Source organism: Phacochoerus africanus, chromosome X (genome assembly GCF_016906955.1).
Source record: "Phacochoerus africanus isolate WHEZ1 chromosome X, ROS_Pafr_v1, whole genome shotgun sequence".
In the NCBI taxonomy this organism is placed as follows: Eukaryota; Metazoa; Chordata; class Mammalia; order Artiodactyla; family Suidae; genus Phacochoerus; species Phacochoerus africanus.
The window spans coordinates 57,873,111-58,138,419 of record NC_062560.1 but is presented as its reverse complement, the minus strand read 5'-3'; the positions used below and the strand labels follow the sequence as shown (position 1 = coordinate 58,138,419).

At 38.3% G+C, this 265,309-nt stretch overlaps 1 protein-coding gene and 1 pseudogene across 1 annotated transcript; both read right to left on the bottom strand.

The window, feature by feature from the left end:
• Positions 1-38,112: 38,112 nt before the first annotated feature.
• On the bottom strand, positions 38,113-232,978 carry AR (androgen receptor). Its single transcript, XM_047764936.1, has 8 exons — positions 231,150-232,978; positions 139,472-139,623; positions 83,811-83,927; positions 64,288-64,575; positions 50,528-50,672; positions 46,399-46,529; positions 45,395-45,552; positions 38,113-44,764 (listed from the first exon to the last, which is right to left on the bottom strand). The coding sequence occupies exons 1-8, from the start codon at positions 232,703-232,705 to the stop codon at positions 44,609-44,611; spliced, it is 2,703 nt and encodes a 900-aa protein (XP_047620892.1). The 5' UTR covers positions 232,706-232,978; the 3' UTR covers positions 38,113-44,608.
• Positions 93,676-93,848, bottom strand: LOC125119014 (uncharacterized; annotated as a pseudogene).
• Positions 232,979-265,309: the final 32,331 nt, after the last annotated feature.

Below are 265,309 nucleotides of genomic sequence, written 5' to 3'. Positions count from 1 at the left end.
TTAGCCCCTCATGCAATCCCCAGTTCTCTCCCCAGGACTAACCTCCAGAGCCTGAGTCTTAGCATCCATTCCCTGCCCTAGTGTCTCAGGCTGTGGTGTTCGGGCTGGTGGTACAGATGATCTGTGCAGCTCTCACTCTGCTTTGCTGTTCTCAGTCCACCTGCTGAGCTTTTCTCAGCAACTTTGAGGTCCCCCTGACTCAGCTGATCTTTCGTCAGTTAGGTGGCTTCCAAGAAGGTGGGTTCCTTTTCTCCTTCACAGCTTCCTCTCGGGAATGCTAGTCCCATCCTGATTCCTTTCCTCTCTTTTTTTCTTTTGTTCTACCCAGTTATGTCAAGATTTTCTTGCCCTTTTTGGAGGTTTAAGTTCTTCTGCCAGCAATGAGTTGATGTTCTACGTGAGTCATTTTACATGTAGATTGTTTTTTTTGGACGTGTTTGTGGGAGAAGGTGAGCATGACCCCTTACTCCTCCACCATCTTGCTCCACCTCCTCAGGTTCATTTTTTTTAGTGTGAGCCTAATTTTTTTTTGGTCTTTTTGTCTTTTCTAGGGCTGTATCCGTGGTAGCACCCTGAGATTCCCAGGCTAGGGGTACCACAAGCCTATGCCAGAGCCACAGCAACACGGAATCTGAGCCATGTCTGTGACCTACACCACAGCTCACAGCAACGCCAGACCCTTAACCCACTGAGTGAGGCCAGGGATTGAACCCACAGCCTCATGGTTCCTAGTCGGATTTGTTAACCACTGAGCCACAATGGGAACTCTGAGCCTCAATTTTGATGACAACAATTTCAGAAGGTAAGAAAGTATCAGTAAGTAGATTATTTATTTGTTTCCCATTTCTGATTGGGGTCCTTGAGGATATCATAAAATATTTTATTATAATAAATGAGAATTAACAATTGAAAACATTATACAGAATGTATCTGATTTCTAAGAATTTCATACAATTTTTAGAATATTTGTATTAATAACATATTTATGGACAAATATAATCAAATTTTAGCATCATTTATTTGACAAAGCTTCTCATGCAATTTAACATACCCGAGAACAAATCTTTTGAAGTGTTCCAGGAATCCTCTGGGAAATTTCAAAGTTGGTTTATAGTCAAAATACTTCATTTACAATTTTATTTTGGAAATTTTGCCAGAATATATTAAAAAGTTTTAAAACACTTGTCTAAATAGGATCACTAATCATTACGAAACAATGTTTAATATTAAAAGGACTTGGTTTACTTAAATAATCAAAGACCTTAATTAAGAAACCATAAGACTAAAAAGCATTGTGGTTTGGAGTTCCTGTCATGGCACCGTGGTTAATGAATCCGACTAGGAACCATGAGGTTGCGGGTTTGATCCCTGGCCTCGCTCAGTGGGTTAAGGATCTGGCGTTGCTTTGAGCTGTGGTGTAGGTTGCAGATGCAGCTTGGATCCCATGTTGCTGTGGCTGTGGCATAGGTTGGCAGCTACAGCTCCGATTCGACCCGTAGCCTGGGAACCTCCATATGCCGTGGGTGTGGCCTAAGAAATGGCAAAAAGACAAAAAAAAGTATTGTGGTTAAACACAGACTTTTTGCTTTCTAGGAAGATACTTAAAAGGTAAAGGAAAACCTTTCATACTTTCTTATTATGAAGAGCAGATCAATAATCCAAGAAACTTTACTCTTTAAGCAAATGAAAGAAAATTAAGTTCTCATTTTACATAAGTGCACTACTGACATTAAAGTTTAAATTTATTGTTATTATTTTTATTGACATATAATTGATTTACAATGTTCTGTTAGTTTGAGGTGGAGAGCAAAGTGATTCAGTTATACATACACTCATATTCTTTTTCACATTCTTTTCCACTACAGCTTATTACAAGATATTGAATATAGTTCCCTGTGCTATACTATAGGACCTTGTTGTTTATTTCATTTATATATGGTGGGTTGTTTTGTTTTGTTTTGTTTTTTCTTTTTAGGGCTGCACCTATGGCATATGGAAATTCCCAGTCTAGGGGTCAAATCACAGCTATAGCTGCAGGCCTATGCCATGGCCACAGGAACTTGGGATCAAAGCCAGTCTGTTAGGTACACAATAACTCATGGCTATGGACCCCCAACACACTGAGCAAAGCCAGGGATGGAATCTACATTTTCATGGATATTGGGTTTGTAGCCTGCTGAACTGCAACAGGAACCCCTATATATAGTGGTTTGTATCTGCTAATCAAAAACTCTTAATTTATCCCTCCTTCTCTTTCTTATTTGGTGCCTATAAATTTGTTTTCTATGTCTATGAGTCTGCTTCTGCTCTGTTAATAAGAAATATTAATTTTTTACAATAAAAATTCAATTTTAGGCAGCCTTATTACACGAGTTAAAATTCCCATTTTTTTCTTTCTATGTACATTTAGTTTGTCCATTATTTTCTAATTTTTATTATTTTTTTTTTATTTTCCCACTGTACAGCAAGGGGGTCAGGTTATCCTTACATGTATACATTACAATTACATTTTTCCCCCACCCTTTCCTCTGTTGCAACATGAGTATCTAGGCAAAGTTCTCAATGCTATTCAGCAGGATCTCCTTGTAAATCTATTCTAAGTTGTGTCTGATAAGCCCAAGCTCCTGATCCCTCCCACTCCCTCCCCCTCCCATCAGGCAGCCACAAGTCTTTTTTCCAAGTCCATGATTTTCTTTCCTGAGGAGATGTTCATTTGTGCTGGATATTAGATTCCAGTTATAAGTGATATCATATGGTATTTGTCTTTGTCTTTCTGGCTCATTTCACTCAGGATGAGAGTCTCTAGTTCCATCCATGTTGCTGCAAATGGCATATGTCATTCATTTTTTATGGCTGAGTAGTATTCCATTGTGTATATATACGCCACATCTTCCTAATCCAATCATCTGTTGATGGACATTTGGGTTGTTTCCATGTCCTGGCTATTGTGAACAGTGCTGCAATGAACATGCGGGTGCACGTGTCTCTTTTAAGTAGAGTTTTGTCTGGATAGATGCCCAAGAGTGGGATTGTGGGGTCATATGGAAGTTCTATGGATAGATTTCTAAGGTATCTCCAAACTGTTCTCCATAGTGGCTGTACCAGTTGACATTCCCCCCAACAGTGCAGGAGGGTTCCCTTTTCTCCACAGCCCCTCCAGCACTTGTTATTTGTGGACTTCTTAATGATGGCCATTCTGACTGGTGTGAGGTGGTATCTCATGGTAGTTTTGATTTGCATTTCTCTTATAACCAGCGATGTTGAGCATTTTTTCATGTGTTTGTTGGGCATCTGTATATCTTCTTTGGAGAAATGTCTATTCATGTCTTTTGCCCATTTTTCCATTGATTGATTGGCTTGTTTGCTGTTGGGTTGTATAAGTTGTTTATATATTCTGGAGATTAAGCCCTTGTCCGTTGCATCATTTGAAACTGTTTTCTCCCATTCTGAAAGTTGTCTTTTTGTTTTCCTTTGGGTTTCCTTTGCTGTGCAAAAGCTTTTCAGTTTGATTAGGTCCCATGGGTTTATTTTTGCTCTAATTTCTATTGCTTTGGGAGACTGGCCTGAGAAAATATTCATGAGGTTGATGTCCGAGAGTGTTTTGCCTATGTTTTCTTCTAGGAGTTTGGTGGTGTCCTGTCGTATATTTAAGTCTTTCAGCCATTTGGAGGTTATTTTTGTGCATGGTGTGAGGGTGTGTTCTAGTCTCATTGCTTTGCATGCAGCTGTCCAGGTTTCCCAGCAATGCTTGCTGAATAGACTTTCTTTTTCCCATTTGATGTTCTTGCCTCCCTTGTCAAAGATTAATGGACCATAGGTGTCAGGGTTTATTTCCGGGTTCTCTATTCTGTTCCATTGGTCTGTCTGTCTGTTTTGATACCAGTACCACACTCTTTTGATGACTGTGGCTTTGTAGTGTTTCTTGAGATCTGGGAGAGTTATGCCTCCTGCTTGGTTTTTGTTTCTCAGGATTGCTTTGACGATTCTGGGTCTTTTGTGGTTCCATATAAATGTTTGGATTGTTTGTTCTACTTCTGTGGAAAATGTCCTGGGTAATTAGATAGGGATTGCGTTGAATCTGTAGATTGCTTTGGGTAGTATGGCCATTTTTACAATATTGATTTTCCCAATCCAGGAACATGGAATATCTTTCCATTTCTTTACATCTTCTTTGATTTCTTTGATTCAAGTTTTATCGTTCTCGGCATATAGGTCCTTTACCTCCTTGGTCAGGTGTATTCCAAGGTATTTGATTTTGTGAGGTGCAATTTTAAAAGGTATCATATTTTTGTATTCCTTTTCTAATATTTCATTGCTGGTATACAGAAATGCAACTGACTTCTGAATGTTCATCTTATATCCTGCTACTTTGCTGAATTTATGAATCAGTTCAAGGAGTTTTGGGGTTGAGTCCTTAGGGTTTTCTATGTATAGTATCATGTCGTCTGCCTACAGTGACAGTTTGATCTCTTCTCTTCCTATATGGATGCCTTTTATTTCTCTTGTTTGTCTAATTGCTGTGGCTAGGACTTCCAAAACTATGTTGAAGAGCAGTGGTGAGAGTGGGCATCCCTGTCTTGTTCTAGATTTGAGTGAGAAGGCTTTCAGTTTTTCCCCATTGAGGATTATATTTGCTGTGGGTTTATCATAAATGGCTTTGATTATGTTTAGGAATGTTCCCTCTATACCCACTTTGGCGAGGGTCTTGATCATGAATGGATGTTGGACTTTAAAGGTATGTCTTTTTAATTAAGTCAACAAACATTAACTTTTATTAACTGAATATTATCCCAGAACATGTGAACTTGAAAGGCATTTGCATTAGCTTCTGTTAATGTCCAATCCTTGCAAGTTCTTGCCTTCAAAGCAACTAAATAAATCTTGATTATAAATTAATTTTAGCAATACCATCTGGAGGTAGACAAATATTACACATCCAGAACACACACACACACACACACACACGCACACACACACACACACACATACACACACACGCAAACCTAAGGTCAGATGCAAATAGTGATCTTACTAATAGTTCTAGAGAAAAGACTTAGATTTTTCATTTGCTCAATTTCCAAATACCTCTTTTTTTTTCTGTTGAGAAATTCCTCCCTAAATTTTGTATTTTTAAAGAACTGCCCTTTGGCTCTAGAGACGATAGAGTAGAAAATCTACATTAAAAAGGCATATATTAAGTACAGGGCAATTCTGTTTCCAAAGTCTTGGCTTTTTAAAGCATTTTGAGACAAAGAGGGGAAGTTAGGGGGATTAGCAAAAAGGGCAGGTGAACTTTAAATTTCTATAGCCACTCCTTTTGTCCTGCAGAGATTTGCAGGACAAAAGTTGTTTCCAATTCCCCCAAATAACTGGATTACAGTTCGAATGATAAAGAGGTTGACCTGTCCTTCCAACTACACTTTCTCCAATTTTATTTCCTTCTGGGTACATAGATTTGCTTTACTTAAGGGAGAAGAACTAAAAAGTTCCTATCTGAATATCAGCTTCCAGTTTGAATATCAGTTCTGAATGTCTGAATTCCAATATTGAACATCAGCTTTGAGTTTGCCCAAATTTCTTGTCATAAAGTTATTAAATCCTTTGAAATATCTTGCCAGAGTTCAGCTGGGACAAACTGAAATATTTCTGATAGTATTGAGTAACCCCATTATTTTTAATTTTAGTTCCTACTTGGCTATGCAAGGGAATAACATAGCAGTTTGGGAGGAGCCCATATGGGGGCATTTAAATTGATGCTGAAGAATTTACATGGTGCCTTTGAAGACTCTCTCTTTTCCAGTGTCTGAGTTGATTACAACTGAGGCACCAATTTGGGGGCTAGGGTTTACATAATGAACCTCAGAGGGTGAAATGGGGGAGGCCTAGGTGTTTTTTTAAAAAAATTTTTTTGTGTTTAGTTTTTCATTAGCCTTTGCAATGAATCTTTCAATGAGGTTATTTTAGATAATTTTAAGCTTTTAGAGACTTCTACATATTAGTTATAATAGGCATTTCATTCTGTTTGTTTGATTTGGGAGCCCTTGCTTTTAGGTGCACTTTTTAAATTACCTTAACTTTTGGAACATTACTCATAATGACCATTGTAATTGTAAGCTGCCTTTAGTAAAATCTTGTCATCTTTTTAGACATATGAAGCTTCCAGGACTATAACTGTTAAACATAAAATAAGCAGGTGTTGGAGTTCCCACTTGTGGCACAGTGGGTTAAGAATTTGACCACAGTGGTTTGGGTCACTGTGCAGTGGGTTAAAGGATCCAGCATTGCAGTAGCTGTGGCATAGGTCACAACTGTGGCTTAGATTCAGTCCCTGGCCTGGGAATCCATATGTTGCAGGTGAGGCCATAATTTTTTTTAAATAAATAAGCAGATGTTCTGAAAGGTAGTTCATTTAACTCTGGACATAAATGATCCTATCTCTTTTACCTAGGGTTTTAGGTTTCTCAGAGCCAAAATAATACCTAAGAAGGATGTGCCACAGGGTTGGGAATTGTGAGGTGTTTTAGTGTGCCCATGGCTTGGAAATTTTCTTGATGTAGGTGGGTGACCAGCTTATCCTATCACAGGATACTTTTAACTTAAATTTTTTGATTAGTTCCCCAATGCAAATTTTTTTCTATTGTACTGTACATAGTGACCCAGTTACACCTATATGTACACATTGTATTTTCTCCCATTATTATGCTCTATCATAAGTGACTAGACATAATTCCCAGTGCTACACAGAAGGATCTAATTGCTAATCCAATCCAAAGGCAATTGTTTGCATCCATTAACCCCAAGCTCCAAATCCATCGCACTCCCTCCCCCACCCCCTCCCCCTTGGCAACCACAAACCTATTCTCCAAGTCCATGATTTTCTTTTCTGTGGAAAGGTTCATTTGTGCCTTATATTAGATTCCAGATATGTGATATCATATGGTATCTGTCTTTCTCTTTCTGATTTACTTCACTCAGTATGAGAGTCTCTAGTTCCATCCATGTTGCTGCCAATGGCATTATGTCATTCTTTTTTATGGCTGAGTAGTATTCCATTGCATATATATACCACATCTTCCTAATCCAATCATCTGTCAGTGGACATTTACCTTGTTTCCATGTCTTGGCTATTGTGACTGGTACTGCAATGAACATGAGGGTGCATGTATCTTTTTCAAGGAAATTTCTCTCTGGATATATGGCCAAGAGTGGGATTGCTCAGTCATATGGTAGTTCTATGTATAGATTTCTAAGATACCTCCGTACTGTTCTCCATAGTGGTTGTACCAGCTTACATTCCCACCAACAATGCAGGAGGGCAGAACAGCTTTTAAATGCTCCACTCAAGCCCAATGATTTTGTAGCTTTTTGGCTTCTGAGATTCTTATTTAGCAGTAGCTTTTAGATTATGTGAACATTAACAGAAACTGGCAGTAACCAAAAAAGCCTAGAGTCTGGAGAAAAGATTGAATCATCAGACTTGAAAAAATTGTTTCTGATTCCACACAAATGGTAAAGTCCAGCTGCCACCAGAATTCCCAACATGGAATCTGGGGGAAAAATTCCAAATAAGTGAGGGAACTGCAGACTAAGCTGTTAAGAATTCCCAGTATGGAATTTACAAACAAAACCAAGGCCTGGTGAAATTGTGCAGGATTCTGTCGGGCTCCTTGTCACAAAAAGCCTTTCTATGTCCCTCACTTCTTTTTGGTAGAAAAGAGGCTTCATTCAGCCTCTATTACCTTCCCTGAGTTCCAAGGATCAGATTCAAATAGTTACTAATTAGGGAAGGAAGGGAAAGTAGAGACTAGAAGAGCAGCCAAGAAGTAATAGTGCAGCCTTTGGGCAGGGTCCTGTTTTCTCCTCAAGAGATACACATAAAATATCTTTTATCTTTGATCTGCAGAATTCAAACCCCCAATAAATAGTAGGTGTTAATTACTTGATGAGGCATTCTTTCCAGAAAAAAGGTCACAATGCCATAGCCTCAAGGACATCAGAACCTATCCTAGGACTCATTTACACCAGCTTTGAAGAAGAATGCAAACTTGCATCTTCCCTGATCCTTATCTGTGACCTTATTTTCTGCTCCCAAACTATAATGCCCCTTCATATTCTCTCTCAAGGGGGGCACAGTCTTTAGGGCATTAGCCTAATGTGGCCTTCTTTGTGTAGCAAAGCAATAAAAGCTACTCCTTTGTACTTTGCCCAAAAGTCTGTCTCCATATTTCTATATGGCACCCATGAACAGAGGCTGAGTTTCAGCAACACTGGGATTTAAAAATTGCTATGGCTTAGATTGGACCCAGTTCAATCCCAGACCCATTGCACTTTTTAGATTGGACCCAGCCCAACTCAGGCCAGCAACCAGTTCCCTATTTGGAACCTGTGGATTGAAGAGAGGAATAAACTCTCAGATCCTGAAGAATGGAGACTGAAGACTGAGTCCAAGAAAATGTTGAATTGCAGCTGCCACCAGCAGTTCTCAATATGGAATCTGGGAAGGATTCCAAGCAAATGGGAAACTGCAGAGTAAACAGTCAGCAATTCCTAAGTGGAATCTAGGGACAGAATCAAGGGACTGGGGTTTCCCACTGAAAATAGAGAACTATAGAGAGTTAATAAGATTGGGAACTCAACACAAAGAAAGCAGAACTCAAACCAACAGGACTCACCAATGGCCCTGAGGAATGTTGAGAAAGACAGTGAATTCAAAAGGGTTCATAGGGAACCACACCTGTGTTTCTCCCATCACTGCCACCAGACAGTTAAAAAACAAAATACAACCAAATGAATTTGAAGCTCTAATTCACTTTATTAGGCAATTCATGAATTGGGAAACATCCCATCTAGCAACTAGAAGGGCACCTAGAAGGGTGGTAGAAAATGGAAGGCATTTATAGAAAGGAAGGTGGAGTGAGGAAGTCATTAGCAAAAGAAAAGAAAGGGTTATTTTGAGCCAGGATATATTCCTTAGGATGAAGTGAACAGTATGAGCTTTTATCATGTGGATTGCCTCTTCTTCTGGGAGGTAGAGAGGGCTCATGCGACAGACTATCTAATTAGTATTGATCAGAATATTCCAGACGAGTTGATTATATTTCTGGGAAAAGTTGAAGCTGCAGTTAAGTATTGAATCTCGGTTTGGTATTATAGGCCTTAGCACAAGTGATGTTATTTAGAGCCTGTGATTTTCTTTTTAACACTGGGAAGTTTTTACTGACATATTTTCAAGCTCACTAATTCTTTCTTTCAGTCCATTCTACTGATTCTTCATTTCTGTTACAGTATTTTTGATTCCTAACATTTCCTTTTGATTCTTTCTTAGAGTTTTCATCTCTCTACATCCAATATTTATCTGTTTTTCAATGTTGTCTACTTTTTCCATTGGTGTCTTTTACATATTAATTATAATTATTTTAAATTCCTTGTCTAATAATTCTAAAATCTATGCCAAACCTGAGATTATTCTGTTGGTTCCTTTATCTCTTCAAATCATGTTTTTTTCCATCCTTTTTACTAGTGTACCTTGGAATATTTCATTGAAAGCTGGAAATGGCGTGTCAGTAGTAACACCTGAGGTAAATATGCCTTTGGTGAAAGAGTTTTGGTTTTTCTGTCTAGATGTAGGGCTGTGTATACTGTTTGCTGTAGTACTAGGCTTCAGAGGCTCTACTAGAGGTTTCAAATTCCTCTTTTCCTTATCTCCCCACTGCTATCTTTAGATTTCCCCAAGAACTTCTCCTTAATTAGGTTCAGTGCCTTGCATCTCTTTCTGCTGTGATCCATTGTTATTATACTGGACCCTGTTGGTGTAATACTAAGGTATGAATAAGAGGAAGTGTTCTATGGTTTTATGATTACATTTCAGTCTTGTAGTGGGCTTTGGTTACTTGACTGAGACCATCAATTGTTTTATTTCTACTTCTTTATGTTAAACAGGATGGCTTGAGGGGACTAAAATTAAGTAAATGCCCTTCCCTGTAAGTGGGATAAGAATCTAGTAAAGTCTTTTTCCCAGGAGATTAGGCTGTTTTTATATAAAATACTCTAGGTATATTTCCTGGTTACCTTTCCTCTATCTTGCCAGGCTCACACTAATCTACACTTTAGCCTCCAACAATTTGTCAAAATTACCATTTAAGTCTTCTTACTAGTTTATGGTTCTAAGTGGCTTCCAGTCCATGTTTGGACAGTGATTATGTGGATTCACTTGTTTCTTAATATTTTGGTACAGTTATTTGCCCTGCAACATCAATTCTCTGATGATTTCAATTAAAGTTATTGATGTTAAGTTTGTTCTGATTTTTTTTCTAGTTTTAGGATGGGATTGATATTGGATCTAAAACTGGAAAGCAGAGAAAGCATTTTAAGTATTCTTTTTTTTGGTCCATAAAACAACCTTATGAGGTGGATATATTGCATGTTAAATTTCCAGATGAAGAAACTGAAGTTTAAAGATGTTAAAGAATGTGCCCAAGATTACATTTGGTAAGTTGTGGATCTGAGATTTGAAGTCAGCTCTGTTTGACTCTGATGGCTAAGTCATGGAAACATATAACTAATGTATGATCCAGAAAGTGATGAAGATCATAGAAGGGAAGAAAATGTATTATGGTTCTAAGGAGAATGGTGATGTCACTTCAGTTGGAGGAAAATTTAATCAGAGGTTGTAGTAGTAGGTTGGGTCTTTAAGGATTTAAACACGAAGGGGACCAGAACAGAAGGCTGGAACCCAGGGAGCAAGGAATGTAGATATCTAGACATTAAGATTCTTTTATATGAATAATCCATTATTCCCAGCCCAGACCCCTCTCTACTGCAATGAGAAATAAATAAGATCATTCAGAGCCTGACTGGAGTGAGCTCTATCTCTGGGCTAACATTACAGGTCATGTATCTCAAATTTGATTAGTTTTATTCTCTTTTAGGTGTTCCACTTTGGGAAATTTTTAGAGAGAGTGGTGGTCTCAGTGCCGGAAAGGCCCTGTCCTCTTAACTGTGACCAATGTTCTCTCCACATGGGGAGGTCAAAAAGGGGAAATGGATGCTAATGAATCAGGTCTTGACAAAATTAGGAGCTAGAGCCACTGGGTGACCACTTCTACTCACTCCCTTCAGGATAGACTTGCATACCATAAAATTCTTCATTTTGCTTTCTAACTATAACCTTTGAACACCTCAACTGTAGAAGAGCTAATAACAACTTCATTGCATATAATTCTGGATATGCAGTTGATGCTTTATCCTCTCATTGGACTGTAAGATCCCCCATCCTGTCCAAAAATGAATTCAGGAAGTACATGTACACTGAAAACTATAGGTCATTGATGGAAGAAATTAAAGAAGACACAGACAAATGGAATGATATTCTGTGCTTATGGATTGAAAGAATTCATATTGTTAAAATGTCCATTAAGACTGAAGCAATCTACAGATTCAATGCAATCCCTGTAAAAAATTTCAATGGTATTTTTCATAGAAATAGAAAAAAAATCCTAAAATTTGTATGGAACAACAGAAGACCCCAAATAGCCAAAGCAATCCTGAGAAAGAAGAAAGCTGAGGCATGATATTCCATGATTTAAAAAATATATTCCAAAGCCATAGTTAACAAAACAATATGATATTGGCATATAAACTGACACAAAAATCAATAGAAAGAGAATAGAAAGCCCAGGAAGAAACAAATGTATATGTGGTCAATTAATTTATGACAAAAGAGGGGAAAATGTACAATACGGAAAGAATTGCCTCTTCAATAAATGGTGTTGAGAAATATGCAAATGTATGAAACTGAATCACTATCTTACACCATAAACAAATATTAACTCAAAATGGATTAAAGACTTGAATATAAGACCTGAAATCATAAAACTCTTAGAAGAATACATAGGTGGTATGCTCCTTGACATTGATCTTGGTGGTGATTTTAAAACTGATTCCAGGAATTCCCATCATGGCACAGTGGTTAACGAATCCGACTAGGAACCATGAGGTCATGGGTTCAATCCCTGTCCTTGCTCAGTGGGTTAACGATCTGGTGTTGCAGTGAGCTGTGGTGTAGGTCACAGACACATCTCAGATCCTTCATTGCTGTGGCTCTGTTGTAGGCTGGCAGCTACAGCTCTGATTCAACCCCTAGCCTGGGAACCTCCATATGCCACAGGAGCAGCCCAAGAAATGACAAAAAAATAAAATAAATAAATAAAATAAATAAATAAAACTGATTCCAGGAGCAAAGGAAACAAAAGCAAAAATAAACGAAAGAGAGTACATTAAACCAAAAAGCTTTCATATAGCAAAAGAAATCATTAGAAACATGGAAAGGCAACTTACTGAATGGGAGAAAATTTTGAAAATTGTGTATCTTGTAAGAGGTAATAGCCAAAGTATACAAAGAAACATACAATTTAATAGCAAACAGAAAATAATCCAATTTTAAAAATGGGCAGAAGATAGCTATTCTAACAGGTGTCAGGTGAGATTTCATTTTGGTTTTGATTTGTATTTCCTTGATAACTAGTGATGTGGAGCATCTTTTCATGTGCCTGTTGGCCATCTGTATTTCCTCTTTGAAAAAAAAAGTCTATTCCATTCTTCTGTCCATTTTTCAATTGGTTCGTTTGTCTTTTGCTGCTGAGTTGTATGAGCCATTTATATATGTTGGATATTAATCTCTTATTGGTCATATAATTTGCCAATATTTCCTCCCATTCTGTCTTTTTATGTTATCAGTGTTTTCCTTTGTTGTGCAAAAGCTTTTAAATTTAATTAGGTCCCATTTGTTTATTTTTTTCTTTTCCTTTACTTTAGGGGACAAATCAAAACAAATTTTACTCTGTGAGTTCCCATTGTGGCTCAGCAGGTTATGAACTGAACAAGCATCCATGAGGATGCATATTTGATCCCTGGCCTTGCTCAGTGGGTTAAGGATCCAAAATTGCCATAAGCTGTGGTGTAGGTTGCAGACATGGCTCAGATCTGGCATTGCTGTGGCTGAGGTATAGGCTGGCAGCTGCAGCTTCGTCGACCCCTAGCCTGGGAACATCCATATACTACAGATGTAGTCCTAAAAAAAAGCAAAACAACAAACAAAAAACCCAAATATCACTCTGACTTAATGTCAAAGATTGTTCTGCCTCTGTTTTCCTCTAGGAGTTTTATTGTTTTATGGTTACATTTAGGTCTTTAATATATTTTGAGTTTATTTTTGTATATGGTGTTAGGGAATGTTCTTTTTTATCAGTTGTGATTTTTAATATTTGTACAGTAAAATATAAAACCTCACTTAAAAATTCAGTTCATCACAAAGAAAATATGTAACAACAATTATTGATTCTTTTTATAATAGAGGAAATCTCTTTACACTACCATTTTCAATAAATAGAGTACCAAGACCAGAAAAAACATTCTCTTAAAGCACATTAATTTGTGAAAGCCTGGGTTGTTACATAACCCTTTTGCTGATATTTATTATAACATAAACAACAACAACAACAACATCAACAAAATAAGGGAGAACAAAATCACAAACCCATCAAATTCCAAGCCATTAAGAGCTGATTTAAAAACTTTTCAAAGAGGGAGTTCCTGTGGTGGTGCAATGTTTAACAAATCTGATTAGGAACCATGAGGTTGCAGGTTCGATCCCTGCCCTTGCTCAGTGGGTTATAGATCTGGCGTTGCAGTGAGCTGTGGTGTAGGTCACAGACGTGGCTCGGATCCTGCACTGCTGTGGCTCTGGCATAGGCTAGTGGCTATAGCTGTGATTCGACCCCTAGCCTGGGAACCTCCATATGCTGTGGGAGTGGCCCAAGAAATGGCAAAAAAAAAAGACAAAAAAAAACTTTTCAAAGAGTATGATTATGATAAATTTGTTGGGCTTCTGATAAATTTATGCTTTAGTAGATTATTGGCATCACAGCAATGTTTCCCAAACAATGTTAAGTGAGGCAGGTTTTTGACATTGATGAATTAAAAGTGTATGACCTCTGAAAATTTATTGTGGTAAAAGTATATTCATTTACTGCTGTTTTAAATGTTTTTCTTGAGTTCTATTTCAAATCAGATCCTGACTGCAACAATTGCGATTTTGCTATTATAGCTCTTTCCCTTGTTGTCAAAGGATTTCTGTGCCTGAAATTGGAGCTAACTTGGAAAATCTAGATTGTTGCCTCAGTTAACATCTGAAAGTCAGAATTTAGCTTCTCTCTAACTGTATTTGTTAGGACTGACCACTAGATAGGAAGAGGTCCTTTTTTCATACTGATTCTCCACCTTAGTTTAATGAGTTTTTTTCTTAATTTTTTTATTACTCAATGAATTTATTATATTTATGGTTGTATGATGGGAATGTTCTAATTTCATTCTTTTACATCTAGCTGTCCAGTTTTCCCAGCACCACTTGTTGAAGAGACTGTCTTTTCTCCGTTGTGTGTTTTTGCCTCTTGTGTTATAGAGTAATTGACCATAAGTGTATGGGCTTTTTTCTGGGCTTTCTATTCTGTTCCATTGATTATATGTCTGCTTTTATGTCAGTACCATACTCTTTTGGTACTGTAGCTTTGTTGTATACTCTGAAGTCAAGGAGTGTGATTCCTCTAGCTCTGTTCTTCTTTCTCAATATTGTTTTGGCTATTAATATTATTTTGTGTTTCCATACTAATTTTAAAGTTATTTCTTCTTGTTCTGTGAAAAATGCCAGTATTTTGATAGGGATTGCATTGAAATGGTAGATTCCCTTGGGTAGAGTGACCATTTTAACAATATTGATTCTTCCAATCCAAGAACATGGTATATCTTTCATAAATTTCTTTCATCAGTGTATTATAGTTTTTGAAGTATAGGTCTTTTATCTCTTTACATAGGTTTATTCTTAGTTATTTTATTCTTTTTGATGTGACAGTAAATGGGGTTTTTTCCTTAATTTTTCTTTCTGATAGTTCATTATTAATGTGTAGCAATGCGACAGATTTCTGTATATTAATTTGCAAAAAAGAACATGGATAAATGTTGAGGAGGATGTGGAGAAAAGGGAACCTCATACACTGTTGATGGGAATGTAAATTAGTTTATAGCACTGTGGAAAACAGTACAGAGATTTATCAAAAACGAAAAATGGAATGATATATACCCACTCCTGGGTACATATATGAAAAAAAATCAAAAACACTTATTTGAAAAGATGGATGCACCCCTATATTCATAGCAACATTATCTACAATTGCCAAGATACAGAAGCATCTAAGTGTCCATAAATACATGAATGGATAAAGAAAATGGGATATATCTATACAATAGAGTACTACTCTATTGTAGTATTACTATAAAGAGAAGAAGAAAGGGTCTATGGGCTATATAGGGGTAGAGAATTAAAGCATACAAATTATTATGTACAAAATAAATCAAAAGGATATGTTGTACAACATGGGGAATATAACTAATATTTTATAGTAACTATAAATGTAGTATAAGCTTTAAAATTGTGAATCACTATATTGTATAACTGTAATCTGTATGATATTGAACAGCAATTATACTTCAATTAAATAAAAATAAATAATCGGAAGATGATTTGAATAGACATTGTTCTAAAGTAGACATATTGATGGACAACAAGGCATATGAAAATACCCTTGACATTACTAATAATCACAGAAATGCAAATCAAAACTTCAATGTTACCTCATACCTGTTAGAATGACTAGTATCAAAAAGATAAGAAATAACATATGCTAGAAAAAAATAAAAAATAAAATAGTAGTCCCTGCTGTGGCTCAGCAGGTTGAGAACCTGACTAATATCCATTAGGATGTAGGTTTGATCCCTGGCCTTGCTCAGTTGGTTAAAGTATCTGGTGTTGCCATGAGCTCAGGTGTAGGTCACAGACACGCTGGGATCTGGCATTGCTGTGGCTATGGCATAGGCCAACAGCTGCAGCTCCGATTTGAACCCTAGCCAGGGAACTTCCATTGCCACAGATGTGGCCCCAAAAAGAAATAATAATAATAATAATAATAATAATAATAACAATAATAATAAAACAAATAGCAAATGTTGGCAAGGGCATAGAGAAAAGGGAACATTTGTTCACTGTTTGTGGGAATGTAAATTGGTGCAGCCACTATGGAAAATAGTTTGGAGTTTCCTCAAAAAACTAAAAATTCATATATCCTGAAATTACACTCCTGGGTGTTTTCCAAAGAAAATGAAAACATTAACTCAAGAAGACATATGCACCCCCTAGCATTATTTACAATAACCAATAAATAGAAACAACTTAAGTATCCATTGATGGATGAATGAATAATGAAAATGTGGCATATATATACCGTATATAATAATAGAACATTATTAAGCCATAAAAATAATGAAATCTTTCCATTTCTGACAACATGGACGGACCCTGAAGGAATTATGCTAAATGAAATAAGTCAGACAAAGACAAATATTGTTTGATCTCACATATGGAATCTAAAAGATACAGAGAACTGATTGGTGATTGCCAAAAAAAGGTGATGGAGATTTTGGGCAAAATGGGTGAAGGTGGTCAAAAGGTACAAACTTCCAATTATAAAATGTCATGGGAATATAATTTACAGAATGATGACTATAGTTAGTAATACTGTATTGCATATTTGAAAGTTTCTGAGAGTAAATCTTAAAATTCCCATCAGAAGAAAAAAGAATTGTAACTACTTATGGTGATGAGTGCTAACTAGAGTTATTGTGATCATTTTGCACTATTACAAATATATCATTATGTTGTTCACCTAAAACTAATATATTGGCATATGCCAATTATACATTAAATAAAGAATCCATGCTTTGGAAACCAGGAAGGTTTTCAAACAAGCAGTGCCAGAGTTCCCTGTCTGTTTTTCTCATTTGTAGAGAGTACACCAGGGTGAATGGGGCCTAGTGGCCCAGTAAATACTGAGGACCAAAGATAGTCCTAGTTGCCCTTTTCCTTTCCTAGATATGATTCTGCAGAAAAGGTCTCCTGAATACACTCCATTTGGTTGGCAGGGGGGTTAGGACTACCTTAAATGCTCCAGAACTAGTGTATAAAAAGAAGTGGAAGATGCTATAGATAACAGAGAAGGTTGCTGCCTCTATTCGAAATGTGTTGAACGTCAAAAGACCTATGCCCAAAATCGTTTCCCTAGTGATCAGGTGGATAACTCACCTCTAAAAATCTTCTCTGTTTAAGGCTGCATCTTTAAACACTTTTCTATTTTAACCCATAGCAATGAATTCATTTTATACTATAAGCCAGTAAATGTTCTAACTTGTGTGTCTATATATGTTTATTCATATATGTTTTCATTTATATATGGATTTCAGTTTTTATATGTCGAAAATTATTGAATATTGGTAATTTTATATTAATTGACCAAATATAAAAACAAGTTTCACTAAATGGCACTTACCCTTAGTATGTGCAAAAGTGTGATATTTTGTATTTATCCTATTTCATTAATAAGTGCCAGCTGTTGCCCACTAAGTTGATTTCATAATCATAATCATAATTTGTTGTGACCCATAGTTTGAAAAACAATGGTTTACGGTATTACCTCTTAAAGACTCTTCTTGAAATACACAACTTTCCTCTGGGATAGATAATGTCACAAGTTAAGGCCAGAGAATGTGCAGATAAGAGGATTAGGGAGAGAAGGATAAAAGAGACAGAAAGGCCTGATACTAGAAGACTGATAGTTCAAGTCAGAGTCTCTAGGAAGTGACAAAATAATGGAACTAGAAGGGTCCAAATCTGTCACGCTCTTCATGGAGAAAGAAATACAGAGAAGGAAAGACTTGCTGAAAGTCATATTTTAAATATGTGACAGAGCCGAAGCTAGAATCTGAGGCTCTTGAACTATAGTCTGGAGCACCTCACTCCCAAGAGGAATTGTGGCAACACAGGGCTTATTCCACATAGCAAGCCCCATAGGTCAAAACTGGCACAAAATATTCACAAGCATTTGGGGCCTAGCACATGGGCCAATGGATAGTATTTAATCAGCCTTTTGCCAGATTCTGTATACAAGGATCAGGGATTATAATCCTGTATAAAAGGATTATTTGACATGCCTTGTCATCAGCAACTTATCCCCCTGCTGACAGCTCCTGTCGGCAGAGCCAGTGTCCAGTTACACACTCATCCTAGCTAAGACAAGGGTGGGGAAGAAGAATGTGGCCCACATGCATAGCTTTTTCTCAAGCCAGCTTTCTGGTTTGGGTAGCAAAGAGCTGGCTCATGGCTCATAGACTGATGGAAACAGGTATAGACAACAAGGAAACCTGGATGTTTCTATTTTTCTTAAGATTTTCATTTTTCCATTATAGTTGATTTACAGTATTCTGTTAAATTCTGCTATACAGCAAAATGACCCTGTTATATGTGTGTGTACACACACACACACACACACACACACACACACACACACACATACATTATTGGACTCTGCCTGTATTCTAGCCTCAGCCTCCCTTTTCCAGGAACATCTAGGACCCACTGACCTGACCAGTAAACCCAACCTGACTTTGCACTAGGGCTTTATCACAGCCTCAAACCAGTGCTACTTTTCTCCCTTATACCACTGTTGTGGTACTATATCGGTCATCCGAGTCTGACCATTGAATTTCAACCTGGCCTACCTCAGCTTCCAGCCCTGGGGTGTCACTCAGTGATTGATTATGAGCCTGGCCATGTAGCATGTTTTAAGGCCTGGATCCAGAGAATCTGAATTCATCATTGGGTAGCTGGGTTCCTGGGATGGCATTAAGTCCTCACCCAGCAACAAAGTTGAGGCAGATGAACATCTGTTGGGGTCTTGGTACTGGTACCTTCACAGAAGACCTGCAGATAAATCAGGGCTCTTCTGTTGGGTGGTTCTTAGAAAAATACCCAAAACCCAACATTTTTCATTGAATTATTCTATGGTTGCCTCAGGAAAACTTCTCCCTGGTGAAGTATTTCAAATGTCAAAGCCTGTGGCCTTTGGATAACAACCATGAAATTCTAAGAAAATCTTCCATTATTTTTTTCCAGCAGAAACATAGGACTTGAAGCTCTGCTCCTTGTGTGGGAGTCTAGTTAGCTCTCTCCCTGGGAAGACCAGACTGGTACTTGATGACCGTTTTTACCTATACCGACCTTCCTGGTGGTGGTATATACAAGGCCACATTGTAGAATTGAGCTATTTCTGTCTTACATAACAAAAGTGCTCAGGTGAAAGGGCAAAGAGAGACTAAAATGAAGACTTGTCTGGCTTATCTGGTGGCAGCTCACTCATACTGCTGCACCCACCCAGAAGGGACACTTTTGTGTAAAGAGTCTACTCAAAAAGGTTTTTGTTTTCTAATTCATAGTATATAGGCTAAGGCAGCATTTGGAGACCCTAAAGAACTCCTCTTAAAAGAAATGTTCAAGAAGCTTCTCTGGGGAGTTCCTGTTGTGGCGCAGTGGAAACAAATCTGACTGGTATCCTTGAGAATGCGGGTTCTATCACTGGCCTTGCTCAGTGGGTTAAGGATCCAGCATTGCAGTAAGCTCTGGCGTAGGACAGCAGCTGTAGCTCCGATTCAACCCCTAGCCTGGGATCTTCCAAAAAGCTTCTCTGGGTTGGGCAGAGTTCCAAAAAGAGAGAACTCTGAGAACTGGCCCTTTCCCTATCCACTCACTTTAACCATCTTGCGTTTTCTATTTCAATACTTAAAGTCATACATATGTGTTGATCTGTCCTTAATCTAGCTCTTCAGCCCTAACTTCACTCTTGAACTTCAGGCAAATAATCTAACTATATACCTACCATTTCCACTGGAGAGCACAGAAGCACTCCATATTCAGGGTATTTTCCAAACTACTTTCCTTGCCAATATTCCCCAACTATGCTGGGCATTTCCTACTCGATCCTCCAGATACACTCTCTACTTTTCACTCAATCCTGTTCCCTGCAACTCTCAACTTTACCTACTTACCCCTTTCTCTAATCCTTTTTCATTCCTACATGCAGGTCAGAAACCATTATTCCTCTCTCTCAGCTCCCATAGAATTCCAGGTTTAAACAGGTTGTGTATGTGAATGTCTCCTTTTCTGTGCTACCAAGTTTTTATCACTTAGATGGTAGAGACCATGCCATATTCATCTATATAGTTCCAATGCCTATCTACATAGTAAGTGTTCAAATATTTCTCCATTGAGTTTGATTTTTTTATATCTTTTTTCTTTAATTTTTTGGTGTGTGTGTGTATGCGCACATGTGCTAATAAAGGTAGGGGAGTGGGGAATCAGTGTACTAGAGATCATGACAAATGAGGAGAAGCAGTTTAAAACCAAGGGTCCAAAATGGAAAAGAGCAATAAAGAAGAAAGGAAAAGGGAGGAAAGAATTTATAGCTAAGGAAAAACTTTTGTAGGCCAGGCTGCTTAGTCTCAGAGAAATTAAGTAACTTGCCCAAGGTCACAAGACTAATTAAGCCTCTCTGGGAGAAAGTTGAAAAAACTAAGGAGACCAATAGGTTTGGATGAGCCATGAAAATACACATAGGAAGGAGAGAAGTTAATGGTTGAAATGGCAAAATGATGCAGGTTCTGGGGTACAAATAAGCCCCCAAAGTGGGTAGAAGCTAGCCAAGGGATTTGGTAAACATTCAGATTCCTAGATATCATTGTCCAGTGATTCTGATTCAGTAGGCAGAGGATGGGACCTGGGAACTGGTACCTCACATGATGCTAATGCATAGATTCATAAATCATACTTTGAGAAACACTGAGGTAGATAGTGGGACCCATAGAAAGAGTTTTTTTAAACTTATGAAATAATTAAATCTCAGAGATGGAAGAGGCAAGAATCCCCTCTCCAATATCTCTGTCCCCATATCACTAATGTGAGACCATCCCCACATTACAAGGCAGTCTACACAGTCTATTGCTAGACCGACAACTCAAATTATTGGAAAATTCTTCTTTAAACTGAATCTAAATTGGTTTTTCCATAGCTGTCACTCATTGTTTCTAGCTCTGCTTTCCAGAGTAGCATAGGTAAGCCCTCTCTGTTACATGCTAGATAAGCAGGCATCCGCCACAGACAGGTAGTGAGGGTGCACTGAAAATGACTGCAGAGGAAAACTGAAATTCTCTGTAGGCCCATGTCACCACAGCAAGGAAGCAGCAGAGCTGAATCTTAAATTCATAACATCTGGTTTTCTCTAGCAGAAAAAGCCCTTGTCAGAGCCCTAGTTCTTCCTCTAAGTCATTGTGTAATCTTCCTCTCTTCTGATCCCAGCTTCCATGTTTGTAATACAATATGTGATGAAATGTTTTGACCAGGGTCTTCAACTAGATGGCCCTTAAAATTCCTTCCAGCTCATTCATTCAGTCAGTCCAAATATGGTTACTCCATTATCATCTCCTCAATGCCAGGCCCTGTGTGAGCAAGACACCATCTCTCCCTCACAGAGCTCCCCATTTAACAAGGACAGGGAGACCACACCAAACTGCCTTGAGGCTCAGGCAAATGGGGAATAATCACCTGGCATATGCAAACCAAGTATAAATGTTCCTGAGTCAAGGCTCTTAAAAGGACCCAGGGTGGGAAATGTAGGCTGGAGACACATCCTGATGGCACTAGAGGAGGCATTGCTGGGGAGTGGTGGTGGAAGGAACAGCATAAAAGAAGTCAGGGAGATAACTGGGGACAGGAGAGAAGAGTGATAAAAGAGGTTGTGAGAGAAGAAAGGAAAGAGTGTGGGGAGGAATAAAGAAAGAGGGAAGAAAGTCTTCCTAGCCAGTATGTGGAAACTAGGTTTCTATATATTCTTTTCTATAAACTTTTGGTCTTTGAGGTCCCCAGGCATCAGATGACTTGCCTTAGAATCTGATACAATTTGAAAGACCAAGGTAAGGGTCAACTCTAGTTTTATCATCTCTTTCTAGTGACTTCTAAAGAGTTTGGGTACCCCAGGAGGTCCAGAGAATCAATGAACAGAGCCTACAGATAGCAAACTTCATTTATCTTCTATGCCAGGAATTTTCAGCAGCCCAGTCTTGTCTTATGTGCCATTACCATCAGGTAGCAGCTGACTGTCAATCAGTTCTTCCTACGAGGTCTGCTAATGAGCCACAGATTGTTCCCTTGGCTCCTCCTAGAGGTATGGAATACCAATTATGGAATGCCAGACTTTGAGTTAGGTTGTGGGGAGATTTATTAAAAGATCTAAAATGATAATCATGTAGTAAACATGCCATCATTCCAAAATCCTATGTCTGTATACAAATCACTAATTGATCATACCACTTTCTTCTACAGAACTTAGATACTGTCTCAGAGTCATCCTCTATAAATGGATAATCACTGGAAAGAAAAATTATATCCGTTTGCAGCCCTGCTTAGGCCTATCATATCATAATAAGTAGGCAACTATATGTTCCATGTTTGCAAAAGCCTGTGGGTGAAAGCTGCAGTCAGTCTATAGGGGCTTATTCAGCACATGCTCTTCTTTTTATACAAAGCACTGTCCTGGTAAGAACCAGAAAAGGTAGCTGTGAAAGTGTCCTTAGAGATTATCTACTGTAGCTGAGGCACTTATACTACTTGCACTGAGAAGTTTAGTGCTTGAGCTTCCTAGAGGTTAGAGATAAAACTTACATATAGTGGGCTATATAATTTCTATATTTGAGAAAATAAAATGAGTTGCTCAGGTGAAACACAGTTTCTCCTCAATTGAATGGAAAGGAAATCTATGCAGGAAAAGATTTATTGTATGCTCCCTATGTTTCAGCATTAAGATAGGCATCTTGACAAAAAATATTGATTTTCAATTTTGTAACAATCCTATGAGATAAAAAATCATTAGTTTTATTTCAAAGATGATGAAGTTAAGGATCAGAGGGGTAAATAATCCTCTCTTAAGTCAATAGCTAGTAAGTGATAAAGTCAATTTTTGATTGAGATTTGATAAATTTGATTTTAAAGAATCTTTACAAAATACCATGTTGCCTCCAAAAATAACAGAGTGACAAAATGGAATTTTATTCCATTTATTTCACAGATACATATCAAATGTGTCTTATGTGCCAGGCAAGAAGCAAGGTAGATGGGGTTCTTATACCCATGGAGTTTATCTAGAGGCCAAAGTGTTAAGGAGGACACAGGTAGTACTCAAATTATTACTTAAAATATATTATTGTAAATTATGAATGCGTTAATAAGGGGGAAAAACATATCACTGAGGGGGTTTGATATGGTCTGCAGATGAAGGATGGTATGGAGATTGCTAAAACAATCTAAGTTGATGGAAAAGTTAATGCAAAAATCCTGTGGCATTAAGACCTGAAAAAAACTCCAATATGTTAGGAGTGCAGAACATAAGGAGAAAAATGATTAGTGATGAAGTCCCCATTTTTTTTTATGCACAAAGGAAGCCATTGGAGAATTTTGAGCAAAAGATCCAATTATATTTAAAGTGATTTTTTCCGTTATAATATATGGCCTGTATATAGAAACCTGCATAAAAATTATTCCTATAATCAATGAATATTTATAAAATGAAATGCATATAACCATCACCCAAGTCAATAAATAAGACATTGCCAAGACCACAGAAACACTTCCATGTGACCTTCCTTGATCATAATCCTCTCCCTTCCTCTAAAGGTAATCACTATCCTGACTTTTGTGATACCGTTTTTTTTTTTTTGTAAAATTAAACTTTCTATTTTATTTAACTGTTTAAAAAATGTAATTGTTATTTTAAATTATCATTGATTTACAATTTTGTGACAATATCTGCTATACAGCAAAGTGATTCAGTCATACATATACTTTTTCTTTTTTATTAAACTTTCTATTTTATGATAAATATAGATTCAGATGCAGTTATAGAAATTATACAGAGAGATTCTTGTACCAAGTTTTCCTCAACAATAACAATTTGCAAAACTGTAGTACAATATCAAAACCAGACTATTGATATTGATACAATCAAGATACAGAACTGTTCCATTACTGCAAGGATCTCTCCTATTGCCCTTTTATAACCACGCTCACCTCCTTGTCCACCAACCTACCCATTCCTGAACCCTAGAAACCACTAATCTGTTCTATATGTTCTCCATTTCTATATTTTTTTCCATTTCAAGAGTATTATATAAATTGAATCATACATGTGACCTTTTTGGAATAGCTATTTTCACTTAGCATAATTCCCTGGAGATTCATCTGAATTGCTGAGTATATCAACAGTTCATTCCTTTTTATTGTACTCCATGGTATAGATGCAGTACAGTGTGCTTAACTATTCACCTGTTGAAGGACATGTTAACTGGCTGTATCCAGTTTGGTTTGGGCTACTGAGAATAAAGCTGCTATACACACTAGGGTACAGGTTTTTGTGTGAACATACTTTTAATTTCTTTGGGATAAATGCCCACAAGTATAATTTCTGGGCTTTATGGTAATTATATATTTAATTTTTAAGGATATTGCCAAAATTTTTTCCAAGGTAGTTGTATTATTTCCATTCTCACCAGAAATGCATGAGTTATACAGTTGTTCATAGACTCGCCAGCATTTGATGTTGCCATTGTTTGGTTCAGCTATTCTGATAAATGTGCTGTGGTGTTTCTTTAGTTTCAGGTTACATTTCCCAAATGTCTAATCATGCTAAACATCTTTTCATGTGCTTATTTTCCATCCGTATACCCTCTTCAGTGAAACGCCACCCCATATCTTTTGCCCATTTTCTAAGTAGATTGTTTCTTTACTTTATTGTTTCTTAATAAAGCTTTTTGAGTTCCTTATAGATGTTATTCTTTGATTTTTATATCTTTTAATTTGTGTTGATTGTATGGTTCACTTTTTTCCTGTCTAGTCCTTCTATAAATCTCTGAGAGTAGGGTGCTGAAGTTCCCTACTACAGTTAGGGATTTGTCCATTTCTCTTTTCAGATATCATATATATATATATATATATATATATATATATATATATATTTGCATCTTGCATTTTGAGGCACAGTTGTTTGATGCATACACACATTTAAGAGTGTATGTCTTACTAATGGACTGATTTTTTTCATTCTGCAATGTGCTTTTTAGCCTCTAATAATTTTTTTTGCTCTAAAATATACATTATCTTATATTAATATTAACTATTCTTTCTTTTTAAATTTATGTTTGTATGGCATATTTTTCCATCCTTTTACTTTCAATTTAGTGATGTCATTGTATTTATTTATTTATTTATGGCTGTGCCTGCAGGCATGTGGAAGTTCTTGGGCCAGGGATCAAACCTGTGCCACAGCAGCAACACAAACTGCTGCAGTTACAACACAAGATCCTTAAACTGTCATGCCACAGGAGAACTCCATTGTTGTACTTATACTGTTTCTTACAGAAAATATTTTGTTGGATAAGTTATTTTGTCACTCTACGAATATCTATCTTTTAATTATATTTATATTTACATTTAAGGTAGTTAATGATATGTTAATCTTTCAAATTTTTTTTCTGTTTCATTGCTATGTTTAGGTTGCTTCAAAATGGATGTTATTATAAACAATATTATCATGAGTATTCTGGTATTTGAATCATGGTACACAGATACATTAGTTTTTAGGTCATACTAGTTGTTTTGAAATATCTGGGTCATGAGATATGCATATGTCCATCTATACTAAATAATTCGAAACATCTTCACAAAGTGTTTTACCAATTTACACTGCCACCAGCAGTGTATGAAAGCTCCCATTAATTTACATACACCTTGTCATGTGTTGTCAGGCTTTCAAATATTTTCCAATCTGATGGGCGTGTCAGATGTGCAATTTCCAAAAGATATCCCCAGCTACAATGTGATGCATTCAATGGAATGGGAAAATGGAACACATCTTCAACAACAATTTTATGAATTATATAGACATACTTTTTATTTAAGATTGCAATTACAACAAATAAAGTGTTGAGGAAATAGAAGTAAGGAAAGACATTTCAGCCAGTAGAGGGAAAGAGGAGGAAGTTAGGACCAAGAATGTTCAGGATCATATAAGGATGGAGTTCCTAAATTATGAGTTGAGGTTCTTCAGGGTACCACAGAGAACTCACAGGGGCATGTGATATATTTTAATTTTTATGAGGGAAACACAGTAGTGTTTGACATCTGTCAGACATCCTGCAAGCTATTAGCTTGAGGTAGTTCATAGTTTCAACACTCGATTGAGCTATATTCTTTTTGATGGCTGCCATGATAAAAATCTAGAACTATGTGAAAATCCATATGAAACAGGAAATTATGGTGGTGTTATCCAATCTGTTTCAAAGATCTGAGAAGTTGTCCACTGCTCAGAATATGACTATTTAAAATTAAGTAATATTTTACTGTATATTATTGTATGTATTAATATTTTTCTTTCAATATATGTGCATTATTTTAAAGCAGCTACTAAATTATTAGGACATGAATACTTATTGATTTATTTCAACTTAACTGTATGATAAATGGACCTATTTAATATTTCTTTTGGCTTAGAGGCACAGTGAAAAATGTCAATGAGATGCTAAGGGCATTGGTAACCAAGAAAGTTTGGGAACTTCTGATATAACCTGATAAATGAAGAGAAAAATGGGAAGGTGAACTAAATGCTTCCTCTCTTGCCTATCTCCCTGTTCTGTGTTAGAAGCCACAAGAGCTTTAGGAGTTTCCTTCTACTTTCTCCTTTCCCGTCTCTAACTCTTCAATGCCTAAAATGGTGGGAGAGGGGACTTGAACTAGAATTTCTATATTAGCCGACCTGTCTGCAGAAGAAATATTACCTCTGACTGGATATCTGAGCATCTATTATAGATTCTGAGTGGGGAGGTTTCATGGGCTATAACATAGTTTTATCTATAATATATTAATAATAATGCTTCCTCATTTGAAGGAGAGAGATGTTATTTATATATTCCTGTTACCTACCAGTGGACAAAGTGAACTGATTAACTTACATTTTGAATTTATTTTATGAGAAAAAAGTCCCTCAAAAAAGTGATTACAGTCAAAAGAGGACTTGTCATCCAGTTAATTGATGAGGAACTCATGTTCTAAATGCTAGGTTTAATAGACACAGGTAGATAAGTATATATAGAGATAGAAATAGAGAATTTATAAATATGTGGATTCATACTTATCCATAGAGGAAATTGTTAAACTAGTAAACATTCTCATCAAGAAGGGCCAGGGAAGAAAACTCAGAGGCTATATAATAATAGAGACCCTTTGTCTACATTACAAATGGGGACACCTCACTAAGCCAGATTCTAATGGAAAGGGGGGCGTAACAGCAGGCCTAATCCTTGTTTGCTAAGGCAGCAAGTACATAACAAAAATTCTAGATTTAACTTCTTTTTGCCACATGGTCTTGTTTTATATTGCTGCCTCTAAAATCTCCATAAAAATCTTAGCAAGCAAAATGTCAACATATTATCTATTTTAAAAAATTAGAAATGTTCCACTTTAGCAGAATATATTTAGGGGGAGTTGCTGTATTTCTGGGAGAATCTGAGACCAGGAAAGGAAAAGTACTTTTCAAGGTTACAGTCAGGACTAAAACCCATGGCTTTTGACTAAAAGGACAAACCTCTGCCAGTCAGTCCTAGCGTCCTACCTATACCTCCCAGCACCAGAGGTCGGGAAAGCTATAATTCGAACTGGTTTTCTGAATTTCTTAGGCTGGGGAACTCCTTCAGCTCAGACAGCTTGCTTCTGCATCTTATTTCAGGCCCAGTGCCGAGCTTGCAAGGCTGGGAGACTTCCCAGACCTGTCTGTGGCTCTTGGCTTCACTACCTAAGAGCTAAGGAGAAGGGAATGGTGAATCCCTTGGGGTGGTTGGGATTTGCAGCCCATCTGGAGGCCTGCTGGAATGCTTGTTCCTAGCTGGCCCTGGAAGGAAATAAGAAAGGAAAGAGGAAGAAAAGAAAGGAGGGAGGCAAGAGACAGGGAGGTAGGGGGTTGGTTTCTCCAACAGTCCCTCCCAGCAGGCACTGGCCAGGACCATTAGGCCCAGCACTCATGGCCTCAGGGAGGCTGAGATCTGTGTATTGCTTGCTGGCTGGGTTTTCTAACCCCCCTTTTCCCTCCTTCTGCTCCCTGGGTTATGGTGACCCAAAACCGTCTCTCACAGTGAGTTCTGAGGCTGCAGTGTCTGAGAATAGCTCACAGAGCAGCAGCAGTCTCCCCCACCCTCTGAAAAGACAGGCAGGGGGAAAACTGTGGTGCATTCTGCCCACCCTGCTCCTAAGTGACTTGGGGGGCTGAGCACTCGCGGTTGGGGGAATCATGACCTTGTGTTCCTTGAAGTTATTTGATGTTGGTTTTGGCTGCATTCAGAGAGTTAAAAAGCACATAAAAAAATGAAGCTAATAAAACTGCAGGGTTAGGGAATGGGCCAGGCACAAGCTGTGGGCTCCCAGAGTAGCTGTGACTGAGCTCTCAGAACTGGCTGGCTCTCCATTCTTCCAAGGTACAGGTTTTAGCCAGGCCACAGTCAAATGTCAGAAATTAATCGACTTTGGTGGCCTATTTTTTAGAAACCTTGACTAACTTCATACAGGGAAAACAATGAGGGGCACACAGGAGTTGGACATTTAGACTCCATTTCTGACATCTATAGGTGGGTATAAGACCAAGTTGCTTTCCTTCTAGGTAGATTTACTCCATACAGATAGGAAAAATCAGTGTACTTCTGCCAGTCTGCCTACCAGGGGACTCTAGACTAAGAATAAAGGTGAGAGCTGGTCATGCCAGGGGCATCAGGATGGGAATAAGAAAGAAAGGAATATATTCCTTGGCATCTGGTTCAGGCCAGGGAAGATATCTTATTCAGGCAGATGCTGAGAGGCTGAGAGATCTGCAGAGTGACACTGAAAACAGGAGTCATTGGTAGCTGCTCCCTGATCACCTGGGGTAAGGAATGATAGCTAAAAGAATGCCTAGTGTGAGTGTGAGTGTGAGTGAAAGTTATCTGTAATTGTTTCCTCATCTGGTTTTATATATATATGTATAAAAAACCAGATGGGGACCCTTTTCTCCATAGACCTGATTGAGGTGGAGGCAGAGGGTTAGGCTTTCCAAGAGGTGCTCATAGTTCCAAGGATATTGGATTTGGAGTCAGAAAGCCCAATTACTGACTCTGTTGCTTCTTAACTATGTGACTTTTCATAAGTTACTCTCAACCTTAGTTTTCTAATCTGTGAAGTGATTATAGGGCCTTTGCATGAATTAGACAAAACAAGTGTAATGTATTTGGATGTGTGTTTAGCATATGCTCAGTATTCAACAAATTTCAGTGCCCCCTTCCATATTTACTAAAATCTAGGCTGAAGAGACAAGTGGAGGTGTTGAAGATCAACTATCCTCCTAACATATCCATAAATATTGATAAAGAGAGTGAAAATCAGGAGGCCTGGCAGAGCCCCACAGAGGATGATTCCCATATCTATTCCAAAGAGTGGGAATAGAGGCAGAGAAGAGGAGGAAAAGGAGAAGGATTTGAGCCAGGTGTCATAAAATCTAGATGACTCAGAGAGGGACAATTCCCATCTGATGGAGGTCAAGGACACTTTCTATTTCACTGTAGGAAGTGGTAAATGTGCTGAGTGATAGGTGACCTCTTGGCTGCATTGGATATTCTTATATTTGCCATCTCATCTCCACCTCCACTTGACCTCTGGTAATTTTTCCATTACCCTGACATTTTCCATTATCCTATCCTCAACCTGGCAGGGGTCACCAGGCCCTTGATCCACTTGTCCAATAGAAGAGCCAGTTGACCCAAGGCACAGACCACCCAGCAACAAAGGCTAAGTGATGGTATAATCTTGAGATTTGCTGTATGTGTCCTCTCCTGGTCAGGAACAGGGGGAGCTGCATCAAAATCACTTAACACTTAATGAGAAACCTCAATGACAACATTATGATATTTTCTTAATTTGCAGGAGAGGAAACTAAGGCTCATAGAGATAAAATGATTCATCCACTATCATTTGATTATGGAATCAGGACTAGAACTCAGGTATGCCTGACTGTGATTAAGAATTCTAGGGGAGAAGAAGAGAAGAGGAGCCAAAGAGAAGGCTTTATAAGGAAATAAAAGTTAAGAAAGTCCTCCTTAACCATTTTTTTCTTTAGCATCTAGCTCCTTAAGCTGTTATTTGCAACCTCTTAGTTGGCCAGAATTTTTGTGGGCAAAGTCCGAACCTCTTGCACTGACAAGGACAAATTCTGTCCTTGTAGTGACCCACACATATGCACTCTGATAGAAAGTTCAAGTTAAACTTCTGGCTATAAAAACCAGTCCATTTCTGATATAGGCTCACTCTTCCCCTCTCGTATTCAAAGAAACATAGTGATTTCTGATAGGTTTGGATGCCACCAACAGTTTTGGCTACAACTGGCTCTCAGGCAGCTCTTCCAACTCTGATTTGTATTCTATTCTCTCCAGTCTGCATGCCCACTGTTTCCTCCAATTCAACTTTTACCCAGACATCAGCTCCGCTATTTCCCATTCAATTCTCAACTAAATTCTGCTTTAATCAGCATAATCTGCTTTGCCCCCTAAGCTTACATTTCTGCCCTTCTCACTGAAGTTTTCTGTCCAGCGGTCCTCTTGGGATTCTAAGTTCTCTCCCCTTAGCTCTTTGTACCAGACTCTGTGTGCTCCTCTGCTTGTTGGTTTCTCTTTCTTCTATTCCTTATAGGCAACATTTACTACATGTAGGCTGGGATGATCAGAGTGTTTCTGCCACCTAGCCTACCAGGGAACTCTAGCTTAGGAATAAGTTTTAATGTCTCCATTATATTTGTAAGTATGCTCCAGTTTGCATTAAAATGGCCTTCCTCTCCTCAGTCTATGTGTACACAGGGAAGATGATATTCTGTAAACCTTCATGGGGGGAAGAGGAAGCCCACTTCTGTGCTTTAGGACACCAGAAAAAGACATAGCAGGGAGTTGGGCCCTTCTGTGACTGACTCTCAAATTACGATGCAAGTGGGTGGGTGGAAATTACTGCAGTAAGAGGTGTCATTATTCTTCAAAATGAAATATTTGTATGACATTTTTTCTCCCATTTCCAATAAAATTAAGAGCTTTGGGGTCTAAATGCTATAACCTTCAAAAGATACAGTCTGAGCATTGCAGTGTTTGCCTATGCACCAGAATAAAGCTTATAAATTAGAATCTGTCAGTCAGAGTTCCCCATGGAAAGGTTATGCTGTACCTGAAAAACGTGTACTACCTAATTAATTCCAGTCTGAATTGTGACTGTAGAAGCAAGATAATGTGGTGGGGGAGGAGACCAGGCTCAGGCCTTCATTTAAGGCTATAATCTGATTTATTCATGACTCAGTCACAAAAGTTCCAGGGTCCCCAAGACCTTAGTAAGGGCCTGGTGGGAAGAAGATATCCCCAGGGAAGACTATCCTGACAGTAATGTTAGGACCTGGTAGATACAGGTAGCCTGGTCAGGGAAAGACAAGGTAGGGAAGAATTATAGGCTACTGCATATCTTGCGTGATAGGTGATGCAAGATTTGGCTATAGGTAGCAGATGGGCCAAGTGAAAGGCACAGGAATGGAACCTGCCTTAAGAAGAAGAAGGTTGAAGTGGGAGGTAGATATGAGTCTCTGTTCAGAGCCCAGGCCTAGAGATACATGAATTAGGATAACTAGGCAGGAGGCCAAATTTATGCACTTTACAATCATGAGGTGAAGGGACAGAATACTGAAACTTGAAGGTTATATGATGCTTATATCTCATACCTCACACACAAAGTGTCAAACTCAATTAGCAGCAAAAGAGACTGGGAGAAGTGGTAAATACAATGTAGTAACCAATGTTGAGTCCAAGGTTTGAGGAATGGAACTTCTTTCTAGGTTGTCTGAAAGAAATAAAAGTTCTAAGATTCTCTCTCTCTCTCTCTGTTTTTTTCCATTTCTTGGGCTGCTCCTACAGCATATGGAGGTTCCCAGGCTAGGGGTCAAAATGGAGCTGTAGCCAACAGCTTATGCCAGAGCCACAGTAACGTGGGATCAGAGCCGCATCTGCAACCTATGCCACAGCTCACAGCAACACCGGATCCCCAACCCACTGAGCAAGGCCAGGGATCGAACCTGCAACCTCATGGTTCCTAGTCAGATTCATTAACCACTGAGCCACAACGGGAACTCCAGATTCTTTCTCTCTTAATCAAGACTGACTCAGGATCTGTGGCAGGAAGAGGTCTAAGAATTAAGTCAAAAGTGTGGCAAATGTGGATTGGAAACCTGTGCAGGTTGGAAGCTGAGGCTTATACTACCCAGCCTTTCTTCTCCCTTTCAAACTCTTCTCACACCTATGCTCCACTTCTACTCTCCATTTTAGCTTTAGGGGTAGATATTAATCGTTTCCATCCTGGTAGAGTAAAAATAGCATGGACTATGTACTAGCTACAAATCTTAATTCTACATGCAATTGTTGTCATTTTTTCCTCACTGAAACTCAAGTCTCAGTTCAGTTTCTTTGTGAAATGGGAATAATAAATAGTTCTTTATATTTTTTGCAAGGGTGTTGTGAAGAGTCAATAAAATTATGCTTAATGAAACCAAGTATAAAGTCTGATATATGTGGTTTCTTCATAAATATTTGTTGAAATTGCAATATTAAAACCAACATTTGGGATCTCTTTGATGTAGAGATTGGCTTTAGTACAATTTCAAAATTAACTGCATTCTTTGGATGGTTTTGCGCAGGCACCTAGCAGGAATTGGGCAGACCTTAAAAGATAGAATCTGGGAGTACTCAGAACTGAAGATTAGGGAAAGAGAGAGAGAGAGAAGGAGGGGGGATAAGAGATTGGAGTGTGAGTCTGAACTGGGAGAAAGAAATGGGGCAGTAGAAATGACAAAGAATAAGACCACCAAGAGAAAGGAAAGCAATAGAGAGATAAAGAAAAGATGGATAGACCTCACATAAAACTAAAACCCCCCAAAATGGAAGATGTTAACTTCTTCATTAAGGAGAACCACCAGAACCAGTCCAGGGGCCACTAAACACCAGCTTTGAAGAAGAATGCAAGCTTGCATCTACCCTGATTCTTATCTGTGGCCTTATTTTCCACTCCAATACTATAAGAACACCTCCTATTCTCTCCCAAAGGAGGGCAGTCTTTAGGGCATTATCCTCCTTTGCCCGGCAAAGCAAAAAAAGCCACTTATTTCTCCTTCATCCCCCACCAAAAAATATATACATAGAAAGTATGAAAGAAAAAGGAAGAAACAGACAGGAAGGAGAAATGTAGAGCAACCAAGAGGGGACGGGACAAACAGGAAAGAGAGACAAAGACATAATGAGAGGAAAAAACAAGAGAAAATGAAGAATAAAGAAAATGAATGAGGGCTTCATATCAACAAAAGTAAGCTTCCATTTGGACATATCTTACCCTGAGACCTAGAGAAGAGTTGAGCAGACACTGGGCCATAAAGTGGATTTTGACAGAAGGTATATTGTAGGATTCCTGTCCATATGGTGTTATAATGGGATGGCAGTAATCAAAAGAATGTGTCAACTGATTTTTGACAAGGGTGCTAAGTAAATTCAATGGGGAAATAATAGTGTTTTCAGGAAATGGGCCTAGGAAAACCAGATATCCACATGCAAAATAATGATGTTGGACTTCCATCTCACACTAAATATAAAACAACTCAAAATTGATGAAAGACTTAAATATAGCTGTTTAAACTGTAAAATTTTTAGGAGAAAATATAGGCATAAATCTTTGTGGCCACAGATTAGATAATGTTTCCTTAGATATGATGCCAAAGGCAAAAGCAGTAAAAGAAGTAATAGATAAAGTGGACATCAAAATTAAGAACTTTTGCACTTCAAAGGACACTATTGAAAAAGTGAAAAGACAAATTACGGAAAAGGGGAAAATTTTCAAACCATACATTTGATCAGAGCCTTATACCTAGAATATATAAAGGATGTTGCAACTTAATAATAAAAAGACAAATAAGCCAATTCGAAATGCGCAAATTATCTAAACGGATGTTTCTCCAAAGAATATATACAAATGGCCACTAAGCACATGAAAAAATAGTCAACACCATTAACCATGTAGGAAATGCAAATTAAAACCACAATGAGATTCTACTTCATACCCACCAAAATTGCAATGATCAAAAAAAAAAAGCTAAGGGAGTTCCCGTTGTGGCTCAGTGGTAAAGAACCCAACTAGTATCCATAAGGTCATGGGTTTGATCCCTGGCCCTGCTCAGTGGGTTAAGGATCTGGCATTGCCGTGAGCTGTGGTGTAGGTTGCAGACGCAGCTTGGATCTGGCATTGTTGTGGCTCTGGTGTCGGCCGGTGGCTACAGCTTTGATTAGCCTCCTAGCCTGGGAACCTCCGTATGCCACGGGTGCAGCCCTAAAAAGACAAAAAAAAAATAAATAAATAAAACAAAAGAAGAAGAAAGAAGAGAAAAGACAGGCAGGGAAAGCAAGAGGCTTGATGAGACACTTGGGAGATGGTAGGGCTGGAGGACTCCAAAGGACTCATCTGAAGTTTGGGGAGTAGGTGGCTGCTCTGAGGATATCACAGTCTCATGTACATCAGATATCACTGCCACTCCTGGAAGAGGCAGTTGTGAAGACAATTCCATTGTGATATATCTCCTTCTTTGTTCCTATAGCTAATGCTGCCTGCTTTTGTGTTCCTTGGGCCTCTTTGCAAAGACAGAAAATCAACCAGCCTTTCAAAAAAGAAAAAGTGGTGCAATAATAGAAATCATAGACTTTGATAACAAACATACTTTAGCTTGAGTTCAATCTTTATTACTTGGAAGTAATCTTGGGTCTGAGCCAGAAATAAATTGAATCAGGGCCTCAGTTTATTTACATAATAGGAATAATTGTGCTTATCTTGTAGGGTTAATGTAAGGATTATGTAGGACACCATATAAAGAGCTTTCCTTTAGCGCTTCCTGGGACATAGTAAGTGCTCACTATATTACTTATTATTATTATCATTGTTACTATTATTCCCTTGAGTCAACCTCTGTGTCACTCTCTATTCTATTCTTATACAATATGTTACAGCAAGCTTCCAACTTACTAATTATGTTACAACTTTTTAAAAAAAAATTCTTAGTTATCTCAATTGGTATTCTTACTCTGCTGGCCTATTTTCTGGTTTTAGATTTGAAGTGCCCCAATGGAGACTGTAGAGAACTGTTTGCATATAGTCTGACTTAAGTCAGGTTTTTTGGTACAGGCTTGCTAGTTGGCAGTCAGACCAAATTCTGCAAATGGTCTTCTTGCATGCAGCAATCTGGGAAGGATATTGAAGAAGGGAAGTTGTGGCCTGAGAAAATGGTGGCAGAAGAATCTGAGGATTTGTATCTTCTGCATATGCCTATTAACTCAGAAAAATAGGTTTTCATACTTCAGTGTGTCTTTTAAATGTTTCTCATTGCTTCTAGAGTCACTATTCCAACTCCTCCAATAATTCTGTCCTTCTCTCACTCTCCCTTGCAATGGCAAAAAGAAAACCACTGGGATGGAGTTCCCATCGTGGCGCAGTGGTTAATGAATCCGACTAGGAACCATGAGGTTGCGGGTTCTGTCCCTGCCCTTGCTCAGTGGGTTAACGATCCGGCGTTGCCGTGAGCTGTGGTGTAGGTTGCAGACGTGGCTCAGATCCCACGTTGCTGTGGCTCTGGCTTAGGCTGGTGGCTACAGCTCCGATTAGACCCATAGCCTGGGAACCTCCATATGCCGCGGAAGCGGCCAAAGAAATACCAAATAGAAAAAAAAAAAAAAAAAAACACTGGGAGTTTGTAGTAGATATTTTTGGGATGTATATATAGGAACCACAGATGAGAAGTGGAGGCTCTCTCACTGAGGCTCTGAACCTCTGTGAAAAGAGATGGTAGAGGTTTTAAGGTTCCCTGTTACCCTGGCATGCTGCCTGTATGTATACAACTGGTCTGTGATTTAGGTGTGCTAGGGCTAGTTCATTGATGTAGGTCCTAATTCACAATAGCAGTCAACAAGTTTTTTTGCTCTGACTTCCTCATTTGAAGAATGCTAAGTTTGGGCTAGATGCTGTCTAAGATACCTTCTAGCTCTAAAAAGCAGCAGTTATAAATCAGGGGTTAGTCCAATATTGTCTGAGGGATAGATGTGGGAGGGTTTGGGGTGGATGCGATAAGTGGAAGTACCAAATTGGCCTGGTCTAAGGCATTTAATAGACTGTAAACTCACTGAAAGCATGCACTGTGGCTTAACTCCTACTTAGCTATATATAAGATCATCTAAATGGTAAATAAATTATTTTACTTTTGAGCAGTATCTCCATCCATCAAGGACTTGACAGCATATATTACCCAGGACTCAATTGTTGTTTTGATTCCCTGTCCCAGGTGTTAAGTAAATTTTTTTTGAGTACAAACATGGGGGTTCTAGTTCCAAAACTATGTGTTCTAGGGATAATCAAAGGCCCCTTCCTTTCCCATTTATGTTATTTTAAAAAGTGCTGCTGTAGTTCACAATAACCGCTGTGTCCACATTGGAAGGGGCTCTCCATCTCATCTGGTTCTATTCCACATCTCCAGACACACTCATTTTATAGATGAGAAATCTAAGGTTGAGGAAAGGGCAGAGAGTTGACTAGTATATAGTGAATCAGAAGGCCAGAATCCTAGCTATACAGTAACTATATAACCATGATCAAGTCATATATAGCACTCCCACATCTAGGCTCTTTTTAATCCACTAGGTGTTCTTTACCCTTGACTTCAGTGCTTTGCTACTCCTTGGAAAGTCTACGGTGCAATTTGTCACTTTAGGCAAGAGCTGAATGGTCAATGCAACCATGGAGGGTGATTGTTAGATCACTCTCTGTAGGTCCAAGGAAAGAGAACCTAAGCAATGGTGGTCAGAGAGGCTCTTCTGGACACACAGCCCACAAACATTCACATTCTTCCTCTCTTTACTTAGACACACACAAACAAACATACATCCTAAGAATCTCTTATTTTTGTCTCTTCTCCATCAAACACTGCTCTCAGGAAAATTCTAAGAAACCCATCCACTCTCAAGTGATCAAGGACATACATGGCTTAATATGAGAAACCTCTGGCATTTTAACAGGGATAAAAACCAGAGCAATAAACCCACCAGCTGGTCATATACATTCTTCCTGAATTCCCCACCCTGGCCTAGTAAAGAGGCACTGTGACAATCTCTATTACAGGTAAGGACATTGAGACATAAAGAATTTTCCTATTATTCCTTAACACATCTGTCACACCTCATTGATGGCCTGTACCTAAAGCCCAGAATCCAATATGGGATGTCATGAAGTATTCACACTGAGAGGAGACAAAAGGGGGATTTATTGAACTTTTGTAAACCCTAAAGAAGGCTGGCTTGGATTTCACCTCAATCATAGGATGATGTGGCCCCTGAACACCAGTGAGGATGTGAACATGCCCATTCCTTATCTTGGCAAGAACCGGGACAGTGACACCCCCATCCATTTTATGCTCCCATGAGAATGAGAATGAGGGTGAACAGCTACGTTTTGTGTAGCTTTCTCCTGGTGGATAAGCTCAGGGTTTTTGATGAGAAGTGGTAATGGGCTGCCAGTGTCCATCTGTGCTTTCTAGCTCAGACCCTTTGATATTTTGGTGGTCCCAGGTCAACCTATGCTAAGGGCAACACATAACAAATTTATAATCCATGTGCAAAGATTTTAAAAATATATGAAAATTAAAGTGGCATTAAAAAGCCACTGGGCATGATACCAACTCTTGACTTCAATAAAGACAGCCAATAAAAAGAGCTAATTAAAAGAAATCTGATGAAATTCTTCTGAAATTTTAGATTGTTTTATGTTTTAACAAATTAACAATGGTGATAAGAGCACATTAGCAGCTTTTCTCTGGTCTCTTTGTTAACAATAACTTGAGCCTGCAGCCACAACAGGGGCTGTGGCCAAGTTTTAGCTGGCAGACCAGCAAGACAGTATTTTACACAATGGATGACATTTCTGAAAGCAGAGACAGAGACAAACCCAGAGTCACACATGTATTCCAACAAACAAGTTTCTGCCATTTTTAATTGTATTTAGAGCAACAAAAGATTCCAAGATTACAAAAAGAGAATAGAACACTAGCGTTTGGGGCTGGTCCTGCTGCCCAGTGCAGGCCAAGTACTTCTGTGAGAACTGAAGCCCCATCAAAAGAAGATTCAAGCAAAATTAATGTTTCCTTAAAAATCTTTATATGATTTCTTTAATTTTTATCACTCAACATTAAAATTAGTTCTTACATCTGGTTACATAGTCTGCTCCCTCCTGCTGCCAAATTAATCTGAAGGACAGCATAAGAATGTTATGTCCAAGGCACTCCCTAATCAATGTTCCACTCTAGGGGAAAGCAGAAAGGTGTCACTGAGTGGTGAGGGGACTTTTTTTTTTTTTTTAAGCTTGAGTCATCCCGATGGTGGCTACTCTCAGCACCTGAGTGGCTTATGGGATAGGGCAATCCCACAGGCACTTCACTGCAGGACAATTAGCACCAAGGGCTAAAGTTGGAAGAGACTGCAGGCCGGCCTATATGCTGTGCAGGAAACAGAGTTCCAAAATGTGAAACATCGGCCCGAGAGGGCACCACCAGAGAAACAGCAGCATTTCAGAATTGTCTTTCCTTCGGGACGTGTGTAAGGACAAGTCTTTGGTGTGTGGCCAGTGGAATCTGTAGCTCATGATAGCCTTGTTAAATAGTGCATATGGGAACTGTTTTAGGTCACAGGGCTACTGAGACCAGAGCTTGTCATTTAATTCCATAAAAAGCTAAGAGAGAAGTAGCATAAGGAAGAGAACCAGCACCTCTGCTATACTGAATTAGGGCTGGAAACCAATCGATGCATATTACCTGTTTCCTGGCCAAATCTAATAGGGGGTCAAAGCTGAGTCAAAAGCTATTTTTCCCTTTAAGACTCTAACTGTTAAATTTTTTACCACTCATTTTTTTGGGGGGGGGGAACATTCCAAGTGGTTTTTTTTTGTTTTTTGTTTTTGTTTTTGTTTTGTTTTGTTTTGTTTTGTTTTTACCTCAGCTGAAGTATCTGAAGAGAAGTGACTAATGTGGATTTTTCTGCCTTCACCTAGAAATGGTTAAGAATTGGGAGGCTCTGGGCAACAGACCCCAGTGTCAATCTCTTAATTGAAGAAAAACATCCCTACCTGTGGGCAGAGATGGACCTGTACCTACAGAGATACTACTTCTAATACATTAATAATTTTTAACAGAGAAAAACACATTTTCATTGTCAAAATCTTTACAGAACATATCCAAAACCAGAATTAGAGCACATAGACACCCAGTAGCAAGAGCACCTCAATCGCAGGTGAGTGAATTGTTTGAAATGGAGCACTTGCTCCAGGTTCCCAAGTGCAGGAAACTGCCCTTTTCTCACAAGGATGGCAATGAACAAAAAGTACCCTTCCTTCTTCCAACTGCACAGGTCCCATTAGAGGGCCACTGGCTAATTATTTGCGTTGGCCTTTGGCCGGAAGTCTGGGCCTTCTCCATGGTAAATCCCAATAAGTTCCAATGAGACTTCGCCACCCTTTACACATTCATCTGTCTTGGGCTAGTAAAGTGCAATACATCATGTACCCTACCCTTTTCCCCCCTCAGCTCCTTTGCAAGGCCTGTGGGTCTGGCCTCAATAGAAGCAGATATCTTTTAGTTATCTGATCAACCCAGGTGTCTTTTCAATTCTGAGAGAGCTTCCAAGATGTAGCTGTGGCTTCTCTCACAAGTACATGGTATCAATTATGACCTGGAACCAAATATAAAGGTGCAGAGAAAGATAAAGCTATAACACATTATATCTATATATATATAATTCAGTTTTGAAAACATGGATACAAATACTCATTTACAATATATTTCAACCTTCTGCCTTAAAATGCAGAGAACTTTTTTGTGCCATTCAAAGTGGGCAGAAATGAGAATTTCTGCCTGCTGTCCCCTCTAGTGCAAAATCTAGTCCTTTATATGCTCCCCTTCTCAGTAAGGGCTTGACCTCTTCAGATATGCTAACATCGGCACTAGAAAATACAGTGGCCAAGACAGCTCCATTTCCAATCATGTAATGATGGAGCTTTAAGAATTTGCTCAGCAACTACTAGAGAAAAGGAAAGCTAGTTCTGCTTATAAAAATCACTTAGTGAAGGACCCATAATCCCATTTTTTTTCAAAATTATCTTCCACTCTTCTAAATGTATATATTGTGTGGGGGGTAACCCCACAGAACTCTTATAAGTCAGTCACCAGCAAAGTCCTTTAGTCTGTCTTTGGATAGCTTACCAAAGAGGCACTAATTCTTGTTCCTTCCCTGCCCTTAAAAAATTTGGTATCTTAGCAGATACAGTGTAATCTTTGGTTACATAATGTGATGTTTTCATCTCTTTGTCTTTTTTTTTAAACTGCTTTCAAAGATTTTTCAAAGAGATTGTGGTGAGAGTAGACCTGCCTATAAAAGGCAGTGGGGGTAGAAACTTCCTTTTAGAAGAAATTGCACATGCTAAATGGCTTATTTTGACTTAAGTTTGGGATTGGATCCTATGTTTTAGCATCCCTGATTTCCATGACCCCTATAGGTGGTTGAGCATGAAGGTCACTCCGTTGGCCCAGTACTCTCTTACTTAGGCAACTGGTATATGACAACTAGTAGTCAACCTATTGTTTTCCCAGGGCCATGCAGGGACCATGCAGGGATAGTTATTGGGCTGTCTGAAGAGAGTCTCATGAAGTACAACCCTGTAGCACAAGACTGGGATAGGGTAGAGGGAGTGGCCTGGTCTTTTGTGCTGTGTTGAATATCAAAGGAGAAAAGAGGGCAAGGCCATGCCTGTGCTGTGCCTAATGAAATGAGCACTTAAAAGCTACTTGATGCTTAAATTTATGTCATTTGTGTAGTGTCAGTATCATGTGGATGGTGGACCTATTTTCTCTTGAAGTACAAATAGAATACTTCTTGCTATATATGCATATATGTATTTAGAAGTAGAGTATGGCAGAGAGGGACTCTAGCATCAGCATATTATTTCTCAACCTGGACAATCATCTCAGCAAATATCCAAAGGACAGATTGAAGCTCCCCCCAACACTTTTTAGTGTCAGTGAACATATATAAAAATATATGTATTACTGTTTTTCTTTTTCAAAGTTATATGACAGAATCCTTCAAAAATCCCTTTCTCATTAAAAAAATAATGACCTCTCCAAGAACAAAGATACTGTCTGTGGCATAGAAAAGCAATGGAACAAAGAACACAACCCACATTTCAACTCAGAGGCCAGGCCTAGGCAAGCTGCCCAATGAACAAGAGCTGAAATTGCCACACGACTCTTTTCTTTCACCACAGAGTTTGTGACCTTGGCAGCTGTCTGCTGCCCAGCACAGACAGAGCCTTCTCAATGGTGCTCATTCTTTTTCTCTTCCTCACTCTCCATCCCCATTGAGTACTACAAACCTCTTTGGAGATAGTCCCCTTGACTCATCTGGTGAGTGAAGATGAAGATCTTCAAACTCACGAGGTGAGTGGGTATGGGTAGCCAATCCTTCAGGGTGAGCACAGTGTAACAACCACATCAACTCTGTTTATAGAACAGAGTGCATGCAAAATGTGACTTGTGTCAATTAGTCAATTACACTGGCTGGAACATTAATGGCCAAAGGAAAAAATATCCCACTTTCATCTTTGGGAGACAAAGACAAGCTAAAATTTCCTTTGCTCATTGAAACTCCAGTGCAAAAACAGTAGGCCTAAATATTTGTTCAGGCCATTTTTCCCTCGTCTTGCCATTGGGAGATTTGGAGTAATCCAGTTGTTTATGCTTTTAATTACTTACACTGCTGTTTCATTGATTTTTGGCTTTAGCAATTACAAAACATATATTCATAAAGACAAGAGTCACAATTGGGAAATCCGTAAAGATGAAAATTTTGATAGCCCCAGAAATGAAAAGGAGAGCATATAGTATTTACAAGAAGTATTAGAATGATAAAATTGAATACACATGCCACAAAAGATGAAAATAATTTCAAAACAGATGTAAAGGAACTACTGAAAGGTAATCTAGTTTAAATGAAAAGAGTGGTTGATTTTTTTTTCTTTTTAAAACAGCTAAAAGTGATCCTGTGAGCTTACATAAAACAAATAGTGTCGAAACAAATATCAACCAGAATTTGTCTATCCTACCCCAGTAAGAGAACCTGTTGGCTTTAGCTTTGTGCAGCAGTCATAGAATGGTATATCACCCATCTTAGGTTCCCCTATCCCTTGTTATTTAAAGAAGCTGTTTTGCAAGTTCATTTGGCTATTAATATCAACAGAAATCAGAGGAGGAAAGTCATGTAGATCATATCATGTCACTTAAAAACTATCTTCTCAACAAGTTGAATGAACCAACTGAAATGGGCAGCTTGGTGACTGGCCCCTAATTTCTTCAGTTTATCAGATGAATTGAAGAGCTTAGTGAGGAGGCAGTGGCCAAGATGAGAACGTAGGTGGATATTCCCCTGTACTTACGATTAGGGGACAAAGTCAACAGAACAGAGGTGTGCCAAAGGACTGTACAAAACCAGTATCCCAGGAACACACCTCGAGTTCCTAGGTGGCAGCCCATAAGGAGCCATATCAACCAGACCTTTCCAAAGGAGGCCATGGTTTTGTAGTCTCAATGTTTCAGTTTCCTCTGACTGAGAGGCAGCAATAAAGGTGGGGTGTCTGAGTATGGCCAATGTCAGAGCCCAGAATCAGCAGCAGAGGAGGACGATGAGCAAAATCACCAGATGGTGTCCATCTGGTTTTAGATTTTGCTTCTGAAGACTTTTAATTTAGTAGTCAGTCTCCTCTTGATTTCTTCTCTCTTCTTCCCATGACTTTTGAAGGTGGATATGCTGGGTGGCAAGGAGAGCATTTACAGGGTTTCTAGTTTTAGTGTCTTCATTCTTCCCACCTTGGCAATTGAATTTTATTTTCAACCCTGATCTGTGTGACCCCTTTAGTTGCTCTGAAGGAGGAAGTAGGCATTTATCCATTTGGTGGGAAGGTGTTATCTCTAGGGGATGAGGGCAAGATGCACAGCTTGTCCAATCCCATTGATACCTTTTTTCCAGTTTGTCTAAGAGATCCAAAAATCTCATAGTTGATGACAGACATTTGGTAACAAGTCTTTGAGCCTACTGGCATCTAGGTGTAGATGTTAAGATGCTGGCTTGCTAGTTTTCTTGGTGGTGGGGGTTCTTAGCAGAGAGTCTGTGAACATGCCCAAAGAAGTAGACAAGCTTCACCACTGTGGCTGTAATACAGTCTGGTGAAGTTCAGGCCCACAAAACCCTGAAGGGTGGGTGGATGGTGCTTGCAGCTGCATGGGGTCAGTCAGAGAACATTCAGTTCTTTTAAAAGTAGAGGCAAAAAGGGATCAAATCTTCAGTGCCCTAAGCAGGAGAACAGTCAAGCCACCACTTCCTTTTCCTTTGCCTCCAGCCCCAAGCTCCTCCCTGAGCCATAAATGGGAAAGCAGACCTGGATCATAATGGGGCGTTCCAAAAGGTCAGATATCTCCTCTCCTTCTCGCTGGTCTGATTCTACAGTGGAAGTGGCCAAGTTTTGGCTAAAGAGAACATTCAGTTCAAAGCTCTTAGAAAGGCTATTGAAAGTCAGTTTGAGGGTGGAGGCAGAGGATAAGAGAGAAATGAGACTGGTGGGGGGAGGCATTCACATACAGACAAGTTTTCTAACAAGAAGCACATTTTTCAGTGCCATAAATTGTACTGCAGTTGAGAAGTCTAGCCCTCAGGGGCCAAGGCTGTGGGCAGGTACTGGTGATCCATCTGTCCTCTCTGTCCTCTCTTAAATCTGCTCCCCCCTCCCACCAGCCCTGGGGTCACCCTGCCCTCTAATGGCAATAGCCATTGGCAGAAAATAAAGTCTCCCAGGCAGAGAGGGTTTGGGGAAAAAAAGCAATGACTCCCTATGGGCTTGCAATTTTCACCTTATTCTAGTTATTGTTGGCCTCTTTGGGAATTTGTTTGTTTTCATATTTTTTAAGAGCGAAAAATCCTAGTAAGTTTTGCTTTTGTTTTTGTTTGTTTGCCTTTTGTTTTCCCAGATACTCTTAGCTCTCTAAACTTCACGTGGCATTAGGTGAGTAAACGTTTGTGTAGCTGGCACACAGCACAGTGCTATAAACAAGCACAACTTGACACTGTGCCACATGAGGATCATCATAGATTTGAAGAAATACAATGGCATTCAAAACACAGATAAGAGCCACAGCAGAAGTAGAGTCAGAAAGTGCCATGGGAGGGAGGGAAAGAAAAGAAAGGAGGAAAAGGGAAAAAAGCCCAGCAAAAACAACTCAGGAACATCTTCATGACAGACTGTGTACATCAATAGAGGAAATTCTCCAAGGCACAGCAGAGAAGTAGTGCAGAATTAAAACAGGCAGAAGATATTTGAAAAAAGGGAGTGGGGTAGGGTGAGAAAATGGGGGCCTCCAAAGTTTCACTGTGTGTGAAAATAGATGGGCTTGACTTTCCCGGAAAGAATCTTGGGCACTTGCACAGAGATGATCTCTGCCATCATTTCTGGAAAGTCCACGCTCACCATATGGGACTTGATTAGCAGGTCAAAAGTGAACTGATGCAGTTCTCGTGCAATCTGCAGGAGGACAATAAGAGAGGGAGAAAACAGGATTGACGAGAAGTTGGCTTCTTGACAGGCTCTCCCCCACAACTTTTGATTTCCTCCTCCTTCCTTCTATGTCCTTGGTCCTTCCCATGTATGTGTGTAGTGTGTGTGTGCATAAATGGTCTCCATAGAGTCACTGAGGGCTCTCAAGATCACTTACACCATTGCAAGCTCTCTGACTCAGGACCAGGTGTTCCTTTTTTCCAGAATAGACCTTCTCTCTCTCTCTCTCTCTCTCTCACACACACACACACACACACACGTGTGCACGCACGTGCGCATGTGCACATGACTTAAGGAAGAGGGGGAAAACATTCCAGGTCTGTTTTGTCTGCTTAGAGAACTTATTTATTCTAAGCCCCTTCCCTGTGTCCCAACTGCTCTGTTCTCAACTCCTCCACCTCTTTCACAACATCCAGCTGGGACACTGTGACCTGTGTTCCTTTCTTCTTCATTGCACTTTCATCCTGGACCACACTCAAAGCCAGAGGGGAATGGAAGCACCTCCCAACAGGTGGTGCCAGACCCTATAAGAGCATATTATCACTTGGCTCTATCAGGCTGCTCTCCCTGAAAAAGAACCCTCCACTGTTTGCTTACAGGCTGCACAGAGTCCAGGAGCTTGGTGAGCTGGTAGAAGCGCCTTGAACAGGATGTGGGATTTTTTCTCTTGCATGCAATGATACGATCAAGTTCCTTGATGTAGTTCATTCGAAGTTCATCAAAGAATTTTTGATTTTTCAGCCCATCCACTGGAACTGATGTGGGATGAAGACAGAATGGGGAGGGGAATCATGCCCACAAAGGAGCATTAGACAAAGCACCAAGGTTTCTGACCAAAAACTAGACCCCCACCCCCACAGGGAAGGAGCCATCTACTTGGATTCCTGTCACTTGAGGTGTATACGCCTGGGGCCTTCAGGAAGTCTGCCAGGAAGGTCTTGGGGAAAAGGCTAGATGGACCCAGTCTGAAGGGCATCAAGCAAATAAAATTTACTGAGTCTTTCCTTTTTCTAGTCTTCTCATCTACATATTTCTTAGGACCTATGGTTTTATGTTGTCCACAGTCCGGCTCTGATTTAGACAATTAAAACATGTGGCTTTGAATATCAAATATGGCCTCCTTTCTCCCTCACAGAGGCTAAGGCAGCACTGTGCTTAGAAGAGACATTGAAGAAATATGCCTTGGTTGCCAAATAAGCTACCTGAGTTACTTACATAGACCTTCTCCTGCTAGCAGAAGAGGGAATTTCTTCCAGGAGGCATTCCCTTCTGCCCTTACAATAATATTAGATGATCTTTGCCTGTTTTATAGAAGAAGCTATGAAAAAATTCAGAAACCTGTTACAACCAGCCAAAAAGCCCTTGTCCCAGAGAGAGATTGGGGGTAGGTGGGGATCTAATGGAGGTTGAATTCTAGCAAAAATTTTATCTCTAGCTGTGAAGTTCATCCTTGTTAGGAAAAAAGGATGCTAAGGGAGAGTGAAAGAAGAAGGGAAATGTTCAGGAACTGGCTTCTTCCTGATAACCCTTTAATGGAAAAAGTAGCTCCCCTTTGATTCCCTATGCCCCTAGAGGCATTCCTTGCCTTTCCAGGCACTTACTAATGCTGAAGAGCAGCAGTGCCTTCATGCACAAAAATTCCTGGGGGGTGATTTGGAGCCATCCAAATTCTTGAGAGAGATGCCTCATCCGGACACACTGGCTGTACATTCGGGACTTATGCATGCGGTACCTAAGAAGGAGACACAAAGGGAAAAGGGAGGAGTAAGGCAAGGCTTACAATAAACCCAGACAGAATGTCTATGGTTGCCCTCCCCTCTCCAGGTTCTCCAAGAAGAAGATGCTGTTTCTCTTGCTTGTGCTTCAGTGACAAGGAATAAGATTGTTCTTTTTTTTTTTCTTTTCAAAATTGTGACATCCTGATAACTACTCATCTCCCCTGGCCAGGATATGGGTTAGCACATGGAATTTCCAGGTTCCTATGCCCCTCCTGCTTCCTGAGACAGGACAGGAAAGCCTAACCAAAGGAATACAGTGGGCCAGGCACATGGTCTCCCTGACTACAGTTCTAATATCCCAGCTACAGTCAGAGCCAGAAACTGCCTCCCAGAAATCTCTACTTGGAGGATTTCTGGAAGACAAGCCTTAGAAATCAACTCTTAACATAAGGACACCAGGATTCTCAAGTAACCATACTTCTTATTCTAGAAATGTAATCCTTTATTTATATATTAAAAAAAAAAACTCCCAGGGAAGGAGACTCCTCACTGTCCCTTTAAATGAGTTCCAATGCTTAGCAAATCAGATATAAAGTATTTCTGAATGTCCAATCTAAATGTCCCCTACAGAAGGGGAGCCTACACCCTCATATACGGGCTGTTCCTTCCAACAGTTTGGGAGTAATAAAGAAGCGTGAGCTGCTTTTATTATAGTGACTTGTGAACAGATCATCACATTATCACCTATAAATTATATAGGGAAGTGGCCAAGGCTTGGATAGCTTCTTGGGGTAGCAACCTCTCTGTTCCATGACTGGCCATGACAAGCCTCTAGGAGAAAACATAGCATTCCCCTACTAGCAGACCTTCCTGGTTTTCAGCACTTCAAAAATTGTGTGTGTGGGTGTGTTTGTGAGAGAGAGAGAGACAGACAGAGAGAGACAGAGAAAGAGAGAGATAGAGAGAGAGGGGGGGGGAAGAGAGAGAGAGAGAGAGAGGGAGGGAGGGAGAGGAAAATTGGTTTTATATCTTGTGGAGAAAGGAAAGGGAATTTGACACTCACTTAAGTTGTAAGGAAAAAGACCTCCCAGATTTGGCCTGAAGCCTGTGGTTTGACATTTTGGTCCCCAAACCACTAGCCTCATTCACAGGCTGAGCAGGGCTGGTAGAGCTCAGTACCCTATCTCAGAAGATCTTGGCTGGCCTGGAGAAAGAAGGAAGGGAAGGGGGCCGAGAGTGTAGAAGTATTCATTGTAGGCTGGAGCCCAACTGGAAAAAGGAAGTATTTAGATAGTATCACAAGTTAATTGACCAAAACAGTGCTGCTCCAAGCCCTTCACCCTAGAGAATTTTTGAATAATAGCTGCTGAGCCTTGGGACATGGCTTTGTTCTGGTCTCTACCAATGTTTCCAAGCCTCTGTTGATGGCAACACTGCAGTATTTTTTTTACCAGAGATCATGATCCTGACATGAAGAATTACTGTAACACTGCTGCAGACCCTAGGCAGGGAGAAGGAGGGGAAAGGAGGGAAGAAGGGAAAGGGAAGGAATACAAAAAGGAAAGGAAAAAGACTTGAGGAGAAAGGGAGAACAGAATAGGGAATAGCTAAAGGAAAAAAAGGGAGAGAGAGTGGAAGGTAGAAAATGAGGGGCAGGAATGAAAATGAAGACATCAGAGGTAGGTGGGAATGAAAGCGGGGACAAGGGGGGGAGACAAACCCTGGAAAAAAATGGAGCTCTGTGCCTGTCTGGCACATAGTAATTGCTCAAAATATGACATGTTGTAAGATGTCATTATGATACTATTCACTATTCTACAGATGAAGAGAATAAGGTTCAGAGAGGTTCAGTAAGTAACCCAAGGTCACAAAGCTAGGGTTCAAGATCATTACCCTCATAAGCTGTGTTTTCCACAAAGAAGGAATAAGAAAAGAATAAAGCAAGGTTGATGACAAGGTTTCCTGTAAGACAGATCAGCAAATGGATTGACCCAGAGTTCCTCTCTTTCTCTCTCTTTGGGCGTCAGTTTTCCCATTTGTACCTTCAGGAGGCTATCAGCAATTGGTGGCTTTCAAATGGAGAAGTACTACTCCCTTAGTGGATGCTAGAAATACATGGAGGAGATTTGGACTGTCACAGTGACTGGGATGTTATTTGGTACTTAGTGAGTAGGTACCAGGAATTTTAAACATGTTCCAATATTTGGGAATGTGTGACACAATGAGAAACCATTCCTTCAAAAATGTCGAGCATCCCTTTTGAGAAACATTGGTTTAGATGTTTCCAGGGACTCTAAGAGCTCTAACAGAATGGGTTATAACAAGAAGAAGAGGGAGCCTATTGTTTCAGGAGCCCTGGGGCTTGATGTAGAACCCTGACTCTCTGGGGAATTCTGTGGTAGCTTTTGATTAGGTACATGGGAATGGACCAGAAAGCCAATGCAGGATGCCACATACTTACACAGAGGTGGAAAAAGAAATTAAGGTTTAGAAAATAGCAAATTATCACCCTGCAAAGGCACAGCGGTCTTAGGGCTCTGGATGGGGAGGGTAGCACAGGTGCTCAGGAGCTGATTCAATCACTGGAGGGCAGCAAGAGGAAGCGTTGAGAGATGAACAGGAAGAGGGCTTTTTAAGGCCTGCCCCGGAAGATGGCATCATAGGTAACTCTTTGGAGATCTGGAAACCACAAAGCAGGTTGTGCCAAAAGCTCAATGGTTATTCTTAGTTTCTGGCTACCAGGGCTGGCTGAGTTGGAAGAGGGCAGCTGGGGACGTTTGTTTCCCCCCATATGGCACTGTTGTACTGGAAGGAACCACAAGCCTGTAGATTTTATTTTAAGGTTCTTCTGGGTTAGAGGGCTGGAGGGGAGGAAAGCTCAATTCCTTCCCTTACCAAAGGGATTCTCTGTGCTGAGACTAGCTCAAGCTCCTTGGGAAAATTTTCCTGGCCAGCTCCATTCACAATGCCACAGGGGACTTCAAACAGCAGACATAGAAAAGATTATCACTATTAGGAAAAGAGAGTATGGGAAAGGTACTTTTTTACTTCTTTAGCATTACGGGTGAGACATTTCACACCCATTAGCTCTTATTTTAGTTGTTATAACAAGTCATTTGAGAAAGTTTTACTTTATTAACATATGGGGAAACTAAAGGTCAGGGAAGCTAAGGGTCTTGCCCAAAGACAATGATATAGGAACAGAGGTTTTAGGTGAGAAAATTTTAATTCCAAAATATGAATTCTTGGTCAAATTCATGATGGTTAAATAGAGCTGCTGGCAGGGCAAGCATTAATTAAACCTGGTTTTAAGAAAAAGGAAGTAGCTGAGCCAAGATCACATGGCAGAGAATGGTGGGGCTGCTCTTCCTCATCACTTACCACCAGGAGGCACTATAAGAGCTGGGAGTTACACAGCCACACTGAATTCTGTTGCCAATCTGCACTACCTGTGCTGGGTGAGTCATTTTATTTTATTGAGCCTATCCATTAAAAAAAAAAAAGATTATAAAGGGAAAATCAAATTATCATGAAGGCCTAATGAGAATGGATTAGAAAGTATCTAATATAGTTCTGGCCCAAAGGAATTTCTCAACAAATGGTGACTGGCAGTAGCCCTCATTGGTAGCAAAGGGACCAAAGGAATTTTAGCGCTTACAACTAGAGTTTCTCTGCTAACTTCCTATGTTGTTCAGAGTGAAGGGGAAGGGCTCTGAAGTGAAGGTCTGAGATAAGCTGAAAGCAGGTCAGAAGCACTGCCAAAATACCAGGATTGGGTCTTGACTGGAAAAGTGATGGCCTCAGCACCACCCCCTCTTCCCTCCTATCAATTGGCCTTTCAACCAGGCAAAACCACCTCTGATTGAGCAGGCTGACTGGGCCTTTACTGCCTCCCCTAAAAGGTTAAATGAACTCACACAGTTACACACATTACCATCATCACCACCACCCAGTCACCCAGGTCTGGACAGTATACTATGTCTATGTGAGTTTTGGGCCCGCAAGTACTTACTCATTGAAAACCAGGTCCGGAGCGAAGTAGAGCATCCTGGAGTTGACATTGGTGAAGGACCGCCAGCCCATGGCAAACACCATAAGCCCCATCCAGGAATACTGAATGACTGCCATCTGGTCATCCACATGCAAGTTTCGGAAACCTGGAGATAGGGCAGAGGCAGTGGTCAGACTGGGCACTGATGGGCTGAGTGACATCTGGGACTTTCATGGGTTGAGAAACTCTGGCACTTGGGCTGCCCCTGAAGAGCCCCAGGAGCCATCAATTCTTGGGAGCAGGGGGAGAACTATATGGCAGGGATAATATTCCTTGTACACCCTACTTCACTGATCTGCTCAAGTGAAATGGTGATGGAGGCAAAAAGTGCACTCTCCGTGCAAAGAGAAGAATAATTTAGCACTTACTGACTAGTTATAAAGAATGAACTACTTTCTAAGCATGCTACTTATAGTAATTCATTTAATCCTCACAATAATCCAATAAAGTGGGTACTATTATTGTTCCCATCCTGTGAAGCTATAAAAGTGAGTCACAGAAGGGTTAAGAAACTTATCCAAGATCATAAGGCTAGACATTGGCAAAACAAGTTTCAAAGCAAGGCAGTCTGATTCCAAAGCCCATGCTCTTGATCTTCAGAAAGGCTCACTGCCTTTCTTGAAGATGCAGTGTAATTGTTTCCCCCACATGAATAGCACTTTTCACTTCACAAAGCTCTTTTATAGTTATTATCTTATTTGTCCCTTCTAACAATCCTGGGAAAGAGATACTATTACATATCATCACATGGTGGAATGCCTTTGACAACCATGCCAGGCTTTTCTCCGACCCTTTCCTTCTTCCCACTTCCTCTCCATAATTTTCTATTCAATAAGTACCTCCTCCTGCTAGTTTCCTACTCTACTGGCATTCCTGCCCTACTGCCATTATTATACACAATCGGGCCCTTTATGACCTGCTGTTTTATTTATTTATTTTAATGATTTTTATTTGTTCTGTTATAGTTGGTTTACAGTGTTCTGTCAATTTCTACTGTATAACAAAGTGACCCAGTCATACACATACTTTTCCTCACATTATCCTCAATCGTGTTTCATCATAAGTGACTAGATATAGTTCCCTGTGCTGTACAGCAGGATCTCATTGCTAATCCACTCTGAAGGCAAGAGCTTGCACCTATTAACACCAGATTCCCAGTCCATCCCACTTCCTCTCCCCTCCCCCTTTGCAAATACAAGTCTGTTCTCCAAGTCCATGAGTTTCTTTTCTGTGGAAAGTTTCTTTTGTGCTATATATTAGATTCCAGATATAAGTGATAGCGTATGGTGTCTGTCTTTCTCTTTCTGACTTACTTCACTTAGTATGAGTCTCTAGTTCCATCCATGTTGCTGCCAATGACATTATTTTGCTCTTTTTTTATGGCTGAGTAGTATTCCATTGTGTAAATATACCACATCTTCTTAATCCATTCATCTGTCGATGGACATTTAGATTGCTGTTTTAGACTAATTCCTTTTCATTTGCCTTCCCATAATTTAGGTTCTAGCTATTCTGAAAAACCCACAGTTTTCTGAACACATACATACCAGGCCTCTATACCTCTGCTATCTCTGCAGAGGCAGTTGCCTTTGCCTAGGATGCATTCCTCTCTCCTTATGCTTTCTATCTGATAAATGCCTATTCATCTTTCAAGTCTTCACTGAAAGCCTACCTCTCCTGTGAAGTATTTTCTAACTCATCAAAACAGAAGACTTAATGATTCTTCTTTTACCATCTTACTGAATCTTACGTAGCCCCGTCCAATTATAGCATGCATTACACTGTATTGGAATTTATCTATGCACACATCTGTCTCCCCTACAAGACTTAGAACCTCTTGAAGACAGGGACCATTCCCTTCTTATTTAATTTCCCTCATAGTTCAGATATTTGAATAGGAACTAGAGAAATATTCATTAAATTCACTAAAGACCCACATTTTCTCATTTTATAAAATGGGATTTATATGATGTCTAAATTATCTCCCTTAAGCTCAGAGAACAAAGGCTCCTAGATGCTGCCTCCATAATACCACATAGGTAGAAGAGAATATGGATATGCTCTCCTGGAGGATTCTAAATAGTTGGATGCTTAAAGCATTACCTCAGAACTTATCCCCTACCAGTACATCATTACTCTTCTCCTTAATAGATACAGAATTATCTGAAATTTTGTCTTGCTATAAACTTCATTAGGAATGCTTACATGAATTTATTTATTTTTTTTAACGCATTTTTATTTTTATTGGAAAGCTGAGATATACTCATTGTCTTTTTTTTTTTCCCACTGTACAGCAAGGAGATCAAGTTAACCTTACATGTATACGCTACAATTACATTTTTTTTTGTCTTTTGGCTTTTTGTTGTTGTTGTTGTTGCTATTTCTTGGGCCGCTCCTGCGGCATATGGAGGTTCCCAGGCCAGGGGTTGAATCGGAGCTGTAGCCACCGGCCTACGCCAGAGCCACAGCAACGCGGGATCCGAGCTGCGTCTGCAACCTACACCACAGCTCACGGCAACGCCGGATCCTTAACCCACTGAGCAAGGGCAGGGACCGAACCTGCAACCTCATGGTTCCTAGTCGGATTCGTTAACCACTGCGCCACAACGGGAACTCCTACAATTACATTTTTTTCCCCACCCTTTGTTCTGTTGCAACATGAGTATCTAGACAAAGTTCTCAGTGCTATTCAGCAGGATCTCCTTGTAAATCTATTCTAAGTTGTGTCTGATAAGCCCAAGCTCCCGATCCCTCCCACTCCCATAAGGCAGCCACAAGTCTTTTCTCCAAGTCCATGATTTTCTTTTCTGTGGAAAGGTTCATTTGTGCTGGATATTAGATTCCAGTTATAAGTGATATCATATGGTATTTGTCTTTGTCTTTCTGGCTCGTTTCACTCAGTATGAGAGTCTCTAGTTCCATCCATGTTGCTGCAAATGGCATTGTGTCATTCTTTTTTATGGCCAAGTCGTATTCCATTGTGTATATATACTGCATCTTCCAAATCCAATCATCTGTTGATGGACATTGGGGTTGTTTCCATGTCCTGGCTATTGTGAACAGTGCTGCAATAAACATGCGGGTGCACGTGCCTCTTTTAAGTAGAGTTTTGTCAGGATATATGCCCAAGAGTGGGATTGCAGGGTCATATGGAAGGTCTATGTATAGATTTCTAAGGTATCTCCAGACTGTTCTCCATAGTGGCTGTACCAGTTTACATTCCCACCAACAGTGCAGGAGGGTTCCCTTTTCTCCACAGCCCCTCCAGCACTTGTTATTTGTGGACTTCTTAATGATGGCCATTCTGACTGGTGTGAGGTGGTATCTCATGGTAGTTTTGATTTGCATTTCTCTTATAATCAGCAATGTTAAGCATTTTTTTCATGTGTTTGCTAGTCATCTGTATATCTTCTTTGGAGAAATGTCTATTCAGGTCTTTTGCCCATTTTTCCATTGATTGATTGGCTTGTTTGCTGTTGGGATGTATAAGTTGTTTATGTATTCTGGAGATTAAGCCCTTGTCGGTTGCATCATTTGAAACTATTTTCTCTCATTCTGAAAGTTGTCTTTCTGTTTTCTTTTTGGTTTCCTTTGCTGTGCAAAAGCTTTTCAGTTTGATGAGGTCCCATGGGTTTATTTTTGGTCTAATTTCTATTGCTTTGGGAGACTGGCCTGAGAAAATATTCATGAGGTTGATGTCCGAGAGTGTTTTGCCTATGTTTTCTTCTAGGAGTTTGGTGGTGTCCTGTCGTATATTTAAGTCTTTCAGCCATTTGGAGGTTATTTTTGTGCATGGTGTGAGGGTGTGTTCTAGTCTCATTGCTTTGCATGCAGCTGTCCAGGTTTCCCAGCAATGCTTGCTGAATAGACTTTCTTTTTCCCATTTGATGTTCTTGCCTCCCTTGTCAAAGATTAATGGACCATAGGTGTCAGGGTTTATTTCTGGGTTCTCTATTCTGTTCCATTGGTCTGTCTGTTTGTTTTGATACCAGTACCACACTCTTTTGATGACTGTGGCTTTGTAGTGTTTCTTGAGATCTGGGAGAGTTATGCCTCCTGCTTGGTTTTTGTTTCTCAGGATTGCTTTGACGATTCTGGGTCTTTTGTGGTTCCATATAAATGTTTGGATTGTTTGTTCTACTTCTGTGGAAAATGTCCTGGGTAATTAGATAGGGATTGCGTTGAATCTGTAGATTGCTTTGGGTAGTATGGCCATTTTTACAATATTGATTTTCCCAATCCAGGAACATGGAATATCTTTCCATTTCTTTACATCTTCTTTGATTTCTTTGATTCAAGTTTTATCGTTCTCGGCATATAGGTCCTTTACCTCCTTGGTCAGGTGTATTCCAAGGTATTTGATTTTGTGAGGTGCAATTTTAAAAGGTATCATATTTTTGTATTCCTTTTCTAATATTTCATTGCTGGTATACAGAAATGCAACTGACTTCTGAATGTTCATCTTATATCCTGCTACTTTGCTGAATTTATGAATCAGTTCAAGGAGTTTTGGGGTTGAGTCCTTAGGGTTTTCTATGTATAGTATCATGTCATCTGCCTACAGTGACAGTTTGATCTCTTCTCTTCCTATATGGATGCCTTTTATTTCTTTTGTTTGTCTAATTGCTGTGGCTAGGACTTCCAAAACTATGTGGAAGAGCAGTGGTGAGAGTGGGCATCCCTGTCTTGTTCCAGATTGGAGTGAGAAGGCTTTCAGTTTTTCCCCATTGAGGATTATATTTGCTATGGGTTTATCATAAATGGCTTTGATTATGTTTAGGAATGTTCCCTCTATACCCACTTTGGCGAGGGTCTTGATCATTAATGGATGTTGGACTTTGTCAAATGCTTTTTCTGCGTCTATTGAGATGATCATATAATTTTTGACTTGTCTTTTGTTAATGTGGTCTGTGATGTTGATTGACTTGTGTATGTTGAACCATCCTTGTGAACCTGGGATCAACCCTACCTGGTCATGGTGTATGATCTTTTTGATATGTTGTTGGATTCGGTTGGCTAGGATTTTGTTGAGAATTTTTGCATCTATATTCATCAATGATATTGGGCGATAGTTTTCTTTTGTGGTGGTATCTCTGTCTGGTTTTGGAATGAGGGTGATGGTGGCATCATAGAATGTCTTTGGGAGTATTCCTTCTTCTTCCACCTTTTGAAAGAGTTTCAGGAGGATGGGCACCAATTCCTCTTTATATGTTTGATAGAATTCACCTGTGAAGCCATCTGGTCCTGGACTTTTATTTGTTGGGAGTGATTTTATGACCTCTTCAATTTCATTTCTAGTGATCAGTCTGTTCAGTTGGTCTGTTTCTACGTGATTCAGTTTTGGCAGGCTGGAAGATTCTAGAAAGTTGTCCATTTCTTCCAGATTGTCAAACTTGTTGCCGTAGAGTTGTTCATAGTATTCTCTTATGGTTTTTTGTATTTCTGCTGTATCCGTTGTGATTTCTCCTTTTTCATTTCTAATTTTGGTTATTTGGGTCCTTTCTCTCCTCTTCTTAGTGAGTCTGGCCAGGGGTTTGTCAATTTTGTTCACCTTTTCAAAGAACCAGCTCTTGGTTTTATTAATTTTCTCTATTGTTTTTTGAGTCTCTATTTTATTGATTTCTTCTTTGATCTTTATAATTTCCTTCCTTCTGCTGACTTTAGGTCTTTTTTGTTCTTCTTTTTCTAATTCATTTAGGTGGAGGGTTAAGTTGTCCATTTGGGATCTTTCTTCTTTTTTGAGAAAGGCCTGTAGTGCTATAAATTTCCCTCTGAGCACTGCTTTCACAGCATCCCACAGATTTTGAGAGGTTGTGTCTTCATTAACATTTGTTTCAAGGTAGTTTTTAATTTCCTTCTTGATTTCCTCATTGACCCATGGGTTTTTTAGTAGCATGTTGTTTAGTCTCCATGCAGTAGGTTTTTTCTCTTTCCTTTTCCCATGGTTGATTTCTAATGTCATGGCATTGTGGTCAGAGAAGATACTTGAGATAATTTCTATGCTCCTAAATTTATTGAGGTTAGCTTTGTTCCCAATATGGGGTCGATTCTTGAGGATGTTCCATGAGCATTTGAGAAGAATGTGTATTCTGCTTTTTTTGGATGTAGTGTCCTGAAGAGATCAATGAAGTCTAACTTTTCTATTGTTTCCTTTAGGATTTCTGTTGCTTTATTGGTTTTCTGTCTAGAGGACCTGTCCATTGATGTGAGGGGGGTATTAAGGTCTCCTACTCTGATTGGATTCTCATCAATATCTCCCTTTATGTCTGTTAATATTTGTTGTATGTATCTGGGTGCTCCTGTTTTTGGGATATATGTTGACGATAGTAACATCCTCTCCTTGGATGGATCCCTTAATCATTAAATAGTGTCCTTCTTTGTCTTTCTTTATGTCTTTTGTTTTAAAGTCTATTTTGTCTGATATGAGCGTTGCGACTCCTGCTTTTCTGTCAAGTCTATTGGCGTGAAATATTTTTCCCCACCCTTTCACTTTCAATCTATATGTATCCTTTGTCCTAAGGTGAGTTTCTTGTAGGCAGCATATTGAAGGTTTTTGCCTTTTTATCCCCTCAGCCACTTTGTGTCTTTTGATTGGGGCATTCAGTCCATTGACATTTAAGGTGATAATTGATAGATGATTATTTATTGCCATTTTGAACCTCGTGTTCCAGTTGATTCTATGGTTCTCCATTCTTCCACATTCTTCCATTCCTTCTTCTTTTTTTTTTTTTTTTTTTTTGGTTGGATGGTCTCCTGTTATTATCTGCTTGAGTGTATTTTTTTTTCATTTTTTGCAAATGCAATATTTGGTTTTGGCTTGTGGTTGCCCTGTTTTTTAAGTATGCTAACCCCTTCCTATAATTGTGTGTTTTAGCCTGATGGTCCTGTAGGTTCAAACACTTCATTACTATATTAAAATTAAGAAGAGAAACATACAAACAAACAAACAAAAAGGGTTATTTATTTCCTAACATCCCTTGCCCACACTTTATGGTTTTGATGACTCTTTTTTATTTTTTTCTTTTTAATTTTATTTTGTTTGAAGCATGTTCATGATTAAATCTGTATGCTGGCTTATTTGAGTGACTGCTCTCTGATTGCAGTTTCCTCAGTCCTAGTTCTTCCTCTTCTTCTTCTTTTTTTTTCTTTTTTCTTCCCTTTCCTTCCTTTCTTTTTGGTTTAGAGAAGCCCTTTCAGTATTTCTTTTTACCTGGGTTTTGTGTTGCTGTATTCTTTAAGTTTTTGTTTGTTGGAAAAAATTTTTATTTCCCCTTCTATTTTAAATGATATTCTTGCTGGATAGAGTATTCTAGGTTGCATATTTTTTCCTTTGAGCACTTTAAATATCTCTTGCCATTTCCTCCTGGCCTGTAGTGTTTCTGTAGAGAAGTCAGCTGATATTCTTATGGGGGTTCCCTTGTAGGTAACATTCTGCTTTTCTCTTGCTGCCTTTAGGATCCTCTCTTTATCACTAACTTTTGCCATTTTTATTATGTGTCTTGGTGTGGGTCTGTTTGGGTTCAATTTGTTTGGGGTCCTCTCTGCTTCCTGTATCTTGAACCCAGTATCATTTAGATTTGGGAAGTTTCCAGTGATAATTTCTTCAAATATATTTTCCATTCCCTTATCTTTTTCTACTCCTTCTGGAATTCCTATTATGCATAGATTGGCCCGCTTTATATTATCCCATAGGTCTCTTATATTGCTTTTCTGTTTTTTGATTTGGTTTTCTGTCTGCTGACCTGATTGGGTGATTTCCATTATTCTATCTTCCAAATCACTGATTCGTTCTTATGCATTAATCATTCTGGTTTTTACTGCCCTTAGTTCAGTTTGTATCTCTGCAAATGAATGTTCTAGCTTTTCTTGGCTCCTCCTTATATTTTCTAGTTCCTTTCTGAGGGCATCTGCATTACTGTGCGTATCTTCTCTTAATTCCTTCAGTATTTTCACTATTTCTCTTTTGAACTCCAGGTCTGTCAGACTGCAGAGATCTGTTTCATTGTTGACTGTTTTAGGTGAGTTCTCCTGTTGGTTTGACTGGGGGTGGTTTCTCAGCTTCTTCATCTTGCTTGTTGTTTTCTTTCTCCCGAGGGAGTTGTACTCTCCGTTATCGGGCAGTGTTTGCCTTGTCACTGCCGTGGAATATTTCCTGAGGGCTGGCGTTGTTGGTCAATCTTTTTGAGGCAGTGTGGCTTTTCTGGAGTGTTGATGGGGCTAACAGTGTTTCTTTGAAGCAAAGGAGGACTTCCTGAGGGCAGACAGGACTGGGAGGTCCACACCACGATGGTAGCAGATTTCACTTGGTCATGCAGAGCTTGCTCTGGTGTTTTTAGGCTGTGGGGTTCTTGCAGGGGGTTGGCGGCATTGGGCAGGTATTCCTCAGGAGCGCAGCGCCCCCTGTGGGCTGGAGCAGCTATCTGGGTCACTGAGAACCCAAGAGGCTCTTCCCTAGGGCAGCCCAATTCAGAAGGATGGCCTGCGAATGTAGGCAGATCTTTTCACAGTCTGGCCAAGCTTGTTGTAGCTTTTCTGGGCTGCAGGGGCTCCTCCAGGGGGCTGGTGGTGCTGAGCAGCTATTCTGCGGGAATTGGGCACCCCCGGGGGCTTGGGCAGGTAGCAGGGCCACTGAAAACCCAAGAGACTCCTCCCCAGAGCAGCCCAACTCAGAAACACCTTCTGAGAATTAGGCAGATCTTTTCACGGCCTGGCTAGGCTTGTTCTAGCTTTTTTGGGCTGAAGGCCTTTTCTCGGTGGCTGGTGGTTGTTTGGTGCTGCTCTGTGGAGGTGTAGCCCCTCCAAAGGGCAAGCAGGCCTGTGCAGGGACAGCCCCTGTGGTGGTAGACTTCAGCCAATTTTTGAGGCCAGCCCTCCTGGATGGCAGGCAGCCCCAGGTCTGGCGAGTGCGTAGAGGGTGGCGGGGGTAGGGGGAGGGGATGCACTGGGAAGCACAGCTTTCTGCCAGCTAGAGGGCCGGTAAGCTTGCTGTGGCCTGGGGAGTGTTCTATGGGGACCCACCCCTTCTTCTCTCCCCTCCCCAGCATGGGCGCAGACCAGGCTCTTCTCCCAGGTTCCCTCTGATGTGGCTTTCCACTTCCCAGCCCCTAGAGTATAGCTCCCTTCCTCTGCGACAGCTTTGTTTTCTAGTCTCCCAGGTAGTCTCTGCCCCATCAAACTTGACAGACTGGTTTCTAGACCTCCCAAGCAGTCTCCGCTCTGCCCCGCCTCCCCCGTCCCTTTCCTGGGGACTAACCTTTGGAGCCGAGGACTCAGTGCCCAGCCCCCACCCAGGTGTCTCAATTTTTGGTGACTGTGCCCATAGTTCAGATGGTCCGTTCGGTTCTTGATCAGCTTTTCAGTACTCCAACTTACTGCTACACTCTTCTCTGCATCTGGAGATTCCTCCAGTTCGTTTGATCTTTCCCCCGAGTAGGTGACTTTCCAGGGTGCGGGATCCCTTTCTCCTCCACAGTTCCCTTTCGGGAGCGCCCGTCCTGCTCGGATTCACCTTCTCTCACTCTCCTCTTTTCTCCCGTTCTGCCCAGTAATGTCACGAACTTCTTGCCATTATTGGAGTTTAGGTTCTTCTGCCAGCGATTGGTTGCTGTTCTGTGCGAGTCATTTATTCCGTAGATGTGCTTTTTTGGTTGTGCTTGTGGGAGAGGGCGAGCATGTTCCCCTACTCTTCCGCCATCTCATCTCCTCTCCACTTACATGAATTTAGATAATGCTTCTAACTTTCCTGATGATTATTACCTCATTTAAGCCTCACAATTATCCTAAAGGGTGAGCAATATGACACTTATTTTGCCAGCAAGGAATCTGAAGGCCAGAGAAGGCCTTCAGAAGGCCAGAGAAGACTTCTCTAAGGCCATAAATTCTATATGTGGTCAAAATGGGACTAGAACCCAGGTGTTCTAATTCTCTTCTTCAGCGATTTTTATATAGTACAGTTTAAGGATACAGCTCACGAACTACCAAGTTCGCAAGCTCTCATTAGACCTAAGCTCAGAGCTGAAGTCTATACTATCTAGCTACATTGTTCTGTTTGGTTTGTCCTTGCCATAAACACTCTATTTCCTTTTTTTCCCATTAGGTCTCAAGCCTACCAAACATCAGATATTCTAGAGTCTCTCATGTCATCACCCTTGACTGTAGTCTTAACTCCCAGGCATGTGTCTCCAATCGTCACAGTAATGATATGCTAAGAGACTAGCTGGAGCCTTAGACCTGGGAGTATTTCCTGCATGAAGGCCTTCTGTAGCACAGAATGCATGGGACCGACTCTTTCCAGTAGAAGACAAAAAGCCAGAGTCAAGCATGGAACATCCAAGCATCTCTCTGGGAGGGTGCCTGTGAGCTTGAATCCTGAACCCTGGGAGTAGGAGGCAATGGGAAGCAAAGAAAGTTTGGCTGGTAAGTGTGTGAATGTGAGTTTGCATCAGGGGATGAGGTTTAAGCTGTACAAGGACCAAATAATCCAGAAATACTAATGATTTTTTTTCCTTCTCTGAGATGCCAGAGAACTAACACTGAGGGGAAAAAATGGAAAGCTTGGTTTGGCTATGACACTAATTCATGGTCCTTAGTGAGAGTTGCCTAGCACTCAAGCCTAATTAAAGTGTACACATCAGCAACATAGCAGAGTAATTTTTCTATAGGTCTAATCTGATTACAGTACCTAACTCTGTTCTCTAATGCCCAGCCTTTGAAGTAGCCTGCTCAGACAGTATAGCTATCAAGGGATCATTTGAGGAAATAGTAGCTCCAGCTTAAAGGTTTCCTTCACTATGCATTCACTAATACCTATTTTATATTGCATGCAGCTGTTTTGGAGAAATAGAAAGGAGTCATTTTTCAGATTGTGAAACACATCAAACAGGTTAGGGAGCATAGGAAATTTCTGGAAATATTTGCTGCTTTGGTGTACCTGACAGCCAAGGTCTTCAAAGAAGACAGTATATATTTGGGATCCATGTAGGGGCTTCTAAGCAAAGCTGGTGCCAGCTTAAGTTGATTTTAGTGAAAGCAATAGTTTAGCACTCAAGCTTCATAATAATGACCCACCATTTACAGAGTATCTTCTATGTTTAAGCTATTGTACTAGGTGATCTTTTTTTTTTTATCTATTTTTTATTGTTATTTCCCCAACACAATTTTTTTCCACTGTAGAGGTGCTCTTTATACATAATTGCTATGCTGATAACAACCTGAAAAGTAGCAGTTGTCCTAGCATCTCTACAAATGAGGAAACAGAAGTAAGTGCAGACATGATATGCTTGAGATCACACAACTAGTGTACAGCTAAGATTCTAAGCCAAATGCATCTGATTATAAATATACTGTGTAATACAAACTACTCACTCTCCCTCAATTATCATTTATCCATGTACCAGGTGCTATACTAGACCATTTCTATAAATCATAACTATGACAGAAAAATTTATCTGAGTAGGTACCCAGCACAGTGCCCTCTCAAAGGACAGGAACTCAATCTGTTCAATGATCAAATAACTTGAATTAGTGAGTGATTATTGATAATAGAAATAACAGTTCTAATGAATGTGGTAATTGGCTCTATTTTGAAGTTATTCTTTTAAATAACTTCAGGTCAGAGATTATTTCCTTGGACAAGCTAGATGGTGAACTGATATTAACTTGCAGACTTGTTAATCTAAGTAGAGGGCTTCCTATTCCAGCAGTTGGGCTGAGGAAAGCCAGTGACTCCCAATTATACAAATTCTGCCATCATGATTTGCAATGGGTTATTGTTAAGACCATCAAACTAGAAATAAGAGGGTGTGATCCCAAGCTCTGGCTGCATTTTTTTAAGTGACCAAATAGAACAAGTTAATTAACCTCTCTGAGCCTTGTCATTTGAAATGGGAGTAAAAGTCCCTATGATTCATAGGATTGCTATGAGGATCAAGTGGAATCATGCATACAAAAAGGTTCTATATCCTATAAGATGGAAAAATTTAAGTGTTTGGCAACTGCTTGAAAAGATTTAATGGAACTCTGTTACATACATGACACCAAGACACCCTGCTGAATAAGTGATCAGAATTAAAGCAACTTTTTCTTTTCTCTCTCTTTTTTTTTGGTATTTTTCCCCCTGTGTGAACTCTCTGTTTTTGGCACAGTGCATACATAGCCAGAGTCCTTGGGCTTTCTTCCCAGGGATTTTATTGGCTAATAAACCTCAGCTTTTTTAAACTAGGAAGGTATTAGGGACAGTCTGGTGGCTGTAACTGGGCCTTGTGAGTCAGAAAGACAAAAAGGGGCCTTGACAGTCAACATGCAATGTCTTCAAGGCAGCAAGTCCATATTATGGCCCAACTGGCCTTAGATGGTCTTGGATGAGGCCTTGATCCCTAGGACTAAAAAACTACAGGGGTACTACACACAGTATGGGAAGAGTTGGATGAGGAGGGAGTTTGGAGTTACAAGGGGACCTGGGCTAAAGTTCTGACCCTGATACCTTCTGAATGTATATCGGTAGGGCAAGAACACTACCTCTCAGAGCTTTAGTGTCTTTATCTATAAAATAGGGAAAAGAATATTATATAGGATTCTTATGAGGATCAAGTCAGGTAATATATATGAAACTGCTCTGTTCAATATACATTCCTATCTAATTGGCAGTTGTCATTAAATGGCAGGTTAATCCTTGACTCCACAAGAAGAGGTTTGGTTATGAATGTTTCAAAAGTCTATTTCTCATAGAAGTTTAGGATTAAGAGAACCTTTAAAAAGTTTATGCTTCACTTATTTCCAAACTTTGTTCCCTGGAGCCTTAAGATTCTGCAAGAGGCTTCTCTAGGGGCAATGAGGGAGAGGCACTGGCTTTAAATCAACCAGCTACATTTGGATCTGTGTACCATGTTTCTGAGAAATAAAGAGTTTGGCTGCTAAAAGAACGTTTGTGAATCATTGGATAGAGTATCTCTGAGTCTTCTTTAAGCTCTAACATTTTAGTAATCAGACCTTTTCAAACAACAGATGTCCAAGGGAGAAAGTGAATTCCCCATCACTAGAGGTATCCATGCATAAGTTAGACAAACACTTCATATTTCTTTCACTATCACCTAATATTTCCTGCCACTATGATCATAAGGTAGTTTAAAGAGCACCAAGAGTTACTTGAAGTAAAATTGGAAAACAATCAGTTGAGTCCAAACCACTTTTCATACATTATCCAGATGGAAAAACTGGGACCCAGAAAGGGAAGGGATTACACAGTGAGTTACCAGCAGAGCTAAGACTAGAACCTAAGTGTTCTGACACCTACTACCATACCATATTTATAAGAACTCCTGTGGTATGGGTCCTAAGAAATATTGAAGACAGAATATCAGTCAGGCTCAAGATTATCTTTAGGATGAGCCTGTGTGTGTGCATGTAGAAGAGTATCTTAAGGCATATAAAGGTATGGCTATATGATCATGAGGAAATGCTGACTATGTCTGCAGGTTGAACGTGGAAACATGGTTTCTGTGTGCTGATGTGAGGCATATGGGATACTCACTAATGCTACTCTTCTCTTTGATTTCTGAATTTCCTTATGTTTAATGTAGGGATTATACCAATCTCTTCCCCCAAGAAGGTTATGGTGAGGACTACATGAGTTAAAGGGCAAGAAAGGAACAGACATGGTGTTTGGTCCATAGGTGCATTCAATAAATATGATCTCCCATATCCCATGCCCCCACTTTCCTTACCAGGCAAAGCCTTGGCCCACTTGACCACATGTACAAGCTGTCTTTCGCCTAGTTCATTGAGGCTAGAAAGCAAGGCCGCAAAGGAGTCAGGCTGGTTGTTGTCATGTCCGGCACACACTACGCCTGGCTCAATGGCTTCTAGGACATTCAGAAAGATGGGCTGACACTCATAGCCTTCAATATGTGACACTGTCAGCTTCTGGGCTGGCTCCTCAGTGGGGCTGGTGGCACTGGAAGCCTCCCCTTCCTCTTGTAGTTTCAGATTACCAAGTTTCTTCAGTTTCCGAGCTATTGGGAAGGAAGGTAAACTTAGATTTATTATCAGTGGCCAAAAACACATAGCACAGCTACCCTGTTAGAAAAGCTACCTGAGCAAAGAAAATAAGGATATTCATTTCCATTGATCATAGACTCTAAACTCCTTTAAGGGCAAGTGCTCAGTTTAAACACTGGTTACATGAATGATATATCATTCTAAATTCCTACTAAATTCAAACTTTCATATCCTGCTTTCTCCCTGACCTCCTTGCCAGACAGACCTGGTATATCCTTGGATTTGGCTATGCCTAAATGCAGTCCCCAGTACTCATATCTTGGACCTTCAATTAAATCATTTACTAATGAATTCATGATTCACTCATTCATTCAAGAAACTTCCACAATTAGGGCTTTGCTTCTTTGTGGCAAAAAGGGCATAAGCGTAACCCAGTTTTTTAGAGGAGAAATAAATGCCACTAAAAATTCTAAAAATTAAAAACTATAAAACTGGTGAACATTACAACAGGGGTGTTAAAAAAAAGAGGAATATAACAATCTCTCTGGAGAGTTAGGATCAGGGAAATGCTTATGGTGACATTTGACCCGGACCTTGAAGAGTAGTGATTTCAGCAAGCAGAGAGGGATGGAAAGATCATAAACAAAAGTGCTGAATGTTTAGGGGGAAAAAGTTATAGACCAGTGTGGCTGGAGGGTATATTGTTTGTGTAGGGAGAGTGGCTATTTATAAGGTTGAAAGCAAAGATGAAGCCTGACTTTAAAGGAGCATGTATATCAATCATATTGAGAAATTTGAGCTTTATCTCATAGGTGAAATGCAAATACAGAATGTTTTAAATCAAGTAAATGATGTACTTGTGTCTATGTCTAGCATGTCTAGCAGATTGCTAGTGTAGGGGACTAGAAAGGCAGATTTGTTGAAGAAGGACTAGACTTGTTCTATAATCCCACTTTTCAGTCAATGAATGAAAAGTTTCTGGTGTTGCTGCATTTCCCACTTGACCACTATAACAGCTTCAGGTATTGTCAGACATTTACACTCACAGTTGAGCATACACTGTAACACACATATTAATTCTAGTAAAAGGGAGAGGGGGAAGCTGAAGTCTGAAATCCTCAGTGGTATCAAAGAAATAACACAACATCGCTGCCTCTATAATCTGCCCAAAGAATGAAAATCATGCTAGGAAGCAGCCATTAAAATGATGATAGAGATAACATTATTTAAAACAACAACAATAATCTAAAACTCAAACCTTAAAAACCATCCTCCCCTCCCCTCATGCTCTCATGCACACAATTTAGAGGTGCTTGGGCATTGAGATGTTTACTTTGTGCTATTTTCCTTAGCATTTATATAGGCAGAAATATAAATAATTGAAAAGATTATAACTCTGAGGTCTAGCATAGGCAGTTGCACCAGAGCAGGCCATAAACCACTTTATCTCTAATCCCTTTAAAATAATAATAATAATAATATTACATTTTAAAAAGTACAAAACAAAGAGAGAAGCTGATTGCTCAATTTTAATGGATGAATACAACAAGACCTGTTGCTGATCTGTTTCTGGCTCCTGCAGAAAAAGATACTTATCTGGAGTTGACTTTCAGCTCTAATTAGAAAAATAAGTCCTGCAATGCAAACTCCAATCATACTGCAACTCAGTAAATCAGTGAAAGAATGAATCACACGTTTGGATCAACAGCTAGGGTAGAGGAGGAGAAAATAGAGGGATTGGTGGTGCAAGAGGAGTACAGAGAAGAACTCAGGGTAAAATAACAAAGGAGCTTGGAAAGTCAACACAGAGTTCAAGATGACCTTGTCCAGCAATCATTTCTGCAAGGCTTGGGCACAGTCAGTAATAAGGAGATATGCACACCCACTGTCAACTCCCACCTCCCATCTCCCATCAAGGGCACAAGCTAGAAGGTATGGGCAGGGGTAAGCTCATCTTGTCCCAGAGCTAGTGGCCTGGCTGCCACTATATCTTGTCATCCAGTGAACCCACTGCTGACATGGATTCTTGTAGGTAGCTTCACAGATTGGCAGTGCCTACTGAATATGCTCCCCCTGGTACAGTTTCTAGAGGTAGACCCCACCAATGGAACTTTATGGCCTTGAGCTCAGAAGTTGCCAGATCATGTAGTCCCTCTCTTTGACTGGGAGAGGACAGAGATGTAATTAGCCCTAAGCTTGAGGCAACTAAGAGATATACGGATATTTATTTTTTTCTGAAAATTCTATACACCACACTTCTTAAACACATCATTTAATTTCACAAGGATCTTAGGAGGTGAGGAATATTTCCTATTTTTCAATTGAGTAAGTTGAGGTAACACAGCTATCAAGAAACAAAACCTAGTAATCGTAACCCAGTCTGCTGACTATGAAGCTAAAGTTCTTGCTACTATATCATGCTGCCTTCCCAAGGAGTCTAAAGCCCTAAACCCTTCTTCTAGCTGAATAGCAAAGCTGAGGAGTGGGACTAGGGTAATACCCTCCCTGGTTTTCACTACTACCCTTGACTCTAAACTTCAGTAACTAACATCAAATCCATAAGGGAAGAGGCAGGAAGCTTTGAGAATACTCCACTTACTTACCCAAAGTAGAAAAAAGTTTGGATACTATAGTGGTTTAAAGATTCATAGCATGACAAAATAGGGTCCTTAGAACTCATCTCAACCAGGGGGTCATAGAATTAATACACCTTCAGTGTCTACACAGGTATGTGTGTGTGTGTGTGTGTGTGTGTGTGTGTGTGTGTGTGTGTGTTTGTAGGAGAAATGGTGGGAACTCTGGTGGACTGAAATTAATGCTTTACTGCCTCCCTGTCTCTGCGGTGCATGTGCACATAAATATACTCCTAGAAAGCATTCATGTAATATTTAAAATGAAAAAATGCTCAACATTTCTGCTTATTAAAGAAATGCAAATCAAAACTACCATGAGGTACCACCTCATACCAGTAAGAATGACCATCATTAATAAGTCCACAAATAACAAGTGCTAGAGGGGGTGTGGAGAAAAGGAACCCTCCTGCACTGTTGGTGGGAATGTAACCTGGTACAGCCACTATGGAGAACAGTATGGAAGAACCATAGAAATCTATACATAGAACTTCCATATGACCCAGCAACCCCACTCTTGGGCATATATCCAGACAAAACTTTCCTTAAAAAAGACACATGCACCCGCTTGTTCACTGCAGCACTATTCACAATAGCCAAGACATGGAAACAACCCAAATATCCATTAACAGACAACTAGATTAGGAAGATGTGGTATATATACACAATGAGATACTACTCAGCCATAAAAAAGAATGAAGTAATGCCATTTGCAGCAACATGGATGGAACTAGAGACTCTCATACTGAGTGAAATAAGTCAGAAAGACAAAGACAAATACCATATGATATCACTCATATCTGGTATCTAATAAACAGAACAAATGAACCTCTCCACAGAAAAGAAAATCATGGACTTGGAGAATAGACTTGTGGTTGCCTGGTGGAAGGGAGAGAGAGAGGGATGGATTGGGAGCTCGGGGTTAACAGATGCAAACTATTGCTCTTGTAATGGATTAGCAATGAGATCCTGCTGTGTATTACTGAGAACTATGTCTAGATACTCACAATGAAGCATGACAATGGGAGAAAAAATTATGTATACGTGTGTGTGTAACTGGGTCCCCATGCTGTACAGTGGGGAACAAAAAGTGTGTTGAGGGAAATAACAATAAAAAATAAATTAAAAATTTTTTCCTAAAACTCATCTGTATCCCAAATTTCAATTCAGGCCCTAGCCATTATTTCAGGACTAAATATTGTTAATCCAAAATTTCAAGTCAAAGATGGGGAGGCTGCAGCCAGAGTGATCAAGGTCACCTAGTGGCAGAGCTGAGACTACAACTGGAGCTCTTATTCCTAATCTAGAGTTCCCTGTGCCATATCAGCTCTCTTTTAGACTCTTTTCTACTCCATCTCAGTAACTGCATCTCTGAGCTCCTCTTGTATATGAACTGTCCAACACAGCAGCCATTAGACACATGCGGCTACCTAAATTAAAATTAATTAAAATTAAATAAAATTTAAAATATAACTCCTTAGTCTCACTAGCCAAAGTTCAAATGCTCAAAAGCCACACGTGACTTGTGGCTGCTACAGTGGACAACACAGATATAGAACATTTATTTCATCTTACGAAGTTCTAAGGAATAGTGCTATTAATTTAGAGTGGAGCAGCTGTCCCATTTGTCATGCCCAAATCATGATATTAATAAAGAAGAAAATTATCTAAATGAATTGTATATAGATGAATGTGTGGGCTTTTCTAAAAGGTGGAAGGACACACGGAGAAGTTGGTGCTGGTGCAATCAGAGAGGTACGCTCTGTCACCTCGACTCTCCCACCCATGACTCAGATCTCAGTGGAGTGATGACTCATGGACCTAAGCAAACTCATTATAAGCAAGATCAATATGTGCAGAGACTGTGGGGAGAATCCATCAGCATAAAAATAATTCCCCTTCTCTACATAGTGCTAATGAAAACTTGGCTAGCCACATTCCCACTTGCCTCCAGGACCTGGGTAACGGTAACGTGCTGTCCCTGTGGCCACAGTGGCCCAAGTTGCACCAGGTGTTCTGGCCTCTCTGCCTGAAGAGGGTGACTGTACTGAACATAATTGAAATCAGATTCCATTCATTCTGTTGGAGGATCCTCTGTTCTCTCTTTGCAGCAGGGGCCAGCATGTTGCTAGACGACTTGGAATGCTGGACAATGAGGCTTGCTAGTCTCAGCTGTTACTCAATGCCAAAGGCCTTGTTTTCATCCATGAAGGCTGCCCCCACACCCTCCTGTATCCTGCACCTGAGCCCCAGAATCAGATCTAACTCTTTCATGTGAGGTACAGGTTTGCTAGCCCCCTGTGTTATGGCAGAGACCCATTGGTTTGATCAAATTGAGTGGTGAAGCCAGGATAAAAGGGGACAGTAAAGGCAACTAGTTCCAATGGTATGTGAGTTGCTTTTGCATATCTTCCCTGTCTTTCAAATGCAGGTCAAAGCAGTGACAAGAAAGGAAGGTACTTTCTTGTCTGTACCTGATCTCTAGGAGATTGTAACTCTTGAAATGATGCCTGGATCCTGCTGCCTGGATCCTATGGAGAACTCACTTTTCAGCCTAATGGCATTAAATCCCTTTGTGGGCTGTCTGTCCCTACAGCACAAGAGAAAGATTTTTCAAATCAGGTTCAATAGTATATCTCTCAGGAGAAGTAGATGTGATTAATCTGTAGCTTCTATAGCCACTATGACCCTTAGGCACTATTACAGCCTCATTCCTTGCCACATCAAGATGCAGATTTTCTCATTCATGGGCAGAGGGCAGGTAAGGTTAGATAAAGTTTCCAAAGTAGCAGAAAGTTCGAGTCCCTCTCCCTAAGGTCAAGGATGTTTCTCTTCCTCACATCTCACCATGGAGTTTAAAGTATGAAAGAATCACTTCTTGTGGTAGTTAGGCACAAGATGGCTACCCACATTCCCAAACCCCTGGTGTATGCGCACTTTCTTTTAGTTATTTAGTCAAACACTAATATAGGTGCTGTTGTGAAAGGATTAGGCAGATGTAATTAAGGTCACAAGTCAGTTGAATTTTAAGGGTGGTTATCCTTGATGGGCCTGACCTAATCAGATAAACTTTAAAAGATACTGGGCTCTTTCTGCTAAGAAATCCACGGAGTCAGTGGGATTCAACAAAAGGAAAATTCTCTGTTATAGGCTTTGAAAGCAGAGAGGTCTACATGGCAAAGAATGAGGGCATCCTCTGGGAACTGAGAGGAGCCTCTGACTGACAGCCAGCAAGGAAACAGAAACCTTAACCCTACAACTTCAAGGAACTGAATCCTCCCATAATCATGTGGGCTTGGAAGAGGATTGTGAGCTCCAGATTAGAATGCAGTCTGGCCAATAGTTTTATTTCATCCTTGTGAGACACTGAGCTGAAAATCCAGTCATGCTGTGTCAGACTTCTGACTAACAAAACTGTGAGCTGATAACTGGGTACTAAATTCAAGGTAATTTCTTAAGCAGCAGTGGAAAACTAATATACTTTCCTTACAAAAGTGTGGTGTGGGCAATATGATAGGCTTTGGAATCAGACAATCTTGGGTTCAAATCCCAATTCCATCAATTACTAGCTTAATAACTTTGAGCCCATTGCTTAGCTCTCATTTCATTTCCTCCTTTGTAAAATGGGGGTGCCGCCACCCATTTCTTAGGAATCTTATGAGAACTAAATGAGAGAGAACGTCTTGCACATAGTGAGCCCTCCAAAATGATTCTTCATTCTCCATTCATCATTCATTCCTAAAGAGTAGAGAGTGAATGGCGAGAGACCAAACTCAGGCATGGGACGGCAGGATTAACACAGAATCAGATATGGCAGAGAGGGAAGGAAAGAGTGACATTATGAAATGAGAAGGTAACTGAGCATCTTCAACACAGAACTTCCTATAGAGCTGAATTTGGGTCTTAAATGTAATACTAAATGCTAACTAAACATAAAACTGTACTTTGTACAGAGCTGCAAATTCTTCGTGAAACCAAACTAGGCTTTATTCATGTGAATGTTTATAAGTATGTGTGTATGCAGGTGCTTATATAGTATAATGCTTAAATCTATGGGTCATGAACTCAAATACCTTCACTAGTCAGGGAGATACATAAATGAGTTAAAACAGCCTAGCGAACATAAATAGGATGGGCTAGGGACAGTGAATGTGATTGATGCCCTGCCTAGGGGCAGTCTAAGTTTGTGCTGAACAAACAGAATTCTGCAAGTCAATTTTGGCCTGCGGAAAGCTAGTTTGTGGCCTCTGGCTTAAATCATGCGAGCCATCTTTCCATCCACTAGGATTAGAGTCAGGGGATCTCACTGTACAACTTCAAGCTTAGAAGTTCAGAGGAACACTGGACTAGGATCCAGGGGAGTTCACTATATGATCTCCAGAACATCTTTTTCCTTCTTTTTCTCTATTTTCTTGATATATGTATAAAGGGTAGTAGTTAACTGCAAATAATCTACAGCCAGACTGTCGCACTGTTAACCCTGACTCTATTGTTCACTAGCTATGTTACTCTGGAGCCCCTCTGTACCTCAATTTCCTCATCTGTAAAGTGGGGATAGGTAACTAGTACCAGATTAATAAGGTTGTTAATGAGGAATATAGATACTATGGTGGTAGAGGAAAGATTCTATGCCACCAGAAGAACCCTCCAAGACTGTAGCATGGTGAAAATTTTCATTGAATTCAAGGAGGCAGAATGTAATGATGATATAAAAGTTCTAAAATGTTATTCATAATAAAAGCTTTTTATTATTGGTAGTGGTATTCAAAATCATATGGGATGTCTGACCTTGAACATATCCCTTGATTTCTGTTACACTTCAGCTTTCATATCTGCCCTGACTACTGCATAGGGTTATTATTAGGAGAAAGTGAGATGATATCAGTGAACGTACTCTGAATTCTATAAAAGGGTATGTCAATGGTCAGGCCGAAGACTGGATCTCTAGCTAGAAAACATTCTTAAAAACTCTTTAGAGTGGCAATCTATAAGGAGTATTGCCTTCTGTCTTGGGCAACTGGTCTCAAGCCAAACAAGAGTTTAGGGTCAAACTGACAGGTTTCAGAATCCTAATAATAGGATTTACCTCACAGAGTTGTTTTAATTTTTCACTAAGAGAATACATGTAAGATGCTTAGCACAGAGTAAATCCTGTGGGTCAATAAATGATGCTTCTTACTCTTTCTTGATAGTTGCCCCACATTACTCCATGTCATCCCTTTTATCTCAAGCAGCTGAATTTCTCTCTGAAAAAGCTAACTGATGAAACATATAGGGTTTTCACAGCAATTGAAATCAATTATGGAAAGAGAATCAAATTAGAAGTTTCTCCAGATATCAATTTAGTACAGTAATGGAGCCAGAAGGATTTTGCAAGTTTCTTTAAGGGCCCCTGAGAAGAGACAAAGTGGGCCTGAGCATGTGGCTCCAATAACCCCAAGTTCTTTCAAAGCAGTGCTTTCTTCTCTATTTTCATTTGGGACTCTGCATCATATTTTATTTGAAGCAAAGATTCCATTGCCAAGAAAATGTTTGAAGCCCCCAGCTGTTGTCTATCTCTTCTTTGCCCACTGAAACTAATTCCTACTTTAAAGATGAGTAGACTGAAGGCCAAAGCTAAGTCTTGCCCAAGGTCACACAGCTACATAGTAGCAGAGCAAGAATGAGAACCAGGTATCCTGACTTCCAGTGCAGTGCTCTTTCAATTTTATCAGCTAGAGTAGCATGTTAGTGGGGAGAAGGATTAGTTGTAGATGAGTGAGGAAGAACTAGGACAGGGATAAGAGACAGGGAACAGAGCCAGTTCTTGGCAGGCATGGAGTGAAATATTAGTAGGGGGTGCATCCAAGTCTAAGTGTACACAAATAAGTGTAGACCAAATTCTCTCAGGCAAGAAGCCTCCTTGGTCCTTCTGCCCATGCCCCCATTCTCCTCTCAGTCCCAATTCTGAGTCAGAAGAATAGCCATAGAACGGAATATCAAATTTTATCTTTCAAGGTTTATGTTGGACTATTTAGTCTAATGGTTTTTAGTTCATGGAGGAGTAAATGTAATTAATAATAGAATGACATGCAATGCTGCATATCCTTGCCAAAGCACAGGATCTGGCATAAACTATTTCCAAGTCTACTCTCTCTGACTACTGAGCCAGAAGAAAGAGGCTCACTGTCCAGATGCCATCCTGGGTGAGGGGCACAAGGTCATTACCAAAAACCTGCTCATGTGAAACTGCAAAGCCTGGAAATGCTTTTGCATACCAGGCTTTTCCACTGGAAAAAGTAACTACATGAATTTAGAGCATACATGCTTTTACAATTACATTTAAACTGACATTAAAAACAAATGTGAAACAGTCCAAGCTGAACAGGTCAGCATGACCTGGAAAGCAAACGAGAGAAAAAAAAAAGAAAAAGAAAAAGAAAAAAAGGCCCAATGTTAACAGCATTAATTCTGTCAGTCTGTTGTAAATAAGAAAATACCATGGGTGTATTAATGGCTTTATTAAGGGAAAATTCACTAGCAGAAATATGCAACATTCAAACAAATAGAAAGCAGTTAAAAAATAAACCACATTAGACTTTCAATCCACATTAGGGAAACTCTTGTTGGCCTGGAGATTAAAATTCTGCCCTGAGGAGGGGGAAACTCCCCTCCTTCCTTGAAGCCCTTCCTTGGCTTTTCTCCAGAATGTTGCTGAGTCAGGGGAAGAAAGGTGTGTGTGTGTGTGTGTGTGTGCGTGTGTGTGTGTGTATGTATGTGTGTGAAGAGTGAGGAGAAGGACTTGGGTGGAAAATGTAGGCCCCAGGCAAGGTTGGAAGAGTGCTTTTGACTCTCATATTTGTCTACCCCTGGCCTCAAAGACTAATTTCAATATGAAGGCTCTGAAGCAGAGACAGAGCATAGTAAGATATTACACACTCTAAGTGTCTCTCCTCTTACATTGATGCAAAGTTTGAGGCTGGCTTGGGAAAGAACAGGCCTCACATTTGATTAAGAAGCATGTGTATGATGTGACTGACCAGTGTGGGGCACTAAAACTAGAAGTAAGAGGTAAAGTCTTGTCCACTTTTCTTTCCACCAAAACTTCAATAGAACACAAGAGAAGTAGGCACTGGTTCTTGGATTTTGCATTCCTCCTGCTTTATGGAAAGTTCAAATGTGTGTGTACTTCTAAAAGCAGTGTCATATTAACTTTGGGAATAAGGAGAAAAGAAATGTCTGACTCTAGTCTCCTGCTTTGTTTTAAGAGAGGTGTTGGTTGGCTTCTTGGGGGTGTTCCACAAGGAAAGTCAGAAATCTATTCCTTGTTTGCTGAACTTCCATGGATCAGCTACAACCTTCAGCTCAAATGATGGAACATGAGATTAAGATCTAGATCCCTGGCAGTGGTCCAGAAAAAAATGGTGGTAAGAGGAAACTTATGAACTACCTAATAACCAAGTGAAAATGCCCATAAGATCCTCAGATAAGCACAATGGCATTTTGTTCAAGGCAGCACCTTGAGTCCCATCAGCAGAGCTTCTTCCCAGCAGCAGCATAAAACTGAGCCAGAGCTTCACTGCACCCACTTGAGTCAGTGGTTGATGTCATCATATACAATCAAGAACAATCAAAAAGCACTCTGCTAGCGCTAAGTCATATTACAGAAAACAACAACTCATGACACTCATGGCTACATGAATGGTAACTGTTACTGCTTCTAGAGTTAGTCCTCACAACATCCCTGTGAGGTAGGGAAGCAACATCAATTCCTCTGAGAGGAGCCAGTCACTAAGAGAGTAGCCCCCAGACCCAACATGAGAGTCTCTGTTGAGAAGCAAGGGTTTAAAGCTTTAAGCTTCAGATTCCAGATGTTTCCAGGCTATCCACTGGAGTGCTCTAGAACCCTCATTTTGAATGAGGCAGGTCAGCCTTTCTTTAATGTCTGGTCATTATGAGATGCTTGCAATATCCAAACTGGAATTTTCCTAATATGAAAGAGAGACACTGGTGAAAGTAGCAACTTAAAGATGGACTAGCATGTAGCAGGCCCCATAATCAGATACTTGAGTCAGATCCTCTGACATAGGAGGCAGCATGCAGAATTAGGGAGAGGGGGTAGCTGCCATTTTGGACTAGGGGTTGCCTTTTCTCATTTCCTACCTACCTATAATATAGAAATGAGACTGGGAAATCGAAAATTCTTTACTTGGAGATTTGGTTTTCCCCCCTTTTCTTTTTTGCTTTGCTGATGAATATACTAAAGAGCTTATATATGTGTTTGTATGTGCCTCTTGGTACACAGTGGGCAAGAATTAGTTTATGGTTGTGGTTGGGGGGAAAGGCTGTGGAGGAAGAGAAGGGAGGTGGAATTTAACCGTCTCATTAGTGGCCAACAAAGACTCCCCATTTGGTCTTCTGAATTTCTTGCAGCAGCCAAAATATCCCATAATATTAAAAGCATTATTACTCAGCTTGGACATGAGAATGCTTCAAAATTAATGTCTGTATGCCTAACAGGCCACTAATCAAAGCTTCCATGCCTCATTTTCTACCCTGGGGAGAATCCTCAGTCTCTTTCGTTTTCATTGCGGCCAGCATGATATACCACACTGTGCAGGCCCAGGCTGGTGACCTTTTGTTTTGGTCAAGATCCAGATTTTCTTTTTAGTTCCAAATGCCAGTCCAAGTTTTCTGCAGGTGATTTTTTCAGGATTGGTGCTTACCTTTTTTAAAATTTCTGACTGCTAGAAGTCTGAAATGTCCCTCAATAATCAATTTTCACTTCAGCAACAGAACCACTGGTTTGATGGGTTATTAAATGGGGGAAGGAAATACCTTTCTATGGCTTGCTTAAGAGATCTAAAAAGTGTAGCAAGGATTGAACATACTGAAGAAAATGGAACTTGATTCCAAAAGAGGTGATCCACAGTAGTGATGCCATTTGCAGTTTACTTTCTAGATATCTGTTGTTATGGAAATATCAAGAATAGACAATTTGAAGGCTCTACTAGTTTATGGCTGGCTGTGTATTTTCCCCCTTAGTTCTAATTCATATAAGCATGATCCTAAAGGATGTAAAAAAAGTCTCTAAAAAATCATTGTGCTCGGGTAAACTGTCTATGTATAAGTTCAGGACAATAAGAAAATATTCTAAACACTTTTGTTCATCTTAAGGCATACATTCTCTAATTTATAACAGCATGTGGTAGTTACTCTTCTCAAACCAAAAGAAAAATGTTTTCATACAAAAAATTATGTTATCAGCTCAAATGAAACTTTTTTCCAAATTGTTATATTTGGAAAATACATGACCATTTGTGGCTGTGTACTCTTAGCTTTCCACATACTGCCTTAGAAAAATATTGCCTATGACATCATCTTACTCTCTCAAAAGCAACTGAGGGAAATGGGGGCATTTGCAGCAAAAGTAAACAATAGTAAAATCTTCTGCTGCTATTACACTTTAAAAACTCAAGGATTTTAAGTGGAAATTTTACCAGTGAGCTACTTAGTCAAGTACCAGATATGGAGTATCATCAATTTTGATGATTAGAGAAAATTATACCTCTAACTATATAGTTCTTGAAAAGTAAATATTCAGAGACAGACTACAGCAAATATACATTCTCCTAGATAATTTGGTTTGGTGGAATTAAAACATACAGTCTCTGGTCTCTCCATATATAAGTTCACTTGATAACTATAATTACAGAGAGAAATACACCTTTTTTTCTCCAATATGTCATCGATTATGTTATGTAACTAATTGGAGGATGGTGACATTGGCCTTGGAGGACAGATTACAAGGGTTGATTCAAGGGTGAATTGAATTTGGGAAACTGAGGCTCAGAGAGATCTAATGATTTACCCAAGGTCATCAAGATAGTAAGTGACAGAGCCGGGACTAGAAACAAGGCCTGTCTGTATCCTACTCAATCATTGTATTTCCACTATACACAGTACATTTTAAAACTAAAAACAAAAACAAAAAAACCCAAACCCCAGAAATTGTAGTGCTGAGCCACATGTCATAGTGTTGATGTCAAAATTTATAGAGTAATTCTACTCCTCTGTGCATGTCTCAGTTATGCAGATCTGTAGAGAGCACTCAGATCTGAGAAATTTGTGTGGGGAGTAGCACTTCGCAGAATTGAGACATTGCTTGTATCTCCAACCTGGAGACGTTTTAGGGCTCTAATTTACACAGCCAAAGTAGAAGGGAGGAAATCTCATTAAATGAGTTCCACATTGTTAATTCTTTATTATACTCTGCTGCTTGCTGAACAGAGTTTAGAGGGGATTCAATCATTGGGAGGGCACTGGGACTCAAATTCTACAAATCTGTGATTTCTAGGCCTCCTAGTTGATCAATGAGTATATGTGGTAGTACAATGATGAGGTTCTGAGTGGATGTTGGTATGCTGGTCAGAAAATATACAAAAGGACTGTAAAGCCTTAGGGCAGAATGCCTAGATATCCAAAATATTTAGTGATCACTCTTTGAGCATGATGATGCTCAAAGTCATTATATTTCCCAGAACTAATATATTCTGCATGCTCCTTAGATCAGGAATATGTACCTGTGGCCCTAAGATAACTTGGGCTTTGGGAATTTCCCATCGTGGCTCAGTGGAAATGAATCTGACTAGCATCCATGAGGATGCAGGTTCGATCCCTGGCCTTGCTCAGTGGGTTAAGGATCCCACATTGCCATGAGCTATGGTGTAGCCTGCAGATGCGGCTGGGATCCTGCATTACTGTGGCTGTGGCGTAGGCCAGCAGCTACAGCTCCAATTCCACGCCTAGCCTGGGAACCTCCATATGCCATGGGTAAGGCCCTAAAAAGACAAAATAATAATAATAATAATAATAACTTGGGCTTTGACCTGAATTATATCCTATCCTTTGTGACAATAATACTACAGACTAAACATGGTTTACTTTAGAGTTCATAGTAGCCTCTGATGCATACTACTGAGGTCTGCTCTTGGTCATGAAATCATTCTTGATTGATTCTCCTGGTGAGAAATACACATGTAGATATATACATCTATAAAATGGATGACCTGGGCTAGGGATACAATCTTCCTATACACTGGAGTATTTCTCTATAACCAAGTTTTCCAAAGAGTATTCTAGAAAATAGTGGTTTTGTAGGATATTAAGAAGTATCATGTGAAACAAAGTTTCTGTGCTTGAATTAAATTTGGGAATCCTGAGTTACCAACCTCACCTCCTCAGGTTACTTTACTGTAATACTTTCCAAGGTCTATGATAAGCTAACATGTATTGTAAATCTCCCTGATGAAGACTATAATACACAGGTTTTCCTAACTTATTTGACCATAAAAATCCTTTTTCATGGTCCTTATCACATAACTATTTTTCTCAGAACCCGCACCAGACAGCATTGGCCTAAAGCAAGGCAACAACTTGTGCAATGGAAGGACTTATGCACATGGTCAGCACTGGTAGGCATTAATTGAAATAGAGGCAACTAACCTCAGGAACCAAGACTGTAATCCTAGGTTTTTTTTTTTTTTTTAATTGATGCTAAAAATTTATCTCGCTAATTCTACCTGGCCAATTATCTCTTTTTATAAAATTTAAGCCATTATTATACAACATTCATGCTGCCACTAATCCTCTTTAAAAACAAGCAAACATGCAAATAAACAAAATGATAAGTGAACATGTCTATCCATGTCATAGCTCTTCAACTACCTGAAGTTTGAATATTTGAGCATGATAACCAAGTATATTTTCAATTTGGTTTCTGCTTGCCTTCCATATTTCTGTAGATATGGCCATATTAAACACTTTCTATTTCTAAAAACCTCAATGCATTTTAAAAAATTTCTCTGTGCCTTTATCCAATCTGTGATATTTGCCTTCAATGTCCTTTCCCTTCCACCTCATTCAACTTCTTCCCAGTCATTTCCTATTTATCCTTTAAGGTTGAAGCGTATTAATTATCACTGTGTCCCCTTGTTTAACTTTCTGAGGGCAAGGACTGTATCTTATTCATCTATGCTCCCCCCAAATGCCTACCACAGTGTCTGGCACATAGTTGATGCTCAGTGAATATTCGCTAAATGGATAAACAGATGAGTGAATGTATGGAAAGATGAAATGGTTTGCTAGTTGACTGGCTGGAAGGATAAATGGATTGATAGGTGGGTGAAGAAATGCTGTGAAAATTTTCTCTTGAAAAACCATGTCATGATGGTATTTCAGCCCTTACATCCAGGGCATGTGATCCAGAAGCAGCAATGCTGGGCTGCTCTTAAGCATGGAGAACGATGAAAGAGCTGGCATCAAAGCTGTTTTCGACACTGGAAGTGACAAGGATGTTCATAGTGTCCGTGGCAACATCAGATCAGGACACTCTCTACCTAGAGAATCGTGGAGGTTGTTAAAACTTGCAGATATGTTACCAGTTTTAAGTCATAGATGTAGAGTTCAGTCTCCTAGTAGGAAAAAGACTTTTCAAATATGCTAGAGTAACCTCTGAAAAAATGCTGCACACCTCAAATTCTCACATGCTCTGGGGGTCTATGTTTCTTCTCCTCTTCTGAGGTTTGGCTGCGACCTGAAATTCCTAAAAGGCCTACCATCTTCCGTGATTCAAGAGAGGAGGGAGTAAGAAGGGACCGATGTCATGTATTAAAAGCTTAGAACTCAAGAGTTGCATAACATAGAAAGAAATAATGTTTTGGGAGGAATAGGAGAGAAAATGGGAAGGAAGGAAGGGTCAGGGAAGAAGGTGGCAGGTAAAGGTAATTCTTTATTTCTTGTCTTATCTTGGAAACTGGGAGTATATCTTTGGGAAATGCAGATAAAAGTGAGAGATGGCTGTGCATTTATTCTAATTATGAATTGTAAAAAAAGCAGCAGTTGATTCACCAGAGAGAAGGTGCTTCTCTGGACAGTTATATTTTTAATAATTTTCTTAAATGAAAAACAAGCAAGAAGGTTAGTTTATTGAAGCAATTAGCAGCATGTGTTTTTTTTTTAAAGTAGCCAGAAATTAATTATATTCAACGAAAGGCCTATCCTTGTTGTAGATGGCAGTTGAGAGCCTGGAGGTAGTCTTTAAGGGAAACACTCTGGGAATACAACCATCTCTGGGATCCTTTCAGAAATACCAAAAGCTTCTAAGAAAAGAAGAATCGACAGGTGGATAGCTCTAGAAGCACAAAGGAAAAAGGTATGTATTTTAAACCTCTCTGAGCTAAGGAGATCCCATTGCCAAACACTATAGATTAGAGACATTGAGACATCAAGACCAAGCAGCCATCAGCTGCAGAGTGCCAGCTCCTCTAAGCTACTAAAACAGAACTTCTGCCCTCCACTCTGTCAATAACCTATCCATACAGTCTAGACACATGATATATCTTATTTAGGGATGACCTGAGGTAGCTAAAATTACTATGCAAGTCAAAGCACTCAAGTCTAGACTATCTATACTTCTGGGATAGCAGATAGACAATAGAAAAAAAGGGGGCTGATACAGCTTAACCTTATACAAATAATCTCAAAATGGTAGTGCTTAAAAGGTCTTTGCTGAAGCCCACTGCCTCATTTTTATGATGAGAAAACTGAGCCCCAGAGGGGAGAAGGGACTTGACCAAGGCCACATTCTTAGTTGCCATTTTGGAATATAGTATACAATTTTGAATGGAATTATGGGGAAATAAGACAAAATTATACAAATTTTCCTTCAAGCTGATCAAAATGTTGATGCTATACCCAGATTTTATGCAAAAGGAGTATTCAGAAAGACTACCAATATTGACGCTTGCTTTCTTTTTCCATTGTTTGAGTAAAGGTGTAGTATACATTGAATTTGCAAGTTAAAAATAAAGTCAGGATGGGTTTGCAGCAGGGAAGTAGGGAATGTGGAAAAAAGTTAAGCAAAATGGAGTTTTTCAAATTATGGTGTCTAATAGATAAACACTTGGGTTTTTACTGACATAGTAGTCAAACATAATATATAATTCCCTTTTAGGGCCACACCCACGCCATATGGAAGTTCCCAGGCTAGGGGCTGAATTGGAGCTGCAACTGCCGGCCTACACCACAGCTCATAGTAATGCCAGATCCTTAACCCACTGAGTGAGGCTGTGGATTGAACCCGTGTCCTCATGGATACTAGTTGGGTTTGTTATTGCTGAGCCATGGTGGGAACTCCCCAAGAAGGATCTTGATGGTACTTTTGGTATGACAGGACCAAGAGCGACTTCTGGGGATGATCTGCCTGTTGGAGCTATTACATATTACAGGGCATGCCAAATAACTCAGCGATAAAGCTGACTGAGAAGTGCATGAACAACCTTACCAGCTAAATTGCTAGTGACCTTACTGTCATAATAAGCTCTCACATCTGTCTAGCACTTTGTCATTTAGCAAGGATGTTCACATTCATTATGCCATCTGATTTCCATTATAACTGTAAGAGCGGCATGTCTAAATTACAGATGAAGAAATTGAAGGTTAGAGGGGGCACAGTGAATACTGAAGCTGACTGGCCCTTTAACCTAGGTCTACCTGACTCCAAAGAAAGACCATTTATCAAGATTCCTTGTATCTTGTGAATGCCTCTTGAAGTTTGCCATTCTGAAACTCTATTTCCCAGCATGATGCCTTGAACACAGCAGACACTCAGTAAATGTAGAAACGGAACTGAAACCAAAGCAACCACCACACTTCTCAGTTTATTTTCATTGTATTTGCCATGCCCATTCAAATTTGAGGACTCTGTCTAGTATGTCAATTTGAAAACTTACTATACCATTCTCTTCAAGAAAGTAATTTACAGATTTATGCTGGACTGCTATATGAAATAGTGAAACTGTTATACAGACTTCTTTTCAAAAGAGGTTCACTGTAATCATGTCACAGTTTGCTTTATAGTGCAAGATGTTGGCTGATTCATGAAACAAATTTTAGGATTTGGACCCAAATGTTATGAAGACTTTTGTTACCATTAAACATTACCTGTATCAAAGTGGGCTTGCAACTCATATCAGTAGATGGAAAACTAATGGGTTCTCAAACTGGGAGCTCCCATCTCTTAGAGAGGGCTAAATAATTGAGAGTTGAGTGTATCAGAACCCTCAACATGGGGGGACAACACCCTCATGAATGTTGTTACAACATTCATATGGAGAACACCATCATTTTGTCAACTCCTTTATCACCTTTCCTAGCTGTCCTTCTGCACTATCCCTCCACCTCCAGTTCTGTTTCTTCCTCCCCACTGTATACCACAATTGTAGGATTTCTCTGGAGTAATCCAAGCAAAGAAAAACAAAGCTGGCTTTTATCAGATATTAATCTTATCTGCTGTAGTTGCCTGGAAAACCACTCACAGAGCATCGGCCTGCAGTGTCTAGGAGGACTAGACACTATTTGAGATGCTTCTGTTAAAACTGTCTCAAATTAAGTCTGGGTCAATTCAATTTTAGTACTTCAGTCTTTTTAAAGACTACTACTGGCCTGTGAGGAGGGGACAATACAGCTATCCACATGAAAACCCACACATGGTTAGAACATTAATTTCTATAAATATGCACATAGGAAGACAAGGTACTGAGCACCTTGTAAAAAGCCAATGATAACAAGTGCTCTAAATCAGCCTTGAGAGGGGGAGAGAAGAGGGCAGGATTCTAGGCACTTGGGTTTTCTAGGCTGATAATATGTAATCAGGTATGAGGCTATGGTTTTAGGCATTCAGAAAAAGGCTTGCCTTTCTTCAAATTTCCAAATCAAAGTAGACTAATGAGCTTGTTATATCATGAACGGTGCATCTTTTTGGAAGCAGCAGGTAGTAGAAGGGACCCTGGCACTGGGTATATGTAAACATGAAGAAATGAGGGATTTGAAGGGGTAAACTCTAAGTGTCAGCCAAACCTTTCTGAAATGGTGACAACAATCATGGTAGACACAGACTAGAGGACAGAGAGCATTATGATGGGGAATTGCCTTTAAAGAGCTGTATCTTCATTTCAGTCACAGAGCAGCAACTGAAAAAAAAATCCTTTTGGAAATGGTCAATAGATTTGCAAAGAAAAGAAAATGATTAAAAGGCCTGTTCGTCCCTGGGAGATGTGGAATAGGAAATTGGCTATGTTTGGCAGCCTAGTAATAGGCTCCAAAGAAAAGCAGATTCTCATTCCAGGTGGCCAGCCCCACTTCATAGGCAGTAGCTAACTGAAGGATACTGCTGGATGTTCAGGGCCAGCCTGTGCCTCGGTCATCCTGCACCTGTGATTGTTCTGAATTCCTTAGTTCTCTCATCCTAGCCACCATTTAACAACATAAGGCTAGTACCATTATGTTCCCTAGGAAACCCTTCATAGTCAAGTCCACACTCACTCACCCTCTCATGGGTCCTGATCCCTGCTCCACACCTCCTGTTCCTATGCTGAGCCCCACAGTGCGGTGTGGCATGGTTAAGGATAAAGAAAAGCTCCAGCTGGCTGATGGCTACGTTGGATATGAAGGGGTCAGCCTGTATCTAGAGCATGGCTGCCCTCCTTGGAAGCATCAAAGAGGAAAATCTGGTTTAAAGAGAGAATGAGAGAATGAGGAAAGTAAAGGGGGAAGGAGAAAGAGGAAGATAAGTATCGTACCTCCCAGTGTCATCCCTGCTTCATAGCATTTCCGGAGGCGACAAGATGGACAATTTTTCCTTCGGAATTTATCAATGGTGCAATCATTTCTGCTGGCACACAGGTACTTCTGTTTCCCTGGGGGAACAAATATAAGAGTAGACAGCCCTGTCAATGTGTTTACAGAATCTTTCTGGAAGTATTTCTAGTCAGAAAAGGTATGAAGATATATCCTGCCATATGAGAGAAGTGGATAGAGAATGATCCCAATTTGATCACAAAGAAGATAACTATTAAATCAGCCTGGTTTAATGTAATGTTATATTGTTTGGTTTTCATAGGTGATTTTCATAGGAATGAACAATTTGGGAGTTACTGATACCTCCTTTATTAGGATTACTCATTTTTCTTTTGTCTTTTTAGCTATTTCTTGGGCCGCTCCCGCAGCATATGGAGGTTCCCAGGCTAGGGGTCGAATCGGAGCTGTAGCCACCGGCCTACGCCAGAGCCACAGCAACGCGGGATCCGAGCCACGTCTGCAACCTACACCACAGCTCATGGCAACGCCGGATCCTTAACCCACTGAGCAAGGGCAGGGACCGAACCCGCAACCTCATGGTTCCTAGTCGGATTCGTTAACCACTGCGCCATGACAGGAACGCCCAGGATTACTCATTTTTAAACGATTTTTATTTTTCCATTATAGATGATTTACAGTGCTCTGTCAATTTTCTACTGTGCAACAAAGTGAGCCCATCACACCTATATATATATATATATATATATATATATATATATATATATATATATATATTATTTTTCTCACATTATCCTCCATCATGCTCCATCACAAGTGACTAGATATAGTTCCCAGTGCTATAGAGCAGGATCTCATTGCTTATCCGTCCCAACAGCAGTAGTTTGCATCTATTAACCCCAGATTCCCAGTCCATCCCACTTCCTCCCCCTTAGAAACCACAAGTTTTTAAATAGGATGCTCTTTACTAAAAGCCAAGAATGCCCATGAGAAAATTATTATGGAAATTGTCACTCCCTTAGCATGGCATAGCAGTGACTTGGACTCAGGCAATGTTCCCTCCTCCTGACTTCTGTAATCATGCTCAGGATCAAACTTGAACTAATAAGATGCTTCTTTTTCTTAATACAAGTACATACAAACCTTCTATAATATAGAAATCCATATGATTTTTAATTGTTTTAAAAATTCTAGTGATTATAATGACCCAAATCCTACAGGTTATAAAAATCAAACAGCAATAAAGCCTACTGTTTGGAAAGTGAATCACAGCAAATGAAAGTCCGTCCACTGAAGCTAGCAGAAGAAAATCAGCCATTGTCATGCACACCTGAAGTTGTGACAGATACACAGAAACATACAAACACAAACTCACCACATACATTCTCAGACTCAGATATACTTAGGATTATAGCTGTTCAAAGAAAAGACATGGAGGTCACTCAAAAACACATATTTTATTCAACATTTTGTCCCCTTGCTCCTAGCACAGGCCTGGCACAGAGTAGGCCATCAATAAACATTGACAAAATGAATACTCAAGTGGAACAGAGAGATCCAGAGGCATATATAGTCACAAGCAGAAATAGACAGTGATACATACCCTGACACTTGGAAACACATAGAACTTATGCTGGTGGCCCTGCCTCTAGCTGAGCTTGTGCATCCCCTCACCTCACCCCTTTCTTTCTGCAAGTCCTTTATATTTTTTCTCCCACTTACTCCCAGTTATTAATTTATGGGATAGGCTGAGATTTCTAGGAAGGCTTCTTTTGGCAGAGGAAGGATTTTTGTGGTATGGAAAAGGAATAAAAATTGAAGAGCAATTGCTATTTGATATCAGGGAAAAAAATAAATTTTGACATAACCCAGCTTTCCTCTCCATTCACTCAGCTTAAAGTATATATACCAGTCACAGAAAACTCACCTATTGTAGTTGGTTATTTTATATAGGAGATTCTGTGTAACCAAGTTAGAAAAATTTTCCTTTTATTTCCTCCCTTCCTCCCTCCTCCCCCTTTAACTTTCCTTTGTTAAAGGACTGGATTTGAAGGGATTGTTAAAAATCATCCTGGTACAATGCTCTCATTCCAAGCACGGGTTCTGGGGAAGTGATGTGCCTGATGGACACTGAAACAGGGGCCTCTGAAGGAAGAAAATTACTACTTAATAGGCATTTACTATGAACAAGGCCTGTGTGAAGGGGTTTACATATGCTATTCAAATGAACCACTTCAACAGTGCTTTGCGGTATGAACTATTATCACCTTCACTCACAGATGAAAAAATTAAGGCCACTAGGCCAGTATTCTTTCTACCATACCACAGAATTTTATGAGTATAAGTAGAACACATAACTTGCTAACAGCTTCTTTGTACAGCAAACTGAGGATGGTGCACAGAAAGGATGACTGCCATACAGCTTTTGGGTGTTGACTCCTAGAAGGGAAGTCCTATATCTAATTCCAGTGAGTTCATTTCCAGTGCTATGTATGTTCTAGAACTGGGACACCCCCACAGTATCAGTACTACTGCAGTCCTCAAGACTACAGGCATACCTTGGAGATATTGCAGGTGTGGATCCAGACCACGGCAATAAAGTTAATATGCCAATAAAGGGAGTCACATGAATTTTTGGTTTTCCAGTGCACATAAAGGTTATATTTACACTCTACTATATTATACACTTTTTATTGGAGTTCCCATTGTGGCTCAGCAGACACGAACCCAACTAGTATCCATTAGGATGCAGCCTTGCTCAGTGGGTTAAGGATCTGGCATTGCTGCAAGCTGTGGTGTAGGTCATGGATGCGAATTGGATCTGGCATCGCTGTGGCTGTGGCATAGGCTGGCAGCTGTAGCTCCGATTCGAACCCTAGCTCAGGAATTTCTGTATGCCACAGGTGAGGTCCTAAAAAGCAAATAAATAAATAAATTTAAACTATATATTGAATATAACCTATAGTAATAACAATAGATTAAAATATAAAATATAATAACGCAAATTTTTAAAAATCCTTCCAATTTGGTCAGCTTGCAAAAGTTAACAGCAATCAATCTTGTACAAATTAAGTATAACAGAGATTACTATATACCCTGTTATATAGCTGAAGCAAATGATGCTCATTAAGATGAAATTGACTTGCCTGCCACCATACTGTCTGTTTGCTCCATACTGTTGTTCATAAGGCTATGAATCTCACATATTAGAATTTTAAACACTGTTTGGTCACACCATCCCTAGTACTCCACACAAAGCTTGAATGCCCTCTGCAGCATTCTTATCTCACCCTTTCTTGACTTACAGCTCACTTAATTTCTGTACTCTGTTACAAGGCTCTTCTTTCCAGGAAACTCAGTATCTATATCCTTATAGCTCCGACTCATTGGGTCTAATTAGAAATACATAATCTTTGGTCTGTAAATGACTTCAAAAGCCTTCTGAAAATGTCCCAATGTGGTGCTTGTCTCCTCAGTTATGAAAATTGATGTAAGTTTTGAAGTGACATGCCCTAAGTCAGAGTAAATTGGTGGTAGAGTCAGCACAAAATCTGCCAAGTGCATCTAATGGAGAGATGGTGTAGATGGGCATAGTCTCAAGACTGGCCCTTTGAGGATTTTAAGGATCTCTGTTCATGTCTAGTAAGTGTATGGACCTGTGATTGCCTTCTCAGTTGACAAAATAAACATGTAAGTGGGATCTGGGTCTGCTACAAGATGGTCCTAGAAGGTCCTCTGTTCCCATGCTGTAGCCAAGGTGACAATAATTAACACAAAGAGCACAAACTCCTATCTCCTCCTCCTCAGATGTTAAAAATGTTACACCTGGCTCTTTGACACTGTTGACCTCTAACAACAAAATTATATCAACAACCTACAATCAGTCTCATAAAAAAGTGAACTCTCTGACAAAATACAAAAACCCTCTCCCATCTTGAAAGAGGTAAGTTCACACCCTAGAACTGCAAACAGATCACACATTTAAATTCTTGATAACTGTCTTAGAACAGTTCAAACTATGTACTCCTGTGAATGTCACATGAACTAACACGGGGTCCTCTATATGCTAGCGGGCTCTAAAATTATTGATTGGCCGATAGTGTTCTGCATCTTTCTTCATGGTTCTATTCTTCTATCATAAACCTTAAGTATGATTCAAAGCTCCAGCAGGTACAGAGGTCATGGGATAGCCTTCAGATATTTTCTCCAGAGACTCTCAATCTCAATTGTTTTTTGAGAGCCACGCTGGTGCTGCCATATAGTATTGAATTGAGGTCAATGTTTGGTTAGGTTTCTTTTAATTTTCTCATTGTGAAAAAGCCCATTTGAAGCAGAGAAGTTAAGTTAGGGGAGTTACCCACCATCCGTGGCACCGCATGATGTAAATGAGAAGAGGTTTGAGTTATCATCTTTATTATGCACCTATAGAGAAGACTGAAGAATGTAGAAATTCTCATAATTTTACAAATAGAATGTTAGTGCAGAGTTTATATGAACAAAACTAAAAAATCTTTATTGAGGTACAGAAGAGAAGACTGGAATTAAATGGAAAGATGTAGTGTTCCTGGATGGGAAGATGCAATACACAAGGGCACCTGTTGTTTTTTCCTTAATAAAATCTATAAGTTTAAGCCAACCCAAACAAAATCTTGAAAGAATAACCCCAAATTTTATCTAAAGGAATACAATGTGTGATATTGTCAAGATACTTTTGAAAAGGCAGAGTAGTGAGACTTTTCCTTCCAGACATTTAAAGTAATATAATGCCATAATAATTACAAGAGTTTGGTATTGACTCCAGCATAGACTGATCAGTGGAAGGGACCAGAAAAGCCAAAAACAACACTGCATGTGTAGTACATAACTCTAAATCAGTAAAGAAGGGATGATTTATTCACTAAATAGTGTCAGAACAACTGGATACTCATTTAGAAAAGATAATAAAGTTAAATTACTAGTTGAAACCAAAATAAAATCCAGATGGATTAAATACCTCGATGAAAAAAACCAAAAAGAAAAAGGAATTATTGACATATAGTTAGAAAGTGTAAGTGAACAGTTTTAAACTTTTGAAGGTACAAAAGAGATTTTTAAAACATTGACAACAAAGAAAACATGAGTGAAAATTATTATAGTCTTGACTAGAAAACATTTAAACTTTCTTATGTGAAAGAAGCATAATAATATTTAAAGATAACTACAAATTAAAAAGCACATATTGGTTTTAAGTATGGAAAAGAAGTGGTTAATTTCCTTGATATATAAAGATGAACTGTACAACAAAAAATGGGTAACAGATATGAAGAGGCAATTAAAAGAAAAAATACAAAAGATCAATAAGCACATGAAAATGGGGCAATTTCAATTTTATTAGTAATCATAGAAATACAAATTAAGACTTCATTTTCACAAGTAAGACTGGTAAGCAATACTAGTTGCCAGTTAAGAGGGATTGTTAGTGGGTAACTTTGCAATATATCTAAAAAAATTAAATTCATGTAACCTTCAATCAGTAACTGTACTTTTGGAACGTTTTATAAGAAAACAGTAAGTTAAGCACAAAAAGTAGTTCAATGCAGCATTATTTAAACAGTGAATACAGTGAACCCTCCATAGTCATGTGTTTCACATCTGCAGATTCAACCAACCATGGATCAGTATTTCAACTGTATTCATTCTGTTGCATCAATTTATTTTTATTATTTATTTATGTGTGTATTTGTTGTTCATAGTTTATCCCCTTTTTATTACACTATAACTGACATAAGGAATTATATTATTTTCAGGTGTACAACATAGTTATTCGATATTCATATACATTAGGATTTAAGCACCACGCTAAGTCTAGTAACCCTCTGTCACCATACAAAGTTATCACAATAGTTATCACTATTGATTATATTGCCTAGGCTGTACATCACATTCCAAGGACGCATTTTAAAGATAATTTTATTATAGTTGATTTCCAATGTTCTGTCAATTTCTTCTGTACAGTAAACTGACCCAGTTGTGTGTGTGTATATATATATATATATATATATATATGTATATATACACACACACACATATATATATATACATACATTATTTTCCTCATATCTTCCATCACGTTCCACCACAAGTGACTGAATATAGTTCCCTGTGCTATACAGAAAGACCTCATTGCTTATCCACTACAAATGCAGTAGTTTTCATGTACTAACCCCAAACTCTCAGTCTGTCCCACTCCCTCTCCCTCCACCGGACATTTATTTTGTAACTAAAGTTTGTACCTCTTAATCCCCTTCACCTATTTTGCCCAACATCTCACCCCCTTCCCCTCTGGTGAACATCAGTTTTTTCTCTATATTTATGAGTCTATTTTGTTTTGAGGTTTGTGTTTTAGAATCCACATATAAGTGAAATCATATGGTATTTATCTTTCTCTGTCTCACTTATTTCACTTAGCATAATATCTTCTAGATCTATCTATACTGTTACAAATGTCAACATTTCATTCTTCTTTATGGTCAAGTAACATTCCTATATATAACATTCCTATATATAACATTCCTATATATATATATAAAACATTCCTATACACACACACATCACATCTTCTTTATCCATTATTCTATTGATGTTCCCATATCTTTGCTATTTTATAAATAATGCTTAAGTGAACATAGGAGTACATGTATCTTTGTGTTTTTTTGTATTAGTGTTTCATCTTCTTTGGATAAATGCCCAGGAGTGGAATTGCTGATAGTATGTTAGTTCTATTTGTGTATTTTAATGGAACCTGCATATTGTTTTACACAGTGGCTGCACCAATTCACAATCCCATCAATAGTGCATGAGTGTTCCCTTTTCTCCACATTCTCTCCAACACTTGTTTTTTGTTGAAAGTTTGATGATAGTCATTTTGACAAGCATGAGGTGATATTTCACTGGGGTTTTGATTTTCATTTCTCTGACGATTAGTAATGTTGAACATTTTTTCATGTGCCTGTTGGCCATCTGTATGTCTTCTTTGGAGAAATGTTCTATTCAATTCTTCTGCTCATTTTATGATTTTTTTATATTGAGCTATGTAGGCTGTTTGTATATTTTTGGATATTAACCCCTTATCAGGCATATCATTTGAAAGTATCTTTTCCCATTCAGTAGGTTGCCTTTTGTGAATGGTTTCCTTCATTGTGCAAAAAGTTTTTTAGTTTGATGTAGTCTCATTTGTTTATTTTTGCTTTTGTTGCTTTTGCCTGAGGAGACAGATCCAAAAAAATAGTTTGCTAGGACTTATGTCAAGGAGCATACTGCCTTTGTTTTCTTCTAGGAGTTTTATGGTTTCAGTTTTATGCCATTTTATATAAGGAACTTGAGCATCTGCAGATTCTGGCATCCATGGGGGCTCCTGGAACCAACCCCCAGGGGATGCTAAGAGATGAGTATTGGAAAAGTTTAAATGTTCAACATTAGTAGAATGATTAAATGAATTATTCCATATTCATGAAAGGTAACACTGTGTAGTCAATGTCTTTATTAACTTGGAGGAATATACTATTTCATTAAAACAACAAAATGGTGTTATCAAACAACATATTTTATTGAACCCCACATGTAAAACCTAAGGCTTTAGAGAATACATACTCAAGTCATTTTTTTGTTGTTTTTCAGTGAACCTGTTTTTTTTTTTTTTTAACAAATGAAACATTACAGAGAGGCTATATGTGTGTGTGTGTATCTCAGATAAAAATTAAACCTAATATGCCTGAAGTAGGTATAGAAAACATAGAACTCCTGCCAGACATCTTTTTTTATCCCCTTGTCTGCAGCCTTATCATTGCAATACACCTTAGTGAAACTCTAGGGATTCCCCAGGGCTTTGAGGAAATGTTTAAAGACCTAGTGGTTTAATCCAACCCTCATATCTTCTATTTCTCAGACTAAGAAACTGAGACTCAAAGAATGGAAAAAAACCTTGCTTAAGGTCAAAGCATGAGTCAATGTCAAAACATAGACAAGAAACCATAAATCCTTATCCCTATTCTAGCAGTTTAGTGCTGTTTTCACATAAGATAATAGATATAAAATAACATAAATCATAAAGCATTATATAGATCTTACCCATTATTATTATTTAAATAATAAATGCCTTGAATATCAGAAGAGGCAAAGACCTCTGCAGAGATCATCTAGTCTAATGTTCTCAATTTTACAGATGAGGAAATCGAGATCCAGAAAGCAGAGTAGACCTGACCAAGATTAAACAATGAGTCAATGACAGTGATAGAACTAAAACTCAGGTTTCCTGCTATGTTCTTTGTACAATTGCCTTATTATTTCAAAATCATTTTCATATTAATCGTTTTGCTTAGTCTTTTTTTAAATTATTTATTATTATTTTTTCCCACTGTACAGCAAGGGGGTCAGGTTATCCTTACATGTATACATTACAATTACATTTTTCCCCCAGCCTTTCTTCTGTTGCAACATGAGTATCTAGACAAAGTTCTCAATGCTACTCAGCAGGATCTCCTTGTAAATCTATTCTAAGTTGCTTAGTCTTTTTTCAAAGTAAGGAGTGTATAGACCATTACCCTCAATTTATATATAAGGAAATCTGAGATACAGAGTGCCTAATGATACCAAAGAATACAATCCAGTTTCAATCCAGGCTACCATCTGCTTTCTATTGAGACACTATAACCAAGCAAATATTTTTTTGCCTCTCTTCTGGCTTATTTTCCCTGTGTTTTCTAAATCTGCCCACTGCCTCTTCATAGTGTCAAGGAAGAGTAACACTTGACTTCCCTAGGGAAAGCAATGGAGAGAGAAGATAATCCGTTGTGCTTTGGGTACCATTCCAGGGGCCTCTGAAGATGCTGATTCATTTAATTCTTGTCAAAATTCTCCCAGGCAGCTACTATTCCTATTTTAGAGCTGAGGAAAATAGGGTTCAGAGATACTGAGTGACTCACCTACCGTTACCAGATAAGCAGATCCACAAGACAGGTCTGTATGACCCGCTTGTCTTTGTGAATGTGGTATCTTTTCTCATAAGGGCCCTGACATTGTACTTAAAAGAAAGAGGTAGCACAGAATAGTAAAAGAGCACAGAGTAGGAAGGAGGAAGACCTGAGAATCTGGTGCCTGTTTCTAATTCTCTCTTGATCTTTCCTCCCTGATCTATAACTAGAAGGGTATGTGTTAGGCATTAAGAGAACAGTGGCACACTCAGTAACAGTGGCTCAGAGGTCTTCTATTCATGTTAGGATTTCTGCTGGGACTCTCAGAGTCCACCTGAGTGTTACTCAAGGAGGGCTGAAGCCAGTCTGCATGCCTATCTTGTTTTTCTAGTCTCAATTTTCTTGATTCTAAGGGCTTTCTCTAAAAAACAAAAATACTACCCTATAGAAAGAAAGAAGTAGCTAAGTGCCTCTCACCTGAGTGATCTACACAGACTGGAAGAAAACTAAGGCCTGTTTAGGCTCATGTATGCTATGGATATAACTTTCCCTGGGGCTGAGGTAGCCTAGAACCTCTGGATTAATCACTCAAGGACTCTCCTCTGTGAAAAGAAATACCAAGCGTTGTTGACTCCCAGTACATTTTTTTTTTCTCCTAGGATACTTCTTTGGGCCTGTGGAACAAACTTCACACTGCCAAAGGACAAGTCTTCTGTGAAAAGCACATAAGGTAGCTGAGTCCTTGTTATTCAAAGTATGGAACCATTCCCTGTTCCACTCACCCAGAAACCCAGATGGCAGTTAACTCAGTACTATGAATAGGCCCTAAGCCAGGCCCCTCAGCTAATGCTCTACAGGAAGCCTTCTTGGTTACAGAACCTTGATCTTTTATTTATTCTTTTGGCGTTATGATTAGCTCTAGTGGTGAGGACAGGAATCAAGCCAGACTCCTCTTCTTGGCTTTCTATACCTTCCACAATCTAATTCAAGCTCTATCAAATAGAAATATAAAGAGTGCTAGACTGATAAGAACAGATACTACACTTGATCTTAGCCAAAAGGCCGAGAAGTTGGTTTGGGATGGAAATCCTATAAAATTGGATTGTGATGATCATTGTACAACTATAAACGTAATAAATTCATTGAGCAATAAAAAAAAGATTACTAGACTGGCAGTTAGAATAGCAGGTATCAAATCTCAGCTCCAAATGGCCTCAGAAAAATCTGAGCCTTGATTACTCATATAAAAAAATGAAGATAAAATAATGCCATTGTCTACATCATAGATTTATAAAAACAAATTATAATGAATGCATGTGAAAGTGATTTATAAAAGGGAAAATATTAAATACTTTAGATGAGTTATGTATAATGTTACTGAGTCTATCTTCTACTTCCCTCCATGAGTAACCCTCTTATGACTATGATGCACTCCTCATTGGCCCTTGTCCTGGTCACAAATATTCCATACTCTGCTTCCTGTCTCCAAGACACACATACACATACACTTCTCTGTTAAAGAAAACCCTGCAATTTTCAGTTCTAGACTACATCCCCTAGCTACTGCCATTCATACAGCCTACTGCTTCAAGGGGATAGGAAGTAGAAGGTGAGGCTGACAAGTTAGATGACAGCTAGGTCATGAAGAACCTTGAATGCCATGCTATGCAGTTTAAGCCTAAACACAATGAAATATTTTAATACATCACTAAATTAAAACATAGAAGATGTTTAACAACTATCCTTGATGATGAAAGTACAATATTTGAGTATATATCTAATATGTTCCAAGCACTATTTTAGGCAAGTGAGGAAACAACTGTGAATAACACAGTCAAAAGCCTTGCCCTCAAGTTGGGTGATCTTTTGGTGGAAAAAGACAAGTAACAAATGAGTGATAAATAATAATTTTGCTATTTTCAGATGGTGCTACATATAATGAAAGAAATAAAACAGGGTGTTGTGATAAGATGAGAGAGTTAATTTAGGTAGAGTGAGGAAAAATTCTCTGAGGATGAGGCTTTGAGCTGAAACTTGAAAAACAGAATGATATAGACATACAAAGAGCCAAGGGGAAAATTTCCAAGATAAATAATAGCTTAAAGTCATGAACTAATTTAGTGTGTTGTAAGAACAGCAAGATGGACAGTGTGGCTGGGATATGATAAAGGAGGAGGGGCAGTAGGAAAATTTGATTCAATGTCAGAACCAGGTTGTATAGGGAAGTAATACGCAACCTTGGCTGGAAGTGAGAATCACCTGGGGAGCTTTTAAAAAATACTTATACCATTGTTTATCTTTTCATCGTTGAGTTGTATGAGTTGTTTGTATATTTTGGAGATTAAGCCTTTGTCAGTTGCATCATTTGCAAAGATTTTCTCCCATTTCGTGGGTTGTGTTTTTGTTTTTTTAAAATGGTTTTCTTGGCTGTGCAAAAGCTTTTGAGTTTAATTAAGTCATGTCAGTTTATTTGCATCTTTATTGTCATTATTCTAGGAGGTGGATCAAACAAGATGTTGTTGTGATTTATGTCAAAGAGCATTCTGCCTATGTTTTCCTCTAGGAGTTTTATAGTATCTGGCCTTACATTTAGGCCTTTAACCAATTTTAAGTTTATTTTTGGGTATGGAATTAGAGAATGTTCTAAATCCATTCTTTTACATGTGGCTGTCCACTTTCCCAGCATCACTTATTGAAGAGACTATCTTTCTGCCACTGTATGTTCTTGCCTCCATTGTCATAGATTAGTTGACTGTAGGTGCTTGGGTTTATTTCTGGGCTTTCTATCCTGTTTCATTGATCTATATTTCTGTTTCTGTGCAAGTACCATACTGTTTTGATGACTGTGGCTTTGTAGTATCATCTGAAGTCAGGGAGTCTGATTCCTTCAGTTCTGTTTTTCTCTTTTCAATAGTGCTTTGGTTATTCAAGGTCTTGTGTGTTTCTATACAAATTTAAATTTTTTTTGATCCAGTTCTATAAGGAATGCAATTGGTAATTTGATAGGGATTGCATTCAATCTGTAGCTTGCCTTAGATAGTACTGTCATTTTGACTATACTGATTCTTCCAATCCAAGAGCATGGCATATCTTTCCATCCACTTGTGTTATCTTTGATTTCTTTCATTGGTGTCTTATAGTTTTCAGAGTACAAGTATTTTATCTCTTTAGGTAGGTTTATTCCTAGGTATTTAATTCTTTTCTATGTGATGGTAAATGGTATGGTTTCCCTAATTTCTATTTCTGAACTTTCATTGTTAGTATATAAGAATACAATTGTTTTCTATGTATTAATTTTGTATCCTATGACTTTACCAAATTAATTTATGAGCCTTAAATGTTTTCTGGTAGTGTCTTTAGGATTTTCTAGCTATAGCATCACACCGTCTGCCAACAGTGATAGTTTTACTTATATTCCAATTTGGATTCCAACCCAAATGAAAAATGGGCAGAAAACCTAAATAGACCTTTTTCCAAAGAAGACATACAGATGGTCAACAGCCACCTGAAGAAATGCTCAACATCACTAATTATGAGAGAAATGCAATTCAAAACTATGATGAGGTACCACCTCACACCAGTTAGAGTAGCTATCTTCAACAAGCCAACAAACAACAAATGCTGGAGAGGATGTGAAGAAAAGAGAACCCTTCTTCACTGTTTGTGGGAATTCAAATTGGTACAACCACTATGGAAAACAGTATGGAGGTACCTCAGAAAACTAAATATAGAACTACCATATTATCCATCAATCCTACTCCTGGTCATGTATCTGGATAATACTTTCATAGAAAAAGATACATGCACCCCTATATTCATTGCGGCATTATTCACAATAGCCAAGACATGGAAGCAACACAAATATCCATCAACAGATAAATGGATTAAAAAGATGTGGTACATATATACAAAGGAACACTAATCACTCATAAAAAAGGACCAATTAATGCCATTTGTAGCAACGTGGCTAGAAAGAGAGATTCTCATACTAAGTGAAGTAAGTCAGAAAGAGAAAGACGAACACTATATGGTATCAGTTATATGTTAATTCTAAAATATGGCACAAATCATCATTTGTATTTGTATCTACAAAGCAGAAACAGATCATGGACATGGAGGGCAGACTTGTGTTTGCCAGGGGGGAGGGGGAGAGAGGGGGATGGATAGGGGTTATGGGGTCCTTCTGTACATCACAGGGAACTATATTCAGTCTCATGGGTTAGAACATGATGGAAAATGAAAAAAAGAATGTGTGTGTATGGGTCACTTTGTTGTACAGCAGAAACTGAAGGAACACTGTAAATTAACTACACTCTAATAAAAAATTTTAAAAATACCTATACCTGGTTTCAATCTCAGGGGTTCTAGTTCAATTAACTCAGGGGTATAGGTGAGCACTGAGCTTTGTTTTGTTTTGTTTTCACATTCTTCTATTGCTTCTAATGTGCAGCTAGGGGAGAAAACTGCTGATGTTGGATCTTGCCAGTGAGTTGACTGCTTATGTAGTTTTGCAGCTGACACCGCATTAATAATAAGACAAGTATTTGACAATGAAATAGCATTTGACAGTTCACAAATCCCCTTGCTTTCTTTGCTTCTCTGGAGACTAGTGAGGTTCAGTTTACTCAGATGAGTACTGTGGGGTGCACCAAACATATGATTTCCTTCAGATGGGATTTTGAAAGACCATCTTGGAGATGTACAGGCTCCAACCTCACCAAGAAAAATACTATGAAGAATAGCCAGCTCACTTCTGACAAGGTCATTTGACATTTGGTCAGATCCAAGTTTTACATTCTCAAGCTGTCTTCCTTTAGGCTCCATCCAGTATTGTGCTGGAGTTGGCTTGTAGTGATTCATAAAAGCAAATTCTGAGCATCTCTTCACAATTTCACATTCAGTGCTCTTTTACTGGTAGCTTGAAATTGGTCCTCATAAGTGTATCTACACCATACAAATCATCAAACGCTACAATTATCAAGGCTTCCCATTTGCACTTGCCCCTTTGCAGGAAGAAATCCAGTTTATCGGCACAATACTGGTTCCACCCTTCTGATAAGCTTTGCTTCTTTCTAGGTGATTCTGACTTTTCTCCATACACTTTCATCTCAGCATACCTCTAGGGCTTGGTAATATGATTAGAAACACAGTTTATGTAGTCTCAATCGCATTCTAAAAACATACTGTCATCTTCCTATGCTTTACCCAATAGATGTGTTCCTGAACAGTGGTGTATAAATTATATTTCTTTAAACTGAAGTCTCATTTGAGTGTACAGTGAGGATCACTTAAAGAAACACTCTATTGAGCATCTCTATAAGGTCAAGAAAATAATTCGTAGTTCCCATCGTGGCGCAGTGGTTAACGAATCCGACTAGGAACCATGAGGTTGCGGGTTCGGTCCCTGCCCTTGCTCAGTGGGTTAACGATCCAGCGTTGCCGTGAGCTGTGGTGTAGGTTGCAGATGCGGCTTGGATCCAGCATTGCTGTGGCTCTGGCGTAGGCCAGCAGCTACAGCTCCGATTGGACCCCTAGCCTGGGAAGCTCCATATGCCGCGGGAGTGGCCCAATAAATAGCAAAAAGACAAAAAGAAAAAAAAAGAAAAAAGAAAATAATTCAATAATTCTTCTAATATTAACAGTAACTATTTCATTTATAAGTTTTATCAGATATAGATTCTGCATAATCTGTCCAACCATAAGGATGAGAATTTGGCAAAAACTTTCAAAATTAAAATATACTTTGATTCAGCACATGTTTGCACATTTGTGGCATGACATATATACAAGAACATTGTCTGCAACATTTTTTTATAATAGCAGAGGACTTAAAACAACATAAATGCCCATCAATAGGTAGAGTCACAAAATACAGCCATTTAAAAATTAAGCAGTTCTACACAAACTGAGTGGAACAGTCTCCAAGATACACTACAAAGTAGGAAAAAAAGATCAAAACAACACATCTATTTGGAGATTAAATACACATGAGACAACAATAATACAAATGAGTATAAAACAGTTGGGATTGAGGCAAGAAGTATAAGTTACAGATTGACTCCAATGGCTCAGTGTGACACCTTGGCCAAGTCATTGCTTTCCACTGACCCTCAGTTTCTTCATATATATAACATGATAGGAGAACATGATGAGGAGAATTCAGTACTCTCTCAATAAATTAATATTAAGTGTCTAGAGATTGAGACTATCAGGCATAGACTGTGAAGCTTCTATTACCTGTTCTTAGATATTTGTTAACTGGCAATGAAGCATGATCTGGTGGCAGGAGCAACGTCTTAGGAGTCATAGGGACTGGATTATGTGTCCCCAAAATGTCATTTACTAGTTGTGACAAGTAGCATAAACTTGGGAAAGGAGCATAAACCTCTCCAAATCTGTTTCCTCCTTTGTAAAACTGGTATCACATCATCCATCTTTGTGGAGCCATAAATATATAAAATAATATAGGTAAAACATCTGGAAAATTTTGGGTACTTATTTAAAAAGAGTTCTTCGAATGGTGTGCATTCTCCTTGAATCACATGGAATGTGGGAAGAAATGATCAAGGCTGAAGGTACTGCCGAAATATTTATTCTGCAGCACTCAAGGGACTTTACATGTTATTTCTTTATCAAGTGCTCCACAATAAAGAGCTTTAATCAAATTACTCAGATTTTTCTTCCTATATAGTTCTAAAAATAAAGGGTACCTGAGATGATAACACATAGGACTGGAGGCACATATAAATGAAATAATGTGTACAAAACACCTAATACAATATCTGGTCCTCATAGGCATTTGGTAAATATTGAAATAAAAGAGAAAGAGGATTAAATTAATTATTTTTAAAAAATAGGACTTAGGAGAGTATATACAAAGAATTGGGCAAAGTGGGTAATATTTGTTACATAATGTCATCAGAAGACAAAATAAGGGAATGATAATCTGTATAGTAAGAGAAATTCAAACAGCTTGCAAATGTTAAGTTAAACTCCTAATATTAAAGAAGAATTCACAGAGGGAGTAATCTTGACGGAAACACAGAATTTCATTAAGTGAAAAAAACACAGGTTTAGAGCATTACAGACAGAGGAAATAATGTATTTGAAAAGGCGTGGAAGTTATAAAGAACCAAGAGTGATGGATGAAGCAGGCTGTGAAATTAATGACTTGTTGATCAACAAGCAATAAAATATTCAATCAGTCTTGACCAAACACATTGACTCCATCCACTTTTTATTTTCCTATCTACTAAAAACGAAGTTTTTTTTTTCTTTTTACAACTACTTTATTACAGCAAAATGGGTTTGAATGTTCTTTCCCCCAACTTCTGCTTTTGCCTGCATTTTGATTACTATCTTAAAGACCAGTTTCTAGAACTGACCAATAGGCATGGCCAGGAAAAATGACATCTGGAGGCTAGTGGGGCATTTGAAGGAATACTGACTACTTACTTTAAGTACTCCTAAACTTTACCTTCCACCTTCAGAGAGAAGAAGGCAGGGAGACTACATCTATCAAGAAAGGCCCACACAACCATCCATTTGTCATAAAGATAATGTCTTTTCCTGCCATACACTTGACTTGTCCAAAAGACTTCTTACCAAAAATGCTGAAATAACTGAAAGACAAAAATAATGGTCACTGACAAAATGATGTCTCATTAATCTTAAAATTCTTCTATAATGCATAATTCAAGAAAAGTGAATAAAACTACTCCTTTTCACTTGTGCTTTGGAAAGTCAAGAGAATTCAAAGGTACATTTTGGAAGGGTTTCCCCAATGAAAACCAAACCATTCCTCCCCACAAAAAACCATCACCTTGGCCAACTTGAGGAACAAGAGCTGAAAATGGGGCTAACTTTGTCTCTTCTTTTTTCCCTGTCTTGGGAGCCCCCAAGTATCTGAGGGCATATGCATTTTGGAATGTATTTTTAGAACCAAGGGCACCAGAAGTTTCCCTGGAAAATACAGGGGTAATCTTTTGCTCCAAAACATGTAAAACATGAATACATCTTAATAGTCTAGGGCTAGGAGAATTGCAAAATTCCAGTTTTGAAAGAGGCTCACCTTAGAACATCAGGAATGTCAAATTATTTTCAACTAATGACAAGTTATACTGATGTTACTCAGACTTAGCTATTCTTACATTGAGTGTGCCCTCACTTTATTCCTGAAACACACACCAATAGTAATCAGTTCATATATGTTCAGAATCTTTCTAAATCATACAATTTTTATTACTCCTACCTTGCATTTGTAGGTATCTTTACACCTTACTGAGATAATATCCCCATGCATTATCTTCTTTGAGCCTCACAACAATGTATAAGGTACTCAGAGAAGTTATTATTATTATTATTATTATTATTATTATTATTTTATAAATGATGAAACTGAATTTAAGAATGTTTAACAGAATTGTCCAAGCTCACATAAAGTAAGAGAGGAAATCATTGCCACACTGAGTATTCTCTAATCTGATTATTTTCCAATAGTTTTTCAAAATCCAACAAAAATGTTAAGTTACAGTCACTCTGCTATGTCCTAGAGGGCATGAAAACCATTTTATCCATTATTGCATTAGGAGATACATGAAAATGTTAAAATATAGACTTTCTGGAGATAAGTTATTTGGGAAAGTTCATTTAGGTGGACCATTTCTTTTACCTAACAATATTGGAAAAATAAAAGCATTGGAAATAGAGGATAATATTCATTGCGTCATTTAAAAAATCACTAAACACCTACTAAGTACCAGAATCTGTACTAGATACTGCTTTCCATGCCCATATAACAGATAAAATATTAAGATAAACCTAGGACAAATTAATTAATTAATTGAATATATATTAAATACCTACTTCATGCCAAGAAATGTTCTAGATGCTCAGGATATATCAGTTAACAAATAATAAAAAATCCCTATCTTGTTGTCAGAGACAAGATAGTGGAGTATAAGGACTCAAGTTCACCTCCTCACATGAAAACACCAAAATCAAAACTAACCACTGAACAAACATCAACAAAATAGATTGAGAACTTCCAAGAAAGATATCCTACACTGCAAGACAAAGAAGAAGCCACATTGAGAGGGTAGGAGGGGTGCTTTCATGATATAAGCAATCCCATATCTACCAGGTTGGTGAACCACGGATTGGAAAATAACTGTATCACAGAGGCTCTCCCACAGGAGTGAGAGTTCCAAACTCCATGTTAGGTTCTGCAGCCTGGGGGTCTGGCTTTGGGAGTAGGAGTTGCCTAAGCATTTGGCATTAAAGGCTAGCAGGGCTTGAGCTCAGGAGCTCCCAGGGCAAAGCAGGGACTCCATAAGAATCTGGGTCAGACTTACCTGAAAGTCTCCTGGGAAAGCAGGGGGCAGCTCTGGCTCACTGTGGGGGAAGGACACTGAAGGGGGAGGTCTCAGGGAGTAAACATCAGTGTGAGCATCCCCAGAGGCTGACATTTTGAAAAATATGGCCACACCTCTCACGGCTGAGAAGCCAAGAAAAACAGCAAACAGGGTTGGAACACAGAACCATCCATCAGAAAACAGGATGCCTAAAGTCCTCCTAGGCACACTGCCACCTCTAATCACACCCGGAAATAAAGCCCCACCCAACAGAAGGACAACACTCAGCTCCATGCACCCATAGGAAGGCACCAGTCTCTCCCATCAGGAAGCTGGCTATAAGCCCCTGAATCAACTTCACCCAAAAGGGAGCAGACACCAGAAACAGGAAAGGCTACAACACTGTAGCCTGCAAAAAGGAGACTACATTAAAAGCTACACAAAATTAAAGGGCAGAGGAATATGAGCCAGACAAGTAAGTGAACTGGAGATAGCAACCTACATGGAAAAAGACTTTAGAGTAATGACAGTACAGATGATTCAATATCTTGGGGTAAAAAAACTTGAGGGAAAGATTAAGAAATTACAAGAAATGTTTAACAAAGAAGTAGAAGATTTAAAGATTAAACTAGCACAATAACCAAGATAAAAAAGAAATTCACTAGAAGGAACCAATAGCAGAATAAATGAGGCAAAGGAACAAAAAACAAAGTGGAAGACAGACTGGTAAGAATCACTGACATGGAAAAGAATGAATAAAAAAGAATGAAAAGAAATGAGGACAGTCTAAAAGAACTCTTGGACAAGTTTAAACACACCCACATTTACATTACAGGAGTGCCAGAAGGAGGCGAGAGAGACAGGGCTAGAGAAAATGTTTGAAGAGATAATAGCTGAAAACTTCTCCAACATGGGAAAGGAATCACTCAAATAAATCCAAAAAGTACAATAAATACTATATAGAATAAAACCAAGGAGGAATACAATGAGACACATATTATCCAACTGACCAAAATTAAAGATGAAAAAAAAATAATGAAAGCTGCTAGGGAAAAGCAATAAATAACATACAAGGGAACCATGATAAGATTATCAGCTGAATTTCAGTAGAAACTCTACAGACCAGAAGGGAGTGGCATGGCATATTATTTTGCATTTTTATGTTGTTATTTATTTCATTTTTTTTCTTATTTTTACAGCTGCACCTGTGGTATATGGAAGTTCCTGATCCAGGATCAAATCAGAGCTACAGCTGAGGGCAGGTCCATATTCCAGCTAAACCTATGACCTATGCTGCAGCTTTCAGCAATACTGGATAATAACCCACAGAGCAAGGCCAGGAATGTATTCCACATCCTCACAGAGACAATGTCGGGCCCTTAACCTTCTGAGCCACAACAGGAACTCCAGCATGATATACTTAAAGTGATGAAAGGAAAAAAAAACTACAACCAAGGATAGTCTACTCAGCAAGGATCTCATTCATATTTGAAGGAGAAATAAAATGCTTTATAGATGAGAATTCTATAAGAATTATAAGAGAATTCAACACCATCAAACCAGCTTGGCAACAAATGCTAAAGGAACATCTCTAGGTAGAAAAGAAAAATGGGCACTTCCAGAGGGCAGGTGGGCTGGCCAGGTCTCTCCGCAGTAGAGGGGCACTCCCAAATGTCCACTGACAGACAACTGGATTAGGAAGATGTGGTATATATACACAATGGAATACTACTCACCCATAAAAAAGAATGTTGTTGCAGCAACATGGATGGAACTAGAGACTCTCATACTGAATGAAGTAAGTCAGAATGAGTAAGACAAATATCATATGATATCACTCATATCTGGTATCTAATATATGGCACAAATGAACCTTTCCACAGAAAAGAAAATCATGGACTTGGAGAATAGACCTGTGGTTGCCAAGGGCGAGGGGGAGGGAGAGGGATGGATTGGGAGCTTGGGGTTAACGGATGCAAACTCTTGCTTTTGGAATGGATTAGCAATGAGATCCTGCTGTGAAGCACTGAGAACTATTCTAGATACTTACAATGGAGCATGACAATGGGAGAAAAAAGTATGTATACTTGTATGTGTAACTGGGTCCCCATGCTGCACAGTGAAATAAAAAATTGTGTTGGGGAAATAAAAATACAAAAATAAATAAATAAATTTTTTAAAAATAAATTAATTAAAAAACAAATAATGAAAAAAGAAAAGAAAAGGCCACAACTAGATACAAGAAAATTACAAATGAGAAGGCTCACTAGTAAGGGCAAACATACAGTAAAGGAAGGAAATCATACACACACAAGTATGATACTAAAACCAGCAATCATGAGAAGAGGAGGGTACAAATGTAAGATACTGGAAATGCATTTGCAATTAAGAGACCAGCAATTTAAAACAATCTTGTGTGTGTACATATATATATATATATATATATATATATATATATATTCCTATATCAAAACCACATGGTAACCACAAACCAAAAATCTACAACAGATATACACACAAATAAGAAAAAACAACCCAAACACAACACTAAGACAGTCATCAAACCACAAGAGAAGAGAACAGAAGATGAAGAGAGGGAAAAGAACCAACAAAAACAAATCCAAAACAGTGAACAAAATGGCAATAAGAACATAGATATTGATAATTACCTTAAATGTAAATGGAAATGAACTAAGCAACTCAACCAAGACATAGATTAGCTGAATGGATACAAAAATAAGATACACACACACACACACACAAGTGAGCCACTTAAGTTCCACAAGAGACCCACTTCTGTCTATCAGAGACCCACTTCAGTTCTAGGGACACATACAAACTGAAAGTGAAAGGACAGAAGAAAGCTGGAGTAGCAATACACATACCAAACAAAATAAACTTTAAAATAAATATGGTGACTAGAGACTAAGAAGGACATCGCCATTACATAATGATCAAAAGATCAATCTAAGAAGAAGATACAGAGATATAACAATGGTAAATAGATGCCCACCCAATACAGAAGCATCTCAATAAATAAGGCAACTAACAGCCATAAAAGGATGAAATCAACAATAACACAATAACAGTGTGGGAGTTTAACACCCCACTTACAACAATGGACAGAACACTGAGAGAATCCAGACAGAAAATAAAAAAGGAAACCAGGTTTTAAATGATGCATTAGACTAGATAAACTTGATAGATATTTATAGAACATTCCAACTGAAAGAAGCAGAATACACATTCTTCTCAAGTGCAAACAGAACATTCTCTAGGATAGATCACATTCTGGGCCACAAATAAAGCCTCAGGAAATTTAGAAAACTGAAATCTTATCCATCATCTTTTCTGACCTTAGGGCAAAGAGATTAGAAACCTAGTATAAGAAAAAAACATTTGCAAAACATAAACATGTGGAAACTAAATACTATGCTACTAAACATCTAATGGATCAATGAAGAAATCAAAGAGAAAATCAAAAAATACCTAGACGCAAATGACAACAAAGACACAGCAATCCAAAACCTATGGGATGTGGCAAAATAAGTTCGAAGAGGGAAGTTTATGGCAACACAAGCCTACCTCAGGAAACAAGAAAAATCTCAAACAACTTAACCTTACACCTAAAGCAACTAGAGAAAAGAATACTAAAACCTAGAGTCAGTTGAAATGAAGAAATCATAAAGATGAGAGGAGAAATAAGTGAAATAGAGACTACAAGAACAATGGAAAAGAGCAATGAAATTAAACTTGATTCTCTAAAAAGATCAACAAATTCAATAAGCCTTTAGCCAGAATCCTCAAGAAAAGAGAGAGAGGGTTCAAATCAATAAAATTAGAAATGAAAAAGGAAAAGTTACAACAGAAATACAAAGGATCATAAGAGACTATAAGCAACTATATGGCAATAAAATGAACAACCTAGAAGAAATGGACAAATTCTTAGAAAGATGTAATCTTCCAAGACTGAACCAGGAAGAAATAGAAGAGATGCATGGACCAATCACAAGTACTGAAATTGCAAATGTAATATTAAAACTTCCAAAGAACAAAGTCCAGGACTGGATGGCTTCACAGGCAAATTCTATCAAACATTTAGATAATAGATAAAACCTATCCTTCTGAAACTCTTCCAAAAATTGCAGACGTAGGAACATTTCCAAACCCAATTGGTATCACCCTGATACCAAAACCAAACAGAGATACTACAAAAAAAGAGAAAATTACAGGCAAATATTGCAAAAATCCTCAATAAAATACTAGCACACTGAACCCAACAATATGTTAAAAGGATCATACACTATGATCAAGTGGGATTGAATTCAGGGATCCAATATCTGGAAATCAATTAGAATGATACATCACATTAACAAACTGAATAATGAAAGAATAAAAGAACTAAGGTTATCTCAATTGATGTATAAAAAATCTTTTGACAAAATACAATACCTAGTCTGATAAACCTCTCCAGAAAGTGGGCATAGTGGGACCCTACCTTAATGTAATAAAGGCCAACTATGACAAACCCAGAGCTAACATCATTCTCAATGGTGAAAAGCTGACAAAATTCCCACTATGATCAGGAACAAAATAAGGATTTCTACTCTCACCACTCTTACTCAACATAGTTTTGGAAGTGCTAGCCACAACAAGCAGAGAAGAAAATGAATGAAAAGGAATACAAGTTGAAAAAGATGTCAAATTATCAGTTTTCTGATGACATAGAAGATCTTTCAGAAGCTACCAGAAAACCTTTTGAGCTCAGCAATGAATTTGATAATGTTGCAGGATACAAAATTAATACAGAGAAACCTAATGCATTTCTGTATATAACAATGAAAGATCAGTAAGATAAATAAGGGAAACAATCCCATTTACCATCACATTAAAGAGAATAAAATACTTATGTATAAACCCACCTAAAGGGACAAAAGAACTATACTCTGAAAACTATAACACACTGATGAAATAAATTTTAAAAATTACACAAAGAGATGGAAAGATATACTATGCTCTTGCATTAGAAGAATCAATATTGTCAAAATGACTATATGACCCAGGGCCATCTACAGATTCAACATAATCCCTATCAAATTATCAATGGCATTTTTCACAGAACTAGAAAAAAAATGAAAATTTTTATGTAATCACAAAAGAATCTGAATAGCCAAAACAATCCTGAGAATGAAAAATGGAGCTGGAGAAATCAGGGCCCATGATTTTAGACTACACTACAAAGCTACAGTCATCAAAACAGTATGGTACCAGCATAAAAACAAAACTACAGATCAGTGGACTAGGATAGAAAGCTCAGAAATAAGCCCACACACTTATGGTCAACTAATCTATAACAAAGAAGGAAAGAATATACAATGGAGAAATTAAAGTCTCTTCAATAAGTGGTGCTGGGAAAACTGGACAGCTACATGAAAAGAATTGAATTAGAACACTCTCTAACACCATACACAAAAATAAACTCAAAATGGATTTAAGATTTAAAGACCAATACTACAAAACTTAGAGAAAATATGGGACATACATTCTCTGACATGAACTGAAGCAATATCTTTTCAGATCCTCTTCCTAGAGTAATGAAAATAAAAAAAAATTAAACAAACAGACCTAAATAAAGTGAAATGTTTTTGCACAACAAAGGAATCCATAAACAAAACTAAAAGACAACCCCAAGAATGGGTGAAAATATTTGCAAATGATGTAGATTCCAAGGGATTAATCTCCAGAATATACAAACAACATATGAGCCGAACAGCCATAATCAAAAAGTTTACAAACAATAAATGCTGGAGAGAGTACAAAGAACAGCAAACCCTCTTACACCATTGGTGGGAATGTACATTCCCCAAACAACTCTGGAAAACAGTATGAAGGTTCCTCAAAAAAACAAAAACAGAACTACCGTATGATTCAGCAATCCCACTCCTGGCTTTCTATCTGGAGAAATCCATAATTTGAAAAGATATATGCACCCTAATATTCATTACAGCTCTATTTACAGTAGCTGAGACATGGAAGCAACTAAATGTTTATCAATAGAGGAAAGGATAAAAAGAATGAAACAATGCCTTTTGAACATCATGGGTGGACCTAAAGATTATCATACTAAGTGACATTAGTCAGACTGTGAAAGATAAACATGATATGATATCACTTATGTGGGAATATAAAAAAAGGATACATGTAAACTTTTCTGCATAACAGAAACAGATTCCCAGACTTTGAAAACAAACTTATAGGTTACCAAAGTGGACAGGTGAGGGGGAGGGGTAGAATGAGGGTTTATAACTTACATATGCACACTAGTGTATATGGAATTGATGGTAAACAGGGACCAGCTGTATAGCAGAGGGAACTCTACCCAATATTCTGTGATAATCTATATGGGAAAAGAATCTGAAAAATAATGGATGTGCGTATATACATAACTGAGTCACCCTGTTGTACAGCAGAAATTATCACAACATTGTGAATCAACTATAATTCAATAAAACTTTGAAAAATGAAAAAAATCCCTGTCTGGACTAATATCCATTTTAATGTTTGTGGGGAGGTGTAGGAGGCAAGGAAGCAGAGAATAAACAATACACATAATAAATTTTAAAAATTCCATTGTATGTTTGAAAGCAACAAGTGCTATGTACAAAAACCATGGTACAGGGAATGGAGAGTGCTGAGTGACAATGATTTTAATTTGAGTGGTGTAGGCAGTTTAATTGAGGTGGCAATTGGCTAAACTTGAATGATCTGAGAATGTGAGCCACATAGGTATCTTAGGGAAGAGTACTCAAGGTTGAGGGAACAGTTGATACAGGCCCCTTATGTGAGAGAATGCTTGCCATGTTTGAGAATTGGCAAAGAAGATAGTGCAGCTACATCAGGGTGAAATGCAGTAGAAGGTAAGGTCTGAGAAGTCATTAATTTATAGGTAGAAGACTTGTACCATAAGCAACATAGGAATACACTAGAGGATTCTGTGTAGAGGAGAACATGGTCTGGATTCTATTTTTATAGCACATTCAGACACTAACATCTTTCTTTTTGCTTGTCAAATGAAAAACGACACTGGTGTAAGTGACTTTAGGAATAGGAGAAGGATCCTGAAAATCCAGTTAACTTTCAGGGTCATTTTTCCTGGACACTGAGATACTCACTTTTTTAAAGGTTGGGGAGTATACAATCAAAACATTTTAGACTGGAGTACTGTCAGAGAAAATGATAGAGTGAAGAACTAAAATTTTCTTCTCCATAAAAATAAGTTAGAAAACTGGCTAAAAGATGGTCAGTATAAACATTTTTAGAATGCTAGAAATTAACCAAATGATTATAGCAATCTGAGGAGGATTTATTCAAAGTTAAGACATTAAACTTGCTCTATTACCCAGCATCCCCTCCAAGCTGAATTGTAACCAGGAAAACCATCTATCTGTAATGGTGGTGAAAACCAGCAGCCTGGTAACCATTGGAAGAGGCAGAATGGGGCTGGGACTCCTTTAAAGCCCCTTTTCCAGAAAACTGTCATTATTTGACCTGTCTAGGTGTTCCCTGAAAGACTCAACTTTTAAGGCTATATTTATTTAACCTGACTTACAGCTTGCCCAATGTGAATAGCTTTTTCCCTGGGGAAATGTGTAGAAAATAATCAAAGACAAATATTGAACACCCTGGCTGGCTGAGTTGGTGGTAACAACATTTAGGCAAACAATGAGACAACCAAAAAGCTTAAAAGAGAAGTGGGGAAATAAGATGTCCATTAGAGGCTTTGAAAAGCTCCAACATTTCCCAGGCATCTGGAATTAGTTTTTAAAAAGTCGCTAAACATGCAAACAATAAAAAAGAACAACCAACAGCAACAACAAATCATGAGGTTTGGGAGGTGTAAATCCTGCCTGATAAGTAAGTATGTTAAGCGTAACTGGATTAAACACTGCTATTAAAAGACAGAGATTTGAGATTGAACTGGAAAAGATATATGACTGTATGCTGTCAACAAGATACATCTTAGATACAGAGACAAACAGTTTGAAAGTAAAAGGATAGAAGAAGTTTTTCCATGCAAACAGTAACTGAAGGAGAGCTGGAGTAGGTATACTGTTATCAAGACAAAAACTAGGCATCAAGACTAGAGACAAAGATGGACATGTTATAATGGTAACAATTTGAATCCATTTGGAAGACATACACTTATAAATATATGCATCTAATAACATAGCCCAAAAATATAGAGTAAAAACTGGCAGAATTGAAAGGAAAATAGGGTATCAAATTATAATTATAATAGAAATTTAAATACCCCACTTTCAATAAAGGATAGAACAAGTAAGCAGAAGAAAAGGGAAGTCGTGAACAATACTATAAACAAATAGACTTTACAAACATCCATACAATGCACCACACAAAAACACCATAATATATATTCTTCTTAAGTGCATATGGAACATCCTCCAGGAGAGAAAATACTTAGGGCCATAAAAAAATGTCTCAATAAATTTAAATGGATTGAAGTCATACAAAGGATGTTCTCTTATCAAAAGAGAATTAAATTAGGAAGTTTGAGAAATTCACAAATATGTGAAAGTTAAACAACACAGCATAGATAATTTTTCAAAGAAGAAATCATGAGGGAAACAAGAAAATGCTTTCAGATAAACTCATATTGAAAATACAAAATGTCAAAACTTTTGCAATTCAATGAAAGCAGTGCTTAGAGTGAAATTTATAGTTCTAAGTGGCTACATTTACATTATTTACAGCTATTGAGAAAGAGCTCAAATAAGGAAGATAACCTTTTACCTTAAGCCACTAGAAAAAGTAAACTAAAAACAAAGTAAGCAGGAGGAAAATAATAAAAAATGAGAACATAAATAAATGAAGTAGATAATAGAAAACAAAACAGAATATGAACAAAATCAAATCTTGGTTCTTTGGAAAAATCAACAAATTGAGAAACCTTTAACAAGCTGACCAAGAGGGAAAAAAAAGGACTCAAATTATGAAAATCAGAAATAAAAAATAAGATGATACCATTGAAGTAAAGATTATTTATTGAATCATATTTACTGAAATCTTATGGAAATATAAAAGATTGTATGGGAATACTACAAACAATTATATGCTAACAAATTGAGTAACACAGATGAAATAGAGAAATTACAATCTACCAAATATGACTCAAAAATAAATATGAAGTGTGAATAATCTTTAACAGATATATTAAATTAGTAATAATAATAATAATGTTCATATTTATCTATTTTCCACAAAGAAAAGGCCAGGGACAAATGACTTTATTAGGAAATTCTACCAAATGTTTAAAGAACTAATACCAATTTTTCACAAACACTTTCAAAAAAGAAAAAGATGAGGGAACACTTTCCAATTCATTTTATAAAGGTATTATTACCCTGACAACAAAGTGAGACAAAGATAGTACAAGAAGAAAAGTACAGGTCATACTGTCTTATAAATACAGAGTGAAAATTTGAACAAAATACTAGCAAACCGAAACAGCAATATATAAAAAGGATTATAACCCATAATCAAGTGAGATCTATATCAGAAATTTAAGGTTGGTTCAACAAGCAAAAATCAATGTAATATAATATTTTAGTAGAATAAAAGACAAAGACCGCATGTGATCTGAACAGACTCAGAAAAAGCATTTGACAAAATCCAACCATCTTTCATGATAAAAATACTTCAACAAACCAGGAGTAGACGGAAACTTCCTCAACTTGATAATGAGTATTCTATGAAAAACCCACAGCTAACACCATACTTAATGGTGAAATACTGAAAAATTTCCCCCTAAGACTGGGAATAAGACAGAGATGTCTGCTCTCACCACTTCTATTCAACATTGTACTGGATGTTCTAGCCAGGGCAATTAGATAAGAAAAAGAAATAAAAGGCATACACATTGGAGAAGAAGATGTAAAACTATCTCTATTCAGAGATCACATTATCTTGTATGAAGAAAATTCTAAAAAAAATACAAAATAACCACTAGAGCTAATAAATGAATTCAGCAAGGATGCAGTATCATATATCAATACATACATATTAATTGTATTTCCAGATTAGCAATTAAACTAGCAATTAAATTAAATTAAATTAGCAATTAAACCAAGATTAAATTAAGAAAACAACTCCATTTACAAAAGCATCTAAAATAATAACATATTTAGGAATAAATTTAACAACAGAATTGTGAAACTTGCACTTTGAAAACTATAAAACATTATTTTTTTTTGTCTTTTTGCCTTTTCTAGGGCCGCACCCACAGCACATGGAGGTTCCCAGGCTAGGGGTCGAATCGGAGCTGTAGCCACCGGCCTACGCCAGAGCCACAGCAACTCGGGATCCGAGCTGCATCTGCAACCTACACCACAGCTCATGGCAACACCGGATCCTTAACCACTGAGCAAGGCCAGGGATGGAACCCGCAACCTCATGGTTCCTAGTCTGATTCGCTAACCACTGAGCCACGACGGGAACTCCGAAAACATTATTGAAAACAATTGAAGAAAAGCTTAGTAAATGGAAAGACATCTTGTTTTCACGAATCTGAAGACTTAATATTATTAACATGACAATACCCCTCACATTGATCTACAGGTTCAATGAAATCTCTATCAAAATCCCAGCTGTCACTTTTCCTGAAATTGACAAGGTTTTTCAAAATTAAGTATGAAAATGCAAGTGTTCTAGAATACCCAAAACCATCTGAAAATGAAGGACAAATTTGGAGAACTCACACTTTCCCATTTCAAACTTTACTACAAAGCTACAGTAATCAAGATAGTCTGCTGGTTTCATAAAGACATATAGTTCAATGAAATAGAACTGAGAATCCAGATATAAATAAGCTCATATACTTATGATTTATAGTTTTTCAACAAGGATATTAAGATGACTCTATGGAGAAAGAATGCCTTTTTAAACAAATAATAGTGGGACAACAGGATATCTTTTGCAAAATAATGAAGTTGGACTCTCACTTCATATCATAGAAAAAATTAACTCCAAATAGATCATAGACCTGAATATAATAGGTAAAACTACAAAATTATTTGAATAAAGGACAGGAGTAAATGTTTGTGACCTTGGATTAGGCATGGAGTTTTAGATATGACACCAAAATACAAGAAATAAAAGGAAAAAATAGAAAAACTGAACCTCACAAAAATTAATGATTTTGTTCTTTAATAGACACCATCAAAATGAGAATGCAATTTACAGAATGGGAGAAAAATGTTAGCAAATCATGTATCTAATAAGAGACTTGTATCCGGAACTCATAAAGAACTTTATGATTTTTCTTTTTTGTCTTTTTGCCATTTCTTGGGCTGCTGCCACAGCAGATGGGCTGCTGGCCTACACTAGAGCCACAGCAACGTGGGATCTGAGCCGCATCTGCAACCCACACCACAGCTCATGGCAACGCTGGATTGTTAACCCACTGAGCAAGGCCAGGGATCGAACATGCAACCTCATGGTTCTTAGTTGGATTCTCATGGTTTTTAGTCGGATTCCTTAACTACTGCGCCACGACGGGAACTCCCCAGTTCTCAATCATTCTGAGAGTCTACTATGGGATCCGGTGTTGCCGTGAGCTGTGGTGTGGGTTGCAGACGCGGCTCGGATCCTGCATTGCTGTGGCTCTGGCGTAGGCCGGTGGTTACAGCTCCGATTTGACCCCTAGCCTGGGAACCTGTATATGCCGTGGGAGTGGCCCAAGAAATGGCAAAAAGACAAAAAAAAAAAAAAAAGAATATTTACGAGTCAGTAGTAAAAAAGAAATAATCCAATCAGAATATGGGAAAAGGACATGAATAGTCATTTGTCTATAGAAAGTATACAAATGCTCCACAGCCATATGAAAAGATGCAAAACATCATCAATAGCCATTAGTGAAACACTATTTTGATTAGTGATTAGTGGTACTAATGAAATACCACTTCATACCCACTAGGATGGTAATAATAATTATAATAACAATAATGTAACAGGCAATAAGAGGATGTGGAGACATGCAAACCCTCTTACACTGATGATGGAAATGTTAAATGATGGCGCCTCTAAAAAAAAAAAAAACCAAAAATGTAGTCCTACAAAAAGTTAAATGTAGGTTTACCACATAACCCAATAATTATTATTTGGCTAGAAAAATGAATGAAGTACTAATACCTACTAAAAGAAGGATTAACCTTGAAAATACGCTAAGTGAAAAGATCCAGATGCAAACATCACATATTGTATTGTTCCATTTATATAAAATGTCCAGAGCTGAAAAATCCATATAGACAGAAAGTATATTAGTATTTGCCAGGGTCTGAGAGGAGGGGAAATTGAGAGTAATGCACAGAAGGTATCTTTTTGAAATGCTGAAAATGTGCTGGAATTTGATAGTGGTGAGGTTTGCACCCAACACTAGAAACTATGGAACTGCCTACTTATAAAGGGTGAATATTGTAGCATATGAATTTTATATTTAAAAAAAATCCTAGCATGCTTTTTTGGTACCAACACAGGAGTCAGAAAAGAAAATGAAGAATGCCTTGTAAGTTGTAGCCCAAAATTACTTAATTTATAAGGTCCTAACTTCAATATCATATATTTGTAAATATGGTAACATTAGCAAATCCCTTCCTATATACCACCCCGCAACATTGCCATTAAGTAGAAAAGGCAGATACCATTAACAGCTTTGCAGATGCAGAAGCAGAAGTCCAGAGACCTTTAGTGACTTGTCTAGTCACATGCTTGCTTGCTTTTTTCTAGAAGTGTTTATTCTGCCATTATGCCTGCATAAATTAGACTCTTTTCTAAAAGAAAATGAATTCTTTGACTCTTCCCAAATCTCATTCATTTCATCATCACCCATGTTCTTTCTTTCAATGAGAGCAAGATTCTATTTACCAGCAGTGCCATGGGGTGAAATTTCAAAATAGTCCTTTGAAACTGCAATCCTAATATTTCAGTATTAAGTCTTGGAAATGGCTACATCTACTATCAGTCTTTCCTCTCCTGTCCTCCCTTGGCTTTTCAATCATTCGTTTGTAACATGTAAAGATATCTAGAGGTATATGAAATACAATAGATAATTATAAAATGAAAAAATGGCTATCTTTATTAGATTGTGAAGGAGACAAGGATAAAATTCGTCATTTCAAAAAGTGTGTGGTACATAAATATTATCAGTTTACATTAGTTGAATTCATGAGTGAATTATTGATTGATCTTTAAATATTTTGTTGGCCAAGACATCTCTCTGTAATGTGGGTCCTAGATCATAAGGTTTTGAGAGTTTCCTAAAAGTATTAATTATCTTTCTGGATTGAAAAGATTCAACAAAGAGAGAACTGTAATTTTTATAAACCTTACATTTCATTCTTTCCCTCCATAATGGCTGTTTGAAATCCTGCTTCCCCTTCAGTATAAGTGAGATTGGTAAGGCTTCTCTATGGAATGCTAGCCTGGAGCCTCTCGGATGATGGATAGAACAGGTCAAGGGAAGCCAGAGGACAAAACTCAGCTTGCTGCCACCTCTTTGTCAGCCCACCACAGTCATTCTGACCCTGGTAGCTTGGGCATCAAAAGAAAACAAAGAAAAGGGCTGTGGAAACGATTTCTCAAGGTTCCTGTGTTAGCCAGGCAGGAATGCCCATGAGCTCAAAGTAAGTATATTAAAGGCCACAAGATGCCTCCAATGGGGAAAACAAAGTTTTGAGAGTGATGAAATTGAAAAAGCCCATATATTTGTAACTTACAACAAATAAATTCATTCCAATAATATAACTGCTCTTTCCCAATTTGTATACAGAAGCTTAGGACCCTGCCTTGCTTCCAAATGCCAGGTCAAAATCATATTTGCTTGGGATTAAAAAAACTAAGCAATGAAACAAGGGCTTGCTCTTAAAGCGAGTTTTGCTTTTGCCATAAACACTGCAACATATAGTCAAAGGCTTTCAGTAACTTCTTTGCAAGTAAGACTCAAAGCTTCACTGTAATGGGAAGGCATTCCTCATGGTCTCTCTTGACCATTTTCTGGCTACTGCTCACTTGCTGGAAGACAATAATTACCTCTATAAATAAAACTATCTGCCTGCCTAGCCTTATATCATGCAAAAGTAGTTAAACATATTATCAATCAATCTGGAGGTTATCTTTGCAACAGACCATTTTGAGAGGAATAAAACTCATTTCAAAGAGGTAATCATTCTGGTGTGACTGCAGATTGGAGAAGATGTGCCTTATGTTAATGAGCTATGTACACAGAAAACATGCAAATAAAGGAGTAATTTGTAAATAAAACTTTTCCCCCTGTAGACAACGCTTTGCGAAGAGTTTCCAAGGTGATCAGAGGCAAGTATCTATTTATCATGACCATGATTGTCCTGAACAATACTTATAGATACTTTGCAATTCACAGAGTGTTTTCACAAGCATTGACTCCTGTGGCTTTTTCAACCACTATATTATCTACATTTTATAGATAAAGAAAACAAGGCTTAGAGAAGTCAACTCAATTTCTTAAAGCTAAATCTACCATATCCTCACTGCTTTAAACATGTCTGAAGCTAAACAGAGGAAGGCTTATCCACAGGATCTATTGTCTAACATATTCCCTGAACTTTGAAGTTCTGGTTCCCAGAAGAGTGAGGTCTCTTTGAGGCAATATAACAATAACATTCTGCTCCAAAGAGGGTTCAGGTCACTCACAGGTGTTCCTAGCAACATGAGTGTCAAATGCTCACAAACCATAAACAGATTTGCTAAAAAGTGACCTTTCTCTTACTTCATGAGTGCAAGTTTTTGGCATTTCCCTAGGACCTCATTGGAGCACAGTGGATGAGTTAATAAACAAGAAAGAAAGGTTACCAAGTAAAGATTGGGCCAAGTTGACATGACCAAAAAGAGCCACTTTACAGGAAGATGATTAATGCCCAGAGAAATTTCATTATTATTTTATCTGGGATACCAAGGAATACAATACTACTTTTATTTTCTATACTGGATTTCCAATTTGTTCTTCCTTATTATTTACTAATGTGAATTTTGATGAATAGGAGCTCATTTCTATTGTGTTTTGGGAACTCAAAGAATGTGCTCTATATTTACACTCAAGGTGAAGAGTGGAAGAACAGTGAGTGGGTGGTGGCACTAGGAACCAAAGTGAGATAAATTGAGTCCCAAGGGGGATAGGGAATTCAGGGGGATAGAACCAGAAAATGCTGTCTCAATTCTTACAGGGCCCCTCTATCCTTAACCCTGCAGGGTGCCATGTTCTTTTCTCACTTGGGAGACCTGTTTTTTCCTCATATAGAATTCACATTTCTGCAATAGATCTTACAGTCTCCACCTAAACAAAAGATCTGAGTATCCAAAAGCCACAATCTCCAAACCATGTCAGTAAAATCAACCAATATGTAAATATACCCACCTGTTTCCCTCTAATTCCTCAAACGTGCCTACCACCCCTAATGATCTTCCCATTACAGAGAGCAGTGGCAGCTGGCCTCTATCCTGCATCAGTAGTCTTACCACTGTGTGACAACAGATGTGAACTTGTTATGTGTTGAATCTGTCATGCTGCCTTGAGTTCTATTCCTTATAGGTTTCTGATCCAAACACCTCATGGATGTCTTAGTCTCAAGAAGCTAGCATGGACCTGGGTATCCCCTCAAGCTCTGGCTCCTACAATTCTATCTAAAGCCAACTATTGGTTGCCCAGAACCCATTCATCTCACCCTAGTATAGAGTGATCTCACAAACCCACAACAATTCCAAGTCCTGTTAAGTATGTGAAACCTACTCATCTCTCTCCACACCTCTGCTTCCCTCTTCCCCTTCTGTTCTTTCATCCTGCCAAATGTTCAGTGCCTTAATTTGACCCTTGGCTCCTCAAAGCTTGCCATTTTGATGATCTATCTATTGTCTCCTACTCCACATAAGTGCTTTATGTTCAGAACGTGTTCTGAATCCCTTGTGCCTTTCAAAATTTATGATACCAATGTTCCTTTCTTCCATAATCATGCCAAGAAACATACTGATAACTTATGTGCCAACAGTATTTCCTGATAATGGCTGATTGTGTCCCGAGAAGCAGTCTTCCAAAACAGTTCCACACCTGGGAGAGTTTCAGACACTGTGACAGATCATGTATGGCAAGATACTTTCAAACAGAGGGGCCTTTCATAAATTCTTAAATCATAACACCTGATTTTGACTGTCTATACACTCATCTGCCCCTCTCTAATTCCTCAAAGGCATTTATTATTCTTAAAGATATGCCCATCACATGCTACCACTCTCAACCCCTGCTTTTTATTTTCCTTTTTCTTTCTTTTCGCCCCATGACATATGTAGTTCCTGGGCCAAGGATCAGATCTGAGCCACAGTTGTGACCTCACTTGCGGCAACACCAGATCCTTTAACCCACCGTGCTGGGCAGGGGATCGAATTTGCGTCCTGGTGCTGCACAGACGCTGTTGATCCCTTTGCACTACAGCAGAAATCCCTCAACACCTGCTTTTGATCCAGCATTTCCATTGGTGTAAATGAGTCCTAAGGAAATTTTAGAAAGAAAAAAAAGTAAAAGTAATGAACGTGAATACAGCCTAAGTATATGTAAACAATTTAAATATCCAGCAATAGAGGTATAAGGAAAAATAATAAAATGCAACTCTATAAATTATGTATGCATAAGGGCAAGACCTAAAATAAATTTTAAGTCATTGCTGTATTGAGGTAGAAGTCTCTTTAAAAAGCCATTAGTAGATAGTATAAATATCCAAATAAGTAATGTAATTTCACATATTTAAGATTGAAGGGCAAAACCCACTAGGCACCAATATGAGCCAGAAGAGAATTCAAGTGTATTAAATATAAAATCATGATTTCAACAAAGTGAAATTTCCACTAAGGAACTCAGTCTAGTGGAGGAAAAACAATGTATAAGCACATTACTGAAAAAAGATAAAGCAGGGAGTGGTAAGAACCACAAGAGAGGCACCCATGAAGTGCTGTGGGAGTACAAGAGAGCTGGGATACCTTTTGATGGGGGTGGGGGCTTCAAGGAAGAGGAGGCATTTGAGTGAGGCCTTGAAGGAAGGTGAGGCTTAAGGTTTTGGAGATGTGAAGAAAAAGCACTCGAGGAAGAGGGAGTAGTAGCCTGAATAAAGATGGGGAAGGGGAAAGCGTGGTGTGGGCATGTAATGGGATAATGGGACAGTTTATTGTCGTGGCACAGCCTCCTGCAGTATTTTGTTATTCTCCCATGGGAAATAATACTGATCATCCATTTCAGCAATAGAATGAAAAATGGAAAATGACTGACTGAGCTGGAATAAACGCTACTTTTCATTTGGGGGTTGACTTAATTAGTTTCTCCATTATTCTTAAATAACATTGCTTCTTTTGGGCTTTGATATAAACCAATCATTTGTTACACAATCATTTTATATTTATCTTTCTCATGACACTTAGCACAGGAGTATTTAATTTTTGTTCCCACATTGATACCCCCTACCAAACTTTGAGATCTTTGTGAGCAGTAGTGTGCCTCATTCATCACTGAGTTCCCAGGATCAAGCAGAAGGCCTAGATGATAATTAGCCTCCTGTGTGCTTTTCAGTTGCTCCTGTAGGACTGAGGGTATGTTTTATTCATCTCTCTCTCCCCAGCATTAAGCATAGGCTTGACATATAATAGATGCTGAATGTTTGTTGAACTGAGATGAATCAGTTCTCTTAATGTTCTCTTAGTCATTGAGCCTCGGTTTCCCTATTTGTAAAATAAGGGTAGTAAGAGTATCTACTACCTCATAACATTGTTGTGAAGATTAAGTAAACACTTGGTGTGGTGCCTAACACATAAAACATGTCCAGTAATTATTAGATACTATAATTATCATCACTGTTTGTTGTTGATTAGGCTTCCAGACCTACTGATGGGAACAAACCCCTCAAACTGTGCTGGCCTTGGTTAGGGCTATCCTTTGGTATGGGGAGCTATGCCTGTAGATTTTTCTCTCCCCTGTTCCATCATACCACTTATGCTGAACTTAAATACCCTGTTCAGTGTTAAGATTGTAGCTGACCTTGGAGGGCATGTCCACCAGACTGGAAGCTCCTTGAAAGGTCATTTCACATTCATCTCCCAGCCCACACAGGGCCTAACATAATACATGACTGTTGAAAAATGACTGAGTGAAAGCTGCTCACCTCTGGCTCTTCTTCCCTGCCACTACACTATATGAATACAAATATAGTCCAGAGTTCCCTCTAAATAGAGACAGGTCCCAGGGAGCCCTGTGTTGTCCAACTCTGTGCTACCCCTCACAACTCTAGTCAACTCCTTTTAGGACTTTAGTACTTGGGAAAGAATACATCTGCAAAGCTGCAAAACTATTACATTCTGAGCTATGTCTGAAATATGTCATATGTCAAAAAAATACTTACTATCAAACTATGTAAATAGCAACATGTGAATTATTTATTTAATCCATGCTTGCATTTCTACAGTGAAATCATGGGACTCCAGGAAACATGCTGGAATTTGATTCAGGCTAATTTCTTTTTGTTATTTTTTGTGGGGTTTTATCGTTGTTTGTTTCTTTTTACAGCTGCACCTGTGGTATGTGAAAGTTCCTAGGCTAGAGGTTGAATTGGAGCTGCAGCTGCAGGCCTACATCATGGCCACAGCAACACCAGACCTGAGCCACATCTGCGACCTACACCAAAGCTTGCAGCAATGCCAGATCCTTAACCCACTGAGGGAGGGCAGGGATCGAACCTGCATCCTCATGGATACTAGTCAGGTTCTTAACCTGCTGAGCCACAACAGGAATGCCCTGATGTGGACTAATTTCTATTTTATACATTAAGAGGCATTGTCAAAGGTGTTTGGTTCACTTTATTTTCAAAAGTCTGGCACTATGTAAGAAAATTCCTAGTTGCCTTATCTCATTATCCCAATTTTCCAAGTGAGTAAACTAAGGCTCAGGGAAGAGATTTCATTTTCCCAAGGTGACAGAGTCAACAAATGTTGGACTCAAGTTTTTTACTCCTATATCAATAGGGCTTCTGAGTAGAGAGGACTTTAATATTTTTATAGGGGTCACTAGGTAGGTAAGAAATCATTCCACATCTCCATACCCTTTTCTACTGTTTTCGGTAACTATCTATGATCCCATGGAAGCATAATCTGAAGCTAAACTTGCGGGCTAGTCCTCATGAAACTGCAAAAGATAAAAGGAAAACTCTTTATGAGTGACATGGGCTACAGAGGAGTTTCTGGGAGGCTACAGAGATGGGGTGGCAGGAGAGGTCCTGCAGGAGAGTGGGAAGTGGGAGACCTTTAATCATAAGCAAAACAAATAAAGGACCAATCTTGTTTCTATTCTTAAGCTGACCAGAGCTAAATGACTTCAAGGACAGTATACCCTGGGGACCCTTGGAAAGGTGCCTTCCCTCTATAGGGTTTTGGGCAAGATCTGAAGGCAATTAAATTAGAAGTTAAACAGTAAATTACAGGCTGGTTTGGGTTAGCTGATTTTTAAAAGAATCAAAATTAAAGAATGGGTGGTTATCTATGAGAAGCAGAATGAATTCAAGTACATCACTGGAATTTCATTTTAAACACAGTAAAGTCACAGGCCATACCAGGGTATTGTCCTGTTTTTTAAAGAAATGCCCCCTCCATCACAAAAAAAGAAATAAAGCAATAATACTACAACCAAACCACACTTCTCCAAGAGGTCCAAAGCACTAAGAATGTAGGAGAGAGAACTCTAGATAAAATACAGTCCAGTTTGGTTTTAAAAAATAGCCATCCGGCTTCAGGAAAAGAAGCTTTAAAATTTTATTTACACAGGTGCTGGCTCAGGTTTCTATTGAATCTGGCCTCAATCTACTTTAAGACATGCCTCTGGCTAGATGAAGGAAACCAATGGATAAAGAATGGGGAGGATAATTTATGATGTTTGTTAGCTTTTCTCCTGGCTTATGGACCTGAATTTATCTTATTGCAGATGAAGATACACAGAGACCTCTGACACCTTCAGGTCCAAAGCCCCACAAGTCAAAAGAGGCAATGAATACATGCTTTCCAGCTTTTCTGGGGAGGGTTAATCATAGTGCACTAGGAGGCAAAGAGGTAAGAGAGATTGGCATTTTTGATGTTCTTATACAAATACTATTGACCCTTATGATCACTAGGTAAGTAACACTGAAGATAAGTGGTTGTTTGGGAACACTGCACCAACCCAAGGCCTTTTTTTAAACCAGAGAACTACTATAAATACAATCTGCCATCTCTCCTTTCTGTTACCCAGGGGACATCATAAGTGTACGTGTGCCAATGACCAAGGCTCCACTCCAGGAGAAGGAACCAAAACTTACTGGGGACCAGGAGCTGTGTTACATATCACTTAGTTCTTACAATAACCCTGTGTGCTAGTTCTATCTTCACAGAGGCACGAAGAAGGTAAGTGAATGGCTCAGGGTCCCATATCTATTAAGGCATAGAGCTAAGGATTGAATTCAGGTCTGCCTACTTCCCAAGGCTGATGTATATAAAGTGATCCACTTGCCAATGGAAATATCTGGAGTATCTATACAATTTTAGAGATTTATTGTTAAAGGTTTAGGTTGTTATAGATTTATTGCTGAAATACTCAAGATTAATTAGTGCAAGCATTTTATTATTTAGATGGAGATTTTGAGGTGAAAAGAAGGAATAAGACATGCCTAAGGCCATACGGTAAATCAATGTCAGAACCAAATGGCCCCATTTGGTGCTCTTGTGCTGCATCTTGTTCCACTACCTAGACAGCAGTGTGCTTCCAAAAAGCCAGAGAGTACAACCACTATGGAAAACAGTATGGGGGTACCTCAGAAAATTAAATATAGAACTACCATATGACCCAGCAATCTCACTCTTGGGCATATATCTGGACAAAACTTTCCTTGAAAAAGACACATGCACCTGCATGTTCATTGCAGCACTATACACCATAGCCAAGACATGGAAACAACATAAATATCCATTGACACATAAATGGCTTCAGAAGATGTGGTATGTATACATAGTGGAATACTACTCAGTCATAAAAAAGAAAATAATGCCATTTGCAGCAACATGGATGGAACTAGGGACTCTCATACTAAGTGAAGTCAGTGAGAAAGAGAAAGACAAATACCATATGATATCACATATCTGCAATCTAATATACAGCACAAATGAACCTTTCTCCAGAAAAGAAAATCATGGACTTGGAGAACAGACTTGTGGTTGCCAAGGGAGAGGGGAAGGGAGTGGGATGGACTGGGCGTCTGGGGTTAACAGATGCAAACTATTGCCTTTGGAATGGATAGGCAATGAGTTCCTACTCTATAGCATAGGGAACTATATCTAGTCACTTGTGATGGAACATGATGGAAGATAATGTGAGAAAAAATGTATATGTGTGTGTGTGAGAGAGAGAGAGAGAGGGAGAGAAGGGGAGAGAGAGAGAGAGAGAGAGAGAGAGAGAGACTGGGTCACTTTGCTGTATAGTAGCAAACTGACAGAACACTGTAAACCAACTATAGTGGAAAAAATAAAAAATCATTAAAACAGAAACAAAAACAAAACAAAACAAGCCAGAGAACAGAGTAGGACAGCATGGGGTGGTGCTGGGGGGTGAGGGATAGTTGGAACAGGCACTAAAGGCTAACTGAAGGCTCATCAAGGGACCTGCTTCATCTGATGAGAATCCCTTCAATTACCTCTAGACTCTGGAATGTTCACTAAACAAGCATCCTGCTTTCACTTAGCCCTGTCTTTGGTCTGTTTCCTCTTCCTGAAGTTTAAAAGCTTATTATACTGCCTCACATAATTCTTGGAGGTTCCAAGGTAACAATCTCTGAAGCGCTCTTGATCAGCTGGTGAATCAGGAGAATCCCTCTGTCAATAAACAAGAACTGGCTAGAAGGCCCTCATTTCTGCCATTTATATGTTGTATGATGCTGGAAAAGTAATTTCTTCTCTCTGGGTCTCAGTTTCCTCATTCATAACATGGCTTTGTCAGACTTATAGATTTTTAAGTTCTTTTCTTTCAATTTTTAACAGGTTAGCATTTAAAGATCTATGATTCTAACCACTGCAAATCTTTTAAGTCTTTCCATTAAAGAAATCATGGCTGAATCACCTGCCTAGAAAGTGAAAGAACTTGTGAACATGGGACTGTAGGAATTTGTTTATCTAACTTTATGGACCTATAAGAGGCCCACAGTCTCCATGGCTCACATCCAGATACCACAATGAAATCATGGTCCATTCACACTGTGAGGTGTCCCAGGAGAGGAAAGAAAATAAAAATTTTAAAACCCTGATAAAGGAGAACAAGATTTTGCCTCTGTCAATTTTTAGCTTTGTCCTGAAAGAGAGTATTTTCTGGTCTCTGACATCAAAGAGGAGAGGAATGGAGTTTTCTTGCTCCTGGCCCCATGGAAAACATTCTGTGGCACACTCCTCTGAGAAGGCTCAAAGCAGAGTCAAGGAAGCATGATTCTACCATTTGTATCCTTACACCATGTTTCTGAGTTCTTCCCCTAGCTTTGTAATGAGGAGCAAAATTTTCATGAGCAAAGGTGTTAAATCATGCTTCCTGTTCTGTGGCTGTGCGATGAGGCTGAAATAAGAGCTATGAATCCTGGTTTCATCAGAGTCATAACTTTGCCTCAGTACTATTAGTCACATGTCCTTGGCCCTACCTAATGCAGAGTTACTTGTAAACCACCAGCTGTTTTAAGTATTTGGGTCTTTTTTAGGAAGAACAGTCCCTGTGTTATTGGTACTCATTGGGCTCCATGGTTTTTCCCTACAGTACTTAAGTCTTAAATTCTCTCATTTCTGACTCTTGTTTATCTTCACTGTTGTCTTTCTTGTTCGCCTAGGCATTGCACTTTCTTTCTGCTTTAGGTTAATATGTTAATATATCTGAGGGGTAGCTGTGCTATAGCAGGGTGACTGCTACTTTTGCACCCAAAAGACCTAGGTTCAAATCCAGATATTTCATTTATTACCTATTCACTAACTGATGAAACCTTAGTTTAATTAAATAGAAAATCAGGAGGATGACCTCTCCCTTTGTTGCAGGTCCTTGGAAAGTTCAAATGGAGACTGCTTATGGTGGCTCTTCATCCACTGAAGAGATTTAAATGTGTTCAAGATTATGATCACTGAGCTCTTTCAGGCAGCCTGTGGATTTTGAGTATGTGAGCCTAATACTTCATGTGTAATAAGTACCTAGCAAATGTACACTGAATGAATATATGAGTAGATTACTACCAGGCCTGTTCTTATGAGCTAATCAATAGAATATAGGCACCAATCTAGCTAGAAACTGTGGTAATTCTACTGGAATGGCTCAGGCATCATAACACAGACTGGAAGCAAATAGACTGAGAATTCTAATCCTTGTTCCCTTTATTAATAGACATTCACCTCCAAATATCAGCTTCCTTTTCTGTATAAGAGGAAGTTTCCTTTTCTGTACTCTCTTCTGGCAGGTACAAAGCTTACCTGCCTCCTTGGGATACTGAGAGCAGTTGCTTAGCAATGACGGGAAGGAGTGTGAATACCTGAATAACAGGTACCAGAAATATGCACACATGACTGTTATAAGTGAAGATATTGTTTTTTGAAATGATGGCTTCTCAGAGAATTCTATTATGAGGGACAGTGTGTTTCTTGTCATGGGACTAGACTAGAGACCAAATAATTAAAGAAAAAAAATAATTCCTGCATCTGAAGAAAAAGTAGGTCTAATATTTATCCTTGAAATAGCATAAAACTGCAAAAATCTTTCACCCAGAGTTTCACAATTACTAAGTCATTCTGCTAGGTATTGAAAAGCAGTATATTGATGAGCTTTAAAAATATAAAGGACTGGGGAATAATCAGGCAAGGTGGAAGGGGACAATGAACTTAGAAGATCTTGCAAGTGACATAGAAACTTCTTGCTCCATAAAGTGCACATGCTATAAATAATCAGCCACAGAACACTATAGACCAGCAATGGCAAATTCTTGACATGGCTCCCAAATTGGGCTCTAATAAGAGACTTGGGTGGGTATCAACTGGAATGAGTTACAGAGCTAAATTATTTATTCTTCAGGCCTGTGTTATAGCATTGTTATGGGGAGGAGCAGAATTAAGCCAGCAAATATGTAAATACAAAGAATCATGGGAAAATAGGCGGTAGATACAAAACTTAACTGGCCACCTGGGCCTTACTTTCTATGAGTTTTTCCATAACACTTCATACCAGATAGTCTCCAAACCCTTCCTCTTTACTGTCTGGGGGTATATGTGGCATCCAGCAAAAGTCATTCACATATATTTTATAGTTATCCACATGCTTATAGAAAACAAAAGCCTATAAAAATGTGTAGAATATTTTCAGCTTCTCCTCTGGATATTACAAAGGTGAGTGATCTATTAGATCATCAGAAAAAATATCATTTTCTAGTATTCCTAGTTTTTTTTCTCCCATTTAGTGAAAAAAGCTTAGGACTTGGATGCCACCAGACCGGGCATTCTAGACAAGCAAGGTGTACAAATTTTGACAGACCAACTCAGAAGAATGTTTAAAATTAGATAATATAAAGAATTATGAAGATATCAGGAGACTGGAAAGAGCAAAATTTATCATGCAGATTTATAAGCACAGGAGCAACCATCTAGAGCAAAAGTCAACATCTATAATTCACAAGCCCAATCCAAAGTACTATTTGCTTTTGTGTCGCTCAAGAGCTGATAATGACTTAAATCTTAAATGGTTGAAAAAAATCAAAAAATTATATTTAGTAATTCATGACATAGCTCAGTGGTTAATGAACCTGCCTAATATCCATGAGGATGCGGGTTTGATCCCTGGCCTTGCTCAGTGGGTTAAGGATACAGTGTTGCCATGAGCTGTGGCGTAGGTCACAGACACATCTTGTATCCTGTGTTGCTGTGGCTGTGGCATAAGCTGGCAGCTACAGCTCCAATTTGACCCCTAGCCTGGGAACCTTCATATGCTGTGGATATGACCCAAAAAGACAAAAGACAAAAAAATAGTATTTAATGGTATGCAAAAAATTAAATGAAATATAAATTTCAGTGCCCATAAAGTTTTACCGGAGTACAGCCACACCCATTAAGTTTTGTCTAGAGTTGCTTTTGTACTACAAATGCTGAGTTGAATAGTAGATTCTGTGACCATATAGCCCACAGAGTCTAAGATATTTACTATCTGGTCCTGCACAGAAAAAAGATTTGTTGACCCCTAATCTAAAGTATGGCTATGACACTTAAGAAAACCAAAGACAGATTAAAAAATAAGATGATGTTTGTGAAAAGATCGTGCAATCAGGATAGGTAAACTCCTTGGCCAAAGATACCTGGTCAAGGTTCTGTTGGAGCTCCAAGGATCCTCCAAGTATCCTCCCAGTATAGTTAACTTGTCCCTGGGAAATGTTACTTGAAAAGTTAGGGAGTGAAGAGGACACTGATATGCCCAAAAACTCTCTGCAAAACTCCAAATCAGAAGTAACATTCAATTCCACATGAGTTGAGGTGGGAAAGAGTAGATTTAAAGGACAGAAAGAGTTCAGTGAAGGTTCACTTACATTTCTTCCCTCACAAAAACCTGGGGGGAGAGAGGGAATCAAAGCCATACTTACATAAAATTTGCCAAGGATACTAAATTGGGACATATTGTAAACATCAGTGAGGATGGTGTAATTCTCTGAGTTCAGAATGTAAACTACAGTTTCAATTTTATGATGTGTACCAAACAGTGCTCCATGTGTACAAAACAAATGGATGTACAATCTCCAACGTTTTACTAGAAAATGTCTGAAAAATAGTAAATTCTTGAGCACATAATGCACATGATGAATTAATTAACCCTCTTTGAAACATGATGAGGTAGAGATGAAGATTCATATCCTGATTTTCCAGATGAGAAAATGGAAAAGAAAGGAAGTTATCCAGCCATGGTCATAATGCTGGGAGAAGAGGGAATCTCACAGTCCTGACTTTTAACCCAGACCATCCATAGCGTACTCTCTCAGCTGGCTCTATCCCCTTCTGAGGATTGATTTTTAAGAGAATGGGAACTAGGATTCACCATCTTCTAGGAAGGTAAAACCAAAAAGTGCATACTGGTATAAATCCATGTGTGTTTGCTGAAATAACAGTGATGTTTAGAATCTGCAGAATTGTCACAAAAAGTCTAAGCCAAAAGAGTATTTTTAAAAAATCTAGTTTAACTCCCTTATTTTACAGACAGGGAAAACTGAGGTCCAAAGGAGGAAAATTTCTTAGTCAATGACACACAACTAAAATCCCTCTGAACACCTACCCTGTGCATGAGCATCACCTTCCTTTGACTTCCTGGCCTTTTTGATAGCATCCAACATACGTTCCCCTTTTGCTTCCCTGCTCATCTCATTCACCACTAGTTGATTCTCTTTATGCCTGTCTCTAACCCAGAGATCATAGTCCCCCACATACACAAACATTCTTTTGCTAAGTTTCCATCAAGGAGATTTTAATGACTTTTACTCCCTTGGCCTATTACAATTATTTTTTATCTCAAAATATACAATCTTTCTCTTACTAGCCTCACCCTCACCCCAAACTCCCAACATTACTGACAATGAGAAAATGTGGGGCTCTCTTCTCTTCTTCCTCCTCAACAGGAAAACCAGGCTAGATTACAATCGACTCTGTGCTGAGCTTTGCACCAATGACAGCATTAAAGCCTCATGGTTTATGAACTACCAAAGCTAGAAATGGATTTCTGTCTGACGTGCCAGGCTTTTAAGTCTTGTACCTGTGCCCAGTCCAGAGATTTCCGAAACCATGAAAAAAGTGGTAATCAACACTCTGAATACTCCGAGTTAACTGACAATGACAAACAAATGAAGAAGAAAAAGATTTGTGCTCCCACTCCCTCCAAGACAGGTGGAATTCCAAGTTTCAACAAGGCAGGTTCAGAATCACCTTCAGAAAGGCCATTTGGGCAATAAAGACACATTGTAAAAATGAAAAAAAATCAATAAATGTTCTCTGCAGGTAATAAGACAGCCCCCTGCCTTCAAATAGAGATAATAATGGCACTAAACTCCAGCTACCAAGCTTTACAGATGGGAGGTGAAAGAAAACACCAATGCTTTAGTTTTTGCTTTGTTTCATGTTTTTTTTTTTTTTTTTTTAAATCACATTCTCCTATCCCTCAAAGGGCTCCAGCCTGGAGGGTCCATATTCTAAAGGAACCAAGAGGCTCCATGACTTTGCAAGGAATCCAATGGTGATGTTCATCTTTCAAACAGTTAAGATCATTTGGCCCCATGAGATCATAGACACTTATATTCTCAAAGAAAATATTAGCAAGTTTCCCTAACTTAAGTGATTCTAGTATCTGAAGAGTTTTGAAACCTTGCTGGATTTTCAAGTGTTCAATAAATTGAATGATTACCCTTCCCCTCTGCTTCCTTGTTCTCAAATAGCTTAAGATCCACATAACAGCACAGCTACTCCCAGGCAGCCCTGCCAGCTGCCTTCTGCTTGCCTCCCTTCTTCAGCCCTAACTTCTGCAGAAAGCTCCCATGTGGAATATGTTGTGACAGAAAAATCTTCCCCTTCACAATATGGCTGATTGTTTCCCTTGTTTTCCAAAAACAACAATTTGGTGACCCAGATTTGTAAAACCCAGAGGCAGCATCGGATATAATCTAATCTCTCTGATTATTGAATTTACTTTTTGCTTCCTTACTTGAACTCTTTTCCCTTCTGATATGACTGCTATTACTGTGTTGTCTGAGCTTACTGACACATTATCTCTAGATGAGTGCTATGGTTCATTCTCTGCTCTATAGATGGGGGCTATAGGATAACAGTGAATTGGGAAGAGACAGGTTCTCACTGGGGATGTTGGGGTGATATGGTCTTTGGAGATACTCTTCATTTTCCTTTTCAGACAGTCATTGTTTTGTGAGTACTCTTAAGAAAGGAAGGCACTGCTCTCTGTCTCTTTCCAAACTGCTAAGGCCTAGTATGGGGCCTGGACCTCATACTGTCTGGGGTAAGCAGTAGCAATGAGCCACTTAGGGCTATGGGTGGAATATGCAGCATGTTCTCATTAATTCTAAATGCTAGCAGTCTCCTTTTGGCTTAAGGGACAAAAGCTTTCCATTTTATGGGTTTTCCTGCCACCTGGCCAAAAAAGGATTAGAAGACAATCATTCCAATTGGCTATCAGTAGGAGGACTAGTTAAAGGGCCCCATTTTTCTACCTTTTCTCTAGATCCAAAGAACTTTGTGGTGTTTCTGCTGTCCTATGGTGGGTGTCATCATATTTCTTGTGAAAGGTATAGCCACTTTCAAGACTGTCCTCAGGGTTTGTAGCACTTACATAAGGAAAGGATAAGTGTTTCAGTTCTCACTTGGAATTCAGCATTTCTAGGCCAGTAAGAAGGAAGAAAAAGGTCTTGGCAGGAAGTATGTCCTTTGTGGAAAGTGGGAGAAAGAATAGATACTGGTGTTTAGCAACTGAGTCTGCCCCCAGAGCAAAGAAAATATGTCCAGAGGCTGTTCATCAAAGGGATTGTAGAGAGGTTGATCAAGATGGCAAAGGAGTAAGATGTCATGCTCAACTTCTCCCACAAACACTTCTACATATAAAACGACTTGCACAGAACATCTATTGAATGCTGGCAGAAGAACATAAACATCTAAAAAGGGCAAGAAACTCTTAACATAACTGGAAAGAACAAAAGGAAAAGAGAGAGAGAGAGAAAAAAAGGAATCAGGATGGGATTAGCATTCCTGAGAGGGAGCTGTGAAAGAGAAAAGGAACCCAAATCCTGGGAAGCCACTTAACTGACAGGGACATCAGCTGAGACAGAGGACCTCAAAGATGCCGAGAAAAGTGAAGCAGCTGAACTGAGAAGGGCAAAGTAGAGTGAGAGTCACACAGATCATCTGAACCACTGGCCCAGACACCACAGCCTGAGACACTCAGGCGGGGGCTGGGTACTGAGACTCAGGCTCAGATCAGCAGCAGGGAGAGGACTAGGGTTAGCTCTGTGGAGACAGCCTGAAGAGCTAAGGAGAGGTGTGCCATTGGTGGGGGAGTGGTATGCTATGGGCTGGGTAGTGGAAGGCCATGGCAGAGGGAACCCAGGAAGAGATCTGGGCCCCCAGGAGAACCAAGGTGCCATTGTTGGGGAGGGCAAGAGGAGGAGGGGCGTACCTGCATAGGAATCTCCTTGAGTACATGCATGCTAGCTCCCAGAGGGCAGGGCGCTTCTGGTGCAGGCTATGGGTGGCCAGCAACCACTTCTGTGGGCTAAGGGAAGCAGGGGGCTAAGTGCAACATCGTGCTTCTTGCCTGATCTACAGGCAGCAAGGACAGACTTCTGTGGTCATCTCAGAGGCCAGAGGGAGGCATGGCCTGCCACCACTGGAAGCCTGTGAGTGGGCTCCACCTGTGGCCCCAGTCTCCTCAGGGGTCAGCAAAAAAAAAAGAGGGCACTGCAACCAAACACCACACATTATTGCTCTCACCCCCCTATGAACACACCGCCCTGCAGCTGCCACTGCCAAACACACTGGACAGCACACAGATGCTTGATAACTGTCCCTTCCCAAGACCCTACAACTAGGAGCAGCTGGTACAGCACCTCCTGCATGGGCTAAGCGGGACTGGCTGCTTCTTGTGTGGTCTGCAGGTGGCATGGGCAAACAACCACAGTTATCTCAGACTCCAGAGGTGGGCGTGGCCTTCCACCACTAGGGATCCAGAAACAGGCATCACTTGTGGCCTCAAGCACATGAACAGTACCACAGAGGAGGGCATTGTGACCAAACACCACCTGTTGTTGCTCTCACACCCCTGGGAGCACACCGGCCCTGTTGCTGCCACTACCGAATGCTCTGGGCAGGGCCCACATGCTTGATCACTGTCATTTCCCAGGATCCTGCAACTAGGAGCAGCCTGTGCAGCACCTCCTGTGTGGTCTAAGTGGGACAGGGTGCTTCTTGCATGGCCCGTAGGTGGCTAGGGCAAACCACCATAGTTATCAGTAACTCCAGAGGTGGGCATGGCTTGGTACCACTAGGGGTGCCTAAAAAGGCACCACTTGCAGCTCCAATCACCTCAGAGGAGGGCATTACAATTGAACACTACCTGTTGTTGCTTTCACTCCCCCGGGAACTTGCAAACCCTGTTGCTGCCACTGCTAAATGCTCTGGGCAACTTGTATATCTGCCTAGGCTCACTATCACTTCCCAGGGTCCTGCAACTAAGAGTAGCCTGTGCCACCTTCCTGCAGGTGCTTGCTGCTGTTGAGAGCCCAGCAACCAGGCACAGGCTACTAGTCCTACCCATTGCCTCCTGCTCCTGGAAACACACTCAGCACCCAGGGGATAAATGCCTGCTCACATCGAAGAAAGAAACAGCAAATACTCAAACTTCAAGCCAAAAATAAAGAGTACCCCCCACAAAATACAAAGGGGCACTCTTGCATAGAAGTAGTCCTCCAAGATATAGTTTGGCTTCCCTAAACTCACAGAAAAAGAAAAACACAAGCAAGCTGAAGAAGCTCAGGAACCAATCCCAGTTAAAAGAACAGGAGAATTCACCTGAAGCAGCAAACAATAAGACAGACCTCTGCAGTCTGACAGACACTGATTTCAAAAGGAAGGTATTGAAAATACTGAAGGAAATAAGGCTGAATATCATGGAATTAAGAGTACATATGAACAGTAATGCAGATTCCTTTAGAAAGGAACTTTAAAATATAAGGAGGAACATAGAAAAATTACAAAATTCATTTGTAGAGATACAAACTAAGCTAAAAGCACAAAGAGCAGAATGAATAATGCAGAGGAACGAATCAGTGACATGGAAGACAGAATAATGGAAATCACCCAATCAGGTCAGCAGATAGAAAACCAAATGTAAAAACACGAAAGCAATATGAGATCTATGGGATAATATAAAGTGGGTCAATCTACACAAAAGAGGAATTCCAGAAGGAGAAGAAAAAGAAAAGGGGATTTAAAATACATTAGAAGAAATTATAGCCGAAAGCTTTCCAAATCTAAAGGAAACTGATATCACGATATAGGAAGCACGAGGGCCCCAAACAAGTTGAACCCAAGCAGGACCACACCAAGACATATTATAACAAAAATGGCAAAAGTTAAAGATAAAGAGAGGATTCTAAAGGCAGCAAGAGAAACACAAAGCATTAATTATAAGGGAACCTCCATAAGGCTATCAGCTGATTTCTCTACAGAAATACTACAGGCCAATGGGAGTGGCAAGATATATTTTAAAGTTCTGAAAGGAAAAAAGCTTCAACCTAGAATACTCTCTCCAGCAAGAATATCATTTAAAATACAAGGGGAAATAAAGAATTTCTCCAATAAACAAAAGCTAAAAGAGTACCGCAATACTAAACCCATTGTAAAAGAAATACTGAAAGGGCTTCTCTAAATAAAAAAAGAAGTAAGAAGAAATAGGATGGAAGATACCACAATTGGAAAGAAATCACATAAATAAGCCAGCATACAGATCTAAAAGAAGAAAAAAAAAAACTACTGTAAAAGCAATGATAAGCACAAGAACAGCAAAAGGACAAACATGAAGATGTTAAAAAAAAAGACTGCAAAATCATAGAATGTGGGGAAGGAAAGTAAGAAAATATAGATTCTTCTTCTTTTTTTAATAATGTGTTTGAGCCTATATGACTATCAGGCTAAAGCAAGCAGATACAGGTAGGGGTTAACATACTTAAAAAACATGGCAACCACAAATCAAAACCAAACATTACATTCACAAAAACTGAAAAGTACTCAAGCATGAAATAAATGGAAATCAGACAACCAAAAAAATAAAGGAAGAAAGGAGAACCATAGAATCAATGGGATAACAAGGTTTAAAATGGCACTAAATACATATCTATCAATAATCACCTAAATGTCAATGGACTAAATGCTCCAAACAAAAGACACAGAGTGGCAGACTGGATAAGAAAGCAAAAACCTTCAATCTGCTTTCTACAAGAGACTCACCTTTGGGCAAAGGACACATATAGATTGATATTGAGGAAATGGGAAAAGATATTTCATGCCAATGGACAAGACAGGAAAGCAGGATTGCAATACTCATATCAGACAAAATAGACTTTAAAATGAAGGACATAAAGAAAGATAAAGAAGGACACTATTTAAAGGTAAAAGGATACACTCAAGAAGTGGATATTACTGGGAGATTCCATAGTGGCTCAGTGGTTAACAAACCCAACTAGTAACCATGAGGTTGTGGGTTTGACCCCTGGCCTCGCTCAGTGGGTCAAGGATCCAGCGTTGCCATGAGCTGTGGTGTAGGTCACAGATGCAGCTCAGATCCCACACTGATGTGGCTGTGGCGTAGGCCAGCAGTTGTGTCTCCAATTGGACCTCTAGCTGGGAACCTCCATATGCCTTGGATGTGGCCCTAAAAAGACAAAAGACAAAAGACCAAAAAAAAAAAAAAGAGGATGTTACAATTGTCAATATGTATGCCCCTAATATAGGAACACATAGATAACTAGGACAAATACTATTAGACACAAAAGGAGAAATAGATGGGAATAAAATAATAGTAGGAGACTTTACCACCACACTCACATCAATGGAAAAATCCTTTAGAAAGAAAATCAATAAGACAACAGAGATCCTAAAGGACACAATAGAAAAGTTAGACTTCATTGACATTTTTAGGACATTACCTCCAAAAAAATCAGAATATACATTCTTCTCAAGTGCACATGAACATTCTCAAGAACTGATCACATATTGGGGTACAAAGCTAACCTCAACAAATTTAAGAGTATAGAAATTATTTCAAGTATCTTCTCTGACCACAATGGCATGAAACTAGAAATCAACCACAGGAAAAGAAATGAGAAAAAACTTTCTACGTGGAGACGAAACAACATGCCACTAAAAAACCAATGGGTCAATGAGGAAATCAAGAAGGAAATTAAAAAATATCTCAAGACAAATGATAATGAAGACACAGCCACTCAAAATCTATGGGACCCCACAAAAGCAGTGCTCAGAGGGAAATTCATAGCAACACAGGCCTTCCTCAAAAAAGAAGAAAAATCTCAAATCGACAGCTTAATCCAACACCTCAATGAATGAGAAAAAGAAGAACAAAAAAATGTAAAGTCAGCAAAAGGAAGGAAATCATAAAGATCATAAAGGAAATCAATAAAATAGAGATTCAAAAAACAATAGAAAAAAATCAATAAAACCAAAAGCTGGTTCTTTGAAAAGGTAAACAAAATTGACAAACCTCTGGCCAGACTCACCAAGAAGTGGAGAGAAAAAACCCAAATGAACAAAATAAGAAATGAAAAAGGAGAAATAAAAACAGATACTGTAGAAATACAACAAACCATAAGATAATACTATAAACAATTATATGCCAACAAAGTTGACAACCTAGAAGAAATGTACAACTTTCTAGAAACTTACAGCCTGCCAAAATTGAATCAAGAAGAAATAGATCAACTGAACAGACTGATTACTAGAAATGAAATTGAATATGTCATAAAAACACTCCCTACAAAAAAAAGTCCAGGCAGGACAAGATGGCTTCGAAGGTGACTTCAACCAAAAATACAAAGAGAAACATATACCCAACCTCCTTAAACTTTTCGAAAAGGCTGAAGAAGCAGGCATACTCCCAAAGAAATTCTATGAAGCCACCATCGCCCTAATACCAAAACCAGACAAATATACCACCACAAAAGAAAACTATAGGCCAATATCTTTGATGAATATAGATGCAAAAATTCCCAAAAAATTTTAGCCAACCAAATCCAAAAACATGTCAAAAAGATCATACACCATGACCATGTAGGGTTCATCCCATGTTCACAAGGATGATTCAACATAATGCAAATCAATCAATGTCATATACCACATTAACAAAAGAAAAGTCAAGAACCACATGATCTTCTCAATAGATTGAGAAAAATCATTTGGCAAAGTCCCACATCCATTCATGATAAAAATTCTCACCAAAGTTGGTATAGAGGGAACATACCTTAACATAATCAAAGCCATTTATGACAAACCCACAGCAAATATAATACTCAATGGAGAAAAGCTGAAAGCCTTCCCACTAAAATCTGGAACAAGAAAGGATGTCCATTCTCACCACTGTTATTCAACGTTGTATTGGAAGTCCTAGCCAGAGCAATTAGACAAACAAAACAAATAAATCATATCCAAATTGGAAGATAAGAGTTAAAATTGTCATTGTGTGCAGATGACATGATACTATATATTGAAAACCCTAAGGTCTCAACCTGAAAACTGCTTGAACTGATCAACAAATTCAACAAAGTAGCAGGATATAAGATTAACATTCAGAAATCAGCCACATTTCTGTATATTAACAATGAAATATTAGAAAAGGAAAAGAGAAGTAAAATACCTTTTAAAATTGCACCCCAAAACATCAAATACTTGGGAATACACCTGACCCAGAAGGTGAATGACTTACATGCTGAGAAGTATAAAGCATTAATCAAGGAAATTAAAGAGGATCCAAAGAAATGGAAAGCTATTCCATGCTCCTGGGTTGCAAAAATTAATATCTTAAAAAAGGCCATACTACCCAAAGCAATCTACAGATTCAATGAAATCCCTACCTAATTACCCATGACATTTTTCACAGAATTAGAACAAACAATCTGAAAAGTTATATGGAACCACAAAAGACCCAGAATTGCCAAAGCGATTCTGAGGAATAAAAACTAAGCAGGAGGCATAACTCTCTCAGACTTCAGGCACTATTACAAAGCCAGAGTCATCAAGACTGGTACCCAAACAGACATACAGACCAATGGAAGAGTATAGACAACACAGAAACAAACACAGACACCTACAGTCAATTAATATTCAACAAAGGAGGCAAGAATATAAAACGGGAAAAAGGCATTATTTTCAGCAGGTGTTGCTGGGAAAACTGGACAGCTACATGCAAAGCAATGAAACTGGGACACACCCTCACACCATGTATGAAAAATAAACTCGAATTGGCTTAAAGACTTAAATGTAAGACAAGACACCATCAAACTCCTAGAAGAGAACATAGGCAAAACTTACTCTGACATCAACCTTACAAATGTTTTCTCAGATAGGTCTCCCAAAGCAACAGAAATAAAAGCAAAAATAAACAAATGGGACCTAATCAAACTGACATGCTTTTGCACAGCAAAGGAAACCATAAAAAAAAGATGACTTAACAGAATGGGAGAAAAATAATTTCAAATGATGCAACTGACAAGGGCTTAATCTCTAAAATATACAAGCAACTTATATAACTCAACAGAAAAAAAAGCCAACAACCCAATTGAAAAATGGGTAAAAGCTCTGAACAGACATTTCTCCAAAGATATACAGATGGCCAACAAGCACATGAAAAAATGTTCAATGTCACTGATTATTAGAGAAATGCAAATTAAAACTATTATGAGGTACCACTTCACACCTGTCAGAATGGCCATCATTAATAAGTTCATGAATAACAAATGCTGGAGGGGGCGTGGAGAAAAGGGAACCCTCCTGCACTGGTTGGTGGGAATGTAAATTGGTACAACTGCCAGGGAAAACAGTATGGAGGTAACTTAGAAAACTATACATAGAACTACCATATGACCCAGCAATACCATTCTTGGGCACATATCCAGACAAAACTGTCCTTGAAAAAGACACATGCAATGCATGTTCACTGTAGCACTATTCACAATAGCCAAGACATGGAAACAACCTAAATGTCCATGAACAGATGATTGTATTAGGAAGATGTGGTGTATATATATATATATATATATATATATATATATATATACACAATGGAATACTACTTAGCCATAAAAAATAACAAAATAATGCCATTTGCAGCAACATGGCTCGAGCTAGAGACTCTCATAGTAAGTGAAGTAAGTCAGAAAGAGAAAGATATATACCACATATATCACTTATTTCTGGAATCTAATATATGGCACAAAGAAAACTTTCCATAGAAAAGAAAATAATGGTCTTGGAGAATAGACTTGTGGTTGCCAAGGGGGTGGGGGAGGGAGTGGGATGGATTGGGAATTTGGGGTTAATAGATGCAAACTATTGCCTTTGGAATGGATTAGCAATGAGATCCTGCTGTGTAGCACTCGGAACTCTAACTAGTCACTTATGATGGAGCATGATAATGTGAGAAAAAAGAATGTATACATATATGTGTAACTGGGTCACCTTGCTGTACAGTAGAATATTGACAGAACACTGTAAACCAGCCATAATGAAAAAATAACAATCACTATAAAATTAAAAAAAAAGGGATTGAGAAGGCAGTCTTTAGTATAGGATGGAGACTGAAGTGGATGGGTTGGAGCCTTAAGCCCAGGAAAACTGGAAAGGAAGGAGACACATTACACATATGGGAGGTCTGGAAATACGAGTTTTTGCTGTGGGATATAGCCTGAGCACCTCTGGAGGCTGAGCAAACATATATTGTTCTAAGCTAAATAAGACTAAGGAGCCAGGGCTTGAGCCCACTTGGCAAAATATAGGGTGCAACTTAGCTTAGGGTTCTAAACCAATGACAGGGCCTGAGGGCAAGTCTCTGGAGAGAATAAAAGTGCTTCATCACTTTGGGTCCTTATCTACCTAGAAGCTATCAATGCAAACAGGCCCCAAGGAGGCAGCAGTGGGAGGGAGCAGGTGCATAGACTGATGATCTGCTAAACAGTGTGAACACTTCCTTTCTGGGGCCAAGGCCAGGAAGCCTTCACTAATGGACAGTCTTATATTCATCACAGAGAATAGGCTGGGAGCTCAGTTAGGGTTTCTCCACTTCTAACATCTCTAATAAGGATAATTATTTTCCCTAACTAGGCATCACAGTGGAATACCAGCAGGAAAGAAATTAAATCTTTTCAAATCTTTAATTTTTCCTTCATTCCTAGGACCCGCCAAGGTCCAAGCACTGCCTGGGACCACCTTCATTATCTACATTGCCTGTACTATCAAGGCTGCCAAAGCCAGGGGACCAGCAAGTATGAAAACTAGCTTTATTAGGCTCTTAGTTTCTTTGAGCAGGCACTGTTAGTCACCTTGTCCTAGAGATAATAAAATCCTACATCCTGGAAGACTGGTGTCTCTCTTTAGAAGATAAAGGAGAAAGAGAAGTGAAAGTGGGTGTGCAAGACTCTTTACCTTCAGCAGCTCTTTTAAAGAAGACTTTACAGCTTCCACAAGTGAGAGCTCCATAGTGACAGCCAGAAGCTTCATCTCCACAAATCAGGCAGGTCTTCTGGGGTGGAAAGTAATAGTCGATGGGGAGAACATGGTCCCTGGTAGGTTCCAAACTGAAAAAAGGAACAATGAAACACATGTCAGTAGTTGGCAGAAATAGAAGGGTAAAAGTTTGATGTCTTCAGGAGTGAACTGCACATGTAAATTATCATTATTTACTGCTATAATTGAGTCAGTGTGAAGCTGAATTTTCCTTGGAATTCTCCCAGGGATTATGTTTGTAGGGTTTCTGTCATGTGGATAGAGCCCTTTGGATCTGCTAAGATATTTCACAAGTTCTCTGGAATCAGCCATCTTATAGACTGTCTACATGAGGGAAGGGTGAAGGCAGGAACCTGAGGTTAAGGTATTTAACTTAAGGTGGTGATCAGGAAACAATTTTAGAGTATTAAATGACATGAATTCAAACCTTACCTTATCAAAAGGAAGAACTATGCCAAAACCAGACTAAGCATCAAAGCAGGTTGATGTGCTTTGCTCTAGTTCTTGGAGCCTCACTCTCATCTATAAGTAGGAATAATATCATCCATCCTACTAAGCTTCTTGGTGTGTGGAAGTATAAATTAAAGAAAAGGGTAAAAAGCTCTTGAAATTAATAACAGAAGTGAAGGATCTTGATCAGTCTTCTTAGGTCTTTTTTCCATTCCCTCACTTTCCTTAGGAGTCTGTGTAGATCACATGGTCATCCTCCACCCTCATTCTATAACATAAAGTAACAAAACCCCTATGCATGAGGCTTTTATCATTAAATGATGCACGATAATGCTGGAAATCTTTCAAGTAGCCATCTCAACATCTGTCTATTAGAATACTCATGTTCTTTGTGCTTGGATGGAGCTTCAAAGATCACCTAGTTTAACTGTCTATCTCTAAGAGGATCTGTGTCTGTGTCCTTCCAGGTGAACTGATGGAGAGGCCCAGAAAGAAATCCTAAAACTTTAATCGGAGGGTAGATCTCAGTCCCCCATAGTAATTTATTCAATTTAAACAAATAGAACATGGTTCATACCACCCAAAGGTCATTTTTATCTCTCCTATGTTCTATATCTAATCATTAAACAAAACTTAAGTGACTTCCTGGGTTAATCTGCCTAAGGTAGGTGAAAATTGCCCATTCTCTCACCCACTAGTAATTATGAGTACTTCTTTTTATTAAGGAAGAAAGGAAAATAAGCTCTAATGGCAGCCTATTCATTGTGTTGATGATTTCAACGCATCAAAACAACTCTGTGAGACATTTTTTCTTATAATTATATAAGATGAAAAAAATCAGGCTCAGAGAGGAGAAGCCCAAAACTATGTGATCCGAAGCTCTGGGAGTAACTGACTCCAAATCTAACATGATTTCCATTACTGTATTGTCTTCTCACTACTCACCTTCACTTTCTACCCATGGCTTCTTGGCTATTTTGCTCCACACAGTCATCAGAATCCTCAAAGTATGAAAGGTTATCCTCCCCTCAACCCCTAGTAAGCATCCTTAGCAGGGCAAAAGCAAAGAAAGCTTTCACTCAGGATACACTTGACAAGTACTTATCTCTAAGACACAAATATTAGCCTTTATTCAAGTCCCAAGTTCAACAGAAAGCACTTATAAAGTTCTGCTGATATGGAAATCCAGCAGCTATTTCTGGAGTCCTACTTTTTCTCCCCATAATCCTCACCTTTCCTACCTAAGCCAGAGACACAGCAATGTGGGATCCAAGCCGTGTCTGCAACCTACACCACAGCTCACGGAAATGCTGGATCCTTAACCCACTGAGCAAGGCCAGGAATCAAACCTGCAATCTCATGGTTCCTAGTTGGATTCGTTAACCACTGAGCCACGACGGGAACTCTGAAATTAAAGTTTTAGATTAGAGAGAGTAACTCAACTCCTAGCACCTAGCATTATGGAACAAGTACAGGACTAGATGCTAGGGGTATAGTGATAATCAAGATATTATCCTTGCCTCTAAGCAACTTGCTATCTGGTAGAGAAAAATATAGGAAGTGAAGAACTGTCAAATCACATAGTACATTATATAATAAAACAGGGTACATATTGTTACAGATGAGAGCACCTCAAAGGCAGAAATGGTTTTTGAAGGGTATAAAGGTATACATGTATATATCAGATGATGATGGTAGTGACAGTTATTATTACAAGACTGAAAGTAAATATTGGCTAAAAAAAAGAAAACCTGCTTGAAGTAAACAAGAGGTCTTTTTTGAAAGACCTCTTCTATTTTTTAAATAGAAATTTTCATCCACATTAATATTTAAAATACAGTACTAAAATGTTTAAAACAATATAATTATATAACTGGGTAGCTTGGCTCCACAGCAGAAATTGACAGAACATTTTAAATCAACTATAATAAAAAGAATAAAGATAAAAAAAGAAAAAAATAAGAACATGAGGAGTTCCCGTCATGGCTCAGTGGTTAACGAGCCTGACTAGCATCCATGAGGATGCAGGTTCGATCCCTGGCCTTGCTCAGTGGGTTAAGGAACTGGCATTGATGTGAGCTGTGGTGTAGGACACAGATGCAGCTTGGATTCCGTGTTGCTGTGGCTCTGGTGTAGGCTGGAGGCCATGATTCCTATTCAACCACTAGCCTAGGAACCTCCATACGCCACTAGTGCAGCTCTAAAAGACAAAAAGGCAGAAAAAAAAGGAACATGAGAAGATGAAGTATGTATTATTTAATAACTGCAGTACTCCCAGCAAAATATATATATATATTTAATCAAATTTATAAGCAATGCATAAAGACTGAATAAAGTAATCATTTCATTTATTAGATACGAATTTAATAAAATACACCTTACATAAAATAATTATAAAGGATGGGGAAGAGTAGGAGAAATAATGGTGATTTGAGAATCTGAATTTTTTATAACTACAATCCACTTTGACTAAAGGCCTCCGATATTTCCTGACCTTACTAGGCCAGTCTCTGCCTACCTCCTCCTCCTCTCTCTGGCAAAATGATTTGGACAGCATTCCTACTGACCCTGGCCTAGTGTGAACAAAGGACACATTGCAGTTCTGACTCATGGACTGATCTTTTGGAACTGGAAAAGAAAATTCCAACTGCAGTCGCTCTCTTAGGTTTGTATTCTAGAGAAACTTACACACATTTGTACCAGGAAGCTGAAATGGTTGTAGCAGCTTTGTTTATAGCAGCAGAAATGATAAGCATCCACTAACAGGAGAAAGGACAAATAAATTATATCATACTCATTCAATAAAATCCAATTCAACAATGACAAGAAACAGAGTACAGCTACAAACAGGTGCATCTCACAAGCTAAAGTTGCATAAGAGACAAGTCATAATAGCAAATAAAAAAATTCCATTACATAAAGTTTGGTAAGAAACAAAAAAATCATGTAATTTGGAAATATATATGTGTAAAAATGTAAAAATGATGGGGAGTAATAAACTTCAAATATAGGATAATGATTATCCCTGAGGAGAGGGTGGAGGTAATGATATAATGAAGGGAGATGCAAATTGATTTATGCATTCATTAAAAATATTTATTAAGCATCTGCTACACATCAGGCACCATTCCTGGCTGTGGGATTAGACTAGTGAACAAAAAAATTATGTTAATGTTCTTACCATTTAATCAGAGTTCATGAGGACTTGTTTCATTATTATGCTGTATAAGTAACTTACACGTAATCTTTTGTATGTCTATAATATAACACAATAAAAGAAAATTTAAAAGAAAAACCTCAGAAGTTTCTAACATCTCTCTAAGTAACATTCTAACTGCAAGCACAGCAGAGGTTTGATTTGAGAATAAGCAAATGCAGAATTTGCATGCAACATTGTTTTTCTTCCCACCTCCCTTGTGTTATATGCTCACTTACCCCAACACTGGGCATTCAGTTTTATGAAGTCTGATGTAAAAGACTTGCCTCATAGACTGGAAGTTTTCACAACCAGAACACAACTTGCTATTCTCCAGTATTTTCACAATTAATTATATAAAAATAGATTACTAGAAGCTGTAGGCTTATAAAGGCTAGTTCAACCATGAGGAAGTTGGGGTCAGAAACACTTAGCAGCCACTTGTAATCTCAGTCTCTCTCTCTCTCTCAATCTCTGTCTCCCTCTCTTTCTCTGTCTTTATCTATCTGTGTCTTTCTGTGTTTCTCTGTCTCTCAGACTTAGGGATACCTTAGCAACATGAAGGTGTCTGACTAATGTAAGCAAGTTTCTCAATGACTGTGCAACCAGGGTGAAATGCAAAAGTTACACACCAGTTTTCCCCATTTGGGAGAGAATATAAATCCAGCTAGGCTTTGGGGCCAGCCAAACCTGGGTTAAAACCCTGCCTCTACCACTGAAATATGGACCCAGTAATTAGGCTCTATGAGCTCGACTTCTCTCATCTGGAGAGTGGGAATACTTTCTACTCTCCCAATATTTTGTGAGAATTATATTGAATAACAAATGTTAAGTGCTTCCCTGTATGCCTGCCACGTGGTAACTACATTGTTAAGTCTAGGATGCCATTACCTTCTGTCTTGCCATAAAAAGAAAAAGGTCTAATATTCTTAAAATAAAAAAGACCACCCTTCTTTGATATAGAGTGATTTCAGGGAAAGGTAAATACAGCAGGAAAGGGAAGGAAAATAAGATTAGATGTATAAAGGTGTATCATTTTCATACATACCTCTATACTTTTCAAAAATGAAGGGATTTAGGAAAATACCAAACATCTTTACAGAGCATCATATTTTTCCTGATGTTGAGTAATTTAAAATACATTCTTATTAATCACATTGTAGAATATAATGAAACTTTACATGAATTTGTAAGATAAAAATCAGAGTTCAAAGTTATTTTCTCCTTACAGACCACTTATGCCTACTACTTTGGAGGTAAGAGGGATATATCAGTGAAAAAAACTGGCAAAATAATGATATGAGGCTGGTAGATTCTTTTCCCTTGGCAGTCTGAGATTCCCTTGGCAGTCCGAGATTCTAAATTTGACAGTCATGTTTTCTTTTAAAGGTATTATCTGACCTTACATTATAGCTCTTCAGTTCACTTTAATGATGCCTTTTGATGAACTGGGAAGCTACACAGGTAAAATATCTGGTTTTCATGCTCATCTCTGCCACTCTCTAACAGAATGACTTTGAACAAGTCAATGTTGCTTTAGTTTCTGTGTCTGTAAAACATGTAAAGAAATATAGAACTCAAAGGACAGCTATGGAGTTTCAATGAGATTTTGGAGGTAAAGCAGTTCACTCCATTGCTGAGAAGCCAGCTGGGATTTTGATAGGGATGGCCTTGAATTCATAGAAAGTAATACCATCTTAACAATGTTAAATCTTCTCACACCAGGATCCAGCTCCACACATCAGCCAGTCAGCACCAGCACTAAGATACTTGAGGCCACAAAGCCAGCTGCACCAGGGCAGGTCCTGCCCATCAGCAAGCCAGCACCAGCCCTGAGACCCTGCAGAATGTGAAGTTAGCCATACCAGAACCTGGACCCGCCCACCAGGGAGCTGGTACCAGCCCCAGGAACTGTTGGGCCACACAGTCAGCAGAGTCAGGACTCAGCCCCACCCACCATCAGGCCAGTAGCTATTGCACAAGGGAGGGTCCAGAAGCCAGCCAGGCCAGTAACCAACCCCACGAATGTTCCTACAGTCCTTCCACGACAGAAGAGCACATGCATATATAAGAGGGAAACATTAGAGCATATATCTCTTGTGAACAGAGAGGAGTGTGCTCCTGGGCCTCAAGGAACATCTCCTACATAATATCATTTCTCCAAGACTGGGAAAGGTAACTGCTACACCTAATAAGTTGAAATAAAAACAGAAAATTAGGCAAAATGAGGAGGCAGAGGGCTATATCCCAAATGACAGAACAAAACAAAACCTCAGAAAATGGAGATAAGCAATCTATCCAAAAAAGAGTTCAAGTTAATGATCATAAAGCTGTCAATGAACTTGGAAGAATGGATGAATACAGAATTTTAACAAAGAGATAGAAAATATAGAGAAGAACCAAATAGAGCTAAGAGTACAATAATTGAAATAAAAAACATACTGGAAGGAATCAACACTAGATTATATGATACAAAGGAATGGATCAACAAACAGAAATTCAGAGTAGTGGTAATAGTCTAGGCTAAATAGGAAAAAAATTAGGAGAGAACAGTTAAGAGAATTCTAGGACAACATCAAGTGTATTACCATTCACATTATAGGGATCTCAGAAGGAGAAGATGGAAAGAAAGAGGCAGGTAACTTATTTGAATAAATAATGTCTAAAAACTTCCCTAACCAGCAAAGGAAATAGACACCCAGTTCTGAAAAGAACAAACAGTCCCAAACAAGATGAACCCCAAAAAGTCTACACCAAGACACACAAATAAAATGATAATAAAGATAAAGAAGAAAATCTTAGAAGCAAGAGGAAAAAAACAGTTATACTAACGTAAGACTATCAGATGACTTTTCAGCAGAAACTTTGCAGGTCATAATTGAATGTTAATACATTAACAGTGAAGGGAAAAACGCACACAAAGAATACCCTCCCCAAAAGGTTATAATTCAGTTTTAAAGGAGAGATAAAGAGATTTACTGGCACAAAGAAGCAAAAAGAGTTTACTACCACTAAATCAACATTACAAGAGATATTAAAGGGACTTCTATAAGTGGAAAAGAAAAAAACATAACAAGAAATAGGAAAAGTATGAAAGAAAAAATTATATTGGTAAGCTCAAACATACAATGAAGGTCATAGATTAACCACATATAAAACTCACAGGAAAGTTAAAAGACAAAAGTAGTAAAATTGTTTATATCTCCAATAAGTAGTTAAGGAATACACAAAACTAAAAGATGTAAAATATGATTAAAAAACATTAAATGTTTGGGTGGATAAAAACGCAGGGTTGTTAGAATGTGTCCAAATTCCCAAACCTAGAGTACACACGCACACACAAAAGAGAAATATATCCAAGTATAACACTAAAGAAAGTCATCAAATCTCAAAGGAAGAGAGAAGAAGAGGAAAGGAGGCGGAGAAGGAGGAGGAGGAGGCAAAGGTGGTGGTGGCAGAGGAGAAGGAGGAAAAGGAGGATAAAAAAGGACAAAAAACAATTAACAAAAGGGCAATAAGTTAACTTAAATTATCTTAAATGTAACTGGAGCTACATGCACCAAACAAAGACAGAGTGAGTGAATACATTAAAAACACAAGACATATATATGCTGCCTATAAATAGATTCCAGATTGAAAGACATACACAGACTGGAAGTGAGGAGATGGTCAAAGGTATTTATATGCAAATAAAATGAAAAGAAAGCTGGAGTAGCAATAATGACATCAAACAAAATAGGTATTAAAAAATGTAACAAGAGAAAACTAAGGACAGTAAATGATGATAAATCCAACAAGAAACTATAACAATTTTAAGTATATATGCACCCAACATAAGAGCATATAACTACATAAATCAAATATTAACAAACATAAAGATAGAAATTGACTGGAACACAGTAATAGTAGAAGAATTTTACACCCCACATACATCAATGAAAATATCATACAGACAGAAAATCAGTAAGGAAACTGTGGCCAGAAAGGACAAGTTAGATTAGGTGCACTTAATAGGTTCTATATATATTACCCAAAATAAGCAGAATACACTTTCTTTTCAAGTGCACATGGAACATTCCTCAGGAAATATCACATTCTGAGCCATAAAACAAGGTTCAATAAATTAAGAGGACTGAAATCATATAAAAATCTTTTCGGACCACAATAGTACGAGGCTAGAAATAATCTACAAGAAAAAAAACTGGAAAAAAACAAATATATGATGCCTAAAAATATACTACTAAACAAGCAATGGGTCAATGAAAAAAATTAAAGAGGGAATTAAAAATACCTTAAGAAAAATGAAAATGAAAATGCAATGATCCAAAATCAATAGGATGCAGCAAAATTACTTTGCAGGGAAAATTTTATAGTGATAGAAATAGAAGCCTAAATCATGAAAGCAAGTAAAACATCAAATAAACAACCAAAACTTACACCTAAAATATCTAGAAGAGGAAAAACAAAGAAAAGTCAAAATTAGTATAAGGAAAGAAATAATTAAAAAAAGAACAGGGAGTTCCCATTGTGCCTTAGCAGTAACGAACTCAACTAGTATCCATGAGATTGCAGGTTTGATCCATGGCCTCACTCAATGGGTGAGCTGTGGTGTAAGTCACAGAAACAGTTCAGATCTCGCATTGCTGTGGCTGTAGTGTAGGCTGGCAGCTGCAGCTGCCTGGGAACATCCATATGCCACAGGCATGGCAGTAAAAACAAAAAAAAAGGAAGAAACCAACAAAACTCACAAAAACAAACAAAAAAGAAATTGGCCCACATCAAAGCAAAGAGCAGAATAAATAAAATAGAGACAAAAAGACAAGAGAAAATATCAATGAAAATAAGAGGTCATTCTTTACAAAGATAAATAAAATTTATAAACCTTTAACTGGACTCATCAAGATAAAAGAAAAGAGGGTCCACATAAATAAGAAGTTACAACTAACACCACAAAAATACCAGGGAAAAAAAGATTACTATGAAAAATTGTACAATAAAATGTGCAACCTAGAATAAACGGATAGGTTCCAGAAACATGTAATCTCCCAAGACTGAATCATGAAGAAATATAAAACACCAGACCAATTATCAATAATGAAATTGAATCTGTAATACAACAATCCCTACAAGGAAAAGTCCAGCACCAGACAGCTTCACAGGTGAATTCTACAAATCAGTTGGAGAAGATTTAATACTTATCTTTCTCAAACATTCCAAAAAAATGCGAAAGGTATGCTTCCAAACACATTGTATGAAGCCAGCATCACCTGTATACCAGAATCAGCCAAAGATATCACAAAAGAAGAAAATTACCCACCAATATCTCTGATGAACATAAAATGCAAAAATACTCAATAAAATATTACCAAGCCAAATTCAACAATTCACTAAAAGAATTGATACAATGATCAAGTGAGATTTACCCCCTGGAGACAAGGATGGTTCAATATTTGCAAATCAATCAATGCAAATTAGTTTCAAGTGTACAGCATAGTGACTCAGTATTTTTACAGATTATTCTCTATTATATATTATTTACAAGATAATGGCTATAATTCCCTGTGCTTTACAGTATATCCTTGTTGATTATCCATTAAACATAGTAGTTTGTATTGATTAATCTCATACTACTCATTGTCCCTCCCTTCTTTGGTAACCACAAGTTTATTTCCTATTATCAGTGAGTTTGTTTCTGTTTTGCATATACACTCATTTGTATTATATTTTAGATTCCACATATAAGTGATGTCATACACTTATTGTCTTCCTTTGTATGACTTATTTCCCTGAGCACGACATAGTCTAGGACCATTCACGCTGCTTCAAATGACAGAATTTCATTCTTTTTTGGCTGAATATTAATTCCTGTGTGTGTGTGTGTATCACATCTTCTTATCAAATCGTCTATTGGCAGGAACTTGGGTTATTTCCACATTTTGGCTACTGTAAATAGTAATGTTCTGAACACTGGGATGCATGCATCTTTTTGAATTAGTGTCCATTTATTTTTTCTGGATACATACCCAGGAGTGGAATTTATGAATCATATAGTAGTCATATTTTTAGCTTTTCAAGGAAATTCCATACTGTTAACCATAGGGAATGCACCAGTTTACATTTCCACCAACGTGTATGGGGTTCCCTTTTCTTCCCAATCTCTCCAATAATTGTTACTTATAGATTTTTACATCGTAGCCATTCTGAGAGGTGTGAGGAGATATCTCATTGTTTTCATATGGATTCCTCTAATAATTAAAGATGTTGAGCATCATTTTTTTTTGCCTGTTAGCAACTTATATTTCTTCTCTGGAAGAATGTCCATTCAGGTCTTTTACACATTTCTGATTTTTTAAATACTGAGTTGTTTGAGCTGTTCATTTATTCTGGATATTAACTCCCTGTAAGTAACATCATTTTCAAATATTTTCTCCATTCTGTGAGTTATCTTTTCGTTTTGTTGATGGTTTCCCTTGCTATGTGAAAGGTTTTTATGTTTATTAGATCCCATTTGTTTATTTTTAATTGTATTTCTTTTGCCTTGTGAGACATCCAAAAAAACACTGCTATGTTTTATGTCAAGCGTGTCCTGCTTATGATCCCTTCTAGGAGTTTTATGGTTTCCATTCTTACATTTAGGGTTTTATTTGTTTATGCCACAACTTTTTTTATTGAAGTAAAATTTACACAGAAAAATTCACTAACCACAAGTATACAATTCTGTAAGTTTTGACAAATACATACACCCATGTAACTACCATCCCAATCAAGATGCATGCAGAGCATTTCTGCTGCCACAGAGAGTTCTCCTTCCCAGTTGATTCCTACCCTCATAGGCAACCACTGTTGCTAGGATTTTTATCATCATTGATGATGACATTTATGTTTTTAGACCATTTTTGCTTTATTTTTGTATATGGTGTGAAGGAATGTTTGAATCATTATTTTATATCTGTCTGATTTTCCCAGCACCAGTTATTGAAGAGACTATCTATCTTTCCTCCACTGTATGTTCTTGCCTCTTATGTCAAAGATTAATTGACCATAGGTGTCTGGGTCCATTTCTGGGTTCTCTATGCTGTCCCTTTGGTCTACATGTCTGTTTTTGTGATAGTACCATGCTGTTCTGATTATGGTAGCTTTATAGTATAGTCTGAAGCCTGAGAGGGTAATACCTTCAGCTGTGTTCTTTTTTCTCAAGGTTCCTTTGGAAATTAGGGGACTTTTGTGGTTCCATATGAATTTTAGAATTGTTTGTTTCAGTTCTATGAAAAATATCATGGATATTTTGATAGGATTGCATTAGGGTAGTATGGACATTTTAACAATATTAATTCTTCCAGGATTTCCCATTGTGGTACAGCAGAAACAAATCCAACTAGTGTCTAGGAGGATGCAGGTTTGATCCCTGACTTTGCTCAGTGGGTTAAGGATCTGGCATTGCCATGACCTGTGGTGTAGATTGCAAACACAGATGGCAACTGCAGCTCTGATTCGACCCCTAGCCTAGGAACTTACATATGCTACAGGTGTGACCCTAAAAAGAAAAAAAAAATAATTTTTCCAATCTGAGATTTTCTTTAATTTGTTTGTACCACTTTCAAATTCCTTCATCAATGTTTTATAGTTTTCAGAGTAGAGTTTCTTCACCTCCTTTGATTATATTTATTCCTAGCTTTTTTTTTTGGATGCAATTTTAAGTAATATTTTTAAAAATTCTGATATTTCATCATTAGTATACAGAAACCCAAAACATTTCTGTATATTAATCTTATATACTAGAATCTTGCTAAATTAATTTTGTAGTTTTAACAGTTTTAGGGTGGAGAGTTAAGTGGTCCCTGTATACAGAATCAAGTCATCTGCAAATGGTAGTGAGTTTACCTCTTCCTTTCCAATTGTGAAAATTTTTTCAAAAATTTTTTTCTTTTTTTGCTCTGATTTCTGAGGCTAGGACTTCAAATATTATGTTAATTAGAAGTGATAAGAGTGGGAATCCTGTATTTTTCCTGAATTTAGCAAGAAGGCTTTCAGCTTTTCATTGTTGAATACAATGACTGTTATGGGATTGCTGTAAATGACTTTACATTGTTATGATATTTTCTCTCTAATCACAATTTGATGAGAGTTTTTTTTTTATCATGAATGGATGTTGAATATTTTCACATGTTTTCCTGCATCTATTGAGATGATCACATGATTTTTATTCCTCTTTTTGCTTTCTTAATGTTGATTGATTTGTGAAGGTTGAACTATCTTTGTGACCCTGGAATAAATCCAACTTGATCATGATGTATGATCCATTTTATACATTGTTGGATTCAGTTTGCTAATATATTGTTGAGAATTTTTGTATCTATACTCATCAAAGATATTGACCAATAATATTTTTGTAGTGTCTTTGTCTGGTTTTGGTATCAGTATAAAGGTGGCCTCCTAGAATAAATTTATGTGTCTTCTATCCTGCTTAATTTTTTGGACTTGTTTGAGATGTATACATATTACTTTTTTTATATGTTTGGTAGAATTCACCTATAAAGCCTTCCAATTATGAAATTTTGTTTGCTGGGAATTTTTTATTACTACAAATACGATTTCACTTCTAGTCATCAGTATGATCAAATTGTATGTTTCTTCTTGATTCAGTCTTGGCAGGTTGTATGTTTCTAGAAATCTGTCATCATGAATAAAGATGCTTTTCTTTCTTCCTTTACAATCTAGATGCCTTTTACTTTTTTTTTCTTGTCAAATTTCCCTGGTTAGAACCTGCAATATAATGGTGAATAGAAATGGTGAGAGTGGACATTCTTGTCTTATTTTTGATCTTACAGGGGATGCTTTCATTCTTTCACCCTAAAATATGATCTTAGCTGTGTTTTTTTTTTTTTCCATAGACATTCATTATCAGTTAAAGTAGGTGCTCTCCTTTTTCTGGTTTGTTAAGTGTTTTAATCATAAAAGAGTGTTAGAGATTTTGCCATTTTTTCCTACATCTATTGAGATGTTGATAGAGCCTTTATTCTCTTAAATATGGTACATTATATTTATTAGCAGATTTTCCAACCTTACCTTCCGGAGATAAGTCTCAAGATTACATTCTTAATATAAATCCTACTTGTCATTGTTTGTTGCTAGTTATCATTTTTTTGGATTTTTAAAAAATTATATATTCAAAAAGTGATAATTGGTCTCTAGTTTGTGTGTGTGTGTGTGTGTGTGTGTGTGTACGCATGCACAAATGATATCTTTGTTCTTGGAGAAACACAGGATTTGGGAACTGGTTTTCACTTCTATTTTTTAGAAGAGTTTGTGAAAGACTGGTTAATTATTTTTTTTCTTTTTAAATGAGCTTTATTTATTATTATTAATGGGAAATTTATTTATTTATTTTATTGCTATTTCCCCCAATGCAATTTCTTTTTCTACTGTACAGCATGGGGACTCAGTTACACATTCCATTTTCATGCTCCATTGTAAGTATCTAGATGGAGTTCTCAGTGCTAAACAACAGGATCTCATTGTTAATCCATTCCAAAAACAATAGTTTGCATCTATTAACCCCAAGCTCCCAATCCATCCCACTCCCTTCCCCTTCCCCTGAGAAACCACAAGTCTATTTTAAATGTTTGATAGAATTCAGTGAAGACATCTGGATCTGAGATTCTCTTTATCAGAAGATTCTTTATAGTAATTCACTCTATTTACTTGTTATAGAAATATTCAGATTTTCTATTTCTTTCTGAGTCAGTGTGGATAGTTTATGTCTTCCTGGGTGTTTTCCATTTCATCTAGGTTATGTAATTTTTTTGATACAGTTGTTCATAGTGTTCGCCTTAAATCTTCTTTTATTTTTTAAGGTTGGTAGTGATGTCCCTACTTTCATTGCCAATTTTATCACGTGAATTCTCTTTTTTCTCATAGTAATTTAACAGTTTGTCAATTTTGTTCAAAGAACTTTTGATTTCATTGATTCTATTGATTTTTTTCTCTTGTATATTTAATTTATTTCTACTCTAAACTTTATTAATCTTTCTCACTACTTTTACTTTGTTCTTCTTTTTCTAATTTCCTAAAGTGGGAGATTAAGTAATTAAGATTTTTCCTGTTTTTTAATATAGACATCTTAGTCTATCCTGGCTGGTATAACAAAATAGCTCAGACTAAGTGGCTTATAAACAACAGAAATTTATTCTTCACAGTTGGAGATGTGAAGTCTGAGATCAGGAGCCCAGCCTTGTTGAATGCATGTCCTCTTCCAGTTTGCAGACTTCCAGTTTTATTTTTTTAGGGCAAGCTTTCTGGCCTCTTTTACAAGAGGTCTAATTCTACTCATGAGGGTGCCACCCTCATATTCTAAGTACCTCCTAACAGCCTCAATTCCTAATACCATCATATTTGCCATTAGATTTCACCATATGAGCTTGGGTGGGGATATAAATATTCAGTCTATAAAATAGGCACTTATATCCATAAATTTCCCTTTAAGTATTACTTTAGCTTATCTATATCCCATTGGATTTGCTATATTACAATTTTTTATTAATCTCGAGTGTTTTTTCATACAATTTTTTTCTTTGATCCATAGCTTATTTAGGATTTCATTAATTCTACACATTTGTGAATTTCAAAAATTTTATTCTGTTATTGATTTCTAATTACTTCCATTGTGATCAGAGAATATACAACAGTTTTTCTTTAATAAATGCTCATCAGCTTTGTTGCAAGCCTTTGTTTCCTTTCCAGAGTTGTGGGCAAATTGATTTTCACAATTTTTGCTAGTATGTTTGTTCATTTTTTCAAAAAAGGAGATTTATAGCAGCATTCACTTTATAATTCTAGAAGCCTTATTTTCCAAGTCAGGTTATATTTTGTGTGATACAAGAATCACTCCTCCCCCAACACACACACATTAATCTTCATCATACATAATTAAGGCAAGAAGAAGAGAGGTTGCTTATCCTCCTCATTCACCCATTTAAAAATCATACCATTCATACATTATGAAGAGATGGCTCTGTTCTATGGCAGTTAAGTAAAGCTGAGAAAGACATGGTCCCTAGCCTCCAGGAGATTTCATGGGTTCATTTTGGGATATGACAAGTGCCCAAATGGTTAATGCAAGGTTAGCAAGAGAAATATTACAAAAAGGGCCAAGCTGATGATTACTGTAGAAACAGAAAATTGTGTTTTGCCTGAGGGGTTTAGGGAGTAAAGCCCACCATGTACTAAATCCTATTACTAATCAAGATAGATGTTTTACATACTTGTCAAACATTTACTCTAGAATAGGTCAGATGCCGTGTCTCTGAGGCATAGTCAAACCTCAAACCTGCTTTGCACAATACACAATGATGAATAGAAGAATATATGTCACTATGCATATAGGCCTACTGGTGATTTCCATTTTCCTGTAGATTTTATCACTGACAAACATGCCAAGACAGCAAGACATTTTTTTTAATCAGCATGCCCCCTCAAATGGCAAAGCTGTCCTTTTCCCCTAGAATCGCTCTCAGAAATGGGACTGAACAGATGATTCCCTGTTACAATCATGTCTTTGCGTCTCCCAAGCCACATCTGCTGTATTCTGTGAGCCAAAATTTTTCCAATGGCTTCTGAGCCGTCAGAGCCAAATGGCCACAGAACTAGCCAGATTCCTTTCTGCAGTGTCATCAGATTCGAGGGTTGAGAACTGTTTCCACATTCTTTGTTTCCGGAACACATTGCCGAGAAAGCAGGAAATGAGAAAACAACTTGATTTTAATTTACCTGTTTAATCTTACTGAACCAATATTTTCCTTATATCCTCCATTTGAACTTCTGATACTGAAAAGATTATTTACTGAAGGCACAGTATGTGTTAAACATTATTGAAAGCCCATACTCTCTACAACTACTACTGCAGGATGTGTAGAATATCTATTTTACAATGAAGAACCAGAGGCATTGAGCACTTTCTTCAAGATCATACAGCTACTGTGATGTAAGTCATAGATGCATCTCAGATCCCATTTTGCTATGGCTGTGGCATAGGCTAGCAGCTGCAGCTCCAATTTGACCCCAGCCTTGCAACTTCCATATGCTGCATGTGGGGCCCTAAAAAAAAAAAAAAAACCAAAAAAAAGAGAGGATCATACAGCTAGTATGGTAGCAGAATCAGGACTTGAGTGCATATATGACCTCTACTTTGTCCGCCATGCTTTCTATATGGCATTGCCTCTCATTGACTGTCAGGGTTGAATGTTCCTCAGAGATTATATAATCCAATCTTTCCTACCCTTGGGTGCACAGTAAAGTCACTAAGAGAATTTTCATAAAACATCATTGCATTTCCCCTCTCCCAATTTTGATTTGAGTAGGGCCCAAGAATCCAATTTTTTTCAAAGTTCTCGAACTGAATTTAACGTACTATGAAGGCTGAAACTCTCTGATGTAGTTTAACTCCCTTATTGTTCAAGAAGAATATTGGGGGCCCAGAGAAGTACTGATAATTGGCCTGGAGAAACAGATTTTCAGAGATAGACCTGAGACTAGAACCCAGAAGTTATGATTCCTATGCCAAAGTTCCATCATAGAACAATCTTTCTACTAACACTAAGTTATCACAGGGCTTAGGCTCTAGAATAGTTAACCTATGAAAATATATATAATGACCAATATAAACAGTCATATAGCTAATATATATTCCAGGACCCTTTGAAAAGATAGTAATAGCATTAAACAGTATAGCAGCCACCAAAATGGATCTCATCCATTATGGAACCACCCTCTTGCTAGAGAGAAATGAGAAAAAAAAATTTATTGAGTGCCCTAATATGTGGTAGACACTGGGAGAGGCCCTTAGAATACATTAAAGATACAAAGATACACATATTGCTGTCCCCCATCCTATGTCTTGTCTGGGAAAAATAATATACCAGCCTCAAAGAAGTTTTGTAACAAATGAATCAGGTGTCAAGCCTGGCACACATAAAATAAATAGTTTTTTCTCCCTGATTTACTCATGCTGCCCCAACTTCTTATTGGGACTAGAGTCCAGGGCATCTGACTTCCCATCCAACAAGCTCTGAAATACACCATACTGCCTCCTCATCTGCCAGGTACTTCTGGTTAAGGAAGAAAAGCAGCAGCCACTGCAATCCTTTATGCAAAGCTCATGAAAGATATAACTTTATCTTTAAACTCTTTTCGCGACTTTGTCCAGGGAAAGGAAAACACAATTTTAAGAAATATGAAAATGTTCTGTGACATGTCTGAGGGCTTCAGAAACTCAAAGAAGGAAGATAGCACCATGAAAGAAGATACAAGATAGGTAGCAATGAAATGCTGATGAGATTCCAAGCTCAGCCCACAACCAGGAAATCCAAGCTTAGACATTTTGTGTTGGCCCAAAGAACCTACAGGAGTTAGGAAAACAGTCTCATCGAGATATTCAATAGCAACAGGGTTTATTCTACTCTCTTAAACATACAAACAGCAAAGTATGCCCCAAGGCAAAACAAAGCCAGGTATTAACTTGACATTTGGGAAAGTGCTTTGCTCCCCAACATAAGATAATGATATTGACAGTAGGGAGAGGAGTCATTGATAGAAATTAAAAATCCCCTACCCCACCTCATTCCAGTACACATCCCAACATCCAGCACAATAATAACTAACACTTACCTATAAGTCCTAGCTACCATACTACACTCTACATAACTTAATCTCATTTAATTTTTACCACAAATGAATGAGGTATACATCCTCAGCCCCATTTTATAGAAAAGAACACTGAGGTCCAGAAACCTTAAGTATTCTGTCCAAGACCCATAGACAGTAAATCATGGCTGCAAGATTTGAACTCAGGTCTCTTTGACTCCAAGATAAACTATTAAACCACAGTTTCTCACAATGGAGGGTAGTCTCCCATGATCCAACCGAAAATTCCACAAGTCACCTAGACTTGATTTAAAACATTTCCTCAATGTATCCCTCATATCATCACTAGCCAATCAGGGACTATTATCTGTTAATTTTACTACCTAAATAGTTCCCCCATACACATAAATACACACACACAAACTCTTACCTTCAAAATAACAGCAACTCTCTTATTCAAGTCTCTCCTTCTTATCTGGTCCTCTCCAATCCATAAATTATTCAAAATCCCAGAGGAATCCTATCTAAAACATTGGCTTCTCTAACTCTTCTCCTTAAAAGCTCTTAAAACTTCCCATGGTTTACAGTAGTGTCTTAATTCGCTGATGCATCATAATCCCTTAAGGAGCTACTTAGCAATACAGTTGGCCCTCCGTACCTGCAAGTTCTTCATTCATGGATTCAACCAACCACAGTTCAAAAATATTTATTAAAAAAAATTCAGAAAGTTCCAAAAAACAAAACTTGAATTTTCTGTACACTGGCAACTATTTACATAGCATTTACATTGCACTAGGTATTATAAGCAATCTATAGGTGATTTAAAGTATACAGGAGGATGTGAATAGGTTATATGCAAATACTACACCATTTCATATAAGAGACTTCAGCTCTGTGAATTCTAGTATCCACAGGGGTCCAGGAACTCTTCTCCTGTGGATAGTGAGGGACAATATAGATAGTCCCACCCCAGAGTTCCCATCGTGGCCAGTGGTTAACAAATCCGACTAGGAACCATGGGGTTGCAGGTTTGATCCCTGGCCTTGCTCAGTGGGTTGGTTAAGGATCCCGCATTGCCATGAGCTGTGGTGTAGGTTGCAAACAGAGGTCAGATCCTTCGTTGCTGTGGCTCTGGCATAGGCCAGTGTCTAAAGCTCTGATTAGACCCCTAGCCTGGGACCCTCTGTATGCCATGGGTGTGGCCCTAGACAAGATAAAAAGACAAAAATAAATAAAGAAACAGATAGTCCCACCCCTTTGGATAGTACAGAGATCTAGTCCCACCCCCACTTAGCCTAGAGTCCTCTGAATCTGAAGCGATAAAGACCTGAGAAAGTGTAATTTTATTAAATTAATTTAAAAATTAATTAAAATTAATTTAATTTGATTAAATGTCTTATCCTCTTGGGCAGGCACTGAAAACCATTTGTCCTACAGGATACAATTCAAAGCATGGCTTCAAGGCTTATTTCCAGCTCTTTCTTTCGCCACTTCCACAACCTTTTCCAGATGGTCTTCCAGCAATACTACTCTATTTCAGTTCTCCAATCTAACCATGCTCTTTCACACCCCTGTGTTGTTGCTTATACTGCCATTCCCTCCAACTGGAATGACCTCACCCTACCTGCAACCATTCCTCTTCCTTGCCACAGCTCAACTCTCAGCTCATCACCTATTCCATGAAGCCCTTCATGACTCTGCATCCCTTACATAGAATATGATCTTGTCCTCAACTTGTATGGTTTACTTTCAGAGCACCTATGTTTCATACCACAAATAATCCATGCATGTATGTTGTTCCCATTCATCATGTGCCCTCCATTGATTAATTTCCAGTGTCTACCCCAGACACTGCCTAAGAACTTCCTATTCAGCTCTCCTCCCTTTTTCTTTCCTCCTCTACTTGCTCTTAAGCCAAATAAAAAAGTCTGAAAACAACCAATTTTGCCTTTCAAGTAGCATGTTAATCTGAAGGCCAAGATGGACCCTGAGCAACATTTGACTCCTAATTAAGACACTGTTAACTTATATAAGAAGAAAAAGCTCTTTAATTTAATTTAATTTAATTTAATTTATTTATTTTGGCTGTACCCATGGCATATGGAAAGTCCTGGGACAGGGACTGAATCTGAACCACAGCTGTGACCTAAGCCACAGCTATGGCAATGCTGGATCCTTAACCTACTGTGCTGATTAAACCCTGCACCTCTGCAGTGTCCTGAGCCACTGTAGCAACAATGCCAGATCCTTAACCCACAGTGCCACAGTTGGAATTTCAAAAGCTCTGTAAAAAATACCATATATTCCACAATATCCATTTGATCACAGTACTGCTCGCATCCTGGCTACAAGTTTTTCCTTATATCTAATCTAAATCCCTCAGATTATTTTTTCCTTTTGTTCTCAATAGAGATAGGGAATAACTGCTTTATGTACTCTTATTTTATTCTCTCTCTACAGTACAGTTAAAACCCAATTAACGAAATGCATTTTAGGATAAAACCTGAGGAAGAAAACGTGTCATTCTTGGCATCTTTTTGAACTAGGTAAAAGTGAAGTTGTAAAGACTTGATGGAACTGTCATTGTTAGATAAATATAGATAAATAGTACAACTTAGTGAACCGACTCTTTCCATTCTGCAGAGTGATCATCTGGTCTCTGACACATTATCTTCCTAGTTCCCTTTTGCCATTATGATGAAGAGAAAAGACTCGGCCATAGAGAATCTGCTTTATCTTATCCCTAGATGTTATATACTTTCCTCCTCTATATCTGCTCTGGAATCAGCCTAAGTATAATGGAATAGAAATTGGGACCCTGAGATACCATTATAAATTCTGACACTAAATTGCTGCATAACCTTGGACCAGTCACCACCTTTTCTTCCTGACTCTCAGTTTTCTCATCTTATAAAATTTAATTTGCAGACCATTTTAAGTTCATAAAACACAGATACATGAATTTTTCTCATGAGATATTCATAGCCATACTGCAAGGAGAGCACTAGCGTTAAGGAAAGCTTGGGGAGTTTAAGTAACTTGTCTAAAGTGAAAAAGCTGCAAAATAGCAAAATTGTAATTTGAATTCTGGTTTTAATTCTTATTCCAGCATTCTTTCTAATATGTCAAATTGTCTTTGGTGATCTATAAAACAAGGGAGTTGGATTAGAGATCTTTAACAACTGTTATATGTATAGAATTTCATTAATTTAAAAATACCTTCACATTCATTATCATCCATTTTGTCAAGAAAAATGTATTCAGGAAATATCATAAACCAGACACAATCTGACTAGGAATATAGCAATGAACAAGTCAAATAAAGTCACTGACTGCCTTTAGAAGGCTTCCATTTTAGGGAAGGTGCATGAAACAAGTATAATAAAAACAAAAAATAATGTTAGATGTTTATAATAACAGCAGGGTAGGTGGATAAAGAGTAACTTAGAAATACTTTATTTAATCTCCCAACACCCCTATATGTAGAGATTTTCATTAACCCTATTCTTCAGATGAGCAAAAGGAGGAAGAAAAGCTAAGTGTCTTAGACATGAATCAGAGAGCTGGGCCCACACACAGTAACTCCTGACTATATGCTCACTCCTTTCTGCTGCCTCAATCCTGGCACTAGCTGTCTCAGATTACATGACTTGGTCTCCAAATGACTAACTCTTGAGTACTTGGTTTAATAATGCCCCATCTCTGAAGGAGGATGAGACTAGAGCTAAACATTTTGTGATCATAAAATCAGAAGCACCAGACATTTAGCCTTAAAAACAGGACCAGGGCCTGTTGTGATGGTTCGCTTATTTATCAATTCTTTGAGAGTAGCAGGGACTTTGTTTTCACTGTCCTATCCCCAATGCCTAAAACATGACTTGGCTCTTACACTGCTTGCCAAATATTTACTGAATCTATGAATGAATGAATGAATGAATGAATGAGAAAACAAATTAACACAGCTTGCAGAAAGCTGGGTTGGTATGGTCCTAGCAAAAGGAGCTTAACTCCCCTCAGCTTCCTCCTGGAAGAAAGCTTCAGCTGCTTTCTCCTAGGCAAACAGGCATGGCAAAAAAGATAGGTAGGAACCTGAATCTGCAGAAGATAACATCACATTATAAGAAACATGAATTGGTCAGTTGAAAATTAACTGCACCCTCTAAGAAGTCATTTGTTGTATACTTTCCTAAAAATGAACTTATGTCTAAGTTGCTTAAATATGTGTTTTTTTTTAAGTAAGAAAAGTCTTTATGAAAAAAAATCTGGTTAAACTAAATTGATCACTGGAATAGGTATCAGGAGGAGCCCAGAGTTTCAGTGTAATTTTTACCACTAGCTTGCTATGAGATCTTCAGAGTTCATTCCCTTCATTTGGGCTAAATTCTGTTTCCTCTGCAAAGAAAAATTTTATAGATATGAGAAGTTGAATTATGCAACCTCCAAGATCCTTTCTATTTCTTACATCCACAGTTGAATCTTTTTGGCAAAAATACTTCCAGTACATGATTTAAATCAAACCCACCTAGAAACAACTTTTGAAGCATGATCTTCAAACTTAAAAGCCATAAAGGAAAAGAATGATTAATTTAATTACATAATTTAAGACTGCTGGACAGAAAAACATATAAACGATTTGAAAGATAAATTGGGAAATACATTTGTAACACATATGACAAGGAGCCAAATTCCTTTATATACAAAGAGCTCTATAAATCAATAAGAAGCAGAGAAAAAGCCAAACAACAACAAATTGGCAAAAGCCAAGAACAGGCAGTTCACATGGAAGGAAATATAAATGGCCAATAAACATGTGAAAAGATGCTCATGCTCACTCATAATTAAAGAGAGGAAACTCAAAATAATGATAAGCTGCTTTTCCCCCACCTATCAGATTTGCAAAGATTAAAAAGCTTAATAACATCCAATGCTCATGGTTTTTTTTTTTTTTTTTTTTGGCAGGGAAAGGGGTAATATCTACCAGCATTTAAAATGAACTTCTAGGAGTTCCCGTCGTGGCGCAGTGGTTAACGAATCCGACTAGGAACCATGAGGTTGCAGGTTCGGTCCCTGCCCTTGCTCAGTGGGTTAACGATCTGGAGTTGCCGTGAGCTGTGGTGTAGGTTGCAGATACGGCTCAGATCCTGCGTTGCTGTGGCTCTGGCGTAGGCTGGTGGCTACAGCTCCGATTCAGCCCCTAGCCTGGGAACCTCCATATGCCACGGGAGCGGCCCAAGAAATAGTCAAAAAAGACCAAAAAATAAAAATAAAAAAATAAAAAAATAAAATAAAATGAACTTCTACATGCCATGGATGCAGCCAAAAAATTTTTAAAAATGCATAACTCTTTTATCTGATTATTTACAACTAAGAATTTGTATTTGCAAAAAAGTATGCTACTAAAGGTATACAATCATATTAACTAACAATTGTTAATATCTTCTATGTGCCTGACATTTAATGTATAAATACTTAAGTTCAATGTTAACCCATTAAATCCTCCTAACAATCTTACTGTGTAGAGACTATTATTATGTTAATTTTTTCACAAGATGACACTGAGGCAAAGAGAAACTAAGTAACTTTTCCAAGACGATACAGTAAGGAGGTAGCAGCACCAATATTCTAATCAAAATAGTCTGGCTCCACAACCATTCCCCTTAAGCACCATATATACTACCTCTTGAGGATGTTAATTATAGTGTTACTTTTTTATTTTTATTTTTTAATTACTCAATGAATTTTAATACGTTTATAGTTGTACAATGATCATCACAACCCAATTTTACATCATTTCCATCCCACACCCCCAGTGCATCTCCCCACCCCCAACCTGTCTCATTTGGAAACCATTAAGTTTTTCAAAGTCTATGAGTCTGTATCTGTTCTGCAGAGAAGTTCATTGTGTCCTTTTTTTAGCTTCTACGTGTAATTGATGTTGATGTTGGTGTCTCACATTCTAACTGACTTCACTTAGCATGATAATTTCTAGGTCCCTCCATGTTGCTGCAAATGCCGTTGTTTATTTCCTTTTAATGGCCGAGTAATATTCCATTGTGTATATATAACACATCTTCTTGATCCACTCCTCTGTTGATGGACATTTATGTTGTTTCCATGTCTTGGCTATTGGAAATATTGCTGCAATGAACACTGGAGTACATGTGTGTTTTTGAGTCATGGTTTTCTGTTTGATCCAGCAATCCCACTACAGTGTTACTTCTAATATCAAAAAAGTTATGAAAAAAACAAAATATTCTTCAGTAGTGGGAACTGTCCAAATAAATTACAACACATCCATACAGATGAATATTGTGAAGTCTTAAATATTAATACTGCTATATATGGATATGGGAAAGTACCTAAAATATATTAAGTGAAGAAATCAATTTGTAGAACAGTGACTGTAGTGTAATAGTATTTGTGAAAAATAATACGCATGTATTTAACTATATAAACATGTTTTTACATGCAGAGAAAGTCAGTGGAATCATACCCAATAAACTGGTCACCATGCTTACCTTTAAGGAGTGAAATGGAGAGGGAGAGTGGAGAATAGGTAAGGTAATGAGTAGGACTTTTACCATTTCATATGTCCTTTTGTATGGTTTGATAATTTTTTATTATTTAAACAAAAATAATAATAAAAATATCATGCCAAATTTAAGTACTCTTCCGAAAGTTTCTATTTGCTGATTTTCTTCCTATCAGGAGACAGACCTCTGAGAAACTAATCAGTGTGAGGCAGGGAATACTCTACTACTTAGCTGCAATTCCTCTGACTTCCCCTTTGGGTCTCCTAGATGTCAGGTCGAGGACCTCAAATGATTCTGGACCCACTCAGGACTAGCCCCTATGAATTAACACAAGTACATTCTTTTGGGGGTGGTTGTGCCTCAAGGTTTCATATGTGCCTTAGGTAGAGGGAGCAACCAGATAAACCTAAAAATATTTAAGAGCCTGAAGCTGCTAATTCTTATTACAGGTTAAGGAATTGGGGGAACTTACAAAATTATAAATCCTTCCTTCCTTTCTGATCTCCCAAGATTTAAGTGTCCTTTGACAAATTGTTTAATTTTCAGTCTATTTTTATTACCTTTAAATTAACATTTAAAAGTGGTATAAAAACAATCTTAAGGAGTTCCCAATGTGGTTCAGTGGTTAACGAATCCAACTAGGAACCGCGAGGTTGCAGGTAGGATCCCTGGTCTTGCTCAGCGGGTTAAGGATCCAGCGTTGCTGTGAGCTGTGGTGTAGGTTGCAAACATGGCTTGGGTCTGACATTGCTGTGGCTGTGTCATAGGCTGGGAACCTCCATATGCCTCTGGTGCGGCCCTAGAAAAGACGACAAAAAATATCTTTAAAAAATCTTTAAATACTTTGGTTCTTTTTATTTATTTATTTATTTATTTATTTATTTATTTATTTATTGTCTTTTGTTGTTGTTATTGTTGTTGTTGTTGCTATTTCTTGGGCTGCTCCCGTGGTATATGGAGGTTCCCAGGCTAGGGGCTGAATCGGAGCTGTAGCCACCGGCCTACGCCAGAGCCACAGCAACGCGGGATCCGAGCCGCGTCTGCAACCTACACCACAGCTCACGGCAACGCCGGATCGTTAACCCACTGAGCAAGGGCAGGGACCGAACCCGCAACCTCATGGTTCCTAGTCGGATTCGTTAACCACTGCACCACAACGGGAACTCCACTTTGGCTTTTTTAAATTTTCTGAGCATTTTGGAGGATACATTAAGATTATATAGTGGAAAGCATAAAATTTTAAAGATTATATTGGTGGAAAATTTGACATATGTTTTATATAAAAATGGAGAAAATATTTGCAAATGAAGTGACTGACAAGGGATTAATCTCCAAAATATACAAGCAACTCATGCAGCTCAATATAAAATAATAAACAACCAACCCAATCAAAAAATGGGCAGAAGATCTAGGAGTTCCTGTTGTGGTGCAGCAGAAACAAATCCAACTAGGATCCATGAGGTTGCAGGTTCAATCCCTGGCCTTGTTCAGTGTGTTAAGGATCCGGTGTTGCCATGAGCCGTGGTGTAGGTCACAAACATGGCTCGGATCTGGCATTGCTGTGGCCCTAGTGTAGGCTGGTGGCAACAGCTCTGATTAGACCCCTAGCCTGGGAACCTCCATATGCTGTGGGCAAGGCCCTAAAAAGACAAAAGACCAAAAAAAAATGTGCAGAAGATCTAAATAGACACTTCTCCAAAGAAGATGTATAGATGGCCAAAAAGCACATGAAAAAATGTTCAACATTGCTAATTACAGAAATGCAAATCAAAACTACAGTGAGGTACCACCTTACACCAGTGAGAATGGCCACCATCAAAAAGTCTACAAACAATAAATGTTGGAGGGGGTACAGAGAAAAGGAATGTACACTGTAGGTGGGAATGTACACTGGTACAGCCGCTATGGAAAACAGTATGAAGGTTCCTCAGAAAACTGAAAATAGAACTACCATAGGATCCAGCAATCCAATTCCTGGCTATCTATTTGGAGAAAACCATAATTCAAAAAGATACATATACCCAAATGTTCATTGCAGAGCTATTTGCAATAGCCAAGACATGGAAGCAACCTAAAAGCTTATTGATAGAGAGATAGATAAAGAATATGTGGTACATATATACAATGGAATATTAATCAGCCATAGAAAAGAATGAAATAATGCCATTTGCAGCAACATGAGTGGATCTAGAGACTATCATACTAAATCGAGGCTATCATACTAGAGACTATCATACTATTATTTATTTACTCATTATTATCACTTATAGGTGGAATCTAAAAAAATGAAACAAATCAACTTATTTATAAAACTGAAACGGACTCACAGACATAGAAAACAAACTTAAGGTTACCAAAGGTGAAGAGTAGAGGGAGGGATAGATTGGGGATTTAGGATTGGCAAATGCACACTTTTGTATATGGAATAGATGATCAGTGGGGACCTGTTATATACCACAGGGAAATCTACTCAATGTTCTGTTATAACTTATATGGGAATGGATATGTGTACATGTAAGCTGAATCATTTTGCTATATAGCAGAAATCAACACAACACTGTAAATTAACAAAATTGTTAATAAAATTCAATAAAACTTCAATAGAATTTTTAAAAAGACCTTTTTCAGAGTTCCTTTGTGGTTCAACACATTAAGTATCTGGCATTATATCACTGCAGAGGCCTCAGTCACTGCTCTGGCATGGCTTCAATCCCTGGCTCGAGAATTTCTGCATGCCATGGGAGAGAAAAAATACCCTCTTTCAAATTGATAAGGAAAACATTAAGAAATCAAAATATAAATGAGGAAATATGTAAATATATAATTCCATGCAAGAAAAAGCAAAAATAGGTAGGAAATCATGTCACAATCCATAACAGAGAAGAATGTAAAATTCACAAACTTAAGTTATCATTTAATGAAAAACAGTATTGAATAACTTAAAAGTGACAATGTCTAGAGCTGTTGAAATTGTGGTGAAACTGGTATAATCATATGCTGCTCAAAGCACTTTAAGTTGATAAATTTTTTTTTAAAAATTGACTATTTAGTCTTCGTGGTCATCTTTGTCTCCATTTACTTTTGAATTTAGTTTTTATGTGTATATAGTATTGAAAAGACTACGGCAGCACAATACAGGTTCTAAAAAAAAAATCTGTTCATACTCTTTGACCCAATTTCAGTTTTTGAAATTGATCTTAAGAAATAAACCAAAGCATCGCTTCTCGGCCTTTTGGCTAAGATCAAGTGAAGAAATAAACCAAAGCAAATAGTTGCATACATAGATATATTTATTGTCATGTTATGCATAATATATAAAAATAAGAAACAACTAGATATTCAGTAATAGAAAATCAGTTTAGTATATTATGGCACATTTGCTCTATGGCTGGGCTACCCAATAGAAAACTATACATATGACCAAGCAATCCCACTCTTGGGCATATATCCAGACAAAACATTCCTTGCAAAAGACACATGTACTTGCATGTTCACTGTAGCACTATTCACAATAGCCAAGACATGGAAACAACCCAAGTGTCCATCAACAGATGATTGGATTAAGAAGATGTGGTATATATACACAATGGAATACTACTCAGCCATAAAAAAGAATGACACAATGCCATTTTCAGCATAGATGGAACTAGAGACTCTCATACTGAGTGAAATGAGTCAGAAAGACAAATACCATATGATATCACTCATAACTGGAATCTAATATCCAGCACAAATGAACATCTCCTCAGAAAAGAAAATCATGGACTTGGAGAAAAGACTTGTGGTTGCCAAGGGGGAGGGGGAGGGAGTGAGATGGATTGGGAGCTTGGGGTTAATAGATGCAAACTATTGCTCTTGGAATGGATTTACAATGAGATCCTGCTGTGTAGAATGGAGAACTATGTCTAGATACTTACATCGCAACACAACAATGGGAGGAAAAAGTATGTATACATGTATGTTTAACTTGGTCCCCATACTGTACAGTGGAAAAATAAATAAATAAATTTTTAAAAAATAAATAAAAATTACAAAAAAATAGATGCAGAGTATTGCCTTTGAAATGGATTAGCAATGAAATCCTACTGTGTAGCACTGGGAACTATGTCTAGTCACTTATGATGGAGCATGATAATATGAGAAAAAAGAATGTATACATGTATGTGTAACTGCATCACCATACTGTACAGTAGAGAAAATATTATTGGGGAAATAAAATAAATAAATATATAAATATTAGAACTTCCTCTGTTGAAAGAAATCTTCTACATCTGCACAGTACAAAACAGTAGCAACTAGACACATATGGCTATTGAGCCCTTGATTTGTGGCTAATGAGACTGAGGAACTGAAATTTTAATTTAATTTTAATTATCTTAAATAAAAATAGCCTCATGTATTGGACAGTTTAGCTGTATGGTATGTCAAGAAGCAATTAAAATAAAAAAATACTATAGGATAATATGCACATAAAAAGGAAAAATTAAAAGGAAATAGGCCATTATATAAAACCATATTTTATATAAAACAGATATAAAAACACAGGTTATATGGGCAAATACAAAAAAAGAAAATGGTTAAATACACAAACCCGAAAATGAATTTTTAGAGGCTGATAGGTAACTAGTGACATATTTCCCTTTAATTTTCTTTCATTATTTTTCCATGTTAAATCTGTTTTTTTAATTTTTAGTTTTTTTGGCTCTGCTCAAGACATGCAGAAGTTCCAGGGCGAGGGACTGAACCCAAGCCTCAGCAGTGACAGTGCTGGATCCTTAACCCATTGAGCCACTATGGAACTCCAAAATCTTTTTTAAAAGTTTACATTACAGGCTGCAATATGAACTCTTATGGTACAAAATTCTTGAATATGCATTTGATTCACTAATACTGACTCACCTCAAGAGAGCATTTCTTTAAGCCCTTCTAATCTCCTCTGACAAGAGTAAAAAGACAAGGAATATAGCTCTTCCCAATGTCTTATCCTCAAAAATAATAGTTTGAAAACTCAATATGATCCATGAAAATCAAAAGCCAGAGCATATTAAGCTGGCTCCGTTAAAATTAAAAGAGAATGAAGAGGGAATGACTATACAGATTCTGTTGACCGTTGATAAAATAAACAATGGAAAAGAAGGGTTTGTACACCTTTTTATCTTAAAATTTCAAGGGTATGAGTAGGTGCTGTTCTGATTTCTCACTTCTATCCACCACTTCATAGATATCAAAAGTAGAATTTCCATGTAGCTGGTAAACACTGGAAATAGCAAACTGTGGTGGGGTCAGCCTGCAAAGGTATTTCCACTGACCACAAGCAATATGAAACTAGATTTCCAGATCTTGCTCAGTTTACTACCCTGTGGAAAACCTGTTCCCTTGCTAGGCACAGAGCCTGGGGTTTCTGTTGGATCTAAGGGCCTGTGCCCAAATTCAGCACGGACATAGGTAAAGTAACGGAATATGAGTACAATGTTGGTTGACAGTTCATGTAAAATGGGTATTCTCTTAGTCCCAGAGCTACAATTTGACAGGGGAGAAGACAACGCATAGACTGTTTTTGGTCCCATTTGATTCTGTTACATGTGGGAATCCAGCCTGTGAAAATTAAGTGGAGATTCATCTGCACAGCTCTGAATGAGTATGAGTCACAGTGGAGACAGAACATCTGGAGATAGAATGAATTGTTCTTTTTTATTTTTACTAGTTCTTAACTTTTGAGTCACACTTAAAGTTAACAAAATGCTTTCAAATCCATTATTCCATTTGATGGTCATAACAATTCTGTGAGGTAGGCACAGTACTCAGTAAATTAAGTAACAGCTGCCTCAAGAACCAATGTTTGTACAGCATATTGTCTTTCACGTATATTACCTCAATTATTCCCCATAACTCTAGAAAGTAGCTAGCAAGTTTTAAACTCATAGTTTATAGTTAGGGATATTTCAAAGAAGAAAAGCAAGATTCCTATGGATTCACAACTAGTTATACTTTAGTGCCAGGGCCTAAACTCTAATGCTCTAATTCCAAGCTTCAAGTTTTTTTCAAAAACACCATGTGGTCTCTTTGTATTCATAAACGTTAATGATATAGCTAGACTGTTTCATTCAAATTTTACAATATTTGAAATCTCTAGACCCATCCAGTAAACATACTGCCCCCATCTTTTTCTGCCCATCTACAGCCCGGTTTAGGCAGTAGCTTCCTAAATGATCTCTCTACTAGTTTGATCATTTTACATATTACTCCCGAAGTCATCACTGTAAAATGCGAATTCTCTGGGTCACACTTCTACTTAAAATCCTTTTACGGACATGCAAACTAAAAACTACCAAGCTTCAATGGGGAAAACAAATGTTGGAGAAGGCAATACTCATTTCGTGAACAGTGTCAGGTACGTAAGCAGTGCTCAATATGTAGCAAGTTATTTTTTAAGTCCTTCTAAGACTCTGTCAATAGGATAAAGTTTAAAAACTTTACAATGACATCCAAGGCCCTTTGTAACCAACTACTTGCATTCTGCTTAAGCAACACTGGACTATCTGCCATTCCCTCAAACCCAATGTACTAGCATGCTTCTGTGCTAATCCCTCTGTCTAGAGTACCTTTCTTCCCTTGACCTCCTCTGAGACATACCATTATCACTCTTTTACCTCAGAATTAATGACATTCGCAGCACTTTATACTCACATATATTATGATATTTTTCAAAATAGCAATTAGCTTATGTATTTGTGTTCCTTGCTAAACTAAAAACACCTAGAAGACTGAAATTTGGCTCATTTCTGTTAAGAGATTGCTTAGCACAGTGCCTGGTACATGGAAAGCATCAACACATGCTCCTTGGATTAATTCACTTCAACGAAGTGGTACCAATGATCTATGAGTTTTGCTACCTGAAAAACAGAAAATCACATGTCCAGATGGGGGCAAATACAAACCAGAATACTTCAGATTTGGTGTTCTTATATAGCTCCTGAGCAGTCTAAACAGACAGATAGAAGGAAATCATTTGGCTTCTCTGATTTACCCTTCTGTTGCTTTGCAGCAATGAAGATAAGAAGGGGAAAAACTGCTTTTCTCAGACAAATAAGGAGACCAGAAGACCATTTCATAGCCTGCAGAGTGACTATAAAACCAAATGGCAAACCAATCAACAAATGCTTTCTTATAAAGAACGCTCCAGGAGTAATGAACATACATGTATGTCAAACTGGCCCTCCGGAGAGTCTGTCCACAATGAAAGTGAAACCATCCAAGCAAAAAGGGTTAGTCATTCCACAACCATGCATACATCTTCTCTCAAAATTATCAGCCAATTCCAATGATATCCTCTGAAATACAGGCCACTTAAAGAATCCTTTGAGAATGCCCCAGGCTGATACCTTGGTGCTTCCCAAGGCATTGAGACTCCTACCTAAATCACTATGAAAGAAAGAGCTACTGTCCTAATTATTTTTGGATTTCACTTAAGCAGTTCCAACCCATAAAATTCCCTTTCTCACAATGGTCACTAAGGGACTAAAGTGGAGAAGACTACTCAAAGGAGGCCATGACAATCTATCTTGCAAAGAATATTCAAAAAACATTACCAGGTCAAGCCTCCTCCTCTGGAGGCAGACAATAGTAACTTGAAGTGAAAAATATTCTACCAATATAAAATTTTCACAGAAGAAAAGAGAAATGTAAAGAAGATTTTTCTTAAGTTTCCTTTAAGGTCAGGACCAAATTTCTTCAGGCAGTGGTTGAAAATGCTAACATTAATGTTAACTAGATGTATTCGTATTATAGTCACACACGAGTTGTTGAGAATTGAGAAAGACTTCATAACAACAATAGGGAATCCTACTCTAACTCTTTAGGTAAATGGTTTAGACTTAAATTATCAGAGTAGATGGAGGGGAATATATGTTCAGAATGTCTAGGAGAAGGTGACATACAGAGAATTTTATTGACTTATTTGGGGGTTTCAAACAGCAAATAAAAATAAAGAAAGTAAAGAATTTTTATTTTTATTGAAAACAGACACATACTGTTACAAATGTTGATTCCTGAACCTCAATATGTCTGAAAGGGGAATCCAGGAATCTACATTTGCAACATGCATCCCAGGGGACTTCCTATAGGCAGTCCTGAGATTACGTTACAAATCCTGCCCCAGATTATTTGGGATAACTCTCAAGATGCTTACCTTTAAGTGCTACATATTTCTAAATGGATCAGGCTGTACATGCCAGGAGTCTGAGAAAGTGACAAGCAGAGTGTTAGCAAATCTTTAGAACAGACTCAGACCAAACAAATGAGGATTCCAAAAAGTAACCTTCAGACCCTGTGAAATAGAGTCACCCTATATCAGTGTGTATCATATGGTAATGCACGATGAACTGATCCAAATTTTTAAGGCTTCTCTTTAGAGCAGGTGAATCTGATGGCTCACAGATTTTGCTACAGCGAGCTTGCCTAAACTGCTCCCAACTTTTATTCCCAGAAGCAGCACATGTGCACATACATATATACACACATAAATACACTTATAGTTTACCCCAACTCTTAGCCTTCAAACTCCAGCTGGAGGCTGGATGGGAGTGCTGCTCCTGTCACACTGTATAAAAGAGTTCTTTCCCTGACTACTCCTGTTAAATAACAGGAGTAGTAGACACCAACTACAGTTGTTAAGCAAGAGCTCCACAACCAAGCTGTCTAGGTACTAATTCTGACTCTGATACTTCCTAGCTATGTGCCTTCAACATACCTCAGCATCGTACAAACCTCTTGAGCTTTGCCTCCTTCTGTGCTAATTAATTACATTTTACTTCTGTGACTCCTCTAAGACATCATCCCTATTCTAAAACCATTCCCCTAAGTCATGATTTTATCCTCTCTCACTTTCTTTCCTAAATTGTCTCCCTGTCTCCAGTCTCTGCCTCATCACCCTTCACACTTCCCCATCAACCCTTATCCCCATGATTGCCAGAATTTTCTTTCTAAATCACAAATCTGATCCTTTTATTTAAAAACACATGATAATGTCCAAACTACTTAACATGTAAATCTATGACATGGTCCCAATCTATTCTTCCAAATTCATTTCCTATTATATTTCAATTATATTGAATTACTTGTTATTCCCTCATGTGACCTTTTTAGGTTATCAGCATCTTTGCTTATGTTTTTCTTTATCTGGAATGCTTTTACTTCCCTTTCTCCTGCAATTCAAATCTACACTATTCTTCAAGGCCCAGTTAGTTCACAGGAAACCTACTCTGAACTCTTACCAAACTTTATCTGTTCACCTCAAGGCATCAAATACTTCCAATTCTGGAGTATAGTTAGTGTGACCCCCATTATCTCCTCTGTTCTGCTACATTATGTGTTACTTGAAGGCAAAGACCATGTCTTATCCCTTTCCCTTTTGTATCATCTACAGAGCTTACTACAGTGCTAGGTACAGACGAGTTGTCGGTAAGTATGTTATATGAATGAACAGTTTTACAGGCTCTATATTTTCTCTGCTACAATAGGATTGCAGGCATATGGGCTGGTTATCCTAGGATCACATTGTATGAAATTCTACCTAGGGATAAATTATATTTCTTTACTTTTTAACCTGTGTGTGAAAAGGATTTTTACAGGCCTGGGAGAATAAAAATTGTTATTAGCAATATCACCGAAATTAATTAGGCTATCAATAAGTATTACTATGGAAGTCACATTCCACAATTTCAAAGCAGTATAGATTACTTCCAATATGACAGGCAAATGGAAACTGAGGCACATGAGATTTGATATATGGCTTGCCTCAGACCACATGGGTATGTGTTTTAGTTTTTATCACTACTGACAAATTATTACAAACTTAGAAGCTTAAAATAACACACAGTTATTATCTCAAAGTTGTGAATGTCCGAAGTCCTCGTAGGTTCAGGTTAATTCTTCACTCAGGGTCTCACAAGGCCAAAAATCAAGGTGTTAACCAAAATAATCTCTTACATGGAGGTTATGGGGTAAGGATCCACTTCTGAGTTCACTGGATATTGACAGAATTCATTTCTCTGTAGCTCTAGATCTAAGACCCCCATTTTCTTGCTGGCTGTCAGCTGGGATCATTCCTAAAGGTCACTCTACTCTCCATGTGGCTCCTTCCATCTTCAAGCCAGTATTGGCACATCAAGTCCCCCTTGAGCTGTAAATCTTTTTTATTCTATTACCAGGTGAAGAAAAATCTCTTCATCAAAAATATTTGTATGGAGTTCCCATCATGGCTCAGTGGTTAATGAATATGACTAGCAACCATGAGGATGCAGGTTTGATCCCTGGCCTCACTCAGTGGGTTAAGGATCCAGCATTGCCATGCACTGTGGTGTAGGTTGCAGACATGGCTCAGATACCACGCTGCTGTGGCTGTGGTATAGGCTGGCAGCTACAGCTCTGATTTGACCCCTAGCCTGTGAAACTCCATATGCCGTGGTGTGGCCCTAAAAAGCAAAAAAAAAAAAAAAAAAAAAAAAAAGAAGGAAAGAAAGAAAAACAAAAAGGTTTGTATGATCAGACCTCTCTTAAAGTCAATCACACCACAGAATATAACATAATCATTGTAATTATAACGTGGTCACACAGTCTACCCATACTTAAAGAGAAGGAGAGGGGGTCATACAAGGACTAGGGTCTCTGGGTAATTTTAGAATTCTGCCCACCACAGTAAGTTATTAGTGAAGTGAGGATTTTAACTAGGTGGGGTAGACTGCAAACTGTTATATCTGGAATGGATGGGCAATGGGATTCTACTCTACAGCACAGGGAAATGTGTGTGATTGGGTCACTTTGTTGTACAACAGAACTTGACAAAACATTGTAAATCAACTATATTTTAATAATAGTAATAAATAAACACTCCTGAAAAAATAGAAAAATTCAATCTTGATAAAATATTTTTTTATATCAAAAGGGACTGGGTAGAGATAATTTAGCTTGTTATTCTAAAACAGAAAGATAAACATAAAGTAAGCATTATCCTTTCTAATTATATGTTATTTATGGTCATGGAAAATATCTATGAAAAAAAATTCAAGTTGGCCCTGTCTCCAATTTAATTTATTACCACATTTCTCAGGACAAATGACTATGGTCAAGCTATAAATGCAAAAGGGGATGTGACACTGCTGTGAAATCAATATAAAAAGTTCACTAAAATGGAAGGCAAGAGACCTAATTAGGTCCTCCTCTGATCTGCTGTGTGATTTTGACAAGTCTCTTCCATTCTGTAGGACTCAGTTCACCCATCCATAAAATAAGGGATTGAATTGAGTTATCTACAAGCTCTCATTCATGTGAATCAGTCTATGGTTCTACTTCTCATTCATCTCTCCATACTATTCTTGTAAGTTAGAGGTGAATCTTTCAAGAAACTACACTTGCTGATAAGAGCTGAAAAGGTAAAACAAACAAATGAGCCAAGCACTTAAACATTTGAATTTTAAAAAGATTTTATTTTTATAGTTTTCCGAATGTCTATAAAGAGTAAAATAATTATCTATTATTATAAATAAGTACCCAATATACAGTGAGACTCAAAAAGTCTCCTTTTGTGAGTAATTAAATAACTAAATTGCTGAGTGCCTACTCTATATTTACTATTTCCTACTGCAAGAGGTTTTCAAGTGTCATACAGGTTGGACTGAGCAGATGGCATCTAAGATTTCTTTCAAACCTGAAACCCTAAGATTTAAGTTCTATATCCGAAATCCCAAATTCTAAGATAAAAATAAATGTATCCTAAGATATAAGATACATAGCTTTTACAATCAATAAGCTTTCAACTGTACTGGAGAGACAGGGAATTATTTGGAAAGTACAAGGGCCAAAAATGTGTTTTTTATTCCCCAAGTTATGAATAAACAACAAGAAAAAGGTACAGACTGTGAGTTGCTGAATAACCCCTTATTACCCCATGTATTTTCATTATTATCTGGCTGAAATATCCATTTAATTTATTTTAAAAGCACACACAATTTATATTTCAAACTTAAATAACTAAAAACATATATCACTTTACAAAAAAAAAAAAACTTGCGTGGTATCAGAAAAATTGTCTTAAAGAACTAAGCAGAACTTGTTGAAAAACCTTTTTCAAGTGACCACTGCTGAACTAATAGTCAAAATGTCCCCTAAATACCCAATTCAATTGGGGATCGGTTTCCTCCTAATTACTTTTGTTTTGTTTAAAACTTGTATTGACCTGTTCTACTTTTAGTACCAATTATTTTAAAATAATTTTCTAAAAAAATTATAAAAATAATTAATAACCATTGTTTTAAAAATCAAACAATACAGAGTGTATAAATAAACACCGAGACACAACTCTTTTCCATCTCACTCTTCAGGAAGATCCACTTTAAGCAACTTAAGATACATTCTGCCATAACTTTTCCTATGCACATATAAACATATCTATATAAGTACATTCAAATGTAGTGATTTTCTTTTTACAAAAGTCAGATGATACCTAACATATTGATTTGAAATCTGCTTTCTTCACTCAGCAATATAATTTGTCAGTATATGCATGTTTGCCTGATTTAATGGCTGCATAATATTCCATATTATTGAGTATACCATAATTTATTTAACAGTTTCTCTAGGCAATGACATAAAAATCATAAGTGTGGGACAAATAAAATAAGTAAATAAAATCATTTCATCATTCAGACTTGTCATTTAGCTTCAAATTTATTTTTAAAATAAATTACTCAGTACTGTGAAATCTCTAAAATGAAAATCTACATGTGGTTCCAAGTAGTAAAAGTTGCCTTTAAAATTATATTCCTTTGTCAAATAGTAAACTTCTTGGATTCCTATTACTTATACTGCAAATAAATATTTATTGAGTACTTGTTTGACATGAAGCACAGGGAGAGAGACAGACAGATATAAGCTCAGATATGGATAAACATCGGTCTCCCTTCTCAAGGCTCCTACATCCTAGTAACTGAAAGACAAATATAGGCTCTAACATTCAAACACAATTTTGGTGATTTAGATATTGCCAAAAATTAGTTTCTTGAATTAAGTGAACTGAACCCAGTTTCCTAACCAGTCATTTAAATCAAAGTGATTCTCACAGTCTAATTTCAGTAGTGAACTCACTATGACATATATCTAACCACTGAGCATCTTGTACTGTCCATGAAGCAAAAGAACCAAATTATTCTCCACTGTCCAGTACCCTTATGCATAAGTAGGTATTCATTGTACATTGCTAAAATATAATATCTATATAGTAATATTACCTTTATAACATAGAACTATGACTACATCCATCAAAGCCACAAATAGGTGAAAAGCAGAATATATAAGAGCAAATAATGTCACACACACTTAACTATTATAGTCCTCTTTTCTAATAAATACCCATTTATGGTCTATTTGAGTAGCTTCTTCTGGATAAATCCCTTCACCTCCCACTCCCTCCCTCCCATTTCTATTTGAACTAGTGATATTTCATGTGCTTCATAGTCACATAGTGCTAATGGCTACATACTGGACAACATGGATCTAGACTGAATTCTATGAGAGTCAACTGTTCATTATACATTAGGCACTAGAGAAATTGCTCATGGATAGGTTACCATCATGCTTGCCTTAAGATCACAAGACGACATTCTTCTCTGCAAATTTTGCCTTGAGTAGAAAAAAGTGGACAAAAATGAGGTGAGGGAAAGAGAATAGGGAGTGGCTAAAAGTGGATTGTGGCTCCAGTCAGAGCCAATTCTATATTTAAAAAAAAAAATTGAAGTAATGTTCTAAGGGTAAACTGGAATCTTTTATTATAGGTAAACTCAGCAAAGAGCCAAAGATAACTTTTCTATTTAGAATAGAAGCTAATTACTACAAAGTGTTACCAAAAAAGCAATAATAGATGCTTATTTAAGCAGCATATTTTCAGAAATTTTTGGATTGTGCCCCAAAGGCCCACTCTTCTCAATTATTCCCTCATCTTTACATGTGGCAATTCTAGGCACTTTCACATCCATTATCTCTTCTAGTTCTCAGAAGAACCTTGAAGAATAATTAAAATTGTTATCCCCATCTCAAAGATTAATAATCTAAGGCCCACAGAAGGGAAGTGACTTGTCCAAGGCCATAAACACAGTGGTTAAGTGGGTAGTAAAGGAAGCTAGGACTTCAAAATCTCATCCAAAGTATTCTGTCTGAAACAGGCTTCCTTTCACCAAAAGGATAGTCTGCTATGATGATTTTTATCCAAAGGAATCCATGTCCAATTACAAAGTAGTAGTTGAATAATTTTATTTTCCCACTTCTAGCCTGTTCCTGCTGGAACACATCTATTCCAAAATCAAGGGATATCCACAATTTCTATGTCATGACTAGCAAAACGCTCTGTGTAGGAAGGGCAGGGCACCTACTCACCTGGGAAATAGTTACCAGATAGTCATAGCCATTATAAGCCAACTGTTCTGCATTCCACATCAAACAGCTTTCTGGAAAGCCTGTGTGTCAGATTTGTGAAGGGGCCAAAGGTGGAGCTAGAAGACAGCAAATCAGAGCAGTGCCTAGGCTGTGGTAAAGAGTTCAGGAAGTTAATTTCTGATTATCCGAGGAGGCCAGCGTTTTAAGTGTGCTCTTACTACAAGTATCTAATGCAATATTTAAATTAGCTATGCTCCTAAAGGGGGAAAGAGGACAGATGGATATACCACGCAGGGTCATGGAACCTTAAGGAATGTTCAAGAGCAGAGATGGACAAACTGTGGCCCACACACCAAATCCAGGCTGCTACTATTTTGTAAAGTTGTGCTGGAATACAGCCATAATCATTCATTTATGTACTGTCGATAGCTGCTTTTTTTAAAACCTTGTTCACCTTGTTTTTCTTTACCTTCTTTTTTACCTTGTGGGTTTTTTTAAATTTTTTATTATACTTGATTTACAATGTTCCGTCAATTTCTGCTGTATAGCAAAGTGACCCAGCTACACATATACATACATTCTTTTTCTCACATTATCCTCCACTGTGTTCCATCAGAAGTGACTGGTTATAGTTCCATGTGTTACACAGCAGGATCTACTGGCTATCCACTCCAAATGAACTAGTTTTCATCTACAAACCCCAAACTCTTAGTCCATTCCACTCCATCTCCCTCCCCCTTGGCAACCACAAGTCTGTTCTCCATGTCCATGAGTTTGTGATATAACAGCAAATCTGAGTTTTGTGACAGAGACCATATGGCCCACAAAGCCTAAAATATTTACTATCTGGGCCACTGCAGAAAAGTTTGCTGATCCATGCTCAGGAGACATGCCAGAAGCTTTTTTTACATTTCGATGAAATGGCTTTAAAAAAATGAGTTATATAGAAAAGAAAATCATGGACTTGGAGAAGAGACTTGTGGCTGCCTGATGGGAGGGGGAGGGGAGTGGGAGGGATGGGGAGCTTGGGCTTATCAGACACAACTTAGAATAGATTTACAAGGAGATCCTGCTGAATAGCATTGAGAACTTTGTCTAGATACTCATGTTGCAACAGAAGAAAGGGTGGGGGAAAAATGTAATTGTAATGTATACATGTAAGGATAACCTGACCCCCTTGCTGTATAGTGGGAAAATAAAAACAAACAAACAAACAAAAAAATGAGTTATAATTAACATACACTATTAGTTTCAGGTGAACAAATACTGTATTGATGAAATAATTTTTTGAAAAAGTTTCCACACTGAGCAAACTACTTCCTAGCTATGTAATTTGGGGCAAGTCACTTACCTCTGTTTCACCCCATGTAAAATGGGTGTGATACGGCTGTAAGGTACTGTATAAAACCTAGCTATTGTTTTAGTGCATAGAACAATGGTTGGCATGTGGTACCTAGAGAGACAGGGAGAACCAGAAGAACTGCTCTTAAAGGAATCATTACTTTTCAGTACAGATTAGGGACCAATTTATTGTTTGAACTGCCTGAGAAAACATGCCCACATGTGGCTATTTAAGTGAGATTTCTGCAGGAATGACACAACTAGTTTCTCTGGAGAAACGGCATGTAATGTATGGTGTTCACTAATCTATGTATGCCTAAAATGAGTATGTGAAGATCATGTGGCATGATAATCTAATTATCCATCTGACTAGCTTCTTGCAGGGTTGTGTGGGAGAACTGAATACACATGGCAGAACTCTCAAAGCAAACAATATGCTTAAAGTATGTTTTTGTTTAATTGTATATGGAGGACAAGGTAGATTTTTAATTCATTTTAAAAATCAAATATTCAAAATAATCTAAAATAGGACTTTATATTTCTACTGCTTTGTATAAAATAGATTTTAAAAATGCTTTAAAGATATCTAAATATACAGAGAGATCTCTATCTCCATATATATAATTAATTAAACTTAAAAATAAAAAAATTGAAAAACAAAGTAAATAAGTACTTCATCTGGAAGGCTACTCAAACAAAGAAAAAAGTGGAATACCAAGGAACCCTTCTCTGATAGCAAAGAGACCATCATGAGGTTTCATAGCTTTCTAAGCTTGTGATGCTGGAAAAATCTATAAAGATCATGTAATTCAATCTTTCATTTTTCAGTGAGGAGACTGAGGCCCAGAAAACTGTTAAATTACTTGGTGGTTAGTGGTAGAGTTGAGACTAGATTCCAAGTTTCCTGGATTCCAACATACCAGAGTTTCTCAATTTCCACACAATTGACATTTGGGGAAAGATAGTTCTTTTTGTGGGGGTCTGTTTTGTGCATTATAGGATATTTAGTAGCATCTCTGGCCTCTACACTAGATGACAGGAGCACTGTTTCCACCCTAGTTGTAACAAAAATGTCTCCAGACACTGCCAAATGTCCTGGGAATATGGTGGGGCAGGGGAGAGGCAAAAATGACCTCAATGAGAACCACTGAACTACATGATGCAAGTAGTAACATTTTTTATCCAGCTTTATTGAGATATATTTGACATATAATTGACATATAACATTGTGTATATTGAAGGTATACAATGAGATGATTTGATACATGTATATACTATGAAATGAGAACTACAATAGAGTGAATTAAAACCATCATCACCTCATATAAGTTAGTGAGAACAGTTAATATCTATTCTCTTAGCAACTTTCAAGTAAATACTACAATGTTGTTTACTACGGTCAATATGCTTGGACATTAGATACCTAGAAATTACTCATCTTATAGCTGGAAGAAGTTTGTACCCTCTGATCAACCCAATTTTCCCAACCCTTCAGCCCCTGGAGACCACTACTCTACTCTCTCTTTCTGTGAGTTCAGCTTTAGATTCCACATATAAATCATACAGTATTTGTCTTTCTCTAACTTATTTCACTTATTCTGCTATTTCTTCTTTACTTCTTTATGTTTTGAAGAAAAATAAGAGGCATTAAAAAAGAGTACTCAGAGCAAAAAAGGAAAAAGAATGAAGGTTCCCCAAATTCCTAAGATTAGTAAAGCACGAGAAAATATAATATTTATATACAGTAATTAGCATAAAGTCTTTCACTGTTTGAATATAAGTGAATAGAGAGAACAGTAGCCTCTCTGAACTCCGTCAGAAATTTCATGACCTGAATGGAGTCGAAAGTCCTTTTGATGAATTTTTTTAAACTCATGGGAAACTTACAATAAAATAATAAATGAAGACAAAAGACATCATTTACATTTAAAATAATCCTCATCTGAGTTAGAGTGAACTATTAACATAGAATTATGAAACTACAATTATACTTCCAGTGTACGGTATTTATAGATAATATGAATAACCTTTTAAAAAGGTTTTTAATGAATCCGACTAGGACCCATGAGGTTGCAGGTTCGTGAGCTGTGGTGTAGGTTGCAGACGCGGCTCGGATCCCGCGTTGCTGTGGCTCTGGTGTAGGCTGGCAGCTACTGCTCCGATTAGACCCCTAGTCTGGAAACCTCCATATGCCGTGGAGGCGGCCCAAGAAATAGCAAAAAAAAAAAAAAAAAAAGGTTTTTAAAAAACTGCAATATGGACAATGAGGTATATGGAATGACAGTCCAATGCAGACCTACTGAATAGCACAGGGAATGCAACACAGTATTCTGTGATGATCTATATGTGAAAATATTTTAAAAATGAATCACATTGTTGTATAGCAGAAATTATTACAACACTGTTAAATCAACTATACTTCAATAAAACTTTAAAATAAATAAATAGGTAAAAAAAAAAAAAGCAGGCTGTGATAGGCCATAATTCTTTTTCTCAAAATCATTGCTAAATTTTTCAATAATCAGTATGTGGGTTTTCTTAATCTTTAATTACTAAAGAAGAGTTATCTGTGACACAATATCCGTCAACAATCCTTTCACAGCACTTTCTGAAGTGTTCTAGCTTAGACATTTCAAGTAATCTGCTTGCTCAGAATGTTTTAAGACAGGTAGGTTTAAGCGCAGGTGAGGCTCATTTTAATTCAACAGATACTCTAATCTAAATCAAAGCTACAAATTGTACAGATTTGAAATGGTAACTTTCTTCCTTTGGAATATATCACATGCTAAATTTGGAAATCAGGAATTATAAAAAAGGGAAGTTTTTCATTTCCTAGTTATTGGGAAATAAATAGGAAGAGGAAGGTGAACACTGAATTGGTCCCATAAGTCAATATCTCAAGTTTTTCACACAAATTTGAATACAAATTTATGTAATAATTTTTGTTGTGGTGGTGATTTTAAAAAATGACCACTTCTATTAGGTTTTTGTTTGGTTTGCTTTGTTAATGCTAAACTACAGATGCTTGCCTGGTTAATACATGTGTTTATTGTTCAAGATAAAGTATTTTTTTCATTTTCATTAAATAGGAATGTTACAAAGAGCTGCTTGTTAGGGAGAGCTGTTGTTTACCACAAAAATTATTGGAAAACAGTTCCAATTATCCACAATTTGCCCATCTCATTGGAAACTGTCCTCTTAACAAAGTTTAACGAGATCTAAAAATAACCAAATTAGGAGTTCCCGTCGTGGCGCAGTGGTTAACGAATCCGACTAGGAACCATGAGGTTGCAGGTTCGGTCCCTGCCCTTGCTCAGTGGGTTAAGGATCCGGAGTTGCCGTGAGCTGTGGTGTAGGTTGCAGACGCGGCTCGTATCCTGCGTTGCTGTGGCTCTGACGTAGGCCGGTGGCTACAGCTCCGATTCAACCCCAAGCCTGGGAACCTCCATATGCCGCTGGAGCGGCCCAAGAAATAGCAACAAAAAGACAAAAAAGACAAAAAATAAATAAATAAAAAATAAATTAAAAAAATAAAAATAACCAAATTATTCCTTAGTTCTCTCTGATTAAATGCTTTTGATGCCTGGAGTTAAATAAATAGAATCAGTTACCTTTCTGAAAAATTAATATGAAAAAAGTAATTAACTACTGCCTTAAATATATTTTGTGCCTTCTAAAATTAAAACAGCCTATTAGTTGCAAAAATATGTTCAATGTTGTAAAGACATTAGTTCACTTTTTGTGGAAAAACATTTGTATCTGAGGAAAAAATCCATGTGTATTTTGCCATTGTTCTATGAAGTCATTTAACATTCTGTTTCCTAATGAAATAGTCTAGATCTTTTAATAAAGTAAGATTACTAAGAAATCACTTAAATAAGATATATTACTGTGACCAATTACAGAAGATACAAAACCATTAGTCCATAAAGTTCAGAAATTCAGGTAAGGAAAATATCCAGAGAAGAAAATAGAGATAAAGGTGTGTTTCCAAAAAGATGATTTAGACTTCAATGAAAAAGTAAAAGGTTCAAAAGAAATCAAATGTGAAGGAGGCTGACTAAGGAAATTTAGTATGCTGTGCCTTTTCAGAACCAAAGTGAGAAGTAAAACAGTAGTCTTAAGAGTGATGACACACTAGAGCCATGATTCTTAAATCAGCTGGGAATGGACTGAAGTAGAGTTAGAATAGTGTTATGAAAATAAAAGAGTTGTAGACTTTGGAGATAGAGTATATTCTTTTTCTCTGGTACTATTTTGATTTTTTTTTAATAAAAATGCTTGAGTAGCATTTCCTTGAGCTTTCTTGGTTTTCTACTTATCCACATTGTGAAGTTAGCAAAATAAGAGGCACCAAATCAGTCACTAGTAAATGGACATTTAGGTTGTTTCCATGTCTTGGCTATTTTGAACCTAGGAGCGCATGTATCTTTTTCAATGGAAGTTTTGTCCAGATATATGTCCAGGAGTGGAATTGCTGGACCATATGGTAGTTCTGTATTTAGTTTTCTGGGGTACCTCCATACTGTTTTCCACAGTGGTTGTACAAGTGTACATTCCTACAAAGAGTGTAGGAGGGCTCCCTTTTCTCCACACCCTCTCTAGCACTTGTTATTTGTAGACTTATTAATGACAGCCATTCTGACTGGTGTGAGGTAGTACCTCATTGTAGTTTTGATTTGCATTTCTTTAATTATTAGTGATGTTAAGCATTTTTTCTTGTGCCTGTTGGACATCCACATGTCTTCTTTGGAGAAATGTCTATCCAGAACCTCTGTCCATTTTTCAAATGGATTGTTGGGGTTTTTTTGCTGTTGAGTTGTATGAGTTGTTTGTGTATTTTGGAGATTAAGACCTTAACAGTTTTCATCATTTGCAAATATTTTATCCTATTCCATATGTTGTCTCTTTTTTTTATGGTTTCCTTTGCTGTGCATAAGCTTGTAAGTTTGATTAGGTCCCATTGGTTTATTTTTGTTTTTATTTCTATTGCCTTGGTAGACTGACCTAAGAAAACATCTGTACTGTTAATGTCAGAGAATGTTTTGCCTATGTTCTCTTTTAGGAGTTTTATGGTGCCTTGTCTTGTTTTTTAAGTCTTTAAGCCATTTTTAGTTTATTTTTGTTCATGGATTAAGAGGCTGTGGTACATATACAGAATGGAATACTACTCAGCCATAAAAAATGAAATAATGCCATTTGCAGCAATATGGATGGAACTAGAGATTCTCATACTAAGTGAAGTAAGTCAGAAAGAGAAAGACAAATACCACGGGATATCACTTATATATGGAATCTAAAATATGGCATAAGTGAACCTATCTACAGAATAGAAACAAACTCATGGACATAAAGTACAGACTTGTGATTGCCAAGGGGGAGGGGAGAGGGACTGGGATGGACCAGGGATTTGGGGTTAGCTGATGCAAACTACTGCATTTGGAACATATAAGCAATGAGGTCCTGCTGTATAGCACAGGGAACTATATTCAATCACTTGTGATGGAACATGATGGAAAATATTATGAGACAAAGAATGTATATATGTGTAACTGGGTCACTTTGCTATACAGCAGAAATTGACAGCACACTGTGAATCAACTCTAATAAAAATTTTAAAAATAAAATAAATTAAAAATTAACATTAAAAAAACAAAGTCAGTTACCAGTAATAACTCACTGAAACACAGTTTGTAGAGGTAACTAACTAATCCCTGATATGCTCAAAAATTCCACTGTGTTAAGATTATCACAAATTCTTTATAAATAGTTGATAATGGCATAATTTAAATAGATTCATCTTCATTCATAGCCATCATACCTAGTATATAAAAAAGTTTCCTTAGAAACATTGATAATAGAAAACAAGAAATCAACAGGAAATGATGTTATAGACAATAAATTAATTTTACAATCTCTCAAGAATGCCCAATGTATAATCAGAAGCACATTTCCTCTATGTTGCAAAATAATGTGTTTTAATACAATTCCTAGAATGGTAAACGTGTATACATCCAACCATATTTGAAATGTATTCAGGGAGCTTCCTATTTAAAAAGAATCATATTCAAAATCTTTTAAGGAAATGAAAATGAGGATAATTGCTCCATAATTTATCCCTTGTGTAAATCTCAATTTTTTCTTGAGTTTGCTTAGTATGAAAAGCATCTGTAGTATAGTTGATCTACATTTTTTTAAATTTCTGCTGTACAACAGTGATCCAGTTATTCACATACATTATCCACTCTTTTTCAGATTCTTTTCCCATATAGTTTATCACAGAATATTGAGTAGATTTCCCTTTGCTATTCATCATGTCCCTATTGACCATCTATTCCATATATAATAGCGTACATATGCCAAAGCCAACCCACCATTCCATCTTCCTCCCCCCACATTTCCACTTTGGTAATCATAAGTTTGTTTTTGAAGTCTGTGAGTCTGTTTTGTAAGTTCTTTTGTATCATTTTTTTAGATTTGACATCTATCATATGATGTTTGTCTTTTTCTGTCTGACTTAACTTCACTCTTAGGTATTGTTTAGTCCATTTCTTTGCCAGCTTCAACCTGAAGTGGAGGCTATAGTTAGTGGATGCAGATTCACATCATCTCCACCTTAACTTAAAGTGGCTAATTTCAATTAACACCCAAACTACAAGATCTTTATTAATAAACCTATAGTCCATCAAACGGAACAATAAGGTTTCCAGAGGACCCTACATCAGCAAAGCATTACCCTTGAATCCATCACCTTACTTTCATATTTAGATATAATATTCAGCATATATCTCCCAGCTTGATTACGCCTCTTCCCAAATCCTCTAATCTGCTTCTGTAAAGAGATTCACCACTTACATGAAGAAAACACTCGCACCAAGTGTCCTCATAGAGAGCTCTTCTTTGGACATTTAGAGGATTGTACCTTCTGCTGATTTAAGAGAAGACATTATTGCACAAGTGGTATCAGCAGTGGGAACAAAGAAGGGGCCATGACATCGCAGAGGGAAACTTAGGAGTTGTCACTGCTGTTAAGAGGCCCTTCTAGCCTGGGGTTTTCATTTCACATTCCAACAAATTTCCATTTCATTTCAGCATTCCAACAAATTCCTCTGAAGATTTTATGTTTGGTTAATCAATTCTAAGAGATGATTTTCCTTGCCTACCTTTATATAATAGACATGTATCTCCAGGAGCCTGTATCCTCAGAGAGCCCTGTTAAGCATTATTTGGAATGTGGAGGGGTCATAGTGCTCACCAAGGGGTAGAGCTTATCCAGCGAGCCCACTTCAAGGATTCAACTTTCATATGCTAGGGGAGCTGGAAAAGGGAACCAAGCCTTCTGCATTTAGAATAAAAAAGGACTACATTATCAAAAAATATGTTCAGGAGAAATCAAAATCTCCAATTTATTTCTCACAATCTGATCTGTGGTGATCCTATTACCACAAAACTCATTTTTTCTATGTGTTTTCTTTTATTTCTTGTTTCCTCAGCTTTACAGAGACATGCATTCCTATCCTAGTCTCTCTACATTCTTCCACTAAGCCAGCCAAAAAAAGTTTCAAACAGCCCATCCCACACTTACTGGTATCAACTATGACAAGCTGACATGTCACTTTTCTAGGCCCAGAGCTGTGGTCCCAAATCTTGTTTTTAATTGCAAACTCACTTCTTGCTCACAGCTTTGACTTTCCCCCCACCTCAAGCTACTTTTTTCAGGCCCATGGCTCATGCAGATACACATGGCTAGCTTAATGTTTAATCTGATACCTGGAAGAAACTCCAACATAAAATGCAGAAGCAGAAGGATAATTCTGGGCTAAGTGTGAAGTTGCAGAAACAGCAAATCAAAGGTCACAGTGACCGTAACAGGCTCATTGCTACCCCAAGCAAGAATAGGATTCAGAATCCAGCCAATTTCCTGTCATTTGCATTTTACTGTTTATTTGAACAATGGTAAGACACCAGAACTTAATGGATGGACACTATCTCCAGTTACACTTTAAGAGACATTATCAAAATTGATGAATTCCAGATTTCTACTTTGTCTTAAAAGATGATCTTCCTACTTGAGTTAATTTGAAAGAATAGGAAAAAGCATACATTACAAATTCTTCAACTAGAAGCGATTGTAAGAAGTCACCCAGTCCATCCTGTCCAGAATCACATCTAAATCATCCATGCTGTACAAAAAAGCAAGAAAATTGAAGTGTGGGGAGAAGGGAATATGAAGGGAAAGTAAGAATAGCTTTTCATATTATAGTATAATTGTGCCATTTACAAAACATTTCCCCGTTCTTTATCTGACTTAATTCTCTCCCGACTGAAGTACATATTTATCATCAACTCCTATGAGGTAATAATTATTGTCATAATTTCCTTTTCACAGATGAAAAAACCTCAAACTCAAAGAGCTTAAATCACATGCCTGAGATCATTAAATGGTGTAGCAAGGCCTTGAACCAGGATCTTCAGATGGGAAGATCTGAGCAATTGTTATTTCAGCAAAGAATCATTCTTTGCCTGTGATATCTGTGACAAATTCAAGGCTTTCACTTTGAGTACTTAGTTTGTCATTCTGCTTAATCCTGAAAGGAAATGTCTTTACCTCCCCCACTCCAATCTAGTCTTTGAGTTTCCAAGGTACTTTATAACCTAAATCAAAGACTTGACTCCATACCTGGCCAGGAGGAGCAATTATGAGCCTCCTGATGGTCATCAAACACATGGTAAGAAGAAGGAAAGAAAACAATGAAACAATAAGAGTTTTGGATAGTTTGAAAGCTATGGCTTTAAAAAGCTCAAAAATCAACTTGAGAGGAGAAAAAAAGTTCCTTCAGACCTCTACTTATTTTTTTTAAAAAAATATGAAACTTTAAATGAGAGTGGCAACCCAAATGTGTTCTAATTTTCTCTGTAGGTATAGCAAAATAGTCACCCAGGCAGGGCCAGGAACCACTGGGCATGTTCCACAGTCCAGCTCCACCTCCTGAAGTTTGGCTCCACCTCTCGGCTGTGTAAGTAAGAGAGGAAAAAGAGGAGAAACTGCCTGCTTGTATCCCCTCCACCTGCACACCAAAAACACAGCGCATGTCTAATTTTAGGCCTCTCTGCTTTGAGAGAAGTCCTATAATTCTCTTTTTAGCAAGGCACTAGCAGTGATCTCTACTAGGCATATGGGGAAGGCTCAACCTATTCAAGTTTAGTCTGTCCTCAAAATGTTATCAATGGCAAACTTTCCCCTTTGGGACTCCCAAGGGACAGAGAGGTGACTACAACAGTAAAAAAGGACTCTATTCATACTCAGAACAAAAGCCAATGGCCAATGCAAATCTAATCTCAAACCCAAACCTATTAGAAGGCCTAGGATAGGGAAGTTGATTTCATTTTAACTTACATACTCTGTTCAAGGCCATAAGCTGTATAATTTGCTCTGCATGATATGGAAATGAAGAAGGTAACCTACAAGGCCAGGGTAAGAGGGGTCAGGAGCTAAGATACCAGCAATGGAGCTCTTAAATACTTACTTACAGTTAACAAACATTTTTTGAGGGTTTACTTTATGTGTCTACCAAATACTAGAGATAGAGAGGTAAGCAAGACAACATAGCCCTTGTCTTCTTGAACCTTAGTGTAACAAAAAAATGTGAACAAGTAGTAACAAGTGTCTTGAGTGCTACTAAAGGGAAAGAAGCCCAGGGTGCTACTGCAGTTTCACTTTCAAAACTTCCCCTGCTGTAAAAGCTCTGGTGTGATGATGAGGAAAGAGAAAGGTAGACAGAAAAGGAATCACCTTAAAATGACACACCATCCACTACTTTGCTGAACTTTTCCTCAGAACATACTGGAGATGGGGATAAGGGAAAAAAAATAAAGACAGAAAAAGAACAGACGAGGGAGTTCCCTTCATGGCTCAGCAGTTAACGAACCCGACTAGGATCCATGAGGATGTGGGTTCAATCCCTGCCCTCATTCAGTGGGTTAAGGATCTGGCGTTGCTGTGAGCTGTGGTGTAGGTCGCAGATGCAGCTTGGATCTGGCATTGCTGTGGCTGTGGTATAGACCAGAAGCTGTAGCTCTGATTAGACCCCTAGCCTGGGAACTTCCATATGCAGCCCTAAAATGCAAGAAAAAAAAAAAGAAAGAAAGAAAGAGAACAGATGAGAGAAAAGGAGGTGAAGGACACAAAACAATTGTGAGGCCATGCCTATCTGGTCAATGTCCTGAGGCATTACCCTGGCATCAGCTTGGCACTATGACATTCTGTTTTTTGATAGAGGGAAATTCACCTGAGCTGGTTATTCAGGTGAAATTTGAAGAGCCAAGGGTGCTTTCACAAAGGGTACATAGGGAAACTGCCAGCTAACATTCCCTCCCTCTCTGCTCTTCCAATAAAAACAGGCTTGGTGATCCCTGGCTGGGCATGACTAATTGTGAAGTGTTGGGTGGCGGCCACTGCACTGGGCTGTGTGGCCTTGGTGCTTGTCACATTGCCTTGAAAAGTGCTTTAGGATACCTTGGGAACAGAAGGCATCACCAATCACTCTGATTCTAGTCTATATAAATAAAGCTCAATGAGTTTAAAGTGCCCCCCTTTAATCAAATGGAGTGGGGAGAAGGGCAGCTTGGGAAATCTACTCCCTGGACAAGTTTGAGCCTGGTCTTTTCACCCTTGAGATGGATTTGGGTACAAGAGGCAATGCAATGTATGACGCATACATGGGCTCCAAGACCTGGAGTATGCCTTCATATGGAGTGTGTGAAGAGCAATTGGGAGTGCTGGCCAGAAGATTGAGTAACAGTCTCTGATACTCTTCAGAACATCCTGTACCTATCTACTTTGGGAGCCCCTAGAATTGTGGGGTGGGGAGCAGAACATAGGAGGCCCTGGAAGAAAAAAAAAATAGATAATCAGTCCTTGCAAGAGCTGTGAATTTCAGAATGGAGCAGTAGGCCAACCTTTAAATGTATGTCTGTGGATAACTAAAGACTGGGAGGACAGCGCTGGGGTGTGGAGGAGAGAAACAGTATTTACCAAATGGCTTCTATGTGCCGAGCGCTGTATTTAGTTTTCATTCTCACAACAGTCAGGCAAGATGGGGTTTTTAAAATTCCATTCAAAGGATAAGAAAAGTGAAGTCCAGAGAAGTTAAATAATTTACGTAGGGTCACACTGTGAGTGACTATAACCCAAATCTAACTAGTTTCAAAGTCCATTCTTATTTTTCATTATACCAGGCAGCCTTCCCAGAAGCATTCTAGTAGAATTTCCTATAAATGCCAAATGTGGTGATGATGCTCAAGACTGTCTAAATTAGAAAATATCTGGGACTCACAAATATTTTCGGAGACTTTTTTGGAAAATGCCCATTCATGTTGATGCAGTAATGAAATAAAATATACACTAGAGCCATATTCTATCACCAAGAAGTATGTTTTTCAAATAGGCAGCCTGCTTTGAAGGAAAGCATCCAAACTTTATGGATGTTTGTCTACACTTGCCCTAGCTTGCCTCCCCCCAGGAAGCATATAGGTAGCCAAATAAATGAAACAAACATTACTGAACACTTATTCAGCATAAATAATGACTGCCTTCCAGCAAGGATGTACACATTTAGGCAAACATCACACATGGCACTCCATTCCACACCTGATTTTACTGCCTACTGGCTGATTCAGTGTGGTCCAGTAAAAAGCAATGGATTAGAAGGTAGGATGACCTGGGTTAAACTCCTGTTTCCTCCACTTCCTAAATGCATTATCTTTAACAAGTAACTTCACCTAGCTGAGCCTCAGTTTCCTCATCAGAAAAATGAGAATGCCTATTTTATTTTTAATTTTTTTTAAGTATAGTTGATTTACAATATTCTATCATTTGAGAATGCCTATTTTATAGAGTTGTTCCGAGTATTAAATATGATAATGGGTATGGAGGTATCTTCTAAGTGACAGAGCTACAGAGAAGTGCAGGGGTGTTAATACTCTCATTAGGCAAGCCAAAGAAATCAACAAATGAACTAGAATTGATAGTGGTGGATTCCCACTCTTTTATAATACAGTATTAAAAAAATAGGTCAGTGCCTTTTCTTAGCCCAGCCTTAAAGAGAAGTAATACAGTGAGGAGCAATTGTATTACAACTGGTTCTAGAACAAGCCTTACTATGTTTGAAGCCAATCTAACACTAAACTCAATATTCAAAAACTATGTAACTATGTATGCTTTAATAATAAATGTATGCATATATTAAAGATCTAACTTCATCCTCCAAAATTAGTTTTCATTTGGTTCTTCTTAGGAGGAAAACTGGTCACCTGAAAGGGTGAAGGTCATTCATTAATTAATGCACTCAATCTTCAATCATTTATAAAGTTCATACAATATACCAAGTGCATGAGAACCAGAGTGGTAAAGGCAATTTCTTCTTTTGTAGAGGTATAACTAATGAGTGAATAGACTTAACACAAAAAGAGGTGGGATAAGGGAAATATGAACAAAGATGGCACACATAAGTAAAGTGACCACTAAATTGGGATTTTTCCAGGTGACAAAAGGAAAAGAACCTGCTGGGCAGAAGGAACAGAACGTGCAAACCTACACAGAAGTGAAAGGAAAGATAAGTTTTGTGTGGCTGAAGCAGAAAGTATGTGTATGTTTGGATGTTCGTGGGGATGGAGGATCAGTTGGAAGGAAATGAAATACTCTTATATGGAGGTGGAAGAAGCCATCATCTACAGCCATGATTTGGAGGTACATGGAAGATTCTTCCCTCCCAAAATACACTCACAATCTGCTGATTCCTAAAATTACCTCTTTAGTAATTTAGTCTTTTGAATTTTGAGCTTTCTGTCTTCTTTAAGAGTCCCCTATTAAAATACAAGTGCCCTTGGGAGAAGCCACCAAGAGCCACAATAGTGGATAGTCAGCTACGGGAAAGAATTTGCAAGAAGGGAACAAAGGGAAGGGTTTGGAGATCTGATGGGAATGTATGTAGATACCAAAGAGCCACTTGTCTAATATTCTCAATTTCTCACAGAAAACAAGCTCTGATACATAATTAGAGAGTGTCTACTGTCATCAGTATAGTATAGGTAGTAATTCATATGTTTTCAGTACAACAGACTTGTACACCAGCCTGTACTGTGGGCCAATCACCATCCACGGACTGCCTTGATCCATTCACACCTTTTCTCCATTTCTAAACACTTGATACAAGTACTGTATGTGATTTCTAAAACTGCTTACTGGTGGCAGGTGTAGGCTGTGATCACAGACCATGAAAGGAGTGAGGTATCTCAGGCAGGAATCAAAGCCTAGAATGACCCTGGCCTCATCAACTAAGGCACTGTAACCTCAGGGCTAAGTAACCTCAGATTCAGACATTTCACTCCAGAGATATGCCTTTACATGGAGAATGAACCAACCAGGCCAATCACTTGTGTCACACTAAAAGCTCACCATGTATTACCAACTGATTGTTACAGTTGAGGTAATTGATAACATACATAACAGAAGCCAAATGACTAGTCCTATCACATCATGGTGCATTTCCCTGTTCCACCACTCAGAACTCAATCCATAATGCTTATTGCTATCACTAATATGCTGATACTAAATGATAAAAAAATTTGAGACTCATGACATGGATATTTGGCTATCAACTCCTGTACTATTTTACAGTGGAGATAATTTCTCACTGCCCAGTGAGGGACTACTATGAGTTAATGTCCTCCAATGTCAGTTGAGAACTAGAAACTATTGCTGCTCACAGTCTAATTCATATGGTTCAAGGAAAAGACCTACTTAACTCAAAAAGAACTACATAAGCCAACCTTACCAACAAAGAAGCTTGGGATAGTTGAAACATATTTAGGAATATGTTTCTTTATTTCTTACATTTCCCCCAACCTCTTTACTTCCTGATTCCTGAGAAAAGGTTATCAATGGTTCCCCAGTTATTCAATGAAGGGGGATCATCTGATGGTAGGAAAGCTGGGCAGTTAATTTTCTTAGATTCATGTACTTATTGAGTGTTTTCCCAATAAACAATCTGTTTTTTTAAAAAATCCTTACCTGAGTTATTTCGAGTGGCAAAGCCAGTAGTCAAATGCAGATCTGTCTGAATCCTAGTCAGGCAATATTTTCAATGAGTCCACAGGAGTTCCTCTCGGAACAAGATTACAACCTACTTTTCTACAATGTTAATCTCCAGAAATCCTTACTAAAATGTCCTCTAGAACCTATCTGATTCACTTTCTTCTACAGAGACCATAGCTATTGCATTTTCTTACACCTCTTGCCTTGAAATCGATCTCCAACATTCTATGTATACTTAAGTTGTCCTTCTTCCATGTACTGTGCCCTGGGCCTATGAGCATGGAGAATGATGGAGACAGGAGTTTGTGAGTGGGGAGGAGGTATGGTGAGCAGTGGACACAGAAACTATGTATTTTTCTCCAAGATCCCCAATAAGTAGTGTCTGCTAGAGGGTTACTGAACACCAAGCAAATATTAATGGAGTGACTGTACAATAGAATTGGCCCATTTTCCATTTGTTTCATATCTGTTAATTCACTTTTCCTTGATCCTAGAGACAAACTAATCCTATGTTTTGTGGGTTCTCTACAAATAGGCAGAAATAAGCAATATTCTGTGGGTATGTCCTAAACATTAAGACAAAACCAACACCAGAAAACTCCACTAGGATTGTCTAGGGGACAAACAATACCTCAAAATGTATAGATCAGATGTACATTCTTAAATTCTAACTGCAAGATAGATATAGGATGCCACTACTGAACAACACATTGTTCTCCACTCTTCCTTGGTATTGGGGAGTTATACACCACCAACAACTATGCTCTGAGACATTTCTTGAACCTTAATTGTTTTTGTTATGGTCGATATATCTGGTGTGTATCATGATTGTGGCACAAATTATATAAAGACTTGAATCTAAATAGGTTTTTATCTAAAGGAGATCAGGAGTTGCTAGCAGCACGACCACTGGGAAAAAACATTCAAAACCAACCTCTTGATTCACAGTGGAGACCTATCTCCCAGATCACTCCATTAGTGTAAACACAAAATCATTTATCAACAGGCAAAGATTAATCACCTGCACAGTCTTGCAATTCCATGGCAATGTGATGGCTGTGAAAATATCAAAGAGCTGTTGTGGCTCTTTGTTATTGAAAATATTGTACCATTTTCATTTTATGACTCCTGACTTTTCCAATAGAACTGAAGATCACTGCTTTAAAAGGAACAACACTTAAAGAGTTTGGGTATTTTTATATAAATCAAACCCCAATGAAACATAAAAATAGAATGTTGTTCTTCTGGAGGAATCTGCAATAGGGAAAAAAAACTAGTAGATAGTGAAGAAAGAAGTAATTCTCTTACTCTTTAAGACCTCAAGCCTGAGGAAGAAATTCCATAGTGGTATATGATTTGGAGTTAAATCACCTTTATAAGCAGAGAGGTGTATCAAGGTTTTCATTACAAAGGAATTTAAAGTTGATGAGCACCATCTTTTTTTCTTTACCCATACACAGGGCAATGCTATTTGTTTTGTCCAAATATAGAGCTTCCTCTTCTCTCATTAGGAAAAAATTCTAAGTTCTAGCTGCTTGCATGTTTTTACGAATTCTTCTTCCAATTCCTTCCACATGTAAAGTCTTCATTTTCTACTCATCTTTGCATATTAAATCATATATTATTCAAGACCAAACTTACATGCCACCTTAGGGAAGCATTGCAGGGGGTGGGAAAGTGGAAAATATCAATCATAAAATTTCAATTATAGCTGTATATTAAAATCCCTCAGTAAATTTTTAAAATATAGATTCCTGGCCTTCATGCCAGATAAAATGAATCAGAACTTCCAAGGATAGGAAACAGTATAATTATTTTTGACTCCCTAGGATACTTTGAAAAGCTTATGACTGGGAACCATAATCTTCAGTTTTGTATTAACTGACCACAAAATAGATGGATAAGCCTAAAGTGCCCATCCCCTCAAGAACACTTGGGCATGAACAAAACAGGAACAAATGAGGTCAAAAGTCAATCTGTCTACTTAGAGTTAAGGCCACAATCTTTCCTTTCTAAAAGCTGACATAGAACCAAACATTCTCTTTCCATTGAAAAAATATCACCTGCTTCTTCCTGATAACCAGGAAGAAGTCTTCATCCCAAGAGTCTGGAGATACCAGATCTCCTGACCAATAAAATGCAGAGAGAATGTTAGAGACATATGCTCTGGTTGTCAACCAAAATAGGAACAAAAAATGAGAAAACTTGCTTCTTGGATTGGTAATTTTATTGTACCTTTACTCCAAAGAGCCCATTATATTTGTATAACCAAGACATCATAGACTAAGAAAAGAGATCACATATGAGCAAATGTGGGTACCTTTATCACGACTCTGCAAAATACATGTGATATTAAAAAAAATGTAAGAAAAGTAAATTTTAACTAAATCTATTCACGATTTAAATTACAAAATTGGAAATGCATTCCCATGTTAGTTGGGAAGGTCTTTCAAACAAATAGGATCAGGAAAAAGGGTTAAGATAAATAGTCTAATCTCCAAGGCAATCCAGGTACTAGTACTCTGGAACTCACTTTAGTAGCTGGGAACTATAGCTTTCCAAGAGTCTTATAAAATTGGACTATGTCTTTAACAAATTATTTCTATCTCTTCTGCTGCACAGAGTAAGAAAAGGGAAAACTTTATGTAGGCTGCTTTTTTTTCTAATACACCATACCACCCAATCTAAGCTTAGCTACTTACTGGTTAAGTAAACTAACCTCTCTGAGATCAGTTTCCTCACTTATAATATAATATTAACTATTTTGGGAGTTCCCTAGTGCCCAGCAGGTTAAGGATCCAGCATTGTTGCTGCAGTGGCTTGGGTCACTGCTATGGCGCAGGTTCAATCCCTGGCCTGGGAACTTCCACATACACAGGTGCAGCCAAAAAAATAAAACAAAATAATTATCTTGAAGATTGACTGACTGATTGATTGTAAAGACAGAACAGGAGTATTGACTTTGATTGACTAATATTTTGTGCCAAATAACACTGTGAGCTATTATCATTTCATTTTGCAGATAAGGAAACTAGAGGCAAAGATAAACAGACTTGTTGAAAGTCATCTAACCAGTGAGTTAATTTCACACTGCTAACAAGCGGTTCTTAGCCATGGAAGTGTATTAGAGTCATTTATGGTCCTTTTAAAAAGTAGACATTCTCACATTTAGACCTAGGGTAGACAGCTAGCTTTGACATTGTTTTAAAGCTCTGGAGTTCCCATCATGGCTCAGTGATAACTGAACCTGACTAGCATCCATGAGGACACAGGTTCAATCCCTGGCCTTGCTCAGTGGGTTAAGGATCTGGTGTTGCCGTGAGCTGTGGTGTAGGTTGGAGATGTGGCTTAGATCCTACGTTGCTGTGGCTGTGCCGCAGGCCAGCAGCTACAGCTCTGATTTGACCCTTAGCCTGGGAACCTCCATATGCCGCAGCTGCAGCCCTAAAAAGACAAAATACAAAAAAAATAAATAAAAAGTATCACTTGCTCAAGTTTCATTAATGATTCTCACATGCAACCAAGGTAAGGAATTCATGGCCTACACTTATTAAACTAAGAGTTAGAATATGAATTCTTCCTTATGATTTACTTATTCAATGAATATCTACTGGGCATTTTTTATGACTCAAGCACTCTGATCACACTGGGAACATATGCAGCAGTGAACAAAAGGATCATGATCTCTGCCTTCATAGAGTTGACAGGCTAGTGGGGAAGGTGGATAAAATAAGCAACTGAGTGAACAAAGTAATTTATAATGAGAAATTGGAAAAGGTGCTTCAAAGGCAGCAAAGAGGATGCTATGACTATGATTAATGAGAAAGTTAGCTTGAAATAGAGTGGTCAGGAAAGGCCCCTCTGAAAAGGAGACTTTTAAGCTGAGACTTAGAGTCAGAAAGACCAACCATGGGAAGTCAGGTGAAGATAGTATCTTTAGATCCAGCAACAAAGTACAATGAACATTCATGTTATAGATTAGTAATTAGGGACAAACCCTCCATATCTTGGCCAGAATAATAGAAACACTTTAAATGTGACTTTATAAGTTTCAAAATTATGTGGTAATATTGTTACAAAATTAATATTCATAGCTATTATTAAACCATAGATGAGTGTTTATAATAATGAAATCCAAGCTCTGTTTATTTTTGACAAAAGATACTACTACTTGTTAAAATCATTATTGTGTACAATATAATCATTATTATTAGGTTATACATCCCCCTTGCACACACAATAAGCGGCAAATGGAAGGAAAAAGTTTTGGTCAGCATTTGGGAACAAATTTCTGTCAGGACTGAGGCACTAAATTTCCCCTGGAGGTATCTTTTTTTCCTTGGGGATCTTTAGGAAAAAGACAGATAGTTTTTTGCTTAAGATGAATTAAGCACTCCTGTGGAATGGAATTAGTGAAGTAGACTATGACAAATACGTGGGAGAACTGTTGAGTGTTGCTGAGGAAAGGCCAAAAATACCAAAAATGACCATCCTACCTTTAATGTCAGAGTCATGAGTCAAATGGAAGAAAGAAGAGCAAACTGATGACCTATGGCAACACTCACAGATGGAACTAATCTAACTTTTCCAATCTCCTGTGTGCTGCCATTTTATTTTGCAAGGGGATGACTAACAGATAAAAAGTTACAAATGATTGCACTGATGACATGTGAAGAAAACAAACCTATTTATTGCTTTTAACCAAAAAGAAAGAGAGAGCAAGAGTGAGAACAAGAGCATAATCGTGCAAGCAAGAGCCAGTGCGAGCTCTAACCAGATTAAATATGCTTTGTTTAATAGCTACATAGAAACCTGAAGCTCATAAATTTTCCTTCATGTGCCTAGGAAGACATAGAATTGCAGAGAATTGCAGATTTATGAGCTTGTTAGAAATCTGTAACAGTATCTTCTAAATTATACAAGGTTTGTTGAAATAGCATTCCAAGGACTGCTTGCTGGACATTAAAGAAACTAATGCAGGACAATCATCTACCACATTTTCACCCATGCTTACCCTCTTTTCTTCATCTAAAGTGTCTATTTTGATCTCACAACATTCTTCTGAAGTAGTGCTTTTAGATACTACAAAGTAACCTTGCAAATAGCTTCAGTAGAAAGTCTACCAGCCTTAAAAGTGATGTCTGTGCACCTACTTTTCTGCAGTTCTTTACTACAAAGTAACCTTGCAAATAGCTTCAGTAGAAAGTCTACCAGCCTTAAAAGTGATGTCTGTGCACCTACTTTTCTGCAGTTCTTTACTACAAAGTAACCTTGCAAATAGCTTCAGTAGAAAGTCTACCAGCCTGAAAAGTGATGTCTGTGCACCTACTTTTCTGCAGTTCTTTCCAGTTTTCAATGTCCTTCTGAAGGCAAAGCTGTTAACCAGGACCATGTGGAGTATTAAGATATTCAATGACAATTCTATAGGCACACTAACAGAGGTGGAACCATGAAAAACCTTGCCCACAGTAAGCCACTTGACTGGATCTTCAAGATAATTGGTAAAATAATGCATTCACACTATGTATCTATTTACCATAATGGGCAGAATGTAATGGGTAGAAGAGCTATGTCGGAAAATAAGACCTAGACACTGGTTCATATACTGTCACTAAACTGCTGGGTGAGTTTACATGTCTAAATGTCTCTGGGACTCAGTTATCTGATTGAAAAATGGAATTGATACTGACTGTACACCTGCTTCAGAGGCTATTTATGAGAAGACAGAAATAAAGGGCATGAAGCACTTCTAAAGACAGAAAACAAGCTATAATTATAAGATATTATTATTATAAGAAAATGCTGCTGGATAATAGTGTCCTCAAAAAAATAAAATAACCAGGAGAAGAAACTATCAATAGCTACCAAGCACTTATGCCTAGATAAAGGAGAAAATAAATGCTCAAAGTCCTTTCATTTTCTCAGCCTATTCTGTTTTATGGACTCTCTGCTACCATCCGAGGTTAAACTGTACCATTAATGTACAGGTTCCCATTAATAAACCCACTAGCCCCTATCCTCAAATACAAAAACAGTTGCTAGTTTATTGAGCACATATGTCCCACTTTACATACATTATGCTATTTAGTCTTCACAGTAATTTGAGAAAGTAGGTTTTCATATACTTCATCAAAAAGGAAGAGACTCAGAGAAGCAAAGTAACTTGTGTAAGGACACAGCTAAGAAACAGAAACACCAATATTTTAAACTCATGTGTGTGGGATTTTAAAATGTCTTTCTCTTACATGGAGTTCCATGACTCTCCACTTTAGGGTATTTTATTTTTAAATCACCAATATAAATTGCTAAAACAAAGGGGGAGGGTTATTCTTAATGTCCATTGTTTCATACACAAGTACATAGAGCCCATATAAAAAGCAAAATACACTTTTGTGTGCGTCTTATCAGTAATTCAAAGTATCCCCGAACTTAACATAAGCAATTTCTTTGGCCAAATGACCTGTCACAAAAACCAATATAAATATGTTGATTTGAATAAAACCTACTCACTTTTCTATCACGATTTCATGTGCCCTTCCTTCACTGTTCAATTCTGCACAAAGCAAAGCAAAAAGAAAAGGTCCCAGACCCAACAAAGCTAAAGTAAAAAAAGATAAATAAATAAATAAATAAATAAATAAATAAATAAATAAATAAATAAAAACAGACCTTTAAATGTAGATTTTCCTTCTCCCAAGATAAGTGTGGGGGTGGGGGGCTTAAATGGCAAACTTCTGATACATTTCTGATAAATTTCTGTTCCTGGGCTGCATTCTCAGCAGGGAAGCCAAGGTCACTCAGATTCTGCTGGTATTCATACCCAGCAAAGTGGCTAATGCAACTAAAATATGTAACACCAATAGAACTACACAAATGACTGCCAGAAAATATTATATAACTGTAAAGTATCTTCCTTAAAAAGACAAACACATACAAAATACATTTTAAAATCTTACAACTTAATAATAAAAAGAAAGTAACAAGTAATTAAAAATGAACAAAGGATCTGAATAGACATTTCTTCAAAGAAGATATATAAACAGCTAGTAAAGACAGGAAAAAATGTTCAACATCATTAGCTGTCAATGGAAATGCAAATGAAAAGCACAATGAGATACCATTTCATACCCACTAAGATAGCTACTATCAAAAAAAAAAAAAAAAAAACCTAAAAGAACAATAACGAGTGCTGTCTAGGATGTTGAGAAACTGAAATTCTCATATACTGTTGGTGAGACTATAAAATGGTGCAGCTGCTTTGGAAAAGTTTGGCAGTTCCACAGAAGTTTAAAAACAGAATTACTCTATGACAAAAATTCCATTCCCAGGCATATATCCAGGAAATGAAAACATATGTCCACACGAACACTGGTTTACAAATGTTCATGACAGCATTATTTATAATAGCAAACAAGTGGGAACAACCCAGATGTCTATCTACTGATAAAAGGATAAACAAATGTGGTTCACTCATAAAATTGAATAGTATTAAGCCATAAAAATGACACATTCTGCAATATGGATAAACCTTGAAAACATCATACTAACTTAAAGAAGCCAAATGCAGCAGGCACATATTGTATGATTCAATTTACATGAAGTGTCCAGAATAGATTAAATAAATAGAGGTTGCCCAGGGCTGGAGAAGATAGGGAGAAATGGGATGTAACTGCTAATGGCTACTGGGTTTTGGGGAGTGATGAAAATTTTCTAAAATTGACTTTTAATAATGGTTGCCCAATGCTGTGAATATACCAAAAACACTGAATTATATACTTTAAGTAGGTGAAATCTATGGTATGGAAATTTTATATCAATAAAGCTACAAAAAAGCAATATGTTCCATATGAAAATCGATCATAATTTTTTTTCAGAGAGAGAGGAATAATAGAAAATAAAATAAAGGTTATACAACTGGGCATTACAATGAAGAGAGACCTACAAAAGGATTCTGCAGTCTCCACCAGCAACCATTCCCCTTTAGCATGTTTGCCTGAGAAGAACCCTCTCTTCTGGCACTCAGCACATCAGCTCTAAAAACCAAACTCTGTAAAATAAAATAATCCACTACTGGAAGCCACAATGCTGAAAATACGATTTCTGAGACTGAGACCAGGCTATCCGAACTTGTGTAAGTATTGGGAGAAGGGTTCTTTCCAGGCTATTTTTCAAGTTTCATGTCTTTTTCTTTTCAAAGAGAAATTTCACTAAGGGAGAGGAATAGTACACATTTAAACTGTGGCTCCAAAGGCACCAGCTCATTATTTAATTCCCTGGCTTTGTTGTCCATGTATATACTCGGTATGGCAGCTCATCAACAAGCACAGCAGAAGATGAGTATAATGCCAAGGAAGTTATGGCTGCTGGGCTCAATTAACAGTGAACTCTATTTGTCAACTACACAATGGAACCAAATTGGGCATGGTTTTCACCATTTTTCACAATCAAATAGGAAAAAGAAAATTTGAAGAGTACCACTGAGGGCTTGAACTAAAAGCCTGCTCTAACCAGAGATTCCAAAATACCTATATTCCAGTTCTTCATGAAGACTTTATGGTCTGCAGCCATATTGCTGACATGAGAATGCAACTATTTCTCTTTCTGAGGAAACATATTTGGTATACATCTGAAGTCTCCTGGCCCCAATGGTTTGACAACCAGATGACAGAAAATCTTTCCTCTGTAATATACATAAAACCCCACAAGTTACTTGGGCATTTCAAATATGTTTCTTTGACCCTTCTTATTCTTTCATTCTGCTCTGAGAAGATGTTTTTTTCTTCCTTTGCCTCTCCATGTGAAACATAAAGAAATAAAACTTTAGTTGCAAAATGAGTGGATATTTACCAAAATAACACACAAGTGCATGCACACACACACACACACACACACACACACACACACACACACACCAGTTCTTTATGCAAACAAAAGTGAACCACATAAACAGAATAGTTAGTACAACAGACCATCCCAAATAGACACCCAAAGGTAAGGGGTAAAGGAGATAACATCTGAAGTAATTAACAAACTAAGATATTGGCAATTACATATCTGAAATGCTAATGGGAATTTCCATATTCTTTTCAGTCTTACAAGGAAAGAAGAGATAATGGCTCTTCTATATTAAACTCTTCTCAGTGTTTCAGTGTAGCACTGAGCTTCTAAAAGTCGTTATCACCTTCTTTTAGCTACCTGACCACAGGTATTACATTTCTTCTTTTAAACAAAAGCACTATCGCTAATGCTATTCCAGTTTGATAACTCATGGGCTATTTGGCACAGCCACATATTATATAACTTCAAACAGATCATAAAGCACAGAAGTTCTGCTCACAGCCACAGCTAAGCTACCTACAATTATTTCTACATCCTCTAAACATTTTGCAATAGAAGAGAGAACTCTCTGACCTCTACAACTGTCAGGGAGGAAAAAAAAAAACAGTTATCATATTTAAGAAGTCAAGGATTTCTAAGGATTTTTGGACCTCTTTCAAGGTTTCTTTCTAATGGATAGATGACCCAGTCTGTCCTTTTATCCCCCCCCTTTTAAAAAATAATTACAAATACTTTTCAGTATCCCCACAATGCCCCCTCCACTATCCAGTAAGCTACTTTTGGGGGCTTCAAAAATGTATTAATTCTTGGCCCAATTCTCATAACCTTGGCAGATATTTCCACATGCATCCAATGCACTTGAAAGTAGGCCCAGATCCCATAAGGACCCAGTGAGTGAAATTAGCAGAGATCATCTGTGCTGAGAACGTTTTTTTCAGATTATTAAAAAAAAAAATTCCTTTACCTGTCCCAATGTCATGAATCAGACATCATCCCCAAAGAAAGAAAGAAAACCAGCTCTATTATTTGGGTTTAACTTTATAGTTTCCCTGATTTGCTTAATATTGTTTGGCACTACCAGAAAGTCAGAAACTTAAGCTTGTGGTCTTTACCTTACATTGAAATGTAAAATATTCTGCTCTGAATTTTGCTAGTAATCACAAGGCTTTAGGCTAATTGTTTCCATCCCAGCAGTTGCCATACTTGTACAAAGAAGGAAAGCTTTATTGCTTTCTCTTCCTTTACTTGTATTAACTGTAGTACTTCTTTAAAAGAGTTTACCTTCTAAAGGCTAAGAAGCAATTGGTAGATATCTAGAAGCACTATATTTGATTCAAGCGTTTGTAACTCCACACTACTGGCTCTGGGGATGTGAGCCTCTGCTGGGAAGACAGTGAAGGAAAGTTGAGAGGAAATAAGTGAGCTATGATGACAGCCATTTCCCTACTGAGTGACACAAAAGTCCTCAGTAGACTAGGGATTGGCCTAAGCAAAAACTGAGCGCACAGGGCACACACAGGTCCAAACCAGTCCAATGGGTCATTGGGGAACTTGGATATATACTTCCATTTTGACAAAAGGTATTTTCAGGAATACAGTATTATGGGCAAGTATATAAATGGGTGCTGCCTCTGCGGTTTGAGAAGGTGGGTGGAGAAGGGAAATGAAAGCCAAATTCAACTCTGAGGAAAAAGCTAGAACTCGTTACCATCAAGAAGACATGCAGGAAGGAACACACTCACTAGTGTTTTTTCAAACTACCTTCTACAGGTGGTGTCCAATAGGCTTTGCAGAGCTGAAGTAAATTAAATTACCACTTAGAAGAACAAGTGTCCTGATGTGCTGGCAGGAGCCTTATAGATCATCTACTCTTATCTTTCCTACATTTCCATTATGTTTTACAGATGAGGAAAATAGTACCCAGAGAATGGAAAGGAATTTTAACCTTTTCAAGAGCTGTAAGACTCAAAGCAATGTTTCCCCAACTGTAAAAATGTATGCTGGTGTTGAGATGATAAGTTGAGGTGGCACCACAGTAAAGTTTCTTAGTACTCTGGTATGTATTTTAGTCATTATGTTAAAAGCACAGGTTCTCACAGACTGAGTACTATACAATACTTGGAGATTATTATTTTTTAGGAATGGTGATGATTTTATGTTTATGTTAAAAAGAGAATGTTCTTACCTATTAGATACACACACTGAAGTATTTATATGTGAAATAAGTCTGAGATTGGCTTTAAAACATTGCAGCAAGAAAAAATATGAGTGGTGAAGAGATAAAAACAAGAACTGCAGAAATGTTGATAATTGTTGAAGCTAGGGATGGGTAAGTGGAGGTACATTTTTTAAAATCCTTTTTTTTAATAGGGGAAGAAATCCTGGTTTCTCATGTACAATACTTGTGTGAAATTTTCTTTTAAAATAAATTTATTAAGTGCAAAAGGCAAGTCAATAAAAAGAAAAATGTTAAGTACAGAGCAGTAGAAGTGGTGTGAAGGGTCAAAACTTGCGAAGGTGAAGTTCACTGGGAATGAGTGATGTTTAGCAAACACTGCCCTAGGTCAACAGTCCCAAGAGAACTGTAAGACGGGAAAGTGTTACTGACAAGTACTATGGAAAAGTTCTTCTCCTCAAAGTGATCCTAGATGACAATAAGTTACTTTAACTGGATCTTCAGTCACTAATTGGAGCAATTATATTCTTTTTTTTTATTTTTTTGTATTTTTTTGCTATTTCTTGGGCCGCTCCCGCAGCATATGGAGGTTTCCAGGCTAGGGGTCGAATCGGAGCTGTAGCCACTGGCCTACGCCAGAGCCCCAGCAACGCAGGATCCAAGCCGCGTCTGCGACCTACACCACAGCTCACGGCAACGCCGGATCGTTAACCCACTGAGCAAGGGCAGGGACTGAACCCGCAACCTCATGGTTCCTAGTCGGATTCGTTATCCACTGCGCCACAAAGGGAACTCCGGAGCAATTATATTCTAAGTGCTCCTTCTAATTATCCTTTCTAAAACTTTCACAATAAACTAAAACATCAGAGATAAAACCATTTATTATACAAATTCAAAATAGATATTTACTCTGGCAATAACTAGCTGTGTGACCCTGCAAAAGTCTTTTCACCACTCTGAGCCTCAATGTCTCCTTTTATAAAATGTGAAGGTGTTATTAACACCCTGGAACTGTATGTCTAAGGGTGGTGGGGCAGAAGCCTCAATCTACACCCACAGTGGGTCAGCTTGCAACCTTGTGCTGTTAATCACAAATGCACTTGAGACAGTATCACAAATGAAGGCTTGAGATCTGATGATCCTGAGAAAATGTCATGGATTTGAAGGGTTGGGAAGGACTTTTAAAAGTCAGTCAGTGCAGCCTTCTGTGGGCTACCCAAAAAACCAATCCACTTATGCTAAATCTGCTGTCCTTAAATAGAGAAACATTATGGGGCTTTTCATAACAAATAGGACTGTTGGCCCAGACTTCAGAAGAACAAGATAAATAAACATTGATCCAGAGAAGAACTGGTTCCTCCATCTTACTTCACCTTTCTTACGCAAAGCCAAATTATCTAAGGTTAAATGTTACCCAAGTACTTTCTGAAAGTGTCAGTATTTCAGTTGTCTGTTTGCTTTTCCTGAACTTGAGCATTGCTAATGGCCCTCTGAAAGTATAGACGCTTTATTTGAATGGTCTTCTAGTCTCTGTTTTATAGAATGGTTAACCTCAGAGAGCAGAGACCATGGTTGGTGAGCAGATTTCCACATAATCAGAAAACAAATATTGATGGGAAGATGATTATGTGCTAGATTCAAATCTTACTCCAATCACATTTTAGTAGTAGAAACCTAGCCCAGTTAATTTATGTCTTCAAATCTTAATTTCTTCTTCTATAAAACAGACATTAAGTTTACTACCCACCTCACTGGGTTGTTGTGAGGATTAAAATGTCAGAGCACTTTACACATATAGAACTTTGCAATAAATAAGGCAGGGTGGTCCTGGAAAGCATTTAAGCACAATGGAACACATTTGGGGTTGGCGACTTGAGTATTTAAACTATTTTGACTACCCATGATATACTGAACTAGCCAAACACATGACAGAGTTTCCTCCTTGAAAAGTGATTTGATAGACTGGTTTGATTACTTTTGTTCCTCAAGGCTTAAGGCTTACCTTTAGTCTAATGATCTACCTACAACTTGAAATCCAGCTTTCACCACACTAGTAAAATAGAAAATATAAATTTGGATTGTTATTTCATAGCAAATTAAAATAAATTCCAAGACGCTGTCCTTTTTCTTTCACATACTAGATTTTTTTTCTTTTTGTCTTTTTGTCTTTTTAGGGCCACACCCATGGCATATGGAAATTCCCAGGCCAGAGGTCGAATCAAGCTGTAGCCGCCAGCCTACACCACAGCCACAGCAATGCCAGTTGCCAGCCATGTCTGTGACCTACACCACAGCTCATGGCAATGCTGGATCCCTAGAATTTTAAAATCTAATATTCTATCAATAATTAGATCAACATCTAGGACTTTCACTCTTTTAGAAGATATAAAAAGTAACTTTATAATAATACTTTTGTAATGATATTCTATTTTATATTCTGATTTGGATTTTTTTTAACAAAAGATTAAAAAGAAAATAAGGAAGTCCCTACGCACATGCAGTCTTAATGGCTGTCCCAAATATGTGTTGGCTAACAAAATTGGACACTTTATGCCATTTGTATAAAACATTATTTTTACCATGGATATTTTATCTCAGAAAAGTTGTAACTCTTCCACCCAACACTTACCCTCCCTCCCTAGAAAAGGCAGAATTAAACCTGATCAATATTTTCTCAAACAAAACAGAATGTCCAGTTTTGCTGCAAAAGGAAATCTCAGAATATTACTTTAACTGAATAATTTTTGTTTTTTGAAATATCCACCCATTGCCCTTTTTTTCTTATTTTCCCTAAACAGGTGAAAAGTTTGCCACATGCAATCATTTGGTAGTGAGATAGCCTTTATTATGACCATTATGAAAATGAGGAAATCAAATTTTGGTGTTATGAAGGTTGGCTAGAATGTGGAGTCTACATACAAACCTCCATTTTCTGACTGAAATCTAGCAACACAGAATTCTCTGTATTCAAATTGATGTAACAAAAGAGAAACTCAACTATCTGAATTATAAAATATGATAAATTTTACCTCTTGGTTGTGTTATTTGCATTATTTTACATTTAGTAATGCAAACTAAGTTAAGAGAGTCTAAATAGATCAATTATTTAATCATCATGTTAACTGTATATAAATACTATGTCTAGATGTTTGATAATTTTTCTTAATGGACTGTTACACATACAGTCAGATACACACACACAGGGACACACGCACAGAGAACCACACACAACTGATTACAAACATAAACAGTTCTGCCCAAAGCTGATGCACACTAACTAAAATGAAGGCATGTGCACAAAAAAAGATAAAGAGGTCAATTCCAATTGATGCATACAAACATATAAGTCAAAAATTACAAGGGCCCAGGAAAGCAAAACATAGGTATACCTGGTTAGAGAAATATGAATTAAGTAGGCAGATGCATTGAAACATATATATAGAAAGACACATGAATATGAGGACACTAAGGGCAAAAAAGAGAGACAGAAAGTGACAAGAAGCAGACAAAGAGAGAAGGGCTAATACACAAATAGAAACAGTCCTCCCAAAACAGACTTGCATTGGCACTAAAAGATCCAGCCATGCAGATGAACCTTTCCACAGAAAAGAAAATCATGGACTTGGAGAATAGACGTGGTTGCCAAGGGGGAGGGAGAGGGAGTGGGATGGAATGGGAGCTTGGGGTTAATAGATGTAGACTACTGCCTTTGGAATGGATTAGCAATGAGATCCTGCTGTTTAGCACTGGGAACTATGTCTAGTCACTTAGGATGGACCATGATAAGGGGAGAAAATAGTATGCATACATGTATGTGTAACTGGGTCACCATGCTGTACAGTAGAAAGAAAATTGTATTGGGGAAATAACAATTAAAAAAAATAAAAAATAAAATAAAATAAATAAAAATAAAGATCCAGCCAAACTTAGAAATCCATACACTGACAAAAACAATGAGCTGCATATACAGATGCAGTGACATATGGGCTTGGAGTAAGAGATGTTCACAAAGATAGAAACATGTCCAAACCCAGAGGAAAAAAATACAAGAAAGCACAGAGACAGGAGAACTAAGAATGGATAAAAAGAGACAGGGGCACATTGACTCAGTAAGATGCATGTGGGATTACTTAGAGTCACAAGTACAAAAGAGACATGGTCCCACTAGCAAAGCACACAGAGTTAGACATTGTTAATAGGTCTCTGTGACACAACTGTTCAGAAATGGATTAACATATATAGATACACATAGTCTGCTACACAATTATGTGCAAGCATCTAGCCAGAATACAGGTGCTGAAACTCACTGCTATCCTGTGCACCAAGGCTGAAAACTGGAGGGCTCCAAGTATGCTGCTTACTGTCCCTAAGCATCCTGCAGGCAGGCCAATGTGCATGAGAAAAGCAGCCTTAGTTTAGGTGATAAAGCGTTTTTTTTTTATGTTAATAATAATGAATTGCTCAAAACCCCCACCACAATCCCCCACCCACACTTTAGTTTTCCCCAAACCACTGAATGCAAAAACAGCTTAATAAGCAAGCTGACCTACATGCCTAATAGATAATGCTGTGACTGCATCCTATAGGTCCCAGTCCAAACCTTACAACACTCACCATTGAGTTCCAAGTTTCAAACAAAAACCTCCAACCTGTGAGGCCAAAGTATCATGGGAAAAGGAGAGAAGTAATTTCAGGAGCATTCTGCATTCATTTCCCTGGTGCACTGTACAAAGTCCTGTTCAAAGCAGGCCTCCAGCACCTCAGAGGCAGGTTTTTACATAAAGAGTAAGATGAAGCAGATGACCTCTGAGGAATCCCTGTCTGCTCTCAACAGGTACAGGAGAAGAGAGCAGCTTGGCAAATTAGAGCTGAAAAACCTTTATTGCTATGTGCAAAGTGTGAGAGGGGGGAAGATTAAGCCAACGTGACCTCTCCATGCTAATCATCTCTTTATTAATTAACAGAATTCACAAATGTGATTTTAATGAGGACAGTGAGATGAAACTATTATACATGATAATCACACTTCCTCCATCTTCTAGATCCCTGCAAAAAACAAAGGGACAGGGGAGACATATTTACACTTTAGCCAGAGCTGGGATCTCAGACCCCACTGTCCTCAATGTATTGTAGAAAGGGCTAAAATCCTGAAGATCACAGAATTTATCTGAGCTAAAAGTGGCCTTAAAGAGCATCTAGTATTAATGTAGGAGTAGAAGCCCTTTATTTCCAATCTGAATGTGTCATGATGAGTTTTGTGAACTTGAACTTCCCTGCCTAGATTTCAGTTGCCCACCGTGTACAAAAAGGGACTGACCTGCATGGTCCCCTATAAATTCTGATGATCTCTGATTCTTTGGTATAAGCTTGTCCCCTTTCAACTTACTGTTTTGAACTGATGTCTAGAGAAGCACAACTAATCCTTAGAAGTGGATAGGAGAGTATTTTTTTTTCACTAAGTTAACAAATGCCTGTTATATACAAGAAGGAAAAAAGCTCAGATACACACGCCCACTTGAAACAAGCCTCAAATGTTAAATCAATAAATAATAGGGGCTTTGAGGGGTTAGAAAGGGGCTTGGAGGGTCTGCTCTGCCTGCCATCTGCTCACCCCTATTTTTACAATGTTTCAATGCTTAGGCTGTCTACTACTCTCAGCACATATTTACTACAATTGTAGTGTGGCTGGTACTGGGGCAAAGACCCACCCCTGAATGCCACACACATTCAGGCTTTTAGGAAAAACAAGACAGTTTTCATCACTGAAGAACCATTATTTTGTGAACAAAAAAAACCACACTTTAAATCTATAAGCCCTTTCTGAGTTTACAAAACACTTTTAGACTTATCCTTTCATCTATAAAATTAGAATTTATGTTACAGATGAGGAAATTTTGACCCTCAACTGTTAATTTGTCCAAGGTACACAGATAGTAAGCAACAAAGTCTGGCCAAAAATCTTGGTATCTGAAGCATACATTCACTGCTCTTTCACATACCTCTGCCTTTTCATTCATTCATGGTCCTCCTGGTAATCATTCAACTTTTCCTCCCACTTCGGTCCAGCAGGAGGAAAAGAAAACCCTGGCATCAACTCAGGGCTGAAAGGAACTCATGTCTAACTCCCAGCTCCACGTGTGCACAGAAAATAGGGAAGCAGGATGGGGTGTGGCACCTGGCTGAAGGGCTCTTGGAAAGGAAGGGAAAGAAATCTTTATCATTCTTATTACTGCTAGTTCTCAGAGAACATTGTGGGTAAGTTTATGAAGCTAATGAAGTAAAATAGAGATGACAAGTTGCCCAGGAAATTCATATCCTAAAATCATTTTTCCTGAATTAGCTATAACTTTGATTTTCCATTTTACAGTTAACCAAGGTACTTAAAAGCCTGGATTAATCTCTGGGCCACAGTACCCATGAAGGTTATAAAATCTTTTCTGAGGATTTCTTAAGAAGATTCTAGAGAAGGATAATGTTGAATGGAGGCAAGAAGCTTTGGCTAATGGAGGGTAGATTTAATGGTCTCTATGAAAAATAAAGCTTAAGTTGTGTTGAAGAATAGAAACAGCAGTGAGACCAGAGGACAAAAAGCTAAAAATTGAAATTTATATCCCAAATCCACCAAATTACTCACTGTGTGACCCTGAACAAGTCATTAACTTCATCTATAATGTGGAACTAATAAAAAATGTCTAGGATCAGATTAAAGATTAAATGAGAAAAAACTACCTTGCCAACATCTAACACAGCACCTAACTCCATCTACTGAGAGGTGGATGCTCAAAAAAAATGTAATAATTGATCATGATCAGTTTACCTATGCCGGTAAAGAGTTTTAAGTGTCATGTGTTCAAACAAGTGGAATAGTGATGTTCCAGTTCTGCTGACTAGTACCTGGGGAAAAAAATCCATCATCACAAGCCTAACCCTCACACTCACGTACAAAGAGGCTGCAACTTTCACTTCTGTTCTTAAGAAGAGAGGATTAGATTAAAAAGCTATCAGTCATAAAGTTTCATATTCATGCACCCAAAATAAAAGACATCCCCATTTTCAGGAGGGCCATACTCATTATGCAAGAGGGATATGGCTTTTCATAAGCAGCTGTTCTTAAGTTTACTACTGAAATATCAGTACCCAGTCTCTGCGAGTTTTGAGACCTGAGGCGATGTCTTATTTTCATTTTAATTCTCAGAATCCAGAAAGTGCATTTATGAATAAAAGAATGAATCAGTGAATTAATGAAGGAAATGTTTATCGTTTGACCGGGCCTATATTGCTGAGAATTAAAATGATGTTCCACAAAGGATGGAGCATATCTTTAACTCAAAATTGAAAACAATGTTCCCAATCAAATGTGGATTCATTCATTCGTTTATTTAGTAGCAAATCTTTACAGTGATCTAGAAGAAAATAAGACTTAAAACCAGAAATACATGGTTCAAATTCTGTTTTTTTCCATTTACTATCTAAACTACCATGGAATATTCCCTTAATATCCTCTAGCTTCAGTTTCCTCATCCATGAAACAAGGACGTTGATCTATGTATGCTGTGCCTATCTCCAAGTTGGTTTTGAGAAGGAAGGAAAGAAGACAATATGCCTGAAAGTACTGGTAAACTCTCAAGCACCTTATACTTCCTAAGAATTGTAACCATTTAATCTCACACATTTCCAATGGTTCCACTCCCATTTTCCAGTCCTTTCCCATTTCTTAAATCAATTGGCTATAACAAAGCCAGCCACCACATCCTCTGCAAACTATTTAAAAACTAAATGCAAGGGAAAGGATATACAAATGTAGAATCATTATGTTGTACACCTGAAATTATCATATGATATAAACCAATTAGACCTTAATACAAGAAGGTGGTTGGAAGGAAGGCAGAGGCCTAGGTTTCCTGCCTGCTTTAAGCAAATTTTGGCTTACCTGATTTCTTCTAGGTCTTGGATATGACTGCCTAAACAAGTTATTGCTGATGAGATAAAAAAAAGTCTTAATAACAACCTTTTAAAGTCATCCAAGAAACATCCCTTTTGGGATCCACTATGGCTTCTACGCCCAGTAAAGAGAAGGGCTGTGAGGAAGATTCTGCTAAGAGGGAGATGGCATTATAGAAGTAGAGTGGGCATCTATGTCACTCTTATGGGATACAGACTGAGGAGCAAAATATGGCAAAGTAGGTAAAGAGAGGCAGCAATGGGCAAAGAGGATAAAAGTTGCCTTGAAAGAGAAAGCAGCGTGAAGTCTGTGGAATAGGGCTCAAAGAGGCCAGGACCAATTTGTACCTACAATGAATAATTGCTAACTGATATTTTACCCCAGTAATAAATTAATAAATTTAGAACTGCAGTGGATAATAAAGTAGAAAGAATTATATTACCATGTGTGTGTGTGTGTGTGTGTGTGTGTGTGTATGAAAGACACCTTCCATCAACTGCCACGTGCCAAGTTACCAAGGCACAAGACCATAAACTGAAAAAAGAAAGAAGGAAATGAACAAATCAAGTTTCACATTTACTTTCATCTACGAGAGCAGAAGCATTAAAATTTCGGATAGCTGGCCCACTGGTACAAGTGATCCCTTCCTCTCACGCTTACTATTTTATCAACTGAGAAGGAAACAAAAAGTGATAGAAAAGGAAGTCTTACTAGATGTTCTCTAGAGTCATGGGGGCTAGAAGTGGGTCACCTTGTCTGTCCCCATTGGACAGACAAATAGAAGTCAAATAGATTTCACTTCTCAACTTATTACCCCATAGACCAGGGTATAGTCCTTACCTCTTGTGATCTGCCAGCCTGCTCTTCAGTGACTCAGCAGATCTTTAAATATACCCAGGCAGGGAGCTGTTCTGAGATACAGTTTAAAAAATGTTTTAGTCTGTTTGGGGTGCTGAGAGGCGGTCAGGAAGGTCCTTTGTTAACATGAAGTTCCCAAGAAACTCAGCATTGCTATGAAGCTCTCTCTATACTAAGCTTGTTTTTATTCTGCTGTCTGCTGTTTTCCAGCTGTGTAGAGCACAAGGATGAGAAGGGGGATGGTTCCAGGCCATGGAAGGAGTTAAGGAATTTCCCTCTCAATGATTCTGTGGGGCAAGGGACTGATGTGTGCAACAGAGTAACAGGTTTAAATGTAGGGGCCCCCAAATCACCAAGGGGCTGGACTTGGCACTGGGTTGTTCTGTTGCATGAGCTGTAGCTTAAAGGAGGGGTCTTCTCATTCTCCCTGTCTTCTCAGACCAACTCAGTCTTGGCAGTTTGAAACAAGAGATTTCAGCTGGGCTGAGGGAAGTAACTGAGTAACTCACATTACCAAAGCAAACCATGTTCCCGTTATCTGTAATGACCTCATGCTTACATTCCAGTCAAAGCATTTTGGAGACTTAGAGCTTTGTGGAGGGGAGGAAGGGGCAGAAATGGCCTGAGGAAAGGCTCATGTACTTCAATTAGAGTCTAGCCATGTGTTTTCCCAAGTTCTGCTTGTCTGGTACTAATAATTAATAATAATAAAGATAATAATAATGAGGTGAAAGAGGAAAAGGAGAACCATTTTATTAAGCTTTCATTCTGGGCCAGGCTTTGGTCAAGACTTTTTTACATTCATTATCTTGCTATACTCAAAAAAACCCAATGCACAAAGTACTAGTATCTTCATTACATAAATGAAGAAACTGAAAATAGGAAAGATTAGGTGGCCCGGAAGACACAGTTAGTAATTGCCAGACCGAAGATTTAAACTAAAATCTGTCAGATGCCAAAGCCTGTGCCTGAGCCTTAACACATTATACTTTAGCCCTGACCCCAACTTCTTTTCCAAGAGCCCTAAGCCTCTCTGTAATTTATTAAAAATCCCTAACTCTGCAAGGTATATCTAAAATCATCCAGGTGTACATTTGGAGTCATTTATAGGCTTTTAAATTGTCAGAAAGCAACTGTGAAAATTACCTACTGTGAATCCAAACCTCTGCCTTATATATATGGTTCCCAGCAAGTCCAGCTTCTTTTTGAATGCCTTCAATATGGGTGAATTTACTACCTATGTGATACTCCCACTGGATAGGAAGTTTGTGGTGAACAAGAAGACAGTAATTAACATTTTAGCATCTACTAAGTGGCATGACCTTCATCTAAACTGTTTTATTTAGTTGTCACAATAATGCTGTGAGGAGAGCATAGAGATGAAGAAGTTGAGGCTCAGAGAGGTTAAATTACTCACCCAAGGTCATACAGTTGGTAAATGGCTGTGCCAAAACTGAGAGCCAGGTCAGATCTGATTGCAGCATCCCTCGTACTTTTATTTAGTCCCTCCTATATGAGAAGGAAAAGCCCTTGGGGTAAGGAAGTCTGTCAAGATCTGCCAAAGCCATTGATCCAACAGGGATGGCAAAACCAAATGCTTAGAAGAGTCAAGAAAGTAACTTAGGAGTTCCCGTCGTGGTGCAGTGGTTAACGAATCCGACTAGGAACCATGAGGTTGCGGGTTCGGTCCCTGCCCTTGCTCAGTGTGTTGACGATCGGTGTTGCTGTAAGCTGTGGTGTAGGTTGCAGACGCGGCTTGGATCCCAGGTATAACACTGTTATACCTGCAGTTGGTCGCATTGTACTCTCTCTCTTCTTTCTCTAGTAGCAAAGTGGGGTTTTTTCCACACTCAATTTTTTAATAGAACATTTTCAAATATCAAGAAGTGTGATTAACTAAAAGTGAAGAATGGACCAAACTCCATGAGAAATGATTGCACATTCAGTTAAAGTGCGAATGCTGTTCCGGCGAGTCATGTCCACTCGGGAGGAGACACAGCGGTCTTGCGGGAGCTTGGGGCAGGTGAGTGTTGGTGGGTCAAAGTGACTCGCTGAGGCCTGTTCGGCAGCTTGGAAGTTGAGGTTTAATGCTGGCCCGTCATTGCCTTTTCTAGTCAGAATGGCTTCCTCCAGCCAAAGTGGAGGCCGTGCCCTCAGGCTGTGACCAACGGTGCTGTCCTGGGGCAAATGTCTTCCAGTCAGTTCCTCAGGGGATCTTAATACTCCTTCCTGCTCCATAATGGCCGTATTTTTTACTTGAAAGTAGATGGGACCCAGCCACAGGGGTTGTACAGTGTGTGTGTAGTTTGTGTACATAATGTGTGTCTGTTCTGTGTATATATAGTGTGTGTATACTCTGTGTGGAGTGTGTAGCATGTATGTATATAACTGTGTGCACCATGTGTGTATACGCTCTGTGTGTATATTGTGTAGAAAGTGTACATGCTGTAGTGTATACATCTGGCTGTGTGTAGTGTGTGTGCATATAGTCTGTGTGTATAATGTATGTGCCTACAGTTGTGCCTGTGTAGTGTGTGTATAGACTGTTTAGAGCTGTTTAGGCTACAGCTCCAATCTGATCCCAACCTCCATATGCTGTGGGAGCGGCCCAAGAAATAGCAAAAAGACAAAAAAAAAAAAAAGTAACTTAAGTGAATAAAGCAGGATGCTGGGTCTGAGCAAACTGGAAATTACATGCTCCTCACCTCCAGCTGATTATCGTCATGCAGGAATATAGTTCCAATAATGCCAGATCTTCATTTCCAAAGCCAGAAATCTGAATTTTTATATGAAATGTAATTTGATAAACACACACACACACAGGTTTGTGCCCATGCAAGTACATAAAAATGTTTCACAACTCATCTGGTCCTTGTTGGAAACTTCTGATGTAGGGTGAATCCACTATGATATTTTCCTTTTACTGAACTGCAATCTAGCCTCACTGGTTTTGCCTTTGTGGTACCCCAGAAAAAAATATCTAACTCCTTTATTCCATGACAGCTCTACAGATATGAGATAATTTTATGTCCATTGCTCCCTTCCTTCATTCCCATACCCAACTCAGCATCTCAGCTTTCCCATGCTTTACAAGAGGAGATGTACCATGAATAATGGAACTAAACACCGCATTATAACTATAGTCTGACTAGAATTTAACAGAACAAGACTATCACTTCCTTTATTCTGAATCCTATATTTCTATTAGTTGAACTTGTGATCAATGGATCAATTTTTTTGGCATTTAATACTACTGACTCTGATTCACTTAATAAATAAATACTTATGGAATACCTACCATGTGCCAAGCTCTAAGCTATGTGTTTTTTTAATCTTATACAAAGATATCCATGAAAAAACCTTTGCCCTAAAAGAGGGTACAATTTTAAAAGATATATAAGAGAAGCACAAAAATAATTATAATTTAAGGAACTAAATACCATATCAATGGAGAAGGAAAAAAGGGATAAATCTAAAAGATTTATCTGACTCTTGACTTATAACTAACACCTATCATGCCATCTGTTCCTCTCCTTGCAAAAATCTTATAATCTAAAAATTTCAAGCCCTAGTTTACAGAGGAGGAAACTGAAACCTACATTCTTTTAAGCATATCACAGAGATAAGTTCTCAATGGATTAGGGGATGAGAAATTGCATATCTTATGAGACTGTATCCGAGCTAAGGTTATAAGAATGTATAGTGTTAAAATTGGGATAGCCTTCAAGGCCAAAGAAATAATAAGAAAAACAATAAGTTCAAAGAAAAAAAAGAGTGAAAATGGTTTAAGGTGACAGATCCATTTGGCTAGAGTTTAAGGTTTTTGTAATGGAATTACAGGAATCGAATTGAGGCAGGAAAAGTAATCAAGATCATGAAAAGCTTTGAACACCAGACTTAAAGAATTTGCATTTTAACCCATAAGCAAATGATGAGGAACTGCAATTTCAAACAAGCATTACATAACTGCTCAGCAAGACTTCCTCTGTGCTAAGTATTGAGAACACAGAGATTAAAAACAGCATTCTAACTCTCAAGGAACTTACATACCAATGAAAGTTAAAAATAAAATACTAACAATATTGTAACTGAACTTTGGGAAATTTAACCTGGTGGGATGAATACAATGTGAATCAGAAAGCAGTACAGAGGATTGTAGAGAGCAGGCATGAGGTCACTGCACTAAACCATGCAAGAGGTGATGAGGATTGGAAACTGGGGAGAGGGAATGACACAGAAAGCTTTGGGAAACAACATATTGTTTCTCTACCTTAATTCCCAAAACTGCCAGTGCAGCTTCTCCCAGACACTGTGAGGTCATCTCTGATAGGGAACTCTGAACTTGGAAGAGTAGAGATGTCCCCGCCCATCCAATATCACATGTGACCTGGCATATTTTGAGTCAATTTAGCAAATGTCCAAAGCAAACAACATACCATTTGAAAATACAAGTATGGTTAAGATTTTTGGTTTACTATTAGGTAGCTGGTAACTGAAATATCTCAATCTAATTTAGTCTTTTTTTTTTTTTAAATGCTGATCAAACAGATTTTTCAAATGAACAACTGGAAACTCCAACAGACTACACACTTGCTAACTTTTGTATATTTAGACAAAGATAAAAGGAAAAGATGGTAAGCAGAGTAAATAGACCCAAAACATGTTTTGGAATTCTTTCTGCACCCAAACATCAAACATCAAGAGTTTCCATCTTACTCCCAACTCTCATTTTATGCGACCTCATTATTTAACTAGAGGTTGGACAATGCTTCAGAGAAGTGGCCCAATATGACACATTTGGAAAGATGCATTCTCTTATGTACTGCCAATTTCCAAAAGAAATGCCTAAGCAGTTACCACTTATATGAGTGGGGAGTTTGGACCTTTCTTAAAAAAAAATCTGGAGAGAAGAATACTTTCATAGAAGCCTTCTTCCATTTCCACAATAACAAAAAGTTTGATCTGACAACCACATTTATCACTTCCTATGGGATCCTGCACAATCAGTTTGGGCTAGAAGGACAGAGGTCAGACTGGGAAGCTCCTCTTCTTACTTAGGGCAGTTCTCACATGCTGACATCTTTTCATGACATTTTTGTTCCTTTTGTCTAGAAGGACATCTGGAAGGACAAGGATTCTGATCATTCTTCCCATTCTCTGCCCAATCTTGCTGATACAGAAAGTTAATTTTCAAAAATTAATTTTAAAAAGTTAATTTAAACAAAAAAGGTGAGAGGCAGGGAGATACAGGAGGAGGAATAGAGGGAGACAAGTCAATGTGAAAAGGGAAACAGTGAAAAATGCAAATAAGTTTGGCAGTCTGGAGTCTCAAGCTCAAACTCTGGTTCTGCTAATTATTCATCATGTGCCCTTGGATAAGTGTCTTCCCTACTAAAAGTCCTTAAAAGAAGTTGGTGCATTTTAAGGATGAGTTGCTTAATGTTTGAAGCTCAGGCACAACGTTTTGCATTAAAAACTTCTATAATATGAGTAAAACACTTTTCCCTAAATGTCATGGAAAATAACAAAAGTTGTGGAGTTGAACTGCCTAGACTCTTTTAGTTACCTGTTCTATAACCTTGGGCATGTTACTTACTTGTTCTGTGCCTAGTCATTCACCAGTAACGTGGGAATGATCATAGTGCTTATCCTAGGGATTATTTTAAAAATTAAATGAATTAATACACATAAAACAGCTCCTGACTCCAAAAAAAAAGCTATTTTATTTTTCTCACCTATTTTTCTTACCTCCTATTTAAGCAGGCATTGACTTACCCAGGTTTGTAGCAGGCTTTGAGATTTTCAACCACCTTGGTATCTCCAGGTCTTTTTCAATAATTTCTATATTTCTGCTTCCCGATCCCTGATCCCTATTGCAAATGATCAACTTCTTTACCACCCCTTTTGTGTCCCTCCACCTCCACTTTAATCCCCAGGCACTCAGCCATTTGCTGAGGATCAGATCCGTGAACTATAATAGACAGTGCCAACACATAATGAGCTCATCTCAGTCATCAGTCTTTTGTGATAGTAGAAGTGAATGACAAGTTAATCTGAGAAGCTGTTGGTACTAGAACCTCGCAGTTACAAGCCAGACATCCCAAATGTGCACACAGCTCTACTGCTTCCTACCTGCGTGACCCTTGGGCAAGTCACTTAATCTCCAGGAGATTATATACCAAGGTTGTTGTGAGAATTAAATTAAGTAGTCCACATAAGGCACCAAAATTTGGCACATAGCAAGTAGTATCGTTATCATTGCCATTATAATTCTTTGTTTTTGCCAATACATTTTTTTCTACTGTACAACATAGTGACCCAGTTACACATACATGTATACATTCTTTTTTCTCCCATTATCATGCTCCATCATAAGTGACTAGACATAGTTCTCAGTGCTACACAGCAGGATCTCATGGCTAATCCATTCCAAAAGCAATAGTTTGCATCTATGTTTTCGTTTTCCAATATAGGATTTTCCAAGGAAACAACAGATAACTAACCCTTAGAATAGGCTTGGACTACAACAAAGTAGCTTTCTGTGTGACTTTGGTCAAATTCCCTTCTATCTCTGTGCCTAAGGCACCTTATCCATAAAATAACCAAACTGGACCAGATGGTCTCCCACGTTCTATGAACTCTAGTATCCTTCAATCTCAGGCCATTTATGTTCAGATTCTCTGTAAGTTTCAGCTTAGATCAAAGCTCAGTGGCCATTAAAAGTCTGTTTACTGTATTTTTCATGGAAAATTATTCTGGTACATGGTTTGGTAAATATATAATAATAATATATTGGTTTGATTGGAGGCAGCAGCCTATTTGTGTCGTGTTCCAGTTTTTTATAATTTAGTTTAATTACCTGGAATAAGGTTTGGGCAAGAAAAAACTCATCCCCACCCCTACCCCCTGCTCAAATGAGCTCAGAATAACACTGAGAAAAGAAACAGCAAGTTGGTCTCCAGAGGAACTGAGTTTTGTTGCCGGCTTGTTGTTTCACCCTAGAAAAGACTTCACCCCTCTTGGCCTCTATCCAGCAAAAGAGTAGAAGCAAGAGGCACTAAAGGTCTAGGTGATCTCGGATGTCCCTTCTAATCTCCGTGATGACTAGAAAGCCAAGGGTACTGCGTGAAAATTAACTGAGAAGTCAAAAGTATGTTCACCAGACAACTCAAACTTTATACATACAAAATCAAACTCTTGATTCCTTCCCCCTCCACACACACATACCTGCTCTACCTACAATCTTCCTCATCTCAATAAACAGTAATCATGCTTTTAAAATTGCTTAGATCAAAATTTGTCAATCAGCCTTGATTTTTTTCTTTTTCTCACAATGAATATATAATCTTTCAGTAATTTTTTTTTTCTTTTTGTCCTCTTAGGGCCACACCCATGGCATATAGAGGTTCCCAGACTAGGATTCTAATCGGAGCTGTTGCTGCCGGCCTAGGCCAGAGCCACAGCAACACCAGATCCGAGCCGCGTCTGCGACCTACACCACAGCTCATGGTAACACTGGATCCTTAACCCACTGAGTGAGTCCAGGGATCGAACCCGCAACCTCATGGTTCTTAGATTCGTTTCCGCTGTGCCACGACGGGAACTCCTATCAGTAAATGTTGTAGGCTCTATCATGAGAACACACTGAGAATCCAGTGTATTCTCACTTCCTTTATCAATAACCCCTTGGTCTAAGCCACCATCATCTTTGACCTGGGTCACTGCAGTAGCCTCTTCTCCTTGCTTCCCCCCTTGTTCTTATAGTCTTCTCCATGCAGACAATAAGTAAGCAAACAAATATATAAAACATCAAAAAGTGTAGATGTTTTAAAGAAGAGGATCCTGTTAAAATATCAGTCAGATCTTGTTCCTTTTCTACTCAAAACCTTCCAATGACTCCCCAAAGTTCTAAGGAAGACCTGAGAGGTCCCTAATTAATTCTGATCTCATCTATTATCATTCTCCATTTACATAAACCAGCATACAGATCTCTCTTTTCCATAATACCAAATATGCTTCTGCGTCAGGCCACTTCGACTTGTGGTTGCCTATGTCTGGAATATTCTAACCCCAGATATCCTATGGCTCACTTTCTAACTTCCTTTAGGTCTCTGCTCAAATATCATCTAACAAACATAAAATAGTCCTTCCCACTATCAATCTCTATTCCCCACACTCTGCTATATTATTCTTCATGACACTTATCACCTTCAAATATATTCTATATGTCTCCTTTCACTAAACTGTAAATAAACTCCATAAAGGGAGAAATTTTTGTCTGCCTTGTTCACTGCTGTCATAGGTGCCTAGTATAGAATTTGATTTCTAAAAAGCTCAGTAAGTTTTTGTTGAATAAATTCAGTCTATAAAGTAGAATGACAAGGTTGTTGGCAACTAGATGGCCCACACAACCCAGTCCATCAGTCTGGTGAGTGGATAAAAGACCCAGAAGCCTTAAGAGCATCACAAATTTCTGCCTATGCTGGTTAAGTTTCTTTTGCCTCTCTGGCTCTCCTATTTCCTATCTATGAGGTGAGAGACCTGTGTGATAAAAGAGGAACACTTGATTAGAGGAAAAAAGAGGGGGGGAGAAATCTCAGCTCTGCCACCTTGAAGCTATTTTACATTAGATATGTTACTCAACTTCTCTGAACATAAGATTTACAATAGGAAGGACAGTATTATAATAGTATGAAGACTATTACAATACAGTAAACCTGACTAATTGTATAGGGTGTAAATGAGGATGAAATGCAATAATGGCATATGAAACCACTCTGTAAACTGTAAAGTATTACTGGAATATGTCCAATGTCACTGTTCCCTATTCCACACTCAGAAAAAAGTGTCAAAGAGGAGTTAAATAGTGTTACTAAAATGTTTTTGCACTTTGGAAATGAACACCCCAGATAAAATACTAGGTACCATTATAGCTTATTTACTGTCTGGTACTAGGTGATTCTGGCTCAAGTTATCAGGTGATAAGCTGAATCCACAAAAGGAGGCCATTTCCAGGGAAACTTTGCCACAGGACACTTGAAGTCCCCCTAGTGGCCAGATAGTGGGACTACATTTTCAGAAGCAAGGAACCTATTCAACTTGCAGAAAACAGAACCCATAATTAAGAGGTGGGCCATTTTAAGTTACATCGTCTAATCCAGCAAAGCCCTTATAAAACAAGTTTTCGTGTTCCCTTTACTCCAAGAATTGTTTTATTTGTGCTTCTCACTTCCCTCCCTTAGCCAACACCCTGAAATTCCATTTATACAGAACCACAAAGCAAGCCACCATGATCAATAGAAAACTTGAGAGGAAAATAATCACTCTTGTTCTGACCACTACATTGGGCATCTTTATTTGCTCTAACTCCAAACTTAGACTCATTAATCACCTTCAATTTAAATAATTCCTCACATAGTGCAGACTTGTATAGTCAAAGACAAAACATGTTCCCAGCAAAGTGCAGTAATACAGCCAAAACTGAAGAAACTACTAAGTAACCTGACTAGGGTGGCACTGTTGAAAAAGCAGAAATATATTCCAACACCTTACTTGAGTTCACTCTTCACTGTCTTTCTAAAAAGTATCACCTCCTGGTATCTGAAATATCCATCAAGACCTATAATCTATTACTTAGTAAAATCATGTCCCCACCTAATACATAAAGGATAACAGGTAGCCACAGGTAATACTGTTGACCACTTTAGCTTCTTTTTCAATGTCTACATTTTAAAAATACATTGTACACAATACAGCATGACATCATACTGGCATCATGGTGCTGCCATTCTGTTTTTTTTTTTTTTTTTTTTAATAGCTATAAGCTCCTTGAGGGTAGTGATCTCAAGAGTCTCCCTGAATTATGTTTCATTTACCCTGATCTCCTAGTACACAGCTGGGCAGATAGCAGTTGTTTAATGAAAAGTGGCTGATTGATGGGTACTTTTTAAAAATCATTTTATTAGGGTCAACTCTAAAGAAAACTAAGTCACAATAGGACCTTTTGTTCAGCAGTGTGCAGTTCACTTACCATTTTCAGGGCACAATAGCTATAGCTGATTAGATATCACCCTTAGCCTAGTGTGTTAATGAGACCATAGGTCAATTCCTTTATAGGTGAATTTTATCTCTTCTTTATGGTTATCGAGTACATCTCTGAAAAGAAGATCGAGTTATATGACAGTAAATGAACCATTTCTTCATCTACAAATACACACCAGAAGGAGTCGTGGTATTTACTTTATCTAAAGAACAATATATAAAAACATAAACTTATGACTCTAGCTGCTTACACAAACCTAAACATAAGCCAAATACAGCTAGTAATCTCTTTGGCCTAGTATGCGTTTGTTACCTGTTTTCATGTTAGTTTTCTGGATAGAAATTATTATTCCTCATCCCCTTGCTAATAGTTCCCAAATCCAAATACTAAAAAGATGACTCCTAACTGCATAAACCTTATCAATAAATTTATTTCCTACTATTCTCCAAAGACCTGACCATTTTAGAGACATTCTTCTATTCATCCAGGAAGGGGCTGTCATTACCGATTCTAATTCATAGTTGAGGTAAATTGATAACAGTGTCCTTATGCAGCCTTCATACAGGATGAAATGAAGGATGCTTTCATTTTCAGCACAGCAGCAGGAATCTTCTGCCTCTTAAGTCCCAGAGGTGTTCAAAACTCAGGTACTTTCAGCAAGGTTGCAGGATATGAAGTCAATATAAAAATCTATCATATTTCTATACATTGGCAATGAACAATTTAAAAAGGATATTAAAAAACTATATTAGCATCAAAATTTAAATGTTGAGGAATTAATTAAACAAAAGAAATGCAAAGTTTATACTCTTAAAACTACAAAATATTGTTGAAAAATGTGAAGATGACATAAATAAATGGAAAGACATTCCATGGCCATAGATCAGAAGACTTAACACTGCGGAGATGGCAACACTCCCCAAATTGATCTACAGATTCAATGCAACCTTTATCAAAATCTTAAATGGCTTATTTGTAGAAATTGACAAGCTGATCCTAAAATGCATACAGAAATTCAAGTCTCCACAATAGCCAAAAGCAATCTTGAAAAAGAAGAACAAAATTGGAGGACTCACACTTCCTCATTTCAAAACTTATTAAAAAACTTACAAAACCCACAAACCATATATGAAAAATGGAGTGGACTTTAAAATTTACAGTTTGCTCTTCAGTGAACACCATTAAGAAAATGAAAAGACACTCACAGTATTTGATAAAATGTTCACAAATCACACACACACACACACACACACACACACACACATTCATGCACAGGCACAGACACATCCCTAACACAGGCGGACAAAGAGTCAACTTTTGATTATTTTGAGGATCTAAGAAAATGCTAAGCATTTTTCCTTTTGGGGAACCCTAGACTTCCTTTCATCCAACCAGGAACTCTACTCTACCCAATCCAGCTGGAAAAATCTTCAAAGATTATCTGCTACTGCCCCTCATTGTATAGAGCAGCACTTTCCAATTGAAATATAATGTAAGTCACATATATTGTTTGAAATTTTCTTGTAGCCACATTAAAAAAAGTCAAAAGAAAAAGTGAGGTTAATACTGATAATGTACTTTATTTAGTCTAATATACTTTAATGTCATTTAAACGTATAAATAACACAAAATTATTGTAAGTAAAAAAAAAATACCTCGTACAACTCAATAATAAAAGGACTAATAATCTAATTTAAAATAACCCAAGGGGAGTTCCCGTCGTGGCGCAGTGGTTAACGAATCTGACTGGGAATCATGAGGTTGCAGGTTCGGTCCCTGCCCTTGCTCAGTGGGTTAACGATCTGGCGTTGCCGTTGCCGTTGCCGTGAGCTTTGCAGACGCGGCTCAGATCCTGCGTTGCTGTGGCTCTGGCGTAGGCTGGTGGCTATAGCTCCGATTAGACCCCTAGCCTGGGAACCTCCATATGCCGCGGGAGTGGCCCAAGAAATAGCAAAAAGACAAAAATAAATAAATAAATAAATAAATAAATAAATAAATAAATAAATAAATAAAATAAAATAAAATAACCCAAGGATCTGGATATACATTTTTTCCAAAGACTATAAACAGTCGATAAGCACATAAAAAGAAACCTAATCATCAGTCATTACAGAAATGCAAATCAAACCCACTTTGAGATACCACTTCACACCCACTTGGTTGGCTACAATTAATAAGACAATAACAAGTATTGGCAGGATGTGGAGAAATAGGACCCTCATTCATTGCTGGTGAGATTGTGAAATGGTTCAGCCACTTTTGGAAACAGTTTGGGAGTTCTTCAAAAGGTTAAACACAGAGTTACCATATGACCCAGAAACTCCACTCCTAAACTCCACTCCTAAACTTCACTCCACTTCTTTCAACCTTAAAGAATTGAAAACATATGTTCACACACAAAAACTTGTGTGTAAATGTTCATAACAAGTGCTGCTCTAGATTGGTTTCCCCACATCATAAACAAATATTATTCATCAGAACCAAAAGGTAGAAAACACTCTAACATCCAGCAACTGATGAATGAACAGATAAAATGTGGTACATCCATATAAAGGAAAGTATGGATATGTGCTTCAACATGGATGAACATTGAAAATATTATTCTACACAAAAGAAGCTAATCATAAAGGCAACATGTTGCATGACTCCATTTATATGAAACGTTAGAATAAGCAAACCCATAGAGACTTAAATTGGTGGCTGGTTGTTGCTCATTTGGGGTGGGGTTTGACTGCTAAGTGATTAAAATATTTTTATTATATTTAAAGTTGAGCAACCATTAGCACAATCAATTTTAGAACATTTTAATCACTTAGCAGTCAAACCCCACCCCAACCCTGAGCGACTATATACTTTAAAATGGGTAAATTCTAATATATATTGTGAATTACATCTCAATAAAGCTGCTATTAAAAAATAAAACTCAGGTACTGCCTGATCTAAATTGGCAGCATTCTCAAATAACCAGCCTCTTAGAGCTATAAGCTTATCTAGATGAGCCACTCTCAAAAATGCTCCAGTCTGCAGGTTGGCAGCAGGAATCCATGTGAGAGAGAAAGGGTAGCAATACTCATGAGTGTACAAAGAATTGTGTACAAATCACAGTCTATCATTTCTAACCAGCAGTCACTGAAAGTAGCCCTTACTGAGGAAAAATCTAAAATATCATCTGTCGGGTGGGAAAATTCAAGAAAAAAAAAGTTAGGAAGTGCTGCTCTAGATTGGTTTCCCCACATCATAAACAAATATTATAGAAAATACAACTACTTCTCCCTCAACTAGCAAAGAGATGTTCATTAAGCACACTTCTGGCTTATCCAAATTTACATGAGTGCCAGTAAATAAAGTGGAAAATGCTAAGTCTTTTATTTGAAAAGGGCACTGTATAAATAAGAGATCACAAGATTCTCTTCAATATGACAAATGACAACTAATACTGATAAGTGTATGGAACTTTACAAGCAAGAAGGGGAAAAAAGTCAACTTTGTGTTTAGGATGAGGATAACTTACTCTATGAGTTCAACATCTCAGAACTTGATGACAGGCTGGCAGGCAAATTCTGAGGTAGGATAATTTCTTTAATACCTTTCTTCATTTTTAAACAATCAATTTACATATAGCACACCGCATTAGCCAGCCGGACACTGCCATCAAGCACCATCACACACAGATTAGGTACCGCCTGTGAAAGCACTGCGGAAGTCTGACCCAGATGGAGCTGTCTCAGAGGTGAAAGGGTCCAGTTATCCTCAGGTTTTGAGAAAAGATTGTGAAAACAGCCAAAACAGAGAGAGACGGAGAACAAGAGACAGAACAAGAGAACAGCAGCCAGAAAAATACTTCATTAAATCGCCAAGTCCTCATGCCATTTAGTTTAGCTTCCTCAGCAACTATTGAATCAAGCTCTAACCCCAAGGTTAAAAAAAAAAAAAAAAAGCCCAGCTATACATTTTGTAATCCCCTAAGTCATCTAGTCTTAAAAAGAGAGGTGTGCTGGGGTTGATCTCTCCAGATTAAGAAAAAAAAAATCTTTAGGAGCATGCCACAGGTGTAATGAGAAAAAATATGCTGAAAATATAAAGAAGAGTCTATATTTCAAGTTTGAAAGCATGAAAGGAGTAGAATGTAAGAAATTTGGGAACAGGCAGCACTCTAGGAAGCTGGAGACAAAGAGAAAATGGTGGAGGTAGGGGGTGGAGAGAGGTTTCCTTTTCCCTTTCCAACCAACCTCACAAAGCTTGATTTTTATTTGTTTCTCATTTTTCAGAATCATGATTTCAGGTTTGGTTATAAAATAAGCCCCTTGCTTACCACTCCCAGCTGGCCCTCTGCTCCCTGCTTGAGCAGGGTTCCAATTGAAACTGGTAGTCTTGATATCACCATAAAAGTTAATAAAATTGTCCATGTCCCTAATTCCAACTCATAATTCCACCAAGAAGAGCCACAGCACAAGTAAGAGTCAGGAGACTGAAGAATTCTTTGTTTTAAATTCATATATGCATACCAGATGAGAGAATTACTAGAGGGAGGTAAAATGTGTAAAAAAGAAAATTAAATGTGCCAGCAAATTCAATATATAACATCAAAGCTTACAACTCAAGAAGAATGGAAGTCTGATGAGGCAAAATTAGCACTAGCAAGAAAGCACCCGAAGTGACCCTGCAATTGGAAAGCTGCAAGCTTCTTCAAAATATCTTTCACTGATGTTAACCTTTGGCAGAGCAGAGAGAGATACTCTGTGGACAACCAGGAGAGAATTATATCGCTATATCTTACACATATTTCCAAATGGGGTATCACCCAGTGTGACTATTTGGTTCTAGGATTCTGATTAGTGCTAACCAGACAGAACTCACCAGCTATTTGCTGAGCACAAAGAAAGGATGCTTCTTTCCAGCATACTGACCCCGTATATGAAGGTTTATGGACAGAAAACATCATTCCCAAAGCAAAACTCGGCTTTAAAAAACAGACAAACTACTCCTTGCAAGACAGTCCAAAAAAGCTGCTTGATAACTGTGGAGGGGAGAGGAGATGGAAAGGGGAATTAATAAAATGACTTCTTTTGAAATAGCTAATAAAGGCAGTATTTGCCAATTTCAAAGCACTACTAAAATACTACTTATTATGAAGACCAGAACGATGACCAAGAGAAAAATTAAAATGTTCTCTTTTGCATGTGGGTAATTTACTTAAAACTCAACTCTAATTCCTGCACAGGCTTCACTTGGTCTCATCTCTGAAGAATAAATATTTGTCATATTATTATGCAGTTTCCTGGGATATAAAGGCCCTACTTCTGTCAAGTGGGACAGAAGTCAATTAAGAAAGTTGCAGTCTTATTTGATCTCTGAAAGACAGCTCCATAAAGGATTATCAGCTTTTCATATAAGCCCTATCACTTTTTATTATTTCTTCTGTTCATACCACATGCTAAGATAAGTTAAAAAAATATAAAGGACCACCTTGGGCCTCTCTCCTCTCAACAGAAACATTGTAGATGTATAAGAACACAGAGTTATTTCAGAAGTTACTAAAGTTAAAAAAAAAACCTGCAATTAAATAATGTGTATGAACACACACACACACACACACACACACACACACACACACAAACAACTGAAAAAGGGAGGAATCCAGCAGATCATCAGAAGTCTCTAGAACGTTGAGATTTTTAATTCAAAACTGGCATACGATGCACACAATACAGAAAAGGTAGAAACTCTAGCTTTGGCTTAAAAAAAGCAATTTCACCAAATTGAGCCCCTATGAAATTAAGAAAGAGAAAGTAAGAAAATGTTAACTTTTAGATTGGATTTGATTGAATTCTGATGAAATTGATAAATTTTCAAAAAAACTGATTTAAGGATATTCTATATCCTAGAAATGAAAAAATCTTTTAAACCTACAAGGCAGGAACTCCAGTTTTTTTCTTTCACAGGACTTCCGTAATCAGTGCAGCGATCAGAAACCAAGAAAGATTAAATAAGCTTGAACTTTCTTTAGGTACTGCTAATTTCTCACTAGTTTATACAGGCTTTTTAAATAAGTATTTCCATGAAGACCTGGGATAAAATCACCTAGCTTACTGCATACCTGATGGGAAGAACTTTTTGCTCACTAGAGCCATCTGAAAATTTCAGATTATGTCTTTGAAAACACACATCCCTTAACAAGTATGTGGAAACATTCATCTCCTTCCTGTTAACTAAGTTATCTGGGTGTTGTGGGGAGGCATACAGAGGAGGGACAGTTCGGTGATAGGGCAAGTCATGAAGTACTTTAGACATTCCCCCCACTCCCCCCCCAAAAAAAGTTCACAGTAGAAGAAAGCTCCACTGACTAGCAACAGCCCTTGGAAAACAAAATATACTCTAGCAAGTAAATAATTTCATATAAATTGAAGCTCTTTGTTCCACAGTATAACCACATTGCAAAAATTTTAAAACAAACAAACTTCAAATTAACTAGAAAAAAACTGACAATATAAATAAACCATTTGAAAATCCTGTAAGCCAAACCTTAAAAGCCTAAAAAATGTAAAGCCTCATTAGAAGCTGTTTCTTCAATAGCCCAGAAAATAATATTCCTTCTTTTTTCTAACACTGTGCCATCAACCTTTCAAGAAGAGAAACATCAGTGAAAGGAGGTAAATTATTATATTTAAATATCAAAACAAAGATACTAAGGCTAACAAATCTTGAACAAAGTCAAAGGTAAAAGAAAATAGCTAAGAAACACAGAACAAGACACAAGTCCATGAGGACACTGGCATCCAGCAGATTTGGGTAATTAATTCCCCAGTCAATATTCCCACCATCATGGAGATAAACTAACATCTTAGTTTTATGGGGAAATAATCTTTAACCTGGTCTCCAAAAAGCTCAACTGTGTTAGGGACTAATTTTTAACAGACAAGATGAAAATGACTGCCACTTTTCTCATGTCCTAATTAAAACTCTTGGGCAAGATTAATCCTCAAAGATCCCTAACTGTTCTTACTCTATTGGTTAGAGGTAAAATATCATGTTTTAAAATGCAAGAATGTCCTTAAAGTGAAGGAATGTATTGAAGGACCCTATTCCTCCCTCACAAAAACAGATTTCTGAGCACACTGGAATAGCAGGGAATCCTTAAAATTTTTCCCAACACTTTTATAAGACTCAAATCTGGTTAAATTGTTCATTAAAAGAACATTCTCTTCTTTATAGATCTGATGTAAATTTGAAATATGGAACTGTGGATCTGTTGTAATCCATAGAGAAAATAAACACTTTTACAAGAGAAAACCAACCCAAGCATCTAGTTCAAACAAAGTCAACCTGTGAAGGCAAATCTTGCCTATTGTTTACCAGGAAAGTTGTCATTTGGTTTTCCCCTACCTTTGTCTGCTCTAATTGTGCCTGGTTGGAGTCTCTCTGCTGACCTCCAACCCTGGGACAAATCCTCAGTTGTCTGCAAAGAGACTTCACCCTTTCTTTACACAGCAGCCCTCAGAACCCAGAGACCACCTTCTTCCCATAATCCTGAACTCCATTTCATCTCTTTGGAGGAGGCGGGTTGAGAAAAGCTTGGGCCAGTCATTTTGCCTCTAATCCTCCAAGACCAGCCACAGGCCAGGGGAAAACCCTAACAGACCTTAAGAGGAGAAAGTGCCCATATTTCTTGTTCAGATTCTCAGAATTGGAGGAAGGGAGAAGAAAAAGTAGTGGCGGGCTTAAGGGTTTTGTTTCTGAAGGTGATTTAAATTTGGAGCCCTGGGGGACACAGAGTACCCAGTATCAGGGCAGATTTTAGGAGGCTGGGGGTGGGAGGTTGTCAAGGAATCTGGAAGGGCTAGCACCATCTCCCTGGGCTGGCAGTGGTGGGGAATGGGGCACACAGTGGGAGTTCAGAGCTCAAAAGTAGAATCTTTGGTAGGCCAGGGGTCCAGGGAAGGCTCCAGTTTTAGGGTGGGTCTTTTCATGGAACACTATTGAGGTGGCCCAGTAACAGTGTGTTCACCCTGGGGAGGAGAGGACTGACTCTAGGCTTAAAGACATTTCCAGGATTAGAAAACTTACCGCATGTCCCCATAAGGTCCAGAATAGCTCTCCATCCAGGGGCCCATCTCGCTTTTGACACAACTGGGACTTGGATAGGGCACTCTGCTCACCACGCCGCCAGGATACCAGATATCGGGTATCGCCAAGTCGCCTTCTTGGCCAGCCAGCCCCTGAGGTGGCCGAGTGTAGCCGTATGGTGCTACAGCCCCTGCCTCGCCTGCGCTGCCTCCCCCACCTCCGCCACAGGGCCCATACAACTGGCTTTCTTCGGCTGTGAAGAGAGTGTGCCAGGAAGAGGAGGAGGTGGCTGAGGGTGAGCCTGAGCCCGGTCCTGAGGCACCCCCGCCGTGCAGGCTTGCCAGGTCCCCATAGCGGCATTGCGCCGCCGCGGCCGCCCAGGCACTGCCATAGTCCAGTGGGTTCTCCAGCTTGATTCGAGCATGAGGATGGGGAGGCGGCGGAGGGGGCGGCGGCCCGGCCAGGGCTAGAGGAAAGTTGTAGTAGTCGCGACTCGGATAGGCTGCTACATCGTCCAGTGCTCCAGACTTGTAAAGAGACAGGGCGGATGGCAGCTCAAGTGTTCCAGAGCCTCCTGCTTCGCCGCCGCTAGAGCAGCCCAAGCTCTCACTGTCCAGCCCTTTGGTGTAACCTGCCTTGAAAGGGGAATACTCAGCAGTCTCTTCGTTGCTTTTGCCCGGACCATCATCCAGCAGAGAACCTTTGCATTCGGCCAACGGGGCGCAAGGAGTGGGACGCACAGATGGTGGACCTGTCAGGAGTGGGGCGTACATGCAATCCCCCCGAAGCTGTTCTCCAGGACTGAGATGCTCCAATGCCTCCACACCCAATCCCATGGACACCGACACTGCCTTACACAACTCCTTGGCGCTGTCCGAGATGGTCGAACTGCCCCCTAGGTAACTGTCCTTGGAGGAGATGGGAGCCCCAGTGGCCTCCCTCGCTCTCCCGCTGCTGTTGCCTTCGGATACTGCCTCCTGCTGCTGCTGCTGCTGTTGCTGCTGCTGCTGCTGAAGAAGTTGCATGGTGCCGGCTTCGCTCAAGATGTCTTTAAGATCGGTGGAGCAGCTGCTTAAGCCCGGGAAAGTGGGGCCCAGCAGGGACAGCGTGGATGGGGCAGCTGAGTCATCCTCGTCCGGAGGTGCCGGCGGCTGCTGTTGCAGCCCCTTGCTGGCGGCCGAAGCAGCTCCCTGCTTTGGGGTGCAGCCGCTCTCCGGGTGGCACTCAGGGGCTGATTGCTGTTGTGAAGGCTGCTGTTTCTCGTCCAGGGCCAGGTAGCCTGTGGGGCCTCTGCTCTGGACTTGGGGAGAGCCATCCTCACTCGGCTGCTGCTGCTGCTGCTGCTGCTGCTGCCGCCGGGGACTGGTCTCCTGCTGCTGCAGCTGCTGCTGCTGCAAACGGGCGCCGGGAGGTGCTGCGCTCGCGGCCTCAGGGTGTCGGGGACCTGGGTTCTGGATCACTTCGCGTACACTTTGGAACAGGTTCTGGAAAGCACCTCGAAAGGTCTTGGAAGGCGGCCGGGGGTAGACCCTCCCCAGCCCTAACTGCACCTCCATCCTTGAGCTTGGCAGAATCTTCCACCTAATTTATCCTGTCTCCGCGTCTGTTGCTGAGAAGAGTTCAACAGGCTACGATGCGTAGTCTCTGCAGCCCACCTGCGGGAAGCTCCTGGGAAGGAAACTTGCAGGAATAACCACTCCAAAGCGTCCTGACAGCCTCAAAGTCTCCTGCAGAGGAAACACCCTCTAGACACGATCTTCCCTGGTAGGTTCACAATATGTTCCTGAATACTTGGAGGATAGATTCAAAAGATGCTCAAATCTTGAAGGGGTAAATTAAAAAAAAAGAAAAGAAAAAGAAAGAAAGACAGAAGGAAAAAGGAAAGGAAAGGAAAGGAAAGGAAAGGAAAGGAAAGGAAAGGAAAGGAAAGGAAAGGAAAAAAAAAGGAAAACCTTCCGCCTTCTGAATGCAGTGTCCGCTGAAGCAGGTGCAAATAGAAACCAGGTTATTTTCTTTGTGTTTTGCTCTAGGTTTTTCTGTTGTGGCTGTGTTGGTTGTTTGTTTTTTCCTTTTTTGGGGGGGAGGGGGACTTGGGGAGCTACTGAAGTCCTGACTGCCTTTTCATCGTCTGATCTCTTGCCCCACAAACTCCTGGGAGGGGGTAGCGGCGTGCAGGGGTAAATGGAGAGGGAGTGAGAGGAACCTGGGGGCCTGCCTTGCGTATTGCCTAATCAGCCAGATTCGGCTGCAGTGCTGAAGACGCTCCCCGGTTTCCTGGTTCCCCAGAGCCCTCTTTGCAACGTGCAGCTAGCTCGCCCGATCGAAGCCAAAGGGAGTCACCTCGCTGCAAACTCGCGCTGGCCGCGCTCGGCTGACTGGAGTGGGGAGGGGAGGGTGAGGGGGCTGAGAGGAGCTGGCGGAGGCAGCGGCCGGCGAGAGACCCTGAAGGGGGGGCAGGGTGGAGGGGAGGAGGACAAAGCCAGCCGTCAGTCCTACCGGCACTTTCCTTGCTTCCTCCGAGTCTCTAGCAGCTTTTAGAAACTTCACCGAAGAGAAAAGGGCAGCTCCGGGGCGGCGGCTTCGAAGACGCCGCTCTCCTAGAGGCGTTGGCTGTCGCCAGAGACGGCTGGGGTGGACGCGGTGCGTCCCTTGGGCTCTTTTCCCTCACTGAAGCAGCTGCCTCGGTCTCCTCTGCCTCCAGGCTTGCTCCGGACCCTCCGACTCTCGCAGCAAGCTGGCTCCCCGGGATCTCGGAGGGGGCGCTGGGAGGTGGAAAGCAAATGCAACAGTTTGCGAGTCGGGTCCCGCCCCCGCCGGGCCGGCCTCCTTGCCTTCCCACCTCCTTTTTCCCTCCCCTCCCCTTTCCTTTTCTCCCTTCCCCTCCCCTTTCCTTTTCTCCCCTCCCCTCGTGGCTTGCTAACGCCTGGTGGCTTTGTAGAAACAAGTGCTGGCGCAGCGTGGGTGAGGGCAGGAGAGGATTGTTCTAGTTCAGGACGACCCCAGCTCCCTGACTGCCGCCTGATTTCCTGGACCAGGTTTTAGGCTTCAGGGCTGAAGCTTTAACCTGTAGCTTTATTTTGAGGACAGGACTGCTAAACTCTTGAAAGCCGGCATTTGCCAGATTTGGTTCTGAAGTCCAATCTCAAAACAGACCCTGTGCGCCTGTGGGAAGTGATGGGGAGAGTGGTAAAGGGCGATAGAAGATAGAGGAAAGAGGAGATCTTCTTTAAAGAGGGTCTATGTTCACGGCATGTACACTGAAGTGGAAGGCTGGAAGAGTCGCCTACAAAATATGGCCAAGGAACAAGCTATGGCCAAGCCAGCCTGTACTTGTTGAAACCTTTCAGATTTCTCCACAGGGGTAGATTGGGCCTCATGGCACGGTGCCAATTGCTCTAGGAACCCTCTGCCTGGAACCAAAGGTAATCTCTACCCCCTTCTCTTCCCCTTTTCCTGTCTGAAATTGCCTCTAACCACACATTTTTCTTCACCCATCCAGAGGTACAAAGGCAAAATCACTCAGAACAGCAGGAAAACACGTAAACGCCAGAAACACTTGTCGTGTACAAGGGACATCGATTTTGTCCAGGGTTTTGTAGCCATTTGCTTATAGGCAGGCACTTGCTTTTGTAAGTTGGCCTTTGCATGTTTTAGGCTCACAAACTGCACTGTTCAAGGAATGGAACCTACATAGGATTGCTTTTTTTCCTCTTGGTGGACAGCCAGGAGTAGAAGATGATGTGGGCTGTTGCAATTATTTCTTTGTAGAGGAGGTCTCCTCTTCCCTGTGTAAAGATGGAGAGGCATGTGGGAATGGAAGAGTAGAGGAAACGAAAGGGTAGATTTATGGGGAAGGAGGTTTCCCTTTGTGTCAGCAGGGGCCCTGGGCCTCCATAGCTTTTAAATTCCTTAGAATTCTGGATCTGGGGAGGGTCTCTCTTGTCCCAGAAGACTACTGGAGGTTTTCCACCTGGGCTTCTGCTTTTTACAGGTTTCTTCAGAGTCTTATTTTGTTCACAGCCAAGCATCATGGGAATTTATTTAGCATAACCAAAGGAAGTAACAATATTAAAGACAGGGAAGAGTGCACACCATCTGCTCTATTTTCCAGATGACAACGAAGCAAGAAAATAATTTGTTCTACATTCCACTTTAGTAGAACTAAAACTAGTCTTCCATCTCATTGCTATTTTAGCTAGACTGATCAATGTCATGCGCATTTGGAAAAGGGCTACAAATGAACCTTCCAGAATTCAAAGACCTGGGGAGCTTTTCACCTGAGGATGTGAAAAATTATCTTGTGGGATTTTAATGCCTTTACCCCAGATATACTCCTTTTGTTGGTAAAGAATCTCACAACTTACTCATTATGGTAAGAAACAGTCTTATTCATAGAGATGTCAAACTGTAAAAGGGCTAATTTTCAATTCCCTATTGTAATGGAAAACAGGAATATGTAATTGAAATGCACAGATACTTTGAAAACTTTATTTAAGTAGTCATCACAACCTTTAGTTCCACCAAAGCTTTTAACAAGGTTTGCCCAAAGGGAATTCAGTTGGGCTGGCAGGAAAATAGAATGGGAGTAACATAGGTCTTAAAGCCAGAAGTTTTTCTACAGACTGGTGATGAATCTCTTCCTCTCCCTCAACTTTAGGTTCTTGCTCTGTGAAATGGGGAAGGAGGAGGTAGAGGTTGGACCTGACAGTCTTTCAAACAACTAATAATTTAGAGTGCTGTGACTGACTTGAGTTTTTTTCTTATCTACACTCCATAGAGAGTGGGTTAGGAGGAGGTTGTTGGTGACAGTGAAAAATCCAATGGACAGATGTGAGGAGGGTAGTTATAAGCAAAGAAGCCTGAAAAAAAAAATAAAATGCCCATTGAAAAAATGGCAGCCTGACAGATATTCAAATCCAGGTGTGAAGAATTCCAAAATTCATGTTGCTAGCGCATCACCCAAAATTGTCTTCACAGTTTTCTTACTAGAAACTGTGGCCAAGGAGTTCCCATCGTGGCATGGTGGAAACGAATCCAACTAGGAACCATGAGGTTGTGGGTTCGATCCCTGGCCTTGCTCAGTGGGGTAAGGATCCGGTGTTGTTGTGAGCTGTGGTGTTGCAGACTCAGCTTGGATCTGGCATTGCTGTGGCTCTGGCATAGGCTGGTGGCTACAGCTCCGATTAGACCCTTAGCCTGGGAGCCTCTATATGCCGCAGGTGCAGCCCTAAAAAGACAAAAAAAAAAATTGTGGCCAAGAGTACATATTTCCAGAAGTTTGATGTGATAATTAATGAGTTCATGTATGTGGAACAACTATACTAACAGGAAAACATTGTACAAATCTGAAGGATCACCTTGTAATGCTTTACGTTTAAAGGCAGTGTTATCAACATTTATGTCATTGTTGGGAAAGACCAGTGTGAACATAATAGGAGTATATACTCTATTTTGAATTTTGAGCTCTGATCTCCCACCCCAAATCTTATTTTTCTCCCCTTGCTTTAAAGATCAAGAGACACTGATGAAAACTATTATGTAAATTATGTTTGTCCCATCTTTCTTTTTCTTTGTCTTCTTTTCAATTTTTAGCAACCAAGTAGATAACCAGCAGTGTCCTCTTAGGACATTCAAAGTTGAGGGTAAGTTTTTGCCACGGGCTTCCTCTGCAATTTGAAGGGTGCTTTGTTAATGGAATTGCCCCTAATTATTTGCTCTTGGAAGCCAGAATGAGCTGACCTTTGGAAAATGATGGACATTCTCCAAGTCCTGTGGGTTTTACTTCCCAGATATCTCACAAGTCTCTCTACTTCATCTCTGCTACTGACGACCTAGTTCAAAGCACTGCCCTCTCTTATCTGGACCACTGTAAATGGTCTCCCTGCTTCCACTCTTACTTTCCTAGAGTCAGTTCTTCATTGAGCAACTAGAGGTAATTTTTAAAATTAAAACTTAATTTTTAGAGCAGTTTAATAAGTTCACAACAAAACTGAGAGGATGGCACAGAGATCCCATATACTCCCTGTCTCTACACTTACATAACCTCCTCCATTATCAAAATCCCCACCACGGAGGTGAATTATTTGTAACAGTTGGTGAACCTACAGTGATACATCATAATCATCCAAAGTCACTCCCTCTTGATGTTGTACATCTATGGGTTTTGGACAAATTATAATGACATGTATCTATCGTTATGGTATCATACAGAGATTTTTCACTGCTCCAAAAGTCCACTGTGCTCCACATATTCATCCCCCACCCTATCCCTCTGATCTGTCTCCATAGTTTCACCTTTTCCATAATGCCATATAGTTGGAATCATACCATATGTACTGTATACAATATGTAGCCTTTCAGACCGGCTTCTTTCACTTAGTAACGTGCATGTTTATTCATGTCTTTTCATGGCTTGATATCTCATTTCTTTTTAGTACTGAATAATATCCCGTGTCTATAGGTACCACAATTTATTTATCCACTCATCTACTGAAGGACATCTTGGTTGTTTTTAAGTTTTGGCAATTATGAATAAAGCTGCTATAAACATCATGTGCAGGTTTTTGTGTAAATATAAGTTTTCAACTTTTTTTGGGTAAATACCAAGGAGCATGATTGCTCGATAGTATAGCAAGAATGTATTTGGTTTTGCAAGAAACCATCAGATTCTCTTCCAAGGTATCTGTACCATTTTGCATTACCACGGACAAAGAATGAGAGTTCGTGTTGTTACACATCCTTTCCAGCATTTGCTGTTGCTAGGGTTCCAATGTTAGTCATTCTGGTAGTAGTATCTTATTGCTATTTAAGTATGCATTTCCCTCATAGAATATGATATGGAACATCTTTTCATATATTTATTTCCCATCTGAATATCTTTTTTGGTGAGATGTCTGTCAAGATCTTTGTCCTATTTTTCATCTGTTTGTTTTCTTACTTTTGAGTTTTAAGAGTTCCTTGTATATTTTGTTTTTTTTTGTTGTTGTTGTTTTGTTTTGTTTTGTTTTGTTTTGGCTTTTTGCCTTTTCTAGGGCCGCTCCTGTGGCATATGGAGGTTCCCAGGCTAGTGGTCTAATCGGAGCTGTAGCTGCCAGCCTACGCCAGAGCCACAGCAATGCCAGATCCGAGCTGCGTCTGTGACCTACACCACAGCTCACCGCAACGCCGGATCCTTAACCCACTGAGAAAGGCCAGGGATCAAACCTGCAACTTCATGCTTCCTAGTTGTATTCATTAACCACTGAGCCATGACGGGAACTCCCTTTGTAGATTTTGGATAATAGTCTTTTTTTTTTTCTCACATGATAAATAAATTTATTTTTTATCGCCATAAAAAAAGAACAATATAGTCTTTTATTGATGTGTTTTTTACAAATACTTTCTCCCAGTCTGTAGCTTGTTTTCTCATTCTTTTAACATTGTTTTCCAAGAACAGTAGTTTTGATTTTAATAAAGTCCAGTTTATCAATTCTTTTCTTTGGTGTTGTATCTAAAAAGGCATCACCACACCCATGGTCTTCTAGGTTTTCTCCTATGTTATCTTCTAAGGGTTTTATAGTTTTGTATTTTACACTTAGGTATGATCCATTTTGAGTTAATTTCTCCCATCCCCATACTCCCTTTCTGGCAATCAATGATTTGATTTTTTGTCACTATAGATTAATTTTCATTTTCCAAAATTTATTTCAATGAAATAACCATCTTTTTTGGGTCTGGCATCTATCACAGATGTGATATCATCACATATCATCCAAGCTTATATGTGTATCAGTAGTTTGTTCGTCCTTTTGCTAAATATTATCCCATTTATGAATGTACTGTAGTTTGTGTATCCATTAGCTTGCTGATGGAATTTGAATTCTTTACAATTTTTGGCTCTAACAAATAAAGCTATTATAAACACACATACATACATCTTTTTAAGGACATAGGCTTTCATTTCCCTAGACTATATATTTTTTAGTCATGAAATGAGTGGGTCACAGAGTAGGTGTATATTTATTATGAACTGCCAAGCAGTTTTCCGTAGAGGTTCTATCATTTTATATTCCCACCAGCATTTCCTCTATATCCCCACCAACACTTGGTATGGTCATTTTATTTATTTATTTATTTATTTATTTATTTATTTATTTATTTATTTATTTATTTTTAGGGCTGCACACATGGCATATGGAGGTTCCTAGGCTAGGGGTCGAATCAGAGATGTATTTGCAGGCCTACAACACAGCCACAGCAACTCAGGATCGGAGCCGCATCTGCACCCTACACCAAAGCTCACAGCAACATTGGATCCTTAACCCGCTGAGGGAGGCCAGGGATTGAAACTGTGTCTTCATGTATACTAGTGAGTTCGTTAACCACTGAGCCATGCCGGGAACTCCTGGTCAGTCATTTTAAAGCTAGCATTCTAGTTTGGAGTGTAGGCATTTCTCACTTAATTTGCACTTCTCCAATTATTAATGATATAGAGCATTGTTCATGTGCTTATTTTCCATTTGTGTATTTTCTTTGATTAATACTGATCAATATTTTTGCCAGTTTTTAAATTGGGCTGCTTGTATTTTATGGAATTTTTAGTTATGTATGTATTTTATGTTCAAGTTTCTTACCAGAAATATGACTCACTTATTTTCTCTTAGTTTGTAGTTTGTCTTCATTATCTTATAGTTCTTTTAAAGAACACAAAATTTTAACTCTGATGAAGTCCAGTTTATCAATTTGTTTATTTATGGATTCCGCTTTTATTGTCAAATTTAAGACATCTTTTTCTAACCCAAAATTGCAAATTGTGTTTTTTAAAGCCGACATTTTTTTTCTAGAAGTGGTATAGTTTTCAGTTTTAAATTTAGATATATGACCCATTTTGAGTTAATTTTTGTATATGGATATTCAGTCCTTTGGTAAACAGATGTACTTCTGTTTTAGCACCATTTGTTGAAAAGACTATCCTTTCTCCTTTAGACTTGTATTAATAACCAATTGTCAATATGCTTTTGTGTAGAGGGTTTTTTTAAGTGAATCTGATCATATCATTCACCCACTTAAGTTCTATCTCTGGCTTCCCATTGCTCTTAGTATAAATGTCCAAATCCTTAACCAGACTCTACATGATCCCACCTCTCTGATTTTATTTCATACCACTTTTGATCCTGCTTTCTGTGCTCTGCTCACACTGGCCTTTGTTCAGAATTCCACAGATGTCCCATCATCCTTTATGCCTTTTCATATATACTGTTCCCCATACCTGAAATGCTGGCTTACCATTTGTCCTCCTTGAATAGAGCACTTCCAGAAAGACTTCTTGGACCTCCTAGGCTAGTTCAGTTTCCCCACTCACTCACCTCTTAATGAGTTTTAACAGTACCCAGTATTTCTTCTTTGGAGGATTTCTCACAAATGCAATTATATTTATTGTGTGTTTAGTACTTTTAATACTTATTTTTCTCACTGAACTGTAAATTTGTTTCTTGAGAGTACAGACCATGTTAGTTTTCTTATCATTGAATCCTTAGGACTCAGTGTGGTGTGGCACATGGTCAGTGCTTAATACATATCTGTTGAATAAATGGATATGTTCTATTTCCACAGAGTTAAAATTCTATTTCCAAACTGAGAGTTTGGCTTTGGAGGTTTGCAGAGACTTTTGTGGTTTCAACATGCTTAGGCATGCAGTAAACCTTTCCTCCACTTACAAGTAGAGAATCTCTTCAATTCATGCATTGAACAGGTATTTACTAAGCACTTACTGTTTGCCAGGCTCTGTGCTAGGTATTAGGAATTCATTGTTGAGTAAGATATTGTGGACTCTGTCTTTGAGGAGCCTATTCACAGTCTAAGAGTGAAAATCATTTAAATAACTACATTTGAGTGTGGCTAGAAATAAGGAGTGGGGGGGGGGTTATGAATAAACCCTCAGAGTTTTTACAACTCCTGATTTGTGGATGTTTGCTATTTCCTCCAATTAGAGGGTTATAAAAGACTACTCTCTTATCCCATATTTTCTTCCTTCTCCCTAAATGTTGGAGCCTCCATCTTATCATTCCCCACAACTGAAGTTCTAACTTCTCCCCTAACCACCTTCTTCCAGCCTGTCTTCAGCAGAATCAGAATAAGAAGGTTCTTTCTGAAAAGGTAACTCTGATAGCATTTCTTCTCTTCTCTATAGCCTTCAATTTCCTCTACTAGGGGTTTCAAACCCAAATGCTTCCTAAATAACAAAGTGAGTGAAGAGAACCTGGCATTAGAGAGAGAGAAAAGGTTGTGGTGGTACAGGCTGCGGCCAACTAGAGAACAGATGCCCCCATCTAAAGGAGGCAGCCACCACTCAGGTCCAACTGGTTGTTGCCAGGCAAGAATGAAGCCTGAGTATTCCAGATGTTCCATTATTTTTAAGAACAGCATTCAGAGTTTAATGTGAAATCTCCTCAATTTTTTTTTAAAGTGGGCAGCTAATTCAATTGGTTTAAAAACATCATGCAGGCCAACTCTTTTCAGGCCAAAAAAAACATGTCTTTGGATAAAAATTAGTTTGTGGGCTGCCAGTCTGCAACCTCTGGCCTGCAGGTTCAAGTCCAAGTTTCATAGCTTAGCCTTTAAAGTTTATCACAAGCCCAAATTTCTCTCTGCAGCCCCTTCTTTCATCTCATTCTCCTGACAACCACCCACCTCTTTAGCCATATCAGACTTCCTGGGCTCCCTCTGAAAATATCCAATATTCTCGGGCCAGCCTACCTTTGGATAATTCTGTTCACTTTTACAGAAATATTACTCATTCCTTTCCTTCATGACCAAATTAAACTTAATTTTCAAAATATAGCCCCAACTGAGTTTTCTGGGAAATGTTTAGGGATTTATCAATTATAAGTAATTTATATACTTTTTATTCTTATCTCTTTTAAAACACTTGTCACAGATTGATATGTTATATATGTTTATATATATGTTATAAAATATTCCTCCTCCACCAGGCAGTATTCCACACCCTGTGCATTACCATTCATTCCTTTTTTTCATCTTTTGAAAAAAATGTGTAAAACTCCTACTGTGTGCCAGGCACTCTATTAGACACTAAGATTAAGAGCTCTAGATGTTCCACTTGATGAAAATATAGGTATGAAGTGTTAAATGCAAGCAGGATACAAAAGTAATTTGAAAAATAGAGATTTGTCCACACCTCTGCTATTTGACTGCTAATAAGGATAATTCAGTGGGAATCGAATGGCATTACAGGACGTTGATAATCACTTTTGTATAAGAAACCAAGTCAGTAGAATTTACCTCTATTTTTTGGAGGCAGAAACTAAGGCTTAGAAATGTATTTTTTTTTCTTTTTTTTATTTCCCCAATACATTTTTTTCCTACTGTACAGCATGGTGACCCAGTTACTCATACATGTATACATTCTTTTTTCTCACATTATCGACAGATGATTGGGTTAGGAAGATGTAGTATATATGCACAATGGAATACTACTCAGCCATGAAAAAGAACAAATAATGCCATTTGCAGCAACATGGATGGAACTGGAGACTCTCATACTGCATGATGTACGTCAGAAAGAGAAAGATAAATACCATATGATATCACATATCTGGAATCTAATATACAGCACAAATGAACCTTCCCACAGAAAAGAAAATCATGGACTTGGAGAACAGACTTGTGGTTGCCAAGGGGGAGGTAGGAGAGTGGGATGGATTGGGATTTTGGGGTTGATATATACAGACTATTGCCTTTGGAATGGATTAGCAATGAGGCTTAGAAATATTAAGTAATTTGTCCAAGATCAGAGAGCTGATAGGAAGCAGGACCAGTACAACTGTTAACTTAGATGTTCTGTTTCAAAGCAACTGACCTCTTACCACTATGCCTCATTTGCCTCTCTGATACTCTGGCAAGGTGCCTTGTCCATCCATAACATGCAGGACAAACATTAGATGAGCAGGGGCAGTATTGAGTCTATGGTAGAGCAAGGCATTTCATAATAGGTTTTACAGTAACATTTAATGAAGAATAAAAATTACTTTTCACTCCTATTTATGTGCTACATGACCTCTGGATAAACTCCCAGTTTGGCCCTCCTTTGGCTTTCTTTGTAAAATGGACATAATCATTTTCATCTTGACAGTGAAAATCAAAAAAAAAAAAAAGAAAAGAAGATGATGAAGAAGAAGCAGGAGGAGAAGAAGAAGAAGAAGGCAGCAAAAGGAACATGCAATAAGGATTATTATAATTGTTCATTATGTGCATATATAATAATGGGACTGATAACAATAATACTTGGAGAACTGTTGTAAGCATTTTATATATATATGTAAGCATTATATATATAATGTAAGCAGTATATATACATATAATATAAGCATTATATATATGATGATAGTTATTAGTTTATATATATATAATATTTACAACAGCTATCCAAGTATTGTTGTTATTATCCCATTTTAAAGATGACAATACTGAGGCAGAGATAGAACTTGAAGCCCACTGTCTTTGACACAAAACAGAATGTCATATTGACTCTCACGTATTAAGCAACAGTTAATTACTGGTATCATTTGTATACTGCTATTTACTTTTCAAAATGCCTAAGGATATTTGACCCTAAGTTCAGGTGCCAGGGATAACATTTGAAATTCAAAGTTTAAACTCCACATTTGAAAGGTTTCAAAACATGTGAGGCATTGGTCAATAGTTGGAAATCATTTCAGCAAGACTTCTCTTTCTTCTTTTACTTCTCACTCTTCCCTAGAAAAAAGGCCCTATCTCATTCTACTGTAGAAATGCCTTTGGCAGCATTTACTGTGAAAAACACATTTGTAGATGGCAATATACAGAGAATCTTGCTTCATATTTGTTTCAGCTTTACAAGGTAAACAAGAGGGAATCAATAGTTGACAAAAGGGGAGACAACAATCAATCAGAGAGCATATATCACCTATGGGCCTTTAAGAATGGAATAATCTGGGGAAATGAGAGTGAGGCCAAAAGATGCACTTGGGATCACTGCTATTGTTCATAGTAGGAGAGCCTCCCTACAGAGTTTAAAGCTAGGAGAGGTAAACCATTGAACAACAGCCATCACGTTCATGTTATTTCTTCACCCTATCTCTGTGATGTCTTTGCAGCTTTGGGCCCTGAAAGCAGTGACTTTGGCATAGAACAATATGATTCTCTCTCTCTCTCTCTCTCTCTCTCTCTCACACACACACACACACACACACACACACACACACACACACACACACACACACACGTTTGCAATAATTCCTCAGGCAATTCTCATACTAATTTGGGGGTTTAAGCAGAGCATGCAAAATTAACTCTGTTATATAGAAGAGGAACTTGCTCTCTGAACCTGAAGTGTCTTGCCCAAGGTCATTCAGCTATTCAGAGGTAGAGAAATATGGGACTAGCATTCTCTTTTGTTAGAGTTCTTTTTTCTACACCAGAATTTTCAGTGATTAGTTCCCTTCAACAAGTAATCCCCTGTACCCAGGGTCACACATTCTTTGCAGTTAACTGAAAATTTTGCTTAAGTTTGGACTAGGTCTGTCTTGAAATTGGGATAGATTATCTGGAGTCCACTTTCCTGACAGCTATTTTTGGGCATGAGTGACAGTGAAAGGGATAGAGCTGGAGATATGTTACAAGTAGAGTCCTACAACCCCTTGCTAGGGTCTTCCTCAATATGCCTCTCCTTCAGAGAAGTGTGACTTACCTCAAAAGTTCCTGAGAATATGCTCCAACCATTTAAGTTCTGCCCTGACCATGGAAACTAAATCCTTAGACCATTATAAATTAATCTGTGAACATAAAAATCTCTTTAATTTTTGGCTAAATTGAAATGTTGATCAATGAAAGGAAGGGGTATCATTCTCCTATACCTTGGAAAGTCGAGAGTTATCATTAGGAATTGTTATAATTTACTGAATGAATCACAAATAGTGCTCTGATATTTTCAGTTGAAAATCTGTTTATTTAGATAGATGATTCAGGCTTGTGTATACTGGAATTGTGAATTATTATGATGAAAGCCATAGAGAAAAACAAACAGTATTTCCCAACAGACCAAAACTGACTACATTCTCATAGAAATGCAAAGGATACCAATTCTGGTTGTTTTCCTTCTTGAATTAAACCTGGGACTAAAGCAAATTCAAAAACAGCGAACACTAGCTTATCAGCTGTCTCCTATCCAGCATCACCATTCCTTAGACATCTTTTTTTTCAATGCTGCCCAAAATGCAATTGCATGTGCTATGAGAGTGCCTGGAAAACTTGTCTGCAATGCTGTTAAAAGCAGCCCCTGTCACAGTTAGCAAACCAGGATGGGGATCTGGAAACTAAAGTAATATAGAATTGCAAGAACATTTGTACTATGTGATCAGTTTGAAAGGAAATTTCCTCATCTAGCAATAACAAGATTATGGTTCTCTTATCACCAGAGTCTATGCAATGGACTGTAATAATTACTAATATTTATTTATTTATTTATTTATTTTTGTCTTTTTGTTGTTGCTGTTGCTATTTCTTGGGCCACTCCCGCGGCATATGGAGGTTCCCAGGCTAGGGGTTGAATCGGAGCTGTAGCTGCCAGCCTATGCCAGAGCCACAGCAACGCGGGATCCGAGCCGCGTCTGCAACCTACACCACAGCTCAAGGCAATGCCGGATCGTTAACCCACTGAGCAAGGGCAGGGACCGAACCCGCAACCTCATGGTTCCTAGTCGAATTCGTTAACCACTGCGCCACGACGGGAACTCCTAATTACTAATATTTATTACACACTTATTATATGCTAGCCATCCTTTTAAATCATTCTGTGTTCAGCCATTCTTCTAACAGCTTTATGTAAATTAATAATTTAACCCTCACAACAATCCTATGCAAAAGTGCTATTGTTACTCTTATTTTACAAACGAGGAAAGAGAAACTCAGAAGAATACAACAACTTGTCTGAGATCAAACATCTAGTCAGTGATACGGTCAGGTTTGGAACCCCTGCTACTAACTTTAGATCTTGTCTGTGCCCTCTCCAGCTGCTTTAGATGTAAAGTTAGCTTTTTTATTTGAGCTTTTTCTTGCTTCCTGAGGTAGGTTTCTATTACTATAAACTTTCCTCTTAGAATGGCTTTTGCTGCATCCCATAGATTTTTGGAGTGTCGTATCTTTGTTGTCATTGGCTTCTAGGTATTTTTAAATTTCCTCTTTGATTTCTTCTGTGATCCTTTGGTTGTTTAGTAGCATGTTGTTTAGTCTCCACGTGTTTGTGTTTTTTCTGTTTTTTTTTTTTTCTTGTTGATTTCCAGTCATATAGCGTTGTGGTCAGAAAAGATGCTAGATATGATTTCAATTTTCTTAAAGATACCGAGGTTTGTTTGATTTGTAGCCCAGGATGTGATCAATCTTAGAGAATATTCCATGTGCATTTGAGAAGAAGTGTATTCTGTTGCTTTTGGATGGAATGTCCTATAAATATCTATTAGGTCCTTCTGGTCTAATGCTTCATTCAGGGCCTGTGTTTTCCTCATTGATTTTCTGTCTGGATGATCTGTCCATTGCTGTAAGTGGGGTGTTAAAGTTCCCCACTATAATTATGTTATCATCGATTTGTCCTTTTAAGGTTGTTAGCAGTTGCCTTATATATTGTGGTGAACCTATGTTGGGTGAGTAGATATTTAAAATTGTTATATCTTCTTCTTGGATTGACCCTTTGATCATTAGGTAGTGACCTTCCTTATCCCTTAAAATATTCTTTATTTTAAAGTCTATTTTGTCTGTTATGAGTATTGCTACTTCAGCTTTCTTTTGATTCCCGTTTGCATGAAATATTTTCTTCCATCCTCTCACTTTCAATTTGTATGTGTCCCTAGAAGTGAAGTGGGTCTCTTGAAGACAGCATATATATGGGTCTTGTTTTTGTATCCATTCAGCCAGTCTATGTCTTTTGGTTGGGGTGTTTAGTCCATTAACATTTAAGGTAATTATTGATATGTATGTTCTTATTGCCCTTTTATTAATTGCTTTGGATTTATTTTTGTGCTCTTTCTTCTTCTCTTCTTATTCTCTCCTCTTCTGGTTTGATGACTATCTTTAGTGTTGTATTTGAGTTGATTTTTCTTATTTGTTTGTGTATCAATTGTAGATTTTGGGTTTGCACTTATTTTGAAGTTTCGATATGAGTCTATATGTATATGACATTGTTTTAAGTTGTCATTCTCTTCATTGCAAGTGCATCTCCAGTGTCCCGCATTTGTACCCTCCTCTACTCATGATTTATGATTTTAGTGGCATAATTGTGCATGGATGATTTTGTATCTTTGTACCTTTACTGATGAGCCTTGTCATTTGTGGTATTTTTGTTTCATGCTGCAGTCTTGTCTTTTCTGCCTAGAGAAGTTCCTTTAGTATTTGTTGTAAAGCTGGTTTAGTATTGCTGAATTCTCTTAGCTTTTGCTTATCTGTGAGGGTTTTGATTTATCCTTCAAATCTGAATGAGAGCCTTTCTGGATAAAGTAATCTTGGTTGGAGGTTTTTTCCTTTCACCACCTGAAGTATATCATGCCACTCCCTTCTGGTCTGCAGAGTTTCTGCTGAAAAATCTGCTGATAACCATATCAGAGTCCCCTTGTATGTCATTTGTTTCTTTTCCCTAGCTGCTTTCAAGATTTACTCTGTCTTTAATTTTGGTCAGTTTGATTAATATGTGTCTCAGTGTATTCCTCCTTGGGTTTATTTTATATGGTACTCGTTGTGCTTCCTGGATTTGAGTGAGTGGTTCTTTTCCCATGTTAGGGAAGTTTTTGGCTATTATCTCTTGGAATATTTTTTCTGTCCCCTTCTCTCTCTCTTCTCCTTCTGGCACCCCTATAATATGGATGTTGGTGCATTTCACATTGTCCCAGAGTTCTCTGACACTCTCTTCATTTCTTTTCAGTCTTTTTTCTCTTTTCTGTTCTGCATCCATAATTTCACTAATCTGCCCTCCACCTCACTTATTCGTTCTTTTGCCTCCTGTATTCTGCTGTTGGCTGCTTCTAGCGAATTTTTTATTTCAGTTATTGTATTTTGCATCTCTTCTTGTTTAAGTTTTATATCTTGTATCTCTTTGGTCAGTGTTTCCTGTAAGTTATCCCTCTTTGCCTCCAGTTTATTTCCAATGTCTTGCATCATCTTCAGCCTCAACAGTCTAAAGTCTTTTTCCCGGAGGCTAGGAATCTCCTCATTGCTTAGCTGATTTTCTGGGTTTTTTTCCTTTCTCCCTCATCTGAGTTATAGTTGTCTGTCTTTTCATTTTTATAGGTTTTTGGTGTGGTGACCTTTTTACAGATAATAGAATTGTAGCCTCTCTTACTTCTGGTGTCTTTCCCCCTTGTGGCTGAGGTTGGTACAGGGGTTTGCTGTAGGCTTCCTGCTGGGAGGGACTGATGCCTGCCCACTGGTAGGTGGAGCTGATTCCTATCCCTCTGGTGGGTGGGGCTTTGTCTCTGGATGTGATTTGAGACAGCTATGTGCCTGGGGGGGGTCTTTAGGCAGCCTGTTTACTGATGGGCTAGGCTGTTTACTGATCCCACTTGGACTGTTGTTTGGCCTGGGGCTTCTTAGCACTGATGGGTGGGTCTAGATTTTCCCAAAATGACCACTTCCAGAGAAAAGATCACTGCTTAATACTCCCTAGAGCTTTGCTTCCAATGTCTTTCCCCCGCAACAAGCCACATTCACCCCTGTTTTCCCAGGATGTCCTCCAAGAACTGCAGTCAGGTTTGACCTAGATTCCTATGGAGACTTTTCTTCGCCCTGTGACCCAGTGAATGTGAAAGTCTGTGTGCACCTTTGAAGAATGGGGTCTCCATTTCCCCCAGTCCTGTGGAGCTCCTGTGCACAAGTCCCACTTACCTTCAATGCCAGATTATCCGGGGGCTCTTTCTCCCAGTGCCAGTTCCCCACATGTGGGATTTTGATGTGTGGCTCAGAACTCTTACTCCTATAGGTGAGTCTCTGTGAACCAGTTAGTTTCCAGTCTGTGGGGTTTCCCACCCTGGAGGTATGGGGTTGCTTATATCACATAATTGCCCCTCCTACCTCTTGATGTGGCCTCCTCTTTGTCTTCTGGAGTAGGATATATTTTTGAAGGTTTCTGGTCCATTTGGTTGAAGATTGCTAAGCATGTAGTTGTAAATTTTGTTGTTTTTAGGAGAGAAGTTGAGCTCCAGTCCTTCTATTCTACCATCTCAATCCCATATCCCCTGAGAAATAATTTTTCAAGTGCCCTGTGTCTGGACTCACTGAGATTCGGTTTCTTCATGTCTCCATGCAGAAGGAATTCAGTGAGAGGCCAGGTTTGGAACTCCTGAAACCTAACACTATTGCTTATGTTATCCTGATTACTAAATGATATTTGCATATCAGTTGCATGGTCCTTTTCTCATTGAAAAGTGCCAGAAAATCTCAACAAGTAACTGACCTTTTCTCAGTACCTACTATGTGCTAGGCATACCTAGCCTAGCATGTAGAAATTCATAATAGAATGATGTTCACAATAGAAAAATAACCAAGCCCATCATTTTCAACATTAGTAGAAAAGACTTTTATATTTCTAAAAAATCAGAACAGTTATGACATAGATAGCATTTTAGAGTTTCCAAAGCCTTTTTACCTTGTCTAGTCCTAAAAACTTTGGAGTTCAGCTAGGAAGGTATTTCCAGTCTCATTTTGTAAATGAGAGAACTGAAGCTCATAGAGTTTAAGTATTTGCTTAAGACCACATAGTTTGAAAGTTATACAGATAAAATTCAAACAATTCTGACTCTGAAAATTGTATTCTCTTAACTACCATATGTCACAGTGCATAAAATGAAAGTGTCAACAATCTTGGACTCAGAATTGCTATGCTTACATGCTATAACAGCTTTAGGCTCATAGATTCTGTCATTCAAGTGGTTAAAGGAAACGTTTTGGCTTTTTACCCTGCCATCTCTGGGGCATTCCCTCTAGTACAAATCCAAGGTCCCCCATCTTGTGCTGAGATGACAAAATTCATAAATAATCCAAAAATCATATCACTTTTATATGTGTTCTAGCTTTGAATTGACCCTTGATAAGTCTTTGCCTTGCTCTGCACCTCAGTTTCTATATGTTTCTTAACCATGCAATTAGCACCTGGCTTACAAGTTCTGTAATCAAAAAAAATCATGTGATTAAGTAATAATAAACATAGAAGCAAAAAAAAAATACTTGTACAGTGGTAGGATTGTATGTATATAAAAGCTCACTAATGACCTGCCTTTGTTTTTTTTTTTTTTTTTTTTTGCTATTTCTTGGGCCACTCCTGCCGCATATGGATGTTCCCAGGCTAGGGGTTGAATCGGAACTGCAGCCGCCGGCCTACACCAGAGCCACAGCAACGCGGGATCCGAGCCGCGTCTGCGACCTACCGACCTACAGCACAGCTCAAGGCAATGCCGGATCGTTAACCCACTGAGCAAGGGCAGGGACTGAACCCGCAACCTCATGGTTCCTAGTCGGATTCGTTAACCACTGCGCCACGACGGGAACTCCTGCCTTTGGTTTTGACAACTATGGGGCTTTACTAGTTTAGGAGTATTGTTGCAAGTAATAGAAACCCAGCTAAGTTTACTAAGGCAAAAAGAGGAACTGAATAACTTAGCATAAGAGCTATTGACAATTAAGCATATAAGGATGTCTTACAAAACCATTTGGGGGCTCAATTAGAACAAAGGACTCAGTGCTGCCAGGTCTTTCTCCATCTTATTGTCTCTACTTCTTTTGGAACATTTCCTCCTCATCTCTCTACAGACCACTTTCTCCATTCTAAGTCCACACTGGAGAAAACGACTACTGATCACATCTGCAGCTCAAGTTAAGAGCCGAAGTGGCCAGAATCTCCAGGTCAAAAACCTACATAATGACTGATTGTAATAGCTTGAGTTATGTGCCCATTCTTTTTGGACAGTTAATTTTTACTAGGGAGAAGGATCATATTGTAAGAGCATAGCAGCTTTCAGTAACATGTGAATGTCAAATTCCTTCTGGAAAATTTGACAGTTTTCTTCAGATGGATTTTCTGGGGAGACAAACATTCAAATAATTTCTTAAACAGAATCAAAGAGTATATACATTTTTTTGCCAACTAATGCAGCATGAGGACCTTACTAGTGAGATTTGGAGATGAGTTTCTCTGCATGTGCCAATTGATCTGTATTCTCTCCCAATCCTAAACATTCTGTGAAAATGTGTTCTCTGGTACCTATGGCTAATATTTGTTAGCCCCTCTTGCTATCAAATAGGAACACAACTATTAGTAATTTTGTAAGTAATTTACAGTTTGTAAGAATGTTTCTATGTTCGTTATCTAATCTGATTCTTATAACTTGCTGGTAAGGTATGTTGGGTGATGATTATCATCCAATTGAGAAAACTGAGGCTCAGTAAAGTATTACAGGCACACAGCTAATATATGTGGGAAAAGCTCTTGCCTATACATTATATAAAAATAAAAGCCTTGTTTGCTTTGTTTACTATGCTTTCTCCAGCCCCTAGCACTGAGCCTGACACTTTTGAGGAATTCAGTTGCAATTCGTTGAATGAATATCCTTCACTTTAGCCTGTATCTTCTCTGACTCTCAAATCTATGCTCTATAATGCCAGAGAACCAAACAAGAATTGAAATTTGAGGAACGTTCCAGGCCCTGTATGTACATATTTTATTTGATCTTCATGAGAACTCTGCAAAGTAGGAATTATTCTTTCTCTCTTGAGTCTCAGAGAGATATACGTTCCATGGTTAGGAAGCGATGGAACTGGGGTTTGAACCTGTTAATCTTAGCTCTACAGCCTTCAAGACTTACTTTATAGAATTGTAATATGAGGAGTTTTTGCTGTGACAAAGTGGGTTAAGAATACCACTGTAGCACCTCAGGTCTCTGTGGAGGCACGTGTTTGATCTCTAGCTGGGTGCAGCGGGTTAAGGGATCCAATGTCGCTGCAGCTGCAGTGTAGGTCAGATTCCATCTGTGTTCCAGGAACTTCCATATGCCATGTGCGTGGCCATAAAAAATAATAATTGTAATCAGTTTTCATTTCTCAGAGTCAGAGTGAGAGAAAGATGAGTCCAACCAAATCATTGAAAAGATTAAAGTGCCAGGCTGTACGAGATGATAATTAGTGTTGCTGGCTTATTCTGTTAGACTTTATTTTTCCTCAATACAAATTCACTTTCCCCAAAACCCATTTCCTCCAAGAAACTCACTTTAGGTGTGAAAGAGTAATGGTGCCTGAAGCCATCCATGTAGTGATTCAGGTCTTCTTGAACTTCTAATGGACTCATAACAATGTGAGAAAAAAGTTTCCAATTTTTACTTTTTCTTTTTTTATTTTAATTATTTTTATGTTTTTTGATTACAGCTGGTTTTCAATGTTCTGGCAATTTTATACTATACAGCAATGCGACCCAGTCACACATACATATATACATTCTTTTTTCTCACATTATCATGCTCCATCACAAGTGACTAGATGTTCCCAGTGCTATACAGCAGGCTCTCATTGCTTATCCATTCCAAAAGCAAGGGTTTGCATCTATTAACCCCAAATTTCCAGTCCATCTCACTCCCTCCCCCTCGGCAAACACATGTTTGTTCTCCATGTCCATGATCCAATTTTTATATTTTCTTTATTTGCCTTTCTTGTGAAGGGTTATGCCTTTGATTGCTTTATAAAAATGGCCAGCACTCAATGGGAAAGTGATGATTAAATTGAACCAATTACTGTACCATCAAATAGCAATTATGATAACAAAAATAACACCTTAAACCATTTCCATGTTTACAGTTTGTAAAGTTCTGTCACTTTCGTTAACTCATTTCAGGGTTTTGGTCTCCTAGTCTCATACTTCTTTATCACCTTCTTTCAATCCTCAAAACCAGCTGGGTTTTCACTTATCACATATTGCTCAAAAGTTTGTTTCTTACTGTTGGTACAAACCAGTGATGCCCAACCTGGTTTTGAAACACCTTGGGAAGCTTTTGCTCACACTATTTCCTCTATTGAAATACCCTTCCTATGTTCACATTTCTCTATCAAAATGTTACTTATCTTCTAAAACTCTGCTCAAAGCTCACCTTTCTTTTGAAGCCTTCCTGGTCCAACCCAACTTACAGTTCTCTTATCCTTTTCAGAAACTTCTGCCATTCAGTTGGCACTTTACACAGCATGACCAGTGTTATTAATTTTTATGAATATGTCCTTTCTACACAGTAAACAATTGGTGCTCAATAAATATTTCTTGATCATATTGCTAATACTCCCAATAATATATCATGGATTCCCCCAAATGTATAAAAATAAAATTTATCTTATTTCTATTTAGAAATATTGAATGATTCTGGAAAGATCTAACATGTAATAGAGAAAAACTTGGATGCAGAATGATAAGCCTAAGTTGGAACACTAGATCAGTCATTTTTCAGCTATGTGAATTTGTCTAAGCCATTTACCAAAATTTTCAGTTTCCTCTTCTAAAAAAAAAAGAGGCTAGATAGAAATATCTTCCCTGCACAGTGCCTGGCAGGTAGCAGACTCTCAATAAATATTTTGTAAACTAGGGAATCAATATGTATTGCATGGGGTAAGTGTGACTGTCAAATGTGGTCATGTATTTAATGCCTTGCCAACTACCTTTGCAAAGAAAATAATTGGAGTTCCCTTCGTGGCTCAGCAGTTAACGAATCTCACTAGGATCCATGAGGATGCAGGTTTGATCCCTGGCCTTGCTCAGTGGGTTAACGATCTGGCATTGCCATGAGCTGTGGTATAGGTAGAGATGCCGCTCAGATACTGCATTGCTGTGGCTGTGGTATAGCCCTGCGGCTACAGCTCTGATTCAACCTCTAGCCTGGGAACTTCCATATGCTGCAAGTGTGGCCCTGAAAAGCAAAAAAGATAAAGAAAAAGAAAATAATCATGATCACAATTACACAAATGAAGTCTTGTTATGGGGTCTTGCCAACCAAGTCGCTGACAACTCCTTCAGGGAGATGTAACCAATGCATAAAACATAACAACCAGGAAAATACTAGATGGATCAGGGCAGTATAAAAAGACTTCATGGAGTTGTGGGACATGAACAGAGTGAAATGGAGAGCAGGCTTCAAAATAAAGGAAGGTTTGAAGGGGTGCTAAAGTTGGTATTGATGGGGTGTGTGAAGAGGGCACCTTGTCTAAGAAGAAGTGGTATAGAGGAGGGCTAAGAGAAAAAGTTGGATGAATATAACTGGGACAGCTTATGGAAGTTGTAGTGGTTTAGACAAAATGATGCAAAATTGATATAACAAAGTACAAGAAGCCATTACGTATTTTTGAGCTATGGGGTGATATGATGCAAGAGGTCTTTAGAAAGATGTGTTAGACAAAGCTGGAAGATATGGGAGAATTGGAGTCAATGACATCATTTATGCAGATCTTGATTTGGTCTAGGGCCAAGGCTTTGTTTTTCTACCTTATAATACTATATTCTAATTGCCAGCTTTCTGGTCTCATGAAAAAGGGTCTTTGTTGCCAAAAATTTGAGGTATTAATTAGGCTTGGCCTTGAAACAGACAACCTAAGACCTAGATAGGGGTCTTACCACTTATCAACCTCTGTCAACTCGATCAGTGTCTTTCTACTCCTTCATTTACCACTAATTAGGTGCTAATAGTCTCACCAATTGTTGCCAGAATTCTGAGGCCATCACAGGCCACTGATTGTCACCTATAAGGGACATTAAAGTGAATGCTGGTGTTTCTGAAATCCTATAATTTCCTCATCTGCAAAATGGAGCATCATAATGTAGTGGGAAGAATACCCATTTTGTAATCAAGGAGACCTGGGTTCAAATTCAGACTTCTTCTATCTAACTGTGAAAACTGGGTAACTTAATTAACCCACTTTGAGCTTCATCTGTAAAGATGAGAAATATAATACTATTCTTCAATAAGTAGTAAGTATGCACCTACTATGTGCCTGACTCTCCAATAGATACTAAAGATATAATGGAGAGTATATTAGCTATGGTAAAATAACTGATGTAATAAACTCTCCAATATTCTGTCATTTGACATTAGCTTATTTCTTCCTCTCATGAGAATCCAATAGAGATATTCATCACAAACTGACAACATTTGTCCACACAATATTTCAGGGATCCAAAAGCCATGCACTGGTTTTCAACTTTGGCTACCCATTAGAATAACCTAAGGAGTTTAAAAATTACTGATGCCTGAGTTCCACATGCAGATATTTAATTGACTTGGCATGCCATAGGGGTTTCAGAATTTTTATAAAGTTTCTAGGTGATTATAACATTGCAGTCAAGTTTGAAAACCACTGCCTTAGAGCCTTAGAAGCCTCTGTACATAAGCAGGAGAAATTCAAAGAGAAGGTAAAGAAGGCGAACTTGCTTTTTAAATATTGTGGCCGAGAAATGACACACTTCTATTCATATGGTATTAGTAAGAACTGGTAATATGCACCTTACCCTTCCCTAAAATTTTAGGAAGGCTGAGAAATATAGTCTGTGACTGGGCAGCCACTTTTCATCAACTTTATATTATAGGGATATCATAATTAAGTACTCATGGGCACTCATGTAAAATAGCAATTATAATAAGCAAAACAAAGAATGGTACTAGTGCCATGATTGTGTAAGAGAGAGAATTGATATGGATAGTGAATTCAGGGAAGGTTACCTTGATAAAGTGATCATTGAGTTGAGACCTGAAGCGTTAGTAGAACTAGCAAAGATAGGTGAAAAGAACTATCCAAATAAAGAAAATGTGTAAAGTGTGCACTTGCAAAGGCCCTGAGGCTCACTGGAGCATGGTAATTAAAATAATCAATTAAGACGATTTATGCAAAAAATGATTACAATGGTAAAGCACTATGTAAATGCTATCATTTTAAATTGCCATTATTATTTATATTCACACTTTGTCCTAGAACCCTGACACTCATTTCTCTGGGCTCAGTCAATTCAACATTGTCCAACTTTGGGAGGACAATAAGCCAGAGTTATAAAAATTTGGACGTAGTGATAGAAGAATAGATAAAGAACCTGGGCTTTGTTTTCCCGTTAAATTAAAAATTTACAAATCATATTCTTATACATTCTATTAGCTATCATTTTGTAGATGTTGTTAAGCTTTTCCCCTTTACTGTCAGGCAGCTAGTAAAGGTCCTCTTAATATGTTTATTTTTTTTCTTACCTGACTTTTGCTACTGTGGCTTTGGTTTCACAACAAAATCCAAAAAAACACCTACTTTTTTTTTTTTTTTAGGTTAGAGAATATCAAACAGAAGACCTCTTGGTGTAGGAAAGCTGCAAATGAATGAGTATGTATCTCACAGAATATAACCTATAAGATTCACTTTGTAGAATTTTTTGTATGGGCTATCATGTGCTACTGGGGAAAGTCAAAGTCAACAGCACAGCTCTAAATGCCACTCTGCCACTATAGCCCATTCTTTATATATGAGAAAAAAAGAGAGGGAGATAAAGCTGTTTCCATTCTGAGTGAGGTATTCAGTATCTGTTAGGTACCTTTCCCAGTATTCATCTATCACAGGGACTTGACTTTATTTTTCCTTCTCGACACAAGTGCATTATAGATATTATCTTGCCATAGCTTTTGTACACCTCTAGAATGTAAGAATGTGGATAACATGAATAATATAATCCTAGATAATTGGATCTGGGTTGGGAGAGTGATTGGTAACCTTTTAGGAAATCAGTTGGACTAATACATAGCTTGGGACTATTGAGGTACAGAGATAGGAAAAGATTACTGCAGTAAGTCAACAGCAGGACATGGACTGAAATTTCAAGTGCTGTCTCATCCTCTACACCTTAGTGATTGGTTTTGTTTGTTTGATTTTTGCTACACTTCACAATTAAACTCTTCCAGTGCCAAAATGATTATTATGGTCTGTATCTAACCTTCTATTTTAACTGGTTGTTCCTTAGATTTTTTTCAACCAAAACTTATTGAGTGTTGACTATGTAAAATGCTGGGAATGTATAAACAAATAAGGCATCTTCTTGTTTTCAAGCAGCTAATGCCAAGTGAGGAACACTCACAGAAACAGAGATGTTACAACACTTTCTCATAAAAGCTATAAAGCACAAGCAGGGTCCTATGGGAAGAGAAAGGAGGAGTAGAGTAACTAGAGGTCAGGGAAGACTTATCAGAGAAACAGTTGTCCTTATTTTCAAAGAATTAATGTGAATTCACCAGAGAAGGGAAGAATAAGGGGACCAATTAGGAATAAATAATAGCATGACCTTTAAATAAATGGAGAAGAGTGATTTTATGTAGTTGGACAACTAAATGAGTTGAGAATGGAAATTTAGGTTAGAGCAAACTGATGAAAATCAACCCAATGAATTCAGGGTTTATTCTGTAGACTTTGGGGAAAACATTGCACATTTTAAGGTAAAATTGTGACATAGATGTGTTTGTTAATCCATACATTCACTGCATTCCAAGTGATCTTTCAGTTGACAAATCTTCCCAGCTTAAAACTCCAAACTGGCCCCCTATTGCCTTTAGGATATAAGCTAAGCTCCTTAATGTGACATCCAAGACTCCCATGACTGCTTCCCTTTCCACCTGCCTCTCTACTCTCATTTCTTATCACTCCAACCCTTGTACTTTAAATTTCAATTTTCTTAACTCCTAACAGTTCCCTGAGTATAGAGTGCTCTTAGAAACTCATCTGTCATTGCAATTGTTGTTCATTCTTTGATGTTTATTTTTCACTTTTTTCTCGCTAACTCCCTTGAACTCTACCTCTTGAACTCTCCTACAGGAAGTCTTCCCTGATGCCTCTGGGCTGGGTTGGCTGCTTCTCCTCATTGCTTTCAAGACATCAAGTTCTCATCTCCTGCCTATCATTAATCACATTATATTGAAATTATCTGTTTATTCCTTTGGCTCTGTAAACAGGCTATGAACTCCCGAAGGGCAGGGACTAGGCCTCAGTCTACTTTGTACACTTAGTTCTTAGTACTGGCCTGGCACAGAGCAATTGGCTTCATAAGTGCACATTGAACTGGACCAAGAGTTGGCCAATTAGAAGCCTTTGGTAGTCTAAGTTCCCATGACTCTGAAATCAATTCAGATATCCAATGCCCTAGAGCCAAAGGCCAAAGGCAATACAGAATCTTAATCCATGCCTGAGGAGCTTCTGAAATCAGATTATTTTAAGAGAGTTGACTGATTGCAGTTATAGTAAGGCTAGCAGCTGAATTTCAACAGTATGCAGGCAGCTAGACACAGCGACAAAGCCAAGAGCTGAAGAAACAGACTCCCTCCCTCACCTTTGCTCCCTGACACAGATGTTGAGGTGGCCTGGCTTATTCTGGCCTATAGTTCACCCAGGAGGCAAGTCAGGAAGGTAAGATAAGTCATAGGCTTGACTGGAGATACTACCAGTCGAAGGCTTAGGCTGAGGCTGGAGCCTGAAGCCTAGCCCAATCTATTTACACTGCTGCAGCTCCCTGCTGTTAGGATACTATTGCAAAGGGAGACATTATGAGTAGTCCACTGTCAGACCTTGCATGGAATTAAAAACATAGACCCCTTCCAACTTCCTTTCATGGAAGAAGGTTGAGTCCACTCAGAAGCTTTGGGGAAAATGAGCTCAGAATTAACTTCTTTATTTCCTCACAATTGACATTTCTAGCTAGGGCCTTCATGGCACCAGAATAACAGGATAGAAAATGCTAACAAAATCAGCTAAATCAGTTATCTAGCTATAGAAACCAAATGTATGTGTAAGGAGAAGGTACTAAGGGCCAGAGAGACAAAATAGCCAACCTTTCTCTTTTAAAGTAACCCCAGGCATTCAGTATTGGACCTGGGAAAAACCCCACTAGAAGTTATGGTCTCTTTATTTGGCTTTTGCTATTTCACCCAAAGGAAAGTACAGCCACTCAGTTATAACAGATCTGTCAAAGATCAAATGTGTGGTAGGGGCAGTTATGTAAGGAGGCCCAGACCCCAAAACTCCCTGTTCTATCAAATCCAACTGTTTTCTCTACTCACTAAGGATTTCATCTTCAAAGTATTTTTTATAAATATTAACCAGTGAAGGCTCTGACCCAACTGTGTGGGATGAGAGGAGCAGTCATGCACTGGTCCAGTGAATAAATGTGAAGTGGCAAGAAGCCAACATCGGCTGTTAATTATGGTCCAAAGAGATTCTGAACTTTGTCAGGGAAGGTCAGTGAGGGTCACAGAAATAGTATCGTTTAAAAATATTGGCAAAAGTTCATCTAATCAACTCCTCTGTCTTTACAAAGTCACTATCTCAACTAGTAAAGTCTTCAAATTGTTCTTTAGTATCATTCAGAGACTTTTATTTTCTCTTCCTGTAGTATTTCACAATGTAATCATCACATAGGGGAGGATAGTTTAATAACCATAATACCTATCAGGTTTTCTGCCAAGGGACAGTTTTAATTTGAGAATTCCCATGTGTTCAGGTCTCTGTGTAAACTGGGAGCAAGTATGATTTCATGAACATGCAACCTGTGCAGTCACAAAGAGCCCCATATTTAGAAGGAACTAGGCTTGGCTTAATGATTTGCAATCCTCATCATGAAATTTAATAGTTTTAGCAAAGGGTCCCCAATTTTTACATGGTATTGGGCTTATGCAAATAGCCAATCCTGGCAGCTTCACATCCTTCCTGACCCATTCACACTGTCTGCATTTCTGGAAACATATGCTGCAATTCTGAGCCCATCTAGTATGGGAAATATAGGACGTGGTATCATGAAACTTTTAAGACATGTCTAAACACATTGCAAATTTTAAACTCCTCTTCCAAATTGAATGCTGCAGAGAGAACAGGTGTTGTTGATTTCAATTTAAACACAATTTAAGGAAGTTATGGCCAGAAATGAGAATGTGTAAAAAAATCTACCCCAGTGCCTCATATTTAACCTCTAGCCATTCCTATTTTGAATCTACTCAGGGTACATGTTGAAACAAGGAGAAGTACCTAAGTGCCAAGCTTCCAGGCTCTGCCAGGCCTGTGAAAAGCACACATGACTCTTTCCCCTTTGTACTTTCATTTGTGGGAAAGGTTCTAGAAACTGGTGTTGGCAGAGCTTTAGAGTGGTACAGGAGGCAGAACCCAATCCAACTCACTCTTTTCTCAGCTGTCCTAGCTCCTGACAGCTGCAAAAATTAGTTTTTGTCAAGTATGCATCTCCGACTCTAAATAAGCCTCAGAAGAAACAGGCCCCTGGGAAGTCAATTGCATAGTTTTTAATTCCTGACCACAGGCTTCTTGATTGTTGATGGTTCTTCATCAGAGAATAGTCATTCTAAACTTGACAATTAAACTAGTGCTATTTGGATTGTTCCCTAGGGTAACAAAGCAGCAGCATGAGAGGATTGAAGTGAGACACAATTAACTCCTGTGGAAGTTTGAAGGCATTTTTCCCTTGGAATGTACTGTATAAGCTTTAGTCTATATAGAGAAAAAGGAGAGTCAGCCAGCACTTTCACATCTTCCAGTTTTTTATCAGTCTTAATTTATTATTTTACTATTTTCAAACTTGTCCTAGATAACCCAGAGAGTGTTTTCAGACCACGCAGCCCTGATACTAGCTGTAGAAAATAATCCCAAGAAAACACAAACTGTTTTGAAAAGTCGCTGAGTCCACACTCGAGCTTTTCTGTATGGGTTCCAAGCCATATTTCCAACACTTTAGGAGATCTAGTGTATGTTCAGGGTTCTAGGATGATCTTGACAAAGGATATGCTGAAGAAAGAAGCCTTACTTCTGTTGATCTCTCAAATATAGTAATAATGAAAAAAAGAAGACTAGGTTTGTGTCTGGTCTCTATCTAGTAACTATGTGGCCCTTCACCTCTCAAAACCTCAACTTTATTATCTATCAGATGGGAGTGGTGACCCTTGTTCTACTTATGACATCAGTTTTTGTGAAGACCAAATCATGTCTTTATTTTTCAATAAATATTTATATCTAGCTGTACAAGATACTATTTTAGAAATACAGGGGCTAAGACTAAATAATTATAGAAGGAAGAGCTGTGAGGCTTCACAAGAGATAGAACTTATTTTCAGCTGCAGGGGTCTTGGAAGTTTTCTCAAGCAGGAGCATTCAAGTTGGTGTTATGACACTGAAAAATGGTCACATTTATCCATTAGAATATAGGACAAGTGGGGACTGTGGAAAGCAGATTTTGCGTGTGAGAGAGAGAAAGAGAGAGAGAGAGAGAGAGAGATTGGGCAATTCAGGTCAAATAGAGCACAAAGTTAAAGGTTAGAACTGCTTGAATTCTGAAAGCCAATATGTCAGAGTCTCTGCATGTACCCAATTTTTCTGTCTTGCTGTCTGGATCCCTGGCTTTTGGGAATATATGAAGCAGTAGTAATCTTGTACCATCTCATAATTCCTACTGTCATCAGGTTTTTCTTTTGTCTGTTTTACTCAAGCCTGTCAAGAGAAGCTGCCTGGGAACCAGCGGTTTCCAGCCACTATGCCCACAAGGAAGCAAGAAGCCAGATTTGTAGTACGATCTATAATTTCTTAACATCAAATGAAGAATGGACATTCATTTGTGAATATGATAAGTCCCAGAGAGACACTTGTTTCTTCTCAGCTGGCTTGGATCAAATGTCATGTTTTTGCATTTTCCGCAGATGTTAGCACTATGCAATCTGTCCCAAATCTACCTGTAATTCATTGTGATATCTTAGGCAAGATATTTTGCCTTTCTGGATCTTTGTTTTTCATCTAGAAACCAAGTGTGTTACAAAAGTAAGAGAATGGTTAAGCAAGAAATTCCATTAACATTTAAATGCAAATAGTCTGTCCATATATAAGAATGTGTATACAAAACAGAGTTGAAGCAATAGCAGTAGAAACAGTTCACTTTTGTCTGTTACTATAGGGTCTTGAGCAAATCCCTTCCCCTTTTCAAGCCTCATTGTCCTCAGTATAACATTAGAGTGAGGGTGGGATTGGGTTGAACTAGAGAAGCTCTAAGTATCTCTAAGCACTGACATGTTATAAATTTGTGCAATAATGTTAAATGCAGAAAGCAGATGATAAAATTCACACTTACATGAATAATTCTGTAAATGTGTATGTGTGAGCACTGCGCAGAATCAGAGAACTCAGACTGGTTTGAATAACTGTGTTAAAGTATTTGAGACTATTTTTCCTACTAAATACAATAATATTAAAAAATAACAAAGTTGAATACCTATGGACACACTTCTAAAAGTTTGCCTAGTTCTAATATTCTAGGATTTAATCTCCTAATATGTTTCTTTGGTAAAAAATGTGCTGTCAGTATATATATATATCTCCTGATAAGTTTTCTTTTCTTGCTTTCCTTTTTCTCTCTCTCTGTTTTTTTTTTTTTTTTTTTTTTTTTTTAGGGCTGTACCCATGGCATATGGAAGTTCCCAGGCTAGAGACTGAATTGAGACTGCAGCTGCTGGCCTACGCCATAGCCACAGCAATGCCAGTTCTCAGCCCCATCTGTGACCTACACCACAGCTTGCAACAATGCCAGATCCTTAACTCACTGAGCAAGACCAGGGAGTGAACTCGCATCCTCATGGATACTAGTTGACTTTTTAACCCTCTGAGCCACAGTGGGAACTCCTCAATGCTTTTTATACCTTAAACCCCCTTTACTTTTAGACTTATAATAACATTTTCAATGAAATAGTTCAGAAGTTAGCAAACTTTTTTCTGTAAAGTTCTAAATAATAAATACTTTAGGCTTTGTGGGCTATTAGGTCTCTGTTTCAACTAATCAACATTGCCAAAGTAGCACAAAAGCAGCCAGAGACAGACAGTATTAAAAACAAAAATGAGTGTGACTGTGTTCCAATGAAGCTTTATGTACAAAACAGGCAATAACTATAGCTTGTTAACCCCTAAAATAGTTGATACTAAAATGTAAAGATATAAAATAGCAAAATGTTGTAAATACCACTGAAGTCTTTGAGCTTTAAACATTTAAAAGAGAAAATATCCTAAATGCATAGATTTGTAGACCATTCCACATTTTAATTAAATTATCTTACAAAATTTCCCAACAGCCATGTGTAATTTATGGCAAAGTTTTCATAGCCATATCTGGTCTTGCCTTATGTATCATGATCCTTTTGCTATTGCAGGCTCTGGCATATGTCATTAACAGAATGCCAAGTGGAAGTAGAATAAAAAATCATTTTTGAAAAGCTCTTGGTATTTTCTGGTGCCCATTCAGGCCAAATAGCAATACTATGGTTTATATTTCTTGAGGAAAGGCTCACCTGGGTCAGTCCAGGAGGTGATTTGTGAATTTATCCCAAAATTAGTCAAATAGGATTACTGATGTTTTTGATAATATATATGTCACCAAAGTTCTGCGCCACTTTGGATGTAGGAGAAAGGGTTTATGTGTAGTTTGGGTGATATGATTTGGATGATAAAATATTTGAGTTGCTGGTACATTTCAAGGGTTTACAGAGATGTTAGGACAAGCTATTTGCATTCAGGATTATCCTGAATCCCAGTACTCTAGTGACACCATGTCTTTATATGTTGTTTTATACGTGTTAGCCTCTTCTCATATAGTTTGTAGGATCTTTGAAGGTAAAAATGGTATCTTTAATGTAGTGATTATCACTGTATGAAGTACATACTGGGTGTTCAAGTCTATTGAACACTTAAACTATTCCAGTGTCTGACACATACTTAGGGAAGTTTAGGGAGATGGTTAATTAAAAGAAGACAGCACATATTTTAATCTTAACTCTATTATTTTAGCTGTATAAACTTACGTGAATTCTATAACTTCTCTCATTCTTAAGTTATCTCATCTTTAAAACAAGGTAATAGTAGTACTTGTCTCAAAGTCTTGTTATATGAAATAAATGAGTTAATAGGTGCAAAGTCCATAGAATGGTCCTGGAATGGTTCCAGAAAGGTGCCTGGAAAATATAGTAGATACAATCTGTAATAGCTGTTATTATTAATATTTATTGAATAAATAAAGAATAGATAAATGAAGTCATATTTATGGGCTTAACATCAACCCTTTTATATGTTAAAGGATGTGGACTAGCAGTGACTGAAATAACATTTAAATTAATCAATGAGAAAGCTCCTTTGGCCCAAGGAATCCTCAACACGGATTTACATTTCCAAAATCTGAGCTGTAGCCTGTTGAGAGACAGCAGATCAAATGTGGGGAAGGTGAAAGGGCGTGTGTGTGTGTGTGTGTGTGTGTGTGTGTGTGTGTGTGTGTAATTCTTGGAGCAAAGGCTTAGAGCAGTTTAACTGTTGAAAATGTACTCAGTAAGTACTTGTGGCTAGATCCCAAAAGGTAATCTTCCCATATGCTCAAAAGACAAGAGACTTCCTAGTTGTTCAATAGATGTATTCTTCACTTGTGAAAGGCAGTGATTTTTGAGAATTGTAGTTCTTTTTTCATTTGAAAGATGAAGGTTAGGTGCACATGTTGTCTTTCTTTTTCCTCATGGATTTCCAAAGGACAATTTTTATATCTGACAGGGCGATAGTGGGTTTAGTGGAAAGGCCATGGGCTCTGGAATTGGGTTTGCATTTCAGAGCCGTCACTTAATATCACTAACTAGAGAGCCCTTGTGCTTTTTGATCCTTAGTTTTATCATCAGTGAAATGACCATAATAAGATAAATTTCAGAAGTGTGCTGTGACAATTGAGTGTGATGTGACAAGTGAATACTATGATGTGTCTGTATTACACATCATAAAATGTATTAATAGCTTTGGATGTGGACTAGCCAGACACAGGGAAGTGTGCTCTAAGAATGTTATTTCATTTAGTCTTCCTATGGGGGAGTGCTATTATTATTGTCACTATAAAGGAAAGGAAAGGATATGAAAATCTTAACCTATAAAAGTGACAAATGGAGTAATGATTACTTGTTTCCAAAATAAGTTTATCTTTATGAAGAACTGTAGTCATGGCTACTTTCCTAATCATGCAATTTCCTTCACAGATGGTGGGGTATATAATGTTGGTATAGGCAGATTAGCACAGAAGGTACAGCCGTCAGCTCCCTCTTTCA

Coding starts and splice junctions, on each gene's coding strand:
- AR (XM_047764936.1), bottom strand. CDS start 232,705: ATGGAGGTGCAGTTAGGGCTGGGGAGGGTCTACCCCCGGCCGCCTTCC. Junction 45,553..46,398: donor ACTGCTGCTCTTCAGCATTA/GTAAGTGCCTGG, acceptor ATCCCACATCAG/TTCCAGTGGATGGGCTGAAA. Junction 44,765..45,394: donor TCCTGGACTCTGTGCAGCCT/GTAAGCAAACAG, acceptor GTCCTCCTGCAG/ATTGCACGAGAACTGCATCA.